At 47.3% G+C, this 288,358-nt stretch overlaps 4 protein-coding genes, 1 long non-coding RNA gene and 8 pseudogenes across 6 annotated transcripts; 2 read left to right on the forward strand and 11 right to left on the reverse strand.

The window, feature by feature from the left end:
* The first annotated feature begins 18,492 nt into the window (after nt 1–18,492).
* Nucleotides 18,493–26,390, forward strand: LOC149369584 (uncharacterized). The gene is made up of 3 exons (XR_016285411.1): nt 18,493–19,294; nt 20,555–20,662; nt 26,264–26,390. It is a non-coding gene; the product is annotated as an uncharacterized LOC149369584 (long non-coding RNA).
* Nucleotides 26,391–42,480: 16,090 nt separating this feature from the next.
* Nucleotides 42,481–165,614, forward strand: LOC149369585 (uncharacterized). Of its 2 annotated transcripts, XM_089559016.1 has the most exons (6): nt 42,481–42,828; nt 48,544–48,615; nt 120,279–130,117; nt 130,581–130,741; nt 162,370–162,458; nt 162,566–165,614. In XM_089559016.1, exons 3-5 carry the CDS (start codon nt 129,803–129,805, stop codon nt 162,425–162,427), a joined length of 534 nt encoding a protein of 177 aa, XP_089415142.1. In that variant the 5' UTR covers nt 42,481–42,828; nt 48,544–48,615; nt 120,279–129,802; the 3' UTR covers nt 162,428–162,458; nt 162,566–165,614. The 2 variants fall into 2 exon arrangements, with proteins under 2 accessions (XP_089415142.1, XP_089415138.1); XM_089559012.1 differs by lacking the exons at nt 42,481–42,828; nt 48,544–48,615; nt 120,279–130,117; nt 130,581–130,741 and adding an exon at nt 152,790–160,047.
* LOC149369586 (uncharacterized) lies at nt 53,995–56,379 on the reverse strand (annotated as a pseudogene).
* On the reverse strand, nt 58,357–59,170 carry LOC149369587 (uncharacterized; the record flags this gene model as incomplete). The annotated part of the gene is made up of 1 exon (XM_089575942.1): nt 58,357–59,170. A coding segment is annotated over one exon (696 nt), but the record flags the coding sequence as incomplete, so codon positions are not given.
* LOC149369588 (uncharacterized) lies at nt 59,644–63,705 on the reverse strand. The gene is made up of 2 exons (XM_089559025.1): nt 63,162–63,705; nt 59,644–63,109 (listed from the first exon to the last, which is right to left on the reverse strand). Exon 2 carries the CDS (start codon nt 60,708–60,710, stop codon nt 59,679–59,681), a length of 1,032 nt encoding a protein of 343 aa, XP_089415151.1. The 5' UTR covers nt 60,711–63,109; nt 63,162–63,705; the 3' UTR covers nt 59,644–59,678.
* LOC149369589 (uncharacterized) lies at nt 65,176–68,867 on the reverse strand. The gene is made up of 5 exons (XM_089575949.1): nt 68,802–68,867; nt 67,304–67,360; nt 65,850–65,856; nt 65,336–65,504; nt 65,176–65,269 (listed from the first exon to the last, which is right to left on the reverse strand). The coding sequence occupies exons 1-5, from the start codon at nt 68,865–68,867 to the stop codon at nt 65,176–65,178; spliced, it is 393 nt and encodes a 130-aa protein (XP_089432075.1).
* On the reverse strand, nt 71,351–72,436 carry LOC149369590 (uncharacterized; annotated as a pseudogene).
* On the reverse strand, nt 73,166–73,982 carry LOC149369591 (uncharacterized; annotated as a pseudogene).
* LOC149369592 (uncharacterized) lies at nt 76,178–78,019 on the reverse strand (annotated as a pseudogene).
* LOC149369593 (uncharacterized) lies at nt 103,745–107,111 on the reverse strand (annotated as a pseudogene).
* Nucleotides 144,524–146,816, reverse strand: LOC149369594 (uncharacterized; annotated as a pseudogene).
* On the reverse strand, nt 147,202–149,628 carry LOC149369595 (uncharacterized; annotated as a pseudogene).
* On the reverse strand, nt 151,186–158,890 carry LOC149369596 (uncharacterized; annotated as a pseudogene).
* Nucleotides 165,615–288,358: the final 122,744 nt, after the last annotated feature.

A 288,358-nucleotide genomic window follows, 5' to 3' on the forward strand; every position in this document is an offset into this window, starting at 1 on the left:
CTGCTCGGGCTCAGCGCGGCTCCGTTTTTAAAGCCACCGCTGTCGGTTGCGGCAGCCAGCAGTTCAAATCCTCCAATCAGGTCACGGCACTGGCCACCGTTCAAATTAGACCAATGGTCGAGAGGCGACGGCCGGCGACGCGACGGAGGAGCCCGCACCGACGGAGAGGAGGGGAGGAGGAAGGGTCCGTGTCGGCGCCGGCCTGGCGGGATGAGTCGCTGCACGTCGCGACATGTCCGAGAGAGTCTGGGCCTGCTTTGAGCGACGGCGGGCGCGCAGCGCTTGTTTCCCGAGAGGCCAGCCAACGAAATGTGGGCGCCGGCTACAGTAGGGAGGCTTCCGAGGCCTGAATTGGGAACACTTGGGCATAAGATTTAATGGAGAATACCTAAGTAATCTGCGATTTGCTGATGGTATTGCCTTGCTAAAGTCACTCAAAGCATGATCAATGAGTTAGACAGGCAGAGCAGAATGGTGGGGCTGAAAAATTATGGGAAGAAAAAATATAACTGCGCAAAAGAACGGGGCAAGAGAAAGAGAACCACACGGGACAAAAGCAGACTCCCGTCCCGTCCTTTTGCGCAGTTATATTTTTTGTTCCCATAATGTCGTACCAACTAGCCCCTCACCGCACTCTTCTGAAAAATTAACATGCAGAAAACCAAAGTAATATTCAAGAGTCTAGCAAGGGAACAGCAGTTCGCAATTGGTGGTGAGGTGCTAGAAGTAGTAAGAAAATATGTTTATTTAGGGCAGGCAGTGACCGCTGATCCGGATCATGATATCCGGATCCGGATATTAAAATATTAACAATGCGTTCAATGTTCCTTCAAGCTACCAGGAGATTTTAGCTACCCTTTCATTAGTTAACATTTAATGGCTGGTGGAACGGGAGGATGGAGCATCAGCTCAGAGTACGACGCCCACTATACAATCTCCAAATAAGGCAAATGATCGCCCCATAGTGCGCCATAGGCTTGGTTTTTACTGCTAATTCCACGTCCTGCATGGTCTTTCCAATCGCTGCTTTTCAGAATTTCACTTTAACGTATGTTAACCATCTCACTAAGAGAAATAAATTCAATTCACAATTATTATAACATGCTAATCTTGAGGCAATTAACAACGACGTTTCAGTTTTCGTTGATCATTCCTTTCGGGCTTCGACGCACGTTCTGTCTGTCCCATATGGGACATGCTCACTATTAAAATAACATCTCTTATGATCCCATAATAAAGTGAAAATTGGTTTTTCAAAATAGAAAATGACGCAGTAATTGTCTCACGTCGCGGTGGACACCCGAACCGCGCCGTAGTGTAGTGCTCCGTAATCATTTCGACCTCCTGGGGATCTTTAACACGCACTGGCATAGCACACGCCTTTGAGCTTCGCCTCCATCGAAACGCGGCCGCCGCTGCCGGGTTCGAACGCACGCGGGAACTGCGGCTCAATAGCTGAGCGCGCTAACCACTGAGCCACCGCTGCTGGTCCATAATAAATTAAGTGTCCCCATTTTCTACATTGTACTGATGTTCACGCAATGGAAAGAAACGTTTGGCGGACGCCTTACGTTATTCAGTGCAGGGATTCCGGCTGCCGGCCATATTTTGAAAACAGCGAAAAGTGGCGACCGCCTACCAAGCATGAAACCATTAAAGTTACTCATTTCTGCCATGGACTACTGCGTCAGTGCTCACTCTTACTGAATGGTATATGTCGTTTCTTTCCGCAAACCTGGACTGTCGTCGGACGTAGGTTTTAAGCTGTTCGTCGCTTTCCATAATTCATTTTCTTCTTGCTTAATGGCCACTTGCTTTGTTGTATTTTTTCGGCTTCTTTTCATTACAGCTTTTCCCGCTCCTTCGTTTGTTACTCTTCCTTTTCTCCTACACCTTCGTCTCTTGCTTTACCGCCACTTCGAAGACTTTTTGCCGAGTGGTTTGACTGTTTCACTTTTGCCATTTTAAGGCGACAGCCTTTAATGGTTCATACTTGCGGCCATGACTCTGTCCATCCGTCCGTTACATCTAAAGTGAGTTATAACTAGTCACAAGTCATGACTTACTAGTCATTACCCAGTCATCAACCAATTAGTCATGAAGTTAGTCATTAACCAATCTTGACTAGTTAGTCATCAACTAATTGATCAGGACTAACTATAGTCACAAGTAATGACTAACCCTAGTCACACGGGCTGTCTAACCGCGGTTATGCTTAACAGCGGTTACTGAACTTAACTGCGGTTATCTCGAGCACGGTTCGTCGTTGTCACACGGCACGCACCGTTCTGGGGTACGCTGCAACGAACGAAGTGACTCGGTGATCCGGAGCAAAGCGACAGTTGCAAATATCTTGCAACGCAGTGTCTAGAGTGTCGTCCGACGCCGCCGTCAGGTGGCATCACCGCCTCCACCGCCGTATACATCGCCGCGTCCCCCGCAAGCAGTCCGTGCCTGGGCAACATCTCTACGGTGTATATCCCATGGCGCCAGCGTCAGAAAACCGTGCAAAACTTTATTGTTCTCGTAAATAATAAGCCCTAGGATAACGTAATGTCGAAAATGAATCCTCCTTGAGGATCGCTGACCGGTACCGAGTTGCTGGTAGGAGTAATGCGATACAAGCTATAGTTTTATGTTCACAGCCGCGTAGCGGCTGCCGCCATTGCACGGCTGACCCGATCCGCTTGCACGCCAGCTCCGCTGCTAAGGCGTCGCTTAAATCGATCCTACATCTTTCTTTTAATATGAAACAATGAGGTTGTCAGTAAGGCAGTGCCATGAGTTTGCCATTTACTATATTGCTGTTCAATGCAAAAGTGCAGACCGCCGTGGCTTCGATGCGAAACAAATTAGGCCTATAGCGACGACTACGGAGTAGCTCACCAGAGCGCCGTCGTCCGCCACCGCGCTCGCGGAATCCGGTGCTTCGAGCGTTGCTAACTTGTCGCCTACTTTAACGATGCGGCAGAGACCGGACCTTTTTGGCGTAACAGCGGTAGAATGCGTAGCTTGAGCACCGCGGGACGTTGTTGCAGCTGTTGCTCCGCCGTCGGTCGATTCTCGTAGGCTGCCTAAAAGCAGCACTATACACACTGTCTATTTTAATACGTTGCTCTTTAAACATGATTTAGCGCAAAAAGTTACGTTCTTGAAGCGGGCCAGCTCGTGCGCTTTTCGCACTCGGAACCTGCGGGCTCTTTTCGTCAACAGACGCCGCCATCTTCTCGGTTAACGACGCAAACTGAGGTCGCCAAGCTCAGTGCGCGATAACCATGGTTAGCGACGTAACCTCGGTCACGTCCGCCGTGTGAGCAGCAGTAACCACAGTTAGCGAAAACGGCGGTTAACTTAACTGAGGTTAAGCGCGCCCGTGTGACAAGGGTATAACCGGTCATTAACCAGTCATAAACTAATTAGTCATGACTATAGTCGGATACAACTTAAGTCTGCAGGGAAGCTCCGCCTCCGCGCACAGAATTCCTCCCCGACAAAACAGTAGTCCGCTGCTTAAACGTTCCTTATTGTTACCCAAACAAGAAGCTTGTCACAAGAAAAAAATTATGAGGTCTAGAATTTTGGTACGTGGGTTGTTTGATCGAGTCAAACATTGAAAAACTGATTTCATTTACTGTTGCGATTGACCAGCGGGGTAATACAAGACGCCGCGGATCGCGACAAGGCTTTCGCCTCGCGCACTTTAGATCGTCACAGTGCCCCCTGAATTTTTTCGTTTACCTCCTTCTCAAGCTTCACTGCTAATCGCTTGTAATTGCTTTTCAACGTGGCCCGCATTTCCTGGCCGCCTACTTGCTCTGCAGTGCACTTTCCCTGTACCCGACCGTTTTCCGTCCTGTGTGATCTGGCCATTTTCATGCCCTTTCTCGCGGCGGCCGTAACACGTGCGTTCGCTTTGTTGCCTTTTCTCTTGATGCTGACCGGGCGCACATCGAAAAATGCCGGGTTGTTGTGTGCCGCAGAGCACCGACCACCAGCACCAACCGGGCCGCAGGAGTATGGCCAAGTATTATGCCGCCCTAGGCACGTTGCACACGGCAATGGAGACCATTAGAAGTATGAAAATGGGATCCACATCACTGTGGATACCATGCTAAGCTGGCCTTCTCATTGCAACAACCATTGTCATCCGCCTCCAAGAAGTGTTGATGGGAAATGAGGGGTACGAGTTTTTTCTTACCAGCAGACTCTTACAGGATTGTCTCGAGAACCTCTTTTCGGTGGTTCGACTGAGGAAACCTGTGCCCAGTGCGTTTGAAATGAAATGCGCTCTGATGCTTGTGAGCGTGAGCCAGTTTTTATGTACCCCACGGACGACGAGCTGCGATCTCGATGACCGCGAATATCTGGTAGACCTTCTCTCCCAGGCAAAGAAAGAAAGGACAATAGTGGAAGCTGATGCGATAAATGACTCAGAAATTCTGTTCATTGAAGAACTGTCCACAACAGAGTGCAGTATTCTACACTGCATAGGAGGCTTCATTCTGAAAGGAATCTTGTCGTCTGTCAGTGCCTGCCAGCAATGCAAGGATGCCCTGCTGGGATGTGCAAGTGATGAACATGCCTCTCTGACTGCTCTGAAGGAATGTGTCAGAAGGTGACCCAACAAACACAAAACCTCCTCAAAATCTCCCAAAAATGACCCATCGGGACATCTGGAATCTCCCCAGGAGGTGCTCATTTTTCCCGAACACATCTAAAAAACGTCCCCACAACTAGCAATGTCCAAAAAGTTGTGCGTCCCATGGAAAGCCCCAAAAGGTTAATGCTCGATTTCTCGGCTCTGCTTCAATAAAATTATTCCTCCTTTTTCATGCAGCCTGCAGGCATCCAAGTGCACATATGTGCCAAATTTCTGGTGCATACTTACGTTATAGGTGGTGTAATCCACCTTTCCACTCGTCTGAATGAGTGCTGGCTCGACCGTTCTGCACTTATCCATTTACGTGAAATGTCCTAGCATTTTGCACACAAAGGAAATATGAATTCAAAAAGTCACCCGATTTGGCCCATATAAGAGCAAATAGCAGCGCCATACAGAAGTAATTTCAGTTAGCACGAATTGCATCCTGTCGTCCATGCCGGCGACCGCACCATACACCACCACAATCAAAATGCATTCACGTTTCAAATTCAAATTCAAATTCTTTCAAATTCAAATTCTTTATTTCTGCCTTGTAAACATACAGACAGCGGAGGCGCAGAAAAAGCTGAGAAACAGCTTGACTAAGCCGCAGCCCCCTTTCGCTTGGCAGCAGCTTGACAGCAAGACTTTTAATACAGAAGGTGGTAACAAGTATACAATACAAGAGAAAACGAAAGAACATTATACAATATTGACACAATATTCACATTGGGTAGACACAGGTAATGAAAGCAAAGGAGAGAAAAAAAAACACAAAACAAAAATCCTACATGCTAGCATACAAAGCACGCAAAGACCTGTTTGACGAACTGAAAAGGTCAAAATTATTATATATATACGCGTTTAGCAGGGACGGAGGAGTGAACTGCAGGCGTTCTCTACCCGAGTTTAACCGCGGGGTCGGGACTATCCACGTCTCCGCATGCCTTGTTGTGTAGCTTGCATCTCGGGTATGCAGTTCAGCTAGTTTACGTATGTGGTTTACGTTTCTACGTGTTTCGAGTTTAAACCGGACACTCAAGCGATATTTATACAAGTTGTGTATTTTTAGCACACCACTTTGTAGAAAGAGATCTTTGCTTGGCGAGTCCCAGGGGACATTGTAAACATGACGAAGGAACTTTTTCTGAAAAATGTAGATACGCTGAAGACAGCTAACCGTAGCTGTGCCCCACACTAGATGGCAGTAGTTTAAATAGGAGTAGAAAAGTGAATTGTAGAGGAGTAACTTTACTGTTCTTGGAATGACGTATCTGAGCCGACTTATGACTCCGGTTATTTGAGCCAGTTTCGTGACAATATGGTCCGTGTGGTGTTCCCAAGACATGCTGGAAGAAAAAACTACTCCAAGGCATTTAAATTGTTCAACTATGTCTATACGTCGTGAGTTTAGTTTAATCTCGATGGGGGAAGGAAGTACTTTGTTTTTAGGACGAAATATGACAGCTTTTGTTTTCTTCTCATTTATACGCATGTATCTGGATTCGGACCACTTTTGTAATTCACTCAAGGTGTCATTGCATTCCCGAACAAGGAGATCAAGATCATTTCCAGTAAAAAAGATGCTAGTGTCGTCAGCGTAGATAATAAATTTTGCGGCGGAGTTAATGTTGGAGATATCATTTAGGTACATATTAAAAAGTAATGGTCCCAATATACTACCCTGGGGAACGCCAGAAGTAACAAGTTTTAGTTCAGATGTCACATTGTCTATGCTTACAGCCTGTTTTCTATGCGAAAGATATGATTTCAGGATCATTTGAGCCAGTCCACGAATACCACAACGCTCCAAGTTTTTCAGGAGTACACTGTGGTTTACTAAATCGAATGCCTTCGAGAAGTCCACGAAGACACCAATAACAAAGGCCTTATTTTCAAACTGTGTTAGTATATATTCCTTTTGTTCGAGTAGTGCTAACTCGGCAGATTTATTTTTACAAAACCCAAATTGATTAGGTGACAAAAGGTCATGTTTATCAATAAAATCAGACAACCGTGTATAGAGAACTTTTTCAAAAGCTTTCGAGAATATTGGGAGTATCGATACTGGTCTATAATTTCCTAAATCATTGCGGTCTCCTTTCTTATACAAAACCGTTACTTTGGCTATTTGCATTTTTTTAGGAAATGTGCCCGTAGTAAAGCATAAGTTAAATATATCTGCAAGAACAGGGGCAATAACTCTTATAATATGCTTGACAGGCCTCACTTGAATGCCGTCAATGTCACAGCTATGGCTGTTATTTAGGCTTTGTACGACTGATATAACCTCCTCTGTCGTAACTGGGTTCAGAAATATTGTGTCCCTATTGTAAGAGCTAAAATAGGTGTTGAAATCACTTGACGGGGTGTTATGGGCAAGAGTGGTAAAAAAGTTGTTGAAGGCATCTGCCAACTCTCTGCCGGATACATCTTTGTTATCAAGCTTTAAAGCCCGCGGGGCAGCCTGTGGTTGCTCACGCCTCAGTAAGAAATTCAACCTTGACCACAACAGATCGTGGCGACCATTTTTAATTTCAAGAAATGTCGCGAAGTATTCCGCACGAGCGAGACGTAGCTTTTTTGTTAATTTATTTCTGTATTTCTTAAAAATGCTTAGGTCATCTGTTGAACGTGTGTTTAAAAAGATTTTGTACAGTTTGTCTTTCGTTTTAATTTCTTGGCGCAACTCAGAAGATATCCAAGGTTTGCGAGTTTTACGCTTTATTGCACGCACTTTTAGCGGGAAAGAGGAATGGTAGAGCTGTTTAAATACTCGGAGGAACTCATCGTAAGCCTCATTTGCGTCACTGGTAACGTCAATACTATCCCACTCAACTTGTTCTAGTGAACTGTGAAATGAATTGAGGGTAGCATTGGTTATACTTTGGTACTTCGCTTTCTCCTGTCGGTACTTTACCAGTCTAGTCTTATTTATGCATGCAAACACTGGAAGGTGGTCACTGATCGCACATGATATTACGCCCGACTCAGTCAAAGAAAAACAATACAGACCGAATTGAAAGTCCGTGCCGAACAATTAAACTTACGTTCAACGGCGCAAATCTGAATCAATACAAACAGCAGACGCAAACGTATGCACCATTTAATACACAGTGTACATAACACTACGGCGCCATGCATATAATGATGGCCACTTTTTTCTTCAGCCCTGAGAAATCTGCAATATGAAGCAAGTAAAACAGAATACAGGCTGAAAGTTGATGCACCTTAAAGGGACTATGAAACAAATTTATTGAGATTATGTAAAGATAGGCAATCCATCACTCGTCACTCCAGCGCAAGAATTTTTGAGCTAGCATCAATAACAACGAAGTTATAGGCGATTAAAAATCACCCTCCTCCTCTCCCCCCTCAACTCGTACGCGCGGGGCACCATAAAAAAATAAAGAAAACAGCTCCGGGACTGGGCTCCGCCCATGAAAACGTCATTCGCTGACGTTCGGTTTACAACTTCCGGTTGTCGCACTCGCGAGGAGCAGCGTGCGTCGGCAGCGTCTCTCCGGTCTCGGCGCTTTCTTGGATTGCGGCGCGCGTCGGGTTTCTTTGCTAGTTGGCAGAATGGACCCGGACCTGTTCCCGGCTCACACAATGTTTTATTTTTTTGTGCGCTGGTTCGGCCGTCACACCGATGCTGCCAAGTCTTGGTGTGAAACACCGTGCATATACTGAGCCTAGCTCTCGAATGATGTTGGACACCCGGCTGCGGGATCGCAAAATCGCGCCGCCCGACTTAGAACACAAGGAACATACGGTATTACGGTCGTAAAACGGACGGGAGAGTCAAAGAAGGTCGGGACCGAGTCTGCATGTCGAAGCAGCAGCCGAATGTGAACAGCAGCAGTACGTAGCCGTCAGGCCAAGGCCCTCCGCGACAGCTAACGCTTCGAATTCGTCCTGTGCCCTAAGTAAATGCGGCACCTTTTTTTAAGTTCTCTTAGATAAAATTGTCTTCCATCGCAGATCATATCGTGTAAACGTCCATACCGATCGCTGTAAGCTGGAAACTCACCTTCCCGGCGGGAAGAAACAGTGTCGGCAGCGACTTCGGTCGAAGCTTCAGCTGCTTGACATTCATGCCTGACTATCGAACGAGCGCTGGGTTATAGTAGTAAGCGTCAGGTGCGAAGTGTCGACCGCAAACGCGGAGTCTTCGGCGTGCGTGCGACGCTGGCAGTCCTATGCGCTCCATCCAGGCTGCTCGCTCACGCACGTCTCTAGGAGTAACATGCCTGAGTTCAACACCTCGCCAGTCACTGGGTTTGCAGCCGACGACACAGCAAGGCGTATTCATCTTGGGCGGTCGAAAAAGGCACTGCTAGTGGCTCCCGAACTCGCGACAGAAAGAAGCGGCAGAGGTAAATTAAAACCATATGCGCGAAGGCAATGCCCTCGCTCGCGCTTGCCCCAGGGGGTCGCGCGGCAGCTCGAGCAGACGATTTTCACCGCTACCGGAAGTGTGCCCGTGACGTCGAAGCTGCGGCGGCTCTAGCGAATGACAGCGTGTGGTGGCCTGCCGACGTCATGGGACTAGTGACGTCTATCTTCCCGGATTTGGTTTCAGAATTGCTCCCTACGAAGACACCAAGCGGCCCGCGAATTTTGAAAAACACGGTTTTTAAAAATTCATAATAAATTGCCGGCTGAGTTCCGAAGACTCATACTTGGTGTCAATGCTTCTGAGCATCACTTCTAACATTTGCAAGCGGCTTTTAATTCTTTTCATGGTCCCTTTAAACGAGCATTCTAAGGGCTACAAAAGCAGATATGCATACGCAAAAGCAAACGTATGTAAAGAGTAGGGTGACAAAAGAAAAGACGAGATGGGCGTACGCTGCAGACACGCAGTTTCAGGTCACGGATTTTCTTCAAGTTGAAACCCCCCTCACGCTTAGAGACACGGAGCAAGCTTCAGCGACGTGTTATCAAAACAGAAAAAAAATATTAGTTCCACTAGGCGAAAATAAAAAGTGCGAAAAGGGCCCGCAGTATGCTTAAATAAATAAATAAATAAATAAAATAAATAATTAAAATAAACCAACATACCTTGACGACGTTGCCTACGGAAACCCAGGGATGAAATACAAGGCTGCAACAGCTGAAACCATAAATTAAACGCAGGCTTCTGTCCCGCGCGCCTTCTCACAGCACAGCGAGCGCTCAAACATACGCGTTACACCCTCGTAACGATCCTGGGAGTTTTATTTTCTTGTGACTAAGTGTGGGGATAAGACTGCTTGGAGCCAGGCGAGAAGGTGAACGTGCTCAGGTACGTGCGGTGGCGCGCTGCATCCATGGTGCGGCAGACCGCGCATGCGGCACAGTCCAGCTTCGGAGTCGAGATCAAGGCACGATTAATCCAGTGGGAGAGAGTCAATATAACCACGCGTACACTGCACAAACTATACCGCTGCGGCAGGATGGCTGCGCGGTGGCGAAGTAGGTAGAGCAGGCTAATCCATGGGCACTCGCAGAAAGAGAGTGGTGGGTCTCCGAAGGTCCTTGCCGCCTCAGACCGTAGTAGACGGCCACGCTGCCACCACCAACGTGCTGCAGTCGTCGGAGGCGCTGAGGAATGCAGGATGCGTGCGAGGAGTCACCTATTGCCACGAACTCCGCTGCCGCGAACGCCGCCTCGAACAGCGGCATCAGTAGGGCCGTGGAGCTGCGCAAAGGACTTGCGATGCGCCGCCGCGGCATCAGTTCCAAAAGGAATGTTGTGGGCACGCCGAGGTGCGCGGGAAAACTTCCGTGAATCCGTAGCGACGAAGTCCACGACAGCCCAGTTGGCGCAGTGACGAAAGCAAGAACTGCCGCGCGCTGGGGCTTGTGCTCGAACGTCTCGGGCAGCGCGAATAAGCGCGCGCAAAATGGCGTCCGTCCAGAGAGGAAGCCGGGCGAGCGACGGGAGGCCATTACTGCACTTCTGCTAGACAGCGGCGCAGCGAGGAGTACCGATAGTCGGAGACGCCTGGAGGGACCATGTTGAAGTTGGGCGCAAGCTGGGAAAACGCTAGAAGACGTGAAAGCTGGTGACCGCCGCTGCCGGCGGCGCAATGAAAATGCACCGCCGCCGCCTGCCTGCAGCATGGAGCCGACGGCCCACGTGCGAGAAACGCATGAGCCGAGAGAGATGCAGGGTTTACCGTTTCCTTCGGCTGTTCGCTATGGTCTGGAAACGTTTGATAAATGCTGTACTGGGACTGGGACATTCCATCCTTTTTTGGAGTTTCTGAGGAGGTTTTGCGTTTGTTGGGGACAACCTAATTTATCCCAGTAATGACGTAATGCACATGCTCAAAATCTACGAGGAGCACTTTGTTGGAATAAACTCATGGTGCACAGGCAAACCAGTCACAATGAAGTCACCTCTCCGCTCACTTACAGCATACCTATAGGAAAGGTCTGCTGCATGCAAGCATACCGGCCGCGCTTGAACCTCTGCGCAAGCCATGATGAAGAAATCCAAAAAACGGTGACCGACAGGGGCGCAAGATTGAGACTGCGCATCTTCCTCCGACACCTTCAGAAAGCTCGTGTCAACGGTCACGCAAGAAAGACGTGCTCAAGAGTTAATTTAACCTAAGCTGCTATCCACACTGAGGTACACCCATGCTGCTAGCATTAGCAGAGTTCCTATTAGTACACCTAATAAGTGTCCTAAATGGCATTGTTTGTTTTTGCATTGAGGTTTTGAAGACAAGGATGATCTGTGCAAACATGCCTTGAAAGTACCCTGAAATATTTTTTTTTTCACGACAAATAAACAACTTTCATGGTTATTAAAAACTATTATTGATTGTTTGGTTTCAACTAACCTCTGATCGCGGCAATAGATTGTTACTTTGTCTTAAAACACTGTCTTCAGTGTGCGTTGGATTATGCCAATGCAGTCGACTCTCATTACTTTGACTATCAATGACACCAAAATTTCGATTCCATTCGAGTATAAACGGATGTATTTTCCCTGCGACTAATAACTTTCCTCATCATTTGACCAATATGCAGTGGTCCCTCCAAGTTCGAATGGGCGACTACACGCGTATAAAAATACCTGCAGATATCTGGGGTTTTCAGTGCACAATGCATGCATGCGCGGCCCAGATACTGCGATATTTGGTTCGTGTACGTGTGGCGAATGCGGTGGCTTTTATTGCTTAGGACAAGGTACGTTAAGCACATTAATCTTTTTTCTTTTACAAAAAATCGTCATTCTAGTACAGAGGTTGACAATAAATGTGAATAAGGCAATTGGAGCGTTCTTAATTAGTTACACATTTGAGTGATTGAATGCATTCTACCTGCTTATGATATTGCTGTTATTATTTATTTTAATCCTGCAGTTAGGTTCCTAGTGCGCACTATGAACTCTTTCCAATCTAGCACCCGAGGCGCCGTGTGCTAGGAGAAACGACCGTCCAAATCTTAAAATATTTGGACAGGTGTCCCTTACAAGCATATTCTGTTGACACTTCATTAAAAAAGGCGTGAAACGTAGTTGTGTTTTGTTTTGGTCACGAAGACAAGCGTGCTTTTGCAGCGGCAAGTGCACAAAGCCTGTTGGCGCACGCCCCGCGCCTTTGAAGTGGGCAAGGCAATGGCGGCCGCCGTAGCAGACGACGCAGTTGTCTTCACCCTCAGCAGAGCGCGTGTGCATGAGGCACCCTACAACAACCCAACCTTGAATTTAACGGCTCCTTTTACTCCCGTGGTGCAAGGTGCAATCGGGAGGGTATAAAATGGGCAGTCGGGAGCGACGGGACGGGAGGCAGTGGTCCCCGAGCTAGAAGGAAGCGTAGGATCTCTTTTCCTAGTTCGCCGTGGGCCGTCGGAGTTGGCGTTGCGGCACTATAGTACCGACCAGAAGCCCTCACTGATCCGATGGGTCCCGGTCGAGGCAGCGTAGACTCCCCATGGTCGGACCCGAGGACTTAGCGTTGCGGCATTGGTTCACGCCAGGGCCCTCGTTACTTCTACGGCCTCCGGTCAGTCCCCCTAATCGACCGCGGCAGCACCCCGCTGCATTGGCAGTTTCTGTCCTCTGTCGCACCCTCACGCAGTAGTTTGTCTTTCGAAGAGAAAACCCCCTAGTCTGATCCCTGGGCTGCACAACCAGCTCGTCGTACATCAAAGGTGCTCGACCCAACGTTACTAGGGTCGACCTACTCGCGACAGCATCCTGCAGGGTGTCCCGCTCAGGTGCTCTCCCCGCGGTTTGTTGCGTGTGTCTGTTTTTATATTTTATGTCCCCGATGCACTCCCTTACTCGCTTTTCCTACCCATATTACCCCAGCGAGCCCAAACCGTCACCCTAGCTACTGCAACGGCAACGCTCAATACGCTGACTACAGCTGGTGCAGCTACGCTAGAAAGCCAGCTAGCTTTTCTCCTCCGGATGGATGGATGGATGGATGGATAGATGGATGGATGGATGGATGGATAGGAGCGCCCCCTATGAAACGGGGTGGTGGCAATTGCCACCATGCTCAGCTTTTCTTTCTTTATATTTTTTTTGTTTACTGTGTTGGCAATTCTCATTAAGATTCTCCATCACCTTTGCCTACGGTTTCCTACAATTCTAACCTTATGCCACATCTCTGCTTTTCAGCCACCAATCCTCCAATCGCTTTTTGCTGACTTCCACTGCAGATTTATTTACATGACCATTGTTATCTTTAAACCCTAGGGCCTCAGAAAGAGTGACTGTGCCTGCATCGACATCCGGATGGATACCATCACATTTGATTATGAGGTGTTCAATTGTTTCCACAGATCTACCACACACTGCACATGTGTCATCTTCTTCGTTAAATTTCTTTTTGTAGCTGCGCGTTCTAAGACACCCTGATCTAGCTTCATAAAGTAGGGCACTGCCTCTTGAGTTATCATAGAAAAATTCTTTCCTGATCTGCCTTTTCCAGAATCGATATAGTTCTACACTATGTTTCTTTTCCATTGAATTCATCCAATTTTTAACTTCCGCGTTTTTAACCTGTCGTTTAATGCTCTTTCTTTCTCCGTCCTCATGACCGGCATACTTGCTGGTTAGTTTTCTAGTTCTTTTCCGCCACTGTGAGTCAACGTTCTTTCTGTATAAATATTTAAATACCTTAGCTGCCCATCTGTTATCGTCCAATTTCCTCAGGTGTTCTTCATATAGTATTTTACTCTTAGCTTCCCGTGCCTCGAACGATGCCCAGCCCATATCCCCTTGTACTGCCTCGTTTGTGGTTTTGCCGTGGGCACCTAGTGCTAATCTTCCAACAGCTCTCTGATTTACGTCTAATCTCGACTGAACTTCTGCCCGTAAGCACAGAACCGCATTGCCGAAAGTAAGTCCCGGCACCATTATTCCTTTCCAAATACCTCTTAGTACTTCATATTTGTTGTACCCCCATAATGCCCTATGCTTCATTATCCCGGCGTCTCTTCGTCCTTTTGCCCCAAGAGCCTGTTCATGCTTTTCCGTGTATATCTGCCCTTCGTTTAGCCATATCCCGAGGTGTTTGTATTCGGCCACTTTGGGTATTTCGTGGCCTTGTATTGTAAGCACCTGATCAGTTGTATCGTTAAAAATCATCACACCTGATTTAGTTGCGCTAAAACTGAATCCTAGAGTGTCTCCTTCGTCTCCACAGCAATTAACCAAAGTTTGTAAATCTTCCTGGCTATCTGCTAACAGTACAATATCGTCCGCATACATTAAACCCGGGAGTCGCTGCTCAACTACCTTTCCGCCTAATCTGTACGATAGATACGATAACCCAGATTACTTTCTTCTAGCCTTCTTTCCATATTTATCACGTAAAGCATGAACAGCAGCGGTGATAGAGGACAACCTTGCCTTAATCCTTTGTGCACCCCCACAGTTGTGGTACTTTTTTTCCCTTCCCATGTAATTTCAACTTCATTATCTCGGTAGATTTCCTGTAGAAAACCAATTACCTCGCCAATACCTAAATCTTTCAATATGCTCCACAGGAGTTCCCTGTTCACGTTATCGTATGCACCGCTTATGTCCAGAAAGGCTATAAACAGAGGTCTATTTTCCGCCTTAGCTATTTCTATGCATTGGGTAAGCACGAACAGGCTATCATCTAACCGCCTACCCCTTCTGAACCCATTCTGAAGTTCTCCGAGTATCCTATTCCCTTCTACCCATGACTGCATTTTTAATTTCACCGCCTGCATTGCCAGCCTGTACATAACAGATGTTATCGTAATCGGACGGAAGGATTTTATCTGCATCAATTATCATCTTATCTTATCTCCAGTATTCGACGGCAACGCCGCGCGCGGCCGATCACTTTTTTTTTGTTTCAGCGCCTCCCGTCGAAAACACTGTAGCGCAGCAGCGCCACCTGTACTCGTGAAGTAGAAATAAAAAGCACGAACAGCCTGCGATGAGGTCCGACAGGAGGAACCACGGAAGTTAACGACTCCTTTCACTCCCGTGGTGCAATCGGCAACAACCCAAAAGTTAACGACTCCTTTCACTCCCGTGGTGCAATCGGGAGGATATAAAATGGGCAGTCGGGAGCGAAGGGAACGAGTGGTCCCCGGAGCTAGAAGGGAGCATAGGCCCTCTCTCCTTAGTTCGCCGTGGGCCGTCGGAGTTAGCGTTGCGGCACTGGTACCCACCAGAAGCCCTCACTGATCCGAATGGTTCCCGGTCGAGGCAGTGTAGACTCCCCACGCTCGGACCCGAGGACTTAGCGTTGCGGCACTGGCACCCACCAGAAGCCCTCGTTACTTCCACGGCCTCCGGTCAGTCCCCCTAATCGACAGTCGCAGCGCCCCGCTGCATTGGCAGTTTATGTCCCCTGTCGGACCTGTACGCAGTATTTTGTCTTTCGAAGAGAAAACCCCCTAGTCTGTTCCCTGGGCTGCACAACCAACTCGTCGCACATCAAAGGTGTTCGAAGTACCCGCGACAAAGTGGTGGAGGTGCGGGGTAACTACATTTCAACCGGCACCATGGACGACAAAAAATCACGAACCAAGCAGCGTCGCGACCGCCGAAAGCAAACGAAAGCACGCAATCCGTCATGCATCGACCCAAATGAAAAGTGGCAAGATGAGTGTGAACAGCAACCGAGATCCCTAAACGAGCGATTTGACCTATTATTCGCTATTGCGGCCTCTGCCAAAAAGGCATCGAAATAGAAGTAGGTGAAAAAACTCTGCGTGAGTTTGCACGAGAACAGTGATTTTTGTACGATCACGTTCATTTTGCACACGAATGCGCAGAAATTGTGCGTTACCTGTACGCATTCTGTGCGTCCTGTGTGTACATGATCGCGTACTGTGAGCTGAAAGACGTACACGCACACTCTTTGTGTGTAAGAAATCGTGGACTCTCGTGGACAACTCTCTGTGCGTGGACATCTGCGTGCTGAGAGGGGGCTTGCCGAAGCTGTGCGTGCTTATGTGCATACTGAGCAAGCTCAGTGAGGCTGCGTGTGGCCATGTGTGCGTTTGCTTGCTTAGTAGCAACTTGTCGAGACTGTAAAGGCCCATTTAGGGTGAAAGCAAACAAAGTTCGAGCATTCAGTTAATGATTACTTCTCAATAATGAGCAATAAGCTCACGTTTTGCTGTTTTATAATTTTCGTCTTGGCGTAAGTACCCATTAATCATTTTCAACTTCAGCAAACAAATAACCAAAAAATTATCTTTTAGTGCAAAATGGTTCCCTTCGATACTGCAGGGACCTGTACATGACAACATGCACACTGAGCAAGAACTTGTCAACATTGCAAGTTCATTGTAAAATAATGTAAAAAACAAGCTTCTAATGACTCTTACAGCATCCTTCAGTTCTTCCTTTAACCAATTCTGAAAGTTACAGATATCTTATAGATGCATGATGAAAGCCATCCAGAGCATTTATGTTGTCGCCCGTCATGCAGACAGCCATATTTCGAAATCAGAAGGAACACAACCATTTGTTGCTTGCACTCGAAAGGAGTCAATCAATGGAATAACTCTGAAAGGGCAACAGTATTTGTTAGGTGCAACAAACAAGCTTGGGGATAAAATCAGGTTCAATCAAACATGACGTGCAGAAAGCGAATTGTGAGCTGTAACAGGAATGTTACGAGGCAATTTCTAAAACCATTTCCAAAGCAATTTCCAGTCATTAGCATAAATTTACATACACGTAAAAAAGCCATGTAAGCCTACATGAAAAGACAGTTTTGAAGTCACAGTTGGTGTCAAAAGTTCACAAATTAGTGCCCTCTCTCAATTTCAGTGACAAATCACAGATCGATTAATTAATTCCCAGTATGGCTCCAGAACAAATCCAATGAATCTCAAATGTGCGAAGTATATATACCACACATGTTGCCTGATTAGCACCAGCATTGCATGATGCATGACGAAGTATCACACTCTTCATTCTTCTTCAATCTGTTTTGAAATTTGCACTACCACAAAGACCATCTGGATGGACTATGATTCCATCATATTGCTGAGAGTCACATTTGGAGACCAAGAGCAACACAACAGTGTGCTGCACATGAGTGGATATAATGCACTGGGACAACTGTGCACAGTAAGGAACGTTTGTAAGGCGTCAGGTATTTGCTTGGGGAATGTAATCAGGTTCAGTTATGTTTCATGTGTAGAAAGGAAGATAAAAGTTGTAGCAGAACTATGAAATCCAACATCCAATACTGAACTTCCCCAGGTGATCTACACACACATAAAAAGCACGAAAGGATAAGCTCAGCGGTACTGTTAAGTTTGATGCCCTTTGAGGTTTGACTTGCGCATCTGTATGCAACCATCAGATACCATCTTGAAGTTACCAGAATGCCCAAAACAACTTTGTTGAACTGTTCTACTCTAAACTGAAATACTTTTCCTTAAAACATTTTTTTTTGCAACATGCTGTGTAGCTAATTATAAAATAAAGAAAAGAAGCTGATAAAATTTTCTCATCTCAAGCGTACTGATAAGTACACAAATCTGAGTGCTTTCAAGAGAGGTGACGCACCCGGTATTCAGTGTCCAGAAGCATACATAATGCTGCAGAATCCTATAGCAAGAAAATTTCTTTTAGTTGACAGATGGCTATGTCTGGTCACAAAGTCAATACCAAGTAAGGCGCATATCCTAACCTGCAATTACATGAAGCTGCACGTGCTTCATAGGCTGTAACTCCGCCAATAACTGCTACATATTTCCCACCTCTAGCACGAGTGCGGAATCAATATACAGCATGGAAACAGCAGTTTTGTTGCTTTAGCTTCTTTACTATGCTGTTTAGGCAAGAGACGAGTTGAAATATTTGCATGGGCAGTTCTCGATTGAAGTAACGTAAAAAACATCCGCACTCCTTTCTGCTGAAGCGACTGGTGGACCACTTTTGCATGTCGCATCTCGTATGACTTGCTAAGGGTCCAGACTGACACACGCACTTCGTCAAACCTTCACAGAAAACACTCTTCGCTTTTGCTATAAGCTCCGGCCACAGGCAGTAAGTGTCCCGTCACCGTTCACATCGCAAAAGAAGGCAGCGCTCGCAGGCGGTCAGTTTGAGCTGACAGCGACAGGCGTTGCAGGCACACCGCCGACTAAGTTTCCAAGGAAGCCACACTGTAGAAGGGCGCCGTCTTGTAATCGAAACACATCACAGAAACAATGGCCACTGTCGCTGCTTATGAGCCAGGCATTTTTGCAACGAAGTTAGCAGAGCAATAGGCCGAAAGGTTCGACTCATCAAACGACGGCACCGCACTGCTGACCTCATTATCGTTGTCGACCAGACATCCATAACACATATGCCCCGACGGATCGCTTCATTGGGAGCTGCTACTACTCTTGGATGAGAGGGCGCCCACCGGCAGCACACACCGGTAATCCTTCTTCTTTTGCGATTCCAGCACAGTAACAGCGGCGCACAAGACCGCCCAGCAGCAGCACGAGAAAACAAGCGAAGCTCACGGCGGTGATCTCAGAAACCATGCAGCATGTCGGATAGGCTTTGGATTTGACGCGCTAGACCATGCCCACTCACGCACGCACGCACGCACGCACGCATGTACCGACACGCATATTAATGCGTCCACGCGTCACAAATTTCTCAAGTTTTTAATGCTAATATGTGCACAAGAACTTAATTATTTTTGTAACGAAAGTTTCATTTGGTTTTAATCCTTTGCTATCGCACTGCCCAAAAGCATAGAGCCCGAAAGAGACGACCTGGAGGAATGCCTGGAGGCGATGCCTTTCTAAACGGGCCGAAGGAAGCCGGAACTGGCCGAAGCGCTAGCCAACGAACGCAGCGTCTGGGAAGGGACAGCATGGCGGACAGCGTTGCTACGTTTGTCGTCGTCCTCCTTTGTGGTGCCGAGGGCGTGAACCATCGCTGGCATGCGCATTTGTCACTCTTCCGATATGTGATGTGCCGACAGCAGTGAAATTCGCTGGTGCGATGTACGAAAACGTGGTAAGGTGCTGAGTAAACCTGTGTTTATAGCGTGCGTCAGCGTGCTCGACGGATAGCGCGTCGTCCTTTGCGCGCCTTCACTGGAAACGCTATGCTGACGGCGGGGCTCATTTCCTCCATGGCGGAGCAGCTGGTGGGACACCACTACCCGGGTGACATCTCGCATCTTGGGGGTAAGTTAATTTTCTTCGAACCTGTTCATTATTTCAAAGCCTTTGCGCACAACTGGCCACGTCAACACAGCTAGTACAGAGACGCGAAGACGCAGTGCCTATCGCGGCAGCACGCAGCGCTGAAAGGTTGTTTGCTGGCGGCACACGGGCATGAATGCGCGTGTAGTGTCAGTGGTCACACGGTCATGGTCAGTATGCCATGCAAGTATGCACAGCTGATCCGATCGCGGGGTGCACGATATCGGCGCCGTACTGCCGCCGTACTGCCATTCATCTCTCGCCGAGAATGGAATATGTGCCCGCGAATAGATCTTCGGCCCGGGCTTTACATTCTCGCCGCATGTTACGCTGTAATTGAAGTAACAGCGCTCGAGCAGTATAACTACGTAGACTGCGATTCAGCTGTATGCGTTAGGATTGAGCTTCCTCCTCTTTCACTTGTATTTCACTTGTACTTTTATAAATTGTGTATTTAAGGTACGAAGCTCCGTATGATCCAGCTGCGTTCGCACTTATAGCCGAGCCAGTGTAGTCGAGCCTTGAATAGCATAACGGTGAGATAAAAACAAATTGCTCTGAAGTTTTTCGCCTCTATTTTGGCATTCGCTTTTTCATACTTTGGCTCGGAGCTGAAATGGTACAAACAACTGCAAAATGCACACAGGTGCCCTAGCTCCATTTGGCCTAAATCCCGAAGTTGCAGTGAAATTTAAGGGTAATTGAGCCTTTAATATGTACGAAGAATAAACTTAATTGTTTCATGATTATAACCAATGGCGCAAATAAATCTGACTTTGACTTAAATATGCTGAGGTACCTCTCCAATACCTTATTTGATGTTAAAGGAAAAAGTGTGGTTTTTCTGCAATTGGCACTATTAATTCATCATACCTGTGAGAATGTGAAATCAGTGCTAATCATGCCAGATTTCAAATTGAGGGACGCATGCAGAATTTGAAGCAAACCAGCCTTCTACTGAAAATATCGTTCTGCTGTGGTCTGTTCTTTTGAATGGTGGCATGTATTGTAGAAACGATGCTGGATATCGATATGCAAGTGATGTCTCGTCTGAGGCTAGCTTGTGAATGACTGCCGTGGTTATGAATTTCTTGTTGCCTGGCCCACTTCGAAATGTGGTTAAACAGTCGTGTTCCTTTCTGCGACCGGCTCCTTTTTGTGCTTTGCATTTTGCCTTACATGCTTGATTCTAGTCCATTTTTTGCACTGTGCTGCTGTTAAATGTGTCTTTTTACCTTGCAGCAAGCTCCACATAGCTTTACCAGCAATGCCTCTTCCAAGCTCTCCAGTATAGCTGTGCCAGCCTTTCACTTGGTGCTAGGATGCCCAGCAAGCAAGCAGGCTTTTGAGGTAAGCACTGAAGACATCTTCCGACACAAGTAGCTTTTATTTTCCTAGTCCACTGCTACTAGTGTGACCCCTCGTTATGTTGATTTTTGCAAGTTAGGTTGCCTATTAAGGGCTCTCTTTTGTTTTTCACCTGCTGCTGTGGCCTACTGCATTGGTGTTCGGCTACTGAGCCCAAAGACGCGGGATTGAATTGTGGTGGCTTCGTTTCGACAAGGCGAAATGCATATTTGCTCGTGTGTTATGCAATGTCAGTGCATGTTAAAGAATCTTTGGTGGTCGAAATTTATGCACAGCCCTCCTCTATGAATGGAGCTATTGTTCAACTTTGAGGCATTAAAGGGACACTGATGGCAAGCTGAAGTTGACCTGTGATGATGAAGTTCCGCATCCTAACCACAAAGACGACACTTTTTCTGAAAGTGGAGCTTTATAAGCCAGAGAAAGCAAAACATACAATTGTCATCAGCACCGGCTGATATCGGAAGTAAATTGCGATGCGCTGACTCCGTTTTTTTTGGCACAGATTCCAGAGGCTAGGCTGAACTGCCATTCACCTCAGAACGGTTATCATGGAGTCCTTTGTGTAGACTTCATGAGTTCAAATCGAGTGTCGGGAAAATTTTTAAATGTAATTTTGCGCCAATCATTGTGTTGATGGCCTTTGCGCTGCTGTTAAAACCCGGGATAGCAGTATGGTATCCCATAAAACTAGGTTCAGGACTTGCAGGGAGTGGTTTATCACATTCCGCTAGCTTGTGCAAGAAACTACTTCAGGGATATGTGCAGGTGTCTTTAATGTGTTCCTGAGTGAGCACTAACTCGTTAGGGGGAAGGCAGCTTCTAATCTGGCACTACAGTGCCAATGTCGTGAGTGTAAATCATAAGATGACCCATCAGTGTGTACGCCTGATTTCTGTGACACTTCAGTGGTGTATAGAAGTGGTAAACAAATCTGTAAGGTATTTGATGCATATCTCCAAGGCAACGGCTGTATGAGTAGCGAAGCCATTAGTCAATCTTCAACGGAAAGAATTTTCTCTTTTTGATGACGTGCTTGTATATCAGTGACAGTTATTTGTTGTCCTGCCTTTCGCTGGTGTGGGTCATGTGTGGCGCATCTTCATGCGAGCCTTCTTTTCCTTCACAAAAAATTCAATTGATAGTCCAACCTGTTTTCTTCTCTTTTCCTGTGTTGCATCTTTTGGCTGGTTTTAAATCTGTAACTGAGCTCAGACCGTGATAATTACAGCCGGAAAACAGGGCTACTGAATGTGAGCTTGGCATACATGCGTACTGTATGTGTGAAAGTGCAGTTTACAATATTCAGAAATGCTTGATAGCCTTACAAGAATCTAAAATTTTGTTGGAATTCCTATTTCTTCTCTGTTCAAGTGTCGAGAGTTTTTCCGCTTCATCGTGTGATTAGAGCCACTTTGGTACTTAAGCTGAAATCTTTTCTTTAGCCTGCATGTTTCTCAATTTTTGGGACAGAAATGTGGAGGCTAATTAAAAGAGTTCAGCTTAAAAGAGTATAGACACCTAATCTTGGTGGCATGTTTTCTTCTCTATAATGCTGCGGAAGACACTACTATGCATGAATCACCATCTGGTATTCGCGTGAGACCGCTAAATAATTTATAATCAACTTTTTCTGCCATCCTGTTTCGGTGAACAATTTGACTATGGCTATGACATCAAAGAGAGGTTATAGGTCACGTGAGGCGTGGAAAAACTGCACTTATAATCGCTGCTTCATCATTTTAATTCGCTACAGCGCTGACGCCAGTATTCCTTAAGAGCCAGAAGTACCAATTGTATTACAGTTTTCCATGCCTCACGTGACCAATAACCTCGCTTTGACGTCACAGCCATCATTCAGCTGTCGAAACCGAAACAAATACAGCAGGAGAAAGAAATTTGATTATAAATTATTTAGCGGTCATAGGAGGATGCCATGTGGTAATTCATGTATAATACTTTATGCCTTATTACAAAGAAAAAAACACGTGCCAAACGATAAGGACAGCAAAGTGAGCTATGGAAAGAAAAATGATAAGTCTAACATTAAGAGACCAAAAGGGGGCGGAGTGGGTGAGGGAACAAACGCGGGTTAATGACATGCTACTTGAAATTAAGAGGAAGAAATGGGCCTGGGCGGGGCTTGTAATGGGAAGACAACATAACCGCTGGTCCTTAAGGGTAATGGAGTGGATTCCAAAAGAATGCAAGCATAGCAGGGGGCGGCAGAAACTTAGATGGGCGGATGAGGTTAAGAAGTGTACGGGGATATGGTGGCCACACCTAGCAAAGGACAGGGTTAATGTGGAGACATGGGTGAGTCCTTTGCCCTGCAGTGGGCCTAGTCAGGCTGATGATGATGGTTTGTGTCGCACCTGCTGCTTCGTGCTATCAGCTGGCCCATGCTTGGCCGACCAGACTAGCCAAATTTGTGATGTGGGTTTTCTATTGCACCCGCATTTGTGTACACAGAGGACTTGAATGGTAGCAGGCGATGCTGTGCATGTGTTCACGCCACAGCACACATGACCCACACTGAAAGCTTCTCTGCCTTTAGTAAGACAGCTGCATCAGTCTGGGGCATAACGTATCCCAGTGCTAGAGTATGAGTAAATTGCTCTCGAATTTTAATCTGGTATCAGGTAGCATAGCGCAAAAGAAGGCTAGCGTGGTTGCCTAATATTCTCTTGGGCAGCTGTGTTGGATTTTCAGTGCCTGTTAGTGTAATCCGTGAAAGTTCACTGTAAACCATTCGTTTCGATGTAAATTAGGAAGTCCTTAGAGCCCTGTACTTTTTAATGATAATAACAAGGTAATGCAGTAATTCAATTGTACCTGTTCTCTTTCAACACAGTAAAGTGCTGCTGGGTCGAGTTCACAGTTTTACTTTGTAGGTGTGCTCAGGCTGTCATCATCATCATCATCAGCAGCAGCAGCAGCCTGACTACACGCACTGCAGGGCAAAACCTCTCCCATGTCTCTCCAATTAACCCTGTCCTTTGCCAATTGTGGCCACCGTATCCCCGCAAACTTCTTAATCTCATCCGCCCACCTAATTTTCTGCCGCCCCCTGCTACATTTACCTTCTCATGGAATCCACTCTGTTACCCTCAAGGACCAGCGGTTGTCTTGCCTTCGCCTTACATTCCCTGCCCGAGCCCATTTCTTCCTTTTGATTTCAAATAGGATTTCATTAACCCGCGTTTTTTCCCTCATCCACTCCGCCCGCTTCCGGTCTCTTAACGTTACACCTATCATTTTTCTTTCCATAGCTCGCTGCGTTGTCCTTGAATTAAGCTGAACCCTCATTGTTAGCCTCCAGATTTCTGTCCCATAGGTGAGTACCGGTAGGATACAGCTTTTGTATATTTTTCTCTTCAGGGATATTGGTAAGCTACCGTTCATGATCTGAGAGAACCTGCCATATGCGCTCCACCCCATTCTTATTCTTCTAGTTATTTCCCTCTCATGATCCGGATCAGCGGTCACTACCTGCACTAAGTATACATATCCTCTTACTACTTCTAGCACCTCGCTACCAATTGTGAACTGCTGTTCCCTTGCTAGACTGTTGAGCATTACTTTGGTTTTCTGCGTGTTCATTTCTAGCCCCACAATTCTGCTCTGCCTGTCTAACTCATTCATCATGCTTTGCAGTTCATATCCTGAGTGGCTTAGCCAGGCAATGCCATCAGGGAATCTCAAATTACTTCGGTATTCTCCAGTAACTCTTCTCCCCAACTGTTCCCATTTCAGGCCCCGGAATACCTCCTGTAAACAGGCAGTGAATTGCATTGGTGAAATCGTGTCTCCCTGCCTGACACCTTGCCTTATTGGAATTTTATTGCTGACCTTATGGAGAACTATGGTAGCTGTGCAGTCGTTATAAATATCTTCCAATATTTTCACATAACACTCTTCTACACCCTGATTCCACAATGCCTGCATGACAGCTGTGGTTCCACCGAGTCAATTGCTGTCTGGTAGTCAATGAAGGCTATATATTGGGGTTGGTTGTATTCTGCCCATTTCTCTATCACCTGATTGATTGCATGAATGTGGTCTCTTGTTGAGTATCCTTTATGAAAGCCTGCCTGATCATTTGATTGATTGAATTCGAAGGTTGTCCTGAGTCTATTAGTGATTACCTTAGTAAATACCTTGTAGACAATGGATAGTAAGCTGATCGGTCTGCAAATCTTCAAGTCCTTGACATCTTCTTTATGAATTAAAATAATGTTCGCATTCTTTCAAGCTCCTGATACGCTCGTGGTCACGAGGCAAGCGTATGCAGAGTGGCTAGTTTCTCTAGCATAATCTCTCCTCCATCCTTCAACAAATCTGCTGTTACCTGATCCTCACCAGCTGCTTTACCCCTTTGCATTGCTCCTGAGGCTTTCTTTACTTCCTCCCTCGTTACTGGCGGGTGTCCCATTGCTGTGCTCTACTGCCTCTCTCTGTAACGTTCTGATTACATTCACTACTGTAGAGATTTGTGTAGAACTCTTCGGCTACTTTAACTATCTTATCCATATTGCTTATGACATTGCCCTCTTTGTCTTTTAGCGCATACATCTGGTTTTTACCAGTGATTAGTTTTCTCTTGACTGATTTTAGGCTACCTCCATGCTTTAGAGCATGCTAGGTTTTCTCCATGTTAAACTTTCTTATGTTGGCTACCTTGCACTTATAATTAACTTCGATAGCTCTCCTAGTCCTATTCTATCTCTGAAGTTAGACGTCCTCATGCTTTGGCGTTTCATCAGATCTTTCGTCTCCTGAGATAGCTTGCAGGTATCCTCTCGAATGATCTGACCACATACTTCTGCAGCATGCTGCAATGAATTTAAATATGTATTTAAAGATAACAGTTAAGGTGGGAGATTGAGCTTTGAGATTTGCACTTCAACTCGGGAGTTATGCCGCTGCTACACAGAATACTTGATCGCCGTAGAGATATTTCATCATCTCGCACCAAACTGCTGTGGAGCCACTGTCACAGTTGATAATTTTGCTGGGAAGCTGTTGTAGCACTCACGCAGTTTTGAAAAGGTGGTATTCATTGTTTTTGTGCTATTGGCAACAGTGATAATACGCTTGCTGCAGTGTTTTGTGGCCAGCCTTCTTTTTTTTTCAGTGAAATAAGTTGTACATTTCATGTTGAGTATTCTTTCAGCGATTAAATTGCTTTGATTTTATTCCTTAGTGTAAGTTGCGAGTGCTCCATGTCTGAGTGCAAATTTCTACCACTGAAAAGCCTTCAAAATCTTGATAGATGTCCACACTGTTCTAGGGACTCTGTGGCTATTGGAAATGCCCATTTAGCTGCATTCAAGTGCCACTGAGTTGATGGCCATTTGAAAGCCTTCAAAATGCCTGTGTGACACGGTTATTAGATTTTGTGCAGGTTTGATGCTGAGCAGCCTGCGTGCTTGAGTCGGGTTTTCCAATGTCTATTTCAAACCTGATACTTTTCGAAATCATCATTAGTTCATTAATAGAAGAACTACTTGTGCCCTTTTCTGGAATTTCCAGAAAACAAATTAACTGAATTTTTTTGCATATACTGCTACCTTTATGCAGGTGCTGCATAGTGAGAACCTGGATCAAGACGCCAACCTGCTGGACTTGGAGAAGCTGAAGAAATTGTTTAGCCACTGTGTGGCACCCGTCATGAGGGATGTGGCATTAATAAAGCCAGTTAAGGTGACCTTATCTATGTCCTTTTGCAAGCATGCTACACACATGAGAGCCATCCCACGAAGCACCATTGCTGCAAAGCTTGTTATCTCACAACATGCATGCTGAATGAGGCAGTGACAGACAGATGAGGAGGCCTTTAGGTAGGGCATTGGCGTAACGTGTTGAGCAGTGATGTAGGAGCCTTGCAGCCATGCAAGGTATTATCGGTATCATGATGGTAACTCCATTTGACACTGTCTAGTGCTCTGTGAGCCAGACAAGGCTCTTGAACATTCTGGGACTCACCCTTGGCTCTCGGACATTCTGGAAGCCCCACCCGGCTTGCGCATATCACGCGAGGATGTCTCCTGCTGTACGAGCCTTACGCGGCTTGCGCACTTTATGTGACAGATGTCTCGCATTTGCGAGCTTGCTCGGCTTGCGCAAATTGTGTGAAATATGTCTCGCGTTCTGCGACCTCGCTCAATCGTCACAATGTGCGTGGCAATAAACACGCAAAGATAGGCACGCAGAATCCACGTTCAGTATTTTCAATAGGGAATTAAGTGCCGTGAAGTTAATGACCGAGAGTTACATTGAACGTGTTCTGCGTACTCGCACGATCAAAATTGCTATGGAGGGCAGCACCGATACCGACCAGCCGCAAGCAAGGCTTTATGGTCCCCCTCCGCGTTTCTCCGCGAAGGCCGATGAGGACGTTGAAGACTGGATTCGCCTCTACGAACGGTATTCGACAGCAGTAGGATGGTCCGACGCGCAAAAAGCGAACAATCTGATTTTCGCTTTCGGCTACGAGGCCCGCCAGTGGTATAGTGCCGTCTTACGGGAGTCGCCACCACGGCAACTCGAAACCTGGGACCAATGGAAGCAGGCCGTCCGCGACAGTTTTTGCGGAGAAGATGTCAGGGACTGGGCATTTATCCAGCTTCAAGAGAGGCGACAGCAGCCCAGCGAAACACCTCGAGAGTATGTGGCGAGGATTCTCCATCTGTGTGCTCGGGCCAACACCTCGATGGCAGACACTGAAAAAGTGCGCTACCTGTTGCGGGGGTTGCGGCCAGAAATGATGGAAAGGGTAGCGATATCCACCCCAAAACACCGACTGAGTTCCTGCAGCACTTGCAACGGTTAACGCATGTAGGCGCTATGGCACGGCATGCCATGGCGGCCATGCCAACTCACCCCCTCCCAGGCTTTGCAGCGTCCTCGCCGTTTGTGGCAACGGCCTCCAATGATGCAAAACATACCACTGCGCCTGAGCACCAATGGGGGCTACCTCCGAGGCATGAGGCATCGACCCCACGGGTCGTAACGGCCGAGATGTTTGACGCCCTGCGGGAGAGCGTGAAGGCCCTGACCAGTGCCGTCGAACAATTAGCCCGGCCCGCTCCACGCAGGTTTCCAGGACGACAGTCGCGAAATCAGGCGGGGCAAATTATATGCTACCGATGTGGCCGATCAGGACATATAATGCGGCAGTGTAACACGCCGCCAGGGCCAATGGTGCCACAAGCCCCGCAGTCATCGGGAAACTAGGACGGCGGGGTCCCTGAGTTCCCCCCGAGACGAAAAAAGGTAACTCCCCAAGAGAAGCAAACTACGCTCACCAGTCGCATCTCATCGCCCTCCCTGTTACCGTGAGAGACCAGGAGGCCACAATGATAGTGGACACAGGCGCATCTGTGAACATCGCCTCGCGGAGCTTCATATCCAGGATAGGTGCGGAAGTCAGCGAATCTACGGCCGTACTCAGGAACGTCAACGGAAAGCTCGTCAGTGCAGCAGGCGAAGTGAGACTTAGCGTGCGGATTGGCCGGTAGAGCTGCAGGAATCCTTCGTGGTATTTGATACCCTGCCCTGCGACCTCTTGGGTGGAGTGCCTCTCTGTGGAAACTCGGAAATGGTGATCAGTTTCCCAAAGCGAACGGTCACACTACGAGGACACAGCGTGAAACTCCGGCTGAACGACCTCGACACGGATATGGTAAACCCGGAGGTCGCCTACAGTCAGCAACATATGCAGATCCCGCCATCCACTGAGGTCCTTGTTCCGGTCACGGTCCGCAATAACGGAGCATGTCTTGTAGAACCCCTAAGCCCTCCGCCGAATAGACCCCACCCAAGGATAGCCAGAGCTTTAACTGACGTACATAATAACACGACATATATCCGCGTCGCCAATCCAGGGTCAACCACCCTGAATGTTGCCAAGGGTACAGCTCTCGGGAAGACGACACCTCTCCTGAACGTCGACATCTGCGTAAGACCCCCCGTTATCCGCGGGTCCGGAGTAGACGAAGTGCAGTACGGCAACCAGTTAGACCTCGATCAGCGTCAGATGTTCCAGTCGCTGTTGGAAGAATATGAGCACCTATTCGCTAACCCAGGTGCGAGTCTCGGCCATACAGACGTAGTCGAGCACGAGATCAACACTGGTGACGCGAAACCTGTTCGACAGAATCCATACCGCAGCTCGGTGACGGAAAGGCAGAGAATTCAGGACCAGGTGGCGGAGATGTTAGAAAAAGGAGTCATAAGAGAATCCAGCAGCCCTTGGTCGTCCCCAGTGGTTCTCGTTCGCAAGCGAGATGGAGCCTGGCGTTTCTGCGTAGACTATAGGAAGCTCAATACAGTCACTAAAAAGGACGTACATCCGCTTCCTCGAGTAGACGACGTCGTGGATACATTACAAGGTTCGCATTTCTTCACGACACTGGACATGGCGTCTGGGTATTGGCAAGTTCCCATCCAGGAGGCTGACAAAGAGAAAACCGCCTTTTCCACGGGGCACGGACTCTACGAGTTCAATGTTGTCCCCTTTGGCCTCTGTGACGCTCCTGCCACGTTTCAACGCATGATTAACAAAGTATTAGCGTGCCAGCTCTGGAAAGTCTGCCTTGCATACCTTGACGATATCATCGTCTTCTCCAAGACCGCTGACGACCACTTAAGGGATCTCAGAAGTGTTCTCGGCGCACTGGATTCGGCGGGCCTCCGCCTACAGCCACGAAAGTGCCACATCGCAGCAGACAGTATTAAGTACCTGGGCCACATAATCGATGGACAGTCGGCAAGGCCCGACCCCAGCAACATCCGTGCAATCGAGCAAGCGATTGCACCGAAGAACGTGAAGCAAGTACGCAGCTTCCTTGGCCTCTGTAACTACTATAGACGCTTTGTGAAAAATTTTGCTCGCATCTCGCAGCCTCTCACGGAACTCACCAAAACTGGTAAAGCCTGGGACTGGAGTGACGAATGTCAAACAGCCTTCGAAGAGCTCAAGCACCGCCTAACCAATTCACCGGTACTGCGACTTTTCAATCCTGGGTTACCGGTTGAAGTACACACCGACGCCTGCGGGTATGGGATCGGCGCAGTCCTTGTACAGAAGAACGGTGCAGAAGAGTTCGTGGTCAGTTACGCCAGCCGACACCTAAATAAGGCCGAAAGGAATTACAGCACTACCGAACAAGAATGTCTTGCCGTAGTATTTGCGGTCAGACAATTTCGACCGTACCTGTTTGGAATTCCATTTACGGTTGTCACCGACCAGGCCAGTCTGACATGGCTCATGACAACCAAAAATCCGAGCGGCCGCCTCACGCGGTGGAGCCTGCTTCTCCAGGAGTTCAACGTCAGCCTCAAGCATCGGCCAGGTATCAAGAACTCGAACGCAGACGCTCTCTCCCGCCTCCCACATGATGCCAATGACACCCCCTCTTGCTTTGAAGATATGCCACTTTTCCTTGTGGACGAACAGAGGGAAAGGACGATCAAACTTCAGGAGGAAGACCACTTCTTAAAGCCAATTATCGACCACCTGAGAAACCCGGAGGAGCCGGTTCAGAGAAGAATCCGCCGGACAGCTAGAGCCTTCAGCCTACAAGATGGGGTACTGTTCAGAAGAGCCAAAGGTTTCGAAGAAGATAGACTAGCCCTCGCAGTTCCAAAACCACTACGCCGAGAAATTCTGGCGTCCTGTCACGATGACATAACGGCAGGGCACCTAGGCATGAAGAGAACTTTGGAGAAAATCAGCCAGCGCTACTTTTGGCCAAAAATGTTTGCCGAAATAACGAGATACGTCCTGTCCTGCCCCGACTGCCAAACGCGTAAGACCCCACCGACTAAACCATCCGGCCTGTTCAAGGGCGTCCGCAGAATTTTTTGCAGGGGGGGGGCCCCATTGGCTGTTGGCGCCGGAGGGGGGGGGGGGGGTTATGTTCGTAGCAAAAAGGCACTATTTGCGGAGTAAATTTATTTATTTATAAATAAATAAAATAAATAAGTAAAATACACACATGAAAGAAAAATTACAAACAGCAAATTAAAGCGTGGCTAGGAGAGATACATTGGAGTTTATCAACGAAGAAACAATTAAAATTAATAAAAATGCAAAAAGATACTATCACTTCGTGGAGAAGAGTGCTCAGTCTTGCTGCATACGGGTTCTCGACACACCCGGGATTGATGACCAGCACACAGCACAATATGTTCACAAACACGCAACGACAGTCAGTCAGTAAACAGCAACTGTAGACGCCTCGGATTTTTCTGGGCGAATTGCGTGATGACACGGGTGATAAATTCATTCCTGTGCTTCATTACACGCTCTCGGTGCACACTCATCATACAAAGGCCGTCCAGTCTGTCGTTTGTCATCGTTGAGCGTAGCCACGTTTTCACTCTCCTCATTGTACTGAAGGAGCGTTCGACCGTACAGGTAGTAACTGGCAAAGCCAGAGCCACCTCAATGGCTTTTGCAACACCAGGGAAGAATGTCTTGGCCTGATGTAGAAGCTCGCAGTAAGTTATTTCTGATGGGTCCCCAGTTTTGTTGCACCACATCTCGTACCAAGAGATGGCCTCTTCCTTGAAGTTGTCGATGCCGTAAAAGCACTGGAGTTCTTCGGCGAGAACAGCGAACTCAACACGGCTCAAGTGCTTCATTTTTGATGGATGCAGCTGGAGAAGTTTGAAGCTCCTCTCATTGCTTTCAGAAAAGCGCCGAGCTAAAGAAGCAGTGAGGGAGTCCAAGTACGGCACATATATTGCCACACGGTAGTATTCCTCCGGCGACTGAATCCCGTAGTTGTCTCGGTGGGCCTGACGAGAGACTTGTCTTGGCACAGATATCACCACATTTAAAGGGCCAGTCTACTCACCGAGATTAGTATATAAATAATGGCATATTCTGGTAGTTGGCACCCTATAACATCAATAACGATGGATCTGCGCCCGGTTTAGGCGGGAATTTATATTTTATTTCGGCGTTAAAAGTCGCGCAAAAATGCATGGTGGCGACCCCAAACGTTCATTTTGTTCAAGAAAGTGGTAGTCTTTTTTTGTAGAAGCATAAGTGAATATACTACGTAGGATTTGTATGCCCCAATGTCAAAGAAATGCACGTTTTGTTCTAGTAAACTGTAGAAGGCGTACCGCTCGCTTTTTCTGTAAATCACATGAATATTTATAGTTACACGTACGCAAAACGCAGGCACATTCCCACTTTTAGTTCAGCGTATGCTAGCAGAGATGCAAAAATAAACTCAGCCTATAGTGGCGCCATCTGGTCGTCAGGACGGGAACCATTACTGTAAACAAACCGACTCTCCACTTAAGCCTAGGAGCGGCAGAATCGTCACTCTAATTATTAAAATAGAGCAAATTTATCTCTTATATGTTTTCTTATAGGCGAGATGAGACGAAGCGAAAGACAGGCGCCCCATTTATGGCCAGTGAACGCACTGAAAAAGGCAGCAACAACGAGAATTCAGTCTGAAGCGAAAGGTCCGGCTTCGACGGGGGCCGCCATGTTTGTCGCCGCGCGGCGGAAATCCACATGGTTGCCAGAGGAGACTACCATCTCATACAGATGTGTTCCCACATTAATAAATTCTATTTTAAAATGTTCTACCGCACTCCTTGGAACCACAGCTGGCTAAACGGTAATTTGAATAAAGAGCTATCGGTTGCCGCAAAGAAAATATGGTCGATAAAATTCAGTAGACTGACCCTTTAAGTGATTGGCTGCCTCCCTTGCTGCATTCATGATGTTAGAGAACTCCTCTACAGCGTTCGTCCGGTGGCCGCGAAAAATACGTTGCAGCTCAGTGATGTGGTTATGCACAGAATGGAAGTCCATGGATACACCTTGCAGAATGTTCGTAACTGGTTCGAGCCGAGCGCTGTACTTCGCTACAATATGCAAGCAGACGATGAAAGATGAGCTTGTTGTTGCGCAGTAGAGGATGTGAGCTCGTTGTCTAGTTGCAGCGTTCGAGCATGATTCCGTGGACGCGAGCTCCTCGAGTGCTTCGACTATGGCCACGTAATGCTGAGAGAAGATCCTAATAGACTTATATTTTGCAGACCATCTTGTCTCACACAGCATCGGAATGTTCGGCACCAATTTTCTCCGGAGTACGCTCTCGCGGAAGAAGTTTATGGTTTGTTTGATTATGCCAATTTTGTTTCGAATTTCAGAGACGTCGTTCAGATCGTTGATGACGAGATTTAGTTTGTGACTTGCACAGTGGAAAAATAGTGCCTTCGGGAACTGTTTTTGTATAATTTTGTTCACTCCAGCTTCTTTTCCAGCCATTGTAGAGCATCCATCGTACCCCTGTCCAACGAGGTTCGAAAGAATCAGCCCGACATTCGTCAAAAACTTCAAGATTGCCGCGGCGATGCAAGCGGAGTTTAATTGCTCCAGCTCTACAAATCCCAAAAACTGCTCTCGAACGCACACTTCGGCTCCCGCCTTGTCAATAAAGCGAACGCCTATAGACATCTGCTCTTTTCCTGAAATATCTGCAGTTTCGTCAGCAAGAACGGAAAAAGCAAAAGCTTTGTTAGCTTCGGTAACTATCTGCTCTTTCAGGATGTCGCCACAGATTGTGATGATCTCGTTCTGGACGCGGACAGAAGTGTACTTGGCATTGCCAGCAGAAGAAGCGAAGTGCTCCTGAAGTAGAGTATCTCCAGCTTCTACACGAAAGTCAAGCAGATCATTGAAGACTCCACAATCGGACTGCTTGCCGCGAATTGGCAAGTCATGCGTCGCGCAAAAGACAATGGTGGAAACTATTGGAAATAGTTTCTCACGGTTCCTTTCAACTTGCGCGTGGAGTGCTCTGTTCAGCTGCTCTACAACGGGTAGCTGCTTGCCTTTCATCACATCCATAAAGTTCTGTGAGGCCGTCATTGCCTCCTGGTGCCATTGGGATTTTACGTGATCCCTGCACGCCTCGTGCATTTTTCTGTAGTTACTGAAAGCGCGCACGATAAAACTTCCTTGAGTACCCCGGTGAACACGTGGAGGAAAAATGACGCAAAAACGACAAATAGCGCCTTTCGCTGTCGCTGAGTACGCAAGCCAGGGGGCGTAATCTCCCAGCCATTGATGTCGAAAAGGCCTCTTTCCAGGTGTTACATCCTTCTTAAAATCGTATGTAACATTTGGTGACCATGGCTTAGTAAGAAGACGTAACTTCAAAAAGTCCGGTATGCCAGTGAGTTTAGCTTTGCCTAGAAACTCTCCTAAGTCATATTCTTGAGGCAAGTTATTTGTTTTCTTGATGTTGTCTCCGGACTTCGATCCCAAGCAAGGAGAAAGGGAATCGTCTCGGCTTACTGCGTGACCGGAGCTCGCTGGTGAAGTTCCTTCCATGGAGACGACGACGTCGGCTACTGTCCGGTGATGAAAGGTTGCATCGCTCTGGTCAAATCCGGACTTAAATCCCAAGAAAGGAGAAATGGAATCATCTCGGCCTGCTGCATTACCTGAACTCACTGTTGACAGAGTCCCTTCCATGGAGTCGACGACATCAGCTACTGTCCGGTGATAAAAGCTTGCATCACTCTGTTCAAATGCTACACCGTTGTCACATATCACACCAGAATCTGCAGGGGCGCATTTGGATAACGCTTCGTCAGACAACCGCTGACGCTTGAAGAAGCGCCGAATGTCCATCATTCGGAACCGCGCGAGACAAAGCTGGCTATGGAGTTCTTCGGGGTTGGTAGTGTTAAAAATATATACACATTGATTGAAAAAACGGTTGAATGCGTATACGTTGAAAACAAAAAATGACTATATATACAACGAAAACTTATTTACAAGATAAATGCACGCTCGCAGCTTCATACACCTCGCTCCATCTTGCTCGCGCAACCGCAAAGTCGAGTATTTGCACACACACTACTCGCCGCTCGTCGTTTTCTCGTCCGCTGTCTTGATTGTTCTCAGCTTCGTTGACAACCGGCCACTAAAAATACCGAAGCACAAACACAGAGGCGCGCACACATGCAAGGGCCTACTTGCCGCAGTATCCCCGAATACGCACTGTTGGAGTTGAGGGTTCAGGACAGGAGTGCCGCTGAGCGAAGAGGTAGATGGCGAAAGGAGAATAGGTTTATTTACATTTTACATTGGTGGTTAGAAGTGAGACGATTCTGCCGCATCCGTTGTCGAGTTTTATATCTGTTATAGCGGGACAATCTTTAGGGCCAAGCAACCCTGAGCTACCATGTGTCACGTGTTGGCGGCTTTCCCGCCAGTCTGTACCCTGCCACCAGCAATAAAGGACGTAACATATAATTGGCGACGAGGTAAAAATGGCAACTGCGCTGGGCACGATTGAGGAATTCGTTCCAACAGAGGCGACGTCTTGGCCCTTGTATTTGGAGCGCCTCGAATTTTTCTTTCAAGCAAACGACATCGACGGTAACGAGAAGAAGCGAGCAACGCTCTGCAGCGTTTGCGGCCCAGCAACGTATGCCATCGTTCGCTCCCTTTGTTCTCCGGATGCGCCGTCGGCCGTGGCCTACGATGAGATCGTCAGGCGTCTCTCAAACCACTTCTCGCCGCGACCGTCGGTGACAGTACAGCGTTTCAAGTTTGGCACACGTCAACAGCAGCCCGGTGAGTCAATTGCCGACTACATCGCAGAATTGCGACGTCTCTCGGAACACTGCGATTTCGGTGCGTCGCTCGATGACATGTTGCGCGACCGGCTAGTGTGCGGGGTGCGAAGCGAGACCCTTCAGCGTCGGTTGCTGGCGGAGCCGGAGCTTACGTTTGCTACAGCTCGGGAGAAAGCCATTGCAATGGAATCTGCGCAGCGACAGACCGAGCAAATTCGCGGCAGTGCCGCATCGTGTGAAGTTGGCAGCGTGAGCGGGCAGCGTTTCGACCCGTGTGTTGCGAAGGTCTCTGCGCCAGTGACAGCCAAGGAGGGTACCCATAAGCAGGCTGGTTCGCCTGGGAGCACAAGCGTATGTTTCCGCTGCAAGGGTGCGCATTCGCCAAGCAGTTGCCCATTCATGAATATGCAGTGCCACTTCTGCAAGCAACGAGGGCACATAGTGAGAGCATGCAGGAGGAAGGCGGCAGCTCGCGCTTCGGCTGAACCCAACTCTCAGAACAAAAAACGGGCCAGTGGAGGCCGTCACAAGAATGCTGCGTCGGACGTTTACGACGTGTTCGTGCTGTCTGGTGAAGAGCCAGCCGTGAGAGTGGAAGTGCGCGTCAACGGAAGTCCCCTAGAGATGGAGGTGGACTCTGGTGCAGTGTGTTCAGTCATCAACGACCGGACTATGCAGAAGCTGCGAATATCGAAAAGGGCGTTGCGCCCAAGTACTCTTCATCTCCGAGCTTACAATAACAAGGAACTACGAGTGTTGGGTGAACTGACCGTGAAGGTGGAATTCAAGGGGCAGGAACATCGCCTGCGATTGGTGGTGGTTAAGGGTGCTAGTATCGGACTTCTCGGTCGGGACTGGTTCAAGTCTTTGGGAATAAGTCTGAGTGGTGTTCACAGTGTGTACGAGCCGAGTCGAACTGGCAGTAGGGGAACAACAGCCTTGCTCAAGAAGTATTCTTCAGTCTTTGAGCCTGGACTTGGGACAAGTAAAGGGCCTCCTGTACGCATAGAGGTGAACCCGGCAGCTCCGCCGCGATTTCTGAAGCCACGACAAGTACCGTTTGCATTGAGACCGAAGGTGGACGAAGCACTGGACAAGTTGGTGAGCCAAGGCATTTTCCAGCCTGTGCGGCACTCGAAGTGGGCAACACCTGTCGTTCCAGTTGTCAAAAAAGATGGATCGATAAGGATCTGTGGGGACTACAAGAGCACAGTCAATCGTGTAGTGCAGTGGGAAACGTATCCCCTGCCGACACCGGAGCAGCTGTTTGCCAGGCTGGCAGGTTGCTCGAAGTTTTCAAGGCTAGACCTCGGACAGGCGTATCAACAGAAGACTGTTGATGAAGAAACAGCTGACTTGTTGACGGTTACAACACATCGGGGACTGTTCCGCGTAACCCGTCTTCAATTTGGCGTGGCAGTGGCAGTGGCTATCTTTCAGAGGTACATGGAAGAACTGTTGCATGGAATTGATGGTGTTCTTGTGTTCTTGGATGACATCTTGATCGGTGGAAAGGATGAGGTGCAGCACAATGCTCGTTTACAAGAAGTGCTCAAAAGAATTCATGAAGACGGTCTGCGACTAAAGTTTGACGAATGTCAATTTGGTGTTGAGGAAGTGTGTTACTTGGGATTCCGTGTGAACTCTGCAGGTGTGCAGCCGACAGAAGACAAGGTGCGTGCTATTCACAAGGCCCCAGAGCCGACATGCAAAAAGGAACTTCAAGCCTTTTTAGGAGCTCTGAACTTTTACAACAAGTTTCTTAAAGGAGCAGCTCATGCCTTGGAGCCACTGTACCGGCTGTTGGACAAGGGTCGCGAGTGGCGTTGGATGGAAGCTGAGGCGGAAGCATTTCGCCAGGCGAAAGATCTGCTACAGTCATCACATGTTCTGGTGCACTATGATGTCAACAAACCCCTAGTGCTGGCCTGTGACGCATCCCCGTACGGACTGGGTGCTGTGTTGAGTCATGTGTGCGAAGATGGCAGCGAGAGACCGGTTGCATATGCGTCGAGAACTATGAGTGCGGCAGAACGGAATTATGCCCAGACAGACCGAGAAGCGCTCGCCATCGGCTTTGGCATAAAGAAGTATCATCAGTTTCTATATGGGAGACATTTCAAAATTGTGACAGACCACAAACCCCTCTTAGGACTGTTGCACCATGCCAAGCCCATTCCCCAGGTGCTATCACCACGGATGCTGCGTTGGACCCTCATGTTATCGGCTTATGACTATGAAATTGAGTATCGACCAGCGGAGAAGCTTTCCAATGCTGATGCATTCAGTCGTTTACCACTGAGAGCCAGTAGGGCAGAGGAAGAGGAGCAGCGTCTTGGGGAAGTAGGGATGCTGGAAATGGCGCCGGAAGTAGCATGGAACTCTAGGAAGGTGGCAAGATTCACGTCAAGGGATAAGCTGTTGGCTAGAGTCTGCAATTGGGTGCAGCATGGGTGGCCAGAGGGTAAGCTGCCAGAAGAGTTTGCAGCGTTTGTGAGCCGCAAGCATGAACTGTCGGTGTACCAAGGTTGTTTGCTGTGGGGCAGTCGTGTGGTCATTCCAGAGCCAGCTCGACCGTATGTCATGGACATTCTTCACACAGCTCATCCAGGAATTGTCAAGATGAAGGGGCTTGCCAGAGGAGCCGTGTGGTGGCCAGGAATCGACAGAGATGTTGAGCAGAAGGTGAGAGACTGTGCACGTTGTCAGGAATCCAGGTCTGCGCCAGCAGCTGCAAAGATTCACCCTTGGGAATTCACCAAGCGTCCTTGGACAAGACTACACATCGATTTTGCTGGGCCCTTCCAAGGCAAAGTTTTCCTCATTGTGGATGCTGTCACAGGACCAGTGTCGTACTTGGTCGTCACCAAGGACGGTCGTCGATGGAGACGTCATGTTGACCAACTCAGAAGTCGTTCTGCCAGCTACGCATTGGACAGTTTCGCTTCTGGGATGTGTGAAGAGGAGGAACCGCTGGTTGCTTCCCCGGCAGGGTGTTCCGGGCTTGGCATTCCTTCAAGCCTAGAGGACCCTGGAAGACGGGACCAAGGAGAAAGACTGGAGGAGGCTGCAGCGCCCAGTACCGAATCTGCTTCCTGTGGTGAGGACCGTGAAGCGAGTGCTTCCCTTCAAGTCCAGCGACCACAGCGCCAACGCAGCCGCCCTGCGTATCTGAAGGACTTCGTGACGTAGGGGGGAGGAGTGTTATAGCGGGACAATCTTTAGGGCCAAGCAACCCTGAGCTACCATGTGTCACGTGTTGGCGGCTTTCCCGCCAGTCTGTACCCTGCCACCAGCAATAAAGGACGTAACAATATCCTTCTTGTTCCCTAAAGTCCCTAGGTTGAGGACGCCCTTGCCGGAGTGGGAGGGGCCTAGAGCTTTCACCTGTGCGCACACACACGACACTGCACTCATGGTCACGCCCCCTTCACATGTGGAGTCTGAGGGAAAGAAGGTTGTCGTCGAGGTAGCGTTGACGGCGGTAGGTGATGGCCTCCGGCCAGCCGAAGGTTTCTGCGGGTCACCGACATCTGTTGATCATCAAATGCCACCCGCCGCTCGAGGCCAGACGCGAGGTCACGAAAACGCCGAAAGTGGTTCCTCGTGCTTGGGTCGGAGATGAGGCCCGCCAGCTTGTCGCGGTGCTTGGGCACGCCAAAGAGCAACCGGAGACGAGGCCCTTTGTTCCCTGGCACGGTCACGGCAAATGGGGAAGATAACGTTCGTCTCCCCGAGGCGGCGGCGGCGTTCTACACGTGCAGGCACTTTATGAAGGGGGTCTGGTTTTGTTCCTGCACTCCAACCGGGCAAACTCCGTAATTGAAGTCAGCTGGCACCTGGGTCCTCTCGGTGCTTGTGGTCCATGGCGGCAGGCCCGAAAGCAATCACCCTCAAGTCGCTAGCAGCCATACACAGTAGAAACAGGCGTGCTGGCGGCCACCCGGCGAGACTTGTTGTCGTCGTTCCTAATAGCACTTTGGGGGTGAAAGGAACGCCTCGCGACTTCCGAGGGGAAGGGACACTCGCCACTCCGGTCGGAAAATTTGTTTTGTGTGTTTTTATGGGGTTCAGAGCCCCAAAACGACTCAGGCTATGAGGGACAGAGTAGTACAGAGTTCCGGATAATGTCGACCACCTGGGTCTCTTTACCATGCACTGACATCGCACAGTACATGGGCGCTGTTGGGATTTGAGGCCCAGCCAGAGGTGACAGGCGAGCCAGGCGAGCCAGGCAGGCGCCATCGGGCTGCCTTGACCAAAGGCGCTGGCTTCCGGAGAAGATGCAAGGAACGCTGGTGTGGGGGCGCCTCTGGAGACTGCGTCGCCGTGAACAAAAGCAACTGCTAATCCCCTTTGCCGAAGATTCTGAAAGCGGCGCTTCTACCGAACTGCGCTCTCCCGTGGATCGGAGGAGACAGCGAGCGGCGGCGGCGCCAACTCATCGCCTGCTTGCCCTTGAGCAGCCCGACAAAGCGGGGGTGGACACGGCTGATTTGTCCCTCCCTCCTGAAGAATTCATCGGTGGCCGGATTGTGCACTGTCTGCCTCCGTGTGGCTATCTCTCTAGAGATCAAAGAAACAGGCACCCATCTCAAGACGCCTCGAAACACATGCTCGCCGGTGCCGCTGTATGTCTGCAACGACGCGTCCCCGGACGCGGCACTTCGCAGATGTGACCCAAAGCTGGAAGCGGGGCCGCTTTTACTCTTTTTGCTGAGCGCACCGCCGCCCCTGGTGTGCGGCCATCACTCACGGTTAGAGTGAGTGAATTTCCAGGGGGGTGCAGCCGCCCCCCCTTGCCCCCCCCTCCGGACGCCCATGGGCCTGTTGCAGCCCGTACCGCCCGCTCGGCGCCCTTTTCAGCGGCTCGGAATGGATTTTTTGGGTCCCCTAACGCAGTCCTCGGAAGGAAACCGGCATGTGATTGCACTAATTGACTATCACACTAAGTGGGGTGAAACGGTCGCCGTGCCGGAAGCAACAGCTGCAAACGCCGCGAAGGCATTCCTGGAAAGAGTTGTCCTACGGCACGGAGCGCCGGAGCAAGTAATCACAGACCGAGGACAGCATTTTGTGGCTGATATGATAGAAGAGCTGTTCCATCTCACTAACACGAACCACACGCGTACAACGGCGTATCATCCTCAAACAAACGGCCTTTGCGAGCGCTTCAACCGGACACTCGCCGAGATGATCAGTCAATATATGTCTCGTCCGATCACCGCGACTGGGATCAATTTCTCCCCTTCGTGATGTTCGCTTACAACTCATCCGTACAAGAGACGACTGGTTATTCTCCATTTTTTTTTGCTGTATGGTCACGAGCCAACATTGCCAATTGATGCAGCCCTAGGGGCAGTCCCTGGGGGTACGATGGGTCCGACAAACGAGGAGACAGCGCGCCGATGGAATAACGCGAGACACCTGGTGCTAGAACGAGAACGAAGGGCACAAGAGGCAAATAAGCTGCGGTACGATCAAACACACCGCATGCAGCCACTGACCGCTGGAGATCTCGTCTATGTACGTATGCCTACATCCAAGCGAGGCCGTACATCGAAATTTCTGCACCCCTACCATGGTCCCTTCCGCCTTGTGAGACAAACCGCAGAAAACGACTGGGAAGTAGAGAATAGCCGCGGACGTCGCGACATTGTCAACATTAACCGGATCAAGCCCTACGTTGACCGCGATGAAAACCCAGCCCCCAGCCCCAAGGAACGCAACTCCGGAGAGCGCGCCACCACCGGTACAGAGGATGCCACAGAACCAGAAGAGAGCACAGATGAGCTCTCATGTAGTGACAGTGACGATGACGAATTCTTCGATGCATCGGACACGTTCCCATGCGACAACACCGAGACTACCAGTGAAAGGACCCGTCGCCATATAGTACCTCCACGACGTGATGACTTTATCTACTATTAACCGGCGTGTGTGCATGTGAGTGAATTCGTAAGTGAGACACCATACGTGCGTGTGTGAGTGCGGGAAAAGGCGTACACGAGAAATCAAACTGGACGCAGGAACCACATCTACATCATGCTAACTGGAACCGTCATTTTGTGCGCGCACGTGCGTAAACAAGTGTAGCACGCGTTTGTGCTCCGCGGAAGAAGAAGGAACTTCGGCTTCACTCCCTCTCCCCTGAAGCTCACAGTGAACTCGCGCGAAACGGCTGCGTGACTGACTGTGCTCTGCAAGCTGTGGAACTAGCAAAGAAAGTGCAACAATTCAAAAACTACCGCCATATGTAGAGTGTGTGCAGCGTTGTGAATTCTTTTTTTTTTGTGTGTGTGTTTTGTTGTACCGAGAACCTGTGAGTGAGGACACTCACCAGTTTTTGTACCGGGGAGGAATGTAGCGCAGCAGCGCCACCTGTACTCGTGAAGTAGAAATAAGAAGCACGAACAGCCTGCGATGAGGTCCGACAGGAGGAGCCACGGAAGTTAACGACTCCTTTCACTCCCGTGGTGCAATCGGCAACAACCCAAAAGTTAACGACTCCTTTCACTCCCGTGGTGCAATCGGGAGGATATAAAATGGGCAGTCGGGAGCGAAGGGAACGAGTGGTCCCCGGAGCTAGAAGGGAGCATAAGCCCTCTCTCCTTAGTTCGCCGTGGGCCGTCGGAGTTAGCGTTGCGGCACTGGTACCCACCAGAAGCCCTCACTGATCCGATGGTTCCCGGTCGAGGCAGTGTAGACTCCCCACGCTCGGACCCGAGGACTTAGCGTTGCGGCACTGGCACCCACCAGAAGCCCTCGTTACTTCCACGGCCTCCGGTCAGTCCCCCTTATCGACAGTCGCAGCGCCCCGCTGCATTGGCAGTTTATGTCCCCTGTCGGACCTGTACGCAGTATTTTGTCTTTCGAAGAGAAAACCCCCTAGTCTGTTCCCTGGGCTGCACAACCAACTCGTCGCACATCAAAGGTGTTCGAAGTACCCGCGACAACGCTGTAGCAGAAAAAAAATTTTAAACGAGAAATAATCAAAGCAAAGTTATCTGATTAATGGCTAAAAGGCTAAAATGAAAACAAGAGTGAAGTTTTAGGAGTCATGGCTAGGCGGCGCGAGCCACCGTCTGATTTGAATAGTTCGGCCTCATTCATTCATCCATCTACCTCTTTTCCCCCCTTGCACTTTACAAAGAAGAATCCATACCTCCATGCGCTGTTTTCATGCTGGACCACATGGAGAAGGAAGGAAAGGCGGGAGACGAGTGCTGCGTGCAAATGTGCAACAGTTTTTATTCTTCTAACGTAGGATACGTGCGTTGCAGGAACTGCCTCCTGTGCTGTGAACTGTCGTCGCTGCAGTTTGCCCGTTGATTTGCTGCACCTGTCTAGCTTTGAGGGATTGGAGTTATGGCGCATGCATGCTGCGCTTTGAAAGAATCACGTGAGCAAACGCTGCCTGCCTTCGTCGTGTCGTCCTTGAAAGGTGGTGATGAAGTTTGAACTTCAGGGACCATGTGTCCTCCTGTCCTAAGGCGCCGACGAGCGGCCTGCACTGGGTACGTATTTCCTGGTCAGATGACGGCATTGCTCAAGGAGCAATGCCGATTGTTTTGCGTGCTAGCTGTCAAGTACTTATGCAAGGACTGATTCCAAAATCGCTTTGAGCAGTCATCAAACGCACATCTGTCAGCTTTTTATTTTGTACGTGTCAGTCCACTGCTGTATATTGTTACTCTAGAGAAAGACGTGTTCCACATGGGCATTTATTTCACGCGTTGCTGTTGTGTTGCGTTTTGTGTTACGTAAGCGGCGGCATCTGCCACGCGTAAACCAGTAAGCAAAATGTGCATTTTACTGTGGTAAACCAACCAAAACTTTTATAAGGAAGTTTGTTTGAAGGGTTATTCCACGCCAACTGATCCAGACTTTGCGCTCGACCATCTTCGATTTCTTTTAAATACTGTGACTATTGTAGTACACTATGCTATGACGGCCATTATCCCAGCGTGTTCTTGGCGAAAAGAAAAATTTTTCTTGCCGTGGCTGCAATCAAATTTGCAAGCGGTAGCAAAACCTAGTCACATAAAAAAATATGAAAAAAAAAATAACCCTTTTAAGCATTATTATGAAACTTTTTTCGTCGAAATGAAACAGATTGCGCTTTCATGTGCAGTGAACTGAACTGAATTTGTCATCTTTGTTCAAGTACAAACGACTGAAGAAGGCATGAAAAGATGAAATTTCGGGATTTTTTATAAAATTTAATCTTCCAACAGTAGTCATTTCGAATGTTTTTTTGAAGTTGCCAAGAAGGTAAGGTTGCCTATAAAAATATGTCAGAGATCCGAAAACTCAAGGTGTGTCGTCAGAAAAATTCTATATTAGAGAAAATTTGCGCATATTCAGCCGTGAATTTTGCAGTGAGGTGGTCCTAGCAAAAATATGAAAGACAGTAAGTTGCACAGTACTGTTCAGTGGCATTTGTTTCTGAAAGTTTAATCAGAGTGATTTTTGTTTTAAGCGAGAAAATAATTTTGCAAGTTGAGTCCACGCGTTCAACAAGGGCGTTGCCTCGTGATTGCTCTTCACTGCAGCACACTTCCCTTCGGCTGGAAATATAGACAGAACTGACGCTCCACTGCTCGAATGCAATGGTGGTGCGTTAGGGTTAGGCCTGCATGCTGTCACCTTCAGCTGTACAGAAACCTGCTGAAGGGCGCAGACACAAAAAATAAAAATGAAGAAGCAGAGTGGCAGTAGGATCAGGATACCGCGCGTACGGTAACTGGAGATGCAGACCAAGACCAGTGTTCCTCAACGTAAGCAGTACAGAGCTACCCTTCGGCAGGGAAACGCATAGTCAGAGTTGAAACCACCCTGAGTGTGACTCTGTTTGCCATGGCGGACACAATCTAAGGCGAACGAGCTCGTTACGCTAGGTCTCAATCTTCTGGAGAAGAAGGTCAGTTCCAAGATTTTATTTTGCCTCCATGTTTCTACATTGCCCCTTTGAAAGAGGTGTACAGGTAAAGATGCAAGATTCATTTGCATGCTTTGACTTTCGTGCCACAAAAGTGTGTTCCTGTTGCTTTTGCATGTTGGTGTTCTATTTTGGTGCCTAGAAAGAATGCGAACGGCGAGAGTATGCTGCTTGCCTCTTGTGAATTCTATGTGCATTGCCATTATTGTCATTCAGTGCATGTTAATTTGAGGCATTTGGATATGGTTTCGATTTTTTTTTTTTTCATTAAAAAAATTTTTCACTGAATGCCAGCTCCCTCCTTGTTCACTCGGACGAAAAGGCTTCCACAAAACAACACAGACAACAAGGCAGAGGATCATAAATATGGAAGAGCTGTCGGAAACGGATAGACGCATCTTGATCCTGCGGGCAAAGCATTGTCATGATATCACAAGAGTATGTTTCCACCACTATCACATCACTATCACCACTATCACATCACCACTATCATCACTATCACCACTATTACATGTACTTTAAAAAGTACGCCGCATGAGGTGGCTGAAAGGCATTCCACGCGTTGGTTGACTCCGCCCACCGTACGGGAGAATTAAAAAAAAAGAAAGGGGGGGGGGGGCGGACGTTTATCGATTTAATTAGAGAAATCGCCCACACAGGGCAATAAGTCGAAGTTTTTAAGAATGCTCGGAACGTGTAGATCGGGTTCCCGCGGCAAAAAGACGAGTTCAGATTCCTCTTCACTGCACCTTTAAGCTGTTGGCTGTGTCTAGCCATGTGTAGGGAGATATTTCAAGCTTTCGACCCTGAAGTTCTCAGTAGCTGCGAAGGGTTATGAAGATCGTAAAGGAACTGCTCTGAGGCTGTACTCTGTTGCTGATAACAGGAAAGTGCCGGAGTGCATCTCAGTGGTGGGAATGTCATGCCAATTGTACCAACCAGTGGCATTGCATTAAACCTGCTACATGCTGCTACAAATTTGTTTTTCTATAGAGTTGCACCAACGCTCCCCAAATCAGGGTTTCAGTAACCGCTGACCACGGCAGTGGGGGCTGCCTTGTGCTCGGGCACGGATCAGTGGTTTATCCAATTGATGAGTGACAAAATTGGGTACTGACGGAATCTAGACTTCATGGATCCGTTTGAGTGCGACGGAATGTAATTTTACCAGACCTGTTCGAGTGCATCCAAAACGGTCACAATGTGATGAATGCCTCGTTCACGGTAATCTCCAGTTGCTGGCTTCGGTCAATCCTGCTTTGTCTCACGTATTCGTTTCTTCTGTTACCTCCCGTTCTGTCTGTTGTCCCTTTTTCTGAACCTTCAATCTTCCACTACCGAACCCCTTTGCCAGCCATCTGGCATTAGAGCACAGAGCATTTTAGCGTAGCACAGTGTTTGATTAGGAAGTTTTATCTCTGCATCATTGTTAAGCGCGCTACTTTACAACACAACAGAAAAACGAACAAATGTGTGTTTGTTTATGTTTGTTTGTTTGTTTATGGGGTTTAACGTCCCAAAGCGACTAAGGCTATGAGAGACGCCGTAGTGGAGGGCTCCGGAAATTTCGACCACCTGGGGTTCTTTAACGTGCACTGACATCGCACAGTACACGGGCCTCTAGAATTTCTCCTCCAAAGAAATTCTAGCCGCCGCGGCCGGGATCGAACCCGCGTCTTTTGGGTCAGCAGCCGAGCACCATAACCACTGAGCCGCCGCGGCGGCAAAGACGAGGCGTGAACTCACAACTGTTTATTACACATGAAACACTTTGTCCTTATATACAATCAAAGTGCAGATGATGCGTTCAGGTTAGGCACGTGCCGGTGCTTCTCTGTCCGATTTTTATCAGTGCTATTTCTGCTTCGGTTAAGGTAATGGAAGAATCGCCCACACATTTATCAGGATCCCCTTCAAGAATTGCAGATGCCTCGCTTATCTCTCTTTCAATCCTTCCTTTTTCATGTGTGATTATGCCTGTGTCACTATGATGCAAAACCAACTAGCCCCCGTTTTAGCACTACTTTTATCTCTGCATGCGCTCCTTTTTTAAATAGGGCAGCGCATGTCTGCTAGCTGGTGCTTCACATAACCGGAATGTGAACTGCTTTAGGCTAAAACCCTAGTTTCATTAAGTTCAGTGGAGAGCCAACTGTGCTTAGTCAGCAGCAGGTTTGCACTTGCACATATCGCGACACCAACTGTGCATGGAATTCCTTTCCATGGTAAGGCAATGCGTACACTGTTTGCGCTGTGCTATAAAGACTATTCTGGACTTCGTTCTTGGTGGCTAGCCCCCATACTTTCATGTCCATAGTGTTTCAGCTGCTGTCTCGGATTTTTAGCTTATCGGGTGTTTGGTGTGTCCCATGTTTCTTTGCAGGACATGACAGCAACGCCAGTTCCTTTGCCCAACATGCAGCTGGTCTATTGTGACCAAGCTTGGAGCATTCGAGCCCCTTTCACTTTCCTCCTTTCTCCTCTTGATATAGAGAAGTCCCACCTTTTAGTGCATGGCAGCTGGAAGCCAAAATCATCCCAAGTCGATCAGCTATGTTTACTTGCAATTGTCTGCGAAAAAAGAGGTGCTCGAGGTAGTATGCGTGTATTGAAAAATGTGCAAGGAAGCTTTTGGCATGGTTAGCCATAATTTCATTATTATCTCATTTATATTTTCTCTCAGTTTTTATCTATGCTTCTGAGTTTGCTCACGCGGCTTATACACCCCGTTTTCTGGCTCGCTGGCGCCGCTACACAGAGAAAATGATTGTGTCCTCACTGCACAGTGCTGACGCACGGCGGCATATCCCGCTTCCTGTGGGACTGCCCTTGCTTTGCCACTAAGCGTTCCGAGATTCGACCCTACCATCTGAACTACTGCTTCTTTCTAGCAATTGATTCTTTTTTTACTGCATGGGGTTACTTAACTCGCACTAACATCCCACGGCACAAATGTTTTTGCATTTTGTTACCATTGAAATGTGGCCACTGTTTACAGCTTTCAGTACCATGGCCTCGCTATGGCTTCACATCAGGGATGCAGTGAGCAGATATCTGGGCTGCGGTCAATAGGAGCCCTTACGCTGAATAGTATAAATTGTCATTCGCACCCTGTTTCCCAGACACTGAGCTCCTGCTACAAATTAGCAGGATGCTGCTACAAATTGACTTTTTTTCTGCCGTGAAATCAGCTTTGAATCGCTCTTTGCCATTCCCACTACTGGAGTCCTGTACTTAGTAAAGTACAGTGTTAGGAGAATTGGGACAGGAAAAAGCAGTTGCCCTAAGTAGCCAATTAAAGGTGAGGGCCGGGAAGATTTCGGCCCAGTGAATGTACCCATCGCCGGAGGCAGTTTTATGGGCTACTCATGCATTTATAGACTTCTTTTAAACAATTGGATTTTTAATTTTCCCGTAGAAATCCCCCCCCCCCCCCCCCATCCCACCTAAATTTGCCCCACCTTACAACTTGTGCAAGATATCGAGCTTAACTGGTACAGGAAGCATGGAATATGCACAAAACGGCACGTTTTTTGTCTGCTGTTTTGTGCGTGTTCCATATTTTCTGTAGCACTTAAGCGCAATATCGCCACTACTGCACCAGTATCACTGCCACATGCAGACAGAAGGGAGTTGATAGATGCCAACAAAGAAGAGTAAGAAAATTGGAGTCGTGCAGCAACCTTGTGCACCAACATAATAATTGTGGCAGCAACAGACACCCCCAATACCTATGCCCCCCCCCCCCCCCCAAAAAAAAAAGTAAAAATGAAAAAATAGGCGCATCACAATAGCCACGTCCATGCAGGCAATAGCATCAGGAACAGACATTCCCTACACCCTATCCCTGTCATCGGACATGCACATAATACAAGCTTATGCAAAGGACACTTGTTCATGTACTAGTTAGCTTGCAATAAGTATGACAGTAACAACAACAGCGTTGCTAAATGCTGGTTCTAAGCTCATACGCACTGAAGTACAAGGCGGCAAGCAAATATTTATGTAAAAAGACACCATAAGTTTTATCTACTTATGAATGCACAATATCCTCAAGAGATGACCAAACTGAGAGACTGTGAAAACTTTGGGGCTTCTTTTGCTGGAGATTAGGCATTTAATGAATCTTTGGATGTTGCTTCACTCTTGTGAAGTACTCGAAGATTTGGTTCACAGTCATATTTCAGCACCGTAGTCGGAAGCTCTCTGCTGCTTGTAGGTTGTGTGCCTGGGCACTTTCAATTCTTGGGCGCTCATTGCATTGCTACCTGCTCTGGTGCTGGCTTTGCAGGGAGGCATACTGGGGCAAGTGGCCACCCTCACATCTGCCAACCAGCAAGGGCCACCATGAACACTGCAAGTGGTGAGTGCCTTGGCATCATTTCAGGAAAGCCCCCGCTCAAGTGCTTATTGTAGCTCATGCGTGCACGAGTGAGCTGCCTTTGTGGAGTCGGGAACGAGACAAGAGGAGCAGCAGGATCTCTCTTTCGAGTTTTGCTTACTGCTTAACTCTTTCCTTACCACGGCACTAGGCGTCGATCGCCGGTGAGTGAAGTTTTTGAGCGCGAATTTTAAAAATACCACTGCGCCCTGGACTTGTGGCGCCATCTCGGTGATTGTATACAAAGTAGAGTTTCCGTTTCTGCACGGTTCACATTTTTACCGCGTGGCGGCGATTTTTAAAGGGCGCGCGGGTGTGAAGGTTGACGCGCACTTGAGCGGAGTGATGGCGTCGACATCCAAAACCGCGTGCGCTCGAAAGATCGCAGTTTTGCTCGATCCCGACGACTCGAGCACAGATGACTCGGACATCAATGTCGCGTCGTCGGAGTTCAGCTCAGATGAGGAAGACGCAGCCGATCAGAATTTCATTAATTATTTGTGATTGCTAATTTTTATTACCCATTTTGTTATTACTGTATTTCTTTCGTAATGTGCTTTTGTACTGTGCATTTAACACGCGCGTTTTGGTATATAGTATTGTGCTATAAGTTAATCTTTTCCTTGAAAAAAAAAAATAAGTAGGACCAATCAAGAACTTGAATATTTCACTATGCGTCTTGTAATTTTTCCTAACTCAAAGAGTACTGAGTGTATGGGTATCATTTTATAAAGAAATGTTGCCTATTGATATACCCACAATTTGTATATTTTGGAATTTCGGTAAAAATTTTTTTGCCAGAGATATTACTCCTTACTCAGAAACTTTTTGCATTTTTTGTTTTTTTTTGTTCATGAATATTTTTTATGTAAATCAATTTTTTTGTATTTCTTAAAAATAAATACTGCTTGAAAGCACGTTTATTTACCTTCACTTTTATGTACCGCATGGCACTGTACATTTAGTAGCTGTTGCACAAAGAATTCGTAACTAAACCATACAAAAAACAGCCAATTTCCCCGTGGTAAGGAAAGAGTTAACCATCTTACCGGAATGCATTTTTGGTGGTGCACTGTGGGCGCTATCCCCGAAGTGTCGGCGCTCTGTCCCGTTCTCTTGTCTTGTGTGTGGTTTTTTGGCGCCTTTACTTTTACACCGGGATACCTTCCCAGCTGTTTCGTTTCACTTGGTGTCCAGGCCGTAGATCCTGGTTCTGAGCATCATAATTGCACATGAAGTTTTTCGCTGCATTGGAAGCAGTTCCTGCCTATACTCCGTGACAGCTTTTCACGACAATGAGAGCGATCCTACGGCGGCGGAACATCTGCAATTGTATCCCTCCGCCAAGTAACTCGGCTGTTTGGCCTCCACGGAGTCAAGTTTAGTTTTGATTTCAGTTTCGGTTTTATTTCCACGGTTAGAGAAAAGCGCTTCCTACAGCAGACTTTAGAATCTTTTTTTTTTCTCTGAAGGTTGCATTAGTACTGACGAGGAGTCATACGAAACTTTACAGGCATTGCAGTGTTTCTTTATGCGCAATCAGCGATGTACAGCGATGCTGAATCAACCAATTGTGGCACTTGATGGAGGCATATGTTTTGCCAATGGAGTGGCGTATTTCAGACCTGGCAGTCTAGGACAAGCAGTGTGTAACCGTATCATTTTGCCTATTACACACCTCCCTCTCGGGATTCATTTGCACTGTTCGTGGCACTGCACAGCGCTGTTCTGTTATAATTGTTCCACTCTTCTACAGTTGCACAAAATTTCCCTGTTCTCTTCCTGCATTATTATGTGTTAGCTCACTCATGTTATGCATGCAGTGACAGGCACAAAAATGTGTGATGAAAAGTGACTTGTCTCTGCTGCTTTCACATTTCCTCAATCACCCGGAGCCCCTCTTTCCAGAAGTGCTAAGTTCCACTTGCGCTTTTGAAACGCAAACCCGATATCATTCAGGACCCTCCTGCGGCGCACGACCGCTTATGTTCAGAGGTGTCCATGTGGGGGTCATTTATTGTGTTGTTCCGTAGCGTTGTGGCAGTCGGCATTTAGTTCTGTAGTCAGTACTGATGCCCTTCTCGCCTCAGAGCAGGAGACTGAAGGTGTTATATACCTTTGAAGCCGCATATTCTTGTTTTTTTTTTTTTCTTAACCCTTTCAGGCCTTAGTTTTTCTTTACCTCTTGGGGAATTTTTATGTCGTGGTATTTTGCTTCACTGCCACCCAAAGAACACGCTAATACAAAAACATTTCTTTAGGACAATGCTGGTATAAAAGATTGTGTTGCGTCCTATACAGGGTGTTTCACGTAATTTGACAAGGTAAGTTGCTGGGCGAGTTGGTTCCGATATTCCATGACTACAGCGCAACGAAGGGGACAAGAAGAAGGACACAGGCAGAGACACAACACAGCGCTGACTCACAACTGGAATCTTTATTATCTGCCATCCGGAATAAGTACCTAGCAGGCTGTGAAAAATGAAAAGTAATAGACACAAGTCATGCAGCGGAAACAAAAAATTAAAAAAAAAAACAGAAAATAGCACACGCGTGTCAACATTCACATTCAAGGTAGCGTTTTTCTTTTCCTGACAGCAGTACAGATGGTGCGCTTATGCATTCTTCCGGGAGCCTTGCTATCATGTGTGCTTCTATGATTTCTCTTGTCAGCGAACCACAGTTCCTACCCAATTTGAATTTGTAATTTGAACCAAGGATTTAAAAGAGCGGTAAACCGCAGCCTGCTGAAACCAACGTTGCATTGTTCGCCATCATGTGGCTCTCCTCAGAATATTTTTTATTGCGCTTAATTAGTTAATTAACTAAGATGAATTATGCAAATTTTCAAGTATTCATTTTAGTGCCACGATTGTTACGTTAGGCTGTAGAGCAGGTTTATAAACAACCGATCCAGTTTATTGTAGCATCGTATCTCTCATGGTGTCCTTTTTTCCTGCATGTAAAGAAAGCCCGCAAAATTGCTTGCCAGTTGCTGCCTCTTTCTGTTAACAACAATGCCCCCGCTTCGCGGAAATATTCGGGGCTCATAGTTAACAGTGCGGGCATAATCTGACAAATCCTGCAGGATCTGTTCCTTTTCCGCGTATTCCTCTTCCGTGCCCGACCTGAATATGGCAAAATACACACGTCTCATAAACAAGTGAACAATAGTGTGCAACTGTTTTAGCAGTATACGCAAACAGAACTTACTTCTTCAAATTCTTCGTATCCTGTTGCCTTCAGTATCCCAGAAGAAGATCAACCCTGTCCTTCACACCACGCAGCGTGAGGTCTCTGTTGATCACTTTCTTCAGGTTCGTGATCACTAATATCCATTTAATCTCGTCGCCAAAAGGCCTCGTTGCTGCTACTTCCCGCAGAATACAAATGTCTTCATATGGAGTAAAGCATTTGCGAGGCTTCTTGGCTTGCAAACGGGCCTGCGCCGCGGTCGTAACCGACGAAACAGCGTTGCCAGCGGTCGTGCTGGCGGCCGCCATCTTGAATACCCATACACGCCCGCGCGCGCTTACGCACGCTCGCGCGCTCCGCTGAGGAAGGCCTCCCAGAGGGGCGCCGTAAACGCGCTCGCCGCCCCAGCGCACTGCGCATGCGCAGTGGCGTCCGCGCTCGTCCGCTCCGCTCCGCTGGCCGTAAAAACGCTCAGCTAAAACTCTCTAATGTTAAAAAATTGGCCGGGTGTACAACACAGAGAAGGGCACGAAGTGTCCAAGCTTTACTCCGAGTCGTCAGAGTCGGCCGAACTTGAGTCGGATGACGATTGCTTATCGCTGCCCACGTCCCACAGAGCGTCATCCTCTGTGCCGTCTAGCGCGTTGCTAATGCTGCACTTCCTAAATGACTTGCGCATCATCTCTGCGGGGAGAGATTTCCATGCTGACAACACCCAGCCACAAACAGTCGCAAGCGGTGGACGTCGCAGGCGGCCGGTGGGGGTGGTGGGGTTGTCGCCCAGCATCCATTCATTGTAGAGTTCGCGCACTCTATCTTTGAACGGCTTGTTTAGCACAACGTCTAGTGGCTGCAGCACAGACGTCAGTCCACCAGGGATGACCACTAGGTCTGTCTTGCTATCGCCCAGGGCCCGCTTTACGTTGGCTGTAAGGTGACCTCGAAACGCGTCCAGAACGAGCATGTTTGCTCGCTCAAAGAGAGCACCAGGTCGCCGATTCCACACGAGCCGGATCCACTCCAGCATTAATGATTCGGTCATGAAACCCTTTTCGTTAACCCGGACGATGACGTCGCGTGGGAACTCCTCTTTCGGCAATGTCTTCCTTTTAAAAATGATGAAAGGGGGCAGCTTGTACCCATCGGCTGTGCACGCGAGCATCACAGTGAATTGCGAGTGCTTGTTGCCAGTCGTTAGAAGCTTCACTTGCTTAGCTCCTTTCTCTGAAACAGTACGACTTGAGGGCATGTCGAACCAAGCTGGCGTTTCGTCGGCGTTTCCGATTTGACCCATCATGTAGTCGCGTCGGTGCCGGAGTGCAATCACATATCGCTGAAACTCGACCAGCTTATCTTTGAACTCTTCGGGCAGTTTCTGGCACACAGAAGTACGGTGCCGTAGTGCAAAGCCCTTCCTCCTCATGAATTGCCGCACCCAGGATGGCGAGCCCTTAAACTACGCCCTCGAGAATCCAGACGCACGCGCGATCTCTATCGCTTTCACGCGGATGTATTCAGCAGTCACAGGCAGCGATCTCGCACGCAGCTCCCGGACAAACTCCGCAACCTTGTCCTCCAGTTCTGGATACGCTGCGGTCTACCCACGAAATGATGTTTTTTTCTGGTTGCTGCAAGTTGCAATGCGCATCTTCTGCCTCCGCCAGTATTGAACGCTCTTTTCGGATACTCCAAATTCGCACTGTGCCGCCAGGTTGCCGTGAGCTTCCGCGTACTCGATCGCCTTTTTCTTGAAGGCTACGGTGAACTGCTGTCGGCTTCCGCTCATTTTGAAAAAAAAAGGTGGAAAGCAGCCTTTAACCAAAATAACTTTGTCAACGGAAACGCAAAATGGCTGTGCCACGAAACACAGCGCTGCTGCCGATGGCGATGAAGGCTGTTGACTTCAGTAGCCCATTGTTGCAAGACTTCCATAGTTTTTCTGCCAATGACCGGTATATAAGACGGGGGTCGACTTTTCGGCAAGGTTTTTTGAAAAAAAATTCGACCTATATTCCGGTTTTTACGGTATATGTACATAGACGAGATCTCCAGCGGTCAGTGGCTGCATGCGGTGTGTTTGATTGTACCGCAACTTATCTGCCTCTCGTGCCCTTCATACTCACTCTAGCACCAGGTCTCTCGCGTTATTCCATCGGCGCTTGTCGGACCCATCGTGTCCCCAGGGACTGCCCCTAGGGCCGCATCAGTCGGCAGTGTTGGTCCTCCTCAAAGAAGTGGTCCTCCTCCTGAAGTTTGATCGTCCTTTCCTTCTGTTCGTCCGCAAGGAAAAGTGGCATATCTTCACAGCAAGAGGGGGTGTCATTTGCATCATGTGGGAGGCGTGAGAGAGCGTCTGCGTTCGAGTTCTTGATACCTGGCCAATGCTTGAGGCTGACGTTGTACTCCTGGAGAAGCAGGCTCCGTCGTGTGAGGTGGCTGCTTTGGTTTTTGGTTGTCATGAGCCATGTCAGACTGGCCTGGTCGGTGACAACAGTAAATGGATTTCCAAATAGGTAGGGTCGAAATTGTCTGACCGCAAATATTATGGCAAGACATTCCTGTTCGGTAGTGCTGTAGTTCCTTTCGGCCTTATTTAGGTGTCGGCTGGCGCAACTGACCACAAGCTCTTCTGCGCCGTTCTTCTGTACATGGACTAAGCCGATCCCATACCCACAGGCGTCGGTGTGGACTTCACCTGGTAACCCGGGATTGAAAAGCTGTTGTACCGGTGAATTGGTTAGGTGGCGCTTGAGCTATTCGAAGGTGGTTTGACATTCGCCGCTCAATTCCCAGGCTTTACCAGTTCTGGTGAGTTCCGTGAGTGTCTGCGAGATGCGAGCAAAATCTTTCACAAAACGTCTATAGTAGTTACAGAGGCCAAGGAAGCTGCGTACTTGCTTCACGTTCTTTGGTGCCATCGCTTGCTTGATTGCATGGATGTTGCTGTGGTGGCCTCGTGGTCTCTTACTGCAACAGGGAGGTTGATGAGATGCAACTGGTGTGCGTAGTTTGCCTCTTCTGGGGAGTTACCCTTTTTCATCTCGGGTGGGGGGGGAACTCGTGGGCCCCGCCGTCCTAGTGTTCCGATGGCTGGGGCCCTTGTGGCACCGTTGGCCCTGGTGGCGCGTTACTAGGGTGGCTAGACTGGGAAGGTGTGAAAACCGGCCGGAGAAGCTTGGCCCCGCCGCGCACCGATGCCGTTTGGCGGCGCTGACGGCAGAGGCGCGGTAAGGTGAGCAGCCGAAATGAGCGCATCGCGTAGGTAGCCACCCTAGCGTAGGCTAAATTTCTAGCACCGAGGCGAAAATGGGCTTGTTTCGCTTACCGCGCGTTTTTTGTGAGTGTCAAAGAGTGAATCTTTACCATAAAATAATGTTTCGTCAACTCGCATCATTATTCCCGTGGAATATGCTGCTTCACAAGCCCAGTTTGCATTGCATAGCTGTACTGAAGCGCGTTTTGTGCGTGCACATTTCGAGACGCTGCCCAGGATGCGAGGGACGCCGTAGTGGAAGGTTTCAGAATAATTTCAACCACTTGGGTTTCTTTAACGTGCACTGACTCTCTGCCTTGCGCCGCCATCGAAACGCAGCCACTACGGCGAGAAGAGCAGGTTGTAATGCGTGCCGTAGGACCTCGAAACTGCAGTCGCGTTGGCTGAAGGCGCCCCAACGCGCAAACCAGTTGTCCCCGATTGTGACCCAACGCGCAAACCAGTTGTCCCCGATTGTGAACCTGTAGCATGTATGCCAGCTTGACGCTCACGTAAGCAATCTCCGACGATTGTAGACAATGAAGCAACACATATCTGGTCATGAAAACATTTATTTACAAATGAGGGGGGAAACTTTTGCAGAAAGAATCTACAATACACAAGGTTTCAGTGTTTTACGCTTCTTTTCACTACCCTCCTGATTTATGCCCTTGAGCAAAAAGTGCATCCTTGTGAGGTAATAAAAACGTACGTACTACTGATGCTGTCAGCGCAACAGAATGGTGAGAGCAACCAATTTTTGGCACACCACTAATAGACTGTAAAATCTCTGCCGCAGCTTCGGCATGCAAGCGCGTTCGCCAGAACGCATATGTAAGTTTGTCTTCAAGGACCTTGATAAGATTGTAAAACGACACTGAGGGATATAAAAGGCCCCCAAGGTTCCACTCATTGGTTGCCTCGGCTCGAAGTTCTTTTGCAATGTTGTCTTTATCACAGAGACATGCTGCTCTGCAGGCTTCACAATGGGTTGTCAGAACTCGCTTTCTAGCAACATAGCCTGAAATGTAATAGATCAGCCGCGCATCGCTGTGCCGCTCAGCATAGCTGTGGTGGTCTGCGGCCACTTCCATGGCATCAATTGGCAAAGCCTTTACTCTGTCTTCTGCCAGGCTTTCCTTTTCAGCCAGCACCTCCTCGACGGACAGCAATGACTCGAGGACATCCGGCGACACATTGCCGTCCTTAGGGCTCCTTGCCAGACTGTAGAAGCTTAGACACCTGGATGTGCACATGGAACAGTTGTTACATATATAAGCATGCTGACAGTCTGTAAAACCCAAGTAAAAATTACATACCTTATGATCAGAATGAACTGAGCTTAGGATGATCATTTGCCCCACTCGTTTGCCTGACAACGCCGAAGCATTGTTCCAAGCGGTCTTGGCTCAGTCTTGATGTCATTATATACTTGAAGCTGACCTTTTCTGAAAGGTACTTTAGAAGGTGCTTTGTAGAATGTATAGACACCCTCAGCCCCTCAGAAGTACTCTTACTAAGAAAGCCGAGCCCTTTGGCGTGAGCCTCCCATTCATCAAGAAACCGAAGCGCTTCATCAAGGGTGGCCTCTTTCCTATTGCCCGGTCTGAAATACCAAAAACAAAATCATGGAGCATTGTGAGAGAAAAACCCCACACCAAAATTACCGCATGGCTTCTGCAGGGAACCTCGATGTCATAGCTTCAATAAGCCTCGCCATCAGATCAACAAAAGCTCTTGTTGGCTCTGCATTTGGATAAATCCTTTCTATATCCTCCTTGTAAAAGGAAATGGCATGTTCGGCTTCTCTACTAAAAATATGGAAAGCCAAGTCTACTCGCATCTTGTCAAAGCCATTTGGATAAATGTGACTGCGAGTAAGCTTTGGTGCAACCTTCAGTATCATACTGTTATTGTCTAGCTTCCACATGGTGGAAACATGCTCCCAGTGGGCCTGTAATATAAGTAATGAAGTATAAAATCGCATTTTACTTGCGATAAAGAAGCAAATCAAACAAGGCATATATATAAAAAAATAGACCAGCATGTAGCAAGCTTACTCGGCCAAGATGTGTGTTGAGTCCTTGCTTAAGCAATGTGTTTCGCACACATTTTGCAAGGTGCGGGAAATCTGAAATAAAGTGTAGGAACCTGTCTTCATCACAGGGGTGCGTTACTTTGCACTTTACATTCTTCCCATTGCCGTACACACCAAGGTTGTGCCACATAGAGCGATTCCATGTTGCGCCGTCTGTGCGGACATAGTGAACTAGAAGACCAGCTTGTTCACAAAGCACCGTTGCCTCTAACACAATTTTTGAAAGCATCTGAGACTTGACGTTTCCACTTGAAGCAAATACACCTATAGAGAAATGAAGCACATCATATAAGCACGTGATTATAGTTTGAAATCAATAAACATATTTTGTACAAACATTCTTACCTATTATTTGGGTCCAGCTGCCTACTAAAGGCTGAAACATAATGACAAGTCCATGGTCAGCTTTCGTATATTTGTCCCTGTGGTCACTGAATTGACCTAGGTCAACAAAACCTTCTATATGAGTTGAGGTTGTCATGTCCAAGTGAGCAGAAAGTTTCATCTCATCTATGAGCAAGCCCCCATGGCGCCTAATTCCATCAAGCTCTTCTGTTTTTTTTTTTTACACACCCAAGAAGCTTGGTGCTAAAGCCATACGATGCTTTGAAGCCCTGTAAATAGAAAAAGCAGTTACTTTTTGTTCATGTAAAAAAAGGCACATTTAAATACCTTCATGTATCTTTGCAGACAGACTCGGCTAGGCAGCATCAAGATTTTATGAGACCTCAGGTGCTCATACAGTCGTGGACTTTTCATCCTTAGGAGGATACATTCCAGCAGCCATTCCTTGTTGTAACGGTACCCATGGTTGGACTTCCTTCTTGATACTTCAAAACATGCACGCACAGCGGGTTGCTGTTTTTTGGGAAGCTCTTTAAGCTGGAAAACATATACAGAGTTACAAAAGTAAATGCTTTTCAAATAAAGAAAAAGAGTATTCAGGCTAACGTTTTCCTCAAAAAAGGTTGCTTTGATTGCCATGTTTTTTTCTTGCATCTTTTTGAGGGCATCTTGCAGAGAGTTCAACTTATTATTCCTCCGTTGCAGGGTACGCATGGCATACTTTAGCCGTTTTGCAGCAACATTTGAAAGCTGGAGTCGAGCCTTCTTTTTGCAGCGTAGCAAGCGAGCTTTCATACTGCTTCTGCTCTTTTTGCATGACAAGTAGCGGTTAGGTAACTGTGCAGATGTACCTGAAATGAAAAAAAAAAAAGACATTTAAAATGTATCAGTCTGGTCGTCAATGTTAAGACATTACTGTACACAAATTTCTATAAGCTGTATGCAGTCCTTCAAGTCCAGAACAACATATGTTGTGGTACTGATCCGTTACATGCTGATGAGAACAGGCAATGTCCGGATAATCTTCCAATGTTGTTCATATTTAGCTGCTCGAACTCCTTGGTATGGCCAATTCCACTGCACACGGTGAGGCTGTTTGCGTACGACAATTCACCTTCTGCTTGTTCTTTACACTGCACATCGCATTCCTTATGAAATTGCCCAGCCAAGAAGATGCTGCACTTGACATGTCCTTCTCCAATGCAGAACACTACCATTTTGGTAAACACAACAGGCGGTGTTTCGCCCTTTGCAAATTCTGCAGTCTGGTAGCAGGCAATGTTGTTCTGCTTAAGCTTCTGCAGTGACCACAGTTCCGAAGGTCGTTTCAGATTGAAAATGAATAGTTCCTCGGCGAACGGCTCGGACATTCCACCCCGCTGTGTATCTGCAGCCTCCACGTCTGCCGGGGGGCATTCCTCCGTCGTGTCAAGGCAAGCGCCGCTTCTTTTTGAAGGTACAGGACCTTGTGAGGCATTTCTTCTTTTTCTTTCTTTCGGCAGCATTCTGCTAATGTATTTCGGTAGGTTAGGAAATACAGTAGGTACTGCGTCTTCTGAGAGGGCAGGAATGGAGCGCGGTATCAAGACCTCAGCTCCATTAATAATGTGCTTGAAGTCACGAATGATAAACCCAGAGGCAACAGAAAGAACAGACCATGGTGATCAGTCTGAGCTAGCGTGAAAGAGCAGGATGGGCATGCTGCGAGAATGTCGTGCAATGCGTTATGTACCGTCACACAGCACACCGATAACACGTGTCACACTTCTGTTTATTCTAGACGCTTTCTACATTCCAATAAGTCTCACCCACAAGCCCAGCTAAAAATGTTGGCTACGTACCGTGAGTCGAAGTGTCTTTCGCAAACTGCAGAATTCTCCTCCAACGCCTTGTCGGCCCGTGGGATCGCTCGAGACCACTTGGCCAACATTTCTTGGCAGGCAGGGGCACGGAACAAAGAGACTTTCTCTGACGATTTCCTGTATCCCGTGTCACACCCAGGCACAAAGCACCAACGCTCGGTCTTCTTTCTTGCTGGTGGAGGCATCTCGCATGAGAAAAACTGACAACTGCTACGATGTGCGCAACACCGACGCGGCTGAGAGGTTGAGCCAGGCTGACCAGGCGAAGCTTACCGCGCCTAGTCTAGCCACCCTATTGCGCCGCTAGTAGCAGCGCCACATTTTCCCTGGCGGCATCGGTGCGCAGAGGGGTCACGCGCGCCCGAGGGAAAGCGCCTCGGTCTTCACACCTCCCCAGTCTAGCCACCCTAGCGTTACACTGTCGCATTATATGTCCTGATCGGCCACATCGGTAGCATTGAATTTGCCCCACCTGATTTCGCGACGGTCGTCCTGGAAACCTGCATGGAGCGGGCCGGGCTAACTGTTCAACGGCACTGGCGAGGGCCTTCAAGCTCTCTTGCAGGGCGTCAAACATCTCGGCTGTTATGACCCTTGCGGTTGATGCCTCATGCCTCGGAGGTATCCTGCTTTGGTGCTCAGGCGCAGTGGTGTTTTTTGAATCATTGGAGGTCGTCGCCACAAACGATGAGGCCGCTGTAAATCCTGGGAGGGGGTGAGTTCGCATGGCCGCCATGGCGTGCCGCGCCATAGCGCCTACGTGCGTCAACCGTTGCAAGTGCTGCAGGAACTCAGTCGGTGTTTTGGGGTTCGATATGGCTACCTTTTCCGTCATTTCTGGCCGCAACCCTCGCAACAGGTAGCGCACTTTTTCAGAGTCTGTCATTGAGGTGTTGGCCACAACACAGAGATGGAATACACTCACCGTGTACTCTCGAGGTGTTTCGCTGGGCTGTTGCCGCTTCTCTTGTAGCTGGATAAAAGCCCAGTCCCCGACATCTTCTCCGAAAAAACTGTCGTGGAGGGCCTGCTTCCACTGGTCCCAGGTTTTGTGTTGCTGTGTTGGCGACTCCTGTAACACGGCACTGTACCACTGGCGGGCCTCGTCGCCGAAAACGAAAGTGAGATTGTTCGCCTTTTGTGCGTCGGACCATCCTACTGCTTTCGAATACTGTTCGTAAAGACGAATCCAGTCTTCAATGTCCTCATAGGCCTTCGTGGAGAAATGCGGAGGGGGGCCATAAAGCCTCGGTTGCGGCTGATCGGTATCGGTGTTGCCCTCCATGCGAGTACGCAGAACACGTTCAGTGCAACCCTCTGTCATTAATTTCACGGCACTTCTCGACTTTGCTGCCTTTTTAGCAGCGACCGCAATTTCGAATAATCGGTCAAATCGCTCATTTAGGGATCTCGGTTGATATTCCCACTCATCTTGCCACTTTTCATTCGGGTTGATGCATGGTGGATTGCATGCTTTCGTTTGCTTCCGCAGTCGCAACGTTGCTGGGTTCGTGGTTTTTTTTTGTCCATGGTACAGGTTGAAATGTACCCCATACCTTCACCACTTGTCGCGAGTTTGATTTGCAACGGGTTGGTTGTGCAGCCCAGGGAACAGACCAGGGGTTTGCTTGTTGAAAGACGAACTACTCCTTGACGGTCCGACGGAGGGAAAAAACTGCTAGTGCAGCGGGACGCTGCCGCGAATGATTAGGAGGACTGACCAGAGGCCATGGAAGTAACGAGGGCTCTGGTGTGAACCACTGTTGCAATGCTAAGTCCTGGGGTCCGAGCATGGGGAATCTACACTGCCTCGGCCGGGAACCATCGGAGGGCTTCCGGTGGGTATTAGTGCTGCAACGCTGACTCCGACGGCCCACGGCGAACTAGGGAAGAGAGGGGTAGGGCCTATGCTTCCTTGTAGCTCGGGGACTACTACCTCCCGTCGCCCCCGACTGCCCGTTTTACACCCTCCAGATTGCACCACGGGAGTGAAAGGAGTCGTTAAATTCAAGGTCGGGTTGTTGGTCACCGTGGCTCCCCCTGTCGGACCTCACCACAGGCTGTTCGCGCTTGTTATTTCTTCTTCTTTAAGAGTACAGGTGGCGCTGCTGCGCTACAATGCAGTTCGCCAGACAGACGCAATATGAAAGTTCATGAAACTTGTGCTTGTGCTTTTAAAAACGAATTTTCGATTCTGATTCTGACTCACTGCAATGTGACTGCAAGCCGCTCTGCTGATGATATCGGCCTTCTGCGATTTGGTGGGTGGAGCACCCTATGGTAGACTAAGTTCAGCAGATGGTCGAACGAAGCCTTGGTCATTCTGCTTGCAATATTTCAAATATGTAACATTCTGACCTCATCAAATGTGACAGCAAACTAACATCAGGTGTAATATTCTTAGGCCATTACTGGCTTTCCATTTCACTGCAAAGTGGCTAGGAAAAATTAGTGAACAGCCAATTATTCCTTGATGTATAATTCTACGGCACAGCATAAGACAAAAGCCCACAATAGGCGTCGTCCTCCGCTGGACTCAAGAAGAAGACCAAGGGATATTGAATAAACATTTATTCACCAAAAACATATTTGGTCACTAGTTCTCTCCACACAAAAGGATGGGGCTTCACGACATTGTCTTGCCAAATGTCCAGCCTTTTCCATCAATAAGAAAAACAACGGTCAGTCCACACAGGATCTCTTGGGAGCACTTCAACATTTGTCCACATAATGGCTGGAGTACGTGTTGTATCCTTTCTTGTTTCAGTTTCGTTTCTTTCAGTGTACATATCGCCATCGTCATTCAATATGATTTCCTATATAAGTGGCTTGACTGTGACGAATAAAGGAGAGTGTTTCTGCATACTGCGCTTGCGTGGTCCCGTGTCATGCGCCTGGTCTGAACCAGACACCACAGTACGGTAGATTTCTACAAAATCTTCGTACTTTTTATTGACAGACAGAGTGTCACCACCTAGGAGCATCTTAACAGTTTCATAAGAGCTAGGTTCAATATTTGGCTCATTCCAAAGTATGACTTTGGAATATCCCAAAGTCCGACTGTCACAGTCTTGAAAAGGAAAACTGGTGTTCCTGTTAAAGTTACCCATTTGACCTGTATTCAAATAAAACGTACGTATTGCATGGAATACGTAATTTTTACCAGAACTAGGAGCAGAAATGATGTAAATGCAGTTTTTTTTAGGCAAACTTTTTTCCATTACTGCAAAAACTTTATTAACAAACTGTTTGACGTTACCATCAGTCTGTATTTCCAGTATAGTTTCCAACATTACCATACTTTCTGCAACAGACAGGTAAGTAGTCATGGGAACAAACACAGGGTTTGGCTGTACAACATCATAGTGATGACAAAAATCATCAAATGTCCAATAACAAAGTTCAGTTTCCCGTCTTCGAACAGCTAAGTTATATTCACTGTCTAGAGCACTGTAACTTGCAACTGGACCATTTACCCATTGTAGTACTCTGCAACTACTTTTAGGTGGAGATACACAAATTTGTTTTTCAAATTTGTATATACTAGCAACAGTTCCCACCTGGCTTCTCTTTTGTGGTTGTCATTTCGTTGAGCGCTTGTAGGAATGCTTGAAACGTCTGACTGCTCGTCTTGTCGGAAATCTCCACAGAGTACTTGAGTAGCAGAGGGCCATACCGGGTCCCAGGTGGCGTCTGGTTGGACGCTCGTTCCCATATTTTCACCTGCAAACATAATTGTTAGGTCCAACATATAAAATAAAAATAAAAAACTTACTTCCAGGAAGTGATGTCGACGGGTGCACAGCCGACTTCAAAAACACAGAACTGTTGGGGACGACGCAGCAGGTACTCAACGAGGTTGCAGAAATGTCTTTCTTTAAGCACTCTCCAGGGCTGAGACGGTCGACTTCGTCTCTTGATTCCAATTCCCTGTAATGGTTTACATCGGCAATAATTTGACGCCCATGGACAGACGTGGACGATGTGTGCGTGTCTGTCTGGAGATTTTCCGTATTCCTCACTGATAAATCTAGCGGCCTCAATGGCTTCGGCTCTACTGGGAAGTGAGCTAGGTAGCTCCAGCTGGTTAGCAGCACCGTCGCGTCTGTGAAGTGTAACAGTCCACAGTCCGTTTGGCTTTCGGGTTGTTGACAAGTGGTCGAGAAACATACCAATTCTTCTACCATCCGGGTCGGGTAATATGTCGTGTATAACACGTTGTGTTCCGCTAACGATTCCCTTACAGTGGGAATACAATTCCCGCAAACTTCGTCCTTGCCAGACTCCATTTCGCCACTGCATGGAACAAGCCTGGAACAGCGCCTCTATCGTCTCTTCTTATATAAGAACCGACCTCGTCCCACCACCAACACAACCCACATCAGTTATCTGCCATCTCGAGAACCGTTATCGGTGGCGCAACGTCTCAAGGACTCAGCTCAAGGGCTCTCGACGCTTATCACTGTCGCTACGGAGTAAACAAGGCCACACTCAAGAACTAAATGCTGGAACCGCTACCACTCTGTGACTTAAGAATAAAGAAAGGTTTATAAACAAGTGAGAAATAGCGGCATACAGAAGGAGGTGCCTATGTTTTAGTCAACGTTACTAGCCAGTGGGACGTGGTTTTACATATACACAATACGTGGTACTGCAGCAAAACAGATATATCAAGTTCTAAACACAAACAAGCTGTGATGCAAATTAATGTGATACAAAGCGCAAGTACGATATGTCTAGACGGCTGCACTGAAATAGCAACCAATGCAAATGTGGACGCGTTAAGCCGTTTGCCTCTGCCGAACTGTGTGCAATGAGCGCGTGCAACATCTCTTCTTCGCTTTTGCACTCAGTTTCCTTGACAGCATATGTTCCCGAGAAGCGAGCATGGCCCTCCTTACAAGTCCTTAAATCATCCCATCCTTGTCGTTAGTGCTAAGTCGTTGCGACACTATGCTATTGGTAAGACTCTATGCGAGACGCTAGGCGAGATGCTAGGCTGAGACGCTATGCGCTTAGTGCTACACAGCCGAGACGCAGCACCCAAAGAGACAGACAGTCCACCGAGGGAGCTGGGATAAAAAGCTGTTTAGTGGTAATGGGGAGCGCTTTTAAACGGTAGCCGAAGGGGGAGAGAGAGAGAGGTGCACGCGATGTCATGCACATTTGCCGAGCCGACGAAGCCGACACACAATGATCTGGTGTGATAACGATACAGCAGTTATGTTCTTTGAATTCCTGCTGTAAAATGCACGCGTCCCTAAGCATTTAGCATGGCCAAAGCCACTTGTGCGCTTCCAATAAACTGCTGAGACAAAACTGGGAGACGTGCACTGCGTTTAGTTACCTGAAGTATTTGAAGTGGTACTCTGGGTCAGATTGCTGAAGCTCCTGCACAAGGTGATGAAATTCTCCGAATGTTTTCCTTTTGTCAAATGCCTCACTGATGTACATGCTCATGCTCCTCTTTAGCTTGCGCCGATGATGATGCAAGAGCAATGCAATGGCAAGATTCTGCCTGGCGGGATATGTCCAAGCCATTTTGTTCCGCTCAAAGCTCCAGTCGATCTAAGAGAGCACCATAGGCGTTTGTTTTTGCAACCGTTGCGATATCAGTTGTATACACACAAGCGGCCAGCAAGGAAACGTGCTCGAGCGGTGATGCTGTCTGGTCAGATTCATACCCACCACTTTTAGTTGGCTGCCCACTGCCGTCGGTTTCTGAGGATGTGCTACAAAAAGGAAATATTTTGAGCCTTTAAGGTGGGAGCTGTACAAATACAGTAACCTCACCTGGAGTTTCTTGGCTCAGTCGCTGTACCAGGTGCAAGTAAAATGATGGGCGCGATGTGGTGTTCCTTTTCTAGAACCCTGCTGAGTTCTCTGAAATGGGCGAAATAATAATTGATATCTGTTAAAAGGACCACTACAACAATGATGTGCACTCACTCTTCAAACTCGCACGTCACGCAGGAATGGCCGGACGAGGAATTTTTCCCTTCGGTCCTTTTATATGCCTTCTCCAGGCTTTTCCACTTATTTTCTACTTGGAGAGGAGTGGCGCCATACTTTTTGTTGATAGCGTTTGCCAGGGATTGCCACAGCACTTTTTTTGGTGCTGCACGAGACAAAACGAAACGTCATACAAAGCATGCAGTGAAACAGCCCACATTTGAAGCAGTTCTCTAATTAATAAACCTCGGAGGTACAGTACAAGGTCGTCCACTCTTAGTTAGAACCTGCTAGCGCATAGCCGCACTCTTCAGAGGGCCACTGCATTGCGACACAGTCGCTCATCGCAGCAAAGTGGCAGAGGAGAAGGTGTACCTGGACGTGGTGTTTCGCGTCACCTGCCACTTCGCTTCGATGCACAGCCGTGTCGGAGGCAGTGACTCTCCAAAAAGCACGGCCATGCGCTAGCGCATTCTAACTTAAGTGTGGACGACCCTGTACACTAACTTACCAAGGTACTGTCGTTGCAAAAAAAGTAAGACACATTTGCAAACGTAAGTTTCACCTTGGTAGCATGCAAACTTGTTAAGCTTTCATCATTCATATGGACAGGTAGCCTACAAAATAAAGCAATGAAACTTACCGAAGTTGTCCTTCTTCCCTACGAGTGCCTTCATTTCTGAATAGCGCTCAATCAGAAACGGTGTGTTTCTTCTGGACCACAGTTCTGGCAACTTTTCCACTGCCTCCTGTGACGCCCAAGTTTTCAGCAAGCTTTATTTCATCAAGAGGGTTTCAAATTGGGCTAGTTGGAAGTTAACATGGTCAAACATAATTGCGCTTTTGAAGAGACGGGACAAAACAGGGACGACACAAACTCTTGTGCGCAAACTGTCAACTGAAGTTTTATTGCGATGAACACACATATATAAGCTTCACGTCATAACATAAATCACCAAAAAACGGAGTTAAGCAGCAGTTTTCAATCATGTCAACAAGCATCAAAAAAAAAAAAAAATTTGTCCCAGCTGATTGGATTACAATCGTTCACACTGATCCAAGAGTTGCCTTTCCTGTTTGGCCTTTCGGAGACTTGCGTCTTTCAACTTCAAAGCACTGTATGATAGCTGCCTTTTGTTTAGGTGGTAGCGTGTCAGTCTTCTTCTAAACTGCAGATTCTTCAGTCGCTTTGTTCTGCTCTTGCAGTTGAGAGATTACCTGGTGTTTTTCACCTTGGTCCTGAGGTGGCGTGCTGCTTCAGCTTTTGCTTTCATTTTCTTGGCAGACCTTGGTCGTATTTTTATTGCGTAAGCAATACTGCGCCAGGTTTCGAGTTGTCGCGTAGCTCCCGGCGGTGGCCGAGGTCAAACAGATGGAGCTCCGTTGCCATAGCAACCGTTTCAGCCACGCTCCATCAGGTGGCAGGACCGTCGCTGTGCCGCTGCCGCTGCCGTGCGCCTAGTCGTGCGCTCTCGATGCACGTGTTGTTATGTGGAGAGAGGGGAGAGGAAGCGGTAGGGAAACGGGAATAAATACACGCGTTCGCCTCAGCAAAACAGTTGCTGCTTGCTTACGCAACTTGCCCGGCTTAACCAGAGCTAAACCTCAGCTAATTTTTTGTTTCTTTATTCTGATTCTTTGTTCTGATTTATCAGAAGCTTCCTAAGGTATTTGCATTTTATGCCATTGCAGTGTTTCATTCTGTACTGCCATGTTCTTACGCGATGATGTGAATGGGAATTCTTCGAAAAACAGTGTCAGCAGCCTTCAGCAGAGAGGCTGGATCACCTGTGTTTTACCACTGCGATTGGAACACCTCACACAAACACTTCGTGCTTCACTGCACCTTCTTTGGAAACAAAAACCTCTTATGTTATTCGGCACAGCTAAGCACACACTATAGGCTACCTTTAATGGTTCTTCGCTCTACACGTGCTTTCCCCACCGACTGGACGGAAGACTTACATTCTTGTAGTCATACGAATGTCTGTCATCGACGGGTACAGACAGATCAGCGTCTTCCTGCAAAGGCGTTCGTTGTGGCTCATCCTTTTGAGACCTTTTTGATGACATTGGGGGCTGCAAGTCGGACCTCTCTTTAGGCTTCTTTTTTTGGAACCGTCTCTGGAAGGTACTTCGGCATATTGAGGATATTGTTGGAACAGCGCCCGGTAGAAGAATTGGCCCCCACATGCCCTGTGGCTAACATTGCCTACAGACTTACCTGGTTCGATCAGAAGTCGGATATTCACATTGTTTGCGGCAATAGTAATAACAGTACACGTGGAGAGGCAGCAACTCTGTGACAGTTAGGCAAGCAGTACCATATTCATAATTATTGACCTCTGTTTGCTGCATAGAGCGCCGTCAGCTAGGGACCAACTTTCGAGCACCCATGCAGCAAGCTTTTTTTTTTTTTTTTTGGAAGCACCTATGGATAGGCAACCATTACTTCCAAAATGGACCGTGAAAGTTATGAGCCACCACATGAACGCATTTTTTTCCACACTTGAACGGGGGCAGATACATCCCAGACATGAATTAAACAATGATTGTGGATGGAACAGCGCGAAATGAGACAGAGCTACAAATGAAGAAGGCACACAAAGGGAAGCACTGCTGGATAGCTATTCAGCATTTTATTGCACTTTCAACAAGCGCTTTGCCTTTGATAAAAATTTGAATGCTCTTAGCTGGCCGGCTGTTGGATTTACAGTGAAATGGGTACGTAAAAATATGAAACTGACGGCTGGGCTACCCCGTTGTATTGAGTCTTCTTTCAGTCGGACTGATATTTCAATGACGCTACTGTGCGGTAATGATTGGCATGCAGTGAAAAAAAAGTTGATGTGAGTTTAATGACTTTAAATTAGTTATTAAGTTGCAACTTGTAATTCCATGCCATCTGTGTGTTTATGTGTACAAGAGTGGGCAGGCGTGAACAGTAGCATGGGCCCAGTGCCCTTGACGATAGTGCTAGCACAGACTGCACTGGGCTTCATTGCTCATAACACCATGGTTCCAGAGCTTCGCGCTACATTGACTCACTTGTGTTCAGAAGCCAGAGTGGTTAGCTCGGAGATCACATTGACAGAGAGCTGAAAAAAAGCAATGTGTGTTGTGCTCTGATTTAGCTACTATGCTTACTTCTTGATTCATAGTCACACTGTTTCCCCATCCCAAACAGCAGTAATGCAAATGTGAATCAAGACTTGTGTTACTGAATAACCTGTTGAGTTGTTTGTAATTGGTTTGGTAGTAATTGCTTGCATATCCCAGATGAAAATGGAGGCCCAAGTTCCAGCTGGAAATGCTGGAAATTGCATTTTCCAGCTGAAAGCAGAAGAAATTCCAGCAGGAACTTTCAGACGCGCTCCCTTCACCACATTACGGCGATGCGCTCGGGCTTCAGCGGTTTGGCGACACGACATTTTTTTAACCCTTCTCTGGTCCCGGGAGTTACCCAGGAGAACAAGCTCTTCTGGTGGCAGCACACCAGGCTCCTGAAGCACTTGTTCAAAGCTTGCATGTCCCTTGTTATACCATAGAACAGCAATGGCAGTTGCTGTTTCCACAACAGTCCGAGAAGCGAACTTAGTCTGTGGGCATAGCAGCCAGATTTTGCAGTTGAGGGACTCTGCTACATTTTATGTCTTCCCCTGCAAGCAGCAAGGGAGGAGCTTTTCTTCGGTGAGGCGCTTGTATATACAGTGGAACCTCGATTATACGACGTTCAGGGGACCACTCGAAACCGTCGTATAATCCGGGTGTCGTATAATCGAAAATCAAAGAATTCCTCCCCCCCCCCCCCCCCCCCCCCCGGCCCCTCTTTTCGCGGCGAAATCTCGATGAAACGGGCGCGAGAAAAAACATTTTATTTAGGAAACATTCAAAAGAAAAATAGCTGCAGACAGTTCTGTGCCGCCAGTGTCGGAAAGCAGCAACACAAAAAGCGCCGTGGACGCCGCTGTCCTCGCTTCGGCGAGCGCGGCCTCGCCCGCTTATCTGTTTTTTCAGCAGCGTCCTGCGACACCCGTCTTATCTTTTCTCTTTATCTTTCCTCTGATCTTTTAACTCTCCTCTATCTGCACTTGGCAGCGGTGGTGGCTCGGCTGGAGCCAGTCGGCAGGCCCGTGCACTTTCCTGTTCATCCTTCTCTCAGTCGCAACAACGCGCAGGCGCGGCCTCCTCGGGACTCCGACTGCACAGGCTCGACGAAAAAGAGAGCAAGTGCACTTGGCGGCCTCGGCAAGGCTCTCTTCCGTGCAAAAAAGGGGGTGCTTAGATTCGCATGAAAAGGTTTTTTTCGGAAATTTTTTTCCGAAAATAGGGGTGGGGGGGGGGGGGGGGGGGTGCTTAGAATCGCGAAAATACGGTACATCCCGGCCTGCGTTTGCTGACGACCTTTTTTGACGGACCGTACGGTACGAGCCAGCCGTCGTACAAAGCGGGGTCCTTCTAAAATTTGCGTCGTATAACCGAGGTTTTTAATGCATTGTCTCTATGGGGGTTTTGCCGGGACCGCACAAATTCGTCGTAAAATGCGGGTCGTCGCATGACCGGGGGACGTATAATCGAGGTTCCACTGTAGTATATAGGCAGCAGAGCTAGTCCCTGTGCCTTTGTCAGAAGCGGGGTGTGGTCCGGTGCAGGCTTCGGCCCGTCGGTGCTTGCACCATGGTTCCGCTCCTTCGGAGGCAGAACTTGTGGCTCTTAGCATCATTTGTAGGGCATGAATGAATGTATGATGCCCAAATGGCACGACATGTTTTCTGAACATCGCCCCTGTTGCTAGTGATCGCTATCCGGTAGTCAAGTCAAGTCAAATTTATTTTCTCTCCGAGATGAAGAAGGGGGGGGGGGGGGGGGGGGGGGGGCGACGGAAAAAAGCTGCACATGTGCAGCTTGATGAAACCCGGCCCCGTTGAATACAGTTCAGCAGCATTCACAAAATATACAAAAGCCACTCAACGCGGCAACAAGTATTGTAGTTTTGCAACTTCTGTATCTGCCCATCCTTCAGCTTCTCACCACGTGGAAGAGGTGTCTTGAGTTTGCGAAGTGCAGTGCCTAGGTGCTTGGCCACGTGGTTGGTACAATCCTCCTTCTCGATGGAGGTTTCACTGTACACTTTTGCCTGAGAAACAGCAGTAAAAGCTTTGCTGTCCCCATCACGGGTCCGCATCCATATGTGCACTGCTGTCTCCGTTTCTATAGCGTGAGAAGAGCATTCAGCATTTTTCTCACAAACAGGCCCATGGTACACTTGCCATATTTCCTCTTCTTCGCTCCAAAGATCTTTGTGCCTACTGCATGCAAGACAGAAGTTTGATAGCACCTCAAAATCGAGGCATAAACCACTGTCTGCAGACACAGCCGTGCCAATGCCATTATGGCTTTTATGGCCCTGCTTTTGCCACGTGCCATCACACATAATGGCAACATTGGTGTCTAGGAACATCTACAAATGGTATCTTGGTTTGAACTCTCTTTCTTGACTTATGAAGGTAACCTATCTCTATTTGTGCTCTTGACTCATGGCTGAAGTAGCTCTTCACCATGTCTCTTGATTGTTTGTAGAGTATGCCAATAGAGGCCTGAGTTTGTTTAGACACTTCAACATCCTTGGACAGCCACATGTTAAAGGCCGTCTTAGAGCAGAAGATTCTCGCATCCACTCTGGTGTCTTCCCTCTGGTCGAATGCTTCCGCCTTTTCTTCTGGGGTGAAATAGTGTAGATACGATTTCTTTGCCAAGAAAGGTGTCTTTTTGGCCATGAGTATCATAGTACTGGCAAGGGGCTCTGGATCCTTTGTTCCTCTGGCATACCGGGCTACAACTCTCTTGTCACACTCCTTCAGGGTTTTTAGTGCTTTCACTGCTTCTCAACCAGTTTCCGTCTTGGGGAGTGCTAGTATTTTGCGCACTGAAACCATTATCAGGTTCTTTCGTTCGATTAAATTGGTGTTGTCCATTCTCTACATTTGTAGAATTAAACGTGCACCCACCAAGTCACCCACCATCTCTTTCGTGGGAACCCTCGCTTTCTCGCGTGTTTTCGGCAACGGCTTTCATGGCCGCGACATGAACTTTCCTGCCGATTGCAGCAAAGTTCTTGTGATGCAATGGCTTTGGGAGGCCAAGAATGCCACAAAATCGTGACAGCTGTTCGTGCCCGATGCCAATTGCGCGCAGCCGCCGCCACCTTCACGCTGACGGCTAAGCTGTTGGGAGAGCTCCCACTCTGATAGTCCCGATTTGCGCTGGCACCATCCGCTAGTTCACTGGGCACAACACGGCTCGAGGTGGGCACAGCAGAAAGTACCGATGCTGGACACTCACTATTTGCACAGTGCAGCTCAAGGAAAGCTGAAAGCCCCTTCCATTTTTCCGCCAATTCACGTGCTACAAGAGTACAGGCACGGCACGTTGGGCACGCAGCACCGCTCACCAGCACCGTAAGCGCGCTGATTTCACATATCGCAGCACTCGTAGAATGTCGGTCGCATGCTGCTCTATCTTTATTGAACAGTCCAATCTTCACCTCTGAGGCGCTAACAAAGCTCACCGCGGCATCGATTTCGTCCTAGTGGCCGTTGGCCTGGTTAGGGCTAACTGGTGTCAGGTGACTGCTTTCCTCCGTCGCTTTTCGGTGATGTTTGCGACGGCAACCTCGGTATGGGTTCTTCGTTCGAGACTTCCGAGCTTGGAAATCGCGCTTCTGCATGTCGCTCATCACAAATGAATTAAAAATGCTGAAAGTGTTGAAAGGCCGCAGAGCTCGATCCAGACTCCATAAAATCCGAAAGCAGAGGAGAGCAGGAGTTAGGCTTCGCCACAGCATGGTATCAGTCTGGGTCAGTGGAGGCCTGGCGGGACTTGCAAATCAGAACTGCCCCGTACGGTCACAGCTCCATACCTGGAGACAAGACCAGAGACACGCTCTTAGCCCACTGGTCAGCGTCGGCGGCTGTACGCCCCCGAAAGAGGTTGAAAATCCTCCCCGGCGGTATCTTCCTCTTCGCCTACTTCTGCTGCTTCTGCATCCTCCTTGGCGCGCACCCCACTGGCACATCGGTGCCCTTCTGGAACGTCCATGTAGCGTTACGTTCTGGGTTGGCGAACACTTGTCAGATGTCAAATTAAATAATGGTATGTAGGTTATTTTGTCCAATCGCTGATGATCTTTCTGCCAAAGTCGGAGTACTCCAGTAGCTTGTGCATTGATTCCAGGTGACTGTTTGTTGTTAATCCAATGTACTGCCAATAGCAGTATGCCCCCTTTGCATGTGTTTTCTCAAAACACCTGATGAGGCTATTCTGCTCTTCCAGCTCTTTTAGAGCAGGAAAAAATGTACGAATTTCGCATTCTTAGGTCCTATAAAGTTCAGGTTAAAAAAAAACAATATGTTATTTAGAGACATCGCTAACTTAGTTGAAAATCCCTCAAATTACACAACACGATGCCGCGAACACTGGCACGTTCCGCATCTGTGCACAAACTATGGCTTTGAAACACTTTACTAGGCTTTGCCATACACATTAAATAAATTTAAAGTTACACAACAAAATATTACCAGCTATTCTTTTTCTTCTAAAAGATTAAAAGAACTTTTTTTCTAATGCACCTGTATATCTATTGCATGAGTACCATTATAAAGTGAACATATAATAATGTCTTGTATTGTTGTATTTGCACAATTTTGGTTGCACTGCACTGCTTCTGGCTGATTTTTGTTATCTGTTATCTATTTAGTGTAATCTGTGTTTTCTGTCCTGCACTGGCGAGTATAGAAGGGTAATGGGAGCTTTGTCAAGCTGCTTTTGAGCGGCTTTTACTCCCATACACCTCAAACATGTATGTAAACATGCTTGTTTGAAATAAACTCATTCTCATACTCAACTGAGCTGTCACTGTTTGGAATTAATGCTAACAGATGCAGGGAGCAACTGTTGAAATTCTGTCTCATCTTTGCACTGGTCAGAGTGCGTAACATGTCCTTTATTGTACTCCTGCAGTCTTTGCGCATGACTGTATTAAGGCACATGCTCCAGTTGTGTAGTACATGCCAGCCGCAAAGCAATCGACCGTTCAGGGGACCCATCACCTGCTCCCATGCATTGCCATAAGTTGGGGCATCGTCAGACATAAATGCCTTACTCTGTGTTGTGTTTGTTTTTTCTTTGACGGCCTTGAAAAGCCTCACCCTGGTGCCCATGTTCTCCCTTTTTGAAATAAGCAGGCACACGGATTACCAGATCCGTCTTCAGAAATTGTGAGCAGGATTGTCAGTTGGAATTTGTACTTATTTCTTCCGTGGGTGAAGTCAGTGCACAGTTCCTCTGCCCCCAACTTAGAAAGCAATTCTTGTTGTGGGAGCGCTGTTAATGCTAGTTCAAAGTCACCGTCGTGACTGTTGGGGGTCACCCTTCTTCCTGTAACATAACAGTGGTGAGTCATTTTCTGTCAACTCATTTTCTGCCCCTAGACCCCTTTCTGCCCTTTCTTGTACCCATGACTCAGCACTTTTAAAATTGTTTGAGTCTCTGCCCTGCTTTGCCAATCCTAAACTTATCTGCAGTGTTGGTCTGCAGTGTTACGGAGGTCCTTAGTGGTCACTAGTTGCATCTGTGGGCTTGATCCACTTGTGCCTGCTCAGATGTGCACGATGGTTTTTGCTGGTACTCCTTCTGCTAACTGACCTACAGATTGTACAGAAAAAAAAAATCTGTAATGGTTTAGCATGGTTAAATCTAGTGGTACATGAAAGCTTCTCACACATGGTTACACCTGGTAAAGCTGTTTTTATTGAAAATCACTGCTTTCCTAGGTAATTGCTACGAAGACACTTGTATGGTCAGAGTAGTAGTTAGTCTTGGTTTCAGCTTGGTTAATTTGCAGTTTTGACTGGAGAGTATCTCTCTGGAAGATCAAGTCTATACAGGAGTTCCGCTGAGTTGTACACTTTAGTGGAGCTGTGGCTAATTCTAGGTCAGATCTTTGGTTCACGCTTTGGATGAAAGCAGGATCTCGCTTGGGGTCTTTGTTAAAGTCTCCCATGACCAACTTGAGTTCATCTTGACTTGACGTACTTGGTACTATGGGGTCACTCTGCGTCCAGCCGGCCGGGAAGGCGAGCTTCCATGCTGGCTACACGTAGGCGTTTACTCATACGCGACATGTTTCCCCAACCCGTGGCGCAGAGTCGCAGCCACGGCAGGTTCGGACGAAATAGGCAACGGCAGAGGACGCTAGGAAACAGTTTATTAACCCTAACGCCAGGTAAAGCACACTGTCCGATAAAATAAGGTTCACTAGCTCACGAAGTCGTCGTCGACCGCGTTGGGTCGTCCAGGGGTCGCGGGCAGGATGGGGTCCGTCGGGGGCAGCTCGGAGGAGCACCGCGGCAAGAGAGAGAGTTCCTGCCGCGAGCTCCTCCTTTTAACCCCTCCACATTGCCCCCCTTGGGCAATCGGTTGGACTCAAGGTACAACATACCCCTTCCCTACGGGGCCAGTACTTAGTCGTGACATCACGTCCGAGTTGGAAACGAGGAGAGTGGCCGGGTGCCTCCTTTCCCCATGCCCGGCGTTGCGCACGCCAGTCTCGTGACTTGGTGCGGGGGCGGTGAAGGATATCTGTGTATCCCACTTTCTCCCCTCCCTAAGAAGCCTGCTGAACAGAGAAGCAGGCGCAACATGATTTTATTCAATCTTTGTGGACCAGCCGGGGGATTCCAGGCATCGCACACGACACGAGATGACGCTGCCAACAGTAACAGTGGCTGGTGTGTTGCACGAACACCTTGGGCTGGCTACGCCGCGAGGAGGCTCACTGGTGGCGATGCTGGGGCTCCCGCCGCAACCGACGGCGAACCGTGCGCAAGTACGCCAGCCTCTGAAGACGGGTTGTCCTGAAGAGGTTGACAACACTATCGCGTGAGGCGGCCTGCTGGGCCTTGTACGTGGCCTGCAGCCAGGGGTGGGCCGTTGTCGTTGGGGGCAGTGGCATCCTCGTCCGGCAGGGGGTCATCCAGGCACAGGTTATCCAGCGCAGCACAGGCTCCAATTATGAAGGCCGCTTGCTCCGGCTCGTAATGGAGCGTCCGGTACTTCTACAGGCACCGGAAGCGGCTCTTCAGCGCGCCATCGGCGCGCTCGACGGTGGAACGCATGGAGCCGTGCGCTGCATTGAATAGCCCCTCTGGAGAGGCCGGACTGGGATGCCCTGGCACAGGTGTAAGCAGCCAGGGCTACAGAGGGTACCCACTGTCCCCTGTAAACCAGAAATGACGTTCAGTTAAGCATGGCCTTTGTCGTTGTCACTCTCAACACCCTTGATACAATAGAACATTCATAGCAGGTAGCCTACAGTCAAGCTTTGCTGAACTTGACAGTCATGGGAGTGCAGACAATGCATAATTTAGATGTTTAAGGGAGCACCGTTGTAAGAACAGCCTAACTTCTTACTGATATAAATGACGACAGAAGTGTAATACCGTCGTCTGCCTGCTGCCTTGGCTTTGTAGGCAGCAAGTAAGCACTTGAACAAAACCTGTGTGTGTTGTATTTCACCGGCAACAATTAACACAACGACGACAATACACGCCAGCGTCTGTATCGTATTGCAACATGCTTTCGTAAGCGTAAACATGCCGGATTTTTTCAGCTTCCGCGCATGCATGTTAGCTCCATATATGTAACCGAGGTCAGGGGGCTTTCTTACTGCTTACCGAGAAGAAACTCCCCGTCTGCCAGCAGGCCCTGCTCCACCACCTCACGGCGCAGCCACGAAAATGCATCATGGTCCGATCCAGGGCAACGGGGGTCGATGGCAGAGATCCGCATTGTGGAGTCGCAGACCTGAGAGAAAACAGCAGCACAAGCTTAGTTGTGAACGCCCGCCGTCGAGGCCCGAGCTTGCAGCCGAACACATGCAGTAAAAAAAGGAGAACAAAGCGTACTCACTATCATCGTGTTTAAGGCGTAGTAGCCCTTGCGGCTCCAAAAGGCTGCCTTGTGGGCAGCATTGCCCCGCGGCGTCTTGATGGCGATAAGGGTGCCATCCACACACCCAACGACGCCAGGGATGCTGCCGTGGCGGAGGAAGCCCTCCTTCGCCGCCGCCTTCTCTTCAGGGCTGGCCGGGAAATGCACCCAGCCCTCCCGCGACCCCACTTTTACTATAGCCGCTGCCACCCGCCGCACGCACTTGCTAACAGTTGGCTGCGCGATGCCAATGCTCGCCTCGCTGCCCACGGCGCCCTGAAAACCCCCGGTCGCGAAGAAGCGCAGCGCGCACAACACTTGACGCTGCACAGACAGCGCGCTCACCAAGCACCCTCCCAGTTCGTCCTCCAATTCCTCGCACAGCCACAGTGCCGTCTCCTTCTTCAGTCGAAATTGTCGACGAAATAGCTCGTCCGGCAGGTCAAACGCATCTTCGAGCACCCTCCTACGCCGTTGCTCGCGAGGCCAACCGCCGCTCAACACATGATAGATAGCCGCCATTTTGCGTCTGAAAACGGTTTGAGATCGCCCGTTCTAGTCTCAAAAAATCGTCTCAATCGGCTCACATAATTACGCAAGCAACGTCAACACTTCTGGCACACTTATGATGTCGGCCGGTGATGCAAAAAACCAATATGGCCGCTGGTCACGACTGACCAATAGGAACGGGGCAGATGAGACACTTTTTGACACTTTCCGATTGAGACGATTTTGAGCGACTCGTAATTGCGCCCCAGATGTCTAAGTGCATTCCTAGACTGTCCTCGGCGGACGTGGCCTCCGACGCTCCGTCGGTCGCCGGCGGGTCCACGGTGACTAGCACGGGGGCCGCGGACTCGGGGTCCGGGGCCAGGGTTGGGATGTCCAGGGCCGCAGGCGCTGCTGCCGGGGGCGAGGGAGCTGCCGCGGCCAAGGATGGTCGGCCCGGGTGGGGAGCAGGGGTGGCGCTGGTGTGGCGGGCGGCGACTTATAGGAGCCATTCAGCAAATTCAGCATCCTGGCCCGCCGCTCCACCATCTGACGGGCCGCTGCGCTGGGGCCTGCCGCCGCCTGCCGGTCTTCTGCCGGGGCCGGAGTCCATGTTGTAGCTTGTGATAATGCAGGGCCCCTGCCTCATGGGACCTCTCATGTATCACCATTGCCCCGCACGGGTACAGCTGGGCGTCCGTAGGCAGGGACGCACCGTCTGCTCCCTGGTCCGCATCCGCGACGGTGCGCCCCCGAAAGAGGTTGAAGAGCCCTCCCGGGGGCATATTCCGCTTCGCCCGCTCCTGCTGCTTCCACGGCCGCCACGATACGTAGCCCACCGGTGCGTCCCGGCCCTCTTGGTACGTCCAGGTCGCCACGTCCCGGGGCGGCAAACGCTTAACTGATGGCTGGACCAGGGCAGGGTGCTCCGAGCTGCGGGTGGGCGGAGTCGACGGCAGGCAGCGACGGAGCGGTGAGAGAGCCTGCAGGGGGCCCATGGGCCCTGGGGCGTCCCGGCCCAGGCGGGGTCAGCTGGCTGCAGCGCGGCGATGGCCGGAGGTGGGGGCCCAGGTGCCGTGGGGGAGTCCGTCCGGGTCCCAATGGGGTGGCCGCCTGGTGGCGGCGATGCGGTGACTGACGTTGGGGGCCTTGGCTGCCGGTCGAGGGCGACTGGCGGCGGTTCGGCGGTGCCTGCTTCTCCATCTGTGTCGGGGAAAAGGTCGACACAGATGTAATTCTACTCTCTACTCTCGACAAGTTTACTTGCCGACAAGTCGATAAGTCTACTATCGACAAGTTTAATACAGCAGGCCTCACCGTCTTGGCTGAGAATCGTTGGCAGATGCTTAACGGTGGAGATGGCTTGGCTTACATATACACAGATCTGGGCATTTCGCTCTTGGTTCAGGCGTCTTGCCAAAGCTATAAGCTGCCCTGGTAGCGGAACCACTGTGTCTTCTGACACACCGGTTTCGATAAATGTTAGCTCTTGGGAAGACATGAGTAGTTTGTCCCGGCAGATGTCTTGCACATGTAGAACGAAGGAACAAGCGTTAAGCATAGCCACAACGGTCTCGTTAGCAGAGTCTTCGATTATGGTTCTGCATCGGTCCTAGGCAGTGTCCAATAAAGGCTGGTCACACGACTAAGCGCGACATAGACCAACTTCTGAGGGTGCGGTTTACTACAGTCATAGAGCATGGTGTCAAGCGTTCCTCCCTGTGATTTGTGAATGGTCCTCGCACTGGCTGGAACGAGGGGCAACTGCGTCCTCTTTGCAAAGATGTGCTTAAGCACTTTCCCCTTCAGACCAAACTGCATGGTTAGAGGCTCGATGGGTATCCAACCTGCATGCCATTGCTGACAACCTAGCTTGCGGTCAAGTTTAGGCAGACAGTTTAGCCAAATTTGCGACACATTTCCGTATATGTCGTGTTCAATTTCTTGTACCGTCCTGACCATGCTGTTAATCAAGCCGCCGGTGACGTCCATATTCTTTAGACGTCCATATTCTTTAGCAGCATATACGGCTTGTCTAAACACAGCATTACACTGGATGGTAGGTTCCCACTGTCAATGCGGCTTGGTTCTTACATCTTTGTACTCATCTTAAAACAGCGCGATACACAGGACGAGAGAAACAAGAGACGACACGAGCGCAATCTAACAACTGAGTTTTATTTCTAGAAGGGTTAGTTATATACGCACCAAACACAACGATAAAACACAGACACATCGTGATAGCCCTCACAAACCCGTACGCGCATGTAGCGGACTGCAAAAACCGCCTCATTCAGCATCTTAGCACATGACAAGACCCTGCAATCATCCTGTCGCCACACATTCCCCCAGAGCTCGAATCTCTTTATCTACCAGATTAATGGAAGGCGAGGCGACACATGTTCCAGTCTCCTGGCTTATCAAAAACGCCTCAACTAACTCCCTGCAGGTCCTATCTGGGTGACAGAACAAGATGTTAGTCCTGTCCAAATGGGGGAAGCAGTCTTTACATTTTCGGCAGTGCAAAGCCAGGTTCGAGGACACTGCCCCTTTTACTGACCTGCGGTGCTCAAACAGCCGCTCATTAATACAGCGGCCTGTCTGGCCGATGTACGTCTTGCCGCAGGAGAGCGGTATCGAATAAAAGACTCCAGTGTTACATACGACCAGTGGTTTCTTGTGGGAAACTGTGCATTCATTTCTTGCTTGGTCGTCCCGGCACTCGATCTTCCTCCTTACCGCACTGCACACTCTGCTCAGCTTATCCTTCGCTGTAAAAACCACTTTCACCCCAAATCTTGAGCCTACCTTCTTCAAACGGTGGGACATGCCATGAACGTACGGAATCGCCACGGTTCTTGTAAGCATGCCGTCTTTTTCTTTTGCTGGACAAACGCCCCTAGTCAATATCCTCTCGGATATTTGAGCCAGAGCCATATCCGGATAACCAGCGTCCCTCAGTCTCTGAACCTGCCCCTGGAAGCTAGTCTGAACCCTATGGGAGCACGATTTTCGCAAAGAAGCCGTGAGACATGCCGTCGCTATTCCCGCCTTGACCAACCTTTCTCTCGTCCTGTGTATCGCGCTGTTTTAAGATGAATCCATTCCAACTTGCCCAGTTTTCTGTTCTAGTTAACCACATCTTTGTACTGCAGTCTTTCGTATTCCTCTGGTGCGGTGGCCAAACACATCGTCCCTGGCGGCATGTTGAACCTTGTTTCGGCTTCCTTCGGCTTGCCAAAATTTACATCGCTGTTGCTGTAGTGGAGCCTCACAGCATCAGAGCACTTTGCCGAAGCCTCTTCTTGGGTGACGAACCGGGAGTTTAGCACTTGGGCTTCTTGTTCGGTGAAAGCTTGGCCGTTCCCAATCTTGGTCAGTAGAGAATAGAAGAAAAAAATCACTCTTTTGAACCACCTCCGTTAGTTGGAAGTAAGATAGGTGATGCAAGGCCACGACTTCAGTGTTGTATGCCCAGCCGTCGGTCTTAGGCCTTATATATACCTCACTGGCTCGAACCACCTCCGTTAGTGGGAAGTAAGACAGGTGATGCCAGGCCACGACTTCAGTGTTGTATGCCCAGCCGTCGGTCTTAGGCCTTGTATACCTCACTGCCTCGGACCGCCTCTGTTAGTGGGATGTAAGACAGGTGATGCCAGGCCAGGACTTCAGTGTTGTATACACAGCCGCCGGTCTTAGGCCTCTTGTATACCTCACTGGCTCTGACCGGAGGCAGTTCAAGCCAAGCCATGCATCACAGTCTCTGTCTCATGGAATCGCACCGAGTTCTGGTGCTTCCGATTCTGCGTCTTCATCCTGTTCTGCCGCAAAAAGGGTACGTTGAAACCGAGCTGCCGCCGCCCTGGCTTTTGCGACCATTTTTCTGTATCCTGTGCCAGAACGGTGAGCATAGCTGACTATGGATCCATTGGCCACAATTCCTGCTGGACCATCACAAACAACAAATTTGGTGTGTTGGGCAGCTTCAAACCCCAACAACGCCGCGATTGTGTTGCAGAAGAGGTGGGTTCCAGGTCCGATGGACGCTGACCAAGGTGACCGTGTCGACAAAAAGAGATCTGGGAGGTAGTGGTAGTAACAGTTCTCTACACCCAATTCCTCTCCTGGGCGGATCATTTTCTTGAGCTCGTCAAACAGCTGTGTGGTGAAAACCCAATAGTAGACTTCTTTTGGTTTGCAAGGAATCGCACTTGCCGCCCTTTGTACGTCCCCAAGCACGGTACGATCCTTCCCCCGGCACACCAAGGTTCCAGTACGAAGAATTCTGGCCTCATGGTTCACACATGCGTGCAGAAACATACCCGCCGCTGCAAGCAACATCCGAAGGGGCTTATGGCCAGACCAGGCGCCGTAGTGAGCCCAGTGCGCCAGGTAATCGTCAGGCATGTTATAAGGCTCCGGCATCATCATCTCCTTGAAATGGGTTTTCAGTCGTTCAATGTACTCAGGAGTTCCACCCCGTGCTTTGGCATTTAGCAAGCGGTAATTCAGAGCTATGGCCGTGGCAATCGTGATCCTTGGCGGATGCTCTGTTTGTGTTACAGTGATCCGTGACAGTTGGTGTCCCTGTTCTGTCCGGTTGGCACTCAGGAGAGAGAGAGAGGATTTATTTCGTCACCTTCCCGTCCTATCATCTGATTGAATGAAACCCAATCAGCTGGGAGTTTCACATTGAGTGACTCCAGATACATTGCCAAGAACCAAGCCGCTCTGTCAACGTCTAGGTCGCCGAAAAGTAAACCACCATGTACTTGTTTTGCTGCGGATCTCCACACATGATGATGTAAAACCCACCGAACGGGTCTCTCATCTTGGAAGGCCGTACCTCTGAGCCGGCGCTCCACCTGTCTCAGCATGTGCGCTGAGAATGCTGACTTCGTCATTTATGATGCAGCGCATGTCTCTGAAGAGGATGCGGAACGTGTTGAGATTGCTCAGCTATGGGTCCTTTTCCTCCCTTCTGTTTGTCACGGTGATCTCGAAAGCAGAATGAACAGTGACTCCGGTGAGAACGACGGCTGCCTAGCCCGTTGGGGCACACGCTATGTAAGCAGTTACGCCCAACGATTCAGAGTTGCCGTAGACCACTCTTCGGCTCTTAAAGTGTTGGTTGTAGATATCCATGACGAAGCGGAGAGTGAAGGTCTTTCCACATCCAGCAGGCCCGGTGAAGAAGATCTGCAGTGGCTTCGACTCACTGTCCGTGACGCAGTGATTCACATCTTCGAGAAGCTTTCCTTGCCTATGGTTCACCATGCACATGCGTGTGTAGAAATCGTGTAGTGGCATGCAATCGTCTCTGCGCCGAACTCCAGGGCACGTCGATTTGAGAACGGCCGTTTTCAGCCCTTCGAGTTCCATTGGGCCGAGATCGGCGTTGTCGCCTCTTTACAGTAGCAGTTTTGCGTTAGTGGGACATATGTTCCACCTCTTTTGTGCTATGGATTCATTGCAGGAGAATGCATATTCATTGAAATGATCATTCGCGAGTTTAATAAACAGTTCCTCCTCCGTAAGGATAAATTTCCATTGCACTTCCGTCTCATACCTTATAAAGAGTTGACGGAGTGTAGCTTCAAAATATATTGACATTCCAATACAGTGAACACTGCATGCAATGCACAAACACTTTGTACAACAGGAGTGGCTAACCTACAAGTGCTCTGGCCTCATCCTGGGACATCCTCCGGTTGCAGACTTCATTGAAGTGTCCATAGTGTTTCTTATGCAACACTACATATACCTTGCCGTCTTTCTCTGTGACCTTCAGAGTAGCAAAGCAATGTTTGCCAATTTTGCAGCTTCCATACCCCTTTTTCTGCCTTTGGCGCTGTGCTGTGGGAAGCTCTTTGTGTGAGCCAGAACAGTGGCAGTGCAGTTGGTGTTTGAAAACCCTTGGTGCACATTCCTTCCTTCCTGTTGAAGCTATAAAATGGCAGCATGTTTCGCGTTCTTCTCCTGTGAGCTCTGCCGAGCAGAGCTCACTAGACTGCTCTGCCACCTGCTGCGAGACATCTTTCTCTGTGACCTTTGGAGTAGCAAAGCAATGTTTGCCAATTTTGCAGCTTCCTTCCCGCTTTTTGTGCCTTGGGCGCTGTGCTGTGGGAAGCTCTTTGTGTGAGCCAGAACAGTGGCAGTGCAGTTGGTGTTTGAAAACCCTTGGTGCACATTCCTTCCTTCCTGTTGAAGCTATAAAATGGCAGCATGTTTCGCGTTCTTCTCCTGTGAGCTCTGCCGAGCTGAGCTCACTAGACTGCTCTGCCACCTGCTGCGAGACATCTTTCTCTGTGACCTTTGGAGTAGCAAAGCAATGTTTGCCAATTTTGCAGCTTCCTTCCCGCTTTTTGTGCCTTGGGCGCTGTGCTGTGGGAAGCTCTTTGTGTGAGCCAGAACAGTGGCAGTGCAGTTGGTGTTTGAAAACCCTTGGTGCACATTCCTTCCTTCCTGTTGAAGCTATAAAATGGCAGCATGTTTCGCGTTCTTCTCCTGTGAGCTCTGCCGAGCAGAGCTCACTAGACTGCTCTGCCACCTGCTGCGAGACATCTTTCTCTGTGACCTTTGGAGTAGCAAAGCAATGTTTGCCAATTTTGCAGCTTCCTTCCCGCTTTTTGTGCCTTGGGCGCTGTGCTGTGGGAAGCTCTTTGTGTGAGCCAGAACAGTGGCAGTGCAGTTGGTGTTTGAAAACCCTTGGTGCACATTCCTTCCTTCCTGTTGAAGCTATAAAATGGCAGCATGTTTCGCGTTCTTCTCCTGTGAGCTCTGCCGAGCTGAGCTCACTAGACTGCTCTGCCACCTGCTGCGAGACATCTTTCTCTGTGACCTTTGGAGTAGCAAAGCAATGTTTGCCAATTTTGCAGCTTCCTTCCCGCTTTTTGTGCCTTGGGCGCTGTGCTGTGGGAAGCTCTTTGTGTGAGCCAGAACAGTGGCAGTGCAGTTGGTGTTTGAAAACCCTTGGTGCACATTCCTTCCTTCCTGTTGAAGCTATAAAATGGCAGCATGTTTCGCGTTCTTCTCCTGTGAGCTCTGCCGAGCAGAGCTCACTAGACTGCTCTGCCACCTGCTGCGAGACATCTTTCTCTGTGACCTTTGGAGTAGCAAAGCAATGTTTGCCAATTTTGCAGCTTCCTTCCCGCTTTTTGTGCCTTGGGCGCTGTGCTGTGGGAAGCTCTTTGTGTGAGCCAGAACAGTGGCAGTGCAGTTGGTGTTTGAAAACCCTTGGTGCACATTCCTTCCTTCCTGTTGAAGCTATAAAATGGCAGCATGTTTCGCGTTCTTCTCCTGTGAGCTCTGCCGAGCTGAGCTCACTAGACTGCTCTGCCACCTGCTGCGAGACATCTTTCTCTGTGACCTTTGGAGTAGCAAAGCAATGTTTGCCAATTTTGCAGCTTCCTTCCCGCTTTTTGTGCCTTGGGCGCTGTGCTGTGGGAAGCTCTTTGTGTGAGCCAGAACAGTGGCAGTGCAGTTGGTGTTTGAAAACCCTTGGTGCACATTCCTTCCTTCCTGTTGAAGCTATAAAATGGCAGCATGTTTCGCGTTCTTCTCCTGTGAGCTCTGCCGAGCTGAGCTCACTAGACTGCTCTGCCACCTGCTGCGAGACATCTTTCTCTGTGACCTTTGGAGTAGCAAAGCAATGTTTGCCAATTTTGCAGCTTCCTTCCCGCTTTTTGTGCCTTGGGCGCTGTGCTGTGGGAAGCTCTTTGTGTGAGCCAGAACAGTGGCAGTGCAGTTGGTGTTTGAAAACCCTTGGTGCACATTCCTTCCTTCCTGTTGAAGCTATAAAATGGCAGCATGTTTCGCGTTCTTCTCCTGTGAGCTCTGCCGAGCTGAGCTCACTAGGCTGCTCTGCCACCTGCTGCGAGACATCTTTCTCTGTGACCTTTGGAGTAGCAAAGCAATGTTTGCCAATTTTGCAGCTTCCTTCCCGCTTTTTGTGCCTTGGGCGCTGTGCTGTGGGAAGCTCTTTGTGTGAGCCAGAACAGTGGCAGTGCAGTTGGTGTTTGAAAACCCTTGGTGCACATTCCTTCCTTCCTGTTGAAGCTATAAAATGGCAGCATGTTTCGCGTTCTTCTCCTGTGAGCTCTGCCGAGCAGAGCTCACTAGACTGCTCTGCCACCTGCTGCGAGACATCTTTCTCTGTGACCTTTGGAGTAGCAAAGCAATGTTTGCCAATTTTGCAGCTTCCTTCCCGCTTTTTCTGCCTTGGGCGCTGTGCTGTGGGAAGCTCTTTGTGTGAGCCAGAACAGTGGCAGTGCAGTTGGTGTTTGAAAACCCTTGGTGCACATTCCTTCCTTCCTGTTGAAGCTATAAAATGGCAGCATGTTTCGCGCTCTTCTCCTGTGAGCTCTGCCGAGCAGAGCTCACTAGACTGCTCTGCCACCTGCTGCGAGACATCTTTCTCTGTGACCTTTGGAGTAGCAAAGCAATGTTTGCCAATTTTGCAGCTTCCTTCCCGCTTTTTGTGCCTTGGACGCTGTGCTGTGGGAAGCTCTTTGTGTGAGCCAGAACAGTGGCAGTGCAGTTGGTGTTTGAAAACCCTTGGTGCACATTCCTTCCTTCCTGTTGAAGCTATAAAATGGCAGCATGTTTCGCGTTCTTCTCCTGTGAGCTCTGCCGAGCAGAGCTCACTAGACTGCTCCGCCACCTGCTTCGAGACGCGTAGTGCCGATGAAGACGATGATGATGGTAAACTCTTCATCAACTCCAAAAAATAGGGGAACCAGCCTGAAGACTGGTTGCATTGTATTAGAGGAGGTCGACAGGGACCCCTTGGGACTCTGCGGCCTTCAATGCGAACAGGATGAGCTGGTGCTGTTGGGACAGCTTGGTGGTACGCAGGAGGGACTCCCATGAATCTACAGCTCCCGCCAGAGCGTGCCGGAGAGCCGTGCCATACGAGAGGTCAGGGGGGAGTTGCGCAAGACGTATGTTTCTCATTGCTGAGTCCACCAGGACTGCATGCCTGAGTTTACCAAAACAGCGCATTTGCACTGCCCTTGGTACCACCATGCTTCCCGGGAACTCCATTGTTGGTGTTCTACTCTCGCTGACAGCCAAATACCGAGGAGGACTTCGACAGATCCCCCGTAAACAGCTGTACTGATGGTCTCATATTGGTTTACATGAACACATCTCTCCTTACCTCTCTCCCCATGGGCCACGCTGTAAAGCTGCCATGAGTCTGGAAACGTGGCCACATATTTCCGATATAGGATGGGTTTGTCCCAAGGCCTCATTTTCATCTCATGAATGCTTGCACCAAGTTTAGGGCCCGAAAGAACACCACAGCCAATCAGCTAAGGAACTTCCCGAGACTCTAGGTTTGTTTGAGTAGTAAACATTTTGCTTAGCACTATGCAGAGGAGTGCAACGCTTCTTTCTTTGAGTACAGAAGGCTTTGCCATGTTGCGTACAGCTAATATCGAGAAATTAACTGCACAAGAATGCAAAGTTTGCATTTTTACTCTCTTCAAGAAAGTTTACTGGCACTTGCAGGTATTGCAAATGTTGCGCCATTAAGAACAGTGTGAAAAGGGGACAAGAAGATTAAAGGGTCTCCGCAAACAGTGACTGTCAACTGCAGTTTTGTACTTTGGAACATGTAGCATTGACAACGTTGGAATCGCAGCAACTTACAGCATGAAAATGACCGCAACTAAGGTGCCATTATTGCCATCTTATCCCTCAGGCAAACCCCTTCTTTTTGCTCTTCAAGAAAAGGGTGGCTGATACATTCCTTTCTTTGAAATAATGTATGGCAGACCGCAATCACAGCGATACGCTTTCAGGTGGCGATAGTCTGCTGCCTGTTCCGACACCTCTGATGCCCATTGAGGCTCCCGGTCAGGCAGGGTCTACCCCCCTCCCCTCCAGTAGAAATAAAACCAAGAAATAATTAAATAAAATTTTGTTGATGCGGAAGTGTATGTGCATGTTCATGAAAATGAGCAGCATAGTCATTTCAAATTTAACTGTCCTGTGCTTTTCCATGCCAGAAATGGTCCATCATTCATTTACACAAAACCAGCTTCCCTGGTTGCATGAACAGTACGAAACCGGAAAAGGACAAGAAGGGGCACACAACAAAATGACTGACTCGCCCAACAAGCTTCAGTTCTGCTCACACTGGTTCTTCACAGTAGGAGTTTGTAAACTGACAAGGCCACTGCTCACAGTCAGCACTTTGTCAGTCGTTGGGTGCCCTACATCTGAAGCTCTTTTCACGAAGCTAGCGGTGAGAGCACTCTGGAAGATTCTGAAGACCTTCAGCCTCTGTATGGCTCTCTCTACGTGTGTGCAGATATTGGATAGCTTCCTGGACATGGTGACTGCAACACCTAGCAGCTGCATTCCTCTCTTGGTTAGTGAAGGCATCAGAAGAGATGGACCACGTGTAGCCAGCATTTCTTCGCCATGGAACCCTCTGTCGACTAGGAAGACGTTCCCTTCTTCCACAATGTTCAACAGCCCACTTTTCAAGGTTAACTCCTTGTCTGACACGCATCCTCCCCAGGCTTTGAAAATGAATGATATGGCGACCAAAGGTATTATCACAACAGGCACCTTCACAGCGTTGCCGTTCCTATAGTTTGAGAACGTCCTGCTTCCGGCATCCACAGTGTAGTCAGTAATGCCTTTCAAATTACTGAATACTTCGTCCTTGAACGATTTGGGCGGTGTACCTTAAATGCATGTCGAGATGACCATATGAAGAACTATTTCTAAAAGGAGGACAAAAAGTTGGGCATGTTGTTATAAATTCATAATGGATACTAAAGAACTAGAAGACGAGCACACGGAAGACAGGCCACACACGACAAGCACTTACTAGCAACAAAAGCTAGTACTTTATTTGAGAAAAGAACGATAGGCAGGCGCACACACTGCTTGGATGTACTGCCGGCGCTGCGGAGGTTCCAGGCCAAGGCTTGAAGACCAGCATGCGTAGATGTCGTCAGGCAGAGATGCGATTGGAATAACTTGCCTTGCTTACCAGCACGTCTTCCTTTGAAGCGCTCCATGCCCACCATGCACCTTGCCCATGATGTAACACTGACCCAGTTTGATAATTCATGCTTTCTGTATGAAGTGAACCCTTGTGCAATTTTCTTATCTGCTCTCCCCCCCTAAGTAATGCCCAGCCGGGCGGGCCCTTATGGTACTTAAGTAAATAAATAAATAAAATACTAAAGCACAAGAAAAGCACACGGAAGACAGGCCACACACAACAAGTGCTTACTAGCAACAAAAGCTAGTAGTTCGGTTGAGAAAAGAACGATCGGTAGACGCAGAGACTGCGTTCCCCCCCTACGTAATGCCCAGCCCGGCAGGCCCTTAGGATACTTAAATAAATAAATAAAATAAAAAGTTTTATTTCCATGCTCAGAATAAATAGGAGTCGGAAAAAAGATCCCAGAAGGATAAAAAAATGCCATGAAAGGAGACAGCAGAAGATGTCTAACGGATAATCACCTTTTTGTCTTGTTCTTTGGTGTTCTCTGGCTTCATGCATAGCTTCTTACCAAACTCAAGTCCTGCTTGTGTCACAGTCATTCACAGACCCTGCAGACATTGCCGAACGGATTTTCGGTAAACCTGCGGTGAAACTGGCGTTGTAGTCTCAAAGTCACTCAATTGTATGACGAAGTCAGTCCCCTGGCGATCCGACTCTGTTTTTACTTCCATCGACGACGGTGACAACAACTCACCGGTAATTTCTGCGAAATAATTTTTGCGCTCCAGTGTTTTCAGGAAACTGTACCTTCTAACCTACGACTAAAAATGTTTGCTTAGAAAAGTGACTATCCGTAGTGTACAAAGTTTACAAGTTATGCAGGTCGCACCAGCTGCACCAAACGCGATGACTGCCTTGCAGTCTAACTTTCAAACAATGACAGTATAAAATATACAGTCAGACATGTCGAGCTGTGCTCCAGATATTATAATCCTATCCTAACACTATGCATCATGAATTTAACCAGCTAATTTTGCGCTCCTTTCTGGCTGGAGTACTCTGTTTTGACTTTTGCTGTTGTGCTTTTCTTTACAAATGAGAGGTGCCATGTAGTCTTGTGCTGCCAAATAATTGTAAGAAAATCGATACTGCAGACTATTGACAGGAAAATAGCTTGCTGGTTTGGGATCCTTTAGACAAGATTCCTACTTGCACACATTTGATAAATGGGTGCAGTACAAGGTTTCTTTCCTGAAGGCTGAATCCAATTGCTTAGTATAATTTGGAGAGAGCCACCGTCTGCTGCAAGGAGTGTTCTCTCTCATGTGCACTCTGTAGTCCTCTGGTCAAGAAAGCTCATCACAAGAGTGGGAGCGATATGGTACACAACATGCTCATATACTATGTCAGAGCCATCTTGTGAAGACGCCGGCACGTCAGATGAATCTGAGCTTTGCTGCCTGCTGTGGCTTGTGGTTGGAGTGCTGCTTGATGACAGTAATGCGGAAACGCTCTCCAAGCTTTTGAGGAACAGTTTCCTTGAGAAAGCATGTAAAGTTCGCCAGTCCAAATATGTTTTAGAGCTGCCACAGATTGGTACATATTAAGTGTCTCATTGCAGCCATGTTTTTGACGAACTGTTGTGGAGAAGTTTTCCTAGGAATCTTGCTGCACTCAACGCATGAAATTAAGATCTTCCTTTAGATCAGTCCACAGCAGAAGTAAGGCTTTGATTGTAATCTACCAACCTTTGATTGTGTGTGGTTGCTTGTCAAAAGGGCTATGAAAGTGCCATTGAGCAATCCAATCTATGCACGACTAAAGGAGGACGTGATGTTCCGAGCTCTCAATCATTGGGTACTGCAACTTGTCATCCTGCTTTTTCAGGGCCAAACTGTTCAGGCTGTCAAAAAGTTTATCCACCCTTTCCGTGAACTCTGATATACATTTGGCATGAACAGGAAGCTCCTGATTGGTGTCAATAGTGAGCAGTGGCACAGACATGGATTCGCTAACACTTGTGTGGCATACTTCACTCTCATGTCAGCTCTCATGTTTCTCCTTTAGTTGTTTTGCCAGTCGGCTTTTGAGATGTTCATTTGGTGTGTTGTAGGCCTGATCTATGTTATAGGTTTTTTTGTAAAGGGCTTCGATGTATGTCCAGTCAACAACCTCAAAGCCTGTTATGAGCTTATGTCATTCACAAATTATTCCTAGTGCATTTTATTAGGTCTGGAGTGTCAAACATGAAGTATATTTTGCAGTTGCTGGCAACAAAATGTGCTTCATGGATAGAATGGATGAGCATTCTTGACAGGCTGACATTGTTCGACCGTTTATCGCAGATGACCGCTTTCACCAGAAGACTTTTGGTTTCAAGCTGTTTAATTACTTCTAATTGAAGCTCGCACATTGCAAGAGTTGAAGTTGCATTATGGGACTCTGCAAAGGCTACTGGCTGCAGACACCGTCATAAAAAGAGCTGTGTTTGCCACGTGAGAAATCCTAGTATTCCCATCATCTGTTCAGCCAATTACAGTGTCTTTTGATTTATCATATGTTGAATTTTTTTAGGATGTTTCATTGATTAAAAGATGGCATGCTTTGTCTTGTAGTGGCCAATCTTTTGTAAATGATTCTATTGCATCCATGGCACCTGGAATGATACCAGGTGTCATTGAAATGTATATCTGCCAGCGCCTCAGCGTCCTCACATGTGGCAAATGAAGCATTTCTTTGAGGAATTGATAAGCTTTTGGAGAGTGAAAGAACAAATTGAGAGTGAATTGCTTCATTTTTCTTGACCAATGCTTTTTATTTTGGAAAAGAACAGGGCCTGATTTGAGCTCTACCGAATTCAATAAGGTCTTGTGGCAAATGCTGTTTAAGCTTGTTTAGAGCCTCCTGCTGCTTTACTCGGCTCGACTCGTGTTTTTTTTCTAATTCTGGCCAGTGCTTTCCGGTATCTGTCGCTTCGAGAATGCCACTCTCAAAGCGCTTTTTCGTGTGAGGGCTGTACGCAGGCGTTTGTTTTTTACATCTGCTTTTCAGTGTTTCCGGCGTTGGCGTCACCACTGGCTGTCCAGCACTGCCCTCTCTGGCACCACTGAGGCCGCTAGAACTAGCTTCAGCTGAAAAAAATATAAAAGAAGACAAAGAAATATTTTTTTGTCAGCCTCATAGAGAAACCTATATCCCACACAAAATCACAATTAGGGCGTAGTCACAGGGCTACTAATTGCCCACCATACAGTGCCATGTCTTTTTTTTGTGCGGAATGACGAATACAGTCGTGCCCCTGTTAATATGACCCCTCCCAATATTGACACGACTGGAATTATGGACATTTTCCCAGGGGCCAAACTGTTTCAATGTATTCCTTTACACTTCCTTTATATGGAAACTCACCGTCACAACAGATAGAGTGAAAATGTACGGAGCCCAATGGGATCCATGTACAGTCAACGACCGATAATTTGGATTGCATGCACAGTGTAAATAAGTCTGAAATATGAAATCTCCGAAAAAAAAAAAATGAATGAAGCAAAAAATGCCCTTCTATTTCCATTTTAGGGCATCTGTGTCAAGAAGGACTTGTCAGTGCGTTGCTGCATGCACTTCCGCTTTACATGCAACCAAATCGGTCTGTATATCCGCCAGTGTCATGCTGCCACTGTACGCTAATGCGAGGACTGCAAAGGGTCGAGTCGTATCCACGTCTGAGGGCTCCACAGCACACGGAACGTCGTCATCCCAGTCAGGGTCACTGTTTAACAGTGGGAGCACTTGATCAATTATTGCATCCTCAATCAATTCGGCACACGGTGACACCGCGCTGTCGACGTCTGCAAATAACGGCAGCAGGAACGGGCACACCGAAGCCTCGCAGGTCATCAGTGATGCCTGCATTTGAGCTCGTTGTGGCAGGCAGTGATGGCGCGTTACTCGTTCTCGAGCGGCACAGCCTTTCCTTTCTTCTTACTAACAAACCACTGACTGGGCTGTTTCAACTCGGCGGGTCTGTGCTTGTTCGTGGGTTACATCATTTTTGCCGAGCTTCTGAGCGGGCCTCGGCCACCGGGGGTGCCTTTGTCTGGCCTAAGTAGGCCTAGTGCTCTCTTCAAAGCCTCAAAAAAGGGTGAGAAAGCTGGCCCGCCTTGGAAATTTGAATATCGGCGGCGAGCGTTTCTTGAATGATGTCGGTTCCCTCCAAAATTGCAAGATCCGGGCGCTGAGGTAGAGCATAAGTGGTCGCAATCGTTGTGAAGTACTATGGTACTTTCGTTTTTCTGCCAATGACCGATTTCTTTTCGGCTGCTTTTAGGCTGCCTCCCTTTTTTCCTGCTTGATTCTTTCCATATATTTCCTTGTCCTGTTTGTATATGTGGTGCCCTCTGATATGCTTTGAGTTGTCGGCATGACCACTGGTGATCTGCCGGCTGCTTCAGCAGGAGTCCCTGCAGTGAGGCGCTCTTCCTGAGCAGGAAGTGCACCTGCAAATACAAGCAAACACAATGCTGCACACACAAATGCTATGCCTTCATGACAACTCTGCAATGCTGTTAAAAAATTGGTGTACTGTTATGCTTACGTACATACTAGTGTGATATGACACGCAAAGAACAAATACGGCCATAAACAGAGGCTGTCCAGACCATAATAGAAGACCACAAACTAATCCTTTACGTGGGCATGACTAGTGTAGACATCTGGAAACAAACTTTTCAACATATATGTGACGTGCTAAAAAATGGACACAGTACGAGCCCGCCAAGAAGTAATAATAAATATGTGGCCCTGCTTGCTTCAGTGCATGCACATACAGCAAGCAGAAAGTAACTAATGCCTGCTGCAGTGCTGTCAGATTCCCAAGCTCCAGTTGTGGGTTGAATCCTGGAAGATGGGGCCACATATCGATAGGTTGCCTGATTGCCGAAACGCTGGTGTACTGTGGCATGTAAGCGGGCGCTACCAGCTTCATGCAACCAGCTGTTCACGCAACCAGCTTCCCTGGTTGCATGAACAGTACGAAACCGGAAAAGGACAAGAAGGGGCACACAACAAAATGACTGACTCGCCCAACAAGCTTCAGTTCTGCTCACACTGGTTCTTCACAGTAGGAGTTTGTAAACTGACAAGGCCACTGCTCACAGTCAGCACTTTGTCAGTCGTTGGGTGCCCTACATCTGAAGCTCTTTTCACGAAGCTAGCGGTGAGAGCACTCTGGAAGATTCTGAAGACCTTCAGCCTCTGTATGGCTCTCTCTACGTGTGTGCAGATATTGGATAGCTTCCTGGACATGGTGACTGCAACACCTAGCAGCTGCATTCCTCTCTTGGTTAGTGAAGGCATCAGAAGAGATGGACCACGTGTAGCCAGCATTTCTTCGCCATGGAACCCTCTGTCGACTAGGAAGACGTTCCCTTCTTCCACAATGTTCAACAGCCCACTTTTCAAGGTTAACTCCTTGTCTGACACGCATCCTCCCCAGGCTTTGAAAATGAATGATATGGCGACCAAAGGTATTATCACAACAGGCACCTTCACAGCGTTGCCGTTCCTATAGTTTGAGAACGTCCTGCTTCCGGCATCCACAGTGTAGTCAGTAATGCCTTTCAAATTACTGAATACTTCGTCCTTGAACGATTTGGGCGGTGTACCTTAAATGCATGTCGAGATGACCATATGAAGAACTATTTCTAAAAGGAGGACAAAAAGTTGGGCATGTTGTTATAAATTCATAATGGATACTAAAGAACTAGAAGACGAGCACACGGAAGACAGGCCACACACGACAAGCACTTACTAGCAACAAAAGCTAGTACTTTATTTGAGAAAAGAACGATAGGCAGGCGCACACACTGCTTGGATGTACTGCCGGCGCTGCGGAGGTTCCAGGCCAAGGCTTGAAGACCAGCATGCGTAGATGTCGTCAGGCAGAGATGCGATTGGAATAACTTGCCTTGCTTACCAGCACGTCTTCCTTTGAAGCGCTCCATGCCCACCATGCACCTTGCCCATGATGTAACACTGACCCAGTTTGATAATTCATGCTTTCTGTATGAAGTGAACCCTTGTGCAATTTTCTTATCTGCTCTCCCCCCCTAAGTAATGCCCAGCCGGGCGGGCCCTTATGGTACTTAAGTAAATAAATAAATAAAATACTAAAGCACAAGAAAAGCACACGGAAGACAGGCCACACACAACAAGTGCTTACTAGCAACAAAAGCTAGTAGTTCGGTTGAGAAAAGAACGATCGGTAGACGCAGAGACTGCGTTCCCCCCCTACGTAATGCCCAGCCCGGCAGGCCCTTAGGATACTTAAATAAATAAATAAAATAAAAAGTTTTATTTCCATGCTCAGAATAAATAGGAGTCGGAAAAAAGATCCCAGAAGGATAAAAAAATGCCATGAAAGGAGACAGCAGAAGATGTCTAACGGATAATCACCTTTTTGTCTTGTTCTTTGGTGTTCTCTGGCTTCATGCATAGCTTCTTACCAAACTCAAGTCCTGCTTGTGTCACAGTCATTCACAGACCCTGCAGACATTGCCGAACGGATTTTCGGTAAACCTGCGGTGAAACTGGCGTTGTAGTCTCAAAGTCACTCAATTGTATGACGAAGTCAGTCCCCTGGCGATCCGACTCTGTTTTTACTTCCATCGACGACGGTGACAACAACTCACCGGTAATTTCTGCGAAATAATTTTTGCGCTCCAGTGTTTTCAGGAAACTGTACCTTCTAACCTACGACTAAAAATGTTTGCTTAGAAAAGTGACTATCCGTAGTGTACAAAGTTTACAAGTTATGCAGGTCGCACCAGCTGCACCAAACGCGATGACTGCCTTGCAGTCTAACTTTCAAACAATGACAGTATAAAATATACAGTCAGACATGTCGAGCTGTGCTCCAGATATTATAATCCTATCCTAACACTATGCATCATGAATTTAACCAGCTAATTTTGCGCTCCTTTCTGGCTGGAGTACTCTGTTTTGACTTTTGCTGTTGTGCTTTTCTTTACAAATGAGAGGTGCCATGTAGTCTTGTGCTGCCAAATAATTGTAAGAAAATCGATACTGCAGACTATTGACAGGAAAATAGCTTGCTGGTTTGGGATCCTTTAGACAAGATTCCTACTTGCACACATTTGATAAATGGGTGCAGTACAAGGTTTCTTTCCTGAAGGCTGAATCCAATTGCTTAGTATAATTTGGAGAGAGCCACCGTCTGCTGCAAGGAGTGTTCTCTCTCATGTGCACTCTGTAGTCCTCTGGTCAAGAAAGCTCATCACAAGAGTGGGAGCGATATGGTACACAACATGCTCATATACTATGTCAGAGCCATCTTGTGAAGACGCCGGCACGTCAGATGAATCTGAGCTTTGCTGCCTGCTGTGGCTTGTGGTTGGAGTGCTGCTTGATGACAGTAATGCGGAAACGCTCTCCAAGCTTTTGAGGAACAGTTTCCTTGAGAAAGCATGTAAAGTTCGCCAGTCCAAATATGTTTTAGAGCTGCCACAGATTGGTACATATTAAGTGTCTCATTGCAGCCATGTTTTTGACGAACTGTTGTGGAGAAGTTTTCCTAGGAATCTTGCTGCACTCAACGCATGAAATTAAGATCTTCCTTTAGATCAGTCCACAGCAGAAGTAAGGCTTTGATTGTAATCTACCAACCTTTGATTGTGTGTGGTTGCTTGTCAAAAGGGCTATGAAAGTGCCATTGAGCAATCCAATCTATGCACGACTAAAGGAGGACGTGATGTTCCGAGCTCTCAATCATTGGGTACTGCAACTTGTCATCCTGCTTTTTCAGGGCCAAACTGTTCAGGCTGTCAAAAAGTTTATCCACCCTTTCCGTGAACTCTGATATACATTTGGCATGAACAGGAAGCTCCTGATTGGTGTCAATAGTGAGCAGTGGCACAGACATGGATTCGCTAACACTTGTGTGGCATACTTCACTCTCATGTCAGCTCTCATGTTTCTCCTTTAGTTGTTTTGCCAGTCGGCTTTTGAGATGTTCATTTGGTGTGTTGTAGGCCTGATCTATGTTATAGGTTTTTTTGTAAAGGGCTTCGATGTATGTCCAGTCAACAACCTCAAAGCCTGTTATGAGCTTATGTCATTCACAAATTATTCCTAGTGCATTTTATTAGGTCTGGAGTGTCAAACATGAAGTATATTTTGCAGTTGCTGGCAACAAAATGTGCTTCATGGATAGAATGGATGAGCATTCTTGACAGGCTGACATTGTTCGACCGTTTATCGCAGATGACCGCTTTCACCAGAAGACTTTTGGTTTCAAGCTGTTTAATTACTTCTAATTGAAGCTCGCACATTGCAAGAGTTGAAGTTGCATTATGGGACTCTGCAAAGGCTACTGGCTGCAGACACCGTCATAAAAAGAGCTGTGTTTGCCACGTGAGAAATCCTAGTATTCCCATCATCTGTTCAGCCAATTACAGTGTCTTTTGATTTATCATATGTTGAATTTTTTTAGGATGTTTCATTGATTAAAAGATGGCATGCTTTGTCTTGTAGTGGCCAATCTTTTGTAAATGATTCTATTGCATCCATGGCACCTGGAATGATACCAGGTGTCATTGAAATGTATATCTGCCAGCGCCTCAGCGTCCTCACATGTGGCAAATGAAGCATTTCTTTGAGGAATTGATAAGCTTTTGGAGAGTGAAAGAACAAATTGAGAGTGAATTGCTTCATTTTTCTTGACCAATGCTTTTTATTTTGGAAAAGAACAGGGCCTGATTTGAGCTCTACCGAATTCAATAAGGTCTTGTGGCAAATGCTGTTTAAGCTTGTTTAGAGCCTCCTGCTGCTTTACTCGGCTCGACTCGTGTTTTTTTTCTAATTCTGGCCAGTGCTTTCCGGTATCTGTCGCTTCGAGAATGCCACTCTCAAAGCGCTTTTTCGTGTGAGGGCTGTACGCAGGCGTTTGTTTTTTACATCTGCTTTTCAGTGTTTCCGGCGTTGGCGTCACCACTGGCTGTCCAGCACTGCCCTCTCTGGCACCACTGAGGCCGCTAGAACTAGCTTCAGCTGAAAAAAATATAAAAGAAGACAAAGAAATATTTTTTTGTCAGCCTCATAGAGAAACCTATATCCCACACAAAATCACAATTAGGGCGTAGTCACAGGGCTACTAATTGCCCACCATACAGTGCCATGTCTTTTTTTTGTGCGGAATGACGAATACAGTCGTGCCCCTGTTAATATGACCCCTCCCAATATTGACACGACTGGAATTATGGACATTTTCCCAGGGGCCAAACTGTTTCAATGTATTCCTTTACACTTCCTTTATATGGAAACTCACCGTCACAACAGATAGAGTGAAAATGTACGGAGCCCAATGGGATCCATGTACAGTCAACGACCGATAATTTGGATTGCATGCACAGTGTAAATAAGTCTGAAATATGAAATCTCCGAAAAAAAAAAAATGAATGAAGCAAAAAATGCCCTTCTATTTCCATTTTAGGGCATCTGTGTCAAGAAGGACTTGTCAGTGCGTTGCTGCATGCACTTCCGCTTTACATGCAACCAAATCGGTCTGTATATCCGCCAGTGTCATGCTGCCACTGTACGCTAATGCGAGGACTGCAAAGGGTCGAGTCGTATCCACGTCTGAGGGCTCCACAGCACACGGAACGTCGTCATCCCAGTCAGGGTCACTGTTTAACAGTGGGAGCACTTGATCAATTATTGCATCCTCAATCAATTCGGCACACGGTGACACCGCGCTGTCGACGTCTGCAAATAACGGCAGCAGGAACGGGCACACCGAAGCCTCGCAGGTCATCAGTGATGCCTGCATTTGAGCTCGTTGTGGCAGGCAGTGATGGCGCGTTACTCGTTCTCGAGCGGCACAGCCTTTCCTTTCTTCTTACTAACAAACCACTGACTGGGCTGTTTCAACTCGGCGGGTCTGTGCTTGTTCGTGGGTTACATCATTTTTGCCGAGCTTCTGAGCGGGCCTCGGCCACCGGGGGTGCCTTTGTCTGGCCTAAGTAGGCCTAGTGCTCTCTTCAAAGCCTCAAAAAAGGGTGAGAAAGCTGGCCCGCCTTGGAAATTTGAATATCGGCGGCGAGCGTTTCTTGAATGATGTCGGTTCCCTCCAAAATTGCAAGATCCGGGCGCTGAGGTAGAGCATAAGTGGTCGCAATCGTTGTGAAGTACTATGGTACTTTCGTTTTTCTGCCAATGACCGATTTCTTTTCGGCTGCTTTTAGGCTGCCTCCCTTTTTTCCTGCTTGATTCTTTCCATATATTTCCTTGTCCTGTTTGTATATGTGGTGCCCTCTGATATGCTTTGAGTTGTCGGCATGACCACTGGTGATCTGCCGGCTGCTTCAGCAGGAGTCCCTGCAGTGAGGCGCTCTTCCTGAGCAGGAAGTGCACCTGCAAATACAAGCAAACACAATGCTGCACACACAAATGCTATGCCTTCATGACAACTCTGCAATGCTGTTAAAAAATTGGTGTACTGTTATGCTTACGTACATACTAGTGTGATATGACACGCAAAGAACAAATACGGCCATAAACAGAGGCTGTCCAGACCATAATAGAAGACCACAAACTAATCCTTTACGTGGGCATGACTAGTGTAGACATCTGGAAACAAACTTTTCAACATATATGTGACGTGCTAAAAAATGGACACAGTACGAGCCCGCCAAGAAGTAATAATAAATATGTGGCCCTGCTTGCTTCAGTGCATGCACATACAGCAAGCAGAAAGTAACTAATGCCTGCTGCAGTGCTGTCAGATTCCCAAGCTCCAGTTGTGGGTTGAATCCTGGAAGATGGGGCCACATATCGATAGGTTGCCTGATTGCCGAAACGCTGGTGTACTGTGGCATGTAAGCGGGCGCTAAAGACTCCCTTGCAGTTGAAGTTAATCCACAGCCCTCCCCTACAGTGTCTTCCTGAGCCCAGCCACAGGTTTCGGACTTGATGCACGAGGAAAATTAACGACAGTTGTAACTAGTGTAGAAGAAGGACGTTGAGGATGGCGTCGAGGCCGGCGAGGAAGCGGGGCGATCAAGACCAACACAATCTGCGCGATGGCAATTCCACGTCTGCTTCTTCTTCGTCGGCGTCCAGCGAAGGGGTCCATCTTTTTCTTGACACTAGTATTTAAAGAGGGCAGCCTTATTTCCTTGGCTCGCCTCGTTGCCATTCACCATGGCCTCGAACAAAGCGGCAGGTGGCAGGGACAGCACTGGCTCGCTGACGTGGGCCCCGTCGCTGTCAAATGGATTTGGCAGCCTTGTCGCCATGTGCACGGCGACTGCGCCGACCAGTTCCGTTGCTGGGCTCATTGGTCGGCATTCTCGAGTGCCACCACCTGCGCCAAAATTCTTAATTATACATCTAGAGCACCGTCCGCGCAGTGAAGCACACTGAAGTGAAGCACACTGAAGTGAAGCACACTGAAGTGAAGCACACTGAAGTGAAGCATTCTGTGCGTTGCACGCAATGCTTGCAAAGGAAAACAAATAAAAATCTCATTCACATTTCGCTAACTAGAACAGCACACACACGTAATGTTTTGCTCAAAAATACGTACAGAGATTTGTTGCAATAAGAAATCAAGCGAAATTCTTATGATTTAGGTGAAACGTGTGAACATGCAGAGAAAAATGTATGGGTCAGTTTTTTAATGTACAACTGTTTTGCTCACCTGTGCGCAAATCCCCTGGTTTCTCTTGGTTTCTTCTTTTTCCATCGGGACTTCATATTGTCCGACAGTTTTTTTTAACTGTGCTGCACACACAGTACAGGTGCCGGCCAAGCTATTATAGTCGCCGCAAAGCTTGGCCCAGGCTTCGTCTTTGGCCTTTTTTGACGCATTGTCAGTTTTCTTGTTCTCTATAACAGCACTGTACCTAGCCATAACGTTCCTCAAAACTGTGTGTTCATTTGAGAAGGACCTAGCTGACATGTCAGGGCTCATATTGGTTTTTAGCCACGAAATTCAAGGACTTCCAAGGACCCATGACTAAAGAAAGATTCCTTACGTCTCACGTATCTAGCATTTATTGCTTGAGAGACTCCTCACATGACCAAGGAAGCTCATTTCTTTTAGCTTAGTTACACATTTCATGAACGCTCAGCTTTTTTTTTTTTCAAGTTCAGCACTGATGTTTAATGTCCTTTGCCTTTTCTTTTAGCAGTCCTCCTTAACTTGTTTGACTTAAAAATCCACGTCATGTCATTGGTAGCTTCTGCCATCTCAGCATAGGTATCTGCAGAGCGTTCAACTCTGCAAGACCCGCCTCCAATCTTTTCTTTTTTTTTTTTTTCTCAAATCATCTATAGCTTCTCCGAGACCACGCTTTTTATTCTGCTGCTGCTTGGCGTCCTGCTTCGCTTTAGCTTCCAGAAAAGCATGGTAATACTGTCTTGCAGAAGCAACTACATCCTCAACTCCTTTGTGATGTGTACGTTAGCTATGACACCTGCTGCTGAATAAGGAACAGTTTAAGAACTCTCTAGAGCTCCCTGTAGCGTGAAGTTACGTTCACCAGATCATACAAAAAATTTGTGCACGTTGTCTGAAGTTCTGTCGGACTGTATTAGCTTGTGGTCCTGCAAAAAATCGGCATATTCTGAAAGTGCAGTGTCCGTTTGCGTTTCTGTTATCCTCTTTGGAGCAGTCGAGTCCAAAACTCTGTTAAAGCCTTCCATGCATTTTGCAGGCTTTGAGCACATCTGCCCTGTGGTCCAGTGAGGAGAGGCCTCTAACTAGAAGACTGCAGTGGGCCCTTGTCTAGTATTTTTTTGTTTCTTTTTACTGCCAAGAGCAACTGCTTGCATTCCATCCTAAATGTGAACACTGTCTTCAAGCTCAACTGGCAGCTGTTCAGAATTTGTTCTGCTGCATGGCCAATATCAACCTTCTTAAGTGCGGTTTGTTGGATCTTCTAGCTCCATCTTCAAAATGATTATTATCCCTGTCGATGAACACAAAACGGAATCCTTGACAAATTTCATCTAGAGCTTTTTAACACCAAGGGCTTGTCTGTTTGGTATAACAGAAGAAAATGCTGCAAGACCATGGCTACATTTAACGCAAAGTTGAGCTTTGCTAGCCCAAGTGGGTCTCGACAGAAGGTTAAAACAGCCTGAAAGGCCACACGTTTCGGAAAACTTACTTCTTTCTTCACCGCTGGTTCCAAATACTACTTGATGTCCGACCAAAGAGACAGGGCCCGCTCAATGACTGCTACATTCTCGATCCATCGGTGGGCAACAAATTTGTGGGGCATAGGGTCCGTCGAGTAACAAAACAAAGTCTTCCCTACATGCTGGAGAATTGTGAAAAAGCATGCATAGACTGGAGAGCAAGGTGTCCAGCCGCCACCTGCTAGCCTTGTACGCATTGTGTACAGTGTGCAAACTGTACGTAACTAAATCTAAACACTTAACTTGGTAGTTGCGATTCAGGCTGTCTTGCAAACTTCTGAAAGCCTTCAGATTCACGTTTGGCCTGTCCATTGAAACCTGGACGATCGTGTGTAGCGGTAAAGGCTCCGATCCGCTTATAAGTTTTTCTTCAATATCATCTGCTTTGGAATGACCCATGAACACTGATGTCAAGTAGCGAGTGGTGACCCTCTGGGACACATCCCAGACCCTTATGTGGACATCCATCTGCTTTGGTTGTAGATAGTCATTCAGTGACTCGTCAAAAAGGACAGCATAGTACTCAGAGTCGGCTATTTCTTGCCATAGAGAGAGGAAAGAAAATGGGGTCCGAGTTCAGGGCAAGTTATGTATGCACATTTTTTCTACCCAGAAACATCCGCCTGAACAAATCACTTGTTTGCAGGGACGAGCTGTAGGAGCATGAAACAAACACTGGCATAGGTTTTTCACACACTCTTCCACCTTGCTGTCCTCTACGCGTGCTCTGGAGACAGAGTTGTGCATAATACTGATGATGATAGTGGCTAATGGTAGCAGAGGTAGCGGACACGGCATATGTATCCTAGTTGGAAGGTAGCATAGCGCCTTCCTTGGGAGCTCCAACAAGGCTCGTCCTAGATCGGGTAGTTGCCATGATAAGCACCGGCGCTCACCGTAGCCGCCAGCGTGAGAAAATAAGCTATAATTTGTTGTTTGTGTAAGTAAGAAGTACTGGGATAAAGAAACATAAAGAAAGGTCATTTACCAATAGTGAGTTGCAAGTAAGAGTGCTAACTGCGATACCAACAAATTTCTGCCATTTCTGCCTGCAGCTTGTGGGCGATTCCTCTGCGCGGGGACGCACAGGCAGTGACTCGAGGCAGGTCTTTGTATGAAAAGGTTTAATCTCACATCAGGGGGGCCGGTCGTCGTCGTGGGCCAGCGGGGTCAGGTGGTCCTCTGGCAGGGCTGGTCCAAGAGAGAGCGAGCCTTCGCGGTCGTGCCTTAAGAAGGCTTCCTCCTAGCCTCGCTCCCCCCGCCCCACCACTCGGGAAGAAGGGGTCGAGGCTACCCGCGATGAGCGGCGCGGGATTCAAGCTGCCCGCGAGAAGACCCTACAAGCTGCACCTCACATCTGTCCTGCTTCTGCTAGCTTCGCTGCTGAATGCATCGTGGAACCTGACCACATCTTTATTTTATTATAAGATGGTGGATTTGACGCCTAGCCGTACCTAGAGCAGGCCTTTCATTGAGCTCTGGCCGTGTGTTGCCGGCTGCAGTTTCGGTGCGAAACGGGCTAGACCTAGCAATTACTACGGCAGCCAAGCAGTAGCATACAGAGTCCGTTGTCTGATGTGCCTGTGCGCTTCATTTTGAAAAGTTTGGCACCTGAGCGAGCATGCTCAGTCTTTGCTCGAATGTAGTAGGCAATCATTCTAATAAAAAAGCTACTTAGACTTTTCTGGTGCGAATTTTATGTATGTATAGCGAGCCAAGCAGTGCTCCATCACTGCTGCACGCAAGGATTCGGAAAATTTCCTGTACGGCAGCACAGCTGTGGGCGACTGTGAAGCCCCTGTAATTTTGCTTTTTTATGGTGGCCGGAAAATTTTATGACTTTCGGTGAAGCCTGCGTTGGTTTAGCGGAGCGACGCACGCGTGCTTGCTGTGTGCCCGTGAACCGCTTGCATCGCAACTGTGTAGGCTCCCTGTGCTTATGGTGCACCGGGTTTCGTGCCCGAACTGCGTTCGCACTGTCTCTCTCTTCGTTTCGCGCCCAAACCGTGCTCTTGGGGTAGGTTACGGGGTGACGGTAGGGTGCCTCGATGCGCGCGCTCCTCCCGCCGCCGCCGTGCAGGGTGGAGACAACCGCGTCGTCTGCTACGACGTCCGCCATTAGGATGCCCGCTCCGTACGCAGCCAAGGGCGGCGAGCCAGCCAGTGTCACATTCACGGTTTTTGTAATTTCGCGACATCGGCTGTTATGAAGCCGTGGTGGAGGACATCGGAAATTTCGTCCACCTCAGGTTTTTATTAACATGCACCGATATCGACCTAGTACAAGGCACTGTGTTTTTCAGCTCTATCGAAACTCGGCCGCCGCGGCTGTGTCGCGCCTGTGCAGCCGAGCGCCATATACCGCCCAGCGAACACATCCGGGCCACTTTTAATGTTTCTTTGTAGTTTCAAACGTGATTTATAATTTTTGCGGAGCATTACTCGCTAATACTACAAAATAAACGACTTCTGGAACATTTTTGTGTTAAGCTTGAGTATACATATAGGCATGTTCTTTCATTTTACATTACACAATATAGTACTTTACGGCTATTTTATGCTCAGAAAAGCATTCCCATAGCTATTCTGAATTTCGTTTTCCTTTCTTTCGCGTTACTTTCGATATGCAGATGGAGATAAACAAACTTTTTAATACATGCCAGATTACTTGGTGCTTCACACATATGATTTCTATAGCATTAAATTTTGACTCACGCAGTCACGGACTGTAAGCCCTGTTTAGCATATCTTATGCAGCAATATAATGTAAACTGCTCACTACTATAAATCAGATATCGATGCCGCTAAAATAAAGCAGCCACACGGTTTCTGAACAATGAAAAAAGAAACTGCATCCGATAATTAGCGATTTCCGATGTGATAGCTTGTTTATTTGGTCGGAAACCTTAAAATGTCAAAAACAAGCGCTACAACTCACTGCAAATTAACTGCAGCGCATGTCTTGCTTCCATGCCCATTGACTCTCGCAGCTTCGAGCTGACTCAGGTGAATGCGTAGCCGTACTCTTGCATAACTTGATATCAGTATGTTTGCCAGAGAATCCTTGTGTTGCTGACAGGCCTCCATAGTGAATCATGTGTTCTTGTTTAAATATTCTGTGACAGCCTTTAGAGGGGACTTAAGGGTGAACAGATTGTCTGTCCAGGACGTGATTCCTTTAAAGTGCTCTTCGCAGGATTGAAGAAGGCTCATAACCGCACCACTCGGATAACACAAGTTCTCACCATCTTGGACGTACTCTTTCAGTGCAGTTAAATATGCATGCTCATGGTTCGTCGAGCCAAGCATTGCAGCCTTGCACTGCTCGCAGTTCGTTTTCTTCAAAATTCCTTTCACAACAAATCCGCCAATATGATGCAAAATACTGCACTCAATTGAAGTCAGTGCTTCAATGAACAGAATTTCCCCATCGTCAATTTCCTCTTCAACATCTCCAACGTACTCTTTTTTTCCTTGTGAAATCATATCAAGCAGGTACTCAGAATCATCCGTTTCATAGCTTGAGGTTGCTGGTGTGTGCAAAAACTGACTGACGCATACAAGTTTCAAAGCACATTTCATGTCATACGCGTTTGGAACGGGTTTCCTGTGACGCACAACAGAAAAAAGATTCTCCAGGCAGTCCTGTAGCAGTCTCCCGGTGAGAAAGAATTTGTAGCCATCCATTTTAAGCACAATATCTTGCAAACGAAGGACAACTGTTGTTGCAATCATGAGACCTGCCTGTGAGGGCTTCCACTGGGATGTGCTGCCCATCTGCATGCCTTGAATTGTGTCCACTGCCAGGCGCAACATGTGCAAGGCTTCATGGTACTTTGCCATATCTTGCCAACTAAGTGCAACTGACGGATGTCGTGAGGACATCAGTTTGTACCATTTTGCGATGAGCTCCAGGAACCATGCTGTGGTTTCAGCTTCTGGTTCGAGCACTTTCTCTCTTATTAGGCAACGAATGGCGGCTGGGGATTCCTTGAAGAACTGAACTGCTATGCCGACCTTCACTTTTGTGAAGTGGCCTTTGCTGACATGAGCTTCAGAAAGTTTGGGTGCAATTTTCAGCTCTTTGCTAGAGTCGTATTCTACGACAGCGCGCACGTGCTCCAGCTTGACTTTGTTTGAGGGTAAGCTATGTTGGCAGACAGTTGCATCGCTCAGCGTAAAGTCAATAGAGTTTAAAAGCTGACCTCGGATATTTTTTATCACGTGAGCCGCGTCCGCAGTGAAAAAGAGTTCCTTTCCCTGAAGCATCGGATGAGGGATTGAGCACACAGTGTTAGAATTCCTATGGCTAGAAAAACCTAACTCGCGCCACATAGCTCTGTTGGACGCTCCCATATCAGAGGTTACCACAAGCACTCTAAGAGAAATGTCAGCGCAAAGCTGCACGATTTCCAGAACAAAACTCTTAAGCAGACCCCCGTCGACAGAGCTTCCTGTAAAATGGTATGCGATTACCTGCTTCCACCTTGTGTTCAATCCTCCGACCATAAACACTAAGCAATGACATGCAGATTCATCTGGAACTGCTGGAAATGTTTTCCCTCCAAACACAATGTCTTCAGCACGATCGAGGTCATACCCTTGTGCAATTTCCATTTCATCGAGATAAAGCACACAATCTTTTTCAATATCTTCCATGCCCTCTGCTTTTACTCTGAGAACGTCAATCACTTCAGTTAAGATTCCTGGTAGGAACTTGAGTCCCTGAAGACGACGGACAAGAGTCCTATTAGAAGGCAGTGGGTACCCAAGTCTTCTTAGGGTTTCGTAGCCTGAAGTTCCACTCGCAAATTTGATCTGAAGGGCTTGTTTAATTGTTTTGGACGACCAGGTGGAACCTTTGTTGCTGTTCCGAGACAGGGCTCGCATTTGGTCTTGATTTAGGAACTTCAGTTTTTTTCGTAACATTTCGCTGGCCTTTTCCATTTTTTGAAGCTTCCTTTTAATTGACTTATTTGTAGCACTTGTTTTGCTGTGAACTTCGCTAAGTTTCGCGTATTTTTTCTTCATGTCCTCTAGCTGTTTATTAAGTGTAGCACATGAGCTGTTACTGCACTTCTCTGCACGGGTTGCACGAAGTGCGCAGGCAACTTGCAGGGAATCATCTGTGGCGGGTATTGAAGTTTCTGGAATGGAACTTGGGCGAGGTGAGTTGTTCATCTGACTTTGAGCCGTCTCCCTGTCGTCACTGGGCAATGGCTGCAGTTCTTGATTTGCCGTGTGTGGCATATCAGCCATGTCGTTGACGTATTGGTCCTGAATTTCTGTTGATGTGGTATCAGAAGCACTCTGTTGATGCTGCAGAGTGCCCCTTTGCTCTGCTGCCGCAGGCACCCCTTGTAACCTTTCCTTTGGCGGCTTCCTGTGCTTAGGCATCGCTGAAAAAAGAGAGGCCACACATGCTGCAAATCAGATGGTGCATTATTTTATCATTACGAACGAGCATGCTCCAAGTCTTGCTACGTTTAGACATAAAATTAAATAAAATGCAAAATTGTCAGCATCATGCTTCTGGGCGGAAGGCGCGGCTGATTTACCTCCCTGTAAAAAATGAAAACGAGCTATTCTATTGACCGGAGGTATGAAGAGTCTTTCTGTAATGTGAGCCGCCTAATTCTCTGAAGAAACATTTGTGTGAATTTTATGTTCGTGTTTTTGCACTTTATGCTTTTGTGTTTTGTTCTGAAATTGTTACCCCTCTTGCTAGGACCCTTCACTGGGTCTGCAGTATGATGAAAAAAAAAAAAAATAATCGCTCCACGTGAGTCTACAAATGGCCGGTCATTACAGTACTAAGTTAGAACAATCAGGCTAAGAATGAAAGAAGCAATAGGATTAGGAAAGAAGCGTTGCAAACTTTCGTTAATGTAGAAATATGTGGCTTATTATACCTCTGAAGGAAAAAAGCGTTGGCACAGCATTGGGCTTCAATTTTTTCCACCCGTCAGCCCTATTCTGCTCAAAGGCGCTTTCTTCAAAATGTGCCTGTAACACAGAAACATGCAATGATCAGACAAACTTATTAATGTTTAAATTGAGAGGGCTTCACACTAACATTCTAAACAGCTAAAAATAAGTAACACAAACAGGGACATGCCCAAACAGTTATAAGTGAAATTCAGGTGCTTGTTAAGATACACTAAGAAAGAGGCAAAAGACCGTCGACTTCTTTCTGAAAAAAAAAAAAAAAAAACGGGGAGAGTGCGAGGAAATTATTGGACACTGAAGAGATGTGTGCTTCCCATGTTAAGATACTAAAGGTTCTTGCCTTTGCTGCTAGGTGGAACATGGGCAGTGAGCTAAGAAATTCCTTTAAAAATAAAACGTTGCACTCATATATGTGCGCGCAAGAAGGCAATGCTGTAAGTCAATCCTGGATTTTTCACGACTTCCCGCTTTCGATCATGCTGTCCACAAATTTTGTGGAGCTTCAATGAAACAGCTTTCTCTTTCGTCTGATCCTGTCATCACCATTAAGAAATTTCCGTTGTTAAAGGGCTCCGTAGTCATGACATCCTCGTCACTCATCTCCAGTCAGATGTTCAGATAATTCACCGGTCATCGAATGGGGAAAGAAAAGCGAATGTCTAGACAAGCGTGATCACAAAACACATATCGATCACCAAGTTAAGCGTGCCTTTATACATGCAGTAACTACCAATTAGCCGTTAGTAAACTAGTCATAACGAGTCCTGACATGATTGTCATGGCCACACATGCGTCTTGCTTGGTCATACGCCTCATTTCTTTTTCTCTCTCACACACACACACACACACACAAACGGGCGCGCGCACGCACGCACACCGTCTGAGTTGGACAGCGGCACAAGAATACAACGCCGAGAAAATTCCTCAAAGCGCTCTGTATGTCATAGCATAAAAGGTAACTTAGAGCTCCCCTTTCGTTCCACTGCGCACAAAAAAGAAATTGCACAAGGATCCGGTAGCAAAGAGCGCACATCTTTACGCGCTCGCAGTACTACATGTACAACAAGAGATTATAAGAACTAAGCATGTCGTGTTGCCCAGAAATAAACGAGTTAAACACGCAAGCATATGCGCCAGATATCTAGGATACAAGACTGACAAACGCTACGGTATAAAGCATGCAAATGAAAGAATAACTACGAATACAGAAGAAGCATAACTTACGCTGCATACACACGAGCGGTCCGTGGGTTGCCACTTGTCGCGCTTGATTTTTACGAGCCAGAGAAGCCGTCTTTTCGGTTCTTTAGGGAACCGGTACATCTTCCACTCATTTCGTGAGTGGTTCGTGCACTGGGGCACGCAACACCCGGGCATTTTGTCCCAGAAAACGCCGCGCACGTGCCTCTCCCAAGCAGCCGCGGCGACGCGTGGGGAGCGAAATGGCCGCTGCCGCTCCGGAGGCGGCGTTCGCCCCTTCAAAGAATGGCACCACCCTCCAAGAGGGCGCGCGCATCGAGGCACCCTAGGTGACGGTAGCCGTGTGCGGCATCTGGTGGAGACAGTGGGGCTTCGTCTACTTTTATGCAGTGTACCTGCTGACGTGGTGGCGATCAAAGCCGCAGAGGTGGAGTTCCAGTAAAGTTATCCGCAACTAGATAATTTGTGAAAAAATATAATTTAAAGGATACTAGCGTTTTTCCACGGCCATCTTCCTCACCACATCATACCAGAATTCAAGGGTTTTCAGGACCCCACGAAAATTCCCAGACTCCCAAGGCCCTTGAAAACACTTCTTCCAAATTCAAGGGTTTCCGAGGACCCGCACGAACCCTACAGGTTCTGCATTTTGATCACCACAGTTTCAAGAATTCGCATTATGTGGCCAAGAAGTTTTATACACCTAACTCGCATGTCTCTGTTGCTGTCAAGTACAAGAGATACCTTTAGTCTTCAGACCAAGGCGTGGTTCCACAAAAATCATTTTGGATTCCACAGAAATCAGGTGCCAATCAGCTAGTTCATTGGCCCTACAATTTGCAACATTCTCCACATACAAGTTGACGAATACATTCAGAGGCCTGATAGGAATTTCACTGGATGGCACAGTGACCTTCAGCCTTTTCCCAGGGTCAATCTTTGACAAAGAATGCATTCGACAGAGTGGCTTTTTAACCTTTCCTTTTGACCAAGTTGATGCCATGGCTGACAAAGGCTTTGGTTTCAGTGATACACTGGCCGATATTGGGGTAGGACTGAACAGTCCGCCTTTCCTTACAATGAACCAGTTAAGTGAAGAGGAGGTACAAGAAACCCTTGCATCTCTGCTCACATAGGTTTAAAGACACATTCAGCGCATCAAAAACTTTTACATATTTGACAGGCCAATCCTTCTTTCTCTGGGACCACTCTTCAATGAAATGTGGGTAGTGTGTACTCTTCTGGCCAATATTCAGTCTCCACTTGTGCGTGGTGTTGGTGATGATCCTGTAAATGGCCACCCAGCCATGTGCGCATTATAAGTCTATAGGCTCAGGCACTTGCCAAATGAAAATGGGTGACACCATTCATAGAATTTATTAACGGAAATTTGCATTTTTGTGAAAGATTCCTTATGCACAAAGCAAAAAGTTTTCCATTCGGTTTGCGATGAACATGGAACACAGTTGAGTTTTTTGTAGCAAACATGAATAAGCAGTGTTTCATTTTTACTGTACATCATTACCGATAACACCACTTTGCAAAGAACAAAACTGTAAACTGCCAGCCTTAACAGTGCTTCATTTAACATTGCACGTCACCGATAGTACCACTTTGTGAGAAATGAAAAATGTAAAGAGCTGTCAGCCGTAACAGTTCTTTTTCCTAACACTGCATGCCAATGTCGGGAACAAAATGTATACAGCTGCTAGCCTTAGCACCACAGCTTGCAGGGTATGAACAAGAAGATAAGCACTCAGAAAGCTGGCTGTCTTGGAGCCGAATGTGCCAACAGTTCAGAAAAAAAGAAATGGTTAAGCTTAGGCATAGCATCAGCCCAGTCTGCTTCAGAAAATCTGATACGCTCCACAATCATAAACTTCTCTTAAAAAACAACAAACTCGGTCCGGCGCGGTCCTGACAAAGCCATTTGCCCAAGTACTTGGTAGTAGTACTCATGGCTACGGTCACATTTTAAGCACTATACTTTTCATCCTAAAAATGAATTCCATAGCCAAAGTAATCCCATAGTGTATCACATACCCATTTTATGTCGATGACCTTCATACTGCATGTACATCATCCAGCTTATCAACGTGCGAAAGACAGGTACAACTGACAGTAAACAAACCTGGTAATATTTGTGACTGTAATGTCCTGGTAGCTCAGATTTCCTCGCCTTTGTCGTCAGTGTCCCGCGTGTGGTCAACAGGTCTCATTCATTCGTCTTTTGCACCAAAGAGCAAGCGCTACTGTCCGTTTTTCTCTGTTTTCCAGTGCAGATAACATTGTCTTCAAATAGGTGGCAGCGCAGGCATAGTATGCAAGCAAGAAAATAAAGCCTGTTTCAGCTGTTCCCTCTGAACACTGGGTATTGAGTAAAGCACATGCATACCATTGTTCTACGAGCCCTACAAGGTAATAACTTGCCATGGCTTCTTTGCTCCGTTTTTTTCACAACTGCAGCACAGTGAAATAAATGTGGTGCCAGACATACCACATCTCTTCACACTTATTTATTGTGGCGATATCATAAGGTGAGTGGGATACACTCCCTGGCTATACTGCCCTACAATGTTGAGCAGTTCCATTTGCATATGGTGTCTCATATTGCTTCGCACAGTTGCCACATATGGTTTCAACGACAGCAAGAAGTGTTAATCGGCATCTGCTAGCCTGTGCGCCAGTAATGCACTGCAAACAGTCGCAAGCTGTGCATTTACAACATCGAGCTCTTCCCGAGCTTTCCTCCGCCTTTTGGGCTGCGGCGGGCCATTCCCTGCAGACTGGCTCGCCATGCCTTCATCTTCATCCACAGACTGAGAGGTGCTGGGCTGCGGCAGTTCAGGGCACAAAAAAATGTCCTGGAAAGAAGCTGCTGGTGCTGAATCTGCAGCTGGAGACCCTAGTCGTGGGTGGTCTTCGAACACTTCTTGCGCGGCCACCACCTCCATGCTGCTGTGTCCTCTGCAGGATGGTCACATTACGTAAACATTGATCACTAAGATTATCACAGCAGCACTGCGAATACACCTGTGACTCTACTGATCACTATGTCGCAAACCTGGCATTCACGAAATCGCAGCTGCAATGAAACTGCACTAACTAAATTGAGGCATCACACTGAACAGTTATTGTGGTGGATGAACAATACACCCTGAGAAGCAGTACATGCAACGTTCATTTTTTTCTGTGAAAATGATGCCTAAATGTTTCCGCTTGAAACTATCGCAAACAAGTAAAATGAAATGTGGGTGGGAAAGTTGCACTGGAGTAATACTTACTGACGTACTTCCATCTGGTCTTTTAAAAATCGCATCCTTTCAAGGTGCACCCAGCACCTGCTCTTCGGTAACGCTCCAGCTCCACTCCTTGAATCACATTCGAGGTCTCTGAGCTTCCTTCTATATGTGTCTTTTAAATTTCTCCATCTCTGCTGGACACAATCAACTGTAACTGAAAACTGTATGAAAGTTAGCTACAAATGAAACTAATTATCTGAATTGAAGTATGAACGCTTTCAACATGCTCCAGAAATTGTCTAGTGCGTTCCCAAGTTGTTTGTGTAAAACAAAACTGACAGGACTACACTCCATTAGAAGCAGCAAAATGAGCCCAGTATAACTAAGAAACATCCCCATATCCATTTCTTAGTTTCGGTGAGCGCTGGGTTCCTTCATATTTTGAATGAATATTCAGTCATATTCCCCTGAACGTGCCTTCACTTAAGTGAGTGAAAATGCATACCACAATAAACAGTAACAGCACAAGACAAAACTAGGACGGGTTTGGTGCCGGGATGAGGCTATTTCGACGTTTGAGCACACAAATGTTTGCAAATAAAACAGCGCTGCCGCAGTAATTTCAAAGGTCCAGAATAATTCTGGTCACTTGAGTGCCTTTATAGTGAACTGACAGTTCACAGCACGCGACTATTTTTCCATTTCGACGCCATCGGAAACCGCAACACAAACTCTGAGGCGTTTGTCTTGTGCTGAGCGGCAAAATTTACCGTACTACTTAACCGGGCACAGGCATGTAGTCCCAATTAGTGAACAAGATTGGGTGTCATTAAACTTAGTGTTAGTGTCGCCTTTTTTTTTAAAATTTAACTAAAATGAGAGCCTAGATTATGCATGTGGTTGGCCTTCGCAGTGTGTAAGCAATTATAAAGCGTGAAAAAATATGAGTGAAAAAGACACCTTTGATATTTTTTTTGTAAGCAGAGCACACTATACTGTGGTTTATTAACGTTTTCATGTTCTCTTCAAACAAAGCAATGCAGACTATCGCTGTTTAAAACGCTGAGAATCCGCATGTGCAGCTGCATACCAATGCAGCGTGCATTGAACATGTTGCCTGCATTGACCTTCCGAGCCGGCTGTCGTTTATCGTCAAACGAGGGGCGGCGCAGTCACTCATGATCAGAACTTCAACATTACAGTTGACAAAAATGGACTAAAAGAAATGGTACTCATCTGTGGGGTTGATCGATCTCTGGCATCTCTAACTTCTTCCCACAGTCCAGTTATGTTTACATTCTTGCGGTACTCATTCGATCTCATGCTCCACTTCATCAATCAGCAGCTCATTGAAACGCGTGCGTGCCTTCAAGAGCGCAATGAGTGGACATGTTCGACGTGTGCCCACGTGTGCGCGCAGCAACCAAAACACACACTGTGTTTGCCGCTACATCCGCTTCTGCTACACGTGACTGCAGGTGACATGATGTCACAATGCTTCCCATTGGTCAGTCGCTGCGAACGAATTCGAACCGGACGTAAACTCGATTGCACTCGATTGGTCCGATCTGAGGCCACCTAGCCCGGTTTAAAGAACCTCGGGCTAAAAAGTTGGCAGCCCGTTTCCGGGATTCAAGGAGTGCGCAGGCACCCATATCAGCTCCAATTGGTGGGGTGGGGGTGCATCGGGCGAGTCCAGTATGCCGAAAGTTAGGACATGGACTCGACTTCGAGCAAAATTTAGAATGCGCAGTTCAAAATGTACCGGGCTTCCGTGCGGGTGATAGCAAGTGCAATGGCGGCTTCCTCTGCAGCCTCTGGGGACGTGTCTGGAGGGAGAGGTAGTGTGAGGAGGGTGGATAAAGAGGAGTCCATCACAGCTGCTGTTGCTTCATCACCCGTGCAGGCAGCGTCCACCCATACGTCGTCCGGCTCGGAGCCTACGCTCGGTGGTTTGCCTTCGCACAGGCTGTGTGGCACTGCTTATGATGGGATGGGTGCATATTCCTCGGGAGCGGCCTGATGAGGAGCTCCCGGTGAGAGAGAGAGAGAGAGAAAACTTTATTGTCGGAAAAGAAGGGTTCCTGGACGCTTAGCAGAAGGGCCAGGTGGCCGTTAGCTGATAGCTGGCGGCGACCTCTTCGGCGCGCTCAATGGCTCCTGCCTGGACGGCGGGGTCCGAGCTGCGCAGCACTTCTTCCCAGGCGTCTGGTGAGGGAGCTTCTATAAGAGCTTCCGGAGGAGGATCCTCCGGGCAGTCCCATAGCATATGATTGAGGGTGTGCAGTGCTACCGCAGTGTTTGCAGGCGGGGTCTATGAGATCGGGGTAGATGTGGGCGTAAATGTACGGGTTCGGGTAAGAATGGGTTTGAAGTCTTCTCCAAGCCACCTCTTGGTGCTTGGAGAGTGACTTGTGCAGGGGAGGATAGATTCTTCGAGAGAGTTTGTAGAATTGGGTAATTTCGTGTTACGAAATCACTGCCTCCATCTCGCATCCCCCTGGACAAGAACCCACCGCTCGGCCGACAAAACCTCGAGCATGTTGGTGGGCTGCTTCGTTCCCTGGGTTGCCTGAATGGGCAGGAGTCCATACCAGTTCTATTTCTCGTTGCAGTGTAATATTTGTGAGATGTTTCTAGCAGTTAGGGATATTCTACCGCGCGAGAAGTTGCGTATGGCAGTCTTGGAATCACTGAGAATGATGTCAGCGTCAGTATTTGCTATGGCCAAGGCTATGGCCGCTTCTTCTGCTTGATCCGCGTACTTGACCGTGACTGAGGCCGCAGAGATGCACTCGCTTCTTCCTGCTATGAATTTGGATGCGCAGATAGCGAAGGCCCCTTGGCTGAAATTGTAATCGGCTGCATCGGTGTATACTGCTCCAGGATGATTGAGGTACTTTCTATGCAGAGCCCGCGCTCTGGCTCGTCGTCTGCCATCGTGGAAGCCCGGTAGCATATTTTTGGGGACCGGTTTGATGAGCAGTTTGTCGCGCACTCCTCGTAGTAGAGGGCCCGGTCGGTTAGACATGGGTTCAGTGTTTACGCCTATTCGATCTAGAATCTCCCTTCCCGCTGTAGTGTTGGCCAGTCTTTGGATGTGCATCGCCTTGTGTGCAGTGATGAGTTCTTCTACAGTGTTGTGTATACCCAAGGATAAAAATCTGTCCGTGGGTGTGTTTCTAGGAAGCCCTAGACCAGCTTTATATGCCTGTCTGAGTAACCTGTTTAATCTGTCGATGTCCACCTTAAATAGTTTGAGGTATGGTAGAGAGTAGGTGAATCTGCTAATGACGAATGCATGTATAAGGCGACAGATGTCGGCCTCCTTCATACCTCTCTTCTTAGCAGTGATTCTTCGAATGAGCCTGACTATCTGGTTGACCGTTGTTTCCAGACGGGTGATTGTAATGTTGCTCTTACGATTATTTTGAATGAACAGACCTAGTACTCGAATGGTTTCGACCTCCTTTATCGGGAGACCTTGAAGGTGCACCTCTGTGATGCTTTCTCTCCGTTTCTTATGTCTGATTAGAAGCAGTTCAGACTTGGGTTGAGAACAATTGAGTCCTATGCTACTCGCATGCTCCTGGACTACTTGTACTGCTTTCTGAAGAGTTTCTTCTATGTGAGCATCGGAGCCATTCGCCACCCATAGGGTAACGTCGTCCGCATAGAGCGTATGACGTAAGTCCTCTATGGCGTTTAGCTTGCTAGGCAGCGATATGAGTGATAGGTTGAAGAGAAAGGGTGACAGGACGGAGCCTTGCGGCGTGCCTCTATCTCCCAGTTCTATCCTATCCGATCTGATGCCCCCAATTGAGAGTTCTGCCGTTCTTCCCGATAAGAAAGAACTGACATACTTGTAGGTTCTGGCACCTACATTTATGCTCGAGAGGCCTCTTAGAATTGCTCCATGCGACACGTAGTCGAAGGCCTTTTCTAAGTCAAGTCCAAGAACGGCTTTGGTGCCGGTTTTATCCGGGGGATCTATGACGTCGTTATACAACTGGAGCATGACGTCTTGGGTTGATAGGTGGCTCCTGAAACCTACCATAGTACTGGGTAATAAGTCATTATCCTCAGCATAGCCTTGCAATCGGCTCAAGATCACATGCTCCATGAGTTTGGCTAAGCCCGAGGTAAGGGATATGGGTCTGAGGTGTTCAATGCTGAGCTTCTTGTTGGGTTTAGGAATGAACGTTACTATCGCGTGTTTCCACGACTGAGGAAGTTCTCCTTTGCGCCAATATCCATTCATTAAATCGGTAACTGCCGAGAGAGATTTACGATCTAGATTCCGCAGCATCTTATTCGTGACTCCGTCCGGTCCCGCGGCTGATGTTGTGCGAAGGTGACCGGTTGCAGCCCATGTCTCCGCGTCCGTTATGTCTCTGCCCAGCTCCTCGTTGGGAGCACCCGTGTAGCGGTTAAGGGCGTCGCTTTTGGACGTGTTCAGGTATCTCTTTCGAAGTTCGTCTAGGAGCTCCGCATCTGTTCCGGGGAATCCGTGAATGATTTCGCTCATGTGAGATCTGGTAGTAGATTTTGTTTGAGTGGGATCTAAGAGGTGCCTTAAGAGGAGCCAGGCCCTTTTGCTGCCTAACTGACCATTTAGGCTGTCGCATATCTGGCCCCATTGTTGCCTAGATAAGTCGGATGTATGTGCTTCGATCTGCCTCTGTAGTTTGGCTGCCTTTAGCTTAAGTGCCCTGTTGTGTTTTTGTTTTTGCCATCTATTGAGGATGCTTTTGTGCGCTTCCCAGAGATGTAGAAGCTTGGAGTCAGCCGTCGGCTGATCTTCCGTCGCGTCCACCTCCTTGGTCGTCTTGCGCACGTCATTTTTAAGCTGCTCTACCCAACTATCTAAGTTTTCGATGTCGGTGGGAGCGGTATCTTCCCTAAGTTTTCTAAAGTTATCTCAATCCGTGAGCGTAGTGCTTGTTGGAATTGACTTTTGTGCGGACGTATGAAACGAGATTGTTATAATGCAGTGATCGCTGCTTGCCGTATTTCTGGTGTTATGCCATTTGGCTTCAGTTATATTCTTGGTGAAGGTCAGGTCGGGTGTGCTATCCCTGCTGACGCTGTTGCCTAGCCGCGTGCAGGAGTGGGGATCATTAAGTAAAGTGAGGCCGAGATCGCGTGAAGTTTCCCATAGCCTCGTGCCTTTCTTGGTGGATTTAACGTATCCCCATTCAGCATGGGGTGCGTTAAAGTCTCCGACTACGAGGAGTTGCGCTCCTTTAGTGAAGTGCATAGTCTTACGCAATAAATTTGGAACGGTTAGCCCTTTATCTTGGGGAGAGCTGTACACATTTAGTATGAAAAGATTTCTGTCTCCTCTATTGCGAGGAACAACCTCTATGAGAGTGTAATTAGCGGCTATGCCATCGAATTCGTGCTGGATAGCCGTGATGTTTCTTTGTACTAGAATAGCGGTTAATTGTTCTTTTTTGGTGTCCGCGCCTTCCTGCATGAAGCTTTTGAATCCCTCTAATTTGGTTTTTCCTCTATTCTCCTGGAGCGCTATTACGTCCGGATTTTCTTCAGTATTCTGGATTAGAAGCTGCAGGTGATCCTTCTTGGGAAGGAAGTGCCTGCAGTTCCACTGCCATACGCTAATTCTCTGCGGGCGGGGGGCCATATTGCCCATGAATTGGTTGCATTCCGTGTGTAGTGATCCTGGCCGCTAGGTTGGCCATTTCTTTCTTAACTTCGTCGATGATAAAACTTTTGAATTCTGCCAGTGTAGCCGCGAATTTGGCATCTAGACGTTCTAGATTGGCCTTTCTGTCGGCCTCTACTTTGGCAAATCTGCGGTCCACTTTGTCGACTAAATCTGCTACCGTCGTTTCATTTTTTTTCTTGGGAGGTGTGAGAGGAGTATCTGCCATCGAATTGGCCGGCCTTTTAAGTCTAGATGCCACCTCCACGTCCATAGCCTTATCTCCTAGCTTATCGTCCTGCTTGGGAAGAGCAGGGGATTTGTGTTTGATCACTGAGGGGCCTGATGGGGAAGGTGATTTGGGTTCAGGTGGAGTACTTGTGGTTTCAGACTGCTGTAGCACTGCCTTATAGGATTTTGGTTTATTAGAAGGAGTTACGGCATGTTGGCCTATTAGCTTCCTCAGCTCGTCTATTCGGGACTGCAAGCGCTGGTTATGCATTCGAAGCTCCCTCACCTGTTTCTGAAGGGCTTCTTTTTCGGGGTCTGTGTGCCAGGTCACACTCTTGCGTCCCGGGATTTCGCTGCGGTCGCGATATCGGCTGCGGCTGGCGGATCTGCTGGCGCTACTCGACGAGGCATCGCTGCCTAAGGGAGGGAAGGATGACGATCCGCTGCGGTGGCGTCCCCCTGGTGGATGCTTGCTCCTGGATCGCGATTGTCTCTCGTCGGTTTGTTTTTGGCCCTTGCTGTTGTTGGCCCTCTTCATGTTGGCTTCTTTTACTTGCTTTTGAAAGCGGAACTTGCAGTTGCGGCTGCCAGTGAAGTGATGGCCCCTGCAGATGATGCAAGTGGAGATGCACGTATGTTGTTCTCCCTGCTTGGGCTGAGCGTGGTTGACTCCACATCTGCGGCAGAGTTCGCGGAATGGTTGTGGGCAGACGTCCATGCGGTGACCAACCTTCCGACAGTTGAAGCAAGCTTCCACTCTGTCGTGGTATGGATAAACGATTTCATCGAACATCAGATATCTGATGGATCTTGGGAGGTGATTTCCGGCAAATATGATGAAGTGCCTGGTCTGCCCCATTCTTCGCGCGTGTATTATATCCGTGTCGGGATTTCGGGCACGAAGTTCCGCTAGGATCTCCTCGTCCGTTTCTCTCGTGTAAGTGTTGAAGACGATACCTCGGACAGAATCTTCTGGCGTTGGTACGTAGGACTTAACCTCAAACAGCTGGTCTGCCATCTGAAAAGATGTCAGGCGACTATAAGCTTCGGCACGTTGCATGTTTGGCGTGCAGATGGTCAGAGTATTGTTCGACGGATGCACTCTGAACCTATCATTCTGGACTGTCTCCGCTGGAGGCAGTTTTAGCGCAGTACAGATGGCTTCGGCAATCTCCAACCTGGATGCCGTCTTCAGATCGAGTGGCGTTCGTGGTCGTACGACGATTATGTAGTCGTCTTGCGGGAGTTTTGGCAGCGGTTTGCCTCGAAATAGAGGCGGCGGACGCGGCTTGGGTGTAGCAGAGTTTCCATCCTTGGACGCCTTGCTGTGATCAGAGAGACGCCCCGGCCCATCAGCGTCTGCTGCCGGCGTTCCGTTGGCGGCTTGCCTATTTTTCCTGTATTTCTTCTGCGCGGCGAGGGCGGCGGGGATCCATCCATCATCCTGAAGCTCTGCCTCCGTTACAGCTTCGCCTTCTACGACGTGGATCATCTTGCGTGACCGTACTCGTCACCGGCGTCGCCGTTAGGCCTAGCCGGCTCGGTCGATGCCGTGGTCGCAGCTATGCCTAGCTGTCAACACGGCGTCCGAAAAATGTTTCCGTCGAATATTCGGCAGAGGACCCACTTGCCTGGTAGCGATAGGTATCCACGGAATCGGGATGGTGTTACGCTTCGTCTGGTACCAGTCTTGGGTTAATGCACTGTTTTGTTTCGCCGTGGTAGCGATAATTTACGGAGCCTATGCGAAGCGCGTCCTCATGCTCGGAGTCGGAGTGAAAAAAACAGCTCCCGGTGAAGGGGTCGTGGGATGGCGAGGAGGGTTGGGTCGTTGGCTGGTATTCTGATTCCAAGGGAGTCCAGGATATACCGACCTGTGGAGGTTTATGTGAGCCTGATGTATTGGGCCTGTCGGTGGGCCTCCACCAGTTCCCCGATCGTGTTGTGGAGGCCCAGGCCTAGTAATCTGTCTGTGGGTGTGTTGAGGGGAAGATGAAGTTCCACCTTGAATGCCTTGCGAATCAAAGCATCCAAAGCGTTCATGTCATCTTTGGATAGTTGTAAGTATGGGGTAGTGTACAGCACATGTCTTGGGACAAAGGCATGAATAAGGCGACATAGGTCGCGCTCCTTCATGCCTCTATGATGTCCCGAGACCCTGCGGATGAGGTGCAATATCGCGCCTACAACCTAGGGTTTATTGGCGTTTTTATTTTCTCTTTAATCACAGCAATGCAGATTACCACTGTTTAAAACGCCGAGAATCTGCATGTACAGCTGCATACCCATGCAGTGTGCCTAGAACATGTGGCCTGCGTCGACTTTCTGAGCCGGCTGTCGTTTATTGTCGATCGAGGGGCGGCACAGTCACTTATGATCAGCAGTTTGATATTACAATTAACCGCGATAAGAAAAAACTTACTAAAATAAAAATGTATCAGTCATCAGTCAGGCATCAATCAGAAGCTATCGAAGAACTGTTACTTTTGGCAGCAAGTTCTCAAAGCTAAAATAAGATGGGAGATTACTAACATCATTCAATTATCAATCAAGGTCAATGTCTCATATATAATTGCACAAAGAACATAACTGACCTCAGTCACTTTGTGGTCCTGTGACAAACATTTTATGATCAGGCCCCCAAAGCAATTCTGTGGTGTACTTGAGGCTAGATATATTTTTGCTACTTAGCCAAGCAAGGCTGTGAATTTTACATTTGCAGATTTCGTTTCGTACTAAAATTCTGCAAGAAGGACAATTTATTAGAAAACTAGTGTTGCAGTCGATCTCGACCTCCTGGATAGAACGGTTCGCTTCGAGCGCGGCACACAGTAGAAGGCCATAGGGACACATATTATTTAAGGTTCCAGACCACCAACTACTTAAAATTGTGCCAAACATATGAAGGCAGTAGAGTTCTGGATATGAGCATAAGCATGAAGAGAAAAAAGCTGCAAGCACTTACAAACATTTCCTTTTCAGATCCAGTGAGAGTCTCACCGAACTCCTTGAGAGAGCTGTAATTGCTGAAGCCAGTGACCAGGAAATTCTGCTGTCTCTTGCATACTGGTGACTCATTACAGTAAACACCTCACCTCTGTTCTTGCACAATGCGCAGCACCGAAAATTTGTTCAGCACTTGGTACTGGAACTCTGGAAGAATAGTGTGCATGTTCTTTGCAACCTATTCAAGGTATTGTTCAGCATGAACAATTAAAAGTACCTAAAAAAATAGCATTTGCAAGGTTCAGTGCTGGTAAAATAATTTCATAATGAAATATGAGGCCAGAGCATAAAACTTATACTCTGAGGCGAGCGTGCCGGTTTGCGCAGGTCATGTCGGCACCCAAAAAATGGTTTGCCATACTAGCAATGTGAACACAGGCATGTTTCATTCAAACAGGTGCCAGTACTCTTGCACTTCGTTTTGCCTTTTACCACACTTTCGTTGTGCGACTCTTAGACTTCGAAGAGTAGGAATGACATGCGGCGGACTGATACCGGAGTGATGCCTAAAAATCATATGGGTCACCACTGTGAGTACCTGCATTCTGCAGCATAGGAAGGGAGTAATTACTCTTTAGTGGCCACCAAAATGCAGCCATATGGCTACAAAGAAGAGCAATACAACTTCCACAAAAACTTGGCAGCTGAAGGAAAATTCGTCTTAGTCTGGCCTGCGCTTGGGTAGTAATTACTCCCTCATTACAAATCTACACCTTGGAGGAATCCCCTAAACATTGGACCAATTCTGCAAAGGACGTGGTGCAGTTGATGGCCCAGGGAAGCCAATGGGTGGCGATGACAGTGACCTCGTCTCATCATCGCTGGCATAGCAACTCGGTTTTGATACCTTTGTCAAAAAACACGAAGGGTAGTTTTCAGAAAACTAGCTTTACCCCATTGGTGCTAAAATAAATGCAACAAATGAAATGATAGCTTATAACCTTCCTCCTTCCAAGTGAATCACTCTCCAAGTCTGAAGTGTACTGAGCCCGCTCCAGTTCTTTTTCAACGTTGGCATAATTCGCTGCAGTGAAAAAAGAAAAGTTAATCTTGTGTACAACAAAGTGTAGTATGAACTGTGACACAGATTCATGCTAAGCTGTGGCATATATGCAAATAAACAAATTTACTGTATGTGCCCTTTATGTTCTTTTCCAGCATCCACCAGGGTTCTTTCCTTTTGGACAGCAGAGCTCTTAGAATCGGGGCCAGGCGGCCAGAAGCATTTTTTCCCGTTGATCCAGGATGTGGGGAGAATGTCCACTGTACCTTCTTCTATAAATTCAACCTTATTATAATATTTTTGCAAAAACATGTCAGTGCTTTTGTCCTGCCTCCCAGAATTATTTGATCTTGATTACAAGATCTATAGCGTACATGTAACCTTCAGTTAGAGCAACAATGAGCATACACTAGAGCTGAAAAATCGGTCTAGTATTTGTCTGGTGATTTCAGATGTTAGTTATGCTTAGTAATTTTTATCTTAGTGTAGTCTTTCACAAATTTTCAGTTTATGAAGTGCAGAAATGGTAGTACGTTTTCATGCTTTGGAAACGACTGCCAGAATACAAACAAATGCTGCCGAAAGCTTCATGGACTTCTGTCCAGGACAATAACGTCTGAAGCTGTAGCAACATTTGTTGCCACTGAAAAAGCAATTAAACCTAACATCTCGAGAACAAACAAGAAAGATATCCCAGATTCAGAAAAGCCACAAACAGAAATCCCAGCACCATTGCAAAACACAGACGCTAGGAGGTTTCATTCAAAAATACAAGAACTCTACTAGAGACGTCACAGACAGAAATGACAGCACTGAAGCAGCCACTGATGCAAGACAGGTTCCTGAAAAAACATGACTAACTCCTAGTGCTAATGAGAGCGTATACTGAGCTCAAGAAACATGCAAACTTAGCTTGTGTGCAACAGCGGAAAAACTGCAAAGTGGCCACTCTGTGGAAAAATTGCAAGTTTTTTCACACATTCAATCAACCAACACATAAGGAGTGAAAGCTTCTGCACAGAAGCCATACCAAGCCTTGTCGGCTCGGAAGGGTGGGTGTACAGAAAACCGTACAATCAGAAACTGCCTGCCAATGATGCAAAGGCTATTTTTTTTGGCTATTACAATTTTATTTCCAACAGTTTACATTCATGTTGGGGTACAGCCCCCGCCGGCCAGTTTTACAGCAGATAGCCTGTATGTCGGGCCCAAATTTTGGGCACGAAGACATTCTTTTTTATTGTAAAGAAAAAAGATGGGTTACCTTCCCTTTTGTGGGCTATTCTCTGAATAAGAAGAATTTCATTGTTTATTTTGCAACAGTTGTTGCCTTGTTTGAGACTCAGTGTGAGAGAGTCAAACGTGATAGTATTGTGTTGGGGACACGCATATTCCACCGGAAGATCTGCTCCCTCGTGACTGCCTAACAGCTTATCGTCATTGCGACAGGCGACAAGAGAAGGCCTCATGAAATGAATATTCTCTTGAGTTCTGTTGTAGATTTTGCCAAGAGTGGATCCTGGTTTCCGCAAGAAGTTTTTGATCACCTGGAAATTGTTTTCAAAAGGGAACACTGTGAAAGGATCCAGGGTACCATACAACCGAGCATCTGCAGCAAGGTGCAGGAGACATCTGAGTACAGCATGAATTGTGTAAGTCACTGAAGTTTTAAGTATTACGCCAACTGGCTCGAAAAAATAAAACCAAAGGTGCTTACCAATTTTCTCTAGCAGAGTGCTAATAAGCTGCCGATTGAAGTCATTGGCATCCTGCTATTCTTTTCGCAGCCACCGGTTTTCTTTTGCCTTCTGAGCCAGGGCGTCCTTCATGCCACCTAACTCTGCAGTCTTAAAAATTAGAATGCACAGGAACTATGATGTTGAGAAGAGAAATAACATGCACCAATATGTTGCCACCAGTGATGCTGCTTGTAAAGCAAAAAAGACAATCCTCCAATAAGTTTACCCTGGTTTGTTTGTGCTCCTTGATAATTTTGGAATGAAGGCTACTGCACGCAGCTTTTTGTCTCTTCAGAGCTTCTTTTCGTTGTGGCAAGCTCTGCTGTAGAAAATACAGTGACTTGTTGGTAGAGTAGAAGCATACAGAATACAAACAATACACATCTGACTGCATGCTCACCCTCTTTTTACCTGGCACCCTTTCATCTTCTTCTTCGGTGGTAATGATACACGGCAGTGGTTCTCTCTTCATTTTTATTTTTTCCTCAAGGAATCAACAGTATCTAAAAAAAAAATTTTCTCCAGATTTAAATTGGTTGCATTCATGGGTTAAAATATAGCAACTTACAGCTTTAATACAGCTATTGGATGAGAAACTTCGCATTGCTTTGTGCTGCTGATCAAGCTGCCCTCCATTAAACTCTTGAGATACAGTTAAGGTAATCTCATACAAAGGCATACCTCGGAGTGCGAGAATGAACGCTGGGCAGTATCCTTCTACTTCTCCATCCTTGCTCAACCAAAATGCGTGTAGCTTCTTTCCAGTGTCGAAGTCTTCTCCACTAGTCGGTGAAAAACTTTGATTAGCCAGACCGGCAGTATTGCTTTAAATCTGTCTTCATATCTCACAAACATGAGAAAAAAATCACGCGCACACGTGGTACGAGGTCCGATCGTTGTTGCTGTTGCCTTTGAAGCAGTGGGTACGCAAAGCGATGACGGCGACAATGCATTAGGTGCGTTGTCGTCACGGTTGTTGCTCTTTTTAGGCTGTGTCTGCTAATAGAGAGTTTAGCTTATTGTTACCGTTTATCGTGTTACCGTATGCCGGGCTCGTGCTTCCAAGGTTTTCTCAATGGCGGCTGCTTCAGTGGTAAATTCTGCGACTGTCGTCGGTGGATTCCGGGTCAGACCGACGAAAAGTGCCTCTTTAGCACCACGCATCACAAGCTCCACCTTCTTCTCCTCCGCCATGTCAGGATCGACTCGTCGAAAAAGGCGCTTCATATCTTCTACATATGCGGTCACTGTAGGAGCAGCTGAGCTCTTTCTTTCCTGATGGTGCTCGTGAAGGCCTTCAGGAACTCCCGTTTGAATAATTCCGACGTCGCTAGAGAAGCTTCGTTGTTTTCGAACCAGATTCTTGCTGGTCCTTCCAAGGCGAAGAATACATGGCTCATCTTAGTCTGGTCGTCCCAACTGTTGAACACGGCGACACGCTCGAACTGTTCCAACCATTCCTCGGGATCCGCACCCGGTGAGGCGTTGAACGTGGGCGGCAGTCGGGGCTGGTGTAAAATAATGGGGTCTGGTGTCGTAGCCATGGCTGAAGTCGAAATTGAGGGGTCCTTCTTCGTTCGCGTGCGGTCCGGTAGCAGTCCGAATTCTGGTGGACACCTCTGGAGACGACGGCTGCTTCGCCCTTCGCCTGCGGGGGGGGACGGCTTCTGTGGCTTTCGCAGGATCTTCTTCGAGACGGCTCGGGCTGCTCTGACGGCTCCCAGGGGGTGAGGGCGACAGGGACATCCGTTAGCACCTCCACCAGATGTCACGTAGTGGTGACTGCAGTCCGGTGAACAGGAAAACAACGAGGATGTCTTTGAAACAGAACTCTTTATTCGGGCTGACTTGCGCCCGCAAAGAACTGAATCACTCGGCGGTGGCGTAGCAACAAGCGTGCTCGGCGGTCGTCGAACAGAATGCCTGCCGCTGTCGGCCATGCTCTTTTTAAAGCTGATAGCGAACCTTCAAGATAAAGCTTGGGAAGTTACTAGAACATTCTGGCTCTGCCTGGATGCGATCAATTGAGATAATTCTAGGCGCGTCTTGCGTCACAAACGAAGCGATAAAGCGGTGTTCCAGCAGCTTTGAAGATTGAAGAAAATACAACAAACAAACGCTAAAAAGATTCGTGGCAATATAACTAACTAACTGATCAAATCTGAAGTACTTACCAATAACCGCATTGACCCTGACTGGGTCCAGGGCTTCCTTTATGGGGCCTTCCTTTTTGGAATTCGTCCCTTTTCCATAAAGGGACTTGCCTCTCAGCTCGTCGAGCGAGAACACCGCCTTCAGGAGGTGGCGAGCAAATTTCGCTGGCGCCGTTGGGCAGTGAGCGTGGAGGCGGCTCATGACCGACTTCTCGGCCATGACGCCACCTCCAATGTATACAAAAGGTAAAACAAAATAGCAAAACAGGTTATGCAACATGGTTCTCTCGCAACTCACGAGTATCGGCAAAAGTAGAGACAAACTGGTGCGCGAGGCAGTGGCGATTAACCATGCTGGTCAGAATGGCGTGAGCACACACCATTTGTCTCTTTGACGTCAAAAGAATTGGAGTTTTTGTGCTGCAATTGAACAAAGAAGATGCAGACGATCTCTTTCACCTCCTCGAAGGGCGAATCGAGTGGAGGTGAGACCACTCTCAGTTAAGTTTGAGTTGAGGCGTGTTTATGAATACAGTGTTAAACTTCCCTGTGCTGTACACAATAAATAAATAGCAGTACAACATGGAAAACCTAAAGTCAGATCCAAAGAATGGGCGAGAAAAACAGCAATGCGATTAACAGAACAAAGTGCATGTAAGATAGAGAGGAAACATACTGGCAAAGCATGAGAACTCCGTTATTAACTCAATTGCTTAGCGGGCAAATGCCACACGTGACAGCAATTAGGTAAATGAAAAATCAAGATCAAATGACCAGCACAACATGCATCTCACAAGCACACCGTTCTTTTCTTTTGGTTTTATGGTTCTGCCTCACAACCCCACAAAAAGGATCGTTTTTTCTAGGGCAGCACATTGGCAGTGGTCATGACAGCGCAAACCTAAATGTACAGGTGGCAAGTGAGTGGTTTAACTATTTATCTTTTAAGGCATTTACAGGTGATCAATGAAATATGGCAATCTAGAACTGAGCAGCAACACAAGCAACGTGGGTGAAGACTTTCATGTGACTGTTGCACTTGTCACTTAAAACAAATTTACATGACGGGCCAAATCGCAAAATTCTAGAGAGGACGAAACGTAACATGACTCAATACTAGTGGCCCTGCTTCTCCCCTCGCAGATTTTGGTGAAGGTCTGCTGCATTTCAAGAGAAAATACAACTTCTCAGCGTAGCAACAGTTTTCTGCAGCAGAAGAAATATAAAATAGAGGAAACTAGTCTTTCTTCCTGTTATAAGTAAGCCGGCCTATAAACGAGCATTGATTGTTATCTTTCTTTTGTGGGATTATGAGAAACATCGCAGTGGAGAGCTCCAGATTAAATAAGACCACCTGAGGTTTTTTGATGAGCACAGACACTGCATGGCACATCAGTCCACACAAAAAAAAAACAGCATCAGTTTTAATCTCACTCTACGCAGCTCTCCTTTCATTATAAGAATTCAGGTTTAAATGTCCACTCACAAAAACCCTCACTAAGTCAATCCCCACAGAAAAGAGCCAAGTAGTAGCGGCCACTGACTCACTAAGTCATTGCAACCAATATAATAGGGGTATCAAACCAACAGTTCAAGAACACAACACAAATTTCGGTACAATTTCGTATAAAATTTACTGTGCAATAGTGCCCTATGCATCATTTTTTTTACAAAATATATATGCAAGTATTCTTTCCTGTTCAACACATACAGGACAAAAGTAGGTTGTGTACAGTAATGGCAAAAGCGACCATGGAAAGCATGATAAAAGGGACTTCAACTTGTGATATGAAAGCCACCCTTACCATAGTTGTTCTCTGCCACCCTCAGTCGCTCCTCAAGCTCCTCCGTATATCCTTTAAGCTGCCTCAGCTCCTCTGCAGCACCACAACTGCAACCAGGCACCTACAGAGGCAGTAGTTTTCATCAGCTTTTTTACTTGTTCCTTTCATTTTCAAGCAATTGGCCAAGTATTACTGAGCTACACTGGCACTTGAGATAGTGGATCACAAAGGGCACGAATGCCTGTGTGTTGAGTGTACAGACAAAAGCACTGCTGAGCACTGACTGCTAGATTCGAGCCTTTGCTATTGGCAACACAGCAGCCACCATTGTCAGTCGCCGCAAACACGCCATGCAGCATGACCTCGGGGCGAACTTGTAAATTGGCAGTGGTGGTAATGTCTTTGTAAAGGTAATCTGGACACTGACATTTTCTACTCATTACTTCGTCGAAAACCCTATTGCGAAAACCGGTGAACTCTAGGAAGAAACCAGCATGTTTTTCACAATGTTTTTTGCTGGGGATGCCCGTGGTTGGCTAGATTCATTGGAAATGCAGTGGGAATACGCTCTTTCCGCTAGCACTGGGCCCATACTCAGGTATGACACTAGAATGCTGGACCACAGTGGCACTGGGTTTTGCAATGGAGAGTGGCATCTAGTCACAAACAAGTCACTGGTAAGGCCGCAATTGGAATATGCGACCGCATATCCGCAACAGGTTCACCTGGTGGACAAGTTAGAAGGAATACAAAACCACACAGCGAGGTTTGTTTAAAAACAGTACTAAATAAAGAAGCACATCAGATTAGAACCCCTATATATAAGGCAACAGAAGCAAGGGCTTAAACTTCACACAATATACACCAACAGGCGTTGAAAACGAAAAATACCTCCAAGCACCCCACCACATTTCAAACAGGACAGGACAGTTTTAAAGTACGTTAATTAAGTTACCCCGCAGAATGAACTATGTGAAAGCATAAATTTTTTTCCTGATGTATTTCTGACTGGAAATAATTTCCCATCGAATGTGTGCGTGCTGATTGAGATGCCTTTTTGGCTTAATCAATCATTCATTCAAATCAAGCACAGTAGACTGAATTCCGTTGTTCATTCTTTTTGGTTAATCTGACTGGTTTTGTTACACTTGCTTCCAAGTCCTCCCTTCTTTCATGTAATTTTATTATTCAGCTCACCGCTTTAATACAGAACCCACTCCTTTGCCATGATGATTCGGCACTGTAGGGTGTACTGTAAACAAATAAATAAAAATTGCATCCGATCGACTCACCTTTTGTTTCTTCCTTGCCGGCTCGGCAGAGGTCTGAGGCTGCTCCACCGTCTCTGGACCTGTGTCGTACAACAAGCAGATAATGTACATAATACTTGCCTTGGCCGTGTAAATGTTTGCCGAACTAAAGGTATTGTAAGTATACGTACTCAACACCTCAGCAGCTGCGGCGGGATCCGTGCGGATTTCAACGTCCTCGGCGCCTGTGTGCACAATTGCCAGATACCGCACAATACTACCTTGAATGCAGAAATGCTTCAGTGACTAAAGCCACATGGGCGACATGGGTGCAGCTTTGCGCTGCCGCCAACTTTGCCCGGCGCCTCTCCATTGTTTTGTCCGTTCCTACGTAGTACAATTATCAGATTATGCGCATAACGTCCCGGTCCCCGAACCCCTAGACGCGCAAATGCTTTCGTGACTAAAGACACTCACCGAAGTCCAGCAGCTCAGCTGGTGCGGCTGCCTCGCCAGCCTTCCAGACGACGTCCGTGATTTTCCCGCGCAACTGTTTGATGGAGTGAGGCTCTGTGAGGAGCCGCACACCGATACTGGCATCAACTAAAGCGCGCACTGGCTACACGTCCCACTTTTCATCATTCTGCCACTTTACTAAAACGTGCGTCATTGTTGGTTGCAGCATGATGAACGCAAAATAACGAAAACGACGTAGCTGCGTTGTTACACCATGCACGAAAAGCGGTGCTAACGATGATGCCGTCGCGAGATAGAGAGATAGATCTCACACCACCCTGAAACGGATGGATGGATGAAACATAGGAGCGCCCCCTTTGAAACGGGGTGGAGGCAGTTGCCATCATGCGGTTCCTCGTGCGCTCTGCGGCAGCATCGTCAACTACTGGTGTCGTCTGCTTCCTTCTGTGTATCCGTACAAGCAGGCAGGTAACACGGCACTAGTCAGTGCCTGTGTGTGCGTCTGTGTGTCTCTCTTTGCTCGTGTGTCGTGTTACCTGCGCTGCTTATACGGATATGCAAAATACCAACTAGCCCGCCACATCGCTCTTGTTCCTTCTGTGCTTGATTCTGCAGCGCAGCCGCAGCCTACTCTCAAGTTCAAATTGTCTGCTGTAACTAACCCTGCGCCGCTGAGTCGGCTGAGTGCTCGAAACTATAATTGTTGCAGTATGCTTTGTTATTATTTTTTTTATTTACACTCGTGGCGGAAAAACGTGTAAGCAGACCCTAACATCCGAGATAATCTGCGCGCGCACGGTTGATTTCGGAGGCCATGAGCACAGAGTGCGGTGACGCAGAGTCACGAGAGATGGTCAATGCACTCCATGCTTGTGCACGAATGCAGCGAATGCGCTGACGCCGTGACGCGTTGCGCCGTTCTTGTTCGCGCGCAATTATTTTGGTCGGTCTTGATGTGCCCACTCTGTGCTTTGGAGAACACGCGAGATTCCAACGCTCAGACATGCCACCCAAAAGAAAGTACAACCAGTATTTAACTGATCTAACGTGCAACGTTCCACTTCGTTCAAAATACCGTCTCAATGTAGCTGCTCATGATAATCTATCGCAAGTCTCGCCGAAAGAAGAGAGTAGCAGTAATGTGCTACAAGCTGGTGGTGGTAATGCCGAGTCTTCTCCGGAAGACCCGAGCGTCGTCGGAGGGCCCGATGCAGCGCAGGAACCCCTGTCACGAAGTGCATTTCCTGACCGTGACGGCTCTGATCAAGCGGAGACTGAACCGACCGACCCGGCTGCACGATAGCGCGAGCAGTACTGACGTGGATTCTTCGGAGTTATCTAGCAGCGAGGACGAGGAAAACTCAGCCAACGATACTGCACCGTTGGTTGTAGACAGCGACAGCGACCTGGTATGGTGATATTTTAATTCTTTTGTGATTGTGCATATATATATGGGCGCGCACTCTCCTTATAAGTTAGGAGAGGGGCAAAGTAATTGATAACACCTGTTCATTCCTTCTTTGTAACAGGGAATTAGGAGAACAACACTCCCTTCATTTTCTTTCTAATTATTTATTTACTTATTCATTTAAAGGTCGGAAGCCCTTTTACATAGCCTTGTTTTCCCGAGGAATGCCTCGTGGATGTGTTGTAGCTAGCTGGTGCGCTCTGTGTATTATTTGCAAGTGTAATAAATAGCATATGAGAGTTAACGCTTTGTCGTCCCTCCCTTTGACCCTCGAGCACGAACACCCCCCCCCCAGTTAGCGAGCGCAGGCGCTGCAGCCTCGGTGCAAGTTGCAATTTCAGTGCTACCCTTAGTAGATGTCATTGAAGTGTCAGTTATTGTGGTTGTTTTCAATTTGTAACCAGGACAAACCACTCTACCTGGGCTTAAGGATCACGAAAGCCGCAAGCATCTTGCTCATCCTGGGCCACAGCCTTCGCCATGATGCCTCAAAAGAAGCAACGGAGAGTCTTCTCCACTTAATCCGCTGCCACCTTCCAGAGGGTACAACATTACCGACCTTCAAGTACACATTTGCAGCATGCAGATGTTAGTGAATGGCGACACCACGTCTGAAGGTCTGAAGTTAATACACGTGTGGCATCCCCGCGGACCTCCAGCTTCTCCACCGAGGCGATGGACGTACCATCCGGCACGCCCGTCCTGCACGGGCGGCACAGCTTACTTGACCGTCAAAATAAAGGAAGGACCCGAATAATGGGTCCTCCTAAATGAGAAACTTAGGTTCCCACTTCTATAAAAAAAAAAAAAAAGCCACAGAAAATGGCGTTCTTTATACAGTGGAACTGCCGTGGACTTTTCAATAACTACCATTATATAAAAGATATTTTAGACACTTTTCCCGTTGTGGCCTCATGCCTACAGGAAACGAACATAGGTCCTAAAAAAGGCGGCATACTGCTTATGCCAGTTTTGGCTTTTGTTGGGTTCATTTTTCTTGAGCTGTTCACAGTAGTGGCGCATTCGCACTCCGATGTAGTAGTGGAACACTTGTGCCGTCATGTCTTTCACGATGTGGACACGGAAAAGACAGATTGAATTTCTAGCGCGTTGTAAATGGTTACGTCATACACTTCTTTGTCATCAGCATGCTTCTAAAATATTCTGTCTGCTTCATAAAGTAGAAGAGCGCGGAGTGAGGATGTTTAAGCCCTCCACGGGTTTTGCACATTATGATAGCTGCTTCAGGCTTTCTTGCCACATTGTCTGTCGCAACTAACCCGAGTTTACACTGTGAACAACCCGTGATTTTCAGTAGCTTCCTCGACAGAAAGCCTGTCCCATAGTAAATGATGCAATCTGTCACACTGGCCGCCATGGAGACATTTTCAAACACAGCCTTGCATTCAATTTCGTTCTCCACATAGCCATCAAGTTTTGCCTTTTGTACTGCAACAGGCGATTTTGTACACATTTGATGAGATGTGGTGTGTCCGAAAAAACAAACATTACGGTCGTCACATGCAGGGTTCAAAAAGCTATTTCTTGCACCGTCTAGAACTCCTGTTACACCGAAATATTTCCACATTGACCGGTTGGTTGCAGCACCAGCATCTTCAAGTAGAAGGATAGCCTTCATTGTGCCAGTATTGTCCCTTTTGTTGGTCCATGGCTTGCAAAGACTGCAATAGGTTGGAAATAATTTTCACCAAAAGAACGGAACACGAAGACTAGGCCATGGTCTGCCACTTGGTTCGGTGCTTGTACCTCGTCTCCGAAGTCTGCATGACCAATATAGGTCATTGTTCTCGCATTAACTTTCATTTCCTTGCGGACATGGATCTCATCAAATATCAGAATTCCATGCTGCTTAAAACTGTTCATTGTTGCCAGCTTTCTTTTGAAGGCAGAGAAGAAACGGGTGTCAATACCACAGTTAACACGCATCATAGATAAGTACTTCTTTATAGTTGACTTGGAAGGAAGTGGTAAGATGTTGTCTCTGAGGAAACAGTACCGTGATAGACTGCGTATATGCAAGAGAAGACAGAGCAAAAGCCATTCTTTGGTGTAGCGTCTCCTCTTTTTGTTGGTTGATTTGGCAGCTGCTATACATTTTTTAATGGCTGTTGTCTCATCAGAAATGGGCGATAACTTTTTTGAGCAAAACAAAGAATGCATAAAATGTACACAAAACAATTCAATGACTAGAGGACTGCCTGAGGGTACTCATCAGGTCCGGAAGAAGAATGAAAATTGTTGTATCGCCGGCTGGCACACACAGAGCAGCAGCCAGCCAATAAAGCACGACGCCAGTAGCCGAACGAAGCAGACCTCTTTAATAGATTAGTTGCGTCATTATACCGGGTGTCCCAGCTAACTTGAACCAAGGGTTTAAAAATGAAATATTGGGGTCAGGAGAGTGAAACTACCTGCATATTGGTGACAGGCATTTGGCGCACCACAGGAAATTTTTTGTATTGCAATTACTTAACTAGTAATTAAAATAATTTTTTTTAAATTTTTAATATTCACTTTAGACACTAAGTGTGATTCGCAAAGTTGGAGAGCACTTTCAGAAACCCCCATTCCATTATTCGCCATAAAGAAAACCTTACGTGTACCTCTTTTTTCGAGCTCGAAAGAAAGCCCGCGAAATACAAAAAAAACCACGTGACGAGCGCATTCGCGCGCCGCGATCGTGCTGCTCTCAACCGTGCTTTCAGTGAACGAAATCAGCTCCGGTATTCATTCGGCGGCCCCGTTTCAGAGGCAGGCCGATATCTTGGTGGTGGTTTCTTCGGCCGTGTCAGCCAGTTCGCGCGTGACGGTGTAAATTGCAGCGAGTGCGCTGCGCTTTGCAGTCGCGATAAAGACTGCCAAGCTCGAAGTTTTCAAATGAGAGGAGTTTTATTTGCCAGTTGCAAAGAAAATAAAAGTGGCGGTTTATGGCTTGGCTGTGCGGCGATGACAGCCGTGGCATGCGGTTGTCCTGACTCCATTTCATTTCGGTTTCTTACCAATTATAAAAAGTGCTCGAATAGGTCACCTTGTGCGACGATACAGCTATGGCATCTTGTAACCAAATCAGCCGTTGCATTTCGTATGACAGCCTCAGGCATGTTTAAACAGACTTCCGTTATTTTGTCTTTAAGGTCTTGCGGTGTGGAAGTTGGTGTGCTGTACACCTTGTCCTTGATATGACCCCACAAAAAGTAGTCCAGAGGTGTCATATCAGGAGACCTGGCTGGCCAGTTCACGGGACCTAGTCGTCCTATCCATTTCTGCGGGAACGCTGCGTCGAGCCAGGTCCGAGCCTTGGCGCTGCTGTGCGCGGGGGCGCCATCGTGTTGAAACCACACATTTGTGGCCCTGGCGAGCGGTAGATCCGAAAGGAAGTCGTCAACGGGTCCTCTGAGGATATCATTGGTGTAGCGATCTGCTGTCAGCGTCTGGTCGAAAAACACAGGCCCGATCAAACTACCGTCGAAAAGTCCACACCAAACACTAAATGACCACTGGTACTGGTGCTGCGTCTGTAAAACCCAGTAGGGATTTGAATCGCTCCAGTAATGAGCATTGTGCAGGTTCACCTGTGAATTGCGCGAAAAACTAGCTTCGTCACTCCATATCACTTTGTTCAAAAAATCCGGGTCGTCCTGCATCTTTATCAGAATCCAATTAGCAAAATCGGTCCTGTTTTGGAAGTCCCGTGGCAACAGATTTTGATGAAGCTGTACGTGGTACGGATGCAGGCGGTGTTTGCGCAGTATTCGCCAAACTGATGACCTGGAGACTCCGGTATCCTCGCTCACGCTGCGCACGCTTGCTTGGGGTTCCAGAGCGAACAGCGATAAAATATGCGTCTCGAAGTCCTCGTCAAAAACAGGTGCTCTGTGTCGTGTGGACGTAAAACTGCCCATCCGTCGCAGCGTCTCGAAGGCACGCAGGATCGTTACTGAACTTGGCCGCCTGCCTGGGTGCCATTGTTGCATAAGGTCTGCAGCGCGCCTTCTGTTCCCATGACATGCACCTAGAGCCAGAACCATGTCTGCTTTCTCTTCATTTGTAAACGGCATGTCTGCAGTGCTAGTAATCACTACACCAAAGATTCAGTCTCGCATGAGAGTGGCATAAGAAGAGCACACGACAAACTGTGCTTCACCGCTGCTTCCAGCTTTCAAAATCCTCATTAGGAAACTGCAACACACAGCCGCCAACACCTCGCGGCGAAACATTATTCCCTGTATTTCTCTTTTGCTTCTGAGTGACAAAGCAGACTCGCCATCTCAGTATCTTATCAGATTGGGACTAAGTCGTCGTCGCCGGGTGCCAACTAGCTGACGCGGACGAAAAACCCCCGCCAAGATATCGGCCTGCCGCTGCAACGGGGCCGTCGAATAAAGGCCGGAGCTGATTTCGTTCACTGAAAGCACGGTTGAGAGCAGCACGATCGCGACGCGCAAATGTGCTCGTCACGTGATTTTTTTTGTATTTCGCGGGCTTTCTTTCGAGCTCGGAAAAAGAGGTACACGTAAGGTTTTCTTTATGGCGAATAATGGAATGCGGGTTTCTGAAAGTGCTCTCCAACTTTGCGAATCACATTTAGTGTCTAAAGTCAATATTAAAAAATTTAAAAAAATTATCTTAATTACTAGTTAAGTAATTGCGATACAAAAAATTTCCCGTGGTGCGCCAAATGCCTATCACCAATATGCAGGTAGTTTCACTCTCCTGACTCCAATATTTCATTTTTAAACCCTTGGTTCAAGTTAGCTGGGACACCCGGTATACACAGCTAGGGTAGCCCGTGGCGCCCTCCAGGATAGGTTAACATAACTATAACAAAAATATGGAAAGAAGGTGAAGGTTCACGACCTTTCCTGTGGCCTTTCCTCTTCCCGTACAGTTGTCTTCTCATTTCTGCAAAAAAAAAAAAAAGTTATTTTATGCAGTTAGTACAAGCCACATGTTATGAAGGAATTTTTTTAGTGCCCAGTAGCCATCGAAAAATTTGTTGGGAAGGCATTTTCTTTACCAGTGTATTCTATTAGCTCAAAGCCCATTCAGAAAGGACGACAACAGAGCAAGGCATCGAAGCCAGAATATTGCAACCAGTGCTAGGGTCAAAAAGGCAAGCTGCATAAGATTTACTTATTCATTTTCCTTTCCTACTTGCAAGTGCTGCTTCACAAACATGCATACACGCACACCTGAAAAAAGCTGAGCTCCAGTCGAATGGCTGAGAAATGCTTGCCGTTTTTTACTATCTATCTATTGTCAGCCAACCTCTTGTGGCCTGTTGGATTTGTAGGGTTGCATTTGAAAGCCTTTTTATCAGTCGGACAGCCTCTCTTGATTAAAATAGAAAAAAAAACCATTAAAATAACAACACAGTGCTGAGAGCATAATTTTGTTCAGAGTATTTTCAGCCATATACCGCAGAGATAGCTGATGATGTACCAGCATTTCATATGCTTGGCAGTGAAACAACATAATTACATAAAGCGCAAGTGCAAAAAATTAAAATTTCTCTGACCTTTATGACCAAGAGCAAAATGTTCTGTGTTCCGTCATCTTTGACAATTGTGCAAAGAAGTGACGTCTACTTTGAAGAATTATATGCGCTGCCAACAACCCTGATTTGCCATTTCAACCCTTTATCGCTATGTTACTTTATTTTTCGGCCAAACTTCTGCAGTTCTAATTAACCATTCTGAAGAACTGTAACTCGCTCTGTGACACAAGGAACAGCTGCAGGTCTCAAAAAAAAATTGGCAGTAGCTTAGCTCGGTTATGCCCGGACATACGTAGCGAAAGCTGATATAGATTCCAGGCCTCCTCCTACTTAGTAGACTTGTCGGCGTCCATACTGCTGCTTCAACTGTGGTTGCGGTGCATGCGAGTGTTCAATCCTCCAACATGTTATCAGGCACTCTTAGGTGATCGAGCACTGGTTGACATCTGTTGTATATTTAGGTTTTTCAAGGAAGCCAACGCTTTAAACAAACTCTTAAGTATTTTTAAAAAGCTTCACCTTTAACAAAAACTCTAACCTTGCATTTGGCGCATCATAGCCTCAGTTGCTTTTGCGCCATAAAAATCAATATAACTAACTAACATGTTATCAGGCATGCCACACAGCTGGCGAAGCGAGTGGAGGCGAGTGCAACGACGAGGCAAGCGGTGTGACGTCATGCCAGATGGTGTGGCGAGCGCGCAGCGTCCGCCTTCTGCGGTGGTCGGTCTTTGTGCCTTCTTGGAGCACCACCACAGCGAAATCGCAAGTTCGTGGCCAGTGTAGCCTGTGCTACAAAAGGACGGTTGCTATTTTTGCCATAAGAGAGTCATGCATCATTCTTGCCAGGATGTGAGCGGTTATATTATGTACTTCAATGGAACCAGTTATCCTTTCTTGCATAAAGGCACCAAGAGCACAAGGTGTGGTCAAAGCAAAAACATGAAAGCAATAGTGCAAGTTGGCCATTGTGTCATGAACTGCAACTAGTGTACAGTGCAATAAAATTACAAAAGACTAGTTTGATCTTCTTCAGTGACTCTACAAAATGCCTTGTTTGTTGAGGCATCAGCGCAATCTAACCAATGCCCTTCAGAAAATAGGCACTGGTAAAGCTGAACATGACTCATTTACAAGCTAAAACTCTGGCTGTAGCCTTCTTGCTGTGTCAGGTTACGTCAACGCAGCATCTGGAGTACGTAAGAACCAAAGCTAGGCAATTAATTCTATAACGTGGTTTATCAGGTTGCTTGTATTTCAGTGGCAGTGAGATGCACTCATCAGCAACGGTTTCTGAATTTTCTTTTTCTGAAAAAATGTTGATTATTGTTGCCAGCTGCTTTTTCACAAAACAAATTTCTCGCAGCAGGAGAACAGAATTTTCTGAAAACATGGGAAAAAAAAGCTGTCATGAACCTGTCAAAGAAAAAAGACCTCACAATTCTGCCTGTTGCTGAATGTGCTCTTTTGTATCATCATTGTGGCTCATTGGTGTGTGAATACAGCCAAGGAAGACCCACTGTTTTACGTAATCTGCAATGTACTGTACATTTTCGAAGTATTTCTGAAGAACCAGTCAAGAAACAGAATGAAAAATTTTTGGCATCATCACTGGCCGGCTGCAAAGGTGGTAGAAGGCATAATTCTATTATATATGGAGCAAAGGATAAATGCTTAAATATCTGGATACTTCCTACCTGTTCAGAAAGTCACTTAGGGACAATTGCCTCATAAAAATATAGACAACTTAAAAAAAGTAGTTATTCATAGTTCCCTCAATTTAAGAGTTTTAGTATTGCGTGCTTTGCGTAATTGCGTGCATAGCGGAATATCGGGTCCCGAATGCACATGTGCAGAACGGTAACACGGAAATAGCGTTAGCGTATGCACACAATTTTCCGAATTATCGTTGCAGCAGTTGCGGCTTTTGCGCCCTTAGCGTGAAAACATGGCGGCGTCTTTCCAAGCCAGAGCCGCCCGCTTCAGCTGATTCAGCAGTCTTTGCGATCCGATCGGCATGTTTGCTTTTCACTATGACTTAACGTTGCTTTGACGATAAAGTTTATGTGGCAGTTCAGCCCAGTTTTTGAGATACCTTCTCGATTCTGGACCACTCAAGCCTAATGGGACCTCAAACTGCTCTGATACCGTCTGCAACTGCCTGGAAAGTAACACAAACGTGCGGAATGAAACAAAAATAGATTTCGAGCTTTGTCGCAGTGTTTTATGGCTTTTAATGACATAACACAACAATTTATATTAAATTTACAAAAGTTTTTTGAACATTAGACGCCATGTGATGGAAAATAAGCTTGCTCGAATGGTTCATTGCCTTGACTAGATGGTGCCACTGTTATACGTTTCTTTATTTCACTTTATTTCAATTTCTGGGTCATTTTGCTGGCCAAAATAAGCGCTTCTGCAGTAACTGGCTTAAAAGACTGAAATATTATATTTTGGCAAGTTAGCGGCAGTGGCGACCATTTCAGAAGGACCTTTCGCCTCCATGTAAAGCAGATCGCGTTTAACGTTTTCAGAACGCTATACTAAAACTGTCTTTGGGGATAAGTTGTTCGCAGCACCCTTAGGTCCGCTATCACGCTAATGCTGTACTAAAACTCTAATGATTCCCCAAGATGAAGTAATCCAAAAAATTTAAAATATGTCGCATTTTTTTCATTAAGCCTGAGAGCAGTTATCCAGGAATAGTCAAATGAAATGCAACCTCACATGCTGTGCATCACTGCCACACAGATTAAAGGCACGTGTGCGCAGTGTGCACCAGCTCATTGACCTGGGACTTGAGTACCCGGCGGACCATTTACAAGTGACACGGAGTCGCAGCGTACTATCCCCGTTCTGGGATGTGTGAAAATGGTAACAGCTGTGCCACAGGAGAAGGAATATAAAGCAGATGCTCACAGCTACCCTGCCAGGCACCTTTGGCGTGCTTCGAGCAAGACAGAACGCAAAAATCCAAAGAAAAAAACAAAAGACAGCAGCTGCTGTGGGATACAGCAAGGGGAAAAAAACGGCAAAAAGAATAAAACTGAACCAACGCCATTTTCAAGCAGTATAATGTGAGCTTGTTTCTCTTCAGCTCGCCTCATGCATAGTGCAGTAAATGCTCTATTTGAAACTGCCGTCTTTATGAAAGGCTATATATTATTTACTGTTTTCATGCAGCACACACACATATGGACAAACCTGGCATGCTCACATATCAGTTCATCTTAAGAGCCCGTAAAAGGATAAGAAAAACAAATTTCCAGATCCCTTCAAGCTCGTCTTAAAGGGAGCCTACTGATTGTAGGGTGGAACACTGAATTTTAAAGACCCCATTTTTTACAGCCCAACGGAGAGCTTGCTGTCAAGATGCTGTATTTAGCAACAACTTTTATTGGAAACGCTGCAGGAAATCTTGACCAAGAATTTTTAAATACGTGCTTGTACTGTTTATGTATTCCGAATCCCGATGCTGGATGCTATGACCAGTGGGCGTGATGGCGATTGCACGTCAGCAAAAGTGCTGTAAGAAAAACTTATATAAATATCACCCACTAGACCGTAATAAGATATTTTTAGCATATGGACCAGCGTCCATTTCAGTTTCCGTAGCCAAAGCTGTTATGTCCCAGTGATATACACCTATTCGATGAAAGTTTTAGGAAACTGGTTCCTGCTCCATTCAAGAAATCCAAATCACTTTTCATCGAATGGTGCACTGGAGAGTGTAAAATACAATAAATCATGACGAACACTCCTGAGAGAAAAAAACTACTAAATCAAATAAGTAATATTTTAATGAGATGTCATGTGGTGGACTCCCGTGATAATTATGGGTTTCGCCGCAAGATGGTTTTTTATGCGACTTTCACTGCCAAATTAAAATTACAAAGCCTTGTTTATTTATTTTGCAGCGCTCATTTTGCAGTGCTCAATTCTTATAGCATGAGGCACGACCTTTTCACTTCTGCAGTAATGCGCGGCGATATCACAGCAGAAAGGTTAAATGCACTCCAGCAGCATAATGAACCAGCATGATTTGAGTGCATTAACCTTAACAATTTTTTTTTTCGGTCTAAGATTGATCCCGTCTTAGATAAAACATTAATGACTGTGAGAAAAAATGCTAACCTCTTTTCAATCACAGAAGCACCGAATGCAGTGCAAAAATTGTTAGTACATCTTTAAAACTGAAAAAATATATTGAAGGCTTGGATACCAATGGCCGCGGCTAAAAACGCCTTCTGCTGATTCATGGAAGGACGCTGCTGAGAGAAGATCCTAATTGACTTGTTTTTTGCAGACTGTCTTGTTTCACAGAGCATCGGAATGTTGGGCACCAATTTCCTTTGGAGCACGCTCTCACGGAAGAAGTTTATGGTTTGTTTGATGATCCCTATTGTGCTTCGAATTTCAGAGACCTCATTCAAATCGTTGATCACGAGATTCAGTTTGTGACTTCCGCGGTGAGTACCTTTGGAAGCTCTTTCTGTATTACTCTGTTCGCTCCAGCTTCTTTTCCAGCCAATATAGAGTACCCATTGTACCCCTGTACAACGAGTTTTGAAAGAATCAGCCCAGCATCCATTAAAAACTTCAGGATCATAGCGGCGATGAAAGCAGAGTTCAGTTGCTCCAGCTCTGCAAATTCCTAAAACTGCTCTCGAACACAAACCTCGGTTCCTGCCTTGTCAGTGAAGCGGATGCATGTAGACACCTGCTCTGTTCCTGCAATACCTGCAGTTTCGACCACAAGGATAAAAAAAAGCAAACGCTGTTTTATCTTTGGCTACTTTTTCGCCATATATTGTGATGATCTTGTTTAGCAAAGCTTGCCTTTCGGAACTGCGCTTCACACTGAATTCCACAAGTCGGGCCACGAGAATGACAAGATGACAGAACTATTCGGCAGGTTTTGCTTGTGATGGCTGCTGGCAACTTTGTAGGGGAGAGGCTGTGAATTTCCTCAACCCGTTTGGCGAGCTGTTCAAGAGGCTTCCTGCCTGTCCGCACAAATCGCTTTACCTTTTGCAAGTAATTTTCAAAAGGGAAGGCACTAAATGTGTCCAGTGGACTGAAATGCAGGCTATTGCTAGGCAAATGGACCAGGTTGTGAATACTGTACACAGGAAACTCATTGCCCTACAGTGAGGTTCCACATTCCACAAAATAGTGCATTAACTGTTCTGCATGCTGAATATGACACCGTAGAGAGGGACACACGAAGAGAGCCACTGCTACATGAAGGGTCAGAAAGTGCTCATACAGCCCTGCAGGCAGAATGTAACAAAACTCTGTAGCCTTCCACCGATTAACTTCATCAACACCTCGGCATTTTCTGGGAAAGTCTTTTGGAATTTCACACCTCAGTGCATGAGGATGAGCAGATAACCTACCCACGCGAGCTGAATTCAATCGCACAGACAGGTCTTCTTTCAGCCAACTTAGCATCAGTCATCTTTTGACACCTAAACAGACAAGGTGCATATAATCAAGCAAAAGCTGTCACTATTCCCACTTCAAGTGGCACAAAAAGAGAGTGGCCTTTGTGGTGGTCTTCGTCTTCCTGCTGTGCAAAGGTAGAATCAGTAGACAAGGTGCCCTAGTGTCTGGAAATGTTGTCTCCACGAAAAACACCCTCCGACGTGTACTTCTCACACCCTGACCTACTATTGTGAGCTTTAGTTGCCTTCAGAAATGCTCTGGCAGGAGTGGCATCGCATGTAAATTCTCTCAGCAAGACATTATAGTGTTTGCTGCTGTGCCCTATTCCCATGCTGAGGACCTCAGACAGTTCCTCCACAAATGGCCGGACAATTTCATTCAGCAGAGGCTTACTGGCTCCACTAAATGCTCTAACCAAACAAACGCTGTCATCCCTGCTGTTTAGTGGATGATGCAACTCCACGAGAATGCACCAAAATTCCTTTCTGCTGCTTTTGAAGACTGGAAGGCCATCAACATTAAAGCTGATTTGACAAGCAACAGTTGGTAGTGGCTGCATTCTGTCGAGAAGAGTGGATATGCTCCTTTTGAAGCTGAAATGGAAGTACTGCTCATTGCTCAAACAATTTATGTCTACAATGGGTGGCGTGGCAAGAAGCGCCCGTGCAGAGCTTGGCAACTATGGCAATTTAGATTTTAGGGTTTGGAGCAGGCTGTCGATTCTTGGATGAGTTGTGTTCTCTACAGCCCACCTCCTCAGAGAAAGACAATATCTTCAGGCTGGCTGTCAGCATCGCTAGCTACCTGGTCATCATCACATCAAGACAAACTTTGACCTGGACTATGTACCTGATCCTGAAAGTTCTGCGGTTCATTGGACACATCTTCTAGTACTAGAATTTGAGTTTCTTCTGTCTGCCCTTCCTGCTGTACATGACATTTTCTAGCAGGACTCCAAAAGTGTTCTCCGCTGTCCATTTGGAAAACGGATTGGAAAAAAAGAAATAAGGCGACTCTGACTGGCGGTCTGCTACCAAGTTCTGAAGTTGTTTGCAAGCATTCATGGGTGCTTGTTCGCGCTAAATAAAAGTTTTGTTATTAATCTACTCCTTTTGTTATTTTCATATCATCCAAAACGGTACTTGAAGCAAAGCAAGTACCGCTGTGTGCATTAGGAATCATATTTGCTAGCGCTTAGTGAACACAGCAAACAAGAACACAAACACACAGAATAAAAATACAAGAACACACCTGTGTTCACTAAGCGCTAGCAAATATGATTCCAAACGCTTTCCAACTAGCCCAAGATTCCGCCTTAATGTGTGCATTAGTCATGTTATTAGTAGCATTGGTTTAATGGCAAGCTAAACTGCAGTACTGTGCTTAGCTGTAATTAAAAATTCTTTTCTCCCTGGTCAGTTCACCAGCTGGATATGGCCTTACTAAGTAATGTTTTAGGCCAAAACCCTCGTCACCAACGATGACATGGTACTGTCCTTTTGCAGACCGGCAGGACTTCAGCACAGGGCAGCGGTGATGGCTGCACCTCCAAGGCCTTTTTCATGTTGCATTCACTCCAAACTCCGCTGTCATTTAGTCGGCCATTATGGCCAACATCAGAAAATACAAAGTTTAGATCTGCATCCACTAGTGCCATACGCACGATGCTAAAAAATCCCTTATAGTTCCAGTATTGTGCATCGGAGTTGGTTGGTGGATATAGCTATGTGGTTCTTATCCAGAGCTCCAGTGCAGTGTGGGAATCGCCATAAGTCCTGAAAGCCCCTCCTCGTGGTGGCTAGGCACCTGTAAGAGACATTTTGCTGGTCGTTCATAGTCACTGTGTCATGCAGCTGACAATTCTATGGAATAAGTCCAGCGGTTCAATTCTACTGGCTGCCACCTGGAAGGTTGGTGGAGATTGGTTGCTTTATTAAAGCCAAGTGAAGTCTCTTAAGCACCGCGCCTACAGCTGATCAAGTTGACACCTGTTTGAGCTGACAAACCAGAGAGGCTGCCACTACACTTTAATATACTTATTAGTAGAGGTAATAAGAGATCATAAAAGTGTAAGGTTATATAATGATTCGGAATTGCAGCATTTTAACTTAGCATTAAAATATCACACAAAAATATGTTCAGTACACTCATAAATTGCTCTAAATAAAATTTGGTCAAATTATTCTCTATAACCAAGGCATCTTATGTAGATTAATTTTTGATGTAGATTAATAAGCTTTCGTAGCGGTCTTCCGAGCAGAAGAAACTGCAGTGGACCCTAAATTTTAAGCTAGGAGCTCACCTGTGGTGATGTAGCGCAGTCCAATGGCCAGTCATTCTGCGGCAGGAATGCCAAGGTGGAAATTCGTATCCTTTTTTTCAATTGCTGATCTCACTCGGTCTAAAAGTTCTTCAAACGAGCTGGTGTCCATGCGTATCCAGCGGCGGTAACCCTCCGCATCTTCTAAGGCCAACTCTCTCATCAAGTTTTCAAAAGCGCCTTGCTCAGGTGCTCTTCGCTGTCAGTCCATCATCTATTTGGAGCGCGGTTTCTTCTGCGGTGGCGGCTCGTCGTCCGAGTTAGAATCGACGGTGCAGTATATCAGGAAGGATGCTGCTGCAGCAGCCGCGCACGGCGATATTTCCTCTGACATTCTGGAAGACCACATTAGTGTGTAGTTGACTGATATGTCCACTTCTCTGCTTCGGTAGTGTTGACTCCAGTCATAGACTTCTTTAAGAAGAGCTGCATGTTTGGATGTTTTTTGCCGAACCAGAGCCCAGCAAGTACCAGATGTTTAAACCGCAAGTGCGGTGGCAGTTCATTCACAATGAACTGTAAGGCCCACATGAGCTCTTCGATGACTTCCAAATTGGACTCCCGCCAGTGTTGATAGTGAGAGTGATGTCATCTCTCACAAGTATTTCCCGCATTCTGCTGTAGCACTGAGCACTTCTAATGTCAGAAATGCGGGATCGTGGCTCTTGCAGCTTCTAAAGGTTTTCATGAAGTTGGAGTTTCGTGTTTTCAGTTGCAAAGCTGAGTTGCTTATGCAAATCTAAAATGACGAAAAATGAGCCGCGGCTCTTGAGAGTCTGCAGGGCATCTGTGTGCCAGCAGTTGGGGCACTGTGCTCACTTCTCAACCACATTTAGAAGAGCACTGCATGTCTTGCAAAAATGGTACTGCACAATGTCTTGTTTTTCCTTGCACCACAGTTTGCGAAAAGCATCCGTGCTTTGGGGCTAGACATTACATCCAAAAAAGAAATTCATTAGCCTTGTTAAGTCACCTAATGCAGCCCATGTAAGGCCATGCGGTTCTGCATGTGCCATAACAGCTGCTATTGCGCCCATCTTGGTCACCTCTGCATTTGGCTACTTTTCATTAGCGAAGTGCGCAAAGGATGATGGCAGCCCATCATCTTCATCTTCAGGACTCTCAGATTCTTTGCTGAGACTGTCACTGTTGGCAGCAGTGTCACCACCCATATGAGAACTGGCGTCGCTGCAAGTATCATTTTCTGGTTGCACTGCATCATTATGAAAGTCTTAGTCACTGTTGATGCCAATGTCACCACCAAAATCAGAACTGGTGATGCTGCAGGCATCACTTTCTGATTGCATCTTGTCATTTTCAAAGTTGTATTCACTGTTCATACCAATGTCACCACTCATATTATTATGGGGATTAGCTCAACAGCAGGCGCAACAGGCCGCAGTCAAATGGCACACCAAACCCAAGCACTAGCTGCAACGTCCTCGTCGTCGTCAACTGCCCACCATCAAAACGTCATCTTCACCTCCCGACTATGCACTGTAACAATATCAGAACTGGTGTCGGTGCAAGTGTCACTTTCTGGTTGCAACTTTTCATTTTGAAAGTCTGAGCTTGGAAGCTCTATGTCAGCCGCTGTAGCGCTAGCTCCGTCTTGCGCGGTACCTTCAATGGGTAGAATGTCGGGTTAGTCAGTGGAGTGCACTTTATCCCTGTGCTCCTTATTGCCTGCTGTGTCGTTCACGTAGTCCCACGCGGTACTTTCAGTGGGAGGTGCGCTTGGCCTGACCTCTGGACACACCTTGAGTACTTGTAGGTTCGACTGTGAGCACGATGGCACTCAGCGGATCGACAGCGGCTGCCGTAGAATGGCCCTTTTGACGCCTGTTGAGAGTTGTGCTCGGCTCCAGATACTGCTTACGCCGTTTCTTCGGAGCAGATCCAGACATCGTCAACGGCATTAAACCTCTGATACATATGATCAGCAGAGTACGATCTCGGTGGATTTCGCAATCACGGATGCTGTGAGTCTTCCGGCGACCGGCAACCTAGCGGAAGCATGTACAGCCAACACTCTCTAAAGGCCTCTCTGCTCCTCCGTGACGTCATCACACTACGACGGGCGCCAGAGTTCGTGTTCTTCATGAAGGGACGCTGCTGCACGCTCATTCATTCTTGTGTAACTGCAGCGCTACGTGAAATCATCCTTTGAAGATTTTGGCCCCATGATGTAATGCTGGCGTATATGTATGATGTCATTTCCGGTACATAGTCCGCGGTGAATAGGTTTAAAAACTGAAAGTTAGCAGTTTCTGGATTATGAATATATGGATGGATGAAAACAACTTTATTACACACACACACAAAAAAAAAATCTTCCAGGGTGGTCCCCTACTGGTCCAGGAGTCCACGGGCTTGGGCTTCACGTAAAGCCTGATCCTCCAGCCATTTCTGGCCGGCGGGCTGAGCGGCTGCTTTATTTCACCCCACCGTCTCTCATGCTTTCACCCCACCTTTCCTCCTGATTGCAACAGCTGTGGCGTGCCCAAATCCACACTTTTACACTACCTTTGGGAATGTCCTTCCCCAAAGGCAGTATCCCCCATCCCCAATCCCACTCATTCTTCCTGGGAGGCTGCTTTATGAATATATGTTGGCTGTTCAGTATCTTTTACTATCGCCTAATATTGCCTGAAAGTCCGCACTTTTTTTTGTGGTGCGTTATTTTTATTAACAGCTCATTGCATGATGCGTACTTAGAAATTATTTTCGGGCAAAAATTGAACAGTGTGGTATATCACCTAGCGCCGACTGTTTGCCAGGAACCTGACTACTATTTGTAACCTTTTTCTTCCAAACAAACACTCACCCTCCCTCCACACACACTACTGAGTACACTACAAACATGAGTAGGCACACTACGGTGTCACAAAACTCCGGACAGATGCTGTTGACAGCAGATTGCCCCAGACCGAAAAGATTGGCCACAACCTATCCTCTGCCGAGGATCACAGCTTGTACATCGCCACTGCAATGCGCTTCTCAGCATATATGGCCAACCGCATATTTGTGTTGATGCGCTGCAGCAGGGGCCGGCAAGCTTCCACTATATACCGGAACGTCGGAGGCGTCACACGAAAGCTCTGTTTGAAGAACCGCTCACCTCAGGTAGGGGAGAGTGTCCTTGAACCAGCATGCGTTGTGATTGTACATCCACCTTTTCCGGTGAACTGTACCATCACGCACAACTGCAGCTGCGATACACAACCTGTTCGCAAAAAGCAGCTGCCTTCTTACACTGTCTGTCTTTCCTTTAGCCGCCTCAATCTCGACTTTGAGGTCAGCAGCCGCCACCAACACAAGAGCAATGTCATGCTTCCTTTTTAAACTCATAATAATCCACACAGCTGTGACAACAAAGCTTTTTGTTTTGGTGTCAGCCGCTATCACGTCTGGCTAGATTTGGCTGTTGCTGCCCCCGACTGTACACTGTTGCCAGGCATCACCATGTTATGGCTGCTGGAGGAACATTTGGCGCCAGCTCACACGCATCAGGGAAACTTCTTAATGTGCATTGAAAATGCCCATGTAGCTCCAAATGTTTTGAGCATGCTCGAAAATCTTGTTGCAGATAGAGTTCAAGGAATATCGAAAGTGCTTGTGTAACTATTATAGTCTAAGTAAAAAAAATCTTGTGATGAGGTAATACCTTGGCTACGCTTGTTGAGGAAATTTTTAATGGCTCCCAAATTAACCTAATATTTGTTATTTTTTATTTTCAGAGCTGCTTCTGGAGAGTTTTGTCATTCTGTGCAAGAGTTGGTATGGGGTCTCCAAGTTGACATTCAATGTTCATGTGCTTCTTCATTTGTTCAAGTGTGCTCGGTCCCTTAGGCCACTATGGGCACATTCTGCTTTTGTTTTTGAAGGTGGAAATGGACACATAGTTCGGCAGGTGTCAGTTGCAAAGGCATCCCTCAGCAAATTGTTGTACGCATTATTATGCATCAACAACTGCACAAGGTGATGTGCAGCAGCTTGCTGGAATGCAGATCATGGAATGCAGGCTCTCACTGGCATTTTGAGTCATGCCGTTACTGCACCACTCCAAGAGGGCTTCATCACTTAGTTGCTTAAAGACTGGCTCCAAAGCTTCACAGACAAAGTATGGGGCAGGGGCTCCTCACCTTTTGCCATAGCACAGTTGTAAGGGCACCAGGATTCTAGCCCTTCAGGGCACAGGGCATGCTTGGGGTCGTCATCAGTTGATGACAAGTGTTGCAGTGTAGCCTTAACTGTTCTCCTCATGCCTGGTACATTGTTCTGGTGACTGCTCAGGCCGTAGCCATAATAATTTACAGCAGTGGACATTTGCACCCCTGCTTGGCATGGCTTCCAGACTACCCCTACCTTCTTCTTTGTGTAGTGGCCGTTAGATGCCACTTTCAGTTGTTCTGTGTCCATCTTTAGGACTGCTTCTGCATACTCAATCAACACATCACTGCTTCGTAAATTGTACTTTGCACTATTTCTTCACTGAGTTTCATCGGATCTTTTTGAACGAGGTACCCTCCGATATATTTTAGTACATGTGAAGGATCCGGCATAAAAAACAATGACAGCAGAATAGTGACATGGGCGGGGAACAGCGCATGTAGTGATAGAGTAGCGGGAGCTTGACAGGTTTAAGCTTTGCCACATCGCTCGGTTGGAGCTTCCCATGTCGCATGTCACACACAGCACACGCAAAGAAATGTCTGTACAAAGGTTGATTAAATGGAAGACAAAGTCTCTCAGCTTTTCTCCATTGACAAAAGCACCTGTGTAGTGATAAGCAATCACCTGCTTCCATCGTGTGTTTAGGCCCCCACCCATAAAGAGGAGTGCATGGTTTGCTGCTCGGTCGGTTTCAGGGAGCATCGCCTTGACAAGGAAGCCGTCACCACTGTGGTCTAGCTCGACTTCCTTCCGAATCTCCATTTCATCGAGCAATATGACGCAGTCCTTTTCAATGTTTGACATTGTGGCCACTTTCACTTTCATCATATTTACTATATCAATCAAGACATCGGGCTTAAATGGCAGGTGCTGCAGTCATCTGCGAAGCGTTCTTCATGAGGAAAGAGGGTTGCCCTGTCCTAAAAGTAAGTCGTAGCCTGCAGGTCCTCGTTCAAGAAATCGAAATTTTTGGTCAGCGCAGAGATCTTTTTCTGGCAGCAAGTTTTCGTGCAAATCATGTTTTTCTTTTTTGCATCTTGCAGAGCCTTTCTTAGCTCACATGCAGAGAGCGAGGAAATACCTTCTTTGCTCCCATGCTCGGCTGCATTTTCTTCGAAAGAAGAGGTACTATCTCGACTCAGTGCTGCGGAGTCTTCTTGGTCAGCATTAGTAGCAAATGTCGAGGAGGAGTTGGTGCCTTCCTCGCCAGCAAGTCCACATTTGGCAGGCCATCTCGTAGGGACTTTCCTTCGCTTTGGTTGAGCTGAATTAATAATAGCAACAAAAAAGACAAGTCTCAATGCTTTTTGCAATAACTGGAAATCGCGAAAATAATGCACTCCAGCACAATTATTACTCATGTCTAAAGTTGAACAGCGTGGGCAAAGTTGTAGACTAACAGGCAGCGTCCATCCTGTTGTTATAACCAGTTATTTAAGGTGCTTAACAGAAAATGTTCATTAAAAATATTGCTGTATTACCGAACCTCGCACGCTTCCAAACAACGCACAGGCTATGAGGGACGCCAAGCCAGAAAGGCCAGAAAAAATTTGACCCATAATACGTTTACAGGAGCACATCATGCTTAGGCATTTAGCTCTGTCACAGAATAGTAGCCACGATTGAGAATGAACATGCAACGATAAGGTCTGCTTACAAACAGCGTAGTGCAGCAAGTTCTATTGCAGCAAGCGCAGTGCAGCTGCGCACTAAGTTCTTAGTGGCCCTTTTGAAAACATTTGGCTTCTTTTTTAAGGCATTGTAGCTTTTGAAGCAGAACATTTAATACCACAGCATACTTGGACAATTAAGTTACATGAAAATTATATTGCATGGGCAGCACTTCTCCCTTGCCCTTCTTGCGTGATGGCTGGGCAGCAGGCGTGGGCTCCTTAAGGAAGTCTGCCGCCCTCGAGCGCATGCGGGTGAGGGCAGGGGAGAATGCAGCCTCTTTGGTTGGCGGGAAGGGGCTGCGGGGCCTGGGCATCTTGAGGGAAGAGGCCGCGTCCAGCAGCTGTCGTTCTGTTGATGCTCGGTGAGCAGGAACTGTGCGCTGTCCTCAAGGTGTCGCAGGAAGGTCCCGGGGTCACAGCCCACAGCCCATGCTGGAGCTGCGTCGTGGGATGAGGCGCGTGGCGTCCATGGCTACAGGGACAGTGCGAGCACGCTGAGGGCAGCGGGCGAGCGCCCGGCCGCTGGCGCGACCTGCTCCTCTGGAGGCTGGTTGTGGACTGGCGAGCAGCGACGAGGAAGAATTTGCCGGGGGGGGGAGGGCTTCGGCGAGCAGCACGGGGACCGCAGGGAAGCGCCGGCGCACCAGCCAATGGCGACGCGCGAAGGTAGAGGGAGCGCACCCTCCCCGAGATGGGCAAGAAGGGCCGCTGCCGTGGCGAAGTGGCTCGGACGGGCGAAGCGCGGCCGGTGGATCGAGCAGCCGAAAGTGCGCCTGCTCACTTCAGCAGTCGAGTGCGGGTGTTGCTGCCCCTTTAATAAGACTTTGGATCTCTTTCGTTTTTGGTGGCCACATGCAGCTGTCTCAAGACCACTTATGGACAACTGCCACCTCATTATCTTCTTGGGGAAATTTTACAATAACATAGACACCACCTTAAAAGAGAGGAAATATGTATTTATGTGGACACATATTTGCAAAACCAAAACAGACGTAGTAAAACACCCGAGCACAGGCAACTCATGCTATTATTTTGCATGTTGTGGATCCAAAAAAGAAATAATTCATGCAAATAGTAAATTCTTGCACATGAGTGAAGTGTATATTTGGGAAGAAAAGGCACACACAAACACCCAGACATAACTGAACTGCTCAGTCGATCATTTCGTGAGCTATTCACTCCCTTCCTTTTTACATTCATGTTTTCATAAAAGGACTGAGCACCAAAACAGCACACAGGACAAGACAAGCACTTGTTCCTTCTCTTTTACTGCATGCTGTCTGTTTTGGTGCTAAGGCCTTTACGAAAACATGCACCAACTAGCCCTCCAGCAAGCATTATGTTTCTGTTTCACGCGAGATTTCTTAAAGTGAATAGAGAATTTCTCCTTTTGTGTACAAACACCCCACTGACATGAACCAGGAAACTGAGAAAACCTTCAGTAAAATTAATGAAATCCCACTGATATACTTCTGAAGCACACATAAATAGTTCTGGCCAAGTTGAAATGTGATGATGGGAGATACTGTTTAAAAGCATGCATTTAGAGTTGGACAAAAATAACGTCAGCAGCCACAGAAGAAGCCTTCAACCTCCACCACTGTGGCATACTCGTGGTTTATACAGTCAGTTATGCTGATATTTCTGCATGAAGGAGGGGAAAAATAATTGCATCGCATTTAAAAAAAGTTTCAAACCTTTGCATGAAACATTCTCTAATGGCCAGGCACATAGACTAGACAGTTGTGATGCTCTATACATGCCAAGCATGGATGGACATAGAGAGGAGTACATGTCCTCGAGCTGAATGAACTTTTTTCCTATAACACAAGGTGCTCCAGTTGGCAGATGTGCAAAGTTCTCGATGACAATTACAGATCCATCTTGCAAACTACAGCAGCTGTCCTTGCCAGAGGCAAGGACCATGCTGTCTGACAGCTTCACATTTTTGAACTGAGGCCCTTCACATGTCGTCCAGTGAGCTGTGGGAAATTAGGCGTCTGCTGAGTCTCCGTCAGTATAGCTCCTTGCTCTGATAGTCTGTTAGAGAACTGCTCAAGTGGATGCTGTGGTTTTCGGAGCAGCCTTTCAGAGTAGACATGTGGTTCTCAAATGGGAACACACTTCATGAATCCATTGGGCCCAGGTGCTCAACATTCGATGCTAGATGGCATAGTCCATGCGCATTGTGCGAAGCATGCTCCTTGTTATATATCTTAGTAAAGCCTTTAACAAAATGGTTCAGAAGCTACCCTGCATACTGCGCTTCACTTTTTGTGCCATTAGGCACTGAAAGAATGGTAATAGCAACATGCAAAGCTAGAAAATTTTCATACATTTGTGACGGAAGAAGTGATAACAAGAGCACAGGCCCCCCATATAGCAAGAAGAAACGAAACTCTGTGGCCTTCCCGTGAACCAGATCTGTGAGACTACGCGGCTTTCGGTTAAATTCACAAGGAACTAACTATGCGGCCTTCACATTCCTCTGAGAGTTTCTTATAGCTTTCGGGCCACGGAACCACAATACAAGCAATTTGTGCATCACACCTACGCAAACGAGGTGCATATAATCTAACAGGACATCCCTCGCAATGTCTATTGGCAGCTCCTCTACAATTCTGCTACTAGTATGATACTGCTCCTGCGCCCTGTGCCTAAAACTGCGCTCACTTCGCAGCTCACTGCTAATGTTTGGAAAACAGACTCTTCCTTCAATGTACGCACCCTTAACAGTGCACTTGGTGCAGCTGTAATAGCCCGTGTGGTTTTTGACTCACAAAACAAATGCCTTTGCAGGCGCATGAACACCATGGCTTTTAGCTTAGAGGTATTGTGAAAGCTTCAACAGCAATTCCTGTAGCTAAAAGAACATTTAGCTCTTCAGTAAAGCTGTACAGAAACTCATTTGCATCTCTCGGCTTGCTGTTACTGAAGAAAACACTAGTCGCATAAGGTGCCGCATGCTTGAGGTTGCTTATGCGGCTGAGAATTGTCCAGAACTGGCCTTTAGAGCTTTTCGATATTGGAAGGCCATCAATATGAAAAGTCAAATTCAGTTCTGGTGGCAGTTCTCGACAGTCTGCCAGGATTTGCCGTATTCCTGCTTCTACACCGAAGTGGCGGCGGTACTGGCCCCCCGAAATTTCAGAAAGGTCATTCGACTGTTTCAGTTTTTGTAGCAGCTCTCTCGCCAATTATGGGAGAGAAGAGAAACACTTGTGGCTGCGGAGCACTTTCAAAAGTGACGTGGCAGCAGCATGCGACAACCCAAGGTCCGTTTGATTCACCTGCAACTACCTGAACTAGTTCACTTCGTGCAGCACTTTGCCATTCGATTCATGAATGCAGCCTAGCACCCTCTGCATGACGCCATTCAAGCCTAGTTCAGCAAAACCCTGCACTTCCTCGACCGCTAGTGCCTCTTGTGTGCAGCTCCCCGCAGGGAGGCGTCTGCAGCATGCAGACGTTGGTGAGTGGCGACACCACGGGGTTAACCCGAGCATCCGCAGGGACATCCCCGCAGGGGGATGATGGTGAACAATGCATCACCACGGACCCGAGCATCCACGCTTAGCCGTGCGTGGCATCGCCGTGTCCGGGGAAAAGGGGATCCTGGTGGTTGAGCCGATGCCGAGCGTTTGGACCCTTAAGGCCCCTCGGCGGAAGCAACACACCACTTTGGCCCCAGCTTCCTGTAGACGGCACCTCCGGCCTGACCCGACCGGGGGAAATCGGCAGTCGCCTTTTCCTATCCTCCCCTCTATCTTTAACTTTCCTGTCTCTTTCTTACAACTCTCCTGTTTCCTCCTCTCTTCTCGGTGTTTTCACTTTTCATAGGCGGCTAGGGTTAGCCTTGTGTGGTGTAACTACCCTGAGTTGCCCATATTTGGTTATAGCAGTGGTGTACAGCTGGCGTGGGCAGGGCTTGGTTTTCAAGTTCCTGTCCCGTCCCCTTGTTGGGCTCCATGGTGGGTGGCTGGCACCATGGCCGAAGAACATAATTTTTTATGGCATCCCTTTCATCAAACAATGATCGCACTCCAAAAAGAGTGCGGACCGAAGAAGTTACAGCCCAGTACTTTCAAAAAACAAAACAAACGTTTCCAAAATATCACGTCATCCACAGTGAAGCTGAAAAAACTGCCAGAAAATTGTCCCCCTTCATAGTTTCCAAATGTCTGACCGATGCCTTGGGCACGGGCTACAAGTTGTCAAAAATGCCTAGCGGTGACCTGCTTCTGGAAATTAAAGACAGCAACCAGCACTCCAAACTGTCCAGCATAGTTTCAATAGGGGACATTCCTGTCACAACAACTGCACACCGATCCTTGAACACCGTTCGTGGTGTGATATCAGAGTTTGACTTTCTCGACCTGACTGAAGACGAAATGCTTGAGGGTCTCAAAGACCAAAATGTCACAAATGTACTTCGCATCAAAATCAGAAAAGAAAACAAAGAACTACCAACCAAACATCTCGTCCTCACTTTCAACTCCAGCACCCTCCCTGAATACATCGAAGTAGGCTACTTGAAGATCAAAGTCCGACATTACATCCCAAACCCCAGAAGATGTTTCAACTGTCAGCGATATGGCCATGGGTCGCTGAGTTGCCGTGGTCGACAAACCTGCGCAAAATGCGCCTCACACGAGCATGTCTCTGAGAACTGTGAAGCCGCAGCCCTGTGCTGTGCAAACTGTGAGGGAGATCATCCCGCCTACTCAAGATCCTGCCCAAGATGGAAAACTGAAAAAGAAATAATTACTCTAAAAACAAAAGAAAACATTTCATTCAAAGAAGCTCGTAATCGACTGTCACATAACATCAACACATTCTCTTTCACTGCAGGAACAAATTTTGCTGATGTGGTGCGCAGGGGCGGCACACCACACCGGTCTCCGGCCAATGCCCAGGCAAAGCCTGAGGCAGGGCCTTCCCCGTCCCCGGCAGGCGCAGCCAAGGCTGCCCTGCCACCTCTCAAAAAGGGCCCGCCGGCCCCTCAGCCGGCTGCCCGCAAGGCTTCCCCCAGTCGGGAGAGGCCTGTAAACCGCACACCCGCGGGATCTCCGAGGGCCTCCAGAGCCTCTAGCGAGGCGATGGACACAATGGAGAGCTCGCCTCCGCTGCAGCGGCGGCGCAGCTCTCTCGAAAGAAAAAGAAAAGATAAGAGCCCAGTAATGGCACCCCCAAAACCAGTATTGTAACTTCTTAACTACACTCCCCAAAATTGTCCAACATGGCTTTCCTTATACACTGGAACTGCCGTGGAGTATTAAATAATTATTCAGACATAAAAGAACTTCTAAACACACTTTCACCTGTGGCTTTATGCCTACAGGAGACAAACTTAGGTCCCAAACAGCAGAATATACTAAAGAAGTATAAAGTATTTCGGTGCGACCGAGAGCAGGCTAACAGGCTCTCAGGAGGTGTTGCTGTTGTTGTGCAGAGTGGAGTTGCAACGCGTGAAATCAAGGTTAAAACAAAATATGAAGCAGTTGCAGTCACCGTTCTTGCTTATAAAACAATAACAATATGCTCCATATATCTTCCACCACACCTCACTATAACACTTCATGATTTAGAGGCACTTTTTAAACAGTTACCAGAGCCATATCTGGTAGTAGGAGATTTCAATGCACATTCCTTTTTTTGGGGGAGCGATCAAACTGACAACCGAGGGCATATTTTAGAAGATTTTATTTTGTGCAATAACGTCTGCCTGCTCAACACAGGGAAACCAACATACTGCTCTCCGAGTTCAGGAAAAATGAGCTGCCTAGATTTATCTTTTACTTCTCCATCTGTTTTTACTGATTTTAAATGGGACGTCCTCGATAACCCTTACGGAAGCGACCACCTGCCTGCAATAATTAGTTTATCATCATCACCGAAAGTCATCCCGAGCAAACCACGTCGCTGGAAGCTACACTTAGCAGATTGGGCGCTATTTAAAGACATGGTCACTCTCGAGGAGATCTTTTCGGATGAGCTTAGTGTTGATGAGCTGAATGAAAGGTTCACAACCTGTATTATTACTGCTGCGCACCAATGTATTCCCCAATCCTCAGGAGTCGTACAACATAAACATAAATTCTGGTACACACAAGAATGTAAGGAGGCAAAAAAGAAACAAAACAAAGCCTGGGGGACTTTTCGGAGATACCCAACGCATCAGCATCTTGTAAATTTTAAAAAGGCGAAAGCCAATGCGCGCCGCATCCGGCGTGATGCCGAGAAGACCTCCTGGAAAAACTATGTATCATCTATTAATAGTTCAATTACATCAAAAAACATGTGGGAACAGGTGCATAAATTAGACGGAAAATTCTCTCCCTTTACAATACCATTTCTAACAGCCCCTGGAAAACAAACAAGTATAAATGAACAGGCTGACATACTAGGACAACATTTCTCTGACGTTTCAAGCTCTTCACACTACACACAGTCATTCTTAAAACACAAAAACACCACTGAAAAGCAGAAACTTCCAATGACTGGTAGTACAAACGAAACATACAATACATTAATGACAATTCAGGAGATCCGAAACGTACTGTCCTCCGGTAAACAGACAGCACCTGGCCCAGATCATGTACACTATGAAATGCTTGCCCACCTGTCCGAAGCTGCTGTAGGGGCACTTTTGCAATTTTTCAACAAGATATGGGTGACCGGAAAGATGCCGGAGGCTTGGAAAAAAGCAGTTATTGTACCGTTCTTAAAACCTGGAAAGCCGACCACCTCCCCTAATAGTTACAGGCCCATAGCTCTTACAAGTTGTATAGCAAAATCATTTGAAAGTGTGCTCAACGTTAGGCTAATGTTCATTCTGGAATCACGTGAACTCCTCGACATACACCAGTGCGGATTTAAAAAAGGATGTTCGACAACTGACCATCTCATCCGCTTAGAAAACACAGTCCGAGAGGCGTTCATACATCGACAACACTGTCTGGCAGTCTTCTTCGACATGGAGAAAGCGTACGATACCACATGGAGATACGGGATTCTACGCGACTTGGCAGATCTTGGAATCCGGGGTAGGATGTTGAACTGCCTGAAGGATTTCCTGTCGGACCGATCTTTTCAGGTGCGCCTGGGTGCAACCCTTTCGAAGAGCTTTGTACAGGAGAATGGGGTACCCCAGGGCTGTATCCTAAGTACTACTCTTTTTGTCGTGAAAATGAATTCGATAGCGAAAATAATTCCCAACTCCATTATGTATTCCGTATATGTCGACGACCTTCAGATTGCTTGCACGTCCTCCAGCCTGTCAACGTGTGAGAGGCAGGTACAACTCACATTAAACAAGCTAGCAATCTGGGCAGACAAAAATGGGTTCAAGTTCTCTCCACAGAAAACAGTGGCTGTTGCTTTCTCGCTTAAAAGAGGCTTGCAGATCGATCCGAACTTACACCTAAATGGAGCCACACTACCGGTAAAACAAGAACATAAATTTTTAGGAATAACATTTGATAAAAAACTTACATTTCTGCCGCACATAAACAACTTGAAAGTAAAGGCCTCCCGTGCAATGAATATCCTTAAAGTACTCTCAAGGAAACGCTGGGGATCTGACAGAGCATGCCTCCTTCATATCTACCGTTCTCTAGTGCGCTCGTGTCTAGATTATGGGAGTATAGTGTACGGCTCGGCAAGGCCTTCATATCTAAAAAGATTAGATCCAGTTCATAATCTAGGTCTCCGCCTTTCTTGTGGAGCATACCGAACGTCTCCAGTAATGAGCCTTCTTGTTGAAGCAAATGAGCCATCACTTGAAGATAGAAGAAAAGCACTTACATGTTCATACATTCTTAGAATTAGGTCGCGAACAAAACACGTGTGTTATTCAATTGTCACAACATGCCCTTCTCGAATAATATTTACAAATAAGCCCCAAGCAACCAGGCCTTTGCTAATGCGATTTGAGGAGATCTGCCGAGAACTTAACTTATCAGAAACACTACCAAAGGTCGCAGAACGTCGCGACGCATTTGCCCCTTGGTACAGTTTTCCGTCGGTCTGTGATATAAGTCTTACACAGTTCAACAAGAGACAAACTCCAGCAGAACACATCATACAAGAGTTCCTTACACTACAGGAAAAATACGATAGCTACACGGAGTTCTACACAGACGGATCGAAAACTACAGATTATGTTGGAAGTGCAGTAGTGGAAGGGAACTGGGAAAAAATAGTAAGGCTTCCGCAGTGTGCATCGGTTTTTACAGCCGAGTGTTATGCTGTGTTTCTTGCTACGGAGAAAATAATAAGCAAGAACATCGAAAACAGTATTATATACACAGACTCCCTCAGTATACTGAAAGCACTACACTCCAGAAATGCAGTCATGCCATCAATAGGTAAGGTCTTACATAACATAACAAGGATCGTAACACAAGGGCATAACATAAAATTATGTTGGGTTCCAAGCCATGTTGGAATCGATGGTAACGAGAAAGCGGACGCATGCGCTGCTGAAGCCCACAACAAGGAAATACAAAAAATAAGCATGCCACATAATGATTGCATGAAGCTAGTTCAGAGCAGACTGAGAAACAAATGGCAGAGCACATGGAATAGTGAGATTAAAAACAAGCTGCACTTAATAAAACCAATATTAGGAGAATGGAAATCATGCACACATCAGGAACGCTTTTTTGAAGTTATTTTATGTCGTTTACGTATTGGACACACGCACCTTACCCACAACTTTCTATTAACAAAACAAGACAAACCTACCTGTCAAAAATGCGGAGATGAACTCACAGTAACTCACATTTTAATCTCATGCATAGAACTTGAAACACTCAGACACAGGTTTTTTACCCCGTTTTACAACCAACACATCCCTTTTCATCCGTCATTGATTTTAGGTGAAGAAGCTCTTATTGATAAGTCAAGCGTTTTTAACTTTTTAAAAGAAGCCAACGTACTCTCGAAACTCTGAACAATGGTCAGCTGTTTACAACTTGCGAATTTTTTTTTTTTGAGCCACACCTCAGCCACCCTCTCGTCGTGAGAAGACGGCTGAGGTCACTATTTTATCGGTTGGGGACCTCGAGATCCTTGCACAGCCAAGGATGGCTGCTGAGGTCGCCAACACTTTTTAAAGCTGTTACCATGTCTCTTTTAAAATTCTGTCTTATATTTTTACTACGTCGCACGAATTAACTTTTTAGGCCCTTTACACCGCCGTTCACATAGACTTTAGTATAACAGCTATTTAAAAGAATTTTCCATACCCTGAGCTTGGCGCATGATAGCCTTAGTTGCTTATGCGCCACTAAACCTAACTCAAATCAAATCAAATCTTGTGTGCAGCATGAGTTCAGCACTGGCAGCAGACGACAGCAGCATGTACGCAGTTGCGGACGGCGTTAACACCTTCATTAAGCCACTAATTTCCAAAGATGGGGAACCTAACCATGGATTTAGCACCTGCTTCGGAACACGCGACGAGCTGCAGGGTAACGTCAACCCGCCTTTTCCTTGTGTGGCAAAATTTCCGCGCATGACTTTCTGTTGACATCTACAAAGGCATCACTCACTTTTCTGAGAGGCATCCATCGTGCAATAATGCACACATGCGAGTTGCGTGCATGCGTCGCCGTCACTGTGATCAACCACTGTATCAATGTTGCGGATGCAGACTTGGCTTGAATGTGAATTGGCCACACGGTAATGATGATGATGATGATGGTGATGCGATGTTAAGACGCAATAAATATTGCGACACAATTAACTGTGAAAAAAAATTTTTTTACTGAAATAAAAAACACTGTAATTTGCCTACCCAGCAACACACACACAGGCCCCTGCTTTCCGTGGTCGGGCTAAAATCGCACTCCTTCGCCAAAAGGAAAAGCGCGCTCACTTCTCGAGCACAGCTGCGGTTCGCGAGCAAGACACAGCAAGCAGCTCGGTGGCACGCGCTTTCATAATTCCGCTTTATTTTCTTCAGGAAAAATATGTCAGTATAACTTTAATGTAAACATTATCAAGATTCGGAGCACAGAGGATGCAGCGCATTGAATTTACTTGTAACTTTTTTTTCGCAATGATCGTAGTTCATCCCACATACCTTTTTTTTGCAGCTGCAAACTGCGCATTCAAGTTAAATTAACGAGTTTCTTTTTACCCTGCTGAACCAGATACAAGGCATGTCCTAAACAGAACAGGTCGATGGCCTGAAAGCATGCATAATGCGGTATTTCTCTAGGAACATGATTGAAGCACGCGATGAACATTTTGGAAGGATGAGCCGCCTGCAGACATGTTTCTCCAGTCAAAGTATCAATGCAAATTAAAGAAAAATACTGCAAGAGAAGAGCTCCATGGCAAAGTGTACACAATACCATATGCATACTTATGTGCAGCAGCTCGGCTTCAAATATCTTGAAGTTTCCCAACTCTTATTTTTGGACCGGTTTAGGGACTTTACTAAGAAGTGCAGCCTTGTGGTAACATAAAAAGCTACAATCTGTGCTGTCAATGATTGTGCATGGCTGCCGCATCCTATTCTGTCTTGCTGATTTCTCTTAATAAGAGCAAGAGCATCCATCATGCTCTCATGATGCAGCTCTTGTGTGCGAAATGTGGTGGTGAAAAGGTTTTCCAACCTTCGAATGAACCTGAAAAGCCATCCGGCTGGGTACAGCAGGCCAGCATGATCACGCAGCCTGGTGTATTGAGCGGCATCAAGACCACCCACATCCTCCCTCTGAGTAAGAAGCAATTTGTGACAGTCATCACACTCTAACTTCGGCAGAAACTTTCTGGCCACATAACCACAAATGTAGAAAATGAGCCGGTCATCGCTTCTTGCAGACACACACGAAGTATGGTCTAGTACAAGGATCTGATCTCCGCCTTTACCTTGCTGCTGCTCAAACACTGTTCCAAGAAACCACTCTACCTTTGGAGCTGTGCCACTGCTGGTCCGCACGTAAAACACGAGACTCTACCTAGATCAGATAGATGCTAACCGCACCTTAGCACAATTTATTATTCCCATTAAACGAGAGCGCCTTGCTGATGCGAAAAGTAGCCTGCGAACCAGGCCGCGTCTAAACGTGTAAGGTGTTGTAGTTTTCAGTACAAGCTCACAAGTGCAGGTAAATCTTTGAGCAGCACAACTTGCACTGCTCTTGATGTGTGCTGGGAATGTCATGATCATTGAGAATGCTCTCAATCATACCAGTCTTCCTTCAATCATGTCTGGTTCGAGGAGGGCTGTGAGAACGCCAGGCTCAGCATTTCCATTACTAACTGATCTGGCAAGTTCGTAAAAACTTAGACAGGATAAAGTAATTACAAACTGTTGCGATGTCGGGTGGGTATTGCAGCCACTTGACTGCCTCACTTGACTGCCAAACAGATTTTCGATTGGGTCGTGACTCAGCTTTGAAGTCATCAGGTATTTGAACATTACATTCTTTGTCAGATAAGTCAGCAAAGAGCATCACAGCATCACACAGCGGCGACAAATCAATTTCTGCCCGTGCACAGTCAATGATGGCGTGATGCGCGTACAGAAAGTCCCACCCGAGGATGATGTCATGAGAGGAGCGGGCGAGAACGACGAACTCAATGGTGTATGAGAGGCCTTGGATGACGAGGCAGGCAGTGCACGCTGCGATAGGGCGAATGGGGTCAGCGCTGGCGGTGCGAAGCGAAAGGTCAGAAAGCGGCGTCATCACTTTTTTTAATTTGCGGCACAAGCTGCGACTAATGATGGACACGGCAGCACCAGTGTCAATAAGCGCGTCAACAGTAACACCTTTAACGATCACTTCCATAACGTTCATAGGGCTTGAGACGGTCGTTGACGGCGCAGTTCTTGCCTCCGGAACTGCGGCGCCTAGTTTTCCGCTTGAAGAGGTGGGGACCGGCGGCGCATAGGAGAGAGCGAACGGCGTCGAGGAGACGGTGACCGATGGCTTTGGTTGTAGGAGTCTGAGCGAGGCGGAAAGGGATTCGGAGGCGGCAGAGGAGAAGAGACAGGGACGGAGGGAAATGAAGCGTCATACGTTGGTGAGCGGCCGTAGTCGTAAGGACTGGATCCGCGCGTGCGGCACCAGCGGGCCACATGACCAGCGAGACCGCAGGCATAGTATATGGGGCGGTTATCGGGTGCGCCACGGATTCACAGGGCGGGGACCGGTGTGAGGCAAAGGATGGTTAGTGCGTAGCAGTGCAGGGGCGAGCTGCTGCTGAGGGTACACGTTGACAAGCGGCGCATAAGTCGGAAGAACCGGCTGAGGTCGTGGCCGGATGACTGCTTCAGCATATGTCAACGGTGCAGTGACCAGAGTAGGTGAATTAGTGGGCGGCAGGACCTCAGCTACCTGCTCCTGGATTACACGCTGAATCGAAGGCGATAGTGATGGCGTTGGGGTGGGTTGGGAGGTAACCAGCGATAACTGACGGGCGATCTCCTCTCGCACAAACTGCTTGATGTGCTGAAGAAGGGTCGGCTGATCGTTAGCAGGACCGCCTACCGCCAAGCTCGAAAGGTTGTCGTCCGGGCAGCTGACACGCCGGGTGGCCTGACGTTGTTTTCGGAGCTCGTCGTAGCTCTGACACAAAGAGACGACGTCTGAGACGGTTTGGGGATCTTTAGACACCAGCATTTGAAATGCGTCGTCCTCAATCCCTTTGAGAATGTGTTTGATTTTGTCAGCCTCGCTCATAGATGGATTGAGCCGCTTACACAAGTCAACGACGTCCTCGATGTAGCTGGTGAAATTCTCGCCATTCTGCTGGGCACGACTGCGCAAACGTTGTTCGGCACGAAGTTTTTGGACAGCGGGGCGGCCGAAGACGTCAGTCAGGCTGGTTTTGAGAGCCGCCCAGGTAGTAAAATCCGCCTCGTGGTTGCGGAACGACAAGTTGGCAATGTCAGTCAAGTAGAAGATGACGTTCGTGAGCTTAACAACGTCATCCCATTTGTTGGGAAAGCTAAAACGCAACAGCTCTAAACAAATGGTAATTTTTAGGCTGTGCTGTCACTTTTTCACGGGTGTGGGTTCTTTTGTTTTGTGCAGAAGCGTCCTTACCAAGGGATTCAGACACAGAGTCAGTGCCACTCGCCTTGCCCACTGAGGCGGAACTGGCTACCAGTAACGTTACCAAGGTAAGCGTTGCGAATGACGTAGCCGCACTATGTGTTGTCATCATTCTATTGCTACTGCTTTAGGATCTTCTCATCATGCCTTGCGCACATTTGGTTTTGTGATCCAGATGGCTGACTCAGAAGCAGTGCCAGGTGATTCCTGCCTCAACAAGGCTTCAATCGGGCAAGATAGCCAGTTCGATTGCGCTGCTGCACAGGATGTGGAGGTGGCCGACACACTTCTGCAGCTCCTGGGGTGCAGCCATGTCGAAAATGTGCTAAAAAAGAATGTTCTGGACAAAGGTGTACAAGTTAATACTGATGTCCTGGCGCCGAATAAGTTGAAGTTGGTAGATGTGCTATCAACCAGTGCTGCTGTCGTGGCCTTTACAGGAGTGAATTCGATGAATGCACTGATGGCCATATCAAATGAGGTGGCTAGAATAGACCATTCGAACACAGCCATTCCTGTATTTGACCGCGTAGTGCTTGTGCTCACTAGGCTGAAAACATGCCTTCCTTTCGAATGTTTGGCCACGTTGATCGGCGTAAGCAGAAGGACAATAGCAAGGCACTTCTACGACACACTGCGAAACCTTGCTGCCATTTTGGAAGGTGCTATTCCATGGCCTGAAAAGGATGAGGTAAGAAAGAACATGCCACAGTGCTTTCAAGACTACCGAGAAGTTCGCATTGTGCTTGACTGCACGGAAATTGCATTAGAAAAATCTCACTGTGCATCATGTAGGATATTGACGTACTCCTACCACAAAGGCATGCACACTGCCAAGGTACTTATTGGAGTGTCGCCTGCAGGACTCATCACATTTCTTAGTGATGGGTTTGGCGGCAGAGCTTCCGATAAAGCTTGTGTGGAGAAATCAGCAGTTCTCAACAAGCTAGATAGCTTTAGGGACGATGTAATGATCGACAAAGGGTTTAGCATAGATAGTCTTTGTGCGGAACACGGACTCGGAATTGTGCAGCCCCCTTTCCTGCGGAACCAGGCGCAGTTCACAGCTGCCGAATCTGAAAAGACGCTTAAAATTGCCAGGGCGAGGGTGCACGTGGAACGAGCAATCCAACGCATGAAAGTGTTCAAGATTCTGAAGGGGCCCGTTCCTTGGGAAATGGTGTGAGCGCTTGATCAGGTATTGATCACAATCGCAGGCATTGTCAGCCTTTCAACGCCTATTCTTTCTGAGAAGAGATTTGGACTGCATGTTAACTAGACCAGGCATGTCAACTGCAGACAGAATCCATTTTTTGTTTAATTGTATCAGAACCTTTTAACATTTATCAACTTTTTTATCATATTTTTGTCGTTTTTATTTGTACGAGAACGTCTGGGCAGGAGGAGCATACATAAATGTACATATAAACACCATCTACACCATATTTTCTTTCGTTCAAATTTAAGCAGCGCTAACTTTTAGGACAAATACACAAAGGACATAACAGGACGGGCGCTGTCCTGTTATGTTAGCGTCCTAAAAGTTAGCGCTGCTTAAATTTAAAGGAAAGAAAATGCATAACAAACTAGCCCCGCAACGTGTTTTACTAAGTACACCATATTTACAAAGAACTGAAGATTTTTCAGTACAAGTTGTGCCTGTTCATCATGCTTCAGTGTTTATACTTTACTGTGAAACCTTGCAGTAATAAAAACCTCACCACTTCGAAATACAGCTGTACCTCTTTAGAGAGACTCCACAAGTTTTGGCAAAAGGTGCTGGAAATAGACGAACTGCAGCCTTCGTATGAGCCTGTCAATATGTTCGTCACATCGGTGCATGGTGACGATTAGTGAGTCTACTTTGGAGTACATTACAAAGTGTGCTAACTTCAAATTGAGCAGGAGCATCCCAAGCTGCACCTGCGAAAAATACGAATGCCTCTTGTTGAGAACAATGTTTTCTCCATCTTTCTTTACACAAGGAAGCTTCCTTTCTTCCACAAGATCTACAGCTTCCTTTTTTCTGCCGTGTACTGGGACCTTTACTTCTAGGAGAATTGTTGGCACTCCCTTGGTGAAGACAACACCATCTGGGCTATACCCTAGCCAAGGCAAGAGAGGGTGCACAACCAGGCCAACCTTTGTTACTGAATTTTTAGTTTTACTTATTGTCGTCGGCAATAGCCAGCTCTTCGCTTGCTTTTCCGTAGCGTGTTGCCTGGTTGCCACGAAAGCTTTCGGCCATCATTACTGACATTTTATGCTCCCAAGTGCGGCCATCCTTCGGAAGGAAAGTGAAATATGCGTGGCACCTGCTCCCGGTTATCCTGACTTTCCGCTCTTTGTGCCATATGGTGTTGTCTTGACTCTGTGTTGCAGCCAAGATCTGCAGGGCTTCCTCCCGAGTCACCGCCACATATTTTCTGTAAAAATGCTGCTCCCGTTCTGTCAAATCTTGGTCTGATGATTTGCATATTTTGAAATTTCCCACCTCTTGGAAACAAACATTATGGTACGTGAAATCAGTGTAGGGCCTCATGTCCTGGCACATCATATGGCTCAGTAATTGGTGTTCATCGTCACTTGGATCCGAAGCAGGTGACTGAGAGCTCTCCTGCAGCCTGCCGTGAAAGTGAAGTGCCAATGCACTTTCTGGCAGGGCTGCTGTCAGTCTCTGCCTTATGGCTTCCTGTGTGTCTGTAGGTAGCTGTAGCCGTTGCTGCGCATTCACATGGCACAGTTCTTTTAGTTCTCTTGCGTGGTACATCGGTGATGCCTTCAGTTTGCCCCAGGCTTGCTTCAGGTCGGTGCACGTCAGATGCTCCAGATTGTTGATGCCAGTCCTGTGAATGAAGAAAAGTGATACTTCTGTAGCACATGTCTGCATTGCTGCCTTTAGATGTCTGTACTAAGTGCCGCCAAGTATTTAAATAGTTTGCAGTTTTTCAAAGAGTGTTTTAATCTAGCTTCAATAATTTAAACCATGCACACAAAGGAACTTTTCATATTACTGTTCGGAACTTTGGTGATACTAATGCTAGTTAGCAGAAAGCAAGGATATTTTCGTAAGAATGAAGAGTTTAGCTCTGTTGGTTGCATATGTGCTTTATTTGTGTGAAACTGCCTAAGGTTGCATGAGTTGTTCTACATGCTCAAAGTGCCACTTCACACTTGCTCTACTGAGCTGTGCCTGATGAAAATAAAAAGATGAAATAAAAGCACTCTTGCCTGTTTACAAACAGCAAAATTGCGACCATGTGTTTGCATGTGTTGGGAGTTTCCAGCCTTGCAAGAGCAGTGGCCCTGAAAATGAACAGTGTGCAAACGAATTTTAATTTTCAAACGCAGCGATTATCAGTCCAAAGGATAATCAGCATGAAGAAAACCTCGCATATGGTAAGGCATTCTGTAATAATTTTGGAATTAATAAACGTTGGTGTTAACTCTGCATAGACAAGAGCAGCGCCCGCCCTACATAAAAACATTCGTGCCTGTATGAGCACAAACTGTTGGGTAAGGTGGTCATGGATGATGTGCAACGCAATGACAGACACAGTACGACCGCTAGCATATTTACTTAAAGGGAGACTGAAGCACTTTTTCTGAAAATCGGGCTGGCAGCGGCATCCTATAGTTTTTCATGCTGTATACTGGAATATCGCATCCAAATAAGGCAAAAACAAGCGCGAATTGCCTTTTTTAGCCGAAATATGCGGCCTGTGCCGCGGGGCACGCCGCGCGGCGCGCCGCCGCCCGTGATTGGTCAAGAGAGGTCGTGACGTCACTTTGAGGACTGGAGAAGCTGCCGATGCGGAGCCGGCGCTGCGTTGAGGGCAGATCGCAGCTTTCCGTGTCGTTGTAAAAGCGAATACGGCGAGTATTTTTTTTTACTGACCACCGAAGAAAAGGATACTACAGTTTGCTCATTCCACGTATCGCCTGAAACCAAAAAAGACAAAAGCAAAAAATTCTATGCCTAGCACAAGCATACGCCAGCGTCAAAGACGCGATGCAGACCATGCGTAAAAGGTGCCAGCACAACCTCGGCTCGTATTCTCGGAAAGGAAGGGGTGCGAACAATGCTCAAGTCAATTACCACCACCGGACGCCTCCTGGCTCGCCCGGAAGAGCGTCATCCTAAAGAAAAGGCCCAAAGCACTGTGTACAAAAAATCCTGTTCTCAGTACCCGGCGTTGCAGGTTGGGGCAAGAAAGTATTTCAAGGAAACGATGGAGCACAAAGTTGGTGTCAAAATTAGCGAAGCACAGTGGCCAAGCACTGCGAGGCATGTGACCACAAGATAGTGACGCAATAATGGTGTGCTGGAAACCAAGCCAAATACGCGCACAAATACGCTTCACTCCTGGCGCGTTCAGCAGATGCCAGAAAATATTAATCGCTGCCTCGGAAACGTTCGCCCTTCCTAGATTTGCAGTTTAGGTTCAGTGAAGTAGTTGCCAACTATATGTGTGTTTAAAAGCCAAGCTAGCTGCAACTCGCCCGCTGCCACAACTTGATGAAGAAACCGAGTAAGGTTGCGGCGTTTTTTTGCAAAAACTCGGTTGGCATTCATTTCTCTCATAAATTTGCATCCGAAATCAACGTCGAACGCTTTCATTTTAATTGCTTAGCTAGGATTAAACGAGATGCCGCATATGAAGAGCTTCGATGCTTGCTTGCTTTGCTTTACTGTGCTTTGCTCTGCTTGCTTGCTTACTTGCCTGGACACGTCGAACCGAGTATAAAATCACTAACCGAGCCTTGCTGAGCACGTCTCAGGTGGTCTGGCCGCACCTAAGCTGAGGAGAGCGACACATGCTTAAGCCTCTATAAGGTTTCTTCAGGGGCTAAGTGAGCATGTTTCTACTTTTAAAAGAGGCGCTTCTTCGGAATGGTGACACGCCTCTTATGCGCGAGGAAATCAATGGAACTGTGTCATGGTTCAGCCGCGGCTTTTCGACAGAAATCTCCAGAGATCACACTAGGACAAGCTCTGCCTGTAGCCGCTCTTACGAAAGTGTTTCGAGCAGAGTAAGCTTGCTTTAGTCGGCTTGAATTCTTCGTCACAGAAGCGAGCGGTTGCGCTGCGAGCTTGTGATCTTGCGGAAAACAGTGGAAGACGACACAGTCGCGGCCGTAGTTGTTCGTGGACACGAACGCAGAGTAGTGCCTGTTGAATCTGATTCTCAAGGTCAGCTGACACGCTTTGTACGTCACAACGCACGCAGTACGAGGAACAACGCATGCAGCACGAGAAACAACGCGCGCTGCAAGCGCGCTCGGGTGCGCCGAAGCATCCCCGGCTCCTCAACATGACGTCACGCTGGCCGACATGGACGAGGTTTCCCTCTCCGCTGTTCCCCTCTCCTGCGCTCGCGCGGGGCGCGGGAAATTTAAACATCGCATTTTTAATTGGTGATTGCGCCACTGTTTTAGCCAAAATCGAAAAAATAATTTCACAGACGTGATCAGCAATGACAGTACTTCAAAACCCTAGAAGGTTAGCTGATTCGAAAACCGCCTCAGTATCCCTTTAAGGCTGCTACGACGTGATGTCGCCGCAACGTCGAAGGGCTCGGCGACCTTTCAAGAGCTCCGTCGGCGCTCGGGAGTTTACGCGTAAGTCAGATTGGCGATGTTTGTCGACGCACTATCAACAACTGTACTGACATCGTCATGCCTAACGGTAAAAACATCGCTACACCACTGACGCTGACTGTACTTGCGACAGACCGCAGGCTTAACCGCACAGCCTGTCTAGAGACATGATACTTTCGGCAATTTCCTCACTGGCGTCCCAGAACCCTCCTCGCAGCGCCGCCTCTCCTCCTCCGCTCTTTTCTCCGTTCTCCTCTTTTTTTCTGTCACGGCTGTTGCGCTCTTCGGTCTATTCCTCCGGCGAGTCTGCCTCCGCGCACCGCCGCCGCGAATCTGCGCGTCTTCTGAACCGCGGCCTGGTCAGCGCGCCTCTCAATGTGCTGACGCATGAGCACGTAGGTGGTGGTGGAAACGTTTATTGCCAATGATGTAAATCGTAGGGGGCGCCTGGTTTGCCGCAAAAGTTTGCATGATTACGAGAATTGGTCTGGGTATCGGGCATGCAGCAGTATTGAGCAGTCCGGGTTTGTAGTTGTCGCCAATGTGCAGCCTGCGCTATGGTGAGGGACGGAGCGGGGGGTGCGTATTCCCTTCTTTTGTCTCGGTAATACGAGAGAATATCACGGAAGGAGACCAGGTAGTGCGCGGGCCGCGGGCGAACGGACCGTCGTGTGAATCGCCCTTTAACGCCATTTTAAGTACGTGCGCAGTCGCCTTCTTTGCGCGAGGAACGTGCCGGCCACACAAATGGCTCGAAGGGCAACGCGAAAATCGCGAGCCGGCCGCCCTAGAAGCTCGCCAGGAGCAGAACAGCTGTGAAAGACAATACGAGCAGAATCGCTTTATTAAGGCGAAAGCCTTTAATGCCTGTCGTGAGCAGGGAATGCACTACCTGGTCTCCTTCCGTGATATTCTCTCGTATTACCGAGACAAAAAAAGGGAATACGCACCCCCCGCTCCGTCCCTCACCATAGCGAAGGCTGCACATTGGTGACAACTACAAACCCAATACTGCTGCATGCCCGATACCCAGACCAATGCTCGTAATCATGCAAACTTTTGCGGCAAACGAGGCGCCCCCTACGATTTACATCATTGGCAATAAACGTTTCCACCACCACCTACGTGTTCATGCGTCAGCACATTGAGAGGCGCGCTGACCAGGTCCAGAACACGCGCAGATTCGCGGCGGCGGTGCGCGGAGGCAGACTCGCCGGAGGAATAGACCGAAGAGCGCAACAGCCGTGAAAGAAAAAAAGAGGAGAAGGGAGAAAAGAGCGGAGGAGGAGAGGCGGCGCTGCGAGGAGGGTTCTGGGACGCCAGTGAGGAAATTGCCATACTTTCGAGCGAGCCGAGCGTTTCATGCTGGACTGTTGGCTCCGTACACAGTAAAACGTGTGACATACCTTGATGGAGCTGTCTTGGCTGTAAATGAACTCCAGTTCATGTGGTTTTTGCTGAACGTTCGATGTCTGCACGCAAAGTCCTTGTGACGGATCCAATGCTGGAAGCCTTCACGCCGCAGCAGATGACATGGCCGGCGTTGAGAACCGCTTCGCCTTCAATTAGGCATCGGATTCTTGTTTCTGCCGCTCCAATATGGTTCATGATGTCTCCTAGAGACAGCGGCCTGCCGAATGGTAGCGACGTCATAGCAGACTACCGAAAATCGGTTAGCACTACAACGCTACAACCTTCCGCGGCGCAGCTCGGCACACGACAACAACGACGACGCGCAAGTGAACTGTAGTATCATCCCAGTGACAGCCATGGATGGATGGATGGATAGGAGCGCCCCCTTTGAAACGGGGTGGTGTCAATTGCCACCATGCTCAGCTTTTCTTTATTTATTATTTTTTTTGTTTACTGTGTTGGCAATTCTCATTAAGATTCTCCATCAACTTTGCCTACGGTTTCCTACTATTCTAACCTTATGCCACATCTTATGCCATGTTGAATCGCCTCGCGCGCCCCCTATGGGTCATGCCCGTTGCCTTCAGTGTCCGATCTCGGCTTCGTCGAGTAGTGAGGCTGCGGTGGGCGTACTCCGACGTTACTTCACTGGGCAGCGGTAAAAGTTTGAAGTCTGGCCGAGTCGTCGTCGTCGTCGGTGTTGTCGTCGTAGTTGAGGCATGGTCTTGAGTACTCGTCGATGGAGGATCTTTGTCATAGCACTTAGAAGCAACCTCACCTCCAGAGGTTGCTTTATTTAGTTTAACCTTCGGGGGCTGGGGGAGCGTCCACGCACGGCGTAACCTCGGCTAGGAGATACAAAGCGCGGGGACGATGGCTACGGGGAACGTGATAGGCGGCTCGGCGATGAGTATTCTTCCCGACGCAAAAACTCCTCCATTTCGGCTGGTCGCTGGCCGGGTCGGGGTCGTGGAGCGTCGTAAGAGAACCCTCGGATGCCCAGTCTTCTGTATGGGCAGTGCCGGAGTACGTGACTGGTTTCGCCGCAGTGGAAGCATAGTGGGCGGCGCTGGTCGGGAGTTCTCCACTCGTCGCATTTTCTCGGCTGTGTGCGACGCTCGTAGGACGGGCGGGTTGGGGCGAGAGAGCGGCTGTCCAACGCAGCTGGCTGAGGGCGATAGGGGCTTGGGTCCCGTCGTCGAAGTGCAGGACGGCGCACAGCTGCGGCGTAAGTCATGGCTGGGGGCCCCACAGGCTGCGTGGTGGTCGGCGTCACACCCAAGGCCTGTTGAACCTCGTCCCGGATTACGTCATTGAGTGATGTAAGCTGCGGATGCGTTCCCGTTGGCAGCAATCGTCCGAGCTCTTCTCGCACAACTTGGCGTATAACCTCCCGCAGGTTATCGTTGTTAGCGGTGTCCAGGCAGTTTGCTGAGAAAATGCGCTGCTGGCGGTCATATTGGCGGGCTCGGGCATCAAGTTTTTTCCATAGTGGATGCCTCTTCTACGAATTCCGCGACGGTTTTCGGTGGGTTCCGTACGAGGCCTGCAGAGTTGCTCTTTAACTCCTCGCATAAGCAACTTCACCTTCTCTTCTTCCTTCATGCTCGCGTCGGCACGCCGGAAGAGACGCTTCATTTCCTCAGTGTACACTGCAATGGTCTCGTTTTTGAAGGTCTTGAGAAGCTGCTCCTTGAAGGTTTCCCAATCCGTAAGGCTAGCTTCCTCATATTCTCAAACCAGATTCTTGCTGGTCCCTCCAGGCGAAGAGGACGTACCTAATTTTCATGACATCGTCCCATTGGTTAAAGATAGCCACACGGTCGAACTGTTCCAGCCATTCTTCGGGGTCGGCGCCTGGCGAAGCGTCGAAGGTTGGTGGCACCCGGGGCTGCTGAAGAATGATTGGAGTCATTGTCTGGGGCAAGCTCATGGTAGGCGTTGCTGCTGGCTTCCGCTTCCGGGTAGGGTCCGGCAGAATCCCGAACTCTGGTGCGTCCCCTTGCAGGCATCGGCTTGCGCGGTGGACTGGACTCAGGTCCTGCGGTAGATGACTCAGAGGGTTGGCGTCACGACTTGTAGGGGGTGTCCGGAACATGAAAGGCTACCCCGCACCTCCACCAGATGTCACGTTGTAGTGACGGCAGTCCAGCGGTCAGGAAGACACCAACCAGTCTTGGAAACGAAGCTCTTTATTTGGGCTGACCTGCGCCCGCAAAAGAACTGAATCACTCGGCGGCGGCGTAAGCAACAAACGTGCTCGCCGTTCCTGTAGCGCAGGGTGTACTGATAAGCTGCTAAGGTGATAGCCCAACGCTGAATCCTAGCTGCAGCCAAAGAAGGAATGGGTTTATCTGATGCCAAGATCCCCAACAGTGGTTGGTGGTCTGTATACAGCATGAATTTGCGCCCGTACAGGTATCTATGAAACCTGCTGAGACCAAAATTAATTCTAGGGCTTCCTTCTCGCCTTGCGCATAGTTGCGCTTCGCTGCACTCAATCCCAGTAAAAAAAAACCATTGAGACTTCCAATTGGAACCAGTGGATTTTTGGGCACCATTGGAACCAATTGGCTAGAAACCAATAGGAAAGACCAATTGGTTCCAGTTGGCTTTTGAGCCAATTGGTTCCAATGGTGTCTGAAAACCAATTGGTCCCAATGGTTTTTTTGACTGGGTAGTGCCAATCAACATTTTTCTATGGAATTGAAATTAACATGCTTTTATGGAAATCAAAGCCAACAGACACACATACATCACACACAAGCAACACTGCACATTCAGGCACTAGTAGCATACATTAGCTCAATATGTACATCCAAAGAACACACTTCTGCTCCAACTTATATACCCAATTTATTAGGCTCTCATGCTGGGGCCGGTGGTGCTTGCCCACTGAGCGCAGTTATTTAATTTCAGCTCTAGAGGTGGTGTAGGTGATGAGTACAATTTATTAGGCTAAGCTGCTGATAGCTCTTATTGTTAGGTTAGGTTATATTGATTTTTATGGCGCAAAAGCAACTGAGGCTATGATGCGCCAAACACAAGGTTAGAGTTTTTGTTAATGGTGAAGCTTTTTAAAAATACTTAGAGTTTGTTTAAAACATTGGCTTCCTTGAGAAACCTAAAAATACATGAAATGTCAACCAGTGCTCGATCACCTAAGAGTAGCATGGGGTGTAATGGCATGCTTTCCCTGTAAAATGTTGTGAAATATTTCTTTCTTAGTTCTTCTAGTTTTATGCATGAAATTAAAATGTGGTTCACTGTGAGTTCAGCACCACACATTTCACAGAGAGGTTTATTTTGTTTGGCTAGCAGAAAGTTGTGCGTGAGGTGGGTGTGTCCAATGCGGAGCCGACATAAAATAACTTCGGTAAAACGTTGTTGATGCCTACATGATTGCCATTCCCCTAAAATTGGTTTCACAGAGTATAATTTGTTGTTTACGTGATCTTGCCATGCGGCCTGCCACTTATTTCTGAGTTTACTGGTGATAAACTTTAAACAATCCCTGTGCGGTATGTTCACTTGCTTTATTTGGCCATTTCGGGCTTGTGCAGCGCACACATCTGCGTTCTCATTACCTACGATTCCAACATGGCTAGGAACCCAGCAGAATTTAATGTTATGTTTTTGTTTTGTGATTTTAACAATGTTATGTATGATGTTACCTATTATGGGTTCAGCAGCATTTCTGGAGTGCAGTGCTTTGAGCATACTCAGGGAATCGGTGTAAATGATGCTATTTTTGATGTTTTCTCTTACTATTTTTTCTACAGCTATGAAGATGGCATAACACTCAGCAGCAAAAACTGATGCGCATTCTGGTAATCGCATTATCTGTTTATTTTTTTCTTGAATTACTGCACTTCCAACGTGACTTTCTGTTTTTGAGCCATCGGTATAAAATTCAATGTAGGTGTCATATTTTTCTTGTAGTGCAAAGAATTCCTGTAATATGTACTCATTTGGCGTTTGCTTTTTATCTAAATGTGTCATTGTGAAGTCACATACTGAAGGCAGGCTGTACCATGGTGGCAAATATTCATTCTTTTGTGCAATATTCGGTAAGCAGTCTAGTACTGTTAGCTCTTCACATTTGTCTTCAAAGCGCAATAGTAATGGCCTGATAGAATGTGGTTTGTTGATGAATAATCTTTTAGATGGGCATTTGTTGACAACTGGATGGCAGAGATGTTTCGGAAGAGAACGGATTTTTAAGACGTATGTGCATGTTAGTGCGATTCTTCGGTCCTCAAGAGCGGGCTCATTAGTTTCAACGTATAGGCTGGCTACTGGTGATGTTCTGTATGCTCCAGATGATAGGCGCAGACCAAGATTATGAATGGGGTCTAATCTTTTTAAGTAGGATGCTCTTGCCGAACCATATACTATGCACCCGTAGTCCAGCTTGGAGCGCACCAGAGAGCGATATATTTGTAAAAGCTTGCTCTATCGGACCCCCACCGCTTCCGTGAGAGCACTTTTAAGATATTGAGGACTTGAGAAGCTTTCTTTTTAAGGTTGTTAATGTGTGGTAGAAATGTGAGTTTCTTGTCGAAAGTTAGGCCTAAAAATTTGTGTTCTTGTTTAATTGGTAGCGCAGTGTGATTCAGGTATAGACTGGGATCGACCTGTAGGCCTCGTCGCAATGAGAAAAGAACAGCTACTGTTTTTTGAGGGGAAAATTTAAATCCATTTCTGTCCGCCCAAGAACCTAGTTTATTTAGTGTGATTTGTATTTGTCTCTCACAGGTTGATATGCTGGAGGACGTGCATGCTATTTGTAGGTCATCTACATAAACTGAATACATTATGGACTTGGGTATTACTTTAGCTAAGGAATTCATTTTTACAATGAAGAGTGTCGTGCTTAGAATGCACCCCTGGGGTACGCCGTTCTCTTGGGTGAAAGTCATGGAGAGAGTTGCTCCTAGGCGGACTCGGAATGTGCGGTTAGCCAGGAAGTCGTTCAAGCAGTTCAACATCCTGCCGCGGATACCTAGCTCTGCTAGGTCACGGAGGATGCCGAACTTCCACGTAGTATCGTAGGCCTTCTCCAAGTCGAAGAAGACCCCAATACAGTGCTGCTTGTGGATGAACGCCTCCCGGATGGTGTTTTCTAGGCGGACAAGATGATCTGTGGTGGAGCATGTTTTCTTAAACCCACATTGGTGTATATCTAGTAGTTGCCGAGATTCAAGTGCGAAGGTTAGTCTAATGTTTATTACACTTTCGAAAGATTTAGCAATGCAGCTGGTGAGGGCTATTGGTCTATAACTGCTAGGACTTGTTGGTGGTTTTCCGGGTTTGAGAAAGGGTATTATGACTGCTTTTTTCCACTCGTCAGGTATATTTCCAGTTATCCAGATTTTATTAAAGAAATTTAACAGTGCCTCTACAGCAGCCTCGGAGAGATGTGCAAGCATAGCGTAATGCACGTTGTCTGGTCCTGGTGCTGTCTTTTTTCCAGAAGATAATACTATTTTTAATTCCTGTAGTGTGAGAGGCTGGTTGTAATCGTCATGTATACCTGCTCCGGATGGGAATCTTTGTTCTCAGCTATTGCTTTGTGTTTCTGAAATGTGTTTGTGTAGTTCGATGAGCTTGAGATCTCAGCAAAATGCTCGCCCAAAATGTTGGCCTGTTCTTCTAAAGATGTTTGTGTCCCGGGTGCTGTCAAGAGAGGAAGTGTGAAAGGGGTATGGTCACCAGTAAATTTACGAACTTTTTCCCACATTTTCTTTGATGTTATTGAACTATTTATTGAGGAGACATATTTCTGCCAAGAGGTTTTCTCTGCATTTCTTCGCACATAGCGCGCTCTGGCTTTTGCCTTCTTAAAGGTGAGTAGGTTCTCTGCAGTGGGATATCGACGCAGAGCGCTCCAGGCTTTGTTTTGTTGTTTTTTTGCTAATGTGCATTCTTTTGTCCACCACACTTTGTGTTTCTTTTGTGCAAGTCCTGTTGTTTGTGGTATAGCGAGTGTAGCGGCCGATATTATGCATTCAGTAAACTTCTCATTAATTTCATCTGTGCTAAGGTCGTCACAAAATTCCTTTTCCAGAGTGGCACTTTTTGTAAAAAGTGACCAGTCGGCGAGCTGAAGTTTCCAGCGCCGTGGCCTTGTGGGGATGATTGGAGTGGACGATGAGAGCCTGATGACGGTAGGTAAGTGATCGCTGCCCATGGGGTCATTTAAAACATCCCATTTAAAATCGTTAAAAAGTAATGGTGATGAGAAAGCTAAATCGAGAGAGCTCATTTTTGCTGAGCTTGGACAGCAATATGTGGCTTTTCCCGTATTTAAAAGACAGACATTATTCGAAAGTATAAAATCTTCGATTGTTTGGCCTCTAGAGTCACAGCGTTCGCTTCCCCAAAACGGAGAGTGAGCGTTAAAGTCGCCAACTACCAGAAATGGCTCCGGCAGTTCATCGATCAGGCTTTCTAGATCTTGGCATGTTAATGTGATGTGTGGGGGAAGATATACAGAACATATTGTAATGGTTTTGTAGCTGATGACGCTAACCGCAACCGCCTCAAGTTTTGTTTTCAGTTTGATTTCTTGAGCCGGGACGCCGCTTTGGATGATGATTGCGACGCCTCCCGACAGTCTATTTGCATGTTCGCGATCACGCCTAAAAGTTGTATAATGTTTTAAGATATTTGAATGTTGTGGACCAAGATTGGTCTCCTGGAGACATAGGGCTAGAGGCATCACTGACCCTAGAATATGAGTTATATCATTGTAGTTCCTCAACATTCCTCTACAGTTCCATTGTATTATGAAAGCCATCTTAGTTTTGTGTTTGTACTGATTGAAAAAACTAGATCAAGTTGTTTATGGCCCCGTGACTCGGGGCCTGTCTCTTTTTGACCGATCCAGGGAGCTCCGCCGACCATCCGACGTGGACGGCGAGGGGCTGCCCGGGGTCGTGTCCATCGCCTCTGCGGAGGCACTGGACGACCGTGCAGGAGGCACATTGATTTTCGAATTTGACCTCGACCTGTGGGAAGAGGTCTTTGGGCCCGCCGACCCGGGGGTCTGCGTCCCCTCCTTTGGGGTAGGCGGAGTAGCGTGAGCTACTCCACCAGACGGCGCGGATGGCCCCGCCACAGGCTCACTTCGTGTGGCCTGGACAGGTGCCGAAGCCTGGTGTGGTGCGCCGCGCCCACGCACCACATCGGCGAAGTTTGTTTTTGCAGTGAAGGTGAATTTGTTTGTTTGAGAGTATTGCCTTCTTGCTTCTTTGAAAGAAATGTTTTGCGTAGTCTTGAGAGTAATGATTTCTTTCTCTTTTTTCCAGGACGGACAAGCCCTGGAGTAGGCAGCATGGTCGCCATCACAGTTTGCACACCGTAGGTTAGCAACACATTCTTCGGATTGGTGGTCCTTCGAAGAGCATTTTGCGCAAGTTTTGCGGCCGCGGCAACTCTGGGAGCCGTGGCCAAATCTCTGGCAGTTGAAACATCTGCGTGGGTTGGGAATATACGGTCTTACATTTATTTTCAGGTAGCCTACTTCAATGGATTCGGGTAATGTGCTCATGTTGAATGTCAAGATCAGGTGTTTGGTGTCCACTTCTTTGCCATCCTTCCGGATCTTGATCCGGTGGACATCTATAACTTCTTGGTCAGTAAGTCCTTCGAGCATTTCCTTTTCAGAAAGGTGGACAAAATCTATTTCGGAAATGACGCCTCGTACAGTATTCAGAGACCGATGTGGGGTCACAGAGACAGGGATGTCCCCAATGGATACAATTGTTGCAACTTTTGAGTGTTGTATGCTGTCGCGCAGTTCAAGAAGTAAGTCGCCACTGGCCATTTTTGACACCTTGTAGCCAAGGCCTAAGGCATCCGTCAAGCGTTTTGAGACTTGGAATGGGGATATTATCCTTGCTTGTGTTTCTTCTGCTTTACTGTGAATGACATGAAATTTTGGAAAGGATACTTTTCTTTTCTGGAAAAAGTCATCTGCTTCGGTCCGCCCTCTCTTGAGAGAGCGATCAAGTTTTGAAAGGGGGGGAGCCATAAAAAAATGTAGTTTTTCGGTCATGGTGCCAGCCACCCACCATGGAGTCCAACAAGGGGACGCGACAGGTACTTGAAAGAAAGTCCTGCCCACGCCAGCTGTACACCTTAACTATAACCTAATATGACTCAACTCAGGGTAGTTGGTCACACACGGTTAACCCTCGCCGCCAGGAAAAAGGAAAAACAAAGAAGAGAGGAGGATACAGGAAAGTTGTAAGAAAGGAAATAGGAAAGTGAAAGGTAGAGGGGAGGACAGGAAAAGGCGACTGCCGATTTCCCCCGGTCGGGTCAGGCCGGAGGTGCCGTCTACAGGAAGCTGGGGCCAAAGTGGTGTGTTGCCTCCGCCGAGGGGCCTTAATGGTCCAAACGCTCGGCATCGGCTCAACCACCAGGATCCCCTTTTCCCCGGACACGGCGATGCCACGCACGGCTAAGCGCGGATGCTCGGGTCCGTGGTGACGCATTGTTCACCATCATCCCCCTGAGGGGATGTCCCTGCGGATGCTCGGGTTAACCCCGTGGTGTCGCCACTCACCAACGTCTGCATGCTGCAGACGCCGACGGCCTTAGCCAACCACAAAGCGCCTGTACATCCTGAGGGCATATGTCTTGCCGGCAGTGCCACACCAACTAGCCCAATCTGCAGTTCTTCTACGGTTTTTTTTTTACTGGGATGTTCTGGAGGCAAATGAGATGGGTCTTTCCGAACCATCAGGCATGAATTACTTCCCCAAGACCGTAGGCCGACGCGTCGCAGCCTAAACCGATTGGCTTTTTCACGTCGTAAAAAGTCAGAACTTGACTGTTTACGAGACGCTGCTTGGCTTCCACAAATGATCTTGAACGTTCGTCCGTCCACGCCCAACTCGTGTCTTTTTTAGCAGATCGTACATTGGTGCATCTACTGTGGCTAAATCTTTGATGAATTTGGCGTAGAAATTCAGCAGACCCAAGAAGGCTCGTAGCTCAAGTTACGCTGCTTGGCTGAGGTGCTTCCGTGATGGCTTTTATCTTTGTTGATGTTAGAAAAATGCCATCAGCTGTCACTTTGTGTCCAAGATAAACGACGGACTGCTTGAAAAATTCACATTTCTGTTCTTTTACAGTGATATTGTGCTTTGCCAGTCGTTGAAGTACTTTTTCGAAAGTTTCTTGACAGTCGTCTATATTGTCGCCTACGACGACGACGTCGTCGATATAGCAACCCACTTTTGGAATCCCTTTTAAGACTTCGTCCATTAACGACTGAAAGATAGCGGGAGCGCTAGAGATGCCGAATGGTAGGCGCTGAAACTGGAATAATCCAAGATGAGTGTTTACGGTTAACAGCGCTTTGCTTTCCTCAGCAAGCGGCACTTGCTGATAAGCTTGTGATAGATCCAGGACGCAAAAGATTTTACCTCCTGCGAGCATGGAATACAAATCTTCCGGCAATGGCAAAGGGTAATGGTCAGTTTTAGAACAGGATTAACCGTGACTTTGTAGTCGCCGCATAACCTTAATCCTGCGCCGCCTTTCTTCGCGACCACCACCAGAGGCGTTGCTCAGTCACTTTTCGTGACCCTCTTTAGTATTCCGGCTTGCTCGAGCTTTTCCAGCTCCTTTGCTACTTCCTCTTTGATGGCAAATGGTATTGGCCGTGCTTTTGAGAACACTGGTTGAGCCCCTTCCTTTACACAGATGCGAGCTTCGAAGTTTTTGACGACTCCCGGGGTGCTCTTGAAAACCTCGGGATACTTTTTCCGTAAGGCTTCTACCCTCTGCTCCAATCAGTGGACAGACTGTATACTGGTTTCCAGTTTATCTACAGTTTTTCCAGCCAGTCTCTTCCCATGAGAGCGGGCATCGGCGTTCCGTTTCCCTTCACTACCACTACAGGCAAAGAGATCTCACTTGCGTCCTGCTTGACTAAGACGTTTGCTTTTCCAATTGCATTCAGCTTTTCTCCTGTGTAAGTGCGCAACGACACATTGGATTCCACACATTTAACATGCGGGAAACACTGCTTATAGAACTGCTCTGGTACGATCGTGACCGCTGCACCTGTGTCAATTATCATCGAAACAGTCTTCCCTTCAATGTTCAGGTCGACGCTGTAGCCCCTTGAACTTTTGCCCGAGAAGAACACAGTCTGACAACTGAAGTCTTCGGATTCGTCGTCCGTGGTGTCGACGTATCTGACAGCTTTTGCTTTGGCTCCGCTTTTGCAGACGGCTTGCAAATGCCCTTTTTTGTCACAATTTCTGCAGGTGTGGTTGCGATACCAACATTTTTCTCCCGCATTGCGCTTTCCGCAATGCTTGCAAGCTCTTCGCCCCTCTTCCTCGCGTTTATCTTTTGGCCATGCAACCGTCCTCGATTTCTTTTCCTTATCACGGCGACATTCGCCCTGAATGACGTTGACGCTGCACGGTTTTGTGTCAAACTCATGCATTTGTTTCGCCTGTTGTGCTGCTAGCTCTTTACCTAGCGCCGTTTGGCACGCCAGCTCGAACGTCAAGTCAGGCTGTGCAAAAAGAGCCCGTTGCGTTTCCTCGTCACGCAAACCAGCTACAAGCCTGTCCCTTAAGGCATCATTTAAAAACGTGCCGAAATTGCAATCTCTTGCAAGATGCTTCAGTTCAGTGATGAAATATTTGACGCTTTCATTTTCTTGCTGCATTCAGCGATTAAATTTACAACGCTCTGCGATAATTGAATGAGCTGGGCGGAAATGAGCTTCCAGAAGCTGTTTAATTTCTTCGAAAGTCTCCTGAGAAGGCAAATGAGGCACAATTATCTTCTTTAGCTCTTCGTATGCTTGCGCACCGAGTACGTTCAGAAACCAATTAAGTTTCTTGTCTGCAGAGACATCATTTATGTCTGCGAAGTTCTCGAAGCGTTCAAAATACGAGCGTATGTTGTCGATTTTCGAATTGAATTCGGGCATTCTGCCGAGATTAGGACCATGTCCAGGTTGTGCCATAATGAGCAAATTTCACTTATCTGCGTTCTTGCGCTCCTCCGGCGTTCTTGCGTTACTCCGGCGTTCTTGCGTTACTCCTGGCCGCCGATGAAATCGTGGCTGCAAGGGCTCCGTGTCGCCTTGCACTGTAGGCGGTTCAGCCTCGTGACTGCTGCTGGCCGGCGGTGGTTTACTGCGCGCCGGATCCCATCCTCGTCGCCAGATGTTCTGTTCTAAGCAGCAGACAGACGCTTCGGTGGCTGCAACGCGAAAAGCTCTTTATTTGTTGTTGTTGTTGTTGTGACTGAGAGAAGGATGAAAAGGAAATTGCACGGGCCTGCTACTGGCTCTAGCCAAGCCACCACCGCTACCAACGTGCAGATAGAGGAGAAGTAAGAGATCAGAGGAAAGAGAAAAAGGCAAGAAAAGACGCGCATCGCAGCAACAACTGCGTCCGCCGGAGCGGACGCTGCTGAAAAAATCAGATAAGCGGCCGAAGCCGCGCTCGCCGAAGCGAGGTCAGATACGAGGCAGCAGCGTCCTTTTGTAGGTAACGCTGCATGCCGGTCAGGCACACGTCATTTCTGGTACAATGTTATCAGACCGACTGGCTGATACAGAACAGAGTTCAGGGGTCAACGCATCGCGCCGAACGGGTGGTGGCGTTCCGTGGACTCCCTGGCAGCGCTACAAGACGCTGTCACGTTCCACTCCTAAAGGCAAAGATTAAGTGTCATGAACTGGCAGTTAATTAATGCACCAACAGAATGTGAAGTGAACAATCGCGTAGCAGAATGCAGCACTCAGGCTTTCGCCTTTCACCGCTTTAGCCGCCAAAGTTCCTTCTAAGTTTTCTTGTTTTCGCATTGTTATTTTCGCATCTTTTATTGGCTCCTTTTTTTAAAACTATAAACGCGGCTTCGTTTTGTTTTGTTTGATTCGTTTGTTTTCTTCTTCGAACCTGTACGCGAAAGCGTTCCCCTTCAGCAGTCGGGGATGCGTCGCCCAGTTCGCGACAGACTTGTCTCCCTTCGCCTTCACCTCTTTTTTGGCTGAGGCAGCCATCTTTGTAGTGGTGGTGAAAATATTTTATTGAAATAGTTAGGAGGTTGTAGCGGCGGTTAGAGCTCTCAGCCCGGAACCCCATTGGCGTAGGCTGCTGTCCGGGCTCTCTCAATGAGTTTCTTTTGACTATTTTCGTCTCAGTTGGCCAGAGCTGCCTCCCACCCCTCCTTCGTTGGCTGGTTATTAACAGTAATAGTCTGATTTCGTTGGTAGGCCCATACCATGTGGTACAGGTCTGCCTTCTCCCCGCAAAATTTGCATTGTGAGTCAAATTACTCCGTTTCTATGGCATGTAGTCTTCGTGGGTTGTTGTAAGTGTTGGTCTGTAACTTTCGGAGGTGTTGTTCCTCCCCTTTATCTAGTGTCTTAGCCGGCGGAGGGTACACCCGACGGGATAATTTTAAGTGCTGAAGTATGTCATTGTAAGTTAGTAGTGGGGTAGGAGGTTCCACGGCATCCGCACTGGGTGCCCAGGGGAGAAGTGCTCGGGCTGGGGCATGTGCGCTCTCGTTCACTGGGATGCCCTGGTGACCTGGTACCCATATTAAGTGTTTGTGTGTGGGTTGGTAGCCACGGGTGTAGCTATCTTGCAGGATTTTAGCTGCTAGCGGTGCGACCCTGCCCCTGAGGTAATTGCGATACGCTGTCTGTGATTCTGTGAGAATGTATTCTGAGTTAGTGTGTGTTGCAGCTAGAGCAATCGCCATTTCTTCCGCAGCCAGTATGTCCTGGCTAGCCAGTACTAGTCCGTCGACTGTTGTATCTTGGTGCACTACCGCGACGGCCGTTCCACGACTTGGTCCGTGCACAGATACCTGGTCTTGAGCTTTTCCATCAACTCTGTGTCCGTACCAGGGGTGGCGTGTACGATCTTCGTGAGCCTGTCTTTAGTGGCCGACTTGCTGCTGCTGGGGTCGATTAGGACACGTAGGAGCTTCCAAGTCTTTGACACCCCTAACTTCCCCTGAATACCATCACAGAGCGAATTCCAGTTCTGTCTGGTTAAGGATATGGCATAGGCTTCTGCCTTTTTGTTTATCTCCTCTATTTTTTTCTTGAGTTTGCGGTTAAGCCGTTGTCTGCGCCATCTCTTTGTCAATGAGTGCCTCGCTTCCCATAAATGTAGAAGGTGCGGATCGACCGCTGGGCAGTCCTCTGTCGTGCAGACCTCTTTTGTAAAGGCTTTCAAAGTGTGCACCTCGTCTTTAACCCATTCCTCTAGGTCGGTAATAGGGTTTGCAGTAGATGTGTGGGCCTTTCTCCACCTGTCCCAGTTCGTAACTCTTGCGATGCCTATTTTGCGCTTGCACGCATTTGTGCTTATCTCCAGAGAGAGTATGAAGTGATCGCTTCCCAGGTGCTGTTCGGTATTCTTCCAAATGGCGCTTTGTATGTTCTTGGTGAACGTCAGGTCAGGACACGTATCTCTACTGACACTTTCCCAGCCTCGTAGGGTAAGTGGGATCGGTGAGGGTCGATAACCCTTCTTGCGTCACTACTTCTTCCAGTTTTCTGCCTTTTGGTGTCGCTGCCGGGTAGCCCCATGAAGGGTGTGGTGCGTTGAAGTCGCCCCCAATCACGCAGGGGGAATGGCCCGCTAAGGTCAGAAATTTCTTTATGAGGGAACCCAATTTTGCGTGCCTGTCTTTAGGAGGGCTGTATACGTTCAATACGTGCGTGCTTGCCGCTCCTCTTTGGAGAGGAAGAATAGTTATATAGCAGTGCGCAATATCCGGCTCGAAAGGGTCGTGCAATATGGCAGTGTATAATTTGTGCACTAACGTGGCAGTTAACTGGTCGTGCTGGTAAGTCACATAGTCTTGGAGTTTAATAGGTATTAGGTGGGGTTCTTGAATTAGGATAGCTGCCGGTGGGTCAGATTCCTGAGATATAAGGAGATTTAGAGCAGCCTGCTTTCTCCTGTATCCCCGGCAGTTCCACTGCCAGATCTTTACTCTGGGTTTGGCTGGCATGTTGAATCCGTATCGGATGGCTCGTCCACTTGCATTGTACGAGCGAATTTTGACTTATGTCTTTTATACGCATGTTCCTTCCGAAGTGCAGAAATTGCCGTCTCCGTGTATCGTCGGTTGTTTGCAATCTGCTCTCGAATTTCTTGGAATTGGGCGTTCACGTAAATTGGAAAAGCTTGGAACTCCTCCTTGAAGGACCTCAGTTCTTGGATAATTTGTTGATAGACCTCGCCTAAGGCGGGCTGGGAGCTAGGTACTACTTGCTGTTTTTGGTTTTGAGGAGTCGGCTGAGTTACCGGCGTTATTGCGTTAGTAGTTGCTCGCTTAAGCTCTTGGTTTTGGATTGTTAAAGCACTGACTTGTTTTTTCAGACTTTCTATCTCTTTTTTGAGTGCTGCCAACTCCGTGTTATTCTGAGGGGAGGACGAGGGGAGGGGAGGCCACTCTGCAAAGCTCACCTTCGAATCTGAAGGCTGGCCCGAGGACGTCTTCTTCAGCGCCCCGGTGGTCTTGATGAGGTTCTCCTTCCCTTGTTCTTTACCCGCCTCCACTTGACTGGCGTTCTGGGTGGAGCCTGTTGCCCGGCGTCTTGAGCTGGAACGGCCGCGGGAGGCGGAACGAGAGCGGGAGACTGATGACGACGCTCCTCTGTGTCGCTGTGCAGGCTGCCTCTTCTGCCTTGACCTGCTCCTACCTTCGTCATCTTCAAGTTTCGTTGTTGATGCCGCGTCTGATGACGCGGTACTAGCGTTCTTGTTCAGCGGTCTCTGGAATTTCTCCTTGCAGTCTCTTGCATAAGTCTTGTGCGGGCCCTTGCACAGCGCGCAAACGGGTGTGCACTCGTGCGTCTCATCTGGACTCGGCGTTCCACAGGTTTGGCAAGCAGCCCCCTTGGGTTTCGGGCAGACGTCTGCTCGGTGACCTGGCGTTCGACAGTTGATACAAGCAGCCCTCGTTTTACGGTAGATGTAGCAGCGGCGCTCTGACCACCCGTAGTTGACCGTGAAGGGAACCTTCTGCCCGGCGAAGACGATGACTGCCGACGTAGTCTTGCCCAGTCGGCGCGCTCCCAGGATAGTATGGCTGGGTGAGGAGACGTCTTGGAAGATAGAGTCATCACTCACTTCAGGCTTGATATTATGTATGACACCCCTGCAAACATCCTCTGGCAAGGCAACATAGGCGGTGACCGTTATACTCTTGCCGTCGAGGTGCAGACAATTAAGCTTGGCGAGGCGGAACGCGTCTTCCTCACAGTGAGTACACACCATTATAATGTTCTGCTGGTTAACAACGCGCAGCGTTGGCTTTTCCTGTAGAGGGGTGTTGAGGGCAGCTTGGATCCCTAATTCGAGATCGTAGGAGCGTGGAGCCACAGATTGCAGATCCACCGTGGTTTTAGGTCGAATGATGACTTTGTATGGAAAATTCCTGAGACTCGGTAGACGCGGAGGTCTTGGTGCCGGAGGCTCTCGGCGTTCTTTCTTCTCCGGCTCTTCCTTGGGAGGCGTGGATTTAGCTTGCGCCGCTCTGTCGTTGTTGCGCCGGGACCATATGTTCCAGCCATGGCTGTTGTCTTCCTTCGGGAGATCCCGAGCTGGACATCCCACTCACGAAAGAAGAAATCAAAGCAGAAATCGCGGACATGAGAAAAAATGCAGCTCCAGGTCCAGATCAGATAACAGCGAAGCTCTTATTTAACCTCAGTGATGACACCATCACCTCGCTGGTGGAATGCTTCAACGAGCAGCATTGGGCTACTGGAACGTTACCAATATCCTGGAAGACAGCCGAGGTTCGGTTCATTCCGAAGCCGAACAAACCCCTTAAACTGGATAATCTAAGGCCGATATCGCTGACCTCGTGTTTGGGGAAACTCATAGAGAGGGTCATCAACACGAGACTGAGTAGATACAACAACCTCCTACCTAACACTCAATTCGGCTTTCGCCCTCACCTATCAACACAGGACGCCCTATTGTATTTGTACAAAGACCTCCTTGAGACACCTCCCAAGTCACAGACAAGGGCCATCCTGGCACTAGATTTGAAAGGAGCGTTCGATAACGTTCTACATAAAAATATCCTGCAAAGCCTCGCCGATACCAACTGTGGCGCAAGAACCTACAACTATATCAAAAACTTCTTATCAGCCAGGCAAGCCACTATAAACTTCGGTGGAATAAAATCAGATCCCATCACTCTAGGCCCGAGGGGAACTCCGCAAGGGGCGGTACTGTCACCCCTCTTGTTCAACTTGGCTATGAAAGATCTACCAGGCCTTCTTTCCGAAATTCCTGGCATCAAACACACATTGTATGCGGATGATATCACTGTCTGGTGCAACTCGGGGAGTGACGCCGAGATCGAGGAGCGTCTTCAAGCAGCAGCGGACACGGTGGCCCGGTACGCCAGAGAGAGAGGCCTCCAGTGTGCGCCGGACAAGTCCGAGTTGCTAATTCTGAAGAACCCGAGGACACCCCTAGCGCAGAACATCTCGGTGTATATAGAGAGCCACCCAGTACAGAAACCCACGGAGATCAAGATCCTAGGGCAGTATATCCCGCAGGGGCGACAGAACACCACCACAATGAAGAAGCTTACAACATCCACCGAGCAAATCCTCCGGATGATACATCGTATCAGAAATAAACACCATGGCATGAAGGAAAGGGACACCATCCGCTTAGTGCAAGCTTTCGTGATCTCGCGGATAATGTACGGGACGGCATTCCTTAACCTCTCCAGGTCGGAAATTGAAAAGTTGGAGACACTCATCAAGAAAGCCTACAAGACGGCACTGGGGCTACCGAACTCCACGCCAACGGCCAAGCTCATGGCTCTAGGAATACATAATACCCTCAAAGAGATGTGGGAAGCACAATGGCTCTCACAACTCAATAGGCTCGAAATCACAACACCCGGCAGAGAACTGCTCGAGAAGATCCATGTTAATCAGCCCTTTACAATTGACCAAAGGGAAGAGGTCCCACGCGATGTAAGAAGACGCATCAACGTGCACCCCATTCCGCGGAATATGCATCCCGCATATAACATCGAGAGGAGGAAGGCAAGAGGGGAAGCCCTGCAGAAGAAATGGGACAAGCAGACTAACACCCTTTACGTGGACGCAGCAGGACCACAGAATGGAGTCATGACTATTGTAGTCTCAACGCCTTCAGGGTCGATGGTGAACTGCGCCTCGGTGAAAACATCTAACCCCACTCACGCAGAGGAGGCAGCTATTGCATTAGCTGTAGCATATAACCCCAACGCCGTTGTGCTCACTGATTCCCAGAACGCCTGTCGCAACTTCAATTCCGGATTAATTCATAAGTCAGGGTTGTCATTGCTGACTAAGCATCCACCCAACCAAGCCTCAATCATCTGGTTTCCCGGTCACCTGGAACTACCAGGAGGAAACGAAGCCGCTCACAGGCATGCCCGAGCTCTTCTATACCGGGCGTCTCCCCCTGATGACCATGAAGGGTGCCGTGACCTGATAGGTTTAGCAGCGTATACTGACAATCTCGCGCCGTACAGAACAGCCAGAAAGGAGTACCCAACACCACACAAATCCCTCAATAAGTTAGAAGAGAACACCCTTAGGAGACTACAAACCAACACATACCCAACACCAGCTAAATTACACCTGTGGTACCCTACACTATACTCTCCGCAGTGCCCACACTGTGGAGAGGTAGCTAACCTCTACCATATGGTGTGGGCATGCCAATTTAATCCCTTACTTGACCCCATTCCCAACCCCTCGGAGGAGCAGTGGGAGGCTATTCTGCTCAGCGATGATCCTGACCGTCAGCACTGGCTGGTGGGGAGGGCCACCGCAGCAGCAGCAGCCAATGGACTACCGGACTAGGCGGCCCACCCACATGTTCTGAAAATACTGAATAAATAAAGATGTTTTCAATCAATCAATCAATACCGCGACGGCCGTCATTCCCTGCTCGGGACCCGCAGCATCGACATAGAACACGCCCTCGCGCCCGCCGCAGTGTCTTTTCATGGCTTCGGCTCGTGCTTGTCGTCTTGACTGGTGAAAATCGGAGTGCATATTCCTGGGTAGTGGAGGTGCCTTGAGTTGTCCTCTCCATGAGGCTGGGATGTCGGTTTTGGTGTCTAGCTGTCGGGGGCAATTGATGTTTAAATCACTCAGGACTTGTTGGCCAGTCCGAGTTGTGGAGCCGTACCACCTGCCCCGTGAGGTGTGTCTCTATCAGCTCATCTATTGTGTTGTGCACACCCAGTCGCAAGAGCCGGTTCGTCGATGTCGCAAGAGGGAGTCCCAGGGCCTTCTTGTAGGCTGTTCTGATCATGATGTCAAGGTTTTTGATGTCACGCTTCTTGAGGCGGAGGTAGGGCGCTACGTAGACGACGCGGCTTACAACGAAAGCCTGCACCAGTCGCAGAGTATCGTCTTCTCGCATCCCTGATTTGCGCGTTGTTATCCTGGCGACTTGATCGATCACGAGCCGTAGTTTCTGGAGGGTGAGCAGGTTATGGACGTTGTTATTTATGTACAGACCCAGTATCTTGAGGGTCTGAACTTCCTTGATGGGTGAGTTGTCTACGCGGATGTTGATGGTGCCCTGATTCTTGCGTTGACGCAAGACTATGAGTTCGGATTTTTTGGGTGAGCAGGTTAGTCCACACGCCCGTGCATAATTTTGAACTGTTTTGTCGCCGCTGTTTGTAGTTGTTCTTCAATAATTCCCATACTTCCTGTAGTTGTCCAGATGGTTATATCATCAGCGTACAGGGCGTGGCGTATGCCCTGTACCTGATGGAGAACAGGTGGGAGGTTTAGGAGTGCAATATTGAAGAGAAGTGGGGATAGTACTGCCCCTTGCGAAGTCCCTCTCGCGCCCATCTTCACTTGCGTTGTGCGTTTTGTGCCGGTGCTGATGTTGACGGTTCTGTCCGTAAGGAAATCACAGATGTACGAGTAGACTCGCTGGCCACAGTTCGTGCTGTGGAGGTTGTTGAGGATTGTGGAGTGTTTGACATTGTCAAATGCTCCGTTGAGATCGAGTGTTAGAAGCGCTCGGTTATTGTTTGTGCATGCGGGATCGATGACTTCGCGTTTGATTTGCAGAAGCACATCATGGGTGAACAAGTGTGTCCTGAACCCAAACATCGTGTGTGGCAGTAGCTCATTGTCCTCAAGATAGTTAGAGAGACGGGTGTGGTCTGCCTTTTCCATGAGTTTGCCTGCGCAAGACGTGAGGGATATGGGGCGCAGGTTTTCGATGCTGATTTTCTTGCCGGGCTTCGGGTTAAAGTGTACATTGGCTGTTTTCCATGCTTGTGGAATGGTGCCGGTGTGCCAGCATTCGTTTATGTAATCCGTGAGTTGCTGCAGATACTTTGTGCCGAGGTTGGCCAGAAGTCCGACCGTAATTTTGTCTTGTCCCGGGGCTGTGCCTCGGCGCATATCTGCTAGTGCTGCAATCATTTCCTTCGAAGTGAAGTCTCTATCTAGGTGTTCGTTCGGTTGCCCTCGGCACTCCTTATTATAGGGTTGTGGGTCTCTCGCGGTGCAGATATAGCGACGCGTGAGTTCATCCACGAGTTCCTGATCTTTGCCTTGGAAGCTGTGTAGGGCTCGATGCAAATTTCTGTGTTGTTCACTCTTCGCTTTCGGAGGGTCAATTAGGCATCGCAGAAGGTTCCACGTGGCCTTGGTGTCTAGGCGGCCTTTGAGGGATTCGCACTTTGTTAGACAATTGGTGCGAGTGGTCCCATGCGTATTGTTCCTCTTGAATACTAAGCTTGGCGATCCGAATTCTGAGTTTCCGATTATGCCTTAGTTTCTCCACCGTTTTATAAGAGCCCGTCTGGCTTCCCAAAGATGCTGGAGGTGGTTGTCAACAGCTAGGTGGTCCTCCGTGGTGGCGAGGGATTTTGTGAACTTTTCTTTGAGGTCGAGAATGGCGGCCGCCCAATCTTTGTAACTGGTTATTTGTTCCGATGTTGTTAGTTTGGTGTCCTTCCTGAATGTCTCCCAGTCTGCAATTCTGGCTTGCCCTCATGGTTTGCTGTGCTTGTTACTTTCGAAGATAGTCTACAGCACGTAGTGGTCACTGCCTAGCGTTTCTCCCGTATTGAGCCACTCACAGTTGCGGGCATTGCGGACGAGCGTGAGGTCGGGGGAAGTATCCCGTGTTATGCTGTTGCCGACTCGCGTCGGGTGCTGCGGGTTCGTGAGTAGGGTCAAGGCCATGTCAGCGATGGTGGATGCTAGTTTTCTGCCTTTCGCGTCTTCCCTCGGGTAGCCCCACAGGGGGCTAGAAGCATTAAAGTCGCCAACTATAGCTAAGGGAGCTTTTTGGGCGTCTCTTAGTGCTTTAAGAAAGATCGCGTCAAAGGCAACGCGGTGCTGTTTGGGCCGACTATATATATTGAGTATGTAGGTGCCCATGCTGTTTCTGTGCTGTGGTAGTAGCTTTATGAAGGTATATTCAATGTCGGTATCTAGATTAAGGTCTACAGTGGTTGCCGTGCATGATTTGTGGACCAAGATGCATGTCGAGGGATTTGTTTTATGTGTTGAGTATCCTCGGATCTTAGCCTCCATATTCACTTCTTGCAGGGCTATTACTTGCGGCGTATGGGCATGAGAGTCTATGTATTGTTGTAATGTTTCCCTCTTCCGTTTTAGTCCCCTGCATTTCCACTGTAGGATGGTAAGTTTTTGTCTGCGTTGTGGAGCCATGTTGAAGACTAGAAACGTGGGTCTCATCATGTGGTGTGCCCTCAGGTTGTAGATCTAGCTCAGTGCTTAGCAGGCGACGAGTTCCCATTTTATCCTGTAGCTTTGTGCCCTTGTTGTGAGAAAAATGTGATAATTCCTGAAGTTTGCGGTCAATTCTAATCTCTTGCGCTTGCATCCTTTTAGAACTGGTTCGAGGTTCGAGTTATTAAACCCCTTATGGGTTTAATAACTGATTCGAACATGCTTTTGATTGTCGTCTCGATCATAATTTGTAATTTATTTTAAATGAGGGCTTGAATTGTTTTTTCCAAGCGATTGATAGGTTCCTGGGTTTGGGGGTGCTCTGTATATTGCTGCTTTAGTGTCTGCGGAGTTGGTGCCTGGTGGGGTGCGTCTGCTGTAGTTGCTTGCCTCTCGGGGGTGCTAGCATTTAACTGGTGTGGAGACGGAGGGTGTAGCTCGGCCCTATCTTCTTCCATCGGGCATGCCTGTTGCGTCGATGGAGGTAATGTGTTGTTTGGATTGACTGCGATGCCTAACTGCTGTTTTAATGTGCGATTTTCTGAGTTTAGTTGTTCAATCTCTGCTTTAAGTCGTTTGTAAGCCATCGCTTCGAGGGAGGAGGCAGCTACATCTGCCCAGCTCACCTTGCTGCCGTAGCGCTGCTCCTTGTTATGGGGTCCTGTTTCTCGGCTGGATGACTGCCGTTGTTGTGCGACGCCTTATCGGTTGTCTCAGGTCCATTGCTTAAAGAACGTGAGCCGGGTGGTGCTGAGTTGTTGCTGGAGGACTGGGCCTGGTGGGTCAGTCGGTCCCCGCTGCTCGATGGGCCTCTGCTACCGGACCAGTTGCGGAGCCTGGATCTTGACCGGTGGTTGACTTGTCCTGTCTTGGGCTTGGTTGTTTGGGATGTTCAGTACTTGTACTTGCATTGATTCGACCCCATGGGATGTGGACCTTCGCAGACCGTGCACTTGGGTTGGCAGTCGTGGGATTCTGGAACGACTTGCTGACCGCACTGCGGACATCTTGACTTCGACTGGCAAGGGCAAACATCCGCCCGGTGTCCAAGTTTCCCGCACAGTGCGCAGGCTGGCGTTGTTTTCTTGTATAGGCGTACGGGAACCGCTTCACCGTAGTAGAAGACGTGACACGGCACCTTTCTTCCTTCAAACGCGATGGCTGCCACGTTGGAGGAACCTAATTTCCTCACGCTTACCACTGGTGCTTCCGGGGAGCGAAGCGCTTTCATGATGTCTTGGTCGGAAACCCTCGGGTCCACTTGTATTACTCCTTTGCAGGTGTCGTCGGAGGGGCGGAGGTAGGAGTACACTGCGTATGCCTTGCCCCCAAGCTGAATTTCTTGCATTGCCAGGATCTTTCTGATTATTTCGGCGTCTCGCACCCCGACGACGATGTTGTTCTGTTCCCACATGGGCCAAACGCTGAGCTCGGCTGAGCCCTTGTCGACGCCAGCTGCAATGTGCAAGGCGTTTCCGACCGCGTTGCTTCCCCTGAATTTGCTGAGATCCAGCGTTCGTTTAGGTTTGATTATGATCACTGCATCTTGCTTGTCCAGACGCGGCTGCGGAGGAGGCTCCAACGCTTGACTTGCGTGCGGGGCGTCTGCTGTAGCGGCGTATCCCCTGCCGCGGTGACGCGTCCATGTGGCGTTCGACCTTTCTGTCGTGCCGAGTGGTTGCCACGGCCTGATGCGCGTTCCCACTCTTCTATCTTGCGTTGGATAATCGCCCCCGTAACCTTGTCGAAAACTGGGGCTTTCGCCTGTGGCATGGTGACGATCTGCATCCCCTCCGGGTCGTATCCCATTAGGGTCGTCATGGTTTGCGGCAGAGTTTGCCCGCGGAGCCGCGGCGGGCAGCTGAGTCGTGGCCTAAGTGTTAGGCTTAGCAACTCGCGCGATCCGCTTAGTCTTCAAATTTTCGAAGGATTTGAGAAAATTGTCCCACCTGAACAATGGTGGGTGGCCTCCTCGTTGTTCTGGAAGTGTAGCCAGATGGTGTTGTAGCGCTTCGGCAAATACTTCGGGAAAGGAACATTAAATTCGGCGGAGCCGACGTGAGACACGTTCACTCTTCCCGACTGCTGAGGCGCGTCTCCTGGCATCTTCGTAGACATTTTCCGTGCTCGAACGAACGCGTCCGAAGCCGCGCTTGCGCTCACTAAATGAAGTCGAGGCCCGCCAACGGCGCGCGCTCCTTATTTCTAATCTGAACATTACGCAACTCCACGCGAGCAGGTCATGTGGTGCGCAGAGAGAAGTGGCCACAACCTCAGCACGCCCACGGCGAGATGACGGAGTTCGAGCGCGAGCAGTATCTCCACTAGGGGGCTGGATCGCGCATTCATAGAATTCTTTCCTTGATTATAGTTTGTTGCTGTTAGCAAGAGGGAGAGGTGGCGGCCCTCCACTGGCCATAACCGGCGCTGGATGGATGGATGGATGGATGGACGGACGAACGCTATGTGTGTGTCCCACTGAGCACTGTGCCATCTTTCAGAGGACGAGAAGTAATTTTGGCCAGATGGCCAACCCGTCTTTAAGACGTGCGAAGAGAATCTTCAAACAGTTTGTAAACGTTCGGAAAGTGTCTTGGCAAGACATCTATAAATGGCTTGCAAGATCTTTCCAGGTACCTTTCAGACGTTCTGTAAATGTCCTCTAGCTCAACTAATGCTCCTTCTAATTGACCTACGAAGTGTTTTTAGAGGTCGTTTCGTAGCTGGCTCAAAGATATCTTCTAGACACCCACATAAGTTCGTCAGACTTTTTGTAGTCGTCAAGATAATAAAATGTATAGATAACGTATATTGTCGGCTCCTTGGAAGCAATTTCTAGACATACTGATAGCAAAGCAGACATTTGGGCTAGTTGGTGTGAATTCATAGTGGAAAAAACAGCGCAAACTAAGACAGAAAACACAGAAAAGAGGGGAGACACTACAAGCGCTGACTCGCAACTAAGGTTTATTAGAAAGAACAGAACAGAATATATACAAAAACCACCATAGTTAATAGCCAAGAGAGAGAGAGAGACTCTTTAATGATTAATAGCCAAAGGCTTTGCATGAGCACGCAGCAAGTGTGGAAAATTATAATTAAGCAACCTGTTACACATAAGTTCCCTGTTTGTGTGGACCCGCATGTTGCAGTAATGTTTCTTCGTTTCCTGTGTGCGGAGAAGGAGGCTGACAGACAAGGTGATCGCATTAGAAAGTGATAAGAATTATTAACCGCCTTTCTTTTCATACTCTGGGTCAGTAAGTTGGGAAAAGCTTCACTTCAGGATAACACAAAAAAAAAATGGCAGCCAACATAGCCTAGCTGTTTTTCACCTTTCATTGTACAGAACCTAGTAGAATTGACATCTGAGACAAATGCTATAATACTGAACTGTCACTGTGCAGCAAAGTGTCATTCGCACACTGTTTATGTGCTGAGCATGCATATGAAGTAAATAAATGTCTACGTCTATAGCTTGCATATGTGATGCATTGCATGCTTGCATGTAGTAATATTGCACTTAATGATTGACTAATTGAGAGGTACATTGGTGATTTCAAGAAGTGCAAGATACAAGGAAGGCAGAGGCTCGTCTAGTGGTCGTTGGGTTCATAACGATGAAGAGTAATAATCATGCTATAAAATTACTTTTTTTATTAAAAAGCCAAGGAATGCATTGTGTTCAGTAATTCCAGACTTTTTGGTATCACTAGTGTCTTAGGGATGGTTTATCAATGTGCAAGCTGTGCCGCATTGTTAACGCCAAAGCTAAAACTGAATGCAAATGCCTTTTGTTCAACATTGCACAAGACTTTGTAACAGGAACTTGTAGAAGATTCTGAAAACAACTCCTGTCAAGCTTCTGTGTGTGCTGTAAAAGCTAAAGCATGATATTTTTTTTATGCTCGACCATGCTATTTATTATAATTTACTATTTGTCACAAAGATCTCCTGCATTAAACTCATTTATTACATGCTGTAGAAAATGCGCTGCAAAAGGTTTTGCAAGACAAAGATATGATGTTATACCTACAGGACAAGAAGAGTTTCTCGTTAATAGCTGAGAAACTTGCTCATCTTTCGGTTCAACAGTAAAGCTGCCCACGTCAGGAGCTCGTTCTGCTTTTGGCTCCTGTTGCTTACTGTTTTGTCTTTGTGCCTGACTTTGTTTACGTTCAATAAAACTTCTTTTGGGGCTAGTTGGTGCATTTTGAATCTAAGAAAAGGAGCAGCACCAAAGCATGCAAACACAAACAAAGAAAGGAGAACAGACAAGCCCTGTAGTGCGTGTTGTGGTGCCTGTAGTGAAGCTCTGTAGTAGGCTTTGATGCCTTGCTTTGGCTTTAGGTTTGTATTAGGAAAAACAGAAGGCAAGCTCATCTTTTGCCTAGCTGCTAGTGTTGTTACTTACCTACCTTACCTTGAACACTGTGCATACAGTGCGTAAGTTGTAGATTTCCACATTTCTATACATAGCTAGGCATCAACAGCTGAGGTGCCAATCATTGGCGACATCTGTTTGTATACAGGCTGGTGGTTCTCCTTCAACTAGGCTCAGAGCACGAAGTACACGACAGCAAAATGGCTACAGGCTCTCCTCTGCTTTCATGGGAAGCAACATTGATTTTACATCCTTGAAGCTAGTGAACGTTCAAGAGATGACACAAAACAAAGCATTTATTTTTGTACATTTTTTTCATCTAACTAATGCAGCAACCAGCATCGGGAAATCGAGTACAGAAATTCTTAACATTCAGAGGTGCAAGTTAAATGTAAATGGCTTGTAATGTCCCACACCACCATGCAGGGTGTGAAATGCATTGCAGTGCAGTTGTAGTGCATAACTATGCATAGTTAATTTTGTTTGAGCGAAAAGTTCTTGTGCATCCACCAAAGCTGCAGTAAGTGGACGCCTCTCACTGCTGGAATAGCTGCCATGTAACTTCCCATCTGGGCTCTTGGCGCACATAAGTAGAGGTTTTCAGCCACAAAGTCTCGGTGCATGCTTGTCGGGGCATAATTCCTACATGCAGAAAGACTACAGTAGTGCTGAAAATTCAACACATTTGTAATGCAGTTGCGTTTTTGCATTACAGCTCAAATAAAATTAAATCACATGACAGAGTTGTTAAGAACGCCAGCTTCTGCAGTAATTATTCTATAAAGCATAGCAAATATTCAACGAAAGCAATTAAGCTGACAAGTACAGGAACCAACAATAAAACAGATTGTGCCCCTTGCTAAGGTTGTAAAACATTGATAAGTTCACAGACTTTTGAGAGGAGGAGTGACACGTGGGCAATCAGGGACGCCGTAGTAGAGGCCTCCATATTAATTGGAACCACCGGGAGTTCTTTAACGTGCGCTGACATCGCGCAGCGCACGGGAGCCTTTCGCGCTTCGCCGCCATCGGAAACGCGGCCGCTGCTTCCCGGATCGGGTCCTCCGACTTTGTAGCCGAGCGCCCTAACCGCTAGGCCACCGCGGCGTGTATAGAAAAAGTACCGAATGTCCCCCGCGGATTTGCACGGTTTAAGCTCCTTGCCGTCGTAGCCACCCTGCTACAATGTGCGCACCAGTGCGCTCGTACGTAATGCTAGGCTGCGGTTGCTGGTAGTCCATATATTCAGCACCTGGAAGCGCGAAACCTCTAGGAAATATGTACTCTAATATATATTAGAGAACTATGTAGCAGCCGTATGATAACCGTAACAAGAAGCGGACTTTTCAGCGAGTGAATGAAGCGTCCTAAACTTCAGCGCCCCCCGCAGGGAGGCGTCTGCAACATGCAGACGTTGGTGAGTGGCGACACCACGGGGTTAACCCGAGCATCCGCAGGGACATCCCCGCAAGGGGATGATGGTGAACAATGCGTCACCACGGACCCGAGCATCCGCGCTTAGCCGTGCGTGGCATCGCCGTGTCCGGGGAAAAGGGGATCCTGGTGGTTGAGCCGATGCCGAGCGTTTGGACCCTTAAGGCCCCTCGGCGGAGGCAACACACCACTTTGGCCCCAGCTTCCTGTGGACGGCACCTCCGGCCTGACCCAACCGGAGGAAATCGGCAGTCGCCTTTTCCTGTCCTCCCCTGTACCTATCACTTTCCTATTTCCTTTGTTACAACTTTCCTGTATCCTCCTCTCTTCTTCAGTTTTTTCCTCTTTTTCCTGGCGGCGAGGGTTAACCGTGTGTGACCAACTACCCTGAGTTGAGTCATATTAGGTTATAGTTGGGGTGTACAGCTGGCGTGGGCAGGACTTGCTTGTAAGTTCCTGTCCCGTCCCCTTGTTGGGCTCCATGGTGGGTGGCTGGCACCATGACTGAAAAACATTAATTATTTATGGCTCCCCCTTTTTCCAAACCAGATCGCTCTCTAAAAAGAGGGCGGAACGATGCAGACGATTTTTTTCAGAAAAGAAAGCTATCTTTCCCAAAATTTCATGTCCATAGCGAAACAGAAGGAAAACAAGCAAGACTGATATCCCCGTTCCTAGTAGCAAAGTGCCTTACAAACACCTTGGGCCTTGGGTACAAGGTATCCAAAATGGCCAGCGGTGACTTACTGCTCGAACTTCGTGACACTGTCCAACACTCTAAACTCTCAAACCTTGCGTCCATTGGGGAAATCCCAGTCTCTGTCACTTCACATCGATCTTTGAATACTGTCCGAGGCGTCATATCTGAAATCGACTTTATCCACCTCTCTGAGAAAGAAATGCTTGAAGGCCTTACTGACCAAGATGTCATAAATGTTCAACGCATAAAGATCCGGAAGGATAACAAGGAAATAGACACGAAGCACCTGATCCTCACTTTCAATACCAGCACACTGCCTGAAAGCATTGAAGCTTGTTACCTGAAAATAAATGTAAGACCATATATACCCAACCCACGAAGATGTTTTAACTGTCAGAGATTCGGCCATGGCTCACAGAGTTGTCGCGGCCGCAAAACTTGCGCAAAATGCTCGTCAAAGGAACACCAATCTGAAGAATGTGTTGCTACACCGCGGTGTGCAAACTGTGAAGGAGAACATGCTGCCTACTCCAGAGCTTGTCCTTCTTGGAAAAAAGAAAAAGAAATAATTACTCTCAAGACTACGGCAAACATTTCTTTCAAGGAAGCAAGAAGGCGATATGCTCAAACGAACACATTCTCTTTCAGTGCAAAAACAAACTTCGCTGATGTGGTGCGTGGGCGCGGCACACCACACCAGGCTTCGGCACCCGTCCAGGCCACACGCAGTGTGCCTGTGGCGGGGCCACCCGCGCCCCCGTGTGGAGTAGCTAGCGCTACTCCGCAAACCCCAAAGGAGGCAACGCAGACCCCCGGGTCGGCGGGCCTCAAGACCTCTTCCCACAGGTCGAGGTCAAACTCGAAAATCAACCTACCTCCTGCACGGTCGTCCAGCGCCTCCACAGAGGCGATGGACACGACCCCGGGCAGCCCCGCGCCGTCCACGTCGGACGGTCGGCGGAGCTCCCTGGATCGGTCAAAAAAAGACAGGCCCCGAGTCACGGGGCCATCGACAACTTAATCTACTTTTTCACCCTATAGAAGCACAAAATTAAGATGGCTTTCATAATACAATGGAACTGTAGAGGACTTCTAAACAACTACAGTGACATAAAAGACATACTAGGAGCGCACGCTCCTGTTGCCTTATGTCTTCAAGAGACAAATTTAGGTCCCAAAAAAAATAACTTTCTTAAGAATTATACTGTTTTCCGCCGCGATCGAGAGCAGGCGAGCAGGCTGTCGGGAGGCGTAGCCATCATAGTGAAAAACGGTGTCCCAGCTCGAGAGCTTAAACTAAAAACAAGACTCGAAGTTGTTGCGGTCAGTGTCGTCAGCCATAAAACAATTTCTATCTGTTCTGTATATATTCCTCCACACTTTACATTAACAGTCCACGATTTACAAGAACTTGTCAATGAACTTCCAGAACCGTATCTAGTAGTTGGGGACTTTAACGCTCACTCCCCTTTTTGGGGAAGCGAGCACTGTGACTCTAGGGGTCAAATAATTGAAGATTTTATCCTCACAAACAATGTATGTCTTTTAAATACAGGAAAAGCCACCTACTGCTCCCCTGCCTCGGGGAAAATGACCTTTTTAGATTTGTCTTTTAGCTCACCTTCTGTTTTTAATGATTTTAAATGGGATATCATTGATAACCCATATGGCAGTGACCACCTCCCTATACTAATCACTTTAACATCACCACCGGAAATAATCCCCACAAGGCCACGGCGCTGGAAGCTTCACCTCGCCGACTGGTCACTTTTTAGAGCAAAGGCAACTTTAGAAGATATAGTTTTAGGAAATCTTACCGTTGACGAGATAAACGAAAAGTTCACTAATTGTATCATAACTGCCGCACTCACAGCTATTCCTCAGTCGTCAGGAGTGGCGCGACAAAACCATAAAGTATGGTGGACAAAGGACTGTAAAGAAGCAAAAAAACAGCAAAATAGAGCGTGGGGTAAATTCCGTAGGTATCCGACACATGAAAATTTCCTAAATTTTAAAAAGGCAAAAGCTAAAGCTCGGTATGTCCGTCGCAGTGCCGAAAAAGCTTCATGGCAGAATTATGTTTCAAATATCAACAGTCAGATCCCATCTAAAAAAATGTGGGAGCAGGTTCGAAAAATAAACGGCAACTTTTCACCATTCACAATTCCTTTTTTAACAACACCCGGAACACAAACAAGCATACAGGAACAGGCAGACATATTGGGGGAACATTTCACTGCAGTTTTAAGTTCATCACACTACACGCAGGCCTTTTTAAAATACAAAAATACAGCTGAAAAACAGAGGCTCCCAATAACTGGAGGTGCAAATGAAAAATACAGTAGTCTAATTACCCTCCAAGAAATCAACACAGTACTGTCTGCCGGAAAAAAAACTGCTCCAGGACCCGACCATATACATTATGAAATGCTTGCACATCTTTCTGAGCCTGCCATAGAAGCACTTTTGAGATTCTTTAACACAGTTTGGATGTCAGGGAAAATACCTGAAGCCTGGAAGAAAGCTATTATTGTCCCGTTTCTTAAACCTAGTAAACCCCCAACCTCTCCTAGCAGTTATAGACCCATAGCCTTAACCAGTTGCCTCGCCAAATCCTTCGAAAGTGTCCTAAATATAAGACTAACCTTTGTTCTGCAATCCTGTGAACTGCTTGATATCCATCAATGTGGATTTAAAAAAGGATGCTCCACTACAGATCACCTAGTCCGTCTCGAAAATACAGTCAGAGAAGCTTTTATACACAAACAACACTGTCTTAGCGTCTTTTTTGATTTAGAGAAAGCATATGATACAACCTGGAGGTTCGGGATCCTCCAGGACTTAGCTGAGCTCGGCATCCGTGGCAGAATGCTGAACTCCATTAAAGACTTTTTGTCTAACCGCTCATTTAATGTCCGCCTAGGCTCGACCCTTTCGAGGGACTTCATTCAGGAAAATGGAGTTCCTCAAGGGTGCATTTTAAGCACAACTCTCTTCGTTGTAAAAATGAATTCTATTAGAAAAATAATCCCAAGGTCCATTATGTATTCAATGTATGTTGATGATCTTCAGATAGCGTGCACATCTTCCAATATATCCACATGCGAACGACAAGTACAGCTTACAATCAACAAAATGGCAACATGGGCAGACAAGAATGGTTTCCAGTTCTCACCACAGAAAACAGTGGCCTTACTTTTTTCACTGAAACGAGGCTTGCACACAAATCCAACATTACACCTCAACCAAACCGAGCTGCCTTTCAAAAAGGAACACAAATTTCTAGGCATCACCTTCGACAAAAAACTTACTTTCCTGCCTCACATCAATGCACTGAAAAAGAAGGCGTCGCTAGCACTGAACATACTGAAAGTCCTATCACGCAAACACTGGGGTTCTGATCGGGTATGTCTTCTACACATTTATCGCTCTGTAGTACGTTCCATTCTAGATTATGGTTGCATAGTGTATGGATCAGCAAGGCCATCGTTCTTGAAGCGACTGGATCCTGTGCACAATTTGGGATTGCGCCTTTCAACTGGTGCATACAGGACGTCACCAATAAAAAGCCTGTACGTAGAAACCAATGAACCACCACTTGCAGACCGAAGAACAACGCTCACATGCTCATACATTTTAAAGATCCGTTCCCAGCCTAAACACATCTGTTACCCACTCGTTACAAAGTGCCCATCCCGAACACTATTTACCAACAGACCCCTCGCAATCAGGCCACTTCTTCTCCGGTTTGAAGAGAAATGCCAAGAACTAGATATAATGGACACATTGCCTAATATTGCCCGCAAACGTGATCCACTCCCTCCTTGGTACTGCCTACCATCTGTGTGCGACTTCACATTAACACAATTTCAGAAGAAACATACACCGCATGAACAGATATTACAAGAGTATTTAGCACTAAACGAAAAATACGGAGAATACGAAGCATTTTACACCGATGGATCAAAATCGGCGCACTACGTGGGAAGTGCTGTAGTTCAGAATAATTGGGAAAAAATAGTACGGCTACCTGAGTGTACATCCATTTTCACCGCCGAGTGTTACGCAGTCTTGGTGGCTGTAGAAAAAATAATAAATGAGAACATTCAGAACAGTATCATTTACACTGATTCTCTGAGCATACTAACCTCACTTCACCATAGAAATGCAGTGACACCACTAATTGGTGATATCATACACAACATAAGAAGCGCCTCAATACAGGGACAAGACATAAAATTTTGCTGGGTTCCCAGCCACATTGGAATCGCTGGCAATGAGAAAGCAGATGAATGTGCAGGAAAAGCTCGAAACAAAGAAATAAAGAAAGTGTACATTCCCTACAAAGATGGTATGAAGTTGGTACAGTGGAAATTAAGAAATAAATGGCAGTCGCAATGGAATACCGAAAGAAATAATAAGCTACATTTAGTAAAACCCATTCTAGACGAATGGAAATCATGCTCACACCAAAAACGATTCATCGAAGTTATTTTATGCCGTCTCCGTATAGGACACACACATCTCACACACAACTTCCTGCTAACAAAGAAAGACAAACCTGTTTGCGAGCAATGCGGACATGAACTTACCGTAAACCACATACTACTATCATGCACAAAACTTGAATCATTAAGAAAAAAATATTTTGCTACATTTTACAAAGAACATATCCCATTTCATCCAGCGTTGATTTTAGCTGAATATGCACTCGTTAGTATACTTGATGTTTTTAGCTTTTTAAGGGAAGCCGGTCTTCTTCAAAACCTGTAATTTTCTGACCCTGTGCTTCTCTACTTAGAACGATACACCTCAGCCACTTTCTCAGTCCTGAGAGGGAGGCTGAGGTTTTTTATCTGAGTAGTTGGGGGCCTCGAGATCCTTGGCAAGCCAAGGATGTCCACGGAGGTCAACCAACTTTTAAAAGCTTCTACAAGCAGCCATTTCTAAAAAGTTTGTATTTAATCAGCCAGGTAATAAAAATAACTTTTAGGCCCTTTACACCACCGTTTTTATCAACTTTGTTTTCACACTCTGCTCAAGCATATTTTTTTCCATACCTTGTTCTTGGCGCATGATAGCCTTAGCTGCTTATGCGCCAATAAACCCAACACAACACAACACAAACTCAATACAGGGACAAGACATAAAATTTTGCTGGGTTCCCAGTCACATTGGAATCACTGGCAATGAGAAGGCGGATGAATGTGCTGCAAAAGCTCGGAACAAAGAAATAAAGAAAGTGTACATTCCTTACAAAGATGGTATGAGGTTGGTGCAGTGCAAATTAAGGAATAAATGGCAGTCGCAATGGAACATCGAAAGAAATAATAAGCTACATTTAGTAAAACCCATCCTAGGCGAATGGAAATCATGCTCACACCAAAAACGATTCATCGAAGTTATTTTATGCCGTCTCCGTATTGGACACACTCATCTGACACACAACTTCCTGCTAACAAAGAAAGACAAACCTGTTTGCGAGCAATGCGGACATGAACTTACCGTAAACCACATACTGTTATCATGCACAAAACTTGAATCAGTAAGAAAAAAATATTTTGCTACATTTTACAAAGAACATATTCCATTTCATCCAGCGTTGATTTTAGCTGAACATGCACCCGTTAGTATGCTTGATGTTTTTAGCTTTTTAAAGGAAGCCGGTGTTCTTCAAAACCTGTAATGTTCTTACCCTGTGCTTCTCTACTTAAAACGATACACCTCAGCCCTTTCTCAGTCCTGAGAAGGAGGCTGAGGTTTTTATCTGAGTAGTTGGTGGCCTCGAGATCCTTGGCAAGCCAAGGATGTCCACAGAGGTTAACCAACTTTTAAAAGCTTCTGCATACAGCCATTTCTAAAAAGTTTGTATTTAATCAGCCAGGTAATAAAAATAACTTTTAGGCCCTTTACACCACCGTTTTTATACACTTTGTCTTCAAACTTTGCTCGAGCTAATTTTACTAAACCTTGTTCTTGGCGCATGATAGCCTTAGCCGCTTATGCGCCATTAAACACAACACAACACATAAACTTCAGCGCGAACAGACGACGCATACCGAAACGTTCGCACTTACAACGCTTTTCCGCCCTTAATTTCAATACGGAACGTCGAGCGTGGGCATGATAATGCACGTAGAGCATGCTGACCTTTTTTACGATTTCATTCGCGCGTATTAACTAATTAAGAGCGAATTTAAGCTTGGTAAATCCGCATTTCAAGCAGAGCGCCGTACACACGCATCTCGCCGAAAGACCCGGAAGTCGGAGTACCCAGCATGCGTTGCGGCTCGTTCAGATTGGACACCACCTATTCGTCGAAACGTCACAGTGCGCGAATTTCAAACTGGGCCAATTGTACTTTGGCTAGTAACCATGCAACCAATTGAAGGGATCGTATAGTGATGCTCCAAGTAAGTGGGACCGAGCTTAGTTAATTGCTTAATTGCCCAAATAGCCTAATTAACTTTTCTAGTCAGGCCATATAAATAAATAAAACCGAGTAGGAAATTTGTCGAGCTCGGGAGTCGAACCCCGGTCTTCGGCGTGCGAGACGAGCATGCTATCCACACCGCCATGCCAGCTTTTTTTTTTCTTCAACATGGTATTTATTACAGTGATGTAATGTTATATGTACATGAACTATATACAGGCCATTATGAAAACAGTGTTAAACAATACATATTGAAAGGACCATGCACTAGAAAAGGGGCAATGCAGAGCACATCACTAATAGTGAGTGCCACTCCGGTTCGTACTCAGTCTGGGCATACACGTCTCTTAGATGAACAACCATTCGACTGAAGTGATCCTTTGTAGACACAACAGGTTCACAGTGTCTGTCCATCATGCGGGGTTTCCAGAGGCTGTGCAGTCCAATCAGAAAGAACATGTCCAGGGGCTCATCAACCAATGGCAGCGCAGTGAGATAGCGAACAGAATGTGGAGTCAGATGAATTCTTTTTTTAAATGTGGGTTGCAGGATATCCCAGAAGAGTACTGCATCTTTGCAACTGATGAAACAATGCTCAATTGTTTCTGGTTCATCACAAAGGCGGCAATTAACGGTAGACACAAAAATGCCCTTTTTCTCTAACCGTGTTCTAACGGGCAACGTACCGGTGTGTAACTTAAAGAAAAAGGTCTTTGTACACGGCGAGACTGGCATCTTACGTACTCTTTTGAGTACGTCATGCCCCGGTAAACCAAAATACAGAGAGCGGTACATGGGCGTAGGGAAGAGCATACTAATCAAATCCTTATACAGCGTTTTCCTCGACACTAAAAAAAGGAACTCAGGAGAAAAACAAACAAGTAGGAAACGGACAGCCAAATACACCTCTTGCATTATGCCCCACAAACACGGACGGTCACAAACATTGGAAGACACAATGAGGTTGGGTAAAACATGAACTAAATTTGTTTGCAGGAATGAACGTACTATTGGGTGTGTAGTGTCACGGAAAAACATGAAACGTGACACTCTGTCGGACATACAGGTGAACTAGACCAAGGCCGCCAGCGCTTACAGGCCGAAAAAGGTTATCACGCCTCATGGATTCAAAAGACGAATCCCACACAAAAGTAGCGAAAACCCTGTGAAAACGCTGGATAGGAAGTCTTGCGCAATGAATAATTTGCAGTGCATAATATATTTTAGTGGCGAGAAACAGATTACAGTCGGTCGCCCTGCCAAAAATTGAGAGGCCATGGGGGACAAACGTTTGAGCATAGCGCTGAAGAGTTGACACGCGGTCTTTCCAATAATGTGCGCTATGCTTGTAGGCACTCAAAGGGACGCCAATGTACTTTGGTGGCCTGCATGTCCATGTTATACCAGCATATTCAGCAGGTGTCGTACCCCAGCTACCAAACCAAAGACCGCAACTCTTAGAGCGATTAATCCGACTTCCTGACACCGAACCAAAGTCCTCCGTTAAACGAATAACCTCATCGATGCTTGGCTTATCAGTACAAAAAAAACGCAAGGTCATCTGCATAAGGCAATACCTTCAGTTCGTGGCCCATTATTCGGAAACCATTGACAGCTCTACTGTTTATAACACTTATGCAAAGTGGCTCCAAGTATAATGCGAACAGGAGCGGAGACAGTGGGCACCCTTGTTTCACTTAAGACTGAATTGGGACTGGTTGCGAGAGACAGCCATTAACAATCAAGCGCGTGGTACAGGATTTGTAACAAAGGCGTATGCCAGTAGAAAGTATTGAACCGAGATTGACGTGATTTAAAAGTGCAAAAAGAAATGAATGGCACACTCGATCAAATGCCTTTGCCAGGTCAATTTGCAGCATTGCTAATTGTTCTTGAGCGTCACTGCAATACTGCAACACCGTACGCGCTACATGTAGGTTATATTGTATTGATCGTTCCCGCAAGCCACATCCCAGGTGAAAATCTTTCCCACCTCAACTGGTTTATGGAACAATTCCCAGCTGGTTCCAGTTGGAACCAACTGGAACCCCGTTGGTTCCAACTGGAACCAACTAGAAATTGTTCCATAAACCATTTGGGCTGGGAAAGATTTTCACCTGGGATGTTTGATGAGGCCCAATCAAAGTAGACATTGGAAGCTGCAGCCGATTTGACAGTGCTTTAGCAAAATTCTTATAATCTACATTAGAAAGCGCGATTAGTCTGTAGCCATCTACAAATCGAAGTTTTTCCTTATCCTCGGTTTTTGGTATAAAGACAATATGACTTTTCGTAAATGACTGAGGCAGAAATTCAACATCAATACTTGTCTCAAAATTTTGGAGCAGGACAGGGGCTAGAACGGATTTAAATGCCTTGTAAAATTCTCCTGAGAGGCCGTCAGGCCCCGGGGTTTTCGAAAGCGGCAATTGATCAATTTCATCTTGCAATTCACCCAAGCTTAAAGAGCCACTTATTGCCTTGCACTCATCCTCATTGAGTGGGTTAATCATGGACACCAATCGCGCTATATGGTCATCACCAGCAGTGCTAGACGTGGCAGCAAACAGAGAGCTAGAGTGGTTTTCAAACTCGGTAACTATGACATCTGTACTTGTGACCAGGGCACCACCACAGTAGAGCTCAGAAATTCGCTTGGCAGCCACGTGATGACGCTCATCTAGCAAGGCCTGTCTAGTAGGCTCCTCAGAGTGCAGAGCACGGTTGCTGCGGGATCGTACACGGGCCGCACGATAGCGTTCTGCATCAAACTTCTGAAGGTTGCACTTAACAGCACCAATTTCCTCTGTGTACAAACCAGGAGCCTCACATTCAAGCACATGCAGATTATAAAGACTCTGAAGTAACCTTTTCTACTCACCATGCTTAAGATAAGAGTTCACGGAGCCGATCTCAATAGCTATGCTACGAACTTCTAGCTTAAACATCTCCCAAGCTGCAAATAATGGGACATCCATGACCAAGCAAGATTCCAAAGCTGTCATCACTCGCTGCTGAAAATGCTCATCATTTAGAAGCTCGGAATTAAGCTTCCACAGTTCCCACTGCGGCTGAAATTTGGGACGGGCGCATTCTCCAATCCGCGCAATGACCATAGAATGATCTGAGAAAGAAACAGGCTTGACATCACATGAAATGTGCCGTTTAAAGAGATCTACGGAAACGTAAATGCGATCAAGGCGTGAATGTGAGGCTCCTCCGATGTATGTGAAGGCGGATGACAATCCGGCATCAATTAAACCTGCGTTTTCGGTAATAGACAATAATATACCAGAGCTCTTATCAGCGTTTTGGTTAGGACCTGTGCGATCGCGTGGGTCGCACACACAGTTGAAGTCACCCATGGAAACGACATAACGATCACATCCTAGGAGAGTTGCAATGTCATGAAAAAAAAAAACTGCTCGTTGCACCAGATTATTTGAAGCATACACATTGATAACCCTCCACGACTCGCTATGCAGTCGAAAGTCACAACATATCAGACGCCCTTCTATGTCAACCTGGCACTTAAAGTCAGAAATAGGTAGACTCTTCTTTAAGAAAAGAAAGCAACCTGCCGAAAGACCCACTGAGTGCGACACACAGACATTGTAATCTGTTAAGAAAGGTCGCAGGGCTATCTATGTATCCACTTCACTTTCTATCTTAGTTTCTTGAATAGCGACAATGCCTAGCCGATTGCCCCAAAGCAATCGGCGTAACTTTACCTGTTTCTGCCTTGAACGGAGTCCACATATGTTGAGTGTTGCGACAGTCAACTGCTGGTTACACGCCATGGTGGCTAACTTGAGCTTCAATCAGGCATCGACGATGTCTGGGGGCATCACTCCGGAAGGTGAGACCTCCCTAGAGTTGACGCCCTTTCTCCTTGATCTGGGGCGCCGAGGAGGTTTGTTATTCTTTGACTTTCGACGGCGGGACTTGTGCTTGGCGGGGACACTGTCCTCCTCAGAGGAGGCAGAACTCGGAGACACACCGCGCTTCGAGGCCACACTTAAAATTTGCTCATCGGCATCACAGTTGCCGTCGGGGAGTGAAGTGCCAGGTTGGCACTCTGTTACCTGTGTGGCACATCCGGCAGGAGCCTCAGAAGATGTAGCAGTGCAGACACTCGGCGCCGGAGCCACACCGTCGTCCGTGTCTTCTCTGGCCCACGCACAGCACAGGCACGTGCGCCAAGAGTGGCATCACTGACACTGCATATAGCTGAAGTCTGCTCCGCCAGGCATCGACGCTCATCATCTGCAGACAGCTGCTCCATCTGTGAAGGCTGGGTGGGCTCATGCTGCACAGCAGGAACGGGGCCAGACAGCGGGTTAGTAGTCGCTGAGTCAATGGGCGCAACGGCTGGCTGGCGTGCCACCAGCAGCATCCAAAACTTCTGTTGCGTCCATCAAGTGCTCCTGCAATGCGTCGTCCATGACACGGGTGCCCCCGCGTAGCTTATCAGCATACGACACTACGCACTCCTCTGTAGTATGGCGAAACGCCGACAATCATCACACCGAGGAGTGCGGCAATGACGGCGTATATGGCCAACCTTGTGGCAACGGAGACACAGTGGTGGCCTTCCTGGCACTAAAACCAGACATTGTACACCGCAAATTGACAAAATGTGAGGCACGTCGTTGACAGTGACGCCATCAGCAAGAGTCAAGGTAACGTCTCGATTCAAGGTGCGCATGCCCTCCATTTCTGGAACCCTCCAGTGCTCCACTGTGATGGACGTAATCGTTCCGCAAGCGCGAAGGGCGTCCCGAATGTAAAAATCTTCAAGATGTTTTGGGAGCCAAAGTATCTTGAGCTTTACTGTCTTCGGTTCCGGGTCAATCACTAGACATTGTGGGTTTTTTGCGCAAAAGACACGACACAGAAGAAACGAGGTAGACAGGACAAGCGCTAGACAACGGCGGTTTTTCACTTGTAACTCCTGAGTGCTCACGAGCTTAGCTTTCGCTAACGTTGTCTTGTATGTTATCATCCAGACGTGAGACATCTGAAACTGTCCGATAGAGCTGATGTCACAGAGGTCAATGACACCCCGTAAGGAACTCTAAAGTCCTGGGCACGATAGGGACGGCCAGCAGGGTCCGCATGCAGAAATACGGAGTTAAAAATGGCTGTGGCTCAACTTGGTTAAGCCGGGAAATCGCGAAAGCAATGCCCATGGCTACGCCCTCGCTCACATGATAGTCGTGCTGTTGTGGTGCTTGTGTGAAACTTGTTGTATACCTTGGTGCTGCTGTGGTGATCACTTGGCTATTCTATGTACAACTATTAGTGAAACTATAATCGCTGCGCTGTGAGGATATACTTGGTTGCTGGTGATGTTAATGCAGACTGTAGAACTGCTGTTCCTGCACTGGCTACAACGGCAAGCTTGGCACTCATGGTAAGTGTCCTGGTAAATCCAAGTTGAAAGGCGAAAGCCTGAGTGCTGCATTCTGCTACGCGATTGTTCACTGCACATTTTGTTGGTACATTAATTAACTGCTAATTAATGGCGCTTAAGCTTCGCCTTTAGGAGTGGAACGCGACAGCGTGTTGTAGCGCTGCCACGGAGTCCAAAGAACGCCACCACCTGTTCGGCGCGGTGCGTTGCCCTTCGAACGCAACGCTTTTTGAGGAAAGGAAATTGTAATTCTCTGTCATCTCGGTGGACACCTGAGCCGCACCGTACAGGAAGGGAGGAAGTGTGAGTGAAAGAAGAAAGAGGGGCCGTAATGAACAAAATGAAAATTGTATTTGAGGAAAGGAAATTACTCATTAACTGTCTCACATATCTCAGTAGACACTAGTCGAAAATTGTATTTGAGGAAAGGAAGTTGCGCAGTAACTGTCTCACATATTTCGGTGGACACCTGTCAAATTTCGCGCGCGGTGAGTCACGACAACTTGGGTCAACTGAAACGCGGACAAATACGCCTTGCTTGTTGGTAAATTGGTTTTTGAGGAAAGGAAATGTATCTGTCTCTCATATCTCGGTGGACACCTAAACCTCGCCGTAACGGGAAGGGAGGAAGGTGGGAGTGAACGAAGACACCGTATTCACTAGACGCACCTTTGTTCATTCCAAACCATCGAGCTGGCATGGCGGAGTGGTAGCGTGCTCGACTCGCACTCCGGAGACCGGGGTTCGATTCCCAAGCTCGGCAAGCTCGGGAATCGAACCCCGGTATTCGGAGTGCGAGACGAGCATGCTATCCACTCCGCCATGCCAGCTCGATGGTTTGGAATGAACAAAGGCACGTCTAGTGAATACGGTGTCTTCGCTCACTGCCATCCTCCTCCCGTCCCTTCCGGCGAGGTTTAGGTGTCCACCGAGATATGAGAGAGAAATACATTTCCTTTCCTCAAAAACCAATTTACCGACGAGCGAGGCGTAGAACCGAATGGGCGATGGCGTTCTATGGACTCCCTGGCAGCGTTGCAAGACGCTCTCGCGTTCCACTCTTAGAGCGAAGCTTAACATCTTAACCACACATCAGTGACCACACTTTAGGTCAAAAAAGTGCAACCCCCCCCCCCCCTCCTGAATTTTGATGGGTGTCCACCGAGATATGTGAGACAGTTACTGCGTAATTTTCTTCCCTCAAATACAATTTTCATTTTCTTCATTACGGGCCATCTTCGTCTTTCTTCTTTCACTCCCACTTCCTCCATTCCTCTACGGTGCGGTTCAGGTGTCCACCGAGATGACAGAGATTTACTGCGCCATTTCCTTTCCTCAAAAACCGTTGCGTTGAAACGGCAAGGCATCGCGCCGAACGGGTGGTGGCGTTCCGTGGACTCCCTGGCAGCGCTACAACACGCTGTCGCGTTCCACTCCTAAAGGCGAAGCTTAAGATTAAGCTTAATTAGCAGCTAATTAGTATTCAGGCATTAATCAGTAATTAACCATTAATTAGTTATTTGTCATCACTTAGTAATTAGTACTCAATTACATGTGACGCCACCAGTGCCACAGAAGCACTGAAAGTGGTGCGGAAAACGCTTTCGCCTCTACGCACTTTAGACATTCAAAGTGCCCCCTGAATTTTTATTTATTTATCTGGTCTGACTAGAAAGGATTGACTAATTGGTTAAGTAGGGAATTAAACTCAAACTTACTTGGAGCATCACTAAACGATCCCTTTAATTGGTTGCATGGTTAGTAGTTTTGATTGTAAAACATTTTATTCGCCGGGAAGAGCTTGGCAAGAGGTCGCGTTAAGTGGTCGAGAGTACATAGCCCTCGACGACTTTGTCAGCCCACTCCACCGCCAAAACTTGCGTTCTGGGGTCAGAGCTAGCCAGCACGGTCTCCCACCGCTCGAGAGAAGGAGCTGTAACTAGATCACCCGGAGGTGGCTCTATTTTGCAGTCCCACAGGATGTGATCGTAGGTAGCACGGTGGCCACAGTGTTTGCAGTTTGGGTTGTAAAGATCTGGATAAATGTGCGCGAGGAGTGATGGGGTGCGTATCGATCTCGTCTGTAGACGACGCCACGTAACCTCTTGTTCTTTAGTAAGTCTTTTGTCTGGAGGGGGGAAAATTCTCCTCTCTAGTTTAAAATGATTGGTGAGATCATGATATGTGATCATGGAGTCCTTCGTGAAATTCAGGGAGCCAGACTCATCCACTGCCCTGTCGACGAAACCTAGAATGGTTAGTAGCCAAAGTACAATTGGCCCCGTTTGAAATTCGCGCACTGTGACGTCACGACCGTTTCGACCAATTGAGGCATTAAAGGCTTCCGCCTTAAAAGCGCGCTTGGATCGCGGAGGCCACGCCGTGGTGGCACCGCCGCGGCTTGCGACGGCGCGAGTCGGTCGCCCTTGATGATGATAACTTTTATTTCCACCGATGAAGGAGGCCCCCTACTCCCCGTCCCTGGCACGCAGGCCTAGGGGACGGGGGACGGGACCTCCGCGACTAAAGACTGGCGAAGATACATTGGTTCTTCGCGGCTTCAGCCGCCAGGCGGACAGCTCGTTTCTGGTCGGCGGGGACCTCGCTTCGCAGAAGGGCCTCCCAGGCTGCTCTACTCTTAATATTGTCCGCAGCACCCGGGGATCCGGGGCATTGCCAAATTATATGATCGAGGGTCCCCCTCGCTCCGCAGGTCTTACATTTGTCATCTTTTTTATCCTCTAACGTGGTTTGAAATAACCAGACGGGGTTAACGAAATTTCCGGCCTGTAATCGTCGCCAGGCGATGGCCTCTGTAATGGTTAAGTTTGGATCTGGTGGTGGCATTAGACGCCTGCCTAACCTGTAGTGCACGGCGATTTCCGCGTACGTTTGCAAACGTTCGTCCATCCCCTGGGGGTCGGGTGGCTCTACAGTTACCCGGAAGTAGAGATCTCGGGCTAACATGTGGGCCGCCTCGTTACCGGGGAAGGATGTGTGTGCTGGGACCCAAATTAAGGTGATCTTGCGATCAATTTTGGCTGCGGACAGAATTCGAGCCGTTTCTGCGAGACCCTGCTCTTTCCGATGTTGCAGATTGCTGTTTTGCTGTCACTAAGAATCAAACTAGCCTTGGTTCCGGCGCAAGCAAGCGCTATTGCGTCGGTCGCCCTTCTCTTCGGCGTGACGCCACAAAGCACCTGTTGCGCTCCTAGCGGAGAGCGCAGGCGTTAGGCGCCGGTGGTGGTGGCACCGCCGCGCCACGCCAAAGGCTGAAAGTGCAAGTAGTAAAGCTTTCGCTTTAAAAACCAGCTTACCAGCAAGCAGACGGGGAAGAACAGTACGGTAAGTATTACTGGCAGCAGAAGCCGCAACAGTACCTCGGCCTAGGGCCGATTTATCCATTTCTGCGGAGAGCATCAAAAACGTGACTGTTCGGAACGCCGTCTTCGTCTTTCTCCGCATTGCCAGCTCGATGCTTTGGAATGAACAAAGGCGCGTCTAGTGAATACGGTGTCTTCGCTCACTCCCATCCTCCTCTCTTCCCTTCCGGCGAGGTTTAGGTGTCCACCGAGATATGAGAGACAGATACCTTTCGTTTCCTCAAAAACCAATTTAGCGACGAGTGAGGCGTAGAACCGAATGGGCGACGGCGTTCTATGGACTCCCTGGGAGCGTTGCAAGACGGTGTCGCGTTCCAGTCTTAGAGCCGAAGCTTAACATCTTAACCACACACCAGTGACCACACTTTAGGCCAAAAAAGTGCCCCCCTGAATTTTGACGGGTGTCCACCGAGATATGTGAGACAGTCACTCCGTAATTTCCTTTCCTCAAATACAATTTTCCTTTTCTTCATTACGGGCCCTCTTTGTCTTCTTTCACTCCCACTTCCTCCCTTCCTGTACGGTGCGGTTCAGGTGTCCACCGAGATGACAGAGAATTACTGCGCCATTTCCTTTCCTAAAAAAAGCGTTGCGTTCAAAGGGCAAGGCATCGCGCCGAACGGGTGGTGGCGTCCCGTGGACTGCCTGGCGGCGCTACAACACGGTGTCGCGTTCCACTCCTAAAGGCGAACCTTAAGCGTCATAAATTAGCAATTAATTAGTATTCAGGTGTTCACTAGTAATTAACCATTAATTAGTGATCGGTCATCACTTAGTAATTAGTACTCAATTACTTGTGACGCCACCAGTGCCACAGAAGCAGCGAAAGTGGTGCGGAAAACGCTTCCGCCTTTACGCACTTTAGACAGTCACAGTGCCCCCCAAATTTTTGTGAGAAGATGCTGCGTGGCGCGAATTTCGGGATGGGACAGGCCGCGGAGGGCGTGAGGAGAAGACGTCGAAAGTCTGAAGGGACCAAAGGGCGCGCAGTGCCGGCCGAAATGTCGCAGGTGATGGGGACGGGGCAGGAAGGGAGGAGAATTTCACGGAGAACCAGCGAGCCAGGGTCCTTGCGAAGGTCCATAACTTCCAAGTCATGTTGCTATGCTTTTGCGAGGACGGCAAAGTCGATGTTCGGTGATGGAGCAGCAGAGGCGAGGGAAGCAGTAACACGCGACAGAGCTTCCGCCGGGGCATTGTCAAAACCCTGCACATGTCTGATGTCGGTCGTGATTCTGCCACGTACAAAAGGTGGCGAATTTCACGAGGCGAGAATTTACCGCTCCCCGATCTGATGGCAAAAATGAGTGGTTTTTGGTCGGTGACGATATGGAACTGCCGACCTTCTAGGAGGTGCTAGAAATGGCGCACGGACACGTACACGTGCCGTCAAAAGTTAATGGAAGGCAATATTCACGAAAAAAAATTAATCATTGGCCCCCTAATTAATGCATCTTTGAATACATATGTCCAGCCTAATTGTGATTTGTGCACTGTGCACCAACAAGCATAGACCATTATGCTTTAGATTTGAAGAAATTAAATTTTTTTTGACGTAGTCGCCTTCCATTTACTTTGGACGGTGAGTGTACATGGCAAGAAGTTCACGGCCGAAAGTACTGTAGCGACTTTTGGCAGCGGAAAACTTGCGGTGGAAAAAAGATAGAGGGCTCCAAGCACCATCCACGAGCTGGTGTAGGACGGCTCCAATGCCGGAGTCGGAGGCGTCGGTCATGAGGCGTAGGGAAACCCTGATCTGAGCTAGTTGGTACATCTTCACAACTTCACCAGCGCTGCGACGCTTCGGCGGCAGGTGCTGCTCCTGCTGCGTAAGGCCGTTGCTGCTGCTACAGGTCCACCCACATAGGCACGGAGTTTTTAATCTGGCTGGGGGGGGGGGGGTCAATTACCACCCTCTCTTTTTATCACTCCTTCTTTGAAACTAACCAAAGCCCTTGCTCTTTTGGCAAACTGTAGCAGGTCCAACAAAACCAAAAGTTCAGGTCAAGCAAGTAAATGAATTTGTGAAACAAATTTTTGCTAACAGCACCTATGCAAGAAAGCATGAAGTGAAAGAAAAACAGTGTCAGCTGTGAAGAGTGCTTTCCTGAACTTTAGAAGTTGAGCAGACCGGGGAGTTCTCTGAAAACCACTGTTGAACAGCCTGCACCTAAAAAGAAATGTACACAGCGAATCCATCGGCAACGGCTTACAATAGCTTACCAAAAAAGTCAAGGAGGCCTGCCTGCCAAGGGGCTACTTCCTTGCAATGTCATACAAGCGGCACACAAACAGACCAGTACCACCAAGTAGATTTCCTCAGTGCCGTAGCTATCAATCATAGTGAAACAAAAGCTTGGCAAGTTCAACAAGTCCATGCAGTAACGCATCTGGATTTTCATGCCTCCCTCAGCTCCTTTATTTTTTCTCTGGCTTCATAACCAACTGCAGACCTAACGCAAAACACAGCACTTGCATAATCTTTAGCAACTAGGCATATACAAGTGCAAACAGCAAATGAAATAGCTCAGAGTAGCCCTGCTCAAATAAACAGAAATCAGGCAATTGTAGTTAACTGACAAAGTATATTCTTCCATATTTTCATAAAGACCTGGAACAAAAGAAGCCACCGACAATATATTTCTTGAGTTGTTGGTTTGCTTTGCTTATGCATGCGGTCACTGAATTCCATGAAACCAATAAAATTTCCGCTACAAAATTACTTGTAAATTGGGGGGGGGGGGGGTTTAATGTCGACAAACGACACATATGGGCAACGAGGGACGCCGTAGCGGAGGGCTGCGGGTTAACTTGGACGACTAGGGGTTCTTTAACGCGCGCTTACTTAAGGCATCGCACAGGCGCTTTTGTATTTCGACTTTAACGACATACGGCCGCCGCGGCCGGCGTCAAATAACTAGCGGTCTTGAGATCGGCAGCCAAACGCAAAGCCACACAAGCCACCACGACGGGTTTCATAATCACTTCATGATTATGGATACTTCACATTCTATTCCGCCACTGTGAGCACAACCAAAGCTGTCTTAACACGAATGTCACTGATTCTATTCCGCCACTATATTTCATTTCATTTCATTTGATTACCTTAAAGACCCCTCGCGGGGTATTATATAAGGGGTGGGATTAGCAGAAAAGGCACAAGACATGTGATCATGAACAAAAAATGTTGTTTAGGTTGCTTGCAAATGATGAAGGACAGGTGATGTCGACGATATGCTGGGGAAGGCCATTCCAATCTTTAGCTGCACGTGGGAAGAAGGAGGCTGAAAAAGTAACAGTTCGGGCACGTGGGCGAAAAACTTGAAGCGTGTGGCTAGTGCGGTGAGAAATGTATGATGCTGGCGTGATATAAGGGGCACGGTTAAGTGATGAGTAAAAGAACTTGTGGTACAGTGATAGCGTGGCTATGCGACGATGAACGGAAAGAGTCGATAGTGCTGATTTGGTTTTTAAGGCTGAAACACTGACGTCGTAAGAGTAAGAAGAATGAATGAACCTTGTAGCGCGGTTTTGAACGGCTTCTAGATCGTTTACGAGGTTAATATGATGCGGGTCCCATATGGCGGATGCATATTCAAGTTTAGGTCTAATGAGTGACTTGTAGGCGAGCAATTTCACGTGATGTGAGGTGAGGCGAAGGTGACGTTTAAGAAATCCCAGAGTTTTGTTAGCCGATGATATCACGTTAGCAACATGTGCATTCCATGTTAGGTCATTGGATAATGTGACGCCTAAGTATTTGAAAGATGATACAGATTCTACGGACTCGTTAGCGATTTTGTATTGGAAGGCATGACTCTTTTTGCGACGGGTGATGGAAAGAAGCTTGCATTTGCTAGGGTTGAGGGTCATAAGCCAATCTGCGCACCACTGTTCAATTAAAGCCTTGTGGGACGCCGGATGTTACAGGGAGAGGGGTTGGAAGACTGGTTATTTACAATGACTGACTGAAAGCGATTTCTTAAGAAGGCCTTGGTCCAGTTTAGCACGTTAGGATGAAGGTTTAGAATAGAAAGCTTTTTTATTAAACGTTGATGTGGAACTTTATCAAATGCTTTAGCGTAATCCAGAAAGATGGCGTCAACTTGAAGGTTAGCGTCCAGGTCAGCATGTAAGTCGTTGAGGAACATGGCTAGTTGTGTTTCGCATGAATACCCCTTGCGGAAACCGTGCTGGGATGGATGGAAGAAATTGTTAGCGTCAAAGAAGTCCATTACCTGAGAGTATATGACATGTTCCATGATCTTGCAGGGGACGCTAGTTAAAGAAATAGGACGGTAATTCAGAGGGGAATTTTTGTCACCTGATTTGTAGAGTGGAACGACCTTCCCAACTTTCCAGTTTTCCGGAATGAGACCTGTAGAGAGTGATTGCGAAAACAATAATTCAAGATACACTGTACTAATACATTTCGTGTTTTTTAGTAGTTTAGTGTTTATCTCGTCGATGCCGGCTGACAAGGAAAGTTTCATTTTCTCAATTAAAGACGAGATGCCAGTTGAAGAAAAAGTTATTGCGTCCATCGGTGAGGTGGCATTAGTAGAAGGTATTCTTGGAGGCGGGTTGCGCTCCTCGGTGAAAACTGACGAGAACGCCGTATTGAAGATGTTAGCGCATTCTGTGTCGGAGGCTTGAATACCGGATGCATGAGTGAGAGTGATTGAGTTTGATGGTGCGGGATTGATGACGCGCCAAAAGTTTTTGGGGTTGTCGCATAGCATGCGCGGTAGGTCGCTGTTAAAAAATGAGTGTTTAGAATTGGTGACGGAAGTCAAGTATTCTTTTTCGGCTGAAAAGTATTTCTCCCACGCTTCGGAATTTCTTTTAAATTTGGCAGCGCGAAAAAGCCGCTTCTTTTTATTCTCCAGTCTTTTTAGTGTCTTAGAAAACCAGGGTTTAGAGCGATTTTCACGAAAAGTTATTCTAGGGATAAATTTTTGAGTTAGTTCATGAAGTTTATCTTTAAATATTAGCCAATTCTCGTTAACAGATCTCTGGTTATAACCGGCTTCGAAGAGTGGGAGAAAAGTGCTCAGTTCATGATTAATGGCATTGTAGTTACCCTTGTCATACAGGGTGATTGTTTTCTTTTGTGTTTCATGGCGCTCGGTGCGGATGGAAAAATCTGCGTGGTCGCTATTGGGCTCTAAGTATGTAAAGGATGACAAACTGTCAGGATGAGAGCTTAGTATTAAGTCTAAAATGTTGCTCGAATTGCCTGCGATGCGTGTTGAGCTGGTTAATAGTTGGTAAAGATTAAAGTTCAAACAAACATCTAGAAAATCCCTTGATTCTGCACTGATTGGCTGTGAATGAGAACGGTTGAGCCAGTTTATTCCTGGATAATTAAAATCACCAAACAGAAGAATATGCGCGTTCGGATAAGATATCTTGAGCTGGTTTAGCATATTGTTGAGTTCACGAGAAAAGTTTGGGCTAGCATGCGGAGGCCTATAACACACGCCGATTATGACTGAATGCGGTGAAGTACGGCACAAAAGCCACAGTATCTCTAAGTTAGATGGGAGACGAATGGGTGAACAAGATAATTCTGGTCCAGCAGCGATCAGCACGCCACCCCCTCGAGAATCTGTGCGGTCCTTCTGATAAACAGAAAAATTCGGCAAATCGGCAATAACTTCAGCATCAGTGATATCATTAGTAAGCCAGGTTTCAGTTAATAACAGCATACTGCTGTTAGATGATGTGACTAAGCTAGACACGCGTTCTCGTTTAGGCATAAGACTGCGAATATTAGTGTAGGTTACAGAGAACGAAAGATGATTACTTGGTAAAGTGCGGGGACGGGTATTGATTACATTTGGGGGAGGTGACCGCTATGGTATCTCTTTAACCATCTGCGATGAGATATCGTACATGTAACGCTTAGTGCCAATGTGCAATGTCTTGTAGCGAAGTGAAAATTTAGCTTTTTTTGCATTGGCGAATGCTACAATGTGGCTACGCGCGGTTTGGACAGAACGAGAGAAGTCTTCGCCGATGCTGTAGCATGTGTTCTTTAGTTTCCGGGCATTTGAAAGAATATTGTCTTTAGTTTTGTAGGACGTGAATTGGGTTATTATTGGGCGGCAGCGGTCGTCAGAGTGGCGTCCAAGGAGATGTGCGCGTTCTATTTCTTTAGGGTCTATGGATATGTTAAGGCGATCCTGGCAGTGACGAATGATGATTTCTTCAGCCTCAGCATATGTTTCGGTCGCATTAGTGTCTTCAAGGCCATAAAATATTAGATTATTCCGTCGCGATCGATTTTCGGCGTCGTCTAGGCGTGTTTCTAGTGCAGAGACTAAGCTGGCTGTCTGGGCGGCGTTAGTTCGGACAGTATCAAGGTCTGTTTGTAAGGTTTTTAGGGTTTGGTAGTGGTTCTCGAGATCAGTCATTCTTTCGTTCAGATTGGAGATGGTTTGGTTTGTCGTTAGTAGTTGGTTTTTTAGTTCACCCACATCGGCGATAAGCACAACCAAAGCTTTTTTAACACGACGAGTGTCAATGGTAGTAAGAACAAAGTTGTCCGCAAAAATAAAATCCTACCAGGATGCAATGCAGCAGGCTTCAATGTGTAGAAAAATTTAGCGCCTTTCCTACCTGTGTTTAGCAAAACTTGGTCGCTTCGAAGCTGTGTCACAAATGATGACACTTAATTTTTCTAGGATCCCAATATATGGACGACTTTCGTACGAAAGCAGCTCATAGAGGATGTTAAATATTGGAGAGAAACATAGCGGCACCCACTTAAGGTAAGCTCAAACGTTTGGAAACGCCCTGTTTTCGTACATCGAACCTCACAGTTTAGTATAAAAACACCGGCTGACACAGCTTTGTGATTGGCAAACCAAAGGAGCGACACACTAGCCGATGGTTGAATCAGGCGCATTGGCGGCTTGGCCGCAGTAAAGTTGATTCTTTGAACACAGATGAAAAATTAAAGGTGACTTACTTTTCGGAAAACGAGGTGTACATTTCAGCGCAGTTCTGGCAGTAAAATAAATCGAGGGAAAACTGCAAACAGTGGCGTGAAGCGCCTACTAGCGTGAGACAAAGTAGGCAGAGAAACGTCGCGAGCGTTCGCGCGCGTAGCAAGCAACCGCTAGCGACTGCAATGTCAAATGGCCAGAGGAAGTACTACATTCCAAAAATGCAAAAGAAGAAAAGCAACAACATAACAACAATAAAGAAATTGCATCTCATACTTTCATTTAACGCTAAGCACTTACAAATTGCAAAAACATTTATTTTTGCTTGAAACAGCCGCCGCGATAGCTCAGTGGTTATGGTGCTCGGCTACTAACCCGAAAGACGCGGGTTCGATCGCGGCCGCGGCGGTTGAATTTCTTTGGAGGAAAAATTCTAGAGGCCCGTGTACTGTGCGATGTCAGTGCACGTTAAAGAACCCCAGGTGGTCGAAATTTCCGGAGCCCTCCACTACGGTGTCTCTCATAGCCTTAGTTGCTTTGGGACGTCAAACCCCATAAACCAACCATAAACCAACCTATTTTTGCTTGAAACGGTTAAATTCAAGCAGACAGACTGTAGACTGTATCGCCACCGAGTGGAGCGACACCAAGCAGCAAGCTGAGGTGTTCAGGACGCGAATGGAAGAATGCGCGCGAGCCGCGAGCAAATTGCACCAACATGGAGAAGGCAGCATGGAAGAAAGCGGCGATGGCGCGACGGCAACATTCACTGCTCGTGGGCAGCCGAGGCCGAAGAGGCGTTCGCAACAGGAAACAGTTTTCGTGATTGGCGTAAATTTAGTCAGGCCTTACAGGTGGTGGGCTAGTTGTGCTCGATGTGAACCGTGATTAACGTGATTTTGGACTGCATACGAGAAAACGCGCTGTCACAGATTGAGCACAAAGCGCGGTCTTTGCACCGGTGCGCCTGCTCTTGAAAAAGTCAAGTGCAAATACAGGTGTAGCGCACAGTCATCTAATAGTTTATGTGCCATATTGCATGTTTCATTCACTGGTTGGAATAAAACATGTGAAAATTGAAAACGGTTGCCATAATCTATATAATGTTTAATCCACGGTAGCAGCTTTCTGCCAATCGCCTGAACGTATAGGCCCGTCTCCTTAACATGGTCTTGAGTTTAAGTAAGGCTTTTTGACGGGCTAGTTGGTACATATTCATACTTGATAGGAAATACGTTCACAGGAAAAAGGATAAAGACGACAGGAAAGAAGCGCAACTTTCAACTTTAATGACGACAAAAGAAGCCAGGCGCACTTATATATCCTCTGATAACCAGAGATGAGCTGCGTGACGGAGCGTGAACCCAACAATCAAACAAAACAAAGAGCAAAAAGGCATATCTAAGTGAGATTATAACAAACTAAAAAATGTGAACGTATCAAACACGTGCCGAGGTATGGTAAAATAGGGGCATTCATATCAGCTGAGAACAATGCAGAACAACATGAGAAAACAGAGCTCTATGAAAGATGGCACTGAAAAAGAAGGGCATAACACCATATAAATATGCCTAACAACATGGCGAGATTTATAACAAAAAAAAAGAAACAAGTGAAAGATGGGGATAAGAACCGTGTAAAGGGCGGCAAATAAAATAGCCCATTAAAAGAAAAGCGAACGGGTTAAGAGTCTAGATGTCACCATCTAAAAAGGTAAGTTCATTCCTAGAAAGGTTAATAGAAGGCGTGCTAACACACTTGCCTTTCCTTATGTCAATGAAAAAGGCATCAATTACTTCTCTGTCGGTCTTGTCCTGAGCCTTAGGGCCGTTTCACATGCATGCGATTCTCGCCTGCGACGCTGCGAATTCTTTCGGTCTGCGACTGGGGAGGGCCGTCGGTCTAGCCGCACACGGCCTGCGACCAAGTTCCGTCCGGTTGGAATCCAGTCGCAGCGTCGGTGTGTTCGCTCTGCGACTGACCAATGGGCAGCGCCGAGACGGCACGTGACGTGACGTCACGCGGGAGCAGCTGCCGCGGCCACGGCCGGTCTCCAGGCGCGCGAGCGAGAGCGCACGTGCGTCGAGACCGGCCGCGGCAACAGCTCGCACGTGACGTGACGTCACGCGCCGTCTCGGCGTGGGGTCACGTGGGAGCTGTTCCCGCGGCGTAAGCAAAACTGTTTATTTTAATCAAAAAATACGAAATATTGCCTTGCATCTAAAAACACGCTGATCATAACATCGTCAACACATTCTGTGCAGCGTTTCTGTCGCGTTTAATCGTGGGTTGCCTATGCGAACATCGAGCAACCTTGCGTGTCCCTCCGACCGAATTCGCTGGGTACGCGTTGCATGTGAAAGCACTGTGCGAAAATCGCACTGCGGCGTCACCGACTAGGCCGACTATTTTCGTTCTAGTCGCAGCATGTGAAACGGCCCTTAGCTAGAAACTTAGTTTCATTAAACTTGGAGTAGCAGTTTTGGCAACTGCTGCAGTGTAACGGAAGGTTACCTGCAGATTTGTTCTTCAGGGTGACGTTGTGCCTGCGGGCGCGCTCATTGAAACATTTCTCGGTTTGACCCACATGCACTTTGCCACAAGTCAAGGGGATCTCGTACACAACATTGGCAGTGCATTGTGTGTACAGGGTTTTACGCTTGATATTACAGGCATTCTTAACACGCTTCTTGGTCACGATCGGACGTAATTTCGCCAGTTTGCAAGGAGCCGAAAAAACCAGCTTAACCCCTTGACGAGACGCAACTTTCTTCAAATTGCGTGAAAGACCATGCAGGTACGGCATAACCTGCACAGGTTTCTGTTCTGTCTGATGTTTAGGATGGTTCGATTTTTAAAATTTTTGCAAAATGCTTTCAGACATGTTGGAGACCAGATGTGCATGATAACCTGCAGAGGAAATTCGGTCGATCTGGCACTGGAAACTTTCACCTATCTTGTGGGCGCAGGATTTTTCTAATGCAGATTGCATGCAAAGAGATACTATGGCACGCTTTACCTGCTTGGAGTGGGCACTATCACAGCGCAAAAGTGACTTCTTTGAGCGCGACTGATAAGCCCAACACATGTGAGCATTTGTAAAATTAAGCTGTAGGTCAAGAAACTGGAGTCGATCATGATCTGCACGTTCATGCGTAAATTTCAGACCCCTCGATGAAGAACAGAGGATAGTGAGAGTTTGGTTTACAAGTGTATCTGCAGCACAGTGTGTAGGTACGTTAAGAAGGACAAGATATAATAATAATAATAATAATAATAATAAATTATTTATTTCACTCATGAAGTGAGGGAGTGCGGGAAAAAAAGCTGAAAATTCAGCTTGACTAGTTCCCAGCTCCCCAGAGTACAAAAAATTCAGGAAACAAAAAAGAGAGGCGAAGAAAAAAATAAAATAAAATAATGGCAGAGCGGCATAAGAACAGCACAAATCAAAATACAGAAATGTTTTGTTTACAAATTCAGATCGGCTTGTACAAGGAAAATAAACAAAAGAATTCTAATTGAACTGTACGAGACACCGGTGATAAGCGAAAGTACATGCCGGAAAAAGCCCGAATATGAAAATTATATATGAAATATATGAATATGAAAAGACGTATATGAAAATACGTGCTATCCCTGTGTCCTTCAGCTAGCTTCAAGGCGCTGGTCAAATGACGCCAGGAAAAGTTCTTATACGACCGGTGCGACTGGCGAACCTATACAAATTCCAGCCTTTTGCAAGTAAAACTCATCCCGGAAGGAAATAACAGTGGAATCGAAATAAAACATTAGGAGGTCCAGAAATTTTTCAGTACTGACACCAGCGGAATTCTGAGACCTGACTTCGCCATATTCTTCTAAATGTTCACGGACAGCATCAAACAAACCGTCGTGAGGCAGAAAGTAAAATAAGTCCTCAACGTCAATTGAAAAACCAGTAGTGGCCGATAACTTGCCTCCTTACAGTACCTGCACCACTTCCTTTGAGCTTCGAACGCGGTAAGGGTCACCACCAGCTATTCTGTCCAGTTGGTGCCGAAGGAAGTCACCCACAACTTTTCGCCATGTATCTCTTTCGGACACAATGGCACGTAGTGGGCAGGCAGGCTTATGCATTTTTCCTGAAACGAATATTTCAAGGCATCCGGTCTCAGCCCCTTTGACTGTCTTTCCTATAGATTCCAGGTTCATCCCTGCAAGCGTTTGAGTGCGGCACGTTTCTGTTTGGAAGGATTGAAGTCGACTGGTCTAAATTTCTTCTTGATCCCTTCAGTGGCTTTTTTCCTTGAAGATATCATTGGGCATGACAAGAAAACCACCTTCTTTGTCCCCCGCCGCGGTGGCCCAGTGGTTACGGCGCTCGGCTGCTGACCCGAAAGAGGCGGGTTCGATCCCGGCCGCGGCGGCCGAATTTCGATGAAGGCGAAATTCTAGAGGCCCGTGTGCTGTGCGATGTCAGTGCACTTTAAAGAACCCCAGGTGGTCGAAATTTCCGGAGCCCTTCACTACGGCGTCCCTCATAGCCTGAGTCGCTTTGGGACGTTAAACCCCAATAAACCAAACCAAACCAAACCAAACCTTCTTTCTCAGCCTCCAGAACTGCAAGGTCAGACGACTTTATGAATTTGGCAAGGTTTTGGAGGGTTCTTGCTCGGGAGCGATTTTTAGAGGCATACGGCACCTTCCCCAATAATCCGGTCCCTACCTTTCTCATTGACTTTGGAGCTGATTTTTCGTACCATAGCTACCAGAGCTGGGCGGTTCGTCTGAGGCTCAAAACAGCACTCCGGTCCTTTTTCCAAGAGGTTCTTCTTGACGCCGCTTCAGTTAAAACGTTAGACGTTTCAGAAGCTTTGATGAAGCAACGTCTTACTGCAGACGTCTTATAGAAGCTTCGACAAAGGCTTCTTGCCGTCGAGGTCTATGAGACGTTTCAATCTAGCGCAACACATGTGAAGCCATTTCGAGCTGTTTCAGGACGCCTCTAAGACGTTCTGTGTTTCGTGGGTGTGCTCAGTCAGCAGCCAGGCAGTCTACTTTCGGGGACAGCTCAAAATGAGTTCAGACTTCCGATCGTCATACGTTTCCTGTTGCCGCCGCGGTGGCTCAGCGGTTATGGTGCTCGGCTGCTGACCCGAAAGACGCGGGTTCGAGCCCGGCCGCGGCGGCTGGAATTTCTTTGGAGGAGAAATTCTAGAGGCCCGTGTACTGTGCGATGTCAGTGCACGTTAAAGAACCCCAGGTGGTCGAAATTTCCGGAGCCCTTCTCTACGGCGTCTCTCATAGCCTCAGTCGCTTTGGGACGTTAAACCCCATAAACCAAACCAAACGTTTCCTGTCGTAGACTATCATTCGAGGCCTTGTAGACATATAGAATTTGTCTTTAAGATATCGGCAAGTAGTCTTGCAAACAGTCTTGTAGCTAAAAAAAGCGGGAGCATTAGCTGAGCTAGAAGGTGTCTACAAATAGGTGCCTTGCAATCATATGCAAGATATCTTGCATACATCGTTTGAATGTTTGTAAGATGTCTTGACAAGATGTGCAAAGACGTCTTATGCAATAGCAATTGCAAAGATGCAATTGCTCCGACTAGCCAAGTTTAGCTTACTTGTACGTCTTATAAACATTAAATAATTGTCGCAGTGGTCAGTTGAGACGCCTTTAATCGGCTTGTTCATCTCGGAAAGAGCAATGTACCTGTTTGTGGATTGGTGCTTTTGTCACGCATGTGGCACAGGTATCGGAATAGCATGTCCGGAGCAATAAAACTTTCCTGGCAATTCCTGCCGTAGGCAGTTATGCATGCGTGCACGTGTTGATAACATGTGAATTTAACTTTTTTTCTCTCGTCATGTTTCTCATGGCCGCGCTTCTCTCTTGGTGTTTCCTGTTTAAACGCAAACTTTGCACTGTAGCTGCGTCTGCGGCCATATAGCTCAAGCCTTAAAGCGTCTTGTGAGGAAGCCCTCCAGGCTTCTGAAGCAGAATGTCTTGAAGACAACTTCGTAAGCATCATGCATAGCTGCTGAAGGCGTCAAAATCTTTCCTAAGACAGCTTCCTGACACCATGGCTAGATGTCTTCGAGACAATTATCAAACAGCGTCTTGTAGACATCTTTTGCAGCCCAAGATGTTTACGGCCATTAGAGACATTTCAAGATATCTACAAGATATTCTGTGCTCACGGCAAATCAACGGCGCTGAACGCAAGTTTTGTTCGGCACGGACTTCCATTTCAGTCTGTGTTGTTTTTCTGTGACTGAAACATGACTGCATTTTGATTGTGGTGGCGTATGGTGCTGTCGCCGGTATGGACGACAGGTTACAAGTCGTGCAAAGAGCAGAGCTAGTAAACTGAAATGACTTCTGTATGGCGCTGCTATTTGCGCTTATATGGTCCCCGACACCACGGGTTCCCGAGCATCCGCAGAGACATACCCGCAGGGGGATGATGATGGTGAGGAGTGCGCCACCACGGACCCGAGCATCCGCGCTTAGCCGTGCGTGACATCGCCGTGTCCGGGGAAAAGGGGATCCTAGTGGTTGAGCCGATGCCGAGCGTTTGGACCTTTAAGGACCCTCGGCGGAGGCCGCTTGTCTTGTCTACCTCGTTTCTTTTGTGTCGTGTCTTTTGCGCAAAATACCCAGAACACATCACTTTGGCCCCAGCTTCCTGGAGACGGCACCTCCGGCCTAACCCGACCGGGGGAAATCGGCAGTAGCCTTTTCCTATCTCTTTCTCACAACTCTCCTGTTCCCTCCTCTCTTTGTTTTTCCTTTTTTCCTTGCGGCAAGGGTTAACCTTGTGTGGAGTAGCTACCGTGAGTTGCCCCATGTTGGGTTATAGTTGGGGTGTACAGCTGACGTCGGCAGTACTTGGGAGCCCCTGTACCGTCCCCTCGTTGTGCTCCGTGATGGGCGGCTGGCACCGTGGCCGAACATTAAACTTATTTCACAGCTCCCCCTTCCCAACAAAATGATCGCCCTCACAAAAGAGGGCGGACCGATGCAAGAGCTAAGTTCCTCACAAGAAAAGAAACGTTCCCAAAATACCATGTTATTCATGGGGAAATAATGGAGCAATCAGCCAGAAAGATATCCCCATTCATAGTTACTAAGAGTCTGTCAGATGCCTTGGGCCCCGGCTACACGGTAACAAAACTAGCAAGTGGTGACCTACTGCTCGAAATCAAAGATAATGCGCAACATAAAAAGCTGCCAAACATTGTGTCTTTCGGAGAGATTGCAGTCTCTGTCACTGCACACCGATCCCTGACACTGTAAAATTGGCAAATTGGTTTTTGGGGAAAGGAAATGGCGCAGTGCACTGTAAAAAATATTTACTGAAAAAAACAGAAATTTTCTGGCAGCTGGCCTGCCAGAAATTTTCTGTTATGCTATGTTTTCGGTTTTTTACTTTTTCTGTCATTTTGCACATCTTTTCTGTTTTCGACTAATAGAGAATTTCTGTGAAGAGGATAGAAATTTTCTGTTATTGTATGTCTTCTGTTCTTACTTTTTCTGTCATTTCACAGGGTTTTTTGTTTGCAATTAACAGAAAATGTCTGTGAGGATGACAGAAATTTTCTGTTTTTACTTCTTTTCGTCATTTCACAGGTTTTTCGGTTTGCTGCTAACAGAAAACTTCTGTGATGTTCCATTTTCTCTTACCATATTTTCTGTCATTTAACAGCTTTTTTTTCATGAGTCACAAAAATATTCTGTGAAGCTCCATGTTCTATCATTTCATACACTATTTCTATCACATCAACTTTTAATGACTGACATAAAAACAGATACAGAATATTAGGACTGCTGCCACATTTCAATACAATAAAATATTTCACCGCTTCTAAACAATCACAAGCAAAGGCAAGTTAGTATTCAAGAATATTGGAAAATATGCAGTGTTAAACAATGCAATCATGGCTGATATTTTACTATAAAGTAATATCTTTCAGCACCACTGAATTAAGTTAAACAGTAGGAGGGTGGCCGAAGAAAAAAAGAAACTTACGTTGCCCTGCCTGCACTACAGGCATACAGTAAAATCATGCAAAATATGCAGTAATGGCAAGTAAAGTAGAAACGAAACCTGTGCCTTTCTGTCATACAGAATGGCACGATTCACTCTAAAATAGCAATACAATACAATGAATACGACACAAAGTAATAATACCTGAACAATGAACACAACCAGTCACTAAACTAATGGCAGGCATACGCAAAAGGAGAGTATTGGAAAGATATGCTTTGCTCATGACTAGTGCTGCATTAGGCAGCAAGATGAAAGCAACAGGACATAACGGATGCCATGGGCTGTTTGCCTCATCACAGTGTAACTGCAAAACATTTTTTCACTCCAGTTAGTACGTCTTATCTTGAGACTACAATAACTTTAAAATGAAAAAAGTAACACAGACAAGATAGAAAGTAGTGCTACAATTCATACAACCAGCCACTGAAGTGTAACAGCAAGTATAAGCATAAATAAGGCATCTTAAACAAATTGTGTCTTGCCTGACACTAGTACGAAATGAAGTGAGATAGAAGCCACAGGACATAAAGCATGCCACAAGCTGTTTGACTTATCAGTGTAACCATATAACATTGATTCTCAATACATAGTACATCCACTCTTGTGACAACTGCATGATAAGGCATGCCACAGGCTGTTTGGTTTATCACAGCGTACACAAAATATTGATTTAAAAAGTTGTCAAATTTCAGAACAGTTAAAAGTCAAAGTCTTGCATGATGAGGGAAGCAACTTTTGAAGAGGGGCAGTGTTGCTTCTTCGAGTGCTCTGCCTTCGTTCCCCAGACAGGATTCACAGCTGCAATGGTCCTGAAACAAGGACAGAGCACTGTTACTCCTCGGACAGTGAGCATATCTATGCTGTCTTCAAAAAAATAATAAACATTGCAAGAAGACTGCACCCCTCCTCCTACCCCAAATTTTAATTCCTTTGTAGCCCACATTTCAGTTTCATTGTGGGCACTAGTGAATATATAGTAGTCTTTAGTACTCAGTACAAAACCAGACTTCAAGTCAAAATAAACCTTTCCTAAATGTTCACTTTAATAAGGTTTTTAACAACCATAGTGTTTTGTTACTTGTGTGAAAGCTGCTCACTGAACTCCAACACTAGTTTTTAAAGGGATGCAAAAACAACTCCATGTAACCTGTTGTTCTTGGGAAAAATTCATTCTGTCTGCACTTTCTCAATTTGTTGCACGCCGCGGTGGCTCAGTGGTTATGGTGCTCGGCTGCTAGCCCGAAAGACGTGGGTTTGATACCGGCCGCGGCAGCCGAATTTCGATGAATGCGAAATTCTAGAGGCTCGTGTGCTGTGCAAATTCAGTGCACATTAAAGAACCCCAGGTGGTCGAAATTTCCGGAGCCCTTCACTACGGCGTCCCTCATATCGTAAGTCGCTTTGGGACGTTAACCCCCAATAAATCGAATCAAACCAATTTGTTGATGTCAGTGTGGCAGCGAAAAAATGCATTTATTGCTGAGAAAACTAAATTTAAAAATTTGCCGGTCACTAAATTCAAATTCTGACGTATACACCAAAAAGGACTCCATGACCACATTTTGAAGTTAGTTGCGGGGCTGCTTAGGACCTTGTTATCTGCACCCAGAAATCTGACGTGTCAGTAGACTGCAGTCTACTTAGAAAATGAGGCAATGATGACAACACCTGTACTTTGTTTCTTCATTTTATGTAGCTTGTAAAAGCACCATTTCAGTCTCCTTGCAATCAGACAGTAGCCTCTCGACAAAGGCTAACTTCAGTTTCCATTCAATGTTCCTTCAAAGTGCTCTCTGACACCAGAGTAGCAATGTCTATGTATACACAGGTCGAATCATCAGCATGCCTATTCTGTGTCACCCGAAAGTACAGCCGTAAGCAAAAATCTTTTGACAGGTAATAAGTAAGTTTGCAGCACATATTGACGTGCTTTGTCTTTACAGAGATTTAGATGCATGACGAGGGATATGCACATTTTAGTGAAGCTGGAATTAACAGAACTGAGCAGAGGCTTGTTTGTATTACTAATGCCCAACTAGTGATACGCAAGTCTAAAATGATGTCTAGTGCTGCAGAGCAAGCAGTTACGTGAATGTGACGTTACCCTCTTACATCTGCACTCAGCTTCCACTGTCCCAGAATAGTGCAAAGTGCCTAATGCCCTGAGTAAAAAACTTTTCTGGCCACAACCTCAAGCAATAACCCAGCTAAAGAAACATGCAGAATGCACACAAAATATTCTCTGTAGGCAGAATCAAAGCAAAATTAAGCAATAGCTTCGAATAAAACTTTTGGTTGAGCATTGGAAGTCGCACATTTTCAGTGCTGTAGCATTTTCCCCACACGCCGCTAGTACAGCTCACATGCAGGCCTCAATAATGCAAGTACTAACATCCTTTTTCAGTATCCTGGCTTATGCTCAGTTTGAACAGCTATTGTCGACATGAGCTGAACTTACTAAGGTTAAACAGTAGTCAGTTTGAGCGTGTCTGTACAGCATCCTGGGCTCCTCACTCTTTCCACATATAAATTCCCCCCTACAGATGCACTTTGGAAGAAATATGTGCGGCTTACAGCGCACCCATCAAGAAAGCTTCATGTCAAATGCAGCAATAACATTGCTGTATCTCTCATCAGCAATCCTCAAGTAATTGATTGAGGAGCCAGTTTATTGAGGCACACATAGCGAGGTATATGCCACAACAATATGCAATGCTGTATGCATGGGTTATCTTGCATAGTATACAATTCAAAGCTGTAGGCTCAAATACCGCAAAAAGGAAGTCTTCCAGTCAACGGCACCAACCAACCATTACGATTGTGTGGTTATTTTGGCTAATTTGTGGTTTATCCTTTCCCTTTGCCAGCTGGTGTGATGGATTAGCAAGTCCATGGGAATTAACCATGAAGTCGTCAGAATCATTATGCATTCTTCAGTTGTATCCAGCTATAGTCACAACATGAAGCATTGCCTAACAGTTCACGCTGAAATGAATGCAAATCAAAATACAAAAGAGAAAAAACCCAAACATCCCATTAGCAGTGAACCTGTCTCCGACAAGTGGGAGCAATGCCAGCCTTAGGGAAGGGTGACCAGTGCAATCGCACAAGACATCACCAAAATGGGGATGCTGAGCTGCCCTGTGGGTGTAATGCTACATCCTCCCATCCTCTACCCGCCCTCCCTCTGTCCCTGACATTCAAAAGAGACATTTCCAGAGCTCTTCAAAATGAGGGAGACAACATGTATGCCTGAAGCATGCCAAAAATGAGTGCATAACTCGCTACTGTAGAGGGTTGCAAAGGGTGCATGTACCTTACAGACGCGGCATAGTTTCAGGCGTCGTTTGTTGCGGGCAGGACCATCTAAATGACATTCTTTCCACCTGTAAGCTCTGCTGCGGCAGAAGGGAAAGGGGTAGGGGAGGACAGTTGTGCTTAGAGAGCTTTGTCAGTTCACTGCTTAGCCCTTGTCCAGTCTCAGTTGTGCAGATTCTTTCCATCTTTGAACTTAAAACTGCCTTCAGCACGCCCTGTGCATTATCTAAATCAGAACACATCTGACTGTGTCAAGCTGTATTGCCTTTAATGGTGGTAGGAAATAATGTGTGCACCATTTCTCTCCCTTTTGCATGCTCTGCTCTGTGAGAATTTCATTATAGCTAGTACTTCTTTTAGGCACCCAGTGCTGCAGAGTAGCACTGCTTGATTTTAGGCGTTAATTACAGACCTAAATGTAGACTGGGCTTTTTGCTAATCATCATCTTTGAGACTCACAGGATTTTGGACTGTGAGCCCATAGTTACTCGTTCATAAGAAATACCTGTCTTGGACAAAAAAATGTTTTTAATTCTGAATGTCGAGAAAATGGGCACAGAAAATTTGAATGATTTTGTAGAGAATGGTTGTAGTGCTACTACTGTTGCTATGTGCATAGATGTAGACAAAAATTTTGTGCAGGGTTCTGGCAACTTAGAAACAGAGATTTGATTTCCTGTGTCTGGCATTATGTCGGCATGGTTTGTTTTTATTTTGAAATTCGTTTGCTTCTACCCAATCACCTGTCCTGCCTCTTGCATTGTAGCCATGGACTGTGCAAATGAACTCTCCTAACAAGCTGTCTTGCCTTATGCGCAGTTCTAAGCAAGACAATTTATGAAAGAAAAAGAATGCCGAAGTGCTAAAATTGCTGGTGCATTGCGACAGTTTTCAAGAAAAAGCAGAGACGATGGAAAAAGCCCATTTTAAAGTACAGGAACAAGATGAATTATCGTAGTAAGGTTAAAACTAACCTGATCTAGCCTAGCTAACTTTGCATGGCCTGCTGTTTCACCTGAGTAAGTTCAGCTCATGTCGACAATAGCTGTTTCGCCCCACTAAAATTTTGCCCATGTGTATGCAGAAAAGTACGCCAGACCTTCACACCAGTCTGCAGCCAAGGCACTGTTATTAGGAACAGAAGGAATCCTTGATGATAAATATAACGCTTGTACCATTTTCTACATATCCAACTGGAAAAAGGTTTCAATTCTCCTGTCACCCAATTTAACGCTATCAAAATTTTGTTATGCTGGCTTTTTTGTAGGCGTTATTAAAAGCGGAGCAGGCAAGACTAAAACATCAGCTTCATGAGCTAAATAATAGTTTCAAAAGAAGCGAAAATGCCCTGGGAAGGCCAGTATCGTCAAACACAGCGACCCAGAGAAGAGAGATTGCATGAAAAGTGGGACAGGTGGAGTGTACTCATGGTTCTAGGAAACTAACGCATAACTTAAAAATCTGGATACCACTTCTCTGCTGCTTCACGGATATGTACACCAACGTAACATATGTTGACTATGATAACACCAAAGTAAATCTGGCCGGTCCCGTCCGTGACCGAATATTACAACCATTCAAGACATTTTAGTGGTTATTGCAGGGGCAGATTCATGGGTGCAACTGGAAGGGGGGGAGGGGGGATTTGAAGGAGGGGGGTGGGGTACATTAGAACCATGTATTCCTTGGACATTTTTCATCTAAGAACTGAGGTTCAACATGGCTGTTATTTAATATTTTCCAGTGGGAATCCTTTCCTTTTAATCAATTTCTCCTAATTTCTCCTAGGTGAGCATTACCATATATCCTAAACAAGGTTTCTCAAAGACACCTCAAAAACAACAGTCTTCAGTGGACGCCGGATATTTAACATATTAAGACAGAGTATTCTGTTTCTGCTGCAAGCTCTTTGACAGGGATCCCATGTAATCACCAGCGGCAACTGGATAAAATGACTGCAGGCACATGGCACAGATTCTTAGAAGCCTCGAATATTTGACAAATCACTTCGCACCATATCAAGCTTGCACAGAGGCAAGTCTAAGAAAGCATAGCAAATGCATTGACAAGGAGCATGAACTCATCATGGCGCAAGCGAAGAAACTCTTCAAGAATGTCTTAGAGCACCTGATCAATATAAAAAGCATATATGGTATTTCATGGCTGTTCAGACTGGCTTTCTGCAATCTGTGAGGAACCAGGGCAAAAAAAAATGACAACAGACTACACAGAAGGAGGACCACATCGATTGAAGCACTGAATGATCAACTTTTGTACAGTTTCCTGTCAGCACACATGGCAAAAAAAGATGAAACCATATCAGGAGATACCCCGAAACAATGTGACAAGTGGTTTTTTTAGTCTGAAAAAACAGAGGGAATAAGCCAATCTGCACAGCTGTTTCTAGGACACAGCAGAAAAGCAAAGTTAGTGAAGAATGGCCAACAAGGAACATGGAAGAAACCAGGGTGGAAACAAGTGCACAAGACATGGTCTTGCAAGCTAAAACCAATAAAAGAGATAAAAACGTCACAGGTCAATGAATAACAGGGCAAAAGGCTCAAAAGATTAAAGTCACAAAAGTGACAATGAGATCAAAGACCAAATGTAAAACCAGAAGCAAGTGGTGAAGGCAAAAAATAAAAAATACGACTGAAGGCCGAGGGTGCACATGGTGAGACAAGTGTCGCATATATAAAATCTGGTATTGCATGACAAATAGGCTGGTACTTTTTCAAATAATGAAACTGAAGGTTTCCTTATGCACTGGTCCTTCATTGCCAGTATCTTGCCTTATGATTTCACAAGCCAGTGAGTTCTTGTTCTTCGCTATTAATTCCATTCTTTGAAATTCGGATAAACGTCCTGTTTCCAAAATTTTACAGTTCCGACAGTGAATGCCAAGATGGCAGCATTACTCATTATCAGAAAAAGAACTAGCCTACCTGCCATCCAATGCCTGGTTTTAGCTACACAACACTTGTCTCATCATGTGTATCCTGGGCCTTCAGTAGTATTTTTTATTTTTTGCCTTCACCACTTGCTCCTGGTTTTACACTTCGTCTTTTCCCTCATTGTCAACTTTTATCACTTAACTTCTTAGCTTTTTGGCTGTTACTTGCGGCCCTCTGAGCTCTTTATCTCTTCTATCACTTCTAACCTTCAAGAGCATGTCTTATTTTTTCACTTGTTTTCATCGTGGTTTTTGGCATGTTTCTTGTTGGCCATTCTTCACAACCTTTGGTTTTTTGCTGCTTCATAGATACAGCTGCGCAAATTCTTGCTGGCCGATTCCCTGTCTTTTCCGCCTAAAAAAAATCTGCTTGAGGAATGTTTTTGTCTTATTTTGGTGTTCCGTGATACAAGCTTTCATATCAAATGGACCTTACCTAGCTTTTTTCGTCGTGTATCTGACAGCTAGGAAGGTGTACAAATAGCTGTCCCCGTTTCTTCTGATATAAAAGTTGGCAGTTCAGCATCCATGTTGCCGCCTTCTGTGCAGCTCTTTGCCCAACAGAAAGTGTTGCTCTAGCTTTTCACTGTAAACAACGAAAACTTTCTGCGATTACCTGAGCTTCTTGGTTGATACGACAAAGTCATAAAAGAGCATTTAGGTGTGTGCCAGATGTGGTAGATCACTACTGCAGCAAAACAAATTAGAATAAAATATTTCACGTGATGGTGAAGAATGTGATCAAGCATTTCACAGAAAATGAAATGACTGAAGTGAGTGCTTTTTTGCCTCTGATGCCTCCCTTCTGGCTAGCAATTTCATGAGTACTGGAAAAGGAATGTGTACCATGGTGGCAAAGATACCTTTGTGAAAGTGCATCATGCTGCGCCATCTAATAAGTATTGTTTTTTTTTCCCCGTAACGCAAGTGCAAGTGCTTCTGGGTCACTGCAACAGCAACAACTGGCTCTCTTGGATAAGTCGGGAGCTCACTCTATGCGACTTTTTCTTACCAAATAAGCACTTTATCGGTCCCTTCATTACTGGGATCTTGTTGCTGCCACTTCTCTTTGAATAACTATACTACTTGTGTCACTTTGATGCCCATTCTATTTATGTCCCTTGGACTGGTTGATTTATTAAAGAAATTTTAATCAGACATATAATATCTATGCTTTGCTTATGCATGCACTTTTAGAAGAGGAGCTGAAGGTGACAGCATTTTCAGTTCATGTAACTAAACTCATCTTTCAGTCGCAAGCCTCTTTGCTTTTCTATATTTAAACCGTACTATCTGCTTGCAAAGTCGGTGGTCCGTGACCTTCGGTGGCATTGTGGTGGCGACTTCCGGGTGCCGCTATTGGTTTGCAGTATCCCTTCAAGCTGCAGCCATCTAAGGGCACAGCTTGCGGTAATGTACTGTTAAGCACAATTTTGTTTTACAATTAGGCTTCCCTCTGAAAAATACCGAAAAAAAAAATTGCAACGTAAAAAGGTAATATAAACAAAAGGAAATAATGAGAGGCTTTGCAAGTATGGGCCTCAGCAAGGGCTCACACAAGGTGCGGTAAGGTTGTCCCTGAGGCAACGTGATACTGCCACAATTACCTGGCAATGTTGCAATGTTGCAGGGGTTACACTTACTGAAAGGAGAAAATTAAGAAAGTACGGAGGCTGGGACACATCTTAAGGTGGTACTTGTGAATCACTGTGTATTTTGAGGGACTGTTCTGCTACCGTATACGCCTGTGCACACAGACAGGGAAGCTACTGGCAAAGCGTTGTTTGGTAACTGTCATCACTGATTACTTAGTTAAATATGGGGTCCTTCTCTCCATGCAAGGACACTGGCATGACAGCTACAAACTGCTGGAAATGAGAAGTTGCATGTCATTCAGAGATCTGCCCTCGGCCATTGTTTATGAGACATTGGACGCATACCTGGAGGCATCTGCATATATCATATAGTGTAAAAAGAATTTTTTCCATCTTTTTCGTCTTTCGTCCTTCCCACAGCACAATGTATCCAACACAAGCCTAGCTGAACTCTCCCCTTTTCTAATTTCCGATTTTCTTTCCCTGCAGTGTCTAAAGATACACCTCACAGACTGTTCATTCTCACTGAGCGTATGGAGGATGTAGCTGCCGGCCCATGGCTAAATCTCATCCAACATGATAGTGGATGCTGCCAGCCAGTGCACTACTGCTGCGTGCAACACTCTTCTCTGCGAAGTATTTGCAAGTTGCATGCCACATACTGTGACTTTCGAGGAGCTTCAAAGGGAATTTTTCCCATTCTTATATCGCCGGCTGTCATTCAGATGAAGTAAAACAAGCCCAGCTCTCCCAAAAAATCTCAGATATATGTCTTCACACCCGGTTGCATGTGCATATAGCACTACCATCGCTCGCACCAGTTCACATATGTAAGCAGCAAGCTACGCGGCGTGCACCAGCAGCTTGGTGCTTTCGCACTGGTCATGTAATCTGTCACCTCTGCTCATAATTTAAGCAAGTTATCACCAGCACTGAAGGGCAGCAGAATGCTTGCTAGGTCGAGCGCCTATGCTCTGCACAGCACGCATATTCCTAGATGCACCTATCCGTATTACATAAGAAACATAATGCTAGCTCTTTTTTATCACCAGGTATAATATTCATCTTTAAAATATTTATATTATGCCTCACAGCCATGCAAAAGCAATAGTATGGGGAATTTATTTACAGCGTTGACCTAGGCGACTCAAAGAGATACTCCACCACAATACACAAGAACATTGTGGAGGAGCAACCACAAAGCAGGAAGCATGTACAGACCACTTCCGGGCCAACATTGACATTTCTGAGGGGAATACAAGGAAAGTGCCTAGCTCGCTGCTTGGTCTTTCAGGCGGAAATTTGCCCATATTGAGTGGTTCGAGCTTAGCATGAGCCAATGGGCCCTTCTCAGCCAATGCCACACACCACCCGTGTATTTGGAGCACTGATCCTGCACATGCACTCAGCTTCGACTGAGGGACAGCGGATCGTCGCAAGTAAACAAACCTTCAAGTTCACATAGCGGACTTCAGCACACAACAGAAAAGCACACATGTGCACCATGCTGCATGGAAATAGCCAGGAATAATTTTGCAGTTCACACACCCTAACCAAACAACATGTGGTGAACGGTGCAACCGGAGAACATGGTGTTTGTCATGTGATCAAGCAGTTCATTGCATGAAGCTCTCAGATTATGTGCGCCAAACACCAATTGGCCCATTCCGGGCAGTGAGCAAACATTCTTGAGCTCCAAGGTATGACTAATCCTGATAGAATTCAAAGGAGCACTGTGAGAGTAAATCGAGCAGACTGCCAGGCAAGAATCAAATGGCCGGACTTTGAAAAACACTGTCAGATTTGTCCGATGTATTTGGAAAAAAAAAATGCTCCGGGTCTACCCAAAGTACTAAGGGGAGGAAATGCACCGGGTCCATCCGGCGTACCTTTAGCCACAGCCTCCTCTCGCAGTCAGTAGTGATAGCAAACCATACAAAAATTTCACTGCTCTATTTAATAACCCCATTGTGAGTTATATAGACAAAAGACTTAGCAGGCGAATGCAATTCCAAAAAATGCTGGAGCTAAAGAAGATTATTTTTTGACAGAACTCACAAAATGACTGCTAACGTGAACAAGGAAGCCTAATTGACTTAGTGTACACAAAACATTGGCTGCAAAAATGAAGCACTGTGGTTGCAAAGGCTTGTACACTTACACCATGATTTCAGTCATGTTGACTGACATGATAAGTACAAACACCATGCATGACCCGCCACTAAACCAGGGTGTCAAGCAAGCTACTTTCTTCCAGTTCCCTGACTTTTCCATGGTTTCCCCGACTATTTAAGTCAAAATCCTCTGAATACTGAAGAGGCGGGAAAACACAGTGGCCAATGGTAATGGACAATATACATGATCTATTCACAGCAAAAAACTACATACTGAAACTTCAAACGCAGCAATCAAAATAGATTTGCTCTTATTTGAGGCAGCTGATTTCTTCTTGAAGAAAGTCCAGCTTCAATGCGACTTATGAAGCTATCTTTGCTTTTTCTGTTCCATTTCTCTAACACAAATGGTTAACATAACCTTTATTCTTCTGAGCATACGTTGTCTCCACTAAGTGTGTTCATATTTCAAATTTTTATTTTAAAGTGCAGAGTATTAAAAATTGGCTTAGATTACAAGACAAATGTGTTTCCCATAATACAGCAATGAAAAGCCCCAGACATTGGAAAAATATTTAAATCCTCATCAGTTATCCTATCCAAACACCGATTAAGCACCACAAAATACAAAAACAAAATACAAAATATAGCATACCCTCCAAATAACGCCAGAACCACATCAGCTGCCAGAGCTCAAGATCAAAGAAGCTCCAGCAGCCGTAGTGTAAATACGATCAAACCATCACAAAGTTCATCGCACAGTTACATGAACACAAGTCCCCGTACTTACTAATAGCGAAAGAATGCTGACAATTTCTGCGAAGTACCTCTACGACGTCAAATCCAGCAAATCTGCATGGCGACACATTCAAATCTATCCATAAACAGTGGATGGTTACATGGCCACAAAAGGGTTACTGGCATTGCATGCACATATGCACTCTTCAGTAACCCCCCCCCACCCCCCCCCCCCCCCCAGGTGCTGTGCTCCTCTGGGCAAGTATCTATGACCCCTATGAGCAAGCAACGTGTATGACTTCCACCAAAATAGCCATACACTGCTACATAGTCTCAGAAGCAATATAGTACCATGTAACCCTTCCAACCCTTTCTTATTAGTGACTGGGCACCATGCAATGCAGGTAGTTTATAGACCCCTGGGAACCCCCTAGTCGCGCTTTAAGCTGTCGTACCAATGGACCTGGAGCTTGGAAAGCAAAGGAAAGGGGCATAACTGCCCTCTTGGAACGGTGGACACTTCAATCCTGCTTTAAGCTAAGTGGCGGTAGTGACAGATGTGCCCTGCATGCGTTGGCATTGAAAACGTTGTGCCAGTAACGCAGCGCTGAAGCCATAGGCCTTCGGCGTTCGTTGTGTTCATTGGCATTGGCGTTGACGTTTTACAATCCGATCGTCTTAAGGAAAGCACGCATAACTTTCTCTCTGGGGGGTCAGTGGAGGTGATGAAAAAGATGTGGACTGCAGGGATTGGCAACGTTGTACCAGAAACGCGACGTTGAAGCCATAGGCCGTCGGAGTTGTGTTCATTGGCGTTGTTGTTGCGACTGAGAGAAGGATAAAAGGAAATTGCATGGGCCTGCCTACTGGCTTGTGCCGAGCCACCACCGCTGCCACGTGCAGATAGAGGAGAGTTAAAGTATCAGAGGTTGAGTCCCCAATTTTCACGAGAGATGCATTCATATCATTTCACCAATACACCAATCAGTTTAAACTGGAAAGGAGGATCTATCCGCCACCAGACAAAAAGCTCGACAAAAGCCAGGAGGTAACGTGGCGTCGGCTCCAGACGCGAGCCTTCTTTAGCCCGTCGAGACTAGCACACATGTATCCAACACAATACAACGCTACTTGCAAACAATGCGGCGAGATAGCCGGATATGACCACATTTTATGGAGCTGCAAAAAGGCGCCGCCACCGGCGGACCTACTACCAGTCCCTTCTCTAGAGCGGTGGGAGGCTATACTGGCCAGCTCAGACCCGTTTAAGCAAGTCCGGGCCACTGCGTGGGCTCACGAGGTCGCCAAGAGCCATGGGCTTGAAGCCACCTAGTATAATGCCCACTATGGCTCAGTGCTGACAATAAACGTTTTCCAATCCAATCGCCAGGAGGAAAGAGAAAAAGAAAAGATGCGCGTCGCAGCAGTGTGAAGAAAAGGCCGGTGTTGGCATTTTCTCCATCTCCCTTGACTGGTTATTCTCACTCCGCCTTCCCGATTACACCCCTATTTATTTGGCCGAATTTCTAGCAGTAGTCTTGGCGTTGCGCTAATTAAACAGCTCCTTGTCTTCTGTCATAATTATGACGGATTCATTATCGTTGTGTTCCTCTCTCAGCGCGCCTACAACATCTCAGGCACTTCGCTTACTCAAATGCTTGGTTCCACCCCACGTGTGTTCATTACGGTTGGTCTGGGTGCCTGGGCACAGAGGAATCCATTTGAATGAGGTTGCCGATACCCTGGCGAAGGCATCTCTTCAAGGCCCAGTCGTACCTGTTCTTCCAACCAGCGGCCATAATACGGCGGCCAGGTTTCGCAGGTATCTGCTCTTGAAAGAATTGGCAGCATCAGCTCTGACCTCCTCTTCCGAATTCCGGCATCTCCTTTACCCGTGGTGCAGTAAAGGATGGCGATCACGCAAGCGTGAGGTTTCCTTCACGCGTCTACGTTGTCGCGTGCCTCACTTAAACTTCTACCTTTATAGATCTGGTCTGGCGGTCTCCCCATTGTGCCCGTTCTGCGGAGAACCCGAAACAATAGATCATTTCTTTTTGACCTGCCGCCGTTTCTCCTCTTTACGGAGCCGCCTGCTGGAGCATCCGTTACGACAGCTAGGTCTAAGTCTGTCAGCTGGGGTTGCTCTGTCTCTTGGGGCTTCCTCCCTTGGACACAGCAACTGGAATGTGCTCTACGCCATGCAAAACTTCCTTACAGTCACTAAACGGCTGCCGTCTTAAGCTCTGCTCTTTCTCATGATCAATATTTCTCTGGAACTAAAGCTTTCCGAAACGTGGACTATTTAGCCCCGTTCTCTATTTCAGTAACCGATCTCACAGTATTTGTTTAGCTTATTTCAATTACACATCTGAGTTTCTTTCAGTTATTTCTTAATTGCTGTTGTTATCATTGTTTTATTTTTCCCCATAATTATTTTCTTGTTTAACATTTTGTGCACCTATCAGTTGCCGCCTGTGTCTTGGCCAATCCCCCGCAGTGGGTACGCGCCATTATCTAGAGGACAACAACAACAGCAACAACTGCGTTCGCCGAGGCGGACGCTGGCTGAAAAAAATTGAGAGGGGCTCAGCTTGGTTAAGCCCGGAAATTGCGAAAGCAACTTCATCCGTTTCTTCAGCCCGCCGTCGTTTCGTAGCTTGAGAGAATCGTTGCAGCCTTGCCTTGTGCATGTCGGACGACATGGCCTGGCTGAAACGCACAGCGTGGTTACGCCGGGATGACTGCGACGATTGTTTGTTGTTGTGACTGAGAGAAGGATGAAAAGGAAATTGCACGGGCCTGCCTACTGGCTCGAGCCAAGCCACCACCGCTGCCACGACTGCGACGAGCCGGGTCGGAGCCCGATATATCTCCGACTGGCGTGACGTCACCACAGCGAGCGCCTCCTCGCGGCAGCGGCGCGCAGCTGCTGCTCGGCGCACCGTGGTTACGCTGGAACAACGGCGACGAGACGAGTTGGGGCTCTGTCCAAGACCTACTGAACTACAGGCCTGGACATATGGCGGGGTCCTATGGAGCAGCATGCGCCAGCTTTCGTTAGCTTTCGCGGCCGTTGAGGGCGCTCGGTTAACCTGTTCGTCTGCTATGATCATCATCGCTTGCCATTTTATGCATGCTATTTAATACAATTGTTTTGCCTTTCTCTGCTATCTTAACATCAGCAATCAAAACAGCCATAATAACGCCTTTTTTTGGTCTCGAAGAGTATAAAAACGTGTTCCTTTTTTTGTCCCCTTTCTTTTCGTCGGCACCACCCTGCCTAGCATAGATAAATGAATAATAATGATTACGTGGAAAAACGACAAAACTCCCCTGTTTGAAATAAAATGATAGAGGAGGCCATTTTCTCAACAGGTATATATTAGCGCCACGCCGCCCGTAATGTTTCTATCCTAGCGGCAAAAGACATGAACTAGAACATGTGAGTGAGTGAGTGAACAACTTTATTAAGCTCTAGATTTGCTTTTCTTTTTCGGCTGTCAGATGGCTTCGTACATCTGCTTGTACAAAGGTCGGTTGCCCTTAGTCCAGGGCTCCGCTGGAAGCTGCTGCCAGATGTGCTCGCCGAATCAGGCCTTCTTGGTCGACTCGGCGATCGCTGGAGAGCACTCCCTCCCATTGCTCCGCACTCGGGTTGGTTATAACTGGTACCACGCTTATCCTCTGGCATGCCCACGTTATGTCTGTAGTTCAGTAGGTCTTGGCTCTGTCTCTCTTCGTCTGGCGTGACGTCATCACAGCGAGCGCCTCCTCGCGGCAGCGGCACGCAGCTGCTTCTCGGAGCACCTTGGTTACGCTGGGACGACCGCGACGAGACGGGTTGGGGCTCTGTCTCTCTCCGTCTGGCGTGACGTCACAGCGGAGGTGATGCTAAAGGTCAAACGTGGTTACACCGCCGGGACGACGCTGAAGGGCTCAAACTGCGAGCAGTATTGCTTTCGCAATACAACAGATAAGCGGCCGAACCCGCGCTCGCTTCGGCGTTGGCAACGTTTTATACTCCACTTTAAGGAAAGGAAGTGCGCATAACTGGCTCCCTCGGTCAGTACCGTTACCTCCATGACAACGGCAGCCGTCGCCGACGAAGTCGGCGGAGGGGAGGAATTCGAGTTCGGCCTAGCTGTGCGGCTTGGCGTCTCGGTCCGATAATCGTTCTTCTCTCAGGAAAGGTCGGATTTTGCCCGTAATGGGCGGCTCCCTGTCCTCTTTAGGCAGTTATGTGGATTTTCGGGCAGATTAGTGGCCGTAGGAGAAATTGGGTAGGAGAAGCACGTACCGTTTGCCGGAGCCGACGTTGCAGGCATCCGCTCCCGTTGCCCCCCTAGCGGCGAATCCTCCACTTATGCGGGAGAACATCCCGTTCCTCTCACTCGTAATGCCTCCCAAGGCTGTGACAACCTCGCGAAATACTTGCATAGACCTCGTCTTTGAGAACCAGGCATTGGTGCAGCAAGTCGAGCATATATCCATCTATTTCCCCGACCACAAATCTTTCATGACATTCAAGAACTGTCAGTGGAGTGTTTCTTGAAGAAGGAATATGTGTGAAAATAACAAGTTGTCTGCAATCGTACATACATGTCTTGCTGGAATTCTTTGCCTCAATCTATCGAAAAGCTGAAACAGCTAATGAGCTGCGCTCAAATTTCGGATTAGGAAACACTTGTGCAGGATAAACAAACCTGTCGACCAAATTCTGCACAATGGTGTTCTTATCATCGATAAAACAAGCATTTCTGGGCATTTTAATAGATATTTCCACAGTGTCTTCACGAAATCTGATTCGCTCTTATGTCAACCTGCTGTATCATGGCATCCCGAACCAAGCATTGCATTTTCTGCAGGTGTGTTTTCAATACTGTTGAATCTGAAAACAAAAGTGTCTCCTGGTCCTGAAGGAATTCCAAATATGTTCTTGCGCCGTTATAGTGAACTTTTATTCCATCTCCTCCTCTCTTCATAGATTCTTTTTCACTTTTCATAGGTGGCTAGGGTTAACCTTGTGTGGCCAACTACCCTGAGTTGTGTCACATTTGGTTATAGTTGAGGTGTACAGCTGGCGTGGGCAGGACTTGCTTTCAAGTTCCTGTCCCTTCCCCTTGTTGGGCTCCATGGTGGGTGGCTGGCACCATGACTGAAAAACTTCAATTTTTTATGGCACCCCCTCTTTCCAAACCTGATCGCTCTGTCAAGAGAGGGCAGAACGAGGCCGATCATTTTTTCCAAAAAAAAAAGTCAGTTTTCCCAAATATCATGTCATCCACAGTGAAGTACAAGATAAGCAAGCAAGAATCCTGTCTCCCTTCCTAGTATCAAAATGTTTGACAGAAGCCTTGGGCATTGGCTACAAGGTATCAAAAATGGCCAGCGGTGACTTAATGCTCGAACTGCGAGAAAACGTACAGCACTCAAAACTCGTAAATATTGTGTCTGTTGCAGATATTCCAGTATCCGTGACTTCACACCGATCTTTGAACACCGTTCGGGGCGTAATATCTGAAAATGATTTTGTCCACATCACAGAAAAAGAGATGCTCGAAGGTCTGAGTGAACAAGACGTCATAGACGTTCGCCGAATCAAGATCCGGAAGGATAATAAAGAAATAGACACAAAACACATGATCCTCACGTTCAACACCAGCACACTCCCCGACACAATCGAAGTAGGATATCTGAAAGTTAACGTAAGACCATACATACCCAACCCTCGCCGATGTTTCAACTGTCAAAGGTTCGGCCACGGCTCACAAAGTTGCCGCGGCCGGAAAACGTGCGCGAAATGCGCCTCGAAGGATCATTCTGATCAATGTGACGCAGCCCCGCAATGCGCAAACTGTGAAGGAGACCATGCAGCATACTCCAGGGCGTGTCCGTCCTGGAAAAAAGAAAAGGAGATAATCACCATAAGGACAAGGGAAAACATTTCATTTAAAGAAGCGAGAAGACGTTTTGAACTCACCAACTCATTCTCCTTCACAACATAACCCAACTTCGCCGATGTGGTGCGTGGGCGCGGCGCACCACACCAGGCTTCGGCACCCGTCCAGGTCACACGCAGTGAGCCTGTGGCGGGGCCATCTGCGCCCAAAGGTGGAGCAGCTAACGCTACTCCGCCAACTCCAAGTCAGACTGCGCAGACCCCCGGGTTGGCGGGCCTCAAGACCTCTTCCCACAGGTCGAGGTCAAACTCGAACGTGAACATGCCTTTGCACGTTCGTCCAGCACTTCCGCAGAGGCGATGGACACGAGCGTAAATTGCTGGGCTGGTTGGTTCATAATGTTGTCAGGGTGGAACCAGCGGAACACAGACGCAGGACAAGAAAAAGGAGGTACACACACCACACCGAGGGTGGAACCAGCGGAACACAGACGCAGGACAAGAAAAATGAGGTACACACACCACACCGCTGGTGTGGTGTGTGTACCTCATTTTTCTTGTCCTGCGTCTCTGTTTCGCTGGTTCCACCCTGACAACACGATGGACACGACTCCGGGCAGCCCCGCTCCGTCCACATCGGACGGTCGGCGGAGCTCCCTGGATCGGTCAAAAAAAGACAGGCCCCGAGTCACGGGACTGTAAACCACTTGATCTAGTTTTTCACTCAATACAAACACAAAAATAAGACGGCTTTCATAATACAATGGAACTGTGGAGGACTTCTGAACAATTACAGTGGCATAAAAGAGGTACTAGGGGCACACGCTCTTGTCGCCTTATGTCTACAAGAAACAAATTTAGGTCCCCAAAAATAACTTTCTTAGGAATTACACTATTTTCCGCCGCGATCGGGAACAGGCGAGCCGGCTGTCGGGAGGCGTAGCCATCATAGTGAAAAACGGTGGCCCGGCTCAAGAGCTTAAACTAAAAACAAGACTCGAAGCTGTCGCAGCCACTCTGCTTGCTCATACAACCATTGCAGTGTGCTCACTATATATCGATCCGCACTTTAATTTAACAGTACATGACTTAGATCCCCGCAGGGAGGCGTCTGCAGCATGCAGACGTTGGTGAGTGGCGACACCACGGGGTTAACCCGAGCATCCGCAGGGACATCCCCGCAGGGGGATGATGGTGAACAATGCGTCACCACGGACCCGAGCATCCGCGCTTAGCCGTGCGTGGCATCGCCGTGTCCGGGGAAAAGGGGATCCTGGTGGTTGAGCCGATGCCGAGCGTTTGGACCCTTTGGCCCCTCGGCGGAGGCAACACACCACTTTGGCCCCAGCTTCCTGCAGACGGCACCTCCGGCCTGTCCCAACCGGAGGAAATCGGCAGTCGCCTTTTCCTGTCCTCCCCTCTATCTTTCACTTTCCTATTCCCTTTCTTACAACTTTCCTGTATCCTCGTCTCTTCTTCGTTTTTTCCTCTTTTTCCTGAAGGCGAGGGTTAACCGTGTGTGACAAACTACCCTGAGTTGAGTCATATTAGGTTATAGTTAAGGTGTACAGCTGGCGTGGGCAGGACTTTCTTTCAAGTACCTGTCGCGTCCCCTTGTTGGACTCCATGGTGGGTGGCTGGCACCATGACCGAAAAACTAAATTTTTTTATGGCTCCCCCCCTTTCAAAACTTGATCGCTCTCTCAAGAGAGGGCGGACCGAAGCAGATGACTTTTTCCAGAAAAGAAAAGTATCCTTTCCAAAATTTCATGTCATTCACAGTAAAGCAGAAGAAACGCAAGCAAGGATAATATCCCCATTCCAGGTCTTAAAACGCTTGACGGATGCCTTAGGCCTTGGCTACAAGGTGTCAAAAATGGCCAGTGGCGACTTACTTCTTGAACTGCGCGACAGCATACAACACTCAAAAGTTGCAACAATTGTATCCATTGGGGACATCATTGTTTCTGTGACCCCACATCGGTCTCTGAATACTGTACGAGGCGTCATCTCTGAAATAGATTTTGTCCACCTTTCTGAAAAGGAAATGCTCGAAGGACTTACTGACCAAGAAGTGATAGATGTCCACTGGATCAAGATCCGGAAGGATGGCAAAGAAGTGGACACCAAACACCTGATCTTGACATTCAACATGAGCACATTACCCGAATCCATTGAAGTGGGCTACCTGAAAATAAATGTAAGACCGTATATTCCCAACCCACGCAGATGTTTCAACTGCCAGAGATTTGGCCACGGCTCACAGAGTTGTCGCGGCCGCAAAACTTGCGCAAAATGCTCTTCGAAGGACCACCAATCCGAAGAATGTGTTGCTAACCCACGGTGTGCAAACTGTGAAGGCGACCATGCTGCCTACTTCAGGGCTTGTCCGTCCTGGAAAAAAGAAAAGGAAATAATTACTCTCAAGACTACGCAAAACATTTCCTTCAAAGAAGCAAGAAGGCAATACTCTCAAACAAACAAATTCTCCTTCACTGCAAAAACAAACTTCGCCGATGTGGTGCGTGGGCGCGGCGCACCACACCAGGCTTCGGCACCCGTCCAGGTCACACGTAGTGAGCCTGGGGCGGGGCCATCCGCGCCGTCTGGTGGAGTAGCTCACGCTACTCCGCCTACCCCAAAGGAGGGAACGCAGACCCCCGGGTCGGCGGGCCCAAAGACCTCTTCCCACAGGTCGAGGTCAAACTCAAAAATCAATGTGCCTCCTGCACGGTCGTCCAGTGCCTCTGCAGAGGCGATGGACACGACCCCGGGCAGCCCCGCGCCGTCCACGTCGGATGGTCGGCGGAGCTCCCTGGATCGGTCAAAAAAAGACAGGCCCCGAGTCACGGGGCCATAAACAACTTGATCTAGTTTTTCAATCAATACAAACACAAAACTAAGATGGCTTTCATAATACAATGGAACTGTAGAGGACTTTTAAATAATTACAGTGACATAAAAGACATACTAGGAGCACACGCTCCTATCGCCTTATGTCTACAAGAGACCAATTTAGGTCCTCGTAACACAAATTTGCTAAAGAGATATACTGTCTTCCGTCGTGACCGAGAGGGCGCGAGCAGACTCTCAGGAGGCGTCGCAATTGTCACTCAGAGCGGTGTCCCTGCAAAAAAAATCAATCTTAACACAAAACTGGAAGCGGTTGCGGTTAGCGTCGTTAGCTACAAAACCATAACGATATGTTCTGTATATCTTCCCCCGCACATGACATTAACAATACAAGATTTAGAAGGCCTGATAAATGAACTACCGGAGCCATTCCTGGTAGTTGGTGATTTCAACGCTCACTCACCGTTCTGGGGAAGCGAACGCTGTGACTCGAGGGGCCAAATAATAGAAGATTTTATCCTCTGAAATAACATCTGTCTGTTAAATACAGGAAAAGCGACATATTGTTGCCCAAGCTCGGGAGGGATGAGCTCCCTCGATCTAGCTTTCTCATCGCCATCTGTTTTTAACGATTTTAAATGGGATGTCATTGACAACCCATATGGCAGTGATCACCTTCCAGTACGAATTAGTTTAACATCTCCACCACAAATCATCTCAACTAAACCGCGACGTTGGAAGCTTCATCTCGCTGACTGGTCACTTTTTAGAGCTAACGCAAATTTATAAGATATAGTTTTAGGAAACCTCACCATCAATGAGATAAATGAAAAGTTCAGAGATTGTATAATAAGCGCCGCACTCACTGCTATTCCTCAGTCTTCAGGAGTGATGCGACCGAAACACAAAGTGTGGTGGACAAAAGAACGCAAAGAAGCAAAAAAACAACAAAATGGAGCATGGGGTAAATTTCGCCGGTACCCAACACAGGAGAACTTCGTGAATTTTAAAAAGGCGAGAGCTAAAGCTCGGTACGTTCGTCGCAATGCTGAGAAAGCCTCATGGCAAAGATATGTCTCATCCATCAACAGTTCAATTAAATCAAAAAAGATGTGGGAACAGGTGCATAAATTAGACGGCAAATTCTATCCCTTTACATTATCATTTCTAACAGCCCCTGGAACACAAACAAGTATAGATGAACAGGCTGACATACTAGGACAACATTTCTCTGACGTTTCAAGCTCTTCACACTACACACAGTCATTCATAAAACACAAAAACACAACTGAAAAGCAGAAACTTCCAACGACTGGCAGCACAAACGAAACATATAATACAAGATTTACAATTCAGGAGATCCAAAACGTACTGTCCTCCGGTAAACAGACAGCACCTAGCCCGGATTGTGTACATTATCAAATGCTTGCCCACCTGTCCGAAGCTGCTGTAGCAGCACTTCTGCAATTTTTCAATAAGATATGGGTGTCCGGAAAGATGCCGGAGGCTTGGAAAAAAGCAGTTATCGTACCGTTCTTAAAAACTGGAAAGCCGCCCACCTCTCCTAATAGATATAGGCCCATAGCTCTTACAAGTTGTATAGCAAAATCATTTGAAAGTGTGCTCAACGTTAGGCTCATGTTCATTCTTGAATCACGCGAACTCCTTGACATCCACCAGTGCGGATTTAAAAAAGGATGTTCGACAACTGACCATCTCGTCCGCTTAGAAAACACAGTCCGAGAGGCATTCATACATCAACAACACTGTCTGGCAGTTTTCTTTGACATGGAGAAGGCATATGAAAGCACATGGAGATATGGCATTCTACGCGACTTGGCAGATCTTGGTATCCGGGGTAGGATGTTGAACTGCCTGAAGGATTTCCTGTCAGAGCGGTCTTTTCAGGTGCGCCTGGGTGCAACCCTTTCGCAGAGCTTTGTCCAGGAGAATGGGGTACCGCAGGGCTGTATCCTAAGTACCACTCTTTTTGTCGTGAAAATGAATTCTATAGCGAAAATAATTCCTAACTCCATTATGTATTCCGTGTATGTCGACGACCTTCAGATTGCTTGCACGTCCTCCAGCCTGTCAGCGTGTGAGAGGCAGGTACAACTCACATTAAACAAGCTAGCAATCTGGGCAGACAAAAATGGGTTCAAGTTCTCTCCACAGAAAACAGTGGCTGTTGCTTTCTCGCTTAAAAGAGGCTTGCAGATCAATCCGAACTTACACCTAAATGGAGCTACACTACCGGTAAAACAAGAACATAAATTTTTAGGAATAACATTTGATAAAAAACTTACATTTCTGCCGCACATAAACAACTTGAAAGTAAAGGCCTCCCGTGCAATGAATATTCTTAAAGTACTCTCAAGGAAACGCTGGGGATCGGACAGAGCATGCCTACTTCACATCTACCGTTCCGTAGTGCGCTCATGTCTAGATTATGGCTGTATAGTATACGGCTCGGCAAGGCCTTCATATCTAAAAAGATTATATACAGTTCATAATCTAGGTATCCGCCTCTCTTGTGGAGCATACAGAACGTCTCCGGTAATGAGCCTTCATGTTGAAGCAAATGAGCCATCACTAGAAGATAGAAGAAAAGCACTTACATGCTCATACATTCTTAGAATTAGGTCGCGAACAAAACACGTGTGTTATTCAATCGTCACAACATGTCCTTCTCGAATAATATTTACAAATAAGCCTCAAGCAACCAGGCCTTTGCTAATGTGGTTTGAGGAGATCTGCCGAGAACTTTACTTATCAGAAACACTACCAAATGTCGCAGAACGTTGCGACGCATTTCCCCCTTGGTACAGTTTTCCATCGGTCTGTGATATAAGTCTTACACAGTTCAACAAGAGACAAACTCCACCAGAACACATCATACAAGAGTTCCTTACATTAAAGGAAAAATATGATAGCTACACCGCGTTCTACACAGACGGATCGAAAACTACAGGTTATGTTGGAAGTGCAGTAGTGGAAGGGAACTGGGAAAAAATAGTAAGGCTTCGTGCGTGTGCATCAGTTTTTACAGCCGAGTGTTATGCTGTGTTTCTTGTTACGGAGAAAATAATAAGCAACAACATCGAAAACAGTATTATCTACACAGACTCCCTCAGTGTACTGAAAGCACTACAGTCCAGAAATGCAGTCATGCCATCAATACGTAAGGTCTTACATAACATAACAAGGATCGTAACACAAGGGCATGACATAAAATTATGTTGGGTTCCAAGCCATGTTGGAATTGATGGTAATGAGAGAGCGGACGCATGCGCTGCTCAAGCCCACAAGAAGGAAATACAGAAAATAAGCATGCCACATAATGATTGCCTGAAGCTAGTTCAGAGCATAACTGGTAATGAACTGGTATTTACCCACATAGTCAGGTAAATAACAAGCTACACTTAATAAAACCAATATTAGGAGAATGGAAATCATGCACACATCAGGAACGCTTTTTTGAAGTTATTTTATGCCGTTTACGTATTGGACACGCGCACCTTACCCACAACTTTCTACTAACAAAACAAGACAAACCTACCTGTGAAAAATGCGGAGATGAACTCACAGTAACTCACATCTTAATCTCGTGCAGAGAACTTGACACATTGAGAAACAAGTTTTTTACCCCGTTTTACAATCAACACATCCCTCTTCATCCGTCATTGATTTTAGGTGAAGGAGCTCTTATTGATCAGTCAAGTGTTTTTAACTTTTTAATAGAAGCCAATGTACTTGAAAAACTGTGAATTCCTACCCCGTGCTTTACAATTTATTGACACACCTCATCCACCTTCTCCGTCATGAGAAGACGGCTGAGGTCACTATTCCATCGGTTGGGGACCTCGAGATCCTTGCACAGCCAAGGATGGCTGCCGAGGTTGCCGACCCTTTTTAAAGCTTTTACCATAAGTCACTTCTAAAATTTCGTCTTAAGTTTTTACTAGGTTGCATGAATTAACTTTTTAGGCCCTTTACACCGCCGTTCATTTAGACTTTTGTATAACATCAAGATAAAACAATTTTTTTATACCCTGAGCTTGGCGCATGATAGCCTTAGTTGCTTATGCGCCATTAAACTCAACTCAACTCAACATGACTTAGAGGTTCTTTCAGACCAGCTCCCAGAGCCATACATGGTAGTTGAAGACTTTAATGCGCATTCATGTTTTTGAGGAAGCGAGAAAACTGACGCTAGAGGCCATCTCATTGAGGAATTTATTCTATGCAATAACGTCTGTTTACTGAACTGGAATAAACCCACATACTGCTCCCCAACCTCGAGGAAAATGAGTGTTTTAGAATTGTCTTTTAGTTCACCGTCTGTTTTTAACGATTTTAACGGGAGTGTTTTAGACAATCCATATGGAAGTGATAATCTCCCTGTCGTAATAAGTCATCCTCGCCAACAGACATTCCCACAAAACCACGGTGTCGAAAGCTACATTTCGCTGAATGGCAACTTTTTAGAGCAGAAGCTACATTGGAGAAAATAGTTTTAGAAAATGTTGACATCAATGAGATAAATGAAAAATTGACGAATTGTATCTTAGCTGCCGCACATTTAGCTATTCCTCAATCCTCTGGAATAGTAAAACAAAATCACAAGTACTGGCACACAAAAGAATGTAAAGATGCAAAAACAAACAGTACAAAGCCTGGGGCATTTTTCGAAGATATCCAACACATGAGAATTTCACAAACTTTAAAAAGCAAGAGCAAAAACACGATACATCAGACGCAACGCAGAAAGGGCATCATGGCAACAGGACGTATCCTCGATAAACAGCTCAATATCATCAAAGAAAATGTGGGAGCAGGTGCGGAAATTCACAGGAAATTTTACTCCTTTCACATTTCCAATGCTAACAACACCCGGTACTGAAACAACATTAGAAGAGCAGGCCAACATATTGGGTGAGCATTTTTGTACAGTTTCAAGCTCATCCAACTACACACACACATTTCAAAAGCACAAAACAATAGTAGAAAAACAAAAACTTCATTTCAGAACATGCATACATGAAGACTACAAACAGCTTATTACAATGCAGGAACTGAACACAGTACTAACATCCGGTACAAAGACAGCACCTGGCCCAGACAATGTACATTATGCCATGCTTGCTCACCTCTCTGAGACTGCCATAGAGGCTCTCCTAAAATTTTTCAATAAAATATGAATGAGTGGAGAAATCCCCCAAGCATGGAAAGAAGCAATGATAGTACCCTTCCTAAAACCTGGCAAGCCTCCGACTAGTCCCACCAGTTACAGGCCAATAGCACTCACTAGCTGTAAAGCAAAATCATTCCTCCCCGCAGGGAGGCGTCTGCAGCATGCAGACGTTGGTGAATGGCGACACCACGGGGTTAACCTGAGCATCCGCAGGGACATCCCCGCAGGGGGATGATGGTGAACAATGCGACACCACGGACCCGAGCATCCGCGCTTAGCCGTGCGTGGCATCGCCGTGTCCGGGGAAAAGGGGATCCTGGTGGTTGAGCCGATGCCGAGCGTTTGGACCCTTAAGGCCCCTCGGCGGAGGCAACACACCACTTTGTCCCCAGCTTCCTGTAGACGGCACCTCCGGCCTGACCCAACCGGAGGAAATCGGCAGTCGCCTTTTCCTGTCCTCCCCTCTATCTTTCACTTTCCTATTTCCTTTCTTACAACTTTCCTGTATCCTCCTCTCTTCTTCAGTTTTTTCCTCTTTTTCCTGGCGGCGAGGGTTAACCGTGTGTGACCAACTACCCTGAGTTGAGTCATATTAGGTTATAGTTAAGGTGTACAACAGCTGGCGTGGGCAGGACTTGCTTTCAAGTTCCTGTCGCGTCCCCTTGTTGGACTCCATGGTGGGTGGCTGGCACCATGACCGAAAAACATCCAATTTTATGGCTCCCCCCCTTTCCAAACTAGATCGCCCTCTCAAAAGAGGGCGGACCGATGTGACAGCTGAATACATCCAGAAATCTAAAGTGACTTTCACCAAATTCCATGTGCTCCACAGCGAAGCGACAGATAAAACTGCCCGAACGATATCTCCATTCTTGGTAGCGAAAAGCCTGACCGATGCCTTGGGCACAGGCTACAAGCTAAAAAAAATGCCTAGTGGCGACCTCCTTCTGGAGCTTAAAGACAACAGCCAACTTTCCAAGCTCTCCACCATATTGTCAGTCGGGGAAACCCCAGTCTCAATAACTCCACACCGTTCCTTGAACAGTGTCCGTGGTGTCATTTCCGAAGCAGACTTTGTCTGCCTCACTGAGGAAGAAATCCTTGAGGGTCTCAGGGACCAGAATGTTACAAACGTGCATCGGATTAAAATAAGGAAAGACGACAAGGAAATTCCGACGAAACATATTGTTCTGACATTCAACTCTAGCACACTTCCAGACTCTATCGAAGCAGGCTACTTGAAAATAAATGTACGTCATTACATACCGAATCCACGAAGGTGCTTCACCTGCCAAAGGTACGGACATGGGTCACAGAGCTGCCGTGGCCACAAAACGTGCGCTAAATGCGCCTCAAAAGACCATACTTCTGAGAACTGTGAAGGAGCAGCAGTTCGCTGCGCAAACTGTGAAGGCAATCATCCCGCATATTCTAGATCTTGTCCTTCTTGGAAGGCTGAGAAAGAAATAATCACAATGAAAACAACACAAAATATAACTTTCAAGGAAGCAAGACAACTCTACCACGCAAAGAACGCCTTCACATTCTCAACAAAAACAAACTTTGCTGACTTGGCGCGCAGGGGCGGTGCACCACGCAGCACTCCGGCATCTGCCCAGGCCACCTTCACGGAGCCTGTCGCAGTGCCATCAACGCCCCAGGCAGAGACAGCCAAGGCTGCTCTGCCAACTACAAGCCAGGGAGTGCCGACCCACGGGTCAGGATCCCTCAGGACTCCCCCCCGTCGGGGGAGGCCCGACACCAAGACATCCGCGGCTTCGCGGTCCTCCAGCACCTCTGGTGAGGTGATGGATACAACTCCTACTCCGCCTGCTTTGCAGCGGCGGACCGGCTCTCTCGAGCGACGAAAAGATAGAACCCCGGTAACGGGCCCAGAACAGTAAACTTCTTCCCTTCCATTCCCACCCAAAAAAACAAACATGACATTTGTGGTTCAATGGAACTGTAGAGGAATGTTGAGGAACTACAGTGATATAACTTATATTCTAGGGTCAGTGATGCCTCTAGCTCTATGTCTCCAGGAGACCAATCTTGGTCCACAACATTCAAATATCTTAAAACATTATACAACTTTTAGGCGTGATCGTGAACATGCAAATAGACTGTCGGGAGGCGTCGCAATCATCATCCAAAGCGGCGTCCCGGCTCAAGAAATCAAACTGAAAACAAAACTTGAGGCGGTTGCGGTTAGCGTCATCAGCTACAAAACCATAACAATATGTTCTGTATATCTTCCCCCACACATCACATTAACATGCCAAGATCTAGAAGGCCAAATCGATGAACTGCCGGAGCCATTTCTGGTAGTTGGCGATTTTAACGCTCACTCTCCGTTTTGGGGAAGCGAACGCTGTGACTCTAGAGGCCAAACAATCGAAGATTTTATACTTTCGAATAATATCTGTCTTTTAAATACGGGAAAAGCCACATATTGCTGTCCAAGCTCAGCAAAAATGAGCTCTCTCGAATTAGCTTTCGCATCACCATTACTTTTTAACGATTTTAAATGGGATGTTTTAAATGACCCCATGGGCAGCGATCACTTACCTACCGTCATCAGGCTCTCATCATCCACTCCAATCATCCCCACAAGGCCACGGCGCTGGAAAATTCAGCTCGCCGACTGGTCACTTTTTACAAAAAGTGCCAGCCTGGAAAAGAAATTTTGTGACGACCTTAGCACAGATGAAATTAATGAGAAGTTTACTGAATGCATAATATCGGCCGCAACACTCGCTATACCACAAACAACAGGACTTGCACAAAAGAAACACAAAGTGTGGTGGACAAAAGAATGCACATTAGCAAAAAAACAACAAAACAAAGCCTGGAGCGCTCTGCGTCGATATCCCACTGCAGAGAACTTACCTTTAAGAAGGCAAAAGCCAGAGCGCGGTATGTGCGAAGAAATGCAGAAAAAACCTCTTGGCAGAAATATGTCTCCTCAATAAACAGCTCAACAACATCAAAGAAAATGTGGGAAAAAGTTCGTAAATTTACTGGTGACCATACCCCTTTCACACTTCCTCTCTTGACAGCACCCGGGACACAAACATCTTTAGAAGAACAGGGCAACATATTGGGCGAGCATTTTTCTGAGATCTCAAGTTCATCCAACTACACAAACACATTTCAGAAACACAAAGCAATAGCTGAAAAACAAAAATTCCCATCCGGAGCATGTACACATGAGGATTACAACCAGCCTCTCACACTGCAAGAATTAAATAAGGTATTATCTTCTGGAAAAAAGACAGCACCAGGACCGGACAACGTGCATTACGCTATGCTTGCCCATCTCTCGGAGGCTGCTGTAGAGGCACTGTTAAAATTCTTTAATAAAATCTGGATAACTGGAAATATACCTGACGAGTGGAAAAAAGCAGTCATAATACCTTCTCTCAAACCCGGAAAACCACCAACAAGTCCTCGCAGTTATAGACCAATAGCCCTCACCAGCTGCATTGCTAAATCTTTCGAAAGTGTAATAAACATTAGACTAACCTTCGTACTTGAATCTCGGCAACTACTAGATAAACACCAATGTGGGTTTAAGAAAACATGCTCCACCACAGATCATCTTGTCCGCCTAGAAAACACCATCCGGGAAGCGTTCATCCACAAGCAGCACTGTATTGGGGTCTTCTTCGACCTGGGGAAGGCCTACGATACTACGTGGAAGTTCGGCATCCTCCGTGACCTAGCAGAGCTAGGTATCCGCGGCAGGATGTTGAACTGCTTGAACGACTTCCTGGCTAACCGCACATTCCGAGTCCGCCTAGGAGCAACTCTCTCCATGACTTTCACCCAAGAGAACGGCGTACCCCAGGGGTGCATTCTAAGCACGACACTCTTCATAGTAAAAATGAATTCCTTAGCATAAGTAATACCCAAGTCCATAATGTATTCAGTTTATGTAGATGACCTACAAATAGCATGCACGTCCTCCAGTATATCAACCTGTGAGAGACAAATACAAATCACACTAAATAAACTAGGTTCTTGGGCAGACAGAAATGGATTTAAATTTTCCCCTCAAAAAACAATAGCTGTTCTTTTCTCATTGCGACGAGGCCTACAGGTCGATCCCAGTCTAACCTGAATCACACTGCGCTACCAATTAAACAAGAACACAAATTTTTAGGCCTAACTTTTGACAAGAAACTCACATTTCTACCGCACATTAACAACCTTAAAAAGAAAGCTTCTCAAGTCCTCAATATCTTAAAAGTGCTCTCACGGAAGCGGTGGGGGTCCGATAGAGCAAGCCTTTTACAAATATATCGCTCTCTGGTGCGCTCCAAGCTGGACTACGGGTGCATAGTATATGGTTCGGCAAGAGCATCCTACTTAAAAAGATTAGACCCCATTCATAATCTTGGTCTGCGCCTATCATCTGGAGCATACAGAACATCACCAGTAGCCAGCCTATACGTTGAAACTAATGAGCCCGCTCTTGAGGACCGAAGAATCGCACTAACATGCACATACGTCTTAAAAATCCGTTCTCTTCCGAAACATCTCTGCCATCCAGTTGTCACCAAGTGCCCATCTAAAAGATTATTCATCAACAAACCACATTCTATCAGACCATTACTATTGCGCTTTGAAGACAAATGTGAAGAGCTAACAGTACTAGATGCCCTACCGAATATTGCACAAAGGAATGAATATTTACCACCATGGTACAGCCTGCCTTCAGTATGTGACCTCACAATGACACATTTAGATAAAAAGCAAGCGCCAAATGAGTACATATTACAGGAATTCTTTGCACTACAAGAAAAGTATGACACCTACATTGAATTTTATACAGATGGCTCAAAAACAGAAAGTCACGTTTGAAGTGCAGTAATTCAAGGAAAAAATAAACAGATAATGCGACTACCAGAATGCGCATCAGTTTTTACTGCTGAGTGTTATGCCATCTTTGTAGCTGTAGAAAAAATAGTAAGAGAGAACATCAGAAATAGCATCATTTACACCGATTCCCTGAGTATGCTCAAAGCACTGCACTCCAGAAATGCTGCTGAACCCGTAATAGGTAACATCATACATAACATTGTTAAAATCACAAAACAAAAACATAACATTAAATTCTGCTGGGTTCCTAGCCATGTTGGAATCGTAGGTAATGAGAAAGCAGATGTATGCGCTGCACAAGCCCGGAATGGCCAAATAAAGCAAGTGAACATACCGCACAGGGATTGTTTAAAGTTTATCACCAGTAAACTCAGAAATAAGTGGCAGGCTGCATGGCAAGAACACGTAAACAACAAACTACATTCTGTGAAACCAATTTTAGGGGAATGGCAATCATGCAGGCATCAAGAACGTTTTACCGAAGTTATTTTATGTCGGCTCCGCAATGGACACACCCACCTCACGCACAGCTTTCTACTAACCAAACAGAACAAACCTCTCTGTGACATGTGTGGTGCTGAACTCACGGTGAACCACATTTTAATTTCATGTATCAAACTAGAAGAACTAAGAAAGAAATATTTTACAACATTTTACAGGGAAAGCATCCCTTTACACCCCATGTTACTTTTAGGTGATCGAGCACTGGTTGACATCTCTTGTATTTTTAGGTTTCTCAGGGAAGCCAGTGTTTTAAACAAACTCTAAGTATAAAAAGCTTCACCTTTAACAAAAACTCTAACCTTGTGTTTTGCGCATCATAGCCTCAGTTGCTTTTGCGCCATTAAAATCAATATAACTAACTAACTAAAATCATTCGAAAGCATTCTAAACATCAGACTAGCCTTCATACTTCAGTCCCGGCAACATTTACATATACACCAATGCGGGTTTAAAAAGACATGTTCAACAAGCGATCACCTTGCTCGCTTTGAGAACACAGTCATGAAGCGTTCATCCACAGACAACACTGTATCGGGGTCTTCTTCGACCTGGACAAGGCTTACGATACCACGTGGTGGTTCGGTATCCTCCTTGACCTAGCGGACCTAGGTATCCGCGGCAGGATGCTGAGCTGTTTGAGCGACTTCCTGACCAACCGCACGTTCAGAGTCCGCTTAGGCGGAACCTTCTCCAACACTTTTATTCAAGAAACTGGTGTACCCCAGGGGTGCATCCTCAGTACGACCTTATTCATCATCAGAATGAACTCCATAGGAAAAGTAATCCCAAAATCCATAATGTACTCAGTTTACGTAGATGACCTCCAAATAGCATGCACGTCTTCCAGCATACCTACCTGTGAGCGACAGATACAAATAACAATAAATAAATTGTCTACCTGGGCAGATAGAAACGGATTTAGATTTTCCGCTCAGCAAACAGTAACGGCTCTGTTCTCCTTGAGACGAGGCCTACAGGCCGACCCCACACTACATCTAAACCGAACCCCATTACCTGTCAAACAAGAGCATAAATTTCTAGGGGTAACTTTCGATAAAAAGCTCACTTTCTTGCCACATATAAACAGCTTAGAAAAAAGCTTCCCAGGCCCTCAATGTACTGAAACTACTGTCAAGAAAACGCTGGGGGTCTGATAGGGCATGCCTGTTACATATATATCGTTCTCTGGCTCGCTCTAAGTCAGACTATGGGTCCATAGTATATGGCTCAGCAAGACCGTCCTAAATAAAACGACTGGGTCCTATCCAGAGTCTTGGTTTAAGGTTGTCTTCCGGTGCTTACAGAACTTCCCCAATAGCAAGCCTGTATGTGGAAACTAATGAACCTTCCTTAGAAGAGCGATGAACTGCACTAACTTGTACATACATTCTCAAAATCCTTTCTCAGCCCAAACATCTCTGTTACCCAATAGTCACGAAATGCCCATCCCGAATGCTCAACAACAAGCTTCACGCGATTAAGCCGTTGCTCTTGCGCTTCGAAGAAAAATGCCAAGCTCTGAACATACTAACTGAAATTAAAAGTATTGCCCCAAGACACGAAGCGCTACCACCGTGGTACACTCTCCCCACAGTGAGTGATGTCAATGACTAACACGCCTCGGGAAAATCTGTACACCACATGACCATATAATACAAGAATATCTAGCACTACAAGAAAAATAGAGAAATTATACTGCATTTTATGCTGATGGGTCAAAAACTCATGCTCATGTAGGAAGCGCAGTACAAGGAAAAAATAAAAATGCAGTACGACTGCCCTCATGTCTATAGTTTTCACCGCTGAGTGTTATGCCATTTGTGTTGCGGTACAGAAAATACCAAATGAAAACATCAAAAACAGCATCATTTATACAGATTCGCTGAGCGTCCTTACAGCATTAAACTCCAGAAATGCCACGGAGCCACTCATAGGAAGCATCATACACAACACAGTAAAGGTCACAACACAAAAACATGTTATAAAATTTTGCTGGGTTCCCAGTTATGTTGGCATTAAAGACAATGAGAGAGCCGACATGTGTGCTGCACAAGCCAGAACCATGGAAATAAAACTTCCGCTGCTGACAGGCTGTGCAAGAGCGAACGTAGCGACGAACGAAGTTGTACATGCCCCGCCAGTAGTACCTCTGCCTTACCTGCGGCTACTGCTCGCGACGTCGCCTTCTTCCTTCTTCATCACTTCGTCCTGCGTCACGGCGCTCCGCGAGAACTTCTCAGTGACCGCGGCCGTGTCTTCTTGTCTGAAGTTGTTAGAGAGCTTCTCGATGCGTGCCACTCAGTTCACCGTACCACTACTGCTTACCACCCCCAAACCAACGGCCTCACCGAACGATTCAACCGGACTCTTGGGGACATGATCGCCATGTACATTAGCTCCGACAGCTCTAATTGGGATCAAGTCCTTCCGTTTGTGACCTATGCATATAACACCGCATCTCAGGCAACCACCGGCTTCTCCCCATTCTTTCTTTTATTCGGGCGCGAGCCTTCCTGTCTCCTGGACACAATCCTTCCCTACAACCCCGACAGCTCGGAATATACTTCCCTTTCTGACATTACCCGCCATGCTGAGCAGTGCCGCCGGTTGGCTCGCTCCTTCACCGCCGAACGTCAAGGACTCCGCAAACATGAGTCCGATCAACACACGCCCGCTGCCCAATTCTCCACTGGATCACTGGTCTGGCTCTCTGTTCCGGCTGCGTCCAAATTTTCGGCCAAGCACATTGGTCCTTACCGTATCTTAGAGCGTACGTCACCTGTGAACTATATCATCGAACCGGTGACACCTTCTTTGGACCATCGCCGCCGTGGTCGCGACGTCGTTCATGTCAGCCGCTTGAAGCCTTATTACAGTCCTCTCGTCGTCTCCTTGCCTTGAGTCGCCAGGATGGCTCCCTCTTTCCGCGGGGGCAGTTGGAATGAAGAAGATGATACAGTACTACCAACGACGACGAAGCGCTAGCGCCGAGGTGAAGAAGAAGAAGAAGTCCGTAGAAGGCTCGTGCTGGAGAACTGCCGCTTGTGTGCCGGTCCCTCGCCTCGCTGGTCCCCGGACTTCTTGCGCCAGGGTCTTTATCGCTGGTGCTTCAACGTGTCAATAAACCGCTCTACACATGTGAATTTGCCTAGGGATTACATGAAGTTAGTGCTTAGCAAACTAAGAGCCAAATGGAAAGCTTCTTTGGAAAATGAAGGAAACAACAAGCTGCATACTGTAAAGCCCATTTTAAAAAAATGGAAATCATGCCGCCGTAAAGAGCGTTTTAGCGAAGTAATTTTGTGTCGTTTACGCATAGGTCACACACACATCACCCATAGCTTGTTATTAACAAAAAAATAGAAACCCGTGCGTGAAATGTGTGGTGAGCAGCTCGCAGTTAATCACATTTTAATTTCTTGTTCGCATCTCGAAGAACCAAGAAAAAAATTTTTTACTGTATTTTACAATGAACAGATTCCATTTCATCCCGCATTGGTTTTAGGCGAACAAACACTCGTCGGGTTTTCGCTTGTGTGTAAGCTTCTAAAGAAAGCCAATGTTTTAAATCTAATATAATGTAACATCTATACTCTTAATATAGCATCATCTAACCCTGTGTTTGGCGCATGATAGCCACAGTTGCTTATGCGCCATAAAACTCCATATAACTAACTAAGCTCCTTGTAGTACGTCAGCCCAGCTGCCATAGAAGCACTAAAAATTTGCGGAGCAAACTTCACCCGCATCTTGTCCATGTTGGATGTTAAATGGTGGAGAGCTATCTGGGGGCATGCTTCGAGTTCTCCTGGATTTAACTGGTCTTCTTTGAACAATGAAATATGGCCTGCCCATTTAACCTACTTTTCATTTATCTTTAGACAGTTCTGATTGAGCAGCCGATTTTTGATACGTTTAAACAGATGGGGCACACCTGAAAACATGTACACCTTCCTCTCCGGGTCAGTTGGGTGTTCAAAGAAGTTCCTGCAGTTCTTCAAGTCACCACTAACACCTAGCAGCCTCCACATGGTGCGATTCGTGCTCACTCCGTCACACTCTACGCCGTCGTCAATAGCTCTGGCGTCCTCGATGAGCACAGTGGCCTGCAAAAGGAGTTGACATAACACTGGGCCTCGAGTGGAGTTCCTGGACGCAAAAAGGGGACAAGCTTCGCATAGTTCTCCTTGAAAGGGCAAAACATGAAGACCAGTGCGTGACCATCCATATCGGAACTGAGTTTCTTATGAGTTCCGTCATCAACAAAGCCGTCGTAGCGTAATTTCTGGGAGCTCACGCGCTTGCATTGGCGGACTTGCATTTCGTCTAGCGACAGCATTCCGTGCTTGGAAAAGGCGGACTTTTCACCAAATTTCTCCTTCAAGGCTGCAAAAAACTCGTCGAAACCGCAGTTCGTGCCAACCGAAGATATGTATCTTCGAATGGCATTGACAAGGGTCAATCCTTGGACCGATACTGTTCAATATGTATATCAATGACATATGCAGTATACCAAATTCGCCAAAATTAATCATGTTCGCAGATGATACAACTATATTTTTCTCTGGCAGATCGCTCACTCCACTTCAGGATGCAGTGAATAACTACCTCAACTTATTGTCCCTCTGGCAAGATACTAATGAGCTACGGTTAAATGCCAAAAAAACTAAATATGTCATCTTTCCACCAATTAATAAGCCGGTATGTAGTAAAATCATCATACGTTTCCGCGACAACTCATTAGATCAGGTAACGACGCAAAAATTTTTGGGAGTATGGTTTGAAAGTAGCTTATCCTGGAAAACACATGTCAGCCATCTAGCAAGGGAACTAAGTCAAGCAGTTGGCTGTTTGTATAAGGTTAAAAACCTTGTTCCGCTTTGGCTAAAAAAAATGCTGTATTACTCTCTTTTCTACTCCCGTCTCTCATACTGTGCATTGGTCTGGGGAACAACAGGTCAAAATTATAACAAATTAATTTTATTGCAGCAGCTGAGAGACAGGCCTCAGCCCTTCGTGATCGCCGAAGATATGGCGAAATATTTGGCGGAGTTCGAGCGCGTCTGCGAGAGAAAGCGCGTTGAGCGGAATGTTTGGGCACAGAAGTTGGTATCCCTGCTTTGCAGCGAAGCGTATGACGTTGTGACTAACGGTCAACAGCTGAGAGACAGGCCGCAGCCCTTCGTGATCGCCGAAGATATGGCGAAATATTTGGCGGAGTTCGAGCGCGTCTGCGAGAGAAAGCGCGTTGAGCGGAATGTTTGGGCACAGAAGTTGGTATCCCTGCTTTCCAGCGAAGCGTATGACGTTGTCAAGCGCCTGTTGGACGACGGCTTGGCGGACTACGATGAGCTGAAAAGCTTCTTACTGGCGAGATATAACGTGTCACCGCTGGACCTTCGCCAAAGGTACCTGCGAGAGAATAGCACCCCATCCTTTAACGATTTTCCGTACCAGTTTAAAGCCGACATTTTAGAGTGGCTCGAAAATGCTGAAGGGTCGGATGATCGTGACACAGAGGTAGAGTGCGTAGCTGTATAGGAGAGCTGCCAGTGCGGCACAGAGGAAGGTAGTCCGTACGTGGCAGATGTAACTGCTGCTGTAACATTGGGAATTGCCCCGCATTCGCCAACTGAGAAAACCTCTACACCATCGGATAAGGTATTCACAGCATCGGACGATGCACTAACAGAGGTCTCGCCCATTGAGATTGTGGCGGAGTTACCGGAAAGCGGATCTCCTAGCGTGTCGAAAGCAGGAGAAGTTGCCGAACAGGGCAGAGAGGAGGTCCATCTAGACCTTAATGAAAGCGCCAGTGCCAACGCAAGCGAAGTAAACGAGGACGGCACACCGTGTTGTGCATTGCATTCAACAGAAATGCAGAAACCTGAGACTTCCGATCAACGGATGCGGACGCATACAGAGTTTGCGGACCCTGAGTTTGCGGACGCTGAGTTGTGCGCTAGTGTTTGCAGCGAGCGATGCGAAACGAGTCCTGTGCTTTCGCACTGCTCTGAGCTTTGCGACTTTCCAGAAAGCAGCTGCAGTGGCGAGAACATCGCGACTGAGTGCAGAGCCGACCCTCATCCGCAATCGCCTAAAACCCGTCAGGAACACGACGAGAGCTGTATGCCAGCACTCATGTCAGGAGAAAACACTGGTTCGTCAGTGCCTGAAGAAGCTAAGGCGCTGGACGACAGTGGAGTACAGAACGTTCCAGACGACACGGGGGCTGTAGACATCATTCCTTCCGAGAAAGATGAGGACGAATGCGCACTCAGAGACGCTGAGCAGGAAGAACGCAGTTTGGAGGAGGCTAGTAAAGGCAACAAAGACAGGCCTGATCTAGGTAGCACATATGAATCAGCTGACAATCAAAGCGACGTTGTCAGAGAGCAGAAACTTAGGCGACGGAAGCAGAATGTGCTTTCACAGGCGAAAGTGAAAGGAAAGCTCACGATAAAAAGCTGCAACCGGAAGGAAAGGCACCGCCAGTTGTAGTGCCAGAGCCCACATTTCGCTGGCGGGCCTGTCTGAACCAGCGTTGCGCGCCCGCCGTCCCTCAAAGCAGGCCCAGACTTTCTCGGACAAGTCGCGACATGCAGCGTGACTCATCCCGCCGCCGCGGCGCCGACACGGACCCTTCCTCCTCTCCTCCTCTCTGTCGGTGCGAACTCCTCCGACGCTCGCCGGCTCTCGACCATTGGTCTAATTTGAACGGTGGCCAGTGATTGGAGGATTTGAACGGCTGGCTGCCGTAACCGTTACCAGCGGCTATAAAAACGGAGCCGCGCTGAACCCGAGCAGCAGACGGGCAGCAGAAGAGCCATCACGCCGGAGCTACGCTCGCCGCCGGAGCCGCCCTTCTTCTTCGTGCTCGCCCGTGGTGCTCTTGGCCCTTGTATCATGTAAAAGCCCTTGTACATACTGTACATAAAGTTCATTTGACTCACCGTCGCCTCGACCGTTTCCTGGCTCGGACACCCAGTCCCAACAGTGGTGGCAGCGGTGGGATCGACCGGCGTCAGCTACCTCGGCGCGGTGATTGCCTGATGTTTTCCCCTCAATTCACCAGACTGCTCTAGGACACGTGATTGTAGTTTAGAGTAGGGCTGTGTGTTCCACTGGAGAGAGCTTTGCTGTTTCGAGCCAAGTCGGAGCGCTTTGAAACGAAAGCTAGTGCAGAGGGAGTAAACGAGGCGTTTTGGAAAGAATTACTTGCGCGTGTCTTACTAGTAGCGCTATAGTAGTGAACGGCAACGGAATTCTAAGAAAAAGGCAAACTACAAGAGGCTATTGTGCGCGATGGAGAACTTCAAAGTGAAGGAACTCATCGAAATTTGTGAAGAGTTGGGCATTGATTTGGGCCCCGCAAAACGAAAGCATGCGATTCTCGAGATCATGCGGAAAGAGGAAGTAATGGCTCAGGAAGCCAATGAGGCCTTGGATGAGATCAAAGAACGCCGTGAGCGCGAGGCGGCCAAAAGACTCCGTGAGCGCCAAGAGGCAGAAAAACAGAAGCAGCTTGAGCGCGAAGAGGCAGAAAAACAGAGGCAGCTTCAGATAAAACGGCGTGCTCGCGCTAAGAAACTGATGGACCTGGAGCTTGAAGCGCATGACCTCGATTTCGAGAGATATAAAACATTGTCCGCTCTGCATGAGACTAACGGTCAGAAGCTGAGAGACAGGCCGCAGCCCTTCGTGATCGCCGAAGATATGGCGAAATATTTGGCGGAGTTCGAGCGCGTCTGCGAGAGAAAGCGCTTTGAGCGGAATGGTTAGGCACAGAAGTTGGTAGCCCTGCTTTCCAGCGAAGCGTATGACGTTGTAAAGCGCCTGTTGGACGACGGCTTGGCGGACTACGATGAGCTGAAAAGCTTCTTACTGGCGAGATATAACGTGTCACCGCTGGACCTTCGCCAAAGGTACCTGCGAGAGAATAGCACCCCATCGTTTAACGATTTTCCGTACCAGTTTAAAGCCGACATTTTAGAGTGGCTCGAAAATGCTGAAGGGTCGGAAGATCGTGACACAGAGGTAGAGTGCGTACCTGTAGAGCAGAGCTGCCAGTGCGGCACAAAGGAAGGTAGTCCGTACGTGGCAGATGTAACTTCTGCTGTAACAGTGGGAATTGCCCCGCATTCACCAACTGAGAAAGCCTCTATACCTTCGGATAACGTTGTCACAGCATCGGACGATGCACTTACAGAGGTCTCGCCCATTGAGATTGTGGGGGAGTTACCGGAAAGCGGACCTCCTAGCGTGTCAGAAGTAGGAGAAGTTGCCGAACAGGGCAGAGAGGATGTCCGTGTGGACCTTAATGAAAGCGCCAGTGTCAACGCTAGCGAAGTAAACGAGGATGACACACCGCGTTGTGCATCGCATTCAACAGAAATGCAGAAACCTGAGACTTCCGATCAACGGATGCGGACGCATATAGAGTTTGCGGACGCTGAGTTGTGCGCTAGTGTTTGCAGCGAGCGATGCGAAACGAGTCCCGTGCTTTCGCACTGCTCTGAGCATTGCGATATTCCAGAAAGCAGCTGCAGTAGCGAGAACACCGCGACTGAGGGCAGAGCCGACCCTCATCCGCAATCGGCTGAAACGCGTCAGGAGCACGACGCGAGCTGCGTGTCAACACTAATGTCAGGAGAAAAACTGGTTCGTCCGCGCCTGTAGAAGCCAAGGTGCTGGACGACAATGGAGCACTGCAGGACCTTTCAGACAATATGGGGGCTGTAGATGCCGTTTCATCCGAGATAGATGAGGGCAAATGTGCACTCGTAAAGGCTGACAAGGAAGAACGCAGTTTGGAGGAGGCTAGTAAAGGCGCCATAGATAGACGTGAGCCAGGTAGCGCAGGTGAATTGGCTGACAATCAAAGTGATGTTGTCAGAGAGCAGAAACCTAGGCGACGGAAGCAGAATGTGCTTCCTCAGGAGAAAATGAAAGGAAAGCACAAGAAAGAAAGCTGCAACCGGAAGGAAAGTAACAGCCGGTTCCGAAAAGTGAGCTATCACCACAAGGTGATAGACAAGCAGTGCTGCCGCCGAAAGGACAGTAAAAGCAAGCTCAAGAGAGGGAGCTGTCACCGAAAGGCGGTGAAAGGCAGGCAGAAGAAAGAGTGGTGCCGCCGAGAGATGAAAGGCAGGCATAAGAAAGACGGGCGCTGCCGAAAAGAGAGAAAGGACAAACACGCGAAAACGGGTTTCCACCATCGGAATCGCCAGCGTCGCCGGCAAAATGACTTCAGTAAAGTCGGTCACGTTGTCAGCCCTGAAACTAGCGTCAGAAGCAGAGCTAAAGAAATGTGCGAGGCATTACTATCGCGCAAAGCAAAACGCATAAGTGTGTCGAGGCTCATAGGTTTGGGCAGTAGAATAAACTGCAAAAAGAAATCGTACAAACATTCGCGCGGAAAAGTGCACCAAGGCAGGAAACCTCGATTCAAGAGAGCGCTGCCCGGGAGGCGAAAAATTAAGGAGCAGGACAAGAGAGAATTTTGCCACCAGCACAAAGAGAGCAAGACCCGCAAAAGCGCGTACTCTCGTGAAGACTCTCTCTTTCCGCTGCAGTCAGGGAAAAAACCGCGATCCCACAGGAAGCCGCACGCGCGCGCAGATAAAACGCGTGTACGGCTCAAAAAGCGAAATATTGTACGAGGCCGCAGTGACACGGGCAAGAAAATTGGCAAGAAACCGTCTAAGCGCCCAGCCAAGCAAATTTATCGCGATAGAAAGCCGCGGTTCGAGATGACGCCACTTAGTAGGCGCGAAATCAAAAGGCCGTGCAGATGCGCACTTCGCATCGAGCGAAAATGGAAAAGGGTGCGCGAGAAATTGAAGACTCGTGGGTCTCACTTGCCACCACGAACAAAGAGAAAGAAACAACGGTCCAACGGGAAGCGTTGCACTCGAAATTGAACACCGCGACTGGCGTGCGAAGCGCAAAGAAAGGGATAAGTCAGTAAGAGAAAGCAAATCGCTCTCGTACTGTAGCTCCCGTAGAAACTGGAAAGACAAGTACAGAGAGAGAGAAAAGCGCGTATACCGCGAAAGAGGCAGAGATATTAGCTACCACGGTAGTAGAGAGAGAAAGAAAAGCGCGTCTACCGTGAAAGATGCAGAGACGTTAGCTACCACGGTAGTATAGAGAGAGAGAGAGAAAAGCGCAGCACAGCGAAAGAGGCAGAGTCATTAGTTTCCGCTGTAGCGGGTGTCGTTTAACCGAGTTAAACGCTGGCGTAGACGCACTAAGCCGTGTGTTCTAAGCAAGGCTGCCTTCGCCGCCTCGAGACCTACATTTTGTCTCTTCGCGAACAGCTGTTAAGTTCGCTCGTAGATCGGGGGAAAAATTGATATCCTCCTTTGTGGCCTCAGCTGAGTGTTCTTCTGGCCGAGTGATCTCAAGGGAGCAAATTTATTTTGCATTCATTTCATTCTGTGTGTGACATGTGTTCGACACTTTGAGTTTATTGCTTTCAAGTTCTTGTATCCCACATGTGTCTCTTGTAGAAGAGGGAACAAAAAGGGGACCGAAATGTAGCCAACAGAGTTTTGTGACTTTCAAGTCTGGTGTATTGACGGGTGACAGAGGGCACTTGCTCGTGTTGGGTGTTGCCTGTTGTCGGTCGGTTCTTCGCAACATGCAGAACGATCAAAGACCGATGCTGAGAAGCAAGCTCTTCCGAAGGACCGAGCGAAGCTGATCCAGTCACCTGGGCGACTAAGCTGCGGAGCAGTGATCCTGTCCTGACGAGCGGGACCCGTTCTCGGAAAGGAGCCTGGAGCTACCTGCGGCTGAACACCGGACGAGAACTTGGAGGAGCCTGGCGTACGAGCGCGCCCCGCATCCGAGCCACGCGGAAGTAGCTCGTCTTCGTGGCGCATTGTCTGGCGGCGGTGGTGCTGTAGTGCCGGCGCCCACATTTCGCTGGCGGGCCTGTCTAAACCAGCGCTGCGCGCCCGCCGGCGCTCAAAGCAGGCCCAGGCTTTCTCGGACAAGTCGCGACATGCAGCGTGACTCATCCCGCCGCCGCGGCGCCGACACGGACCCTTCCTCCTCTCCTCCTCTCTGTCGGTGCGAACTCCTCCGACGCTCGCCGGCTCTCGACCATTGGTCTAATTTGAACGGTGGCCAGTGATCGGAGGATTTGAACGGCTGGCTGCCGTAACCGTTACCAGCGGCTATAAAAACGGAGCCGCGCTGAACCCGAGCAGCAGACGGGCAGCACAAGAGCCATCACGCCGGAGCTACGCTCGCCGCCGGGGCCGCCCTTCTTCTGTGTGCCTGCACGTGGTGCTCTTGACCCTTGTATCATGTAAAAGCCCTTGTACATACTGTACATAAAGTTCATTTGACTCACCGTCGCCTCGACCGTTTCCTGGCTCGGACACCCAGTCCCAACACAGTTCAGGAATGTGAGCTATCGCCACAAGGTGATAGCGAAACAAGAGAAACAGTGCTGCCGTCGAAAGGAGAGGAAAGGCAAGCTCAAGAGAGAGAGCTGTCACCGAAAGACGATGGAAGGCAGGCAAAAGAAAGAGTGGTGCCGCCGAAAGATGAAAGGAAGGCATTAGAAAGACGGTCGCCGCCGAAAAGAGAGAAAGGCCAAACGCGCGAAAACGGGTTGCCACCATCGGAAGCATCAGCTTCAACGGCACCTGGATAGCAGCAAAGTCAGTCACTTCGACAGCCCTGAAACTAGCGTCAGAATCAGAGCTAAAGAAGTGTTCCAGGCGTCGCTATCGCGCAAAGCGAAACACATAAGTGTGCCGAGGCAGGTGGATCTGGGCAGTAGAATAGACTGCAAAAAGAAACCGTGCAAGCATTCGCGCGGGACAGAGTATCGAGGGAGGAAACCGATATTCAAGAGGGCGCTGCGCAGCAGGCGAAAAATTAAGGAGCAGGACAAGCGTGAATCTTGCCGCCAGCACGGAGAGAGCAAGACGCGCAAAGGCACGTGCTCTCATGCAGGCTCTCGCTTTCCACTGCAGTCACGGGAGAAACTGTGCTCCCACAGAAAGCGGCACGCGCGGGCAAGGAAAACGCGTGTACGGCTCAAAGAGCGAAAGATTGTACGAGGCCGCAGTGACAGGGGCAAGAAAATTGGCAAGGAACTGCCTAAGCGCTCGACGAAGCTTAGGTATCGCGATGGAAAGCTGCGAGTGGAAATAACACCATTTAGTAGGCACAAAATCAAAAGGCCGGGTAGATGCGCACTCCGCATCGAGCGAAAATGCAAAAGGGTGCGCGAGAAATTAAAGCCTCGTAGGTCTCACTTACCGCCTGAGACAAAGAACAAGAAAGGACGGTCCCACCGAAAGCGTTGCGCACTTGCTATGGGACGTCGCGACTGGCGCGCGAAGCGCAAAGAAACGGACAAGTCGCTAGTGAGTGAAAGCGAATCGCTCTCGTACTGTATCTCCCGTAGAAACTGGAAGGACAAGTACAGAGAGAAAGGAAAGCGCGTCTACCGCGAAAGAGGCAGAGACATTAGCTACCGCGGTAGTAGAGAGAGAAAGAAAAGCGCGCCTACCGTGAAAGAGGCAGAGACGTTAGCTACCACGGTAGTAGAGAGAGAGAGAAAAGCGCAGCACAGCGAAAGAGGCAGTCATTAGTTTCCGCTGTAGCGGGTGTCGTTTACCGTCCGTTAGAAGCGAGGAAAACGCGAACGTAGACGCACTAAGCCATGTGCTCTAAGCAAGACTGCCTTCGCCTCCTCGTGACCTACATTTTGTCACTTCGCGAACCGCTGTTAAGTTCGCTCGTAAATTGGGGCAAAATTGATGTCCTCATTTGTGGCCTCAGCTTAGTGTTTTCCTGGCCGAGTGATCTCAAGAGAGCAAATTTATTTTGCATTCATTTAATTCAGAGTGTTTCCTGTGTTTGACACTTTGTTTAAGTTAATTACTTTCAAGTTCTGGTATCCCACATGTGTCTCTTGTTCAAGAGGGAGCGAAAAGGGGACAGAACTATTGCTAGCGGAGTTTTTTTGACCTTTAAGTCTGGTGTATTGACGGGTGACAGAAGGCGCTTGCTCGTGTTGGGTGTTGCCTGTTGTCGGTCGGTTCTTGGCAACATGCAGAACGATCAACGACCGATGCTGAGAAGCAAGCTCTTCCGAAGGACCGAGCGAAGCTGATCCAGTCACCTGGGCGACAAAGCTGCGGAGCAGTGATCCTGTCCTGACGAGCGGGACCCGTTCTAGGAAAGGAGCCTGGAGCTACCTGCGGCTGAACACCGGACAAGAACTTGGAGGAGCCTGGCATACGAGCGCGCCCCGCATCCGAGCCACGCGGAAGTAGCTCGTCTTCGCGGCGCATTGTCTGGCGGCGGTGGTGCTGTAGTGCCAGAGCCCACATTTCGCTGGCTGGCCTCTCTGGAAACAAGCGCTGCGCGCCCGCCGTCGCTCAAAGCAGGCCCAGACTTTCTCGGACAAGTCGCGACATGCAGCGTGACTCATCCCGCCGCCGCGGCGCCGACACGGACCCTTCCTCCTCTCCTCCTCTCCGTCGGTGCGAACTCCTCCGACGCTCGCCGGCTCTCGACCATTGGCCTAATTTGAACGGTGGCCAGTGATTGGAGGATTTGAACGGCTGGCTGCCGTAACCGTTACCAGCGGCTATAAAAACGGAGCCGCGCTGAACCCGAGCAGCAGACGGGCAGCAGAAGAGCCATCACGCCGGAGCTACGCTCGCCGCCGGGGCCGCTCTTCTTCTTTGTGCTAGCCCGTGGTGCTCTTGGCCCTTGTATCATGTAAAAGCCCTTGTACATACTGTACATAAAGTTCATTTGACTCACCGTCGCCTCGACCGTTTCATGGCCCAGACCCAATCCCAACAGGACACAGAAGGACACCTATTACAAGAACAAACTATGGCCGGCAACATACAGACTTCCAGATACCTTTGTTGTTGAATCGTATTGATGAATTAGTCAATTTTACGAAACCAATGTCCAAACATTTTCTAAAAACCCTATTGCTCAAGCATGACTTTGTATTTGCGTAATTCTGTGCTGTTTCATTTGTTTTGTTGTACCTGAATATGTATGTCTGTTTTTAGTATAACCGATTTTCTTTAGTAATGTTTCTTATAACGACATGTCTTGCTTTCAATTTATTATAGCTAGATGTTCTGTTATTTCAAAGCAATCAGCAATTCTATGTTAGTCTATTTTGTAAGTATTTATGTGTTCATGCATGGCGCAAATCTATGTGACCAACAAAGAATGTCTGCTATTTACCTGCTCGCTGAACGTCATCCGGAGCGAAAGCCTTTGTCAGGCACTGCAGCCTTTAGCTTTCGCTCCGGCTTTCTGTAACAGAAAGGAACAAATAAAGAGAAAGAAAGATAGGAGAGGAAGCACATCACTCTATCTGAGCAACCTGTATCCGCACGGTGTACGAATATGGAGAGGCAAACACAACAGGAGTCAATCGTCAGTGTACTTCCTGCCTTTCTTCGATTTCGCTCGTGCTGCTGACAAGCATTCGCGAACTAGCATTTGCGGCGCTTCCGGCAGGTTTGCGTTCTCACATGCTTTAAGCATTGCGTCCTCGTTAACATCCCTCAACCTCTGTCGACATGAGGATGACTCCGACAGAAGCTTCTTTTTACTTTTAAGGAGGCGTGCCTCATCTTGCAGGAAGCAATGCGTTGCCTCCTTAACGTTTCTACAGGTTTTCTGCTCGCAGGACTAAGTGGTATCCTAACTCTACGCTGCTTGGCGCGCTTTTCTTTCCTTGCGATGTGAATTCTTAGCGTGTTCTCCAGCCTACAGCCATATGCACAAGGTGTGTTCTCTTGCTGAATTAAAGAGCACCGGCTATGCCTCCACGTATTGCTTTGATTTTTGTAGCCGCATTCAATGCGCACATCTGCGTACTTACTACGACATGGGCCGCCAGCACAGGGGTGCAGTTCATGAAGATATTGCAGTGCTTGCTGAGGACGGCCCAGTCCTCTTGACGGCGGAGCTGGCAGACATCGGGAACTCCAATTGTTTGGAGCTTTCGGCCTAGTACAAAAATGCTTAAAGAAAACGTAGATTTTTTCACGTGCTGAACGAGCAGAGACTTCGATGGAAAGGGCTGTCCTGATGCGGGTAGATCAACTTCCAAAAAGCGATAGCTGTGAAGTTCCTTTCGATACTCAATGGTAGTTTCAAGCAGCAGTGAGCAGTTGAGCAGGCCACGAATTTAAACACACCGACGAATCATCGACGGTGGAGCTGGCTCGCATTTCCACTGCTCCAGAGTCCTTGCTGGGCGTTGTGCCGAGATTTATAGTGGGGCTCTTTTCATAAAAATGTAAATTAGAGGATTCTGCACATTTGTACTCAAGAAAATAGTCCTTTTCTGTGTAAGCAACAGTTGGATCTTCGTATACAGGAGCACAGGATGGTTGCTGTTTCTCATCGTGCTGGGGTGCTACATAGCCGACATCATTCGTGCTTACTTTTCCTGCTGTACATAGTTTTCTGGGCCTTGGTGGTGAGGCTGATTTCCTGGTAAAGGGTGGCTCCCGCCGCTTTACGTATACCGGTGGGACAATGTAAGGTATGGCGTCATGTGCCAGTAGGATATTCTTTGGAACGTCAAGCAAAATTTTGCCACTAAGCTCAGCAAAGTACCTTTTTTTCAATCATAATTTCCTTCGTAAAATGCTTTCTGCGAACGGAATCGTTCTTGCTCGGCACACGGTATTTGCTAGGAATGGCTTCTGCCCACTCTTTTAACCGCTTCGGGTCGGAAGGAGCATGAAATAAAATTACCTTTTCTTTGCAGCTTGCGTAGCCACTGGCTGCATTTGTTTTTCAGTCCCGGACTGTCCGGGACTACTTGCGGACTCGAGTCCGGTATTTGTTTTTCTCGGGCAGCCCGAAAGCTCCGCCCACCTGCCTGCATCGCCATAGCAACGCGTTCGTTTTTAGCCTATGGCAGTCCGCGGGCTGCTTAGGGCTGCTGAGAAGGCAGCAGACGATAGCTGCGCGCCGCGCTGGCAGCCGTATTAAGTTAGACTCCGTGTGCATTTTGAGTGCTTTTCGTGTTCCTGGAGGTCGATATCATGCGTTAAACCTTCACATGAGCTCCGTAGCTCCTCTCTGAGCCATCGCAAGACTTTTTGTTCTTGCATCTTCGCTTACCTGAAAGCATCGCAGGTGAACCACTCGTATACTGGAGCAGCTATAGAGCTTGTTGTCAACATTTTTGCGAAGGCTTTCGTCTATCTGCCTATCCGCAACGAGTTGGGCTACTTTGTGCGAACTTCGCTGCAAGCAGTTGCGGCGAGCATACCTCCGAAGCTGAGTTCTGTAATGCACCTACGCTAAGCTGACAGTACAGTCTTTAAATCGACTCAGTATCATGATCGAGCGCACGGCGTTGCTTCGGCGTCGTGCTGGCCGTGGCTTGCGTCGTCTGCTAGCAGAAGACAGCGTCCTTGTACTGTAACCGAGGGGGAGCCCGGCTCTGGCGCCGAGTTCGAAAGCAGCCTATGGCAAGTAGGTCATGTGACCATGAGGCTGTTTCCTGTCAGAGCGGAAGCCGGGACCTGTCAGCAAGTAGTCCGGGACTGGAAAAACAAATGCGGCCACTGTTGCAGTTTTCAACAAAGCATTTGCTGCCCATTGCTGCAGTTTACCTACCACAACCATGCCGCTGGGGAAGCACTGGCGTAAAACCACACCGCCGTGGATCGCACTCGCCTTGCTTAAAGTGCCACGACGATGCTGCTAGTGACAGCGCAAGGAAGAGTTCATGCCGTGCGAACGGCTTTTGTGACGTAAACGAGCCGTGTGGTATCTGCATGCTTGCTATCGCAACGAGATAGTTCGTTTATGTTTTCTTTCTTCCGGCGAAGTTTCGCCGCTTCATCGACACTGACGCTGCGATCAGCGGCCCGGTTCGGATGACGCGGCTGGTACTTTATCTGGTCGCCCGCGGAGTGTACTCACCCATATATATCTTACGGTGTGGCGTAACCTAGCGGCGCTTCGCCTATGGACGATCGCAGCAACTTTGCCTAACGTTATTGCCATCAGCCGACGGGAAGGAGGCCCGCCTACCCTGAAGACGTGGTTCGTCAGCAGCGAGAGCCTGGCTACAACCAACGTCGCGACTTTGTTCGCCACCACTCTTATGGCGATCGCCGGCGCTCTCAACTTTTGTGTTACCGATGTGGCATTGCAGGACATAATTCCGCCGCCATTTGCCGACTGCTCAAGACTACCGACCCCTGGCGAATATTCACGGACAACTGCACACCGAACAGCAGCGATCCCCGACTATGTCCGCTTGGGACACGTACTACTATTCCACAAATTTTCGGAGTTCATCACCTGCATCTGATCGCAGTGTGACGCCGCCACCTCAGCGCCAACGGCGGCCACCATCTCCTCGACGTTGTGCTTCCCCTCCGCCTCCGGGAAACAAGGAGGTGCGGCCGATGGAGGTGAGGCCGCCGGCGAATCGATGACGTCCATACCTCTACTCGTGTTTATGTTGATGAAGAAATTGGAAGTGTTTATTGATGGTGTGAAAACAATGGCTCTTGTAGACACTGGAGCTTCAGTATCCGTTATGAGTTAGAGGTTTAAGAATCGTTTAGGCAGGAAAGTAATGTTTAGTGGTGACCGTGCAGCGTTATTCTGTGGTGTCGGTGCTGAACCTTGGTTCCCATTTAGTGTGTTTGGTTCGGATGTTGTTATTAGTGGCCTAATGTTTAGAACAGAATTCGCAGTGCTCCCTCGGTGAACGCATGATGTGATTCTTGGGATTGATTTTCTGCAAGAGTGTGGTGCAACTTTAGACTGCCGTACGGGAGAGATTGCTTTGAAATCACTACTTTCGGCTCTTAAGGATTATTCGACACCTGATTTTGGAGCATTTGCGGTGGATGCAGACACTATTGTACCAGCTTTATCTGCAGAATTCGTGCGGGTTTTCTCTATTCGCAATGAGTGCGAATTTTTTGAAGCCGTAGTAGAACCTACGACACTCGCCTGCTCTAAGAACAGTATCTTCGTGCCTCGTTGCGTCGTTCCCGTGGTCAGAGGCCGTACCGAGCTGTCGACTGTCAAGCACTCTGAAGAGCCAGCTGTGTTGCCTCGGGGCCTCAAACTCGCCCGTTTCGAGGAAGGTGTGTCAGGTTCCGTCGCGGTGTTAACCATCTCTGTCATCGAGCAGCACGTGCAACGAGATGTGTAGACCCAAGTTAAGGCTATGATTATAAATTTTTCACAGATTTCCCACGTGCCTCTAAAGGAAATCGATGGATTTTGGTGTGCGTAGATTAACCCGTTATGGTGAGACAGTCGCGATACCAGCGGCTACTGTGTCTGAAGTATCTAATTTTCTACTTCGGTTCGTTATTCTTCGGCACGGCCCTCCTGCAGTTCTCATTAGTGACCGTGGACGACAATTCACAGCGGACGTTGTCGAAGAGCTTCGCCTCAGCACCTGAAGTTTTTGCCACTCGACGCCATATCATCCCCAAACGAACGGTGTGGTAGAACGCACTAATCGGAAGCTCACCACCATGCTGTCCATGTACGTCGCTGCAGATCATAAGGACTGGGATGGCGTCCTCCCATTCATTACTCATGCATACAACACAGCGCAGCAGGAAAATGACTGCAGCCCCTTCTACCTGCTCTATGCTCGCTCGGCTCGCTATGGCCTCGACGCCTTACTGCCAGTTTTCGTTCATGATGAACCCTCTCTTGCTACCACACTCTGTAGAGTTGAAGAAGCTCGCCACCTTCCCCGCGTTCGAATTTTATCTACGCAAGAGCGTTCTAAGAACCGCTACGATGCGCAGCACCAAGTTTCTTATGTTCCTGGTGACATTGTGTGGTTGTGGACACCTCTACGCAAGCGTGGTCTGTGTCAGAAACTGCTGTCACACTACACTGGACCGTTTGTTGCGTCAGAGTGCATAAGCGACCTTAATTACATTATAGCACGCCTAACTGCAAGTGGTCGACGGTCACGCCAGTCTCAGGTGGTGTATATGTTGCCCGCCTGAAGCGATTTCATCCGAGAGGTGCTATTTAACTCGCCCGACGGGCTTCGTCTGCGAGGAGGGTAATATCACGTGGCTTCATAGAACATCGATGGAAGAAGAAGATCAACGGTCGGACGGATCGGTAGTAAAAAAAGGAAAATGCAGAAGGACGCTTGTAGGCCTCGCCGTGGTCCTGCTTCGATCGATTCCTCTGTAAATAAACCCCCGTGCGTACTAAGCTAATGCCGCTCCATGGTAATGCGGCCAGGCGGACACAAATTGGGGTAATAATTGTCACATGAACTCAGTAATTTGCTAAAAATTATTAACTTTTTATTGCCTGATGTAAGCATGCATATTTATATTGAGAACTTGGAAACATTTGCTTTTCAGGACTATTCCATTTTGTACAATTTTAGTAACACGCCTATGCCCTGATATACGCACGTCTAAAATTTCGTCCCAGTTGGTCTAATTACGCATGCGAGACCGCGGCTCTCGGCGTGAAGCACCTCCCTCGTGCGACGCAGCTGTTGCGTATGGCACTCTGCCTTGCAAGAGCATAGAGCGAGCGGCGACGCGGATGACTTTCGTTCTCGGCAGCGTTTTGCTTCTTGGCGCGCGAAACCGATGAATCGATGTGCTGGCGGATTAGAGCGAGCGATGACTTTCTAACTTAGCGACTAGGCTTGGTGCCACCTGCTGTTAGACTGCTGTTAGACTGCACTGTGGCAGAGAGGATATTCGGCACACCCGTTTGATTTGAGGGGCCCTTCATTGTTTTCATCGGAGGATCTGCTGGACAATCGAAGAACAACTGGGAAGTGATGTGTGAATGTGCTTTTTTTGTGATATACGGGATGAACATTCATGTTTTCACAAAAGTGATGAAAGCGGCGGGCCTCGTTTTGTAACCAGTGGTGGTAAGTTCGAGTTTTTTGTTTTGTGCGGCCTTTGCGAACGACTGCTTCTGCTACGGCCGTGCCATTGAAAGAACCGAAGCCTGCGTTCGAGTCTGCTCCGTTGGAAAATCGCTGGGCCAAGGTATTCGCAGAAAAGGTCGATGTTGTGCTATCGACGGCAGAGATGAATGGGAACACCTCATTGGCGATGAGCCTATACACGTCTCGCCATCCGTATCGCAAGTTCCAACTATGCCGACGTTTTACAGTATTTTCAGATGTTTTTGTAAAACAGGCTCAGTTCACCAAAAAAGTCAGCTTACCATGTCAGCTTTCACCAGGACTTAAGTGACGCTGATTTTCAGAAACGAGTAGATTTCAGTAACTTGGTCTTGACCATGGTCTTGGTCTTGATCTGTGTCTTGACTTTACCGTGTTGAGAATTTCCTAGAAAAAAGTTATGTGGACGGACCAGGCTAGATTTTGCAGAAATGAAACTGTGAGCATTCATAATGCTCATTACTGGTCCCAAGAAAATCCCCAGTGGCTACGGCAGCACAACCAGCAAATCCGCCGGGGGATAAATGTTTGGTGTGGAATACTCGGGGACAGGCTTATTGGGCCATACTTCGAAGACAACCTAAATGGAAAAAAAGTATGCATGTGACATTCTTGCTGGAGTTGTCGATGAATTCACCTCCAGCCTTTCTCTTGGGGAACTATGGCAACTGTGTGGTTCGAGCATGACGGAGCCCCACCAGATTTTTCTTCTACTGCAAAGAATTGGTTAAATAGAAACTTTCCTCGGCAGTGGATTGGCCGAGAAGGAGAGATGTTTTGGCCTCCATCATCTCATGATCTCTCTCCATTGGACTTCTTTTTGTGGGGCTATGTGAAAAATGAAATGTACGCCGTGGAGCCTGCTGATATCAACGATATGAAGAGCAGAATTGTTTCTGCCTGTAGGAGCGTCGGGTGTGAAGTACCCTGTAGAGTTAACTCGGTGCGAGAGCGGCTCATGTGCTGTACTGCCGTGGACGGCAGGCATTTCGATCATTTTTAACCATGGGAACTACTCCAAAACTTGTCATTGGAAGTAACGGTAACAAGCAATTTAACTCATGAAATGTGACGAACATTGGTGCTATACTATTTATCAAATGCTTATACGTAAAGCTCATACTGGCACTATACTCTTTTCGCGTGCTTTTTGTTTCCTTTCCGCCACTGACGTAAGTGAAGCTGCAAGTAGATAAATTCGTCGAATACGTTTGTTCTCTGATGAGCGCTTGCAAATGCTGTTTTACTTCAGAAAAAAACCGGTGCAATAGAGAACACCAGTCCGTCATACTATGCTTTTCCAGTCAAAGAGCACGCAAAGCCGTCAGGTTAGTTCTCCGCATGCGCCCGACGACCCGGAAACTTGAGCTAATAATTTGAGGTAGTGCTCTCTGGCATGGTGTGGGTTGCACACTGAAATATTTGAAGGCCTGAAGGCCACTGAAGGCCTTAGATAGTAACAAAAAAAAAATGGCAATGTGGTATGGCTGCGTTTGACTGCCTGCCAAATCCAAAGCGGAGCGGCACCGCGTGTTTCCGCCATTTGTAGAAGCAATTGCTTAAAGAAGTAGCGCTCCTTTCTCGCCGACCGAACAGTGATTCATCGATTTCGCTCACCAAGCAGGAAAACTCTGCCGAGAACGAAACATCATCCACGTCGCCGCTCGCTGTACGCTCTTGCAAGGCTGAGTGCCATAAGCCGCGTTTACATGAATGCGACAGAAGTCGACTGCAGGCCACTTTTTGAGGGAAAGTTGAAAAACGTCGAGGAGGAGAGCAAAGGATGAGTCTCGCTTTTCTTTCTCAAAACCTGCTCTTTCCCTCAAAAAGTGGTCTGGAGTCGACTTCTGTCGCATTCATGTAAACGCGGTTATACACAACAGCTGTGTCGCACGAGGGAGGTCTTTCACGCCGAGAGCCGCGGTCTCGCATGCGTAATTAGACGAACTGGGACGAAATTTTAGACATGCGTATCTCAGGGCACAGGGGTGCTTCTAGAACTGTACCAAATGGATGAGCTCTGAAAAGCAAATGCCTCCAAGTTCTCCATATAAATATGCATGCTTACATCATGCAATAAAAAGTTAATGGTTTTTAGCTAACTACTGAGTTTATGCGGTCAATTATTACCCCAATTTGTGTCCACCTGGCCGCAGTGCCAACGAGCAAAAGCGGCGTTTCGCATTTTTTAAAAAGATCAGTAAGGACTAACCTTGAACACCCTGTATAAACAGGGCTTGAACAGTGTGTACTGCAGTGCTAATAATTGGTCGCAAACCAAGAAGGTGAAACTGCGCCTAGGGACGAGAATACCACAACTGAACAACTGCTTCCTGAAGCAGTGGCGGTGTCTGTTATTTGCTGTCGTCCTTGCTCCATTGCTTTGTTTTACCAGCTCCAGAGGATTCATTTTTAAGTCTGCTGTTTTAAAGGGATGATATTAGGTAAAGCCGACTATTAGTTTTCAGCCACGAAACTTCTGTGCCATACATCACATCATTCTATTCAACTCGCGTATTTTGCAAATAAGTTTGCTACTTGTCTTAGGTAGTTAAGCAACAATGATATGGTGCTTGTGGAATTACCACAACTAAAAAAATTTGCCACATTTTCCTGTACATAGCCATGCCTCGTTAATATCTACCATGTGACGAGTCGAATTATCGACAGTTTTTCCGGGGTAGAAACTTTTTTAAAGCATGTGCGTCTTTTTTACGCGGAAACTTTCTGGAAGTTTTGGCAAAGGACCGGGTAAAATGCACAAAACGCATTGGGACCTGCATATTTTTGTCGTGTAATATGAACTGCAATGCGAACATCTCAACTGTGGTGATGATAGTAACACACAGCGTAATGGCTGTTAAAGTGTTTGGATTTGAGTAGTGAAGTAAAATAGAAACTGAATCATATGGCTGTTGCATTCTGGAAATTGCGTCATACCACTTGTAGCATAGGGTGCAGTTTTTGTTAAACCATGTACTGCCAGGCACGCCGACCCTCTCTGCTCACACTTTGATTTACAAAGCACTTGTCTTTCTGGTATCTTGACTTGGCTTGGCTTATTCGGGTTTAACGTCCACAAGCAACTCAGGCTATGAGAGACGCCGTAGTGAAGGGCTCCGGAAATTTCGACCACCTGGGGTTCTTTAACGTGCCTGAAAGGCTCGGCGACTCATTTACTGGCGCAGATTGTTGACTGTACAAAATTAAATTTAAGCGCTCGTTTGCAGTATCACCTTTTTGTTATAACGTCACAGATGTCTACTTGCAACTCGGTGTTAATGTTTTTTAAACAGAGCACGTGGCGAGGAAAAACGAAAACTACTCTAGTTCATGTCGGGCAGGAAGAGAACCTAGCGCAAAGCAGCGAATCTGCAAACACAGCCCGAGCAGTAAGGAAACGAGATCAAATTAAACGTGCTCTCTGCCGCGGCAGGTCTATGGCTGCACCGGCACTGCAGGAATTTCAGAAATGGCTCAATGTCAGCATTGCACAGACAACCTGTCAGCACTGCACAGGCAACTACCGTGCAATAGCGCAAAGACGATTTTGAAAAATAAATATAACGCTCGTTAATGAGGTGTTGCAATATGCACAGAAATACGACAGGCATAAACAGATAAGTTGGTCAAATGTTTAGGGGTCAAATGTTTAGGTATAGCTTTCCTTTGTAGCCGTATGGCTGCGCTCGGGTGGATGCCAATGAGTAATTACTCCCTTATTATAAACAGATAAGTGTCCCAAGAAACCTAAGATGATCATTGTGGATGTGCACACAAGCATCTACGTTCAAGCAAACCAGTTTAGGCATGCAGCAAAATCAAGGAGGACTAAGGAAACTTAGGAAGCGTTCTACATTTCTGACAAATACAATGTTCCCATAGGCCCACCGTCGCCTCCACCCGGCAGTCAAATAATGTTAATTACAGGCAGTCGCAGGTAAATTAAAGCAGCAGATGCATATGTGCGTGTGCATTGATAACAGATGTTTCCAAACGCTCCGAGAATGTCTTAAACGAGCTGGCGCAGCTTACTAAGGAAGCGCTGCTTGAAAACTGTTCGACATCTATAAGGTCGAATGGTCGAGCAGCCCGACGAAAGTAGTGTAGTGAAAGCGAAAACAATTATGGGATCAGATGCCGATTCAACGAGTGCAGTTTCTCTCCCGCCTGTCATATCTCACGGACCACTTCAAGACATGCATTTTGCCAATGGCCACGGCAACCACAATAATTACTCAATATTACTGAGCATTTTTTAAAAATCCAACTTGAACCCGTGCTGCTAACCAAACTTAAATTTTAATCCGAGCCGTTTAACAGAAATGCTTTTCTTCGTTTTTAATCACGACTCCCTATTACGGAAAGCTCGGTCTATGGACAGTCTTTGTCAAAAGTTTGGAGCCCACCGTGAAGGGCTGCGGAGCGGCTGCGGGGCCGATAGGCGGCGCTCCTGTCAGCCAAACGCGCTTGCTGCGAGAGTATAGAGAGTGAGGGAAACAGCCTCTCTTTCTCTCGCGTGGGTAAGGGAAAGGGAGCCGCGCCGGCTTCGTGCAAGTTAGTGCGGCGTTCGCGTTGTCGCTCCCTTCAACGTAACTCTGCACGAGGGGCGCTTCCATCTTGGCAAAGTGCAGTGTCACTCACCGGTTGCTGCGGCGCGCGCTGCGCCAAGCTGCTGCGGCCTCTCAGCCGTAACTCCTTAACTCTTTCGCTACCGCGCCATAGGCCATCGATCGCATATGATCGATTTAAATCGCCCGCGCAAAAAAGCTCATTTTGGAGAGTCGTGTACATGCTCCGCCATCTAGCTAGCGAGCTCAACAACTGCTCTTTTGATTGCAGCCTTGGTTTCAGTTTTTTGACCTGAGGGGGTGCCGTGAAAAATAAAACTTTGAACGGCCGCAGCGGCGTCAGCCGGAAAAAATGGCGTCCGCGTCGCCGCGCGCTCCTCGAAAACAAAAGCTGACACCGAGTACGTCGGCCGGTTTCGGTTTCGTTTTTTGCGACGAAAGCAGCGGTTATTAGTCGGGCAACAATGTACAAACGTTGGATTTCGGTTTCGACAGCGAGACTTCGCCTCGGGAGCCTGGAACGTCACCGCGTACTTGCATGCAAGTTCTGTTTTCGTTCGCTGTGGGGTTTTCTGCGGTTCATACGGTTTGTAATTGATGAGAGTGGTTTATTTTTGTGCTTCAGGGTCTTGACAACGTATGGCGAAGGCAGTTTGCCAAATGCTCAAGGTCGCGTTATGTTTTTCAACCAAGACGACAGCTAGGTGTCCATATCGGCACATCGCTGCGGAGCGGCGCTCGGAGATTAGCTCGACCTCTGAACTTTTTTTTTGATGCTCTTCACGGCGGAAATGATGAAGATCGTGTGCGTAAACACTAATAAGTATGCATGGATGAAGATTTTCAGCAAGTTCGGCGTGACGGCTCATGGGAAGACTTGAATCTGTTGGAGATGCTGATGTTCATTGGAATCATCATACACATTGGAATTGTTGACCTGCCGCGACTTTATTTCTACTGAATTACCAGAATAATCTATTCTGGCCCTCTGCCATCAAAAATCATTTCTCGAAATTGGTTTTTCGCTTTTTTCGTTTGTTTTTTTGCACGTAACGGACCCGGATGATTCAGTGGCGGCAGCATCTATTGGCAAGACTTGGAAAGTGTCCTGGCTTTCGAACCACATCGCTAAAACTTATTTCATTGATTCTGATGTTTTAGAGCTTGCCTAAAATGCCAAATTTTATCAGCTGGCTTTCAGGGAGCAGCTCATTCAAGAAATTTTCGGGTATGATGAGGGAAATGAAGTCCACGCCCCCAATCCTCCCATAGAATCCATTGAACACCAACCGAAAAAAATTAAAAAAAGAAGAAACTGCAAGCTCGGCTATCAGAGAACAAGGAAGGAACAAAGATAAAACCTTATGTGAAGCACCTGTCAGTCTACCTCTGCTTCACATCTTCACCCCTGATTGCTCTTCACAGTGGCACCACAGTCATGACCCCTGACTTGACAGGCCATGGAAAGTGCAGTAAATTTTTTCTCATAGCTGAAACTGTGAATAATGACAGCTATAAACATGTGCAACAGTTTGTATATTCCAGTTTTCCTCTAATCAAGTTCTGGCTTAGTGCAGCCGGTAATTTTTGTTTTTGCTATATACTTTTTTGTGTTTTTAGCAAATTTCACAAATAAATGTTCATTTACTTTCACACACACGACTCTTCTGTTTGTTTCATTCAGAAGTGTAACTAATAAGCTACAATTTCATGCATTGCAATATGTGCTGGGTGTATTAGTTCTTGTGAAAAAAAATTTTCTTTCCGTACACTCCAAATCGTCCATTTTTCTGCGGTAGCGAAAGAGTTAAAAGGGTTCTACCTTGCAAGGGCCCAACCGTAAAGAAACCGACACCATCTTAGCATGATCAGCTTGTGAAAAAAAAAAAAATAAATGAACAGCCTTAAGCCGGCTTCGTGCTTTGAAACGTGGGACGCCCGGGAGTTTTTACGCTCGTTATCGGCGATTTGTGCTTGTTTTGAGCCGTAAGCTGCAACGAACTTACTGTTAGATTTTATGTATAGTTTCGTAGCGACACACTGCCAAGGGCACTGTGTGCAGCTCACTTTTGGAGCTTAGCCCGACCATGGCAAGAGCGCTACTAAGGGCGTTCGACAGTTTCGACTATGATGCCTTGTGAGCACGAATCTCTATCCAGGCCTCCTGCTCCTCGCGAAAATTAGGACGTCAATCGGCCGTTTATGCACCTCGCTGTCTGCATTTCATTTAAGGGCTTCTCTCTCTGTCCGCCAAATAGATAGGTAGCGAAGCCGGGTTGTTGCGCGTGCATTTTGAGACGCAGTTAAACTTTTAGGCTATGTTAGGCTGGCTGACAAGTGGGAAGCATCGGCAACAGCGCGTTTGTCCAGAAAGTGGCGTTCATCGCTTCGAAATAACCTATCTGAAGCTGCACCAGTGCCTGCCTCCAAATGTATGTCTACATGATAAAATTAAATAAATATTGTGGTCGCAAAAGCCAGCTTACCGTGCCCCGGCTGTAGTTTCGTGTTTGAACTTAGTACTATTAAGTGGTCACTATTCTATTTATGCTACGGCTGATTCAAGCGTCTCCGAGGCGGCGGCGCTCGACACAGCATTGTCGAATTCGTCGCGTTTTCCGGGTGAACAGGCCTTGTGCACGTGTCCTCAAGATAACAATTACTGAGGTTTTCCGGAACAGAAAGGCGAGAAACAAAACGCACGCGCGCATCGGCAAAGGAAGCGAGCGTTGTTACGCAAGTCAGCTGCATGGAGGCAGCCGATTCTGACCGATTAAGCCAGATGAACACATACGTGGATTCCGATATTTTTTGCGCTCCCGTACAAAGTTCATGTGCCTGTCAGCCCTCCAGGCCAGTCTGGAACGCCGGCCGATTACACTGCATGTCAAACGTCATTATTATGTGCAGTCGCTAATACACCAGCGCGGTGGGGTGACGACGTCTTGTCTTTCCCCAAAGAGAGAGCGTGGTTCTTTCAGCCGCGTGTACTGAAAATCAGTACAGTGTTTCGTCGCTACCGTGCCAGCTTCAAACTTTCCGGCTGCCGCGCAAGGCATACTAGATTGCATCGGAACGATCTTGAGCTTTACCCGCGCGCATGATCGTTTGCGGCCTTGTAAACTCGTTACCAGCTCATTTCTTGAACAGGATCTATCAATTAATTGGAAACGCGTGGTCTAATAAAAAAATTGTTTGGACAATTGTTGACTAGTCGGGGTAAAGCCCCAATTCACACTCTTGGCTACCCGTTGAGTCAACAAAAAAAAAAGGTTTGAATGGATACTTTGAGGTGTTTAACGTCCCAGAGCAACTCAACCTATGGGGGATGACCTTGTGGAGGGCTACGGATAATTTCGATCTCCTGGGGTTTTTTAACGTGCACTGACGTGGCACAGCACACGGACCTGAAGCACATTGTCTGCATCGAAACGCGATCTCCTGGGGTTTTTTAACGTGCACTGACGTGGCACAGCACACGGACCTGAAGCATATTGTCTGCATCGAAACGCGACTGTCGCGGCCGGTACCGAAGCTATACGCGTGCTCGATCAGCAGCCGAGAACCGCAACCACTGAGCCACCGCGGCGGCATGAGTTGAGAATAAATATTGCTACTTTAGGGAGTGTGCATAAAATTTAAGAATATCTATCCCGAATGCATGTCTAATATGGCAGGGCGATCTGCGTCGTATTGGCTTCTTGAGTGTCAAGAATTTCTGGCCACAGGTACTCAACCTCAGTGCATAAAACCGCTATAATAAAAGAGTGCCCGAAATTTTTTGGCAATACAGCACGTTATAGCTCGATCCGCATAGGTCAAGACCATGATCGATATGCGCATATTGCAGGTCTGCGACAGCTTCGCATTATTCGGAAGGTCGAGTGATGTCAGATGTGACACTCTCCTTCACGTGCATATAATTTTCCTGAAATAAGGGAAATTTTGGTGGTCGCGTTTTCTACATGGTGCGCTCTACCACATATATTTCCTTGGAAAAGCATAACGAGATCCTACTTTGAAACAGTCGCAATAATTATTCCCATTATGTGCATCCTAAGCGAATTTTTAGCGGTCCTGCTAGGAGCAGTGCAACTATTATCCTCGAACTGCCCATACTTTTCTGTGCGACGCCTAATCACCTTCCCAAAGATGCAACTGCGACAATTTCCCGTTAAAACTGCTAGCAGAACACTGCGGTACACAACTATTTGCCTTCGTTTTATTTACCGTTGCTAAAGGATCCTAGTAATAATACATGCTGGAGTGCTAATTGGTGCATAGTATCAAAAAAGGCGAAGCGCAAGAAAGGTTGCACACAAATGAGAAAGACAAAACATGGCCATGTAGTTGGACGTCTGGTCCCTCTCCCATGTTGGATTCTTTTTCGCACTCGTGTTATTTTAAAGCTAAAGGGGCCTTTGGCTGCATTGCGACTTTTAAGAATGCAGCGCATACATCATCGAAGTGCAAGAAGGTTCAACCCACATCACCGCGGCCGGTCGCGATGCGAAAGAACGCGGATGGTGATACGTTATCGTTTTTGCAGCAGAGTAGCAAGATAGCAAACTCGTTCGCCGTTTTTGTGATTGGTTCAGTCTATTCCAGTGGTCCAAGGGGAGCGAACACTAGCAGGCAAAATAAATCAGATTTTCTTCTGCCTCGTGTAAGCGTGCATGATGCCACGGCATATTGACAGAGAGACAAGGCTACGAATAATTGCTCTCCTAATAGCCGGAACAAGCCGGCGGGCTATTGCTTCACACGTGGGATGCGCAAAGAAGACTGTCGACCGGATAGTTTGGGCATATAGAGATGAGCGCCGCGTCGAGGATGATGCGAGAGAAGGGAGGCCGCTAGAAACCACTTTAGAAGATCTTTCTATTGTCGCTGCCGTTAACTCTGAACCGTCACTGACGCTCGCAGAAATTAAGCGGGAGATTTCGCTTCGGGTATTCCTTTGCACTATTCGGCGACGACTAAATGCTGCTGGACTTCGCTGCAGGATTGCCTGTCAAAGGCCGCGCCTGAATGAAAGCGAGAAAGAAGCCCGGCTGAACTTTGCTCAGGAGCACATATCTTGGGGAGAAGACGAGTGGAGCCTGGTTGCATTCAAGCGACGAGTCAACATTTGTACCCCGTTGGGACCAGCAGCGTAGAGTCTGGAGGCTTCTTGGTACAAGGTGATTACAGTATTCTTCTTGTGAATGCGATGAGCTAGTATAACGGCGGTTAAAATGCTCGTTTAATTGTTCCAAATAACAGCCTTGCGAAAGATGAACGTGACTCGCGCAAAACGTTTTGCGCACTCCGGCTCGAAGCAGGGGTGCAAATTGTGAATATTCTGTTATGAATACTTTGGATGTAAATTTTCGTATTCAGCGTCATGCACCCATGTTGCGCGCAGATTTATCTTCGAGATAGCGGCTTACGGGGAACCTCCAATGTATCCAACAGTGTTTGCGAATGAGCGTCAACTGATATTTAAAAAAAAAAGAGTGGGCGCGTTGACTTGGTGGGCATGGAGTTCGCCGACTGAGCCTGAAGTCAGCGGATGTTGTCGCACATAAGTTAATGCCAAAAGCGAAACGGCTCGTAAGCCCTGAGTTGTCAGCGCACATTAGGTTTTAGCATTGCGGGGATGTATTAGTGTACACGTCTGCCGGACGCCACATGCGCAGTGGCATGGCTCACGCGTGGCCACTGCGCGTCCACAGCAATTGAACCTCACGTAGTCCATGCAGTCTAGAGCCCTCTACTAAGGTGTCTCTCATTATAAATGCGCTTCTCTATTACTTTTCACATACGACCCAGAGTATATTCAGCAGGTCGCTGGAAGTGGACGATGCTCCATAAGTGTTTCGGGAGCAATCACCGCCCACGGCCTTGGTCCGCTGCACAAGATTGGGAAAACTATGACAGCGGACAAGGACTCCGACATAATTCAACATGTCCTCTTACCTTTCCTACTGGATGGTCCGTTCGAGGGCGGCGTCTTCATATTCCAGCATGACAGGAGCCCAGTACGCACGGCCAAGTATTTTCTTCTTTTAATGAATTTGTAACCTACCCTACCTTTTAGCGGCCAAGAAGAGTCGTTGACATTTTTCAGTTTCAGTTTATTTCCCACAACAAGTACAGGGCATGCCCGAGGTGTGGCGGGGGTGACGGGATAAAAGCTGCGTCAAGGGCAGCTTGACTGGCCCCGTCTCCCCGAACAACATGGCAGCAAGCACGACAGTTCAGGACATAAAATATATATGATGGGAGGAATAACAAGGAACAAAGGGAAAAAAATATACCAACAAGATAAGTGCAGAAACAGTGAATGAGTGCATTAGTTAAAAAATACAATCAAATCTTACAGTACAGGTTAGTTAAAAATGTCGAATAATTTTTTCTTGGTTAGAACCCGCAGCTGCTCTTCCGTTAGCTTATATTTGTTTAGTGTACCAGGCAGCCTGTTTCGAAGCATCTGGAGACCGTAGTTAGTACGTGGTCGAGGAGCGTGCCAATGTTCATGGTGGCGGGTGGAGCGAGATGACATGTTAATCTGCAAGTTTGCAACGGCTCGTAATGTTGTTATATTTTTATGGATTTCAGATTTCAAAGATGCCAGCAACTGGCGCTCATAAAGCATAGAAATTTTAGTAATCTTGTATTTAAGGAATAGGTCGGAAGTGTGGGCATTATATGGAGAGTTTGAAATGGCTCTAATTGCATTTTTTTGTAATGTAGCCAATCTATTTAGTGATTTCTTGGTGCCATTACCCCAATCCAGATGACAATATAATAGATGAGGTGCATAAAGCGTGTTATAGAGCATTAGTTTTTGGGG

The sequence above is a fragment of the Amblyomma mixtum genome, chromosome 1 (assembly GCF_055824585.1).
Source record: "Amblyomma mixtum isolate Tamu chromosome 1, ASM5582458v1, whole genome shotgun sequence".
Lineage (NCBI taxonomy): Eukaryota > Metazoa > Arthropoda > Arachnida > Ixodida > Ixodidae > Amblyomma > Amblyomma mixtum.

Bases quoted from the DNA above. Each gene is read 5' to 3' on its own strand.
- LOC149369588 (XM_089559025.1), bottom strand. From the start codon at position 60,710: ATGACAGAGGGTTGCACTGAACGTGTTCTGCGTACTCGCATGGAGGGC.
- LOC149369589 (XM_089575949.1), bottom strand. From the start codon at position 68,867: ATGCAAGCTTTGAACAAGTGCTTCAGGAGCCTGGTGTGCTGCCACCAG. The intron at 67,361-68,801 runs GTAACTCCCGGG...ACGCCTTTGCAG, and splicing joins AGAAGAGCTTGTTCTCCTGG to GAAGACGCTGATCTGTCTGT. The intron at 65,270-65,335 runs GTGAGTGCACAT...CGCCCATTTCAG, and splicing joins GTGACGTGCGAGTTTGAAGA to AGAACTCAGCAGGGTTCTAG.
- LOC149369585 (XM_089559012.1), top strand. From the start codon at position 159,825: ATGGCTGCCGCATCCTATTCTGTCTTGCTGATTTCTCTTAATAAGAGC. The intron at 160,048-162,369 runs GTAAGAAGCAAT...TGTTTTGTGCAG, and splicing joins CACCCACATCCTCCCTCTGA to AAGCGTCCTTACCAAGGGAT. The intron at 162,459-162,565 runs GTAAGCGTTGCG...TTTGTGATCCAG, and splicing joins CTACCAGTAACGTTACCAAG to ATGGCTGACTCAGAAGCAGT.